Source organism: Moschus berezovskii, chromosome 9 (genome assembly GCF_049115385.1).
Source record: "Moschus berezovskii isolate FMDL1 chromosome 9, NW_MosBer_1.0, whole genome shotgun sequence".
Lineage (NCBI taxonomy): Eukaryota > Metazoa > Chordata > Mammalia > Artiodactyla > Moschidae > Moschus > Moschus berezovskii.
In genome coordinates this window covers 104,753,032-105,030,358 of record NC_142468.1, presented here as the reverse complement: position 1 = coordinate 105,030,358, position 277,327 = coordinate 104,753,032, and the positions used below count along the sequence as shown (strand labels likewise).

Sequence of the window (277,327 nt, the reverse complement as noted above, 5' to 3'; positions counted from 1 at the left end):
ATCTGAGTACTTGAGTCAATCAAGAAGTATTTTTATCTTCTTGAGATGGACTTATTTCACTTAGCATACTGTTCTCAAAGTTCACCCATGCTGTAGCATATGATAGGATTTCCTTCTTTTTTAATGCTAAATACCATTCCACTGTATGTACATGCCACATTTTCTTTATCCAATCATTCATCACTGGACATTTAGTTTGCTTCCACCCCTTGCCTATTGTAAATATTGCAGCAATGAACACAGGTGTGCAAATATCTCTTCAAGATACTGCTTTCAATTCTTTATAAATATATATATATATACACTTAGAATTCAAATGTGTGTTTTGAGTGGTAACTCTATTTTTATTCTCTGTTTTTAATTTTTGAAGAAACTCCATAATTTTTTCCTGAATGGTTGTCAGATTTTATATTCCCACTAACAATGTATGGATGTGAGAGTTGGACTTGAAGAAAGCTGATCGCTGAAGTATTGATACTTTTGAACTGTGGTGTTGGAGAAGACTTTTGAGAGCCCCTTGGACTGCAAGGAAATACAACCAGTCCATTCTAAAGGAGATCAGACCTGGGTGTTCATTGGAAGGACTGATGCTAAAGCTGAAACTCCAGTACTTTGGCCACCTCATGCGAAGAGTTGACTCATTGGAAAAGATTCTGATGCTGGGAGGGATTGGGGGCAGGAGAAGGGGACACAGAGGATGAGATGGCTGGATGGCATCACTGACTTGATGGATATGAGGTTGAGTGAACTCCAGGAGTTGGTGATGGACAGGGAGGCCTGGCGTGCTGCAATTCATGGGGTCAGAAACAGTTGGACACAACTGAGCGACTGAACTGAACTGAACTGAACTGAACAATGCAAAGGCTTTCCATTTCTCTGAATGTCCACATCCTCATCAGCACTTGTTATTTATTGGTTTTTGTCTTGATAGAAGCCATCCTAACAGTTGTGAGGTAATATCTCAGTGTGGTTTTGATTTACATTTTCCTGATGATTAATGATGAACATCTTTTTCACATGTTTACTGACTATTGTATATTTTCTTTGAATAAATGTCTATTCAAGTCCTTTGGCTATTTTTCAATGGGTTATTTGGTTTCAAATTGTTAAGTTGTACAAGATCACTTCATGGGAAATATATGGAAAAACAGTGGAAACAGTGTCAGACTTTATTTTTTGGGGCTGCAAAATCACTGCAAATGCTGATTGCAGCCATGAAATTAAAAGACACTTACTCCTTGGAAGGAAAGTTATGACCAACCTTGATAGTATATTAAAAAGCAGAGACATCACTTTGCCAACCAAGGTCCGTCTAGTCAAGGCTATGGTTTTTCCCGTGGTCATGTATGGATGTGAGAGTTGGACTGTGAAGAAAGCTGATCGCCAAAGAATTGATGCTTTTTTAAAAAAAATTTTATTTAATAAATGGTACAAAGCACTGTGCCAAAAATATTAAGTTAAAATTTCACCAAATGAAAAAATACTATAGAATACACAGTTGTAAAAAGCTACATTAAGTTATTTTACAACTGCCTAAGGCTGCAAAAAGAAAAAAAAAACCCAATGCCATACCAAAAGAATTGATGCTTTAGAACTGTGGTGCTGGAGAAGACTCTTGAGAGTCCCTTGGACTGCAAGGAGATCCAACCAGTCCATTCTAAAGGAGATCAATCCTGAGTGTTCATTGGAAGGACTGATGCTAAAGCTGAAACTGCAATACTTTGGCCACCTCATGCGACGAGTTGACTCACTGGAAGATTCTGATGCTAGGAAAGGTTGGGGGCGGGAGAAGAAGGGGACGACCGAGAATGAGATGGCTGGATGGCATCACCGACTCGATGGACATGAGTTTGAGTGAACTCCGGGAGTTGGTGTTGGACAGGGAGGCCTGCCGTGCTGTGATTCATGGGGTCACGGAGAGTCAGACACGACTTAGCAACTGAACTGAACTGAACTGACAAGGTCTTTATATATTCTATATAATAACTCTTTATATATATTATTTGCAAATATTTTCTTCCATTTTGTAGTTTGCCTTTTCACTGTCTTGTTTGGAGAAGTTTTTAACTTTGATATAACTTTGTGTGATTTTTGCTTTTGCTATGTTTTGCTGTCCTATCCAACAAAATTCAAAATTTAATGCCAAATTCAACATCTTTAAAATCTCCTATATTTTCTTCTTCAAGTTCAGTAGTTTCAGGTATTACATTTAGGTATTTAATTCATTTGGATTTAATTTTGGTATATGGTGAAAGGTTAAAAATCCAACATCATTTTTACATTTGTATATCTAGCTTTCTCACCGCACTTGTTGAATTTAGTTTATTCATATTAATGGCTATAGTCTTCTTCTTGTGGGTATTCTAAAATGTATTTCCCTTTCCCTTTGAAAAAAGTTTAGAATTATCTAATTATTTACTATTATAGTGTCTCAACTGAATATATATATACAGGTATGCTGCTGCTGCTGCTGCTGCTAGGTCACTTCAGTCGTGTCCGACTCTGTGTGACCCCATAGACGGAAGCCCACCAGGCTCCCCCGTCCCTGGGATTCTCCAAGCAAGAACACTGGAGTGGGTTGCCGTTTCCTTCTCCAATGTGTGAAAGTGAAAAGTGAAAGTGAAGTTGCTCAGTCGCGTCCGACCCATAGCAACCCCACGGACTGCAGCCTACCAGGCTCCTCCATCCATGGGATTTTCCAGGCAAGAGTACTGGAGTGGCTTGCCATTGCCTTCTCCGATATACAGGTATACATGCTCATATATATATGTTCATTGTGCACATGTGGTAATTTTTGTAGGATATTTACCTAGAACTGGAAGTATTGAATTGTAAGGTATAAACCTTCTAGCTTTACTAGAAATTACAGAATTTCTTCCTAAGTTGTAGATGTTTATACTCTACCAATGGTCCTAATTTCTCCATGACTTATCAATATCAAATTTTGCAAATTGCTGTGTTTTCTTTCCATGTAGGTGGATAAAAAAAATTATAAAATAAAATGTTAAATTTTAATTTTAAAACTCTTATTGCATTTTCTTGGCTAATAGTGAATTTGGGCAACAATTTGAGAATTTACTGGACATGCTCTTTCATCTTTTTAATTCATACTTCACCTAAATCTTTGGAGATGCTATCATTTTTATACAAAAAAAATATATAAACTGAAAATGCCTTCACTCCTATAGATGATATGAAAAGTTTGTGATGTTTATACATACACAAAATTTAATTGTTACCTTTATCAATTTATTTTCTTTATTTAAAGCTTTTGTCTCCTCTATAGTACATGTTTCATAATTAATCTCCAAAAATATTTTATTGTCTTTAAACTTTTTTATAATTTTAAACATTTATTTTTCACAGTTATTTAATCCAACAAGAAATTAAATTTTGTATTGCTATATTAAAGGAATATAATTTATTTTAAATGGATATAAGTGATCATCTAAATATGATTTATTGAATAGATTTTCCTTACTGATTTTAATGTCATCTTCGCTATATATCAAACATTCATCTATGCTTGGCTCTGTTCCTGGACTCTATCATTCTGTCCATTAGTCATTTTATTTCTCAGATACAACAAAACAAATTCTTAAATATGGTTGGTACTTAGCACAATTAATCTATACTCTCCAGGTATGCTACTTTAAGAATATCTAAGTTCTTCTTGTCACTTAACTCTTACAGACGATTTTAGGATAAGTTGTCATATTAGACAGTAACAATCTTAGGATATCAATTGAAACTGGATAGAATTTATAGATTAATTTGGAAAGAATAGATAATTTTATGATTTTGATTATTTTAATCCATACACTTAGTATATCGCTTTACCTAGTTACATTTTATTCTTTTCTTTTTAGTGATTTTGATTTGTTTGATTTGTTATCAGGTATTATATTTTCAAGCTATTAAATAGAAATATCTTTTGCTCTATATTTTAGTAGGTCATTACTCATTTAGAAAAACAGCAAATTTTCATATATTCATTGTACATTCATTAAATTTGTTGAAATTTTCTACCATTCATTTGTATTTTGTGTATAGGTTCCTCTTAAAGTCCCAAGCCTCTAGTGGACCCCATTTTGTCAGAGCTCTTCACTGTGACCATCATCTTGAGTGGTCCTGCACAGCATGGCTCATTGCTTCACTAAGTTATGCAAGTCCCTTTGCCATGACAAGGCTATGATCCATGAAGTGGTACATAGAAAACAAATAGCAAGCTTTTCCTGATCTTTTCCAGACCAAGTTATTGTTTTCTGGATTCTTTCATATTGAATGGGTTGGAACCACCAGTATAGTGTTGAAGAGAAGCATTTTTTCCTCCTAAATACATAATGCTTCTTTCTAAAATACCATCATGGATGATACTTTTTTGAAATTAAGATATATCTCTTATATTAATAGATTTGTAATATTTTAATAATAAATGAATATTTAATTCATAAAACTTCTCTGCACAGTTTGAGATAATTATCCTCACTCATTTAATCTGTTATAATAATGGACTTAATTAACATTTTCAATGCTTTTTTTATTTTTCTCTTTTTCTAAGTGAAGTATAGTTGATATAGAATATTATGTTAATTTAAGGTGTACAAAATAGTGATTTTTTACATTTATGCAGGTTAAATATTGACCACCACAATAAGTCTAGCAAACATGTCAGCATACAAAGTTGTTACAATATTTTTGGATATATTTGGATATATTTCCCAAGTTTTAATCAAATCCTCCTGCCTGTGGACCTAAACCTAATCTCTTATGTATGTTTTCCACTTGAAAATAAAATGCTCTTTTGCATCTCAATTTAAAGACTTGAATAGTAAGATAGCATCCACTTCATGATGGTGTTGAGGAAGATCATCACAATGAGGTAATCACCATTTGGACTGACAAGCTGGACCCAGTCAATTGGAGGCTTTTTATCCCCTCCTCTGTCCTTCCAATATATGTATTTCACTTGTTTGGCTCAGACGGTAAAGTATCTGCCTGCAATGCAGGACAACTTGTTTCAATCCGTGGATCGGGAAAATCACTGGAGAAGGGAATGGCTTCCCACTCTAGTATTCTTGATTGGAGAATTTCATGGACAGAGGAGCCTGGTAGGCTATAGTCCATATGATCACAAAGAGTCAGGAACAACTGAGCAACTAACACTTCAAGTTCCTAGGGAAATATAGTCCAGACCCAAAAGGTTCCCTGTAAATCAAGAAACAATCAAGGTATATGAAGCAATTCAAGCAACTTGGAATGAAATACTAACTTCCCTTTGGAAAGGCTGGCACCTGTAGCGGTTCAGCAAATGCTTGCTGAATTGAAAACAGAAATGAAGAGTCAGAGGAAAGAGGGAGTAGGAGATTTGTTGTAACGTCGCAGAGGTGCTCTGCCTTACCCATATAAGAAAAACAGCTGATAATTTTAGCAGGCTAGTCACTTATATTATACTGGCCCATATAATCTGACCTCTCAAAAAAAGGAGCTCAGAAAACAATATTTTCTCTATAATTGAACCTTTTAAGAAATGTTTCCTCTTCGATCTCTGTGGTTAGTGCTCCTTAGAACCGCTCCAGGACTAGCAACAATTTTTTGGTGACCCCTTGTAACTGGAAAAGGTTAATTTTGAATTTATGCTGTATCTGCTTCTGTAACTTTAATCCTCATCTTTCCACTTTTGTAAGCGTGAATAATGGACTGCCTTGAGGAGATAACCTGAGCTGCTTGCCTGTGAAGGACCACAAGGAAGTGAAACCAACACATTCCCCTGCCTGAGGCCTGGCATTCTGGGGGACGTTTGCAAGGATTGAAGAGTATTACTTTGTCTCCTCATCTCCCCACCCCATCTCTGATCCATAAAAGAACCAGGCAACCAGGCCCTGACAAGATGATTATTTTGAGGCTCTAGCACCATCTTCTCAGCCAGCCAGCTAGCTCCTGATAAAGTCTCTTGCTGATCCCACACCTCGTCTCTCAGTCATTGATTTACACTGTGAAGAGCAGAGCAAGCTTGGACCCTTGATGATTCAATGAACTGAGTCCCCCGGCCATTTATTATGAGCTCTCTACTTTGAATTCTCATGACATTAAGAGAAGAGAAAATTATTAGAACTTTGGCTTAAAAAGTATATGGAAAACAAAGGAATCTATGTCTAATAAAATATGACAGCAAAGTATCTTCAAGGAAAACCAGTATCTCCTAACATTTTAATGCCTATTGATAAATATCATTTAGACCAATACCAGTGAAAAAGGAATACCTATTAACAAACACATTAGTAAAAATTATTTAGAATTCCGTTGGAAGCATATCCATGTAGTATCCTTAAAAACACTAAACCTGCTTTTTACCTCATAAATACAATTACCATGCCCATTTTAGAGATACTAATATTAAATGATATGGAAATTTAACATGCTGGCAAAAGTTAATATGCTGAAGTCAGATCCAATATCCAAACACAATAATTTTCTGATTTCAACGTCCATGGATTTAATTCCTATGCTATATGTTCTCTCTTTTAGATCACTGCAGAACATATAAATAAGAGTTCACAAGTCTACTTAGTTTTATGCTTAGCTGAGTATTTTTGCCTATATTATCTCATTTATTATTTCTAATAAAATGGTGAGATGGAAACCCAATATTCTTCCATATCAGATGAAGAAATAAGATTGTGACAGATCAGTTAATAGAAGAAAAGGTAATAGAATTTGTGTGCTTTGGTATTCAGCCCTGTGATTTTTTTTCTATACATTAACTAAATTCAGACATACTGAATATCTCTAACTCTCTAATGCTATTCAGAAAATCCATGTGCACATACAGAAGACCAAACGTCACCATTCTTATCTTATTTAACACCATTATTTTGCTGTTTAGTTGCAAAATCATGCTTGACTCTTTGCAGCCCCATGGACTAGTAGCCCCTCAGGCTCCTCTGTCCGTGGGATTTCTCAGGCGAGAATTCCCGAGTGGGCTGCCGTTTCCTTCTCCAGGTCTTCCTGACGCAGGGACTGAACCCTGGTCTCCTGCACTGGCGGCAGTTTCTTCACCTCTGAGCCACCAGGGAGCTCCACTTTAATACATTGTCCCCAGTTTTTGATTTCTGTTAGTTAAACTGCTATGCTCTCATTTTATAAAAATTTAGACTAATTTCTACATAACATCTAGCCTGGAGAGAAATGAGCAAAAACCTAGTGTGTGAACTGCAGCATTCTCTTTTACATAAGAATTATACATTTACCTTAAAAAGGGAAAGGTACACATAAGCCAAGTATGATTTTGAAAAAAATAAGATAAAACAAAGTCGATAACCAAAGTCTTTATTCATAATGGAAAATTATATTTTCTCATTTATCTTTTTAGTATTAAATTTTATGCTATTTTATCATAGAGGTAAAATTCACATCACGTAATGTAAATCATTTGAAGAGTACAATCCAACGGCATTTAGTACATTCACAGTACTGTTCAATCATCATTTCTTCCCAATCACTGTCCACTAATGAGCCCCTGGCATTTATTAGTCTGCTTCCTGTCTCAATGAATTAACCTATTCTCCATATCGTATACAAAAAGAATTAAAACAATTATGTTACCTTTAGTGTCTGGCTTCTTTCATTTAGCATAATGTTTTCAAGTTTAACCATATTGAAATGTGTATTAGTGACTCGTTCCTTTTTGTGGCTGAATGGTATTCCTTTGTATGGATTACCACATTTGTTTATCCATTCATCAGCTGATGAACATTTGGATTGTTTCCAAGCTTGGTCACGGTGAATAGTTCTACTCTAAACATTTGTGTACAGTTGTTATTTCAATACCTGTTTTTATTTCTTTGGGATTAAATACTAGGAGCAAAATTGATGGGTTGTTGCCTGGATGGCATCACCGACTCGATGGACATGAGTTTGAGTGAACTCCGGGAGTTGGTGATGGACAGGGAGGCCTGGCATGCTGTGATTCATGGGGTCGCAAAGAGTCGGACATGACTGAGTGACTGAACTGAACTAAACTGAGGATAATTGTATGTTTAATATTTTAAGGAACTGCAACGTAAGAAGGATACCATTGTATTGACATTTACTTGGCATTTTTCCCATGGTTACACCAGAATCATGGGCTCAATGGAGGTACATCACAGGTAAAGTCCTGTTTTCATCACCTCCTATCAAGGGTCTATATCATCAACATGATTTATACTGCTAACGTTGCCCTTAATCATCTCACTGAAATGTTTGTCAGTTGCTTCATTGTGATGTTTCTTTCCCTACTATCCACAATGCACTTTTTGGAAAAAAAAAGTCTTTATACTTGGCCAATACTTAAGAAATAGGGAGCTAAGTTCCCCTTGGATAGGACAGCATAATTTTTCTGTTATTCTTCTACATGGGTGATTTCTCCTCTACCTCATGTACTAATTTATTCAATCATTTATATCTGTATGAAATCATGCATTTTATTTTATACTTTGGATTATAATATAATACTGCTAATTATAATATATATATATTCTATATTTATATATATAATTATTATTATAATCTAATACTGGGAGATTTTTATTTGCCTCCTAAGTCCCTTTGATATATATCCACATCAAAGTTTGTGATTTTATGTATGTTTGAGCACTTCCTTATATTCTAAGATTAAAGGATGCTCCAAGATTATTTTTCACCATTCTTCCCTATTCCTACAATAGCCATTTTTCCAAAGATCCTTGGCTCCTTTTACTGGATAGTGGCTTTAGAAGCAAATTTGCATTCATTGTTACTACAGTGTCATTCCTTTTAGGGCCTCACAAAAGATGCAGCAAATGTCTAAGTCCATATATCCCAAACTACAGCATCATAAAAAGGAATTTCACCATACTAAAATCTCCTATGCTTCAGCTATTCATCATCCCCCTGAATCCCTGAGAATCACCCATACTTTCACTGTCTCCATAGTTTTGCATTTTCTAGCATGTCATATATGGGGAATCATATAGTATGTAGACTTTTCAGATTGGCCTATTTCATGTAGCAAGATATTAAGGATTTTCTATATCTATTCATGACCTGATAGATTACATCCATTTATTGTTGTATAGTATTCCATTATAAGGATGTATCACAGTTTGTCCACTCACATATTTAAGGAAGTATTGGTTATCTCTAGTTTTTTATAATTAGGAATAAGCTGCCATAAACATTCAAATTCAGGTTTTGTATGGACAGAATTTTTAACTCAATTTTGTAAATACCTAGGAGTACTAGTACTTTATCATATGGCAATAGGATCTTTAGCTTTTTAAGGCACTACAAAGCTGTCTTCCAAATGTATGTCCTTATTTAGAATTATATTAATCAGGCTAGAGATTTCAATATATTATTATTTGGTTGGCTGCCCCATTTAACTTCTTTGCTTAAAAGCTTCATTTCCTAGAAGCTGTCGGAGTATAAAAATAATAGTCTTGTTACCTTGATTTATAGATACTGAATAGAATCTTGTCACCATCCTCCTCTACTGTTGTGTCACCTAAAAACTTGGTGAAGCTGAAACATGGGGTTCATTTCTTCCCTAGAATACATAGATGGATTTACCAGGTAGATAAGACAGTGACTATGAAGTTTGTATAAATGCTTGGAATCTGTCCAGAGTCCCCATCACTTGGGAAGAGTGAAATGTTTCTTTATCAAAAGTTCTCTAACAATGAGAAGGAAAGGAAATGAACAAAAGTCATCCTGCAGATATGCTGCATTATTGCCACCCTTTCTTTATGAGTTTATGTGGATCTGAGATGAAGTATTTTGACTCTGCCTCCTCCATATTCAAGGATATTTTAGTATAGTTGTCATATTTATGTGTTTGTGCTACCCTATGTTCAAGAATACTGGACTTGAAGTAGTTTCCTGATTTACCTTGGGTTTCCATTCTTTAAGTATAGTCAACTGTACTTTAATGCACAGATGTTCTAGGCTATATGTCAAGACAGAGGATCTTCCTATGCCTGATCATCCATCAAGTTGACCAGTGGTGGGTTGACATCACTGACACTATCCACATAGTTAATGTCAAGCCCAATAATCCCATCTTTGTACCTTATTGTCTTTTCACATCTGCTTTCCAAACCACAAGAATCTATTCCTAAAGTGTGAAGAAAACACTAAAAATGTGTTGCTACATAAATTTCTCTCTTAATTTCTCTAAGAGCAAAAGTTTACATTGACTGACAGATATTTAAGCATAAATTGATTTTAAATAAATTGGAATTTAAAGCACCGTTACCTGTACTATATATTCCACAAAACAAATAAGACTCCTCCATAACATATATGCTAACATATGCATATGTAATTGCATGGAATAACCACCAAACATGGATAACTTTTTTTCTGGTGAAAAAAGTAACAGAGGTGGGTGGAGACAGACTATCACATTTCCTTCTCAAGCTTCTAAAATGTTGGAATCTTGTCAATAATACTGAATTTATATAATAGTCCCTAAAGGAAAAATAAATGTAGGCTTCCTTTATTGCCTTTTATCTTGTAGAATATTGATAATATTTCCCTTTACTCAATGTTAGCATCTCCCCAGATGGCGCCGTGGAAGAATCTGCTTGCCAATGCAGGAAATACAGAAAAGACATTGTTCGATTCCTGGGTCAGGATGATGCTCTGGAGTAGGAAATGGCAACCCCCTCCAGTATTTTGCCTGGAAAACTTCAAGGACAGAGGAACCTGGTGGGCTACAGGCCATGAGGCCATAAAGAGTCAGACATGCCTGAACAACTGCACATACACACTGCTCAATGCTAAACCAAGATCATTGCTCAAATAATCAGAAATTTTTGATACTTTATAATGTTTCTAATCTTCACTGAAACCCAACAAAACCAGCAGTTAAGGCTGTTTCACCATGGACATAGGTGGTGAACAGCAGTGACTAGGTCATCTCCCTCTGCGGTTATCCCCTGTCCACCCACCCAAGTCATCTGGAACTAGACATGACAACTTCGTTTTGGAATAATGTTTTTCTTTTTTAAAACAGTAAGCAAAGAGATGTTTTAAAACTGTGCTTAACTTCCACCATCAGAACTTTTATCATTGTCCCCACAGGTCTCTTTCTGACCTGCACAAAAGGAACACTTTCCAGGTGAACTCTCAATTCAGAGAGACTCAGAATAAAGTGGTCCCGAAGGAACATAGCTTGAGAGTCTCCTATCCCAGAGGCCAGTTTCTACACTAAATATATGTCTCACAGTCTCCCATGAATGCTGATCACAACAGAAAGCAGATTCTGTTTTGACAAAGTAATGATTTTATTTCAGATTCTAGTCAAGAATATAAACAATGCTTTATTCTTGGGAGAAAAAGTGATCAAATATGGTGTCTCTCTGGTAAGAATATAGTCTATATGCTCTGTAAATATCTTAATTTCTCCCTTAGTTCCCTTCCTCTATCACATTTAAGAGAATGCTTCAGTATCATATTTCCATACGTACTAATTAGGATGGTTTGGAATTGCTGCATACCTTCCAATCATAGCATGGATTTCTTCTCCCAGTTACATGCTGGGACTTCTGGACTCCCTTCAGCATCAAAAGGAGTACAGCCTTCAGTTCAGTTCAATTCAGTTCAGTTGCCTTGCTGCTGCTGCTAAGTTGCTTCCGTGGGGACCTACTCTGTGCAACCCCATAGACGGCAGCCCACCAGGCTCCCCCATCCCTGGGATTCTCCAGGCAAGAACAGTGGAGTGGGTTGCCATTTCCTTCTCCAATGCGTGAAAGTGAAAAGTGAAAGTGAGGTCGCCCAGTCGTGTCCGACTCTTAGCGACCCTATGGACTGCAGCTCACCAGGCTCCTCCATCCATGGGATTTTCCAGGCAAGAGTACTGGAGTGGGGTGCCATTGCCTTCTCCGTTGCCTTTCAGCTCCCTAAATGTCCTTTTTGAGGATGTATTCAAGTCCTCACAGAGCCACAATCATTGGTGTCTACAGTTTCCCTGAATTAAGGGAAACTGTGTTCTAGACACAGATATGTAACTGTAATTAACTGAAAGTTCTGAATATTGAGAAAAGTGATTGCTATTAATTTAGTTCAGGAAGGAAAATGACCAACAAAGAGAAATCTCTTAAAGCTTGTAACAGTCAATCGTTACCATGTAAACAGAATTCTGCTCTTGAAACTGAACAGAAAGATACACAGAATGACAGCACAAATGAAGGACTGCATCAGAGAGCACTGGGATTGACTCCAGTCACGCCGTTTCTCAGCTCTGAGACCCTCACAGGCTACACTGATGGTCACACTCAGAATAAGATGTCTTTCATGGGCTTATTGTGAAGATAACTTTAAATAATGTGGGTGAAAATTTCTAGCACGGGGAGCTAGTCAGAGAGAGAGACAGGGAGATACAAAGAAACAGAGAGACGTAATTTCTGTGTGACCCTAAAAATAGCAGCTTAAAAAAAATGAGAATTGTCTCCTTTTCTATTTTTAATTATCTTAACTTTTTATTCTTTTTTGTGAGTCCTGCTTTAACTCATTTGATTTTACAACTGTACTCTTAAAATCTTTAGATTTACTTCTCCATGTAGTATTTACTTGAAAATTAAATACAGTAGCTCAGCTTGTAAAGAATCCACCTGCAATGTGGGAGACCTGGGTTCAATCCCTGGGTTGGGAAGATCCCCTGGTGAAGGGAAAGGCTACCCACTCTGGTATTCTGGCCTGGAGAATTCCATGGACTGGAATGGCCCATGGGGTCACAAAGAGTCATACATGACTGAGAAACTTTCACTTTCATTTTTCATAATCAATTTAGCAGTGATATTTTATCTTTTGTAATTCAACTAAAATAATATTAACAACATTTACGGCAATTAGGTGAGAAAGTAGGCATAACCTTTTACTTCTTTTTCTTCTAATGACTGCAATCCACTTTTCTTTCACTGAAGTGCTCAAAAGTTATTGCAGTTCACAGTAAGAAAGTATTCAACAAATTCCTGTTTACCCTATCATAAAAAATTAAAAATCCCTTCTACATATAGTGTTTTCTAATTCTGTTCTTATTTTCATCCCTAGAATGTGATAACTGTGTGGATTTAAACAACAAAAATATAATCAATAACAACTTCAATTACAGAAAACAGGGAGAGTAAACCAAGACTAAAGGAAAGCAAACCCAGAAGCAATGAGTGCCAAGAGCAGTAATGCAACTTCATACAGTTTGGGAAACACGCATCTTCTTATCTCAATTACAGGCTATATGGCTTTGAATTTCATGAACAGAATACATTTGTTCCAGATGCTTGTGATTTACTCCTTATGCCTGTAACATGTATTCTTCCACACTATCCTTGATTAGCTTATCTGCTCTTACACATAGTTAACTATGTTTCTTGGTAAAAATATTTTGTCATTTTATCAAAACTAGTATTAATATCTCTTTTTTACTGGATCCATTCATTTAAATTACTATTAATCTTCAATAATGTGTTAAATATTGTTTGAGTTTTTCAAATTTATGTATAATAAATATCTTTTATCAGACAGCTTCAAAGATATTAATAAAATGTCACTTTTTGTATTATTTTTTAGATTCCACATGAGTGATGTCCAACAGTACTGGTCTTTCTGTGGCATTTCACTTACTTTATAAGTCCATCCATGTTGCTGTAGATGGCAGAATTTAAGTCATTTAATGTAAGTCAACTATACTTCAATTAACAAATACAAATGCCATTTTTCTGAAACCACTATTTAACTCAGGTCTGCTGTATTGAATAGATCATAATTCTTGATTCAGAGTATATTCTCCTAATTTTTCCATGTCCATTTTGAGTTTGTTTGCTTGTTTACATAATAGTAAAACTATACTTATAAGACATTGCCCAGTCCAAGATCTAAACAGATGATAATAATGGACAACTGCTTATGTGTTCATCCTCACGCAGAATCTTGGCTTCCCACAATTGAGGTTACATTTTGGGACATAGTTTTATTACTTATACAAGTTCCTGAAAAATATACTATTATTTTTGTAGTGCTCTTCATCTTATAAAATTTATGCCGAGAGGATCTATTTGAGGCTTTTTATTTCTTTATTACTATCTTTTACTAACACACATTCATGTCATTTTATATAGTTGTACTTTGTTAAGATTCTATCACTATGTTTATAGGCATTGCGTACATTTTCCTTGTATACAGATACAAGAGTTTACATTGAGCATACAAATGGGAGTGAAATTGCTGCACCATAGAATATATGTATATTGATCATTAAAAGAGAAAGCCAATTGCTTTTTACAGTGATTATGTACGTACACGCTTCCATTAGTAGCGCATAAAAAACACACTTGATGCACAGACTGTTTATTTATAAAATCTATTTTTACATTTTTTCTTCAGATAAATTTAGAAGACACTGAATTGAATGGAAGAAGTAAACCAGTCTGTGGTGTCTGAATTTATTTTTCTTGGGCTGTGTGACTCATGGGACCTCCAGGCCTTCCTCCTAGTGGTATTTTCTTCACTTTACTTGATCACCATTTTAGGCAGTGTCTTCACTGTGCTCCTAGTTATTGCTGACCTTCACTTCCACTGCCCTATGTACTTCCTGTTAGCAAATCTGTCATTCTCTGACTTATGCTTTTCCTCAGTAGCCACCCCTAAACTGATCACAGACTTTCTGAAGGAAAATAAGCCCATCTCCTTCAGAGGTTGCATGTGTCAGATGTTTTTCGGACATTTTTTTGGAGGGGGTGAGATGGTGCTCCTAGTGATGATGGCCTATGACCGCTGTGTGGCCATCTGCAAGCCACTCCGTTACTCCAGCATCATGAATACAAAAATGTGCATTCGACGAGTGATGACATCATGGATCATTGGCTTTGTGCATTCAATAAGCCAACTAGCTATAATTACACAACTGCCCTTCTGTGGACCCAGAAAATTGGATAGCTTTTTCTGTGATATTCCATTGGTGATCAAGTTAGTCTGCATGGACACTTATATTCTAGAAGTGCTGACAGATGCTGACAGTGGGGTACTTGCAACCGTTTGCTTCTTTCTGTTGCTGACCTCTTACTCATATTCTCCTTACTGTCTGCCACCAATCAAAGGGTGGGGCCTCCAAGGCGCTCTCCACCTGCACTGCCCACATCACAGTGGTCGTGTTATTCTTTGGGCCTTGCATCTTCATCTACCTATGTCCACTCAGCATCACTTGGGTGGACAAGTTCCTTGCTGTATTTTATGCGATCATCACACCACTACTAAATCCAGTCATTTATACTTTAAGAAACAAAGAGATTAGAAATGCCATTAAGCGGCTATGATGACTTAGATTTCTTTTGGTATTTCATCATTTCCAATTATCAGAATGTCGACTGTGAGTGCACTAAATTGGCCACACCTACCCTGTTACTTAAGCCTGGGAAGAGTTCCCCGATTCACATATTGAAATCATGTGTATCTCTTGATGAAAACTGTGTGTCAATTCTTTAGGATTCTAGAATTGCTAAAATGAGTTCCTGTTTGGGAAATTTGGCCAGTCTTTTGAAGTATGATTTTGATTGTTCTCAAGAATGACTTGAAATTAGTAAGAATGTTAATACTTTATATCACTACTGTTACTATTATTTCAACACTGACCACCATATCAGGGAATTTTCTATTATCCTATGCATTTCTTTTAGCAGAACATTTCACATAGACCTTCTCTAAAGTTTTCTTTAATAAGCTACTGCATCATATTGCTCTCTTTTACAAAACAATAGTCACCAATTAGTTAACATTCTAATTACCTTCCATAGACATATCTATAAAAGTAATCATTAAGCATTCCTAATCATATTCAAAAAGTTGAATCATAATCATAATCTGTATAGAGCTTTGTTTCTTCAACATCATGTTTTATTTGTGAAACACTGTAATTGTCTTTAAATGATGTATATGAGATACAAAGATGGCTATATTAACAACCTTTAGAGATTTTGCTTTTTTCCCTCCAATTCATAAATAGATTAGGCAGTTCATCATATAGGTAGGTAAAAAAATTTAGTTTTGTAATAAACTATCCATTTAATTCATTTCAGTGTTCAAATAGTCTGTAAAAACAGGATTATATACAAAGTTTGCAAGTTACTCATTACTACATATAACAAAACAAAACTTTTCTTCAGAAATCTTCCTCAAAAAATCATACAAGTTTGCATCCATTTATCTGAACCCATGGATCTAGTTATATCTCAAATTTATATCTCAAATTAGTGACATGTATGCTAGTCACTCAGTCGTGTCCAACTCTGTGACTCCAGCCTGCCAGGCTCCTCTCTCCATGGAATTCTCCAGGAAAGAATACTGGAGTGGGTTGCCATTCCTTTCTTCAGGGCATCTTCCTGACCCAGGGATTAAATCCAGGTTTCTCACATTCCAGACAGATTCTTTATCATCTGAGGCTCCAGGGAAGCAAAAGATGACATGGTTCTGTGTATTTTGTAACATTCCCAATAGAAAATCTCAGGAATAAACCCTTATATAAAAGAATTGCTATTTTCATATGCGTATGTATTTTGACTTTTTGTTCTTTTAATCTCTCTTTACTCAGTTTGGATAGTATCTATTGACTTGTCTTTGAAGCCACCTAGCCTTTCTTCTGCTGTGTCCAGTCTGTTTTTAAATCAAGCCCCCTTAAATTCATAATTGCACATATTTAATTTTATTTCAAAACATCCCTTGGTTCTTTCTTAGATTGTTTCTCTGCGAAAATGTTTTTAGGTTTTCAACTTCTTAATGTCGCTTTAGATTGTATGAGTTATACTCTTTGCTAATGTCAACAATTGAGCCATCCATAGTCTACTTCTATTATTTTCCTCTTAATTATCAGTTGCATATCCCTGCTACTTATATATCATATTTTTTTCTATTTTGAATACTGTGTATAAAAGAATATTTAGCTCTGGCATGATATGTGTGTGTGTTAGTCACCCAATCATGTCTGACCCTTTGCGATCCCATGGACTGAAGCCCACCAGGTTCCTCTGTCCACAAAATTCTCCACAAAAGGATACTGGAGTGGGTTGCCATTTCCTTCTTCACAGGATCTTCTTGATCCAGGGATCGAACCCAGGCGGAATCTTTTCCATCTGAGTCCCTATTCCTCCACAAATTATCTACTCTCTCTTCTGTGAGGCATAAAAGAATAAGGTGTGATCACTTCAGTCCAATCAAGGACTAAAGCCTTTTTGAATCTGGATTGTAAATTTTATAAGACTTAGTACACCTCAGGTTTGTTCCTGTTCCTTGGATAGATCCCTTCCAAGTTTGAATGATGATTCTACTAGATCTTTTTCTCCTCAGTCTGAAAGAATTCAGGTGATTCAGTTTTGCCCTTCAGAACTTTTATGCTTAGAACTTTAGTCTTCTTCCTTCTCTTGCTATTTTCAAAAAGTATGGAAAATTACCCAAAGAGAAATCTGGCTTTACTTAAGGTACCTGACAAGAATCCATTCAAAACACAAATAAAAGCAATGAAATAATTGTGAACAGGAAAAATATAAAATGTAGAACTGATTGATAATCTTAAATGAATCTTGGATCACAGTACTCAAACATAGGGTCCTTTCATAGGTTTGCAGGAAATTTGGTTCAGTCTTCTAGTTATCAAACTATAAATTAAATTAGTTTTGTTATTTATACAGGTTATACACAATAACATATAACTGAGACCCATGTTTTGACACAAAAGAGTTATATAAGATGAGTTATTAGAGAAAAATAGTCAGCAAATGATTTGGACAGAATGGCTGTTAGCTAACGATAATACCAGCCAGGCTATGGTCAGACCAACATGTTCCAATGTTGGAGGAATATTCATTGATGGATTAAGTCATAATTTCAGAAAATTGTAAAATAACAACATATTCATAAATTTCCCTGTCCAAATCCAACTGTAGATGACTTGAGTCCGAAATTGAGACAAGCTAGGGTGAGATTAGTAGCCAGAGGCCAAGCTCATGAAATATATTATGAGACTCTCCCAAATGCTTTTCTTCTGCCATCTGTCAATCTCTCTTTATTATGCTACCTTATCCATCTCCTGTCCATTCCACTGCTATTACCCTGTTTTGTTTCTGCAGGTTGTAAATCCTCCCTCACACATTGTTTTGTCTTTCAGAAAAAATATGATTTTTTCACATCCTAGCTTTAAATCAAAGGAGAGTTAGATATTTCACAACTCCCTCAAACTTTTGACAATATTAGTTATAAGTTAATTCAATTAATTGAAATAAATTGATTAATTGAATCCAAGAAATGTGATGTATAAGGCCATACACTCGGGAGATTCGAAGTGTATAACTGACACTTTTTCAAAAATTTCTACCAAGCAATTCCTGGGATTAATCTGGCTATCAAACAACTTGCTACCTAAAGAGTTCAATGTAACCTCATAATAAATAGTCTAGGCTGAATACTAAAAAATGGTGACTTTAGAAAAAAAATCTCCAAATTTTATATATTTATTTAAGCATTTTTATTACATGAAGTTGTTTGAGGAAATTGGGCTTCCATGAGTTACTTAGGAGATCTTCCTCCAAATCAGAAGCTGACTACACAGTCACCTCATAGCCATCTTCATGTCCTTGTTTCTCAGTGTATAAATGGCAGGATTCAGGATGGGTGTAACCAAGAAGTCTAAAATGGCAAGAAACTTATCCACTGGGACCGTGGGAAAAGGCCACATGTAAACAAAGATGCATGGTCCAAAGAACAAAACCACCACAGTGATGTGTGCTGACAGAGTAGAGAGGGCCTTGCGCAAACCACCTGAAGAGCGTTTCCATACAGTGACCAGAATGAAAACATAGGAGATGATCAACAAGAAGAAATTACCCATGGATATGAACCCACTGTTGGCAGTGACCATGAATTCCATTTTGTAGGAATCTATGCAAGCAAGCTTGATAAACCAAGGAAGGTCACAGTAAAAGCTGTCGATTTCACTAGGACCACAGAAAGGCAAATGGATCACAAAGCTAACTGGACCACTGAGTGAATGAGGCCAATAGCCCAAGCACCGCACGGAAGCAAAAGACACACCCGTGGGCTCATGATGGTCAGGTAGTGCAGGGGCTTACATATGGCCACATATCGGTCTAAGGCCGTGGCAGTGAGCAGCACCATCTCAGATCCACCCAGGGTGTGAAGAACAAATATCTGGGTGACACACCCCTGGAAGGATATGGTTTTGTGCCCAAAGTTCAGGTCAGAAATCATCTTAGGAACTGTTATGGCAGAAAAACACAAATCAATAAATGAGAGGTTGGCTAAAAGGAAGTACATGGGGGAATGTAGATGAGGGTCAAAGGTCACTGTTAGCACAACAAGAAAGTTCCCTAGAACAATTATTACTTAAAACACTGTAGAGAAGGCAAGGAGGAAATGCTACACTGGTCTAGAGGTAGAAAGTCCCAGGAAAACAAATTCAGACACAGAAGTGTCATTTGCTTTACACATTGGCTTGGTCTGGCGATACCTAAAGACTAGAAACAAAACATAACCAAAACATTTAAGAAACATTTTTATTTAAAGAAACAGATTTAAACTTTTATCAAATATGGTTTTAAATCAGAAATCTTCACTAACAGCCATTAATATATTCTGAAAATATAATGCATTAATTTATTTCTTCAACTAACTCAGCTAATGAGTGTAACTGATATTCCTAATGAGTATCCACTATATTCCAAGTTCAATGTCAGGTTCTGAGGTGAAACAGTAATTCTGACTTTGAGAGTAAATGGACTAGATCTAGATGGGTAGCTACAGGTAGATACATAGATTTAATGAATTTAAATACAGATACATCTCTGACAACTGATTTCTGGGAAAAGAACAGAGGGCTGTGAGAACAATATGACACATCACCATCATACTTACTCAGGCTCTGCTAAATATGAGTTATTTTCGAAGAGCAAATACAGTAGTCCAGACTTTGGAATGCCATGTGTAAAGACCCTGAGACACGAAGGCCAGTGAGGAAGGAAGGTGAATGATTGAGCTCAGGAGGAGAGACAGGCCAGACAGGATGGAATCTTGTATCCATGATATGAACTTTGTTTTTTATCCTAAGAGTAGTAGAAAATCTGGGGGATATTCAGTTGCAGCTGATAATTTTTTGCTTTCAAACAGTTACAAAAGCTTCAATGTAAAGAATGGAAGGAGAAGGTAAACTTAGAGTGACTTCAAGAGACTATTGAATAATCATTTTCATCCGTAGACAAGTTGAATTATTCAACCAATAGTGTTGGCACAACAGATAAAGCTTGGAAACATGTAGATTATTGCCTCATCATAAACTCAAAAAGTTTCAAAAGGATATTTAAACATCAAAAAAGGGTAACAAACCAAGAGAAATAAAAATAATATTTAAGCAAACATTTAAGGTGGAAAATTCATCTAAGAATATCTCTTATTAACAAATGAGGGAGGAAAAATAGTTGGCACTATCCAAAATATTCAGTCTTGTTATACTTAGGTATAGGTGGATATACAAAATTTTGTATAAATATCTACATATAGATATCTTATATGGATATATAAACACTATAAAATAAAAAACACACTCTGAAAAATAAGTTATAAAATATCAGACAGATGACTAACATTTCTATTATGGAATCAGTTCCTCCAGAAAGATAAAGAAAGGAAATGTGATATACAAATTTTAAAATGAGAAAAACATATAAGACAACCAACTCACAATAAGTCCCAATAGTTGATTGTCATATGAAAGTAAATTCTCACTAGTAATCAAAGAAATGGAGAGAAGATTGCTCTGGGTGCTATTCTGTACTAACAAATTTCAGAGGTTCAAAAAATTGATGACATCATGGAGGAAGCTGTGAGGAGAAAGTCATACTCATACACTGATAAAAAGAATGAAAACTGATGCAGTTTCTTTAGAAGGCACATTAGAAATAGATACCTAAACTTCAAAATTTTCCTTATATATGACTAAGAATCTCAATCAAGAAAAAATAACACATACACATTACTATATATAAAATAGATAAACAGCAAGGAACTATTCTATAGCAAAGGCAACTATGTTTAATATCTTGTAACTGCTTATTTAACTTATATGCAGAGTACATCATGAGGAATGCTGGGTTGGAAGAAGCACAAGCTGGAATCAAGATTGCCGGGAGAAATATCAATAACCTCAGATATGCAGATGACACCACCCTTATGGCAGAAAGTGAAGAGGAACTAAAAAGCCTCTTGATGAAAGGGAAAGAGGAGAGTGAAAAAGTTGGCTTAGAGCTCAACATTCAGAAAAGTAAAATCATGGCATCTGGTCCCATCACTTCATGGCAAATACATGGGGAGACAGTGGAAACAGTGTCAGATTTTATTTTTGGGGGCTCCAAAATCACTGCAGATGCTGACTGCAGCCATGAAATTAAAAGACGCTTACTCCTTGGAAGGAAAGTTATGACCAATCTAGATAGCATATTAAAAAGCAGAGATATTACTTTGCCAACCAAGGTCCGTCTAGTCAAGGCTATGGTTTTTCCCGTGGTCATGTATGGATGTGAGAGTTGGACTGTGAAGAAAGCTGAACGCTGAAAAATTGATGCTTTTGAGTTGTGGTGTTAGAGAAGACTCTTGAGAGTCCCTTGGACTGCAAGGAATCCAACCAGTCCATTCTAAAGGAGATCAATCCTGGGTTTTCATTGGAAGGACTGATGCTAAAGCTGAAACTCCAATACTCTGGCCATCTCATGTGAAGAGTTGACTTACTAGAAAAGACTCTGATGCTGGGAGGGATTGGGGGCAGGAAGACAAGGGGACAACAGAGAATGAGATGGCTGGATGTCATCACCGACTCGATGGACATGAGTTTGAGTGAACTCTGGGAGTTGGTGATGGACAGGGAGGCCTGGCCTGCTGTGATTCATGAGGTTGCAAAGAGTCAGACACAACTGAGCAACTGAACTGAACTGAATAATTTTTAAAGCAAAAAAATCTGGAAAAGAGAATATATAAATATATATATAGATATGTGCTTCCCTTGTGGCTCAACTGGTAAAGAATCTTCCTGCAACGCAGGAGACCCTGGTTTGATCACTGGGTTGGGAGGATCCCCTGGAGAAGGGAAAGGCTACCCACTCCAGTATTCTGTCCTGGAGAATTCCATGGACTATATAGTCCATGGGATCGCGAAGAGTCGGACACGACGGAGTGACTTTCACTTACTTACTTATATATAGATATATACAAACATATATGAATGAATCACGTTGCTGTATACCTAAAACTAACACAACATTGTAAATTAACTATACCTCAATAAAACAAGAAAATTTGCCTAGTGTATTGAAACTAGATAAGCTAAAACAAACTACAAGGGGCACTGATGATAAAAAAAATTACAGAAAGAAAAATAATGTAATTAGCAGCAGAGAATATTCATAGTTAAATGAATATGAATTAAATATTCATAGTTCTTCCATCTGGAGAAAAGCATTATTACTCATATACAGAACAAAGTTCAATCAATGAACATATGAATAACAGACATTTTAATAAATGAGATATTTACAAGAAGGATATATAGGAAACCCACTTTCCTACAAAGTCTAGGGAAAAATAGAAAAATGTTTATCTTTAGTTCTTATCAGTAAGTTGTTCATCTCCAGGCTTATATGCATTTATTAGTTTGAGTCATAAGAAACTGTTCCATCAGTTAGTTCATATTTGGTCAAATATCAATTTTATAGAATTCAATCTAATATATAAGCTATTTATTCATACATGATCTTCTAAACAACTTTAAGCAAACCAAATCACTGATGCTTGTTCCACATCTGAATTGAATACCAGGAGTCCCCCACTTGCACTGCTAAACTTTCCTCCAGGCCCCACACCACTAACAACCATGCTGTCTCTTGTCACTCCTCCCTGGCACTCCACACCACGCCTGGGCTCTCCCGTGGGCATAATCCTCACTGCCTCAGAGAGAAAGTAGCATAAGCCGGTTGGAGCCCCTTGAAACTATTATAGCCGAGAATAGACATGCAGGCAGCCGGGCCAGTCGGGAAGGACACTGTGAGGGTAATGGATGTGAAGCGGGTCTTGTAGCCAGAAGAGAACACTGCAGGGGTGGTGCCAGAAGGCCCTGATACAGGGGCAGTGAGTGGAGGATTTTATAGCCAGTAACAGAAAAAGAATTGGCCAGAACAAGAGAGAACGAATGGAACAGTCAGCAGAGTTAACTGCGACGGGTGTGGCGTTTCAAAGGAGCTGTCATCAGGCTTCTGTCTAAGGCTTTGATCATGAAACGTGTAGATTTTAAAACATACATTGTCTGGTATACAAAGCAATGCACATTTACCTTGTTTCCAAATGTAAAAAATAAATTGTTTCAAAGACCAAAAGAAAGTTCAGTTTAAAAAAATACTGATAAATATTTGTATTAGTATTAGAAAAACTAGGTGATTATTTTTTTCCTGTTTTTCTCTTTTCTAAACATTAAAAATCCATTAATAATACACTCTTCATCTGTTATAGTTCAGTAAGAAAGGCAAAATATTGGCATTAGTCAAACAAAAGATTATATTTGATGCAGAGGTCAATATAGTAACTGGGCAAGGAGAGTAAGCTTGAAAAAGTGGCGATGTGCACAGGCACTGCAGCAGGAACAATGACAGCACGTACAAGTGACCCAGGAACATACTGACAGACGCCTAGCCTCAGTAGCAGAGTGATTAGGAGGCTCACAGTCATCTGTTCACCAACTGACAGGGAACAAAGAAAGAGAAAAAGAGACAGATGAAAATGAATTTCCAATATTATGAAGCTATAAAAATTAAATGAATAGTTCTATATATTTACAGATCTGGAAAGATTTTCAATTTAGGGGACACAAGAAAGTACATGAAAATAACACTATGCCTTCCATTTTGGAAAAAGTATTGAGGTTCTCAAAGCATTAAAATTACATCTTTTCATGTAACAATTTCACTTCTTATATATGCAAAGGAAATGGAATCAGTATCTTGAAGAGATATTGACACTCCCATGTTCATTGCAGCATTACTCACATTAACCAAATTATGGAAACAGACATAATTTCTGGTGATGAATGAACAGTTAAAGCAAATGTGATATACACACACAACACAACACACACACACATACCAAAATATAATTCATTCTAAAAAAAAAAAAATCCGGCCATTTGCAACAAGGTGATTAAAAGCGGAGAAAAGTGTAATAAGCCAGTCATAGAAAGCAAGACACTGCATTGTATCACATATGAGACATCTAAAAGAGTCCAATTCATGGAAGCAAAGAGTAAAATTGTGGTTTTCGGGGCCTAAGGGGAGGGTGAAATGGGGAGATGTTGGTCAAAAGAGGCAAAATTTCACATATCAAGGTGAATAAGTTCTGGAGACCTAATGCACAAGCAAGTTGTGTTTATACTTGAAATTTGCTGAAAGGTAAATCTGAAGTGTCTTCACACACAAAACAGTGGGAACTGTGCCAAGCTGTGGATACATTCATTAGCTTGATTGTGGTAGTTATTTGACAATTACTGGTAATCATTTGTCATATATAATATAGACATATAACAAAAATTATTTGATATACACAATGTATAATAGACCTATATCAAAACATCAAGTTGTACACCTTAAATACACAAAATATTTGTGACAATTATACCTCAATTTTTCTGAAAAAATAAAAATCTGTTATAGCCACTTGCATGAAAGTTTTTTGTTACTGCATAATAACATTGTAACCTATCTGAAAAAGCCTATGTTAATCATCATTTGTTGGGGCTTGTGCAGTCCTAGAAAAAGAGCTTTGCAACCTTGGCAATTCAGGAACTAATCTAGTTAAATTTGATGTTACATGAAAATTGAGGTCCTGTTCTTATGAGTAATAATATTATCATCACCTATGTGCAAAGTCTAAAGTATTAAAGATATCTGTGTATGTATATTCATAGCTGGCATTGATTCCTGCAAAAATTGTTACATGATGACCAGTACTATGTCTTAAATTGGTATAATGTTGATGTCAGTTTATTATATTTATTCAAGTACCTAGAAACCATCCAAATACTAAAGTGAGAACCTCTAACAGCAAAAAATTATTTTTATGAAAATACGTTTGTGCTTGGAAAAAAGTTCTAAGACTGCATATTAAATATTACCAATAGTGAATCCTAAAAAATAGGACTACATATGGCTTTTATTTCCTCTGGCCTATATTTCTGTATTATTTAAATGGTCTAAAACAACCTGATATTGGCTTTTGACTTAAAAATGAAATGTATTGATAAAACACAGAGTAAGAGGCTCAGATGAACATGCAACCCTTCAAATTCAGACTGTAGTGAAGGCAGTACCATTTTGTCAAATATTTAAAAATTAGTTTTACAAGTGAGTAAACAACTGCTTACTCATAAAAAAAATCACAATAGCTCCTTAACAAAAAATGTTCTCTATAAGAAATCAAAGACCAAGTTAAAACCTTCTATTTGTGACAGTCTACTGCTAGTTTCTTTTTTTCTTTTTAAACATGTTTCAGTGCTATTTTCTCAAATCATCCCACCCTCGCCTTCTCCCACAGAGTCCAACAGTCTGTTCTTCACATCTGTGTCTCTTTTACTGTCTCGCATATAGGGTCATCGTTACCATCTTTCTAAATATATGCGTCAATATACTGTATTGCTATTTTTCTGACTTACTTCGCTCTGTATTAATAGGCTCCAGTTTCATCCACCTCATTAGAACTGTTTCAAATGCATTCTTTTTAATAGCTGAGTCAGAAACTGCTAGTTTCTTTAAAGCATATCTATCGTTTAGCTGACTGGTGCTAATCAGGAAGAAGATGAAAGGAAAAGGAAAGAAAAGAGAGGAGACAGAAAAGACGAGGACAAGCAGAGGAGAGAGACAGGAGAGAACAGAAGCAAGCAGGATGCCGTGACAGCTGAGAGGGGAGCAGGAGTTGGAACAGCGTTCTAGGGAAGGTTCCTGAGTCTTGTTTTGCCTGCTCACGGCTACAAACCCTCAGTAACGTCTGTCTTCACAACGTCTCAACAAGGCACATAAAGGGACTGTCGACAGTTCATTGTCCCAGCCCCTTATCTCACCTCTCTGCCTCACAAACCTGAACGACAAGGACACGTGTTCTTTCATTAATATCAAGGTTACCCGTAATTTTGTTCTGTACTATAGCTTTCCTTTTTCATGCAGCTGATTACTTTTTGTTCTAGAAATTCTGTCAATTGTTACTCAACAATGTCCCCCTCTCTCCTCCAGTCTTCCTGAGATATTCCTCCATTTTGCTATCACATCTTACTACTGAGAGTCTCATATTCTTTTTTATGTTATAATTTACAATTGGCTAGTCGCTCTGTGGGTTTCCCGGGTAGCTCAGCTGGTAAAGAATCTGCCTGCAAGGCAGGGGACCTCTGCTCGATTCCTGGGCTGGGAAGTTCCCCTGGAGAAGGTATAGGCTACTCCCTCCAGTGTTCTTGCCTGGAGAATCCCCACGAACAGAGGAGCCTGGTGGGCTTCAGTCCATGGGGTCGCAAAGAGTCAGGAACAACTGAGTGACTAACCACAGTTGCTCTGTCTCCACTGCTAGGAGTATGAGCTTCTTAAGAGCAGGAACTATGTCTTAAACAGAAATCCTGACCAGATGAAGTTTTGTGGATTTAGGAGAGAAGGCAAGGGTTTGGATGGCTGTGGGTGTGCACATACATATGCCTCGAAAATTGACAATAATAGTTTCTTATTAAACACAATGATTTTTTTATATTATAAGAAAACTCATGCTAGTAGAATTTTTTAAAAAGCAATTGTCATTCTAGAAATTTCCATGAGCAACATGTCAAAGATGATTCACATCAAAATCAATTCCCAAGGTCCTTTCTAGTACTTAGTGAAATATAATCCATGTCCAAAAATTTCCCTGTAAATTAAAATACAATTTAGGTGTATGAAGAGCTGCACACAACCTGAAATGACAACTTGAATTTACCTTTGGAAAGATTGGCACTTGTGTATTCAACAAGGTTCAGCAAATGCGTATTGAATTGAAAAACAGATAAGAAAGAGCTGGAGGCCAGGTACATGGGGAGAAGTTTTGTAATGTTGTAGTAGAGTTGCTGTATTCTGCTCATATAGGGGAAAGAGCTGGTGATTTTAACAGGTTATTCACTTAAATTATACTCTCTCCACTTACCTGACCTCCCCAAAAAACAAATCCCAAGAAACAATATTTTCACTATAATAGAATCTCTTAAAAACTGGTTCCCTCTTTGATCTCTGTGGTTAGTTCTCCTTACAGTTACTCCAGCTTTAACAACAGCATTGGATGACCCTTTGATGACTCAGTGACCTGAATTCCCAGGCTGTTAATTATGAGATCTCTACCTTGAATTCCCATAGCATTAAGAGAAGAAAAAATATTAGAAGTCTGATTGAAAAAGTAAATGGGAAACAAAGGAAGCTATGGTTAATAAATGATGACAACAGCATCTTCAAGGAAACTCAGCATCTCCTAACATTTGAATATCTATTAATAAATTAAATATCACTTAGACCAATACCAGTGAAAAAGGAATGCCTATTAAGACACTCCTGGACTATTCCTAGAAACCCTATACCTGCTTTTACCTCATTTATATAATTACCAAACACATTTTAGCACTTCCCTAGTGGCTCAGAGAGTAAAGCGTCTGCCTGCAATGCAGGAAACCCGGGTTCGATTCCTGGGTCGCAAGATCCCCTGGAGAAGGAAATATTAACCCACTCCAGTCCCCTTGCCTGGAAAACCCCATGCACGGAGAAGCCTGGTAGGCTACAGTCCATGGGGTTGCAAAGAGTCGGACACGACTGAGCAACTTCACTTCACTTCCACTTCACTTCCAAACACATTTTAGCCATAATAATATCTAGGAAAATAGAAATTAAATATGTTGGCAAAGGTCAATATGCTAAAGTCAAAACTAACATTCAAATGAAATAATATTCTGAATCAGGAATTTAATCCCTATACCGATGCTGCCTCTTCTTTGGATCAATGCTATAACATATTAAAAAAAATGAGCTCATATGTCTATTAAGCTTTTTGTTTTTCTGAATATTATACCTATACTATCTCATTTATTATTTAAATGGTGAGATGGAAATACAATATTCTTCCCCATCAGATGAAGAAATAAAGTTGTAATTTACCAGTTAATAGTAGAAAAGGGACAGACTGTGTGTCTTAGCATTCAGCCCTGTGTATTCTTTATTCATGAACTAAATCTAGACATACTGAATGTATCTAACTCTATAACGCTGCTCAGAAAAGTAATGTGTACACACAGAAGACCAAATATCACAATTCTTATATCATTTAACATTATTATAAGAGCTCCATTTCAACAGATTGTTTCAAAAAATTGATTTTTGTTAAACTGCTATTATTCTCATTTTACAAAAAATTAGACTAATTTCTACATAACATCTAGCCTAGAGAGAAATAAGCAAAAACTTTATGTTGGAACAATAGCATTCTCTTTTATATAAGTACATATTTCCCTATCATGATTTTTTAAAAATGAGCTTAAAAAAATGTGGAAACTAAAATCCTAATTCATAATGGAAAATAATATTTACTCATTTATCTCTTTAGCGTTGCATTTTATATATGGAGAAGAAAATGGCAACCCACTCCAGTATTCTTGCCTGGAAAATCTCATGGACAGAGGAGCCTGACAGGCTATAGTTCTGGGGTCGCAAAGAGTCGGACATGACTGAGCAATTTCACTTCACTTCACTTTTATCTTATCAAGGTAAAATTAACATAAGGTAAAATCAATCATTTGAAAGCTACAAACTGATGGCATTTAGGCTTTCATTATATTGTGGAATCATCACTTCTACCTAGTAATGTTCACATACAAGATTTTGTTTTAATACTTGTTTTTAATTCTTTGGGATTATAAAATAGGAGCATAATTGATGAGTTTTATGGTAATTCTGTTTAACTTTGTGAGGAGCTGCAAAGTAGGAAGGGTATCACCCCACTGAAATGTATTTGGCATTTTCTCATGATTACACCAGAGTTATGGGTTCAGTGCAAGCATACCACAGGTGATCTGCCATTTTGACACCTCCCATCAAATGTCTATATCATCACCATGATTTATATCTGTTGATGCTGACCTTGGTCACCTGACTGAAATGTTTCTCAGGTTGCCTCATTGTAGATTTACTTTCCTTACTATCCACACTGCATTTTGAGGAAAGTCACTACACTCAGCCCATACTTAAGGAATGAGTAGCTACGTTCCCCTCGATTAGGGTAGTGTGCTTCATAATTTATCTCTAATTCTCCTGCATGGGTGGTTACTCTTCTACCCCATGTACTAATTTATTCAATTATTTACATCAGTATGAAATCATGGGTATTTATAATTTGGATTATAATCTGAAACTGCTCTTGGGAGTTTTATTTTCATTAGGCTCTTAAGCTTCTCTGATGTATACCTGCATCAAGTATTGTGAGTTTATTTATGTATGTTTCCATTCCCTTCCGTTCAGTCGCTCAGTCGTGTCCGACTCTTTGCAGCCCCGTGGACTGTAGCCTACCAGGCTTCTCCTTCCATGGGATTCTCCAGGCAAGAATACTGGAGTGGGTTACCATTTCCTTCTCCAGGGGATCTTCCCGACCCAGGGATCGAACCCGGGTCTCCCGCATTGGAGGCAGACGCTTTAACCTCTGAGCCACCAGGGAAGCCCTTATGTATGTTTGATCATCCCCTTATTTTCTGGGACCAAAAGATGCTCCTGGCTTATCTGGCATCTTTATTTCCTATTCCTACAATAGCCATTTCTCTGAAGATCCCTGGTTCCTTTAACTGGATAACAGTATTAGAAACAAACACGAGCTCGTTGTTGTTAGGCTGTCATTCCATTCAGGCACCCACAGAAGACACAGAAAATGTCTTAGAAAATATATTCAAAGTTACAGTATCATAAAAAATAATTTCACTGTACTAAAATCTTCTGGGTGTAACTTATTCATTCATTTCCCTTAAGCCATGAACCCCTGACAACCACCTAACCACCACCTAACCACCTAACACTGTATCCATAGTTTTGCATTTCATACAGGTGGAATCACACAGCACATAGACTTTTCAGATTGGCTCCCTTTATGTAGCAATAGACACTTAAGGATCCTGTATATCTTTTCATGACATAATAGATTATTTCTGTTTATTACCAAATAATATTCCATTGTACAAGTGTACCACACTTTACTTAACCACTAACAGATTGAAGGATGTCTTGGATGGCTCTAGTTTTTGGTAATTATGGATAAAGCTGCAACAATTGTTCAAATGCAGATTTTGTATAAACAGAATTTTTAACTCAGTTTGGTAAATGCCCAGCGGTACTATTACTTTATCATATGGCAATACTATCATTAGCTTTGTAAAGCTCTACCAAACTGTCTTCCAAATGTTTGTCTTTATTTAAAGTTGTTTTAATCAGGCTAGAGGTTTCTTTAGATTACTCTTTCATTGGTTGCCCCGTTTGGTTTCTTTAAAAGCCCCATGTCCTAGAAGTCACAGGAGTATAAGAATAACAATATTAACACCTTGATTAATTGAACAGAATGTCCACCGCCTCCACTTGTTGTGTCTCCTAACTCGGTGGAGCTGAAACACAAGATTCATTTACTCCCTAAAACATATAAATAGATACACTAGATAGAGAGGAAGTAACCGTGAAGTTTAGATAAACCCTGGGAACCTGTCCAGAGTCCCCAATCACTGAGAAATAGTGAAATGTCTGTTTAGCAAAAAAAATCTCTAACAATGAGAAGGGAAGAAAATGAATAGAAAGTCATCCTGTAGATATGCTGCATTTTAGCCACCCATTCTTGGGAGCTGATGTGGAGCTGAGATGAAGGTATTTGACTCTGAGCTCTCCCAACTCCATGCTGCTGCTGCTAAGTAGCTTCAATCGTGTCAGACTCTGTGCGACCCCATAGGTGGCAGGCCACCAGGCTCCCCTGTCCCTGGGATTCTCCAGGCAAGAATACTGGAATGGGCTGCCATTTCCTTCTCCACCCAACCCCATATTCAAGGTTATTTTAATGTAGTTATCATAATTAAATGTTTGTATTCCCCTATGTTAAAGATATTCATACAACAGAACCTAAATAAATGGCTTGAAGGGTTATCATCTCTGGTTTCCATTCCTAAACATAGTCAGCTAAAGTTTAATGTACAGATGTTTCGAAACTGTGTCAAGACAGAGGACCCTCCTTTGCCTGATCATCAACCAAGTTGACCAGTGGTGGATTGACATCACTGACACTATGTACATGGTTAATGTCAAATGTAATAATCTCACTCGTCTACGTCATTGTTTTCATGTCTGCTTTCCAAACCCTAACCATTCATTCTCAAAGTGTGAAAAGAACACTAAAAAGGTGTAGTTACATAAATTTTCTCTTAATTTCTCTAAAAACAACCATATACATTGAACGAAATATATTTAAGCATATTATTTTAGAGTAACTGGAATTTAAAATATCCGTCAATACTGTATATCTTTCAAAGAAAAAGATTCCTCCATATTATATATTTAAAAGTGCCCATGTTGGTATGTAACTGCATAGAAAACAAACTGAAACCATAACCACCAATATGTGAACAAGTTTATTCTTCTGACAAAAAGTGACAGCAATGGGCAGATAGAGACACACTATCATGTTTCCTTCTCAGACTACTAAAGTGTTGGATTCTTGTCCATAAGACTGAATCATATAATATTTTATAAATGAAAATAAGAGGTAAGCTTCCCTTATTGTTTTGTTATTTTGAATAATACTGTTAATATTGCCCTTTTGTTATGAGAGCGCTTGGTTGTGTCGAACTCTTTGCGACCCCATGGACCATAGCTTGCCAGGTTCCTCTGTCCAAAAGATTATGCCTGCAAGAATACTAGAGTTAGTTGTCATTTCCTATACTAGGGATCTTCCCCATCCACTATCATACCCATCTCTCTTGTATCTCCTGCATTGGCAGGAGATTCTTTGGGAGCCACTTGGGAAGCCCCAATATTGCCTTGTGCCCGTTTTTCAATCATGATCATTGCTCACATAATCAGAGAAACTTTTAACACTTTAAAATTTCTCTCTATTCTTCCTTAAAACCCCAGTTCACGACTGACTGCTCTACAGTGGGCATGCTTGGTGTTCAGCACTGAGGGAGCCACTGAGCACGCACTACCAATTCCCTCTCCCTCTGCTCATCAGCCCATATCCACTCACCCAAGTCATCTGGGACTAGGGACGGCAACTTAGTTCTGGGATAATGCTTTTCTTTGTTAAAAAGTTAATCAAAGAGATGTTTTAAAACTGTGCTTAACTCCACCATTAGAACTTTTATTGTTGTCGTCACCAGTTCTCACCCTAACCTTGACAAAAGGCACACTTTCCAGATGATGTTCTTAATTCAGAGAGACCAGAATCAAGTGGTCTCAAAGGAACATAGCATGAGTAGCTTGAAAAATTTCCTACTCCAGAGGCCTCTCTCTGTACTAAATATATGCCTCACACTCCCCCATGAATGCTGGTCACAGCAGAAAGTAGATTCTTTGTTTTGATGCAATATGATTCTGTTTCAGATTCTATTTAGAATATGGACAATGTTTTATTCTTGGGAAGAAATGTGGTCAAATATGGTGTCTCTCTGGTAAGGAGATACACTCTGCACCTTAAATTGCTTAACTTCACCCTTAGTTCCCTTCCTTATAATATTGAAGACAATGTTTTAATGCCATATTTCCATGCACACTAGTTAGAAAGGTTAGCAATTGTTGCATAACTTTCAAAAACATCAAAGATTTCTTCCAAGGTATTGGTGAACCTTCTGGACTCTCTACATAATCAAAATGAGTACACAATCTCACAGCTATGTAGATGCCCTCTTTGAGGTAGTATTTAGGTCCTCACAGATCCACAGTCATCAGGTCCTGCAGTTTTCTTGACTTCAGGAAAACTGTTCTAGGCACAGATCTGTAACTGTAATTAACAGAAATTTCCAAATATTGAGAAAAGTGATAGTTACTAATTTAACTCAGGAACGAACCTGATAGAGATTATGGAGAGAAATCTTTCAAAGCCTATAATAGTCAATAGTCACCCTGGAAATGGAATTATGCTCTTGGAACTGAACAGGAGACACAGAATGACCGCACAGATGAAGGACTGGCATCAGAGAGAATCAGGATTGCGCTCCAGTCAAGCTATGTCCCAGCTCTGAGACTCTAACAGGTTACACTGGGAGCCAAACTCAGAATAGTAACAAATATTTCACTTATTTTATTTTATTTGGTTATTGTGAAGATTACTTTAGACAATATGGGTGAAAATTCTAGCATATGGGAAGTATTCAGAGAGAGAGTGACAAAGAAAGAGAAAGGTTTAGCTTTCCCATGACGTGAAATTAGCGACTCAAAGAAGAAAATAAATTGTCCCATTTATTTTTATTTTTAATTGTCCTAACATTTGATTTTTTGTGTGTGAGTTCTGCTCTAACTCATTTGATTTTCAACTATGCTCTTAGAATCTTTAGACTTACTTTTCCTACTTAGGGTAGAGTTGAAAATTACATACCTATTTCATATAATTATTTTAACAGTATTATTAATACAGTTTTTATATAATTATGTTAGCAGTAATACTTTGCCCTTTGTAATTTAACTAAAATAATATTTACAACTTATTACGTTACGACTAGGTGAAAAAGTAGGCATAAGCTTTTATTCTTTGATAAATCATACACCACCTACAATCTATTCCTTTTTCACTGAAGTGCTCAAAAGTGATCACAGATCATAGTAAGAAAATATTCAATAAATTCCTGTTTACCACACTGGAAAAAATTAAAAGCCCCTCCTACATCTATTATTTTCTAATTTTCTTTTTATTTTCATCCTTGGTACCTGATAAATCAATGGATTTAAGCCAAACTTGAATAATCAATAGCTTCAGTTACAGACAACAGGAAGATTATATTCAGGTAAAACCTCAGGGCCACAGCATTGAATTAATCATAATTCTTTATTCATAGTATATTCACAAATTCCTCAATGTCTATTTTGAATTTGTTTGCTTCTTTATTTACAAACAAAACTATAGCTATAAAAACATGACTAATATAAGACCTAAATAGCTCATAATATCATACAGCTGATAATGTGTGCATACTCATCCTGATCCTTACTTCCCCACAGCTGGAGTTACTTACATCATTTATAATACTTACTTTATACATAGAAGTCCCTACAAAATACACCATTTTTTATTGCTGTTCACTTTATAAAAATTACGATAACCTCTTTTTTCTTCATTACTATGTCTCAAAAAGCTACATTTCTGTCATTTAATATAGTTGTATATTATATGTTGTTTCTGAATAATATTCCACTGTCCTATTTATAATTATAAATATCTCCATATATACAGTTGTAAGAATTTATCTCAAGCATGCAAATGAGACTGAAATTGCTGGACCACAGGATGTTTGAATGTTGAGCTTTACAAGAAAAGGACATTTTCCAAATTGACAATGTAAGTAAATGCTTCCATCAGCAATAAATAAGAAAACTGCTTGATTCAGAAAATATATTTTTATGTTTTTTCTTCAGATAAAATTAGAATAAACTGAACTAAATGGAAGAAGCAACAGCCTGTGGTTCATGGGGTCACAAAGAGTCAGACACGACTGAGCGACTGAACTGAACTGAACTGAACCAGTCCATAGTGTCCAGATTTATTTTTCTTGGGCTGTGTGATTTATGGGACCTTCAGGCCTTCCTCCTAGTGATATTTTACTCACTTTACTTAATCACCATATTAGGCAATATCTTCAATGTGCTGCTAATTATTGCTGACCTTCGTCTCTACTCCCCTGTGTACTTAATATTAGTCAATCTTTCATTCACTGACTTATGCCTTTCATCAGTAACCGCTCCTAAACTGACCTCAGACTTTCTCAAAGCAAACAAGACCATCTCCCTTAGAGCATGCATGGGTCAGATTTTTTTTTTTTTGGACATTTTTTTTGAGGGGGTGAAATGGTGCTGCTTGTGTCCAAGGCCTATGACTTTTATGTGGCCATCTGCAAGCCACTCCATTACTCTAGCATCCTGAACACACAAATGTGCATTCAGCTAGTGATGACATCATGGATCACTGGCTTTGTGCATTCAATAAGCCAACTAACTATAACTATATAACTGCCTTTCGGTGGATCCAGAGAATTGGATAGTATTTTCTGTGATATTCCATTGGTGATCAAGCCAGCTTTCTCGGACACTTATGTTTTAGAAACGTTGATTCATGCTTACAGTGGGGTACTGGCCACCATCTGCTTCATTCTACTGCTGATCTCTTACTTTTATATTCTGCTCACTGTCTGCCATCAATCCAGGGGCAGGGCATCCAAGGCTCTCTCCACTTGCACTGCCCATGTCACGATGGTCATGTTATTCTTTGGCCTTGTATCTTCATCTCTCTTTTTCCACTTAGCAACACTTGAGTGGGCAAGTTCCTTGCTGTATTTTATGCTATCATCACACCACTACTAAATCCAGTCATTTATACTTTAAGAAACAAAGAGATTAGAAATGTCATTAAGTGGCTATGATGACAGACTGTGGATTTCTGTTGGTATTTCATCATCTCAAATTATCAGAATGTCTTCTGTGAGCACCCTAAATTAGCCACACCTATCCTGTTACTGAAGACTGTGAAGAGTTCCCCAATTCACATATAGAACTCATGTATATCTCCTGAAGAAAGTTTTGTATCAGTTCTTTAGTGTTCTAGAATTGCAAAAATGAGTTCCTATTTGAGAAATGTGGCCAGTCTTTATAAACATGATTTTGATTGTTCTCAAGAATGACTTGAAATTAGTAAGAATTTTAATGTTAATTATTTTGATTCTTACTATTACTTCAACACTGACCACACTATCAGGAAATTTTCTATTATTCAATGAATTTCTTAACAGAGCATTTTACATAGGCCTTCTCTAAAGTTTTCTTTAATAAGTTAGTGCATTATATTGCTATATTTATCTTTATAAAATGATAAATTAGTCTATCAATTAGATAACATTCTATTATCTTCTATAAACATATATATATATATAAGTAATTATTAAATATTTCAAATCATATTCAGAAAGGAAATTGAATCATAATCCTAATCTGGAGAGTTTTTTCTCTTTCATCATGTTTTAGACGTTTGTGAAACAGTGTAATATCTTTAAAAGATATGGAATTTAGAAAGATGGTAACAATAACCCTGTATGAGAGACAGAAAAAGAGACACAGATGTATACAACAGTCTTTTGGACTCTGGGAGACAGCGAGGGTGGGATGATATGGGACAATGGCATTGAAACATGTAAATTATCATATGTGAAACAAATCGCCAGTCCAGGTCCGATGCATGATACAGGATGCTTAGGGCTGGTGCACTGGGATGACCCAGAGGGATGGGATGGGGAGGGAGGTGGGAGGGGGATTCAAGATGGGGAACGCATGTACACCCGGGGCAGATTCATGTCAATGTATGGCAAAACCAATACAATATGTAAAGTAATTAGCCTCCAATTAAAATTAATAAAAAAATAAATAATAAATAAATAAAATCAGATTTAAACCTGAAAAAAATACAAGTGAAGTGAAATTCACTTAGTTGTGTCCAACTCTTTATAACCCAATGGACTATACAGTCCGTGGAATTCTCCAGGTCAGAATACTGGAGTGGGTTAGCCTTTCCCTTCTCCAGGGAATCTTCCCAAACCAGGGATTGATCCCAGGTCTTCCACATTGCAGGTGGATTCTTTGCCAGCTGAGCTATCAGGGAAGCCCAGTAAATACAAAGATGTCGGTATCAACAACCTTCGGAGATTTTGCTTTTTTCCTTCCTAGTCATAAATGGGTTAGGCAGTTCATCATTCAGTTCAGTTCAGTTCAGTGGCTCAGTCCTGTCCGACTCTTTGCGACCCCATGAATCACAGCATGCCAGGCCTCCCTGTCCATCACCAACTCCTGGAGTTCACCCAAACTCATGTCCATCGAGTCAGTGATTAGGTAGGTGAAAAAATGTAGCTTTGGAATAAACTATCCACTTAATTCAGTGAAGTGTTCAAATAGCCTGTAAGAACTAGATTATGTTCAGAACTTATAAATAATTTATTACTACATTAAGGAAAACTTTTCTTCAGAAATCTTCCTTAAAATCTTATACAAGTTTACATCCATTTATATGAAATCGATGGATCTAGAAATACTACCAATTTCCTATTCCTTTCTAAAGATGACATGATCCTTTGTATTTTGCAAATTTTAATAAAGAATCTCTCTTAAATTCATAATATTGCACATTTCCTTTTCATTTCTAAAATCACTTGGTTCTTTCTGAGATATTCTGTTCCTCTGTGTAATTTTTTTCAGTTTTTCACATTCTTAATGTCTTTTAACTATATCTTTTAACTTATTTTATGCTCTCTTCTAATTTCAGAAATTGTGTCTTATGTGGTCTGCTTCTCTTAACTCATTACCCACTAATTATCAATCACATATCCCTGCTTCTTGCATATTCCACAATTAATTTTTTCTATGTTACATATTGTATATAAAAGATCATGTAGCGTTGATATAATAAATCCTTCAGAAATGATCTACTCCTTCCTCTCTGAGGCATAAAATGTTAAGGTGTGATCACTTCAGTCCGATCAAGTACTACCCTATTGATTCTGCAGTGTAATTTTTATAAGACTTGGTACATTTAAGGTTTGCTCCTGTTCCTTGGATATATCCCTTCCACATTTGGATTATGATTCTAATAGATCTTTTGCTCCTCAATCTGATAGAGTTCAGGTGGTTCAGTATTGCCTTTCAGAACTTTTGAGCTTAGAACTTTAGTCTTCTCCATTCTCCTGCTACTTTCAAAAGTAAGACAAATTCCTCAATAAGAGTTCTGGCTTTATATTGTACTTTCTAATTGAATGTACCTAAAAAGAATCCACTAAAAATATAAATCAAAACAACAAAATAATGTGAACAGGAAAAATATGAAATACAAACTGATTGCATAACCCTGAAAGAATTGTGGATCGCAAATACTCAGGACACAGGGTCCTTTCATAGCTTCACAGTGAACCTGGCTCAGTCTTCTAGCTGTCAAAGCAAGCCAAAAATTAAATAGGCTTTGTAATTTACACAGATCATACACACTAACACATATTTAAGACCCAAGTATTGAGACACGGTAGAGTTATATGAGTTACTAGAGAAAACAGTCAGCAAAAAATTTGCATAGAATAGTTGTTGGATAATAATAATACCATCCAGGCTATAGTCAGATCAACACATTTTGATATTTGAGGAATATTCATTGATGGATTAAGTCACAGTTTCAAAAATTGTGAAATACCAACATATACATAAATTTCCCTGTCCTAAGTCAACTGCAGATGACTTGAGTCCATTTGAAATGAAACAAGCAAGGGAAGCATATTTTCAAACTCATAAAACATACTGTTTATGAGGTTCTCCTTCTTGTTTTCCTTCCCAGTATCTGTCACAGCATCTGATCCATTTTCTCTTTACTCCACTTCTCACTTGCTGTTTTTTACCCAGGTCATAAATACTCAAAGACACATATTTTTGTCTTTCAGAAAGAAAAATAAATTTAATTTATGATAAATAATTATGAATTTAATTATTTAATTATTCATATCCAGCATTTAAATTGGAGAGTTAGATATTTCACAACTTTCTGAAAATTTGCATAAGTAAGTTCTACATTACTTAATTGAATTAATAAAATTCAGTTGATTAATTGAATATAGGCAGTCTGATGCATAAGGCCATACTTTCAGTAGACACTAGTCTCTAATCATTGTTTTTTCAAAAATATCCAAATACTTATTGAGGCTTTATTTTGGCTGACAAAGAAATCTTTATCTAGAGAGTTAACATGATAATTCAATGTAACAACATAATCAATGGTCTAGTCTAAATTATAAAATGGTAACTTCAGAAAAAACAGCCCCAAATTTGTATATAACCACTTGTATTTCATGAAGTTGTTTGAAATAACCTGTGCTCCCATGAGTTACTTAAGAGATCTTCCAACTCAAGAACTGACTGCACAGTCTCCTCATCGCTATCTTCATGTCCTTGTTCCTCAATGTGTAAATGGCAGGATTCAGGACGGGTGTAACCGAGAAGTCTAAAACGGCAAGAAACTTATCCACTGTCACTGTGGGAAATGGCCACATGTAAACAAAGATGCATGGTCCAAAGAACAAAACCACCACAGTGATGTGTGCTGACAGAGTAGAGAAGGCCTTGTACAAGCCACCTGAAGAGCGTTTCCATACAGTGACCAGAATGAAAACGTAGGACATAATCAGTAAGAAGAAAGTGCCCATGGATATGAACCCACTGTTGGCAGTGACCATGAATTCCATTCTGTAGGAATCGATGCAGGCAAGTCTGATAAACCAAGGAAGGTCACAGTAAAAGCTGTCGATCTCACTAGGACCACAGAAAGGCAAATGGATCACAAAAGCTAACTGGACCACTGAGTGAATGAGGCCAATAGCCCAAGCACCACACACAAGCAAAAGGCACACCCGTGGGCTCATGATGGTCAGGTAGTGCAGGGGCTGACATATGGCCACATATCGGTCTAAGGCCGTGGCAGTGAGCAGCACCATCTCAGATCCACCCAGGGTGTGAAGAACAAATATCTGGGTGACACACCCCTGGAAGGATATGGTTTTGTGCCCAGAGTACAGGTCAGAGATCCTCTTAGGCACTGTTAAGGTAGAAAGACACAAATCAATAGATGAGAGGTTGGCTAAAAGGAAGTACATGGGGGAATGTAGGTGAGGATCAAAGGTCACTGCAAACACAACAAGGAGATTCCCTAGAACAACTGTTACATACAACACTGTAGAGAAGGCGAGGAGGAAATGCTGCACTGGTCTAGAGGTAGAAAGTCCCAGGAACACAAACTCAGACACAGAAGTGTCATTTCTTTCATACATTGGCTTTTTCTGATGGTATCTAAAATCGAGAAACAAAATAACCAAAGAATTTATCAAATGTTACTATTTAAAGGAACAGATTTAAGCGTTTATCAAATTCGGTTTTATGAAGAAAAAAATTTTCACTAACAGCCATTAATATGTTATGAAAATATCATGCATTAATTTATTTCTTCAAGTAACACAACTAATGAGTGTAATTCATATCCTATGAGTATCAACTATATTCTAAGTCCAAAGTCAAGGTCTGAGGTGAAACAGAAATTCTGACTTTTGAAGTTTTACAGGTTTGATCTAGAGTAGATATAGGTAGATCAACATTAAATAACTTTAAATACAGTTACGTCTCTGACAACTAATTTGAAGGAAATATCAGACGGCTATGATAATGTGACACATCACCATCATGATTATTTAGGCTCTGCAAAATATGAGTTATCATTGAAATTAAGTAGAGTAGGACAGACTTTGGAAATGCCGTGTGCAAAGGCCCTGAGACACAAGGCCCGGGGGACAAGAATATGCATGACTAAGGTCAGGCTGGAGAAATAGGCCAAACAGGATGAAATCTTCAATCCACAATAAGAATTCTACTTCTTACCCTAAGAGCAGTAGAAAATCTGGGGGAATATTCAGTTCTAGCTGATCATATTTCTGTTTTCAGAGAGTTAAAAAAACCTCTATGTAAAGAATGGAAGGAAGGGGCCAGAATAAATGGGTAACCTCAATAGACTATTGAAGAATCATAATCATATCACACCAGTTTGGACAGTGTGAATTATTCAGTCAATGGTGTTGGCACAACAGATAAACTTGTAAATACATAGATTATGGCCTCTCATCATAAACTCAAGAAAGTTTCAAAATGATATTTAAACATCAAAAAGGGTAACAAACCAAAAGAAAGAAAAATAATATTTAAACAAACATTTAACATCTAAAAGTCATTCTAAGAATATCTCATTAACAAATGAGGGAGGAAAAATAGTTGGCACTATCCATAATATTCAGTTCTTACTATACTTAGATACAGGTATATGTACAAAGTTTGCATACACAGCTACATAGATATCTTATATGGATGTATAAGCACTATAAAATAAAAATTAAAAACACACTGAAAAACAAGTTATAAAATATCAGACAGATGACTAATATTTCTATTATGAAATTAGTTCCTCCAGATAGATAAAGATAGAAAGCATGGTATACCAAATTTACAATGAGAAAAACGTCTAAGACTACTGACACAAAAGAAGTCCTAATAGCTGACAGTCACATGAAAAGTAAAACTCTCACTAGTACTCAAAGAAATGTAAATAAGATTGCGTTGGGTGCTATTCTGTATTAACAAATTTCAAAGGTTTAAAAAACTGATGAAATCATGGATGAGGCTACGAGGAAAAAGTCACATTCATACACTGATAAAGAGAAAAGAAATTCAATTTGTTTAGAAGGTACTTTAGAATTAGATTCCTAAACTTCAAAATTTTCACTGTTTATGACTAAGTCAAGTAAAAACATATACACACTACTATTTACAAAATAAATAAATAGCAAAAACTATTCTATAGCAGAGAAAATATATTTAATATCTTGCAATAATTTCTAAAGGAAAAGAATTTGCAAAAGAATATATATGTATATATATAGAGATATATACATATATATATGAATGAATCACTTTGCTATATACCTAAAACATACAAAATGATTAATCAACTATACTTCAATAAAGGAAGAAAATTTTCTTAGTGTATTGAAACTAGATAAACTAACAGTTAAGCTACAAGAGGCATCAATGATAAAATATTATAAAAAAATTTATAAATAACATAAATGTCTGCAATGAAGCATATGCATAGTTAAATATGAATTAAATATTCATAGTTCTTTCATCTTGGAAGAGTATTATTACTCATATATAGGAATAAAATACATTGCAATGAAATATATGAATAACAGACATTTAAAAACTGAGAAGTTCACAAGAAAGATATAAAGGAAATCCATTTTTAAAACTTGTATGTCTAAGGAGAAAATAGAAAATGCATATCTTTAATTCTTATCACTAAATTGTTCCTGTCCAGGCTTATATGCATTTAGTTTGAGCCATAAGAGATTATTCTTTCAGTCAGTTCATATTTGATCAAATGCCAGTTTTATAGAGTTCAACCTAATATACATTCTATTTTTTTAGACATAATATTAAACTACTGTATCTTGGTGGCTCAGAGGTTAAAGCATCGGCCTCTAATGCGGGAGACCCGGGTTCGATCCCTGGGTCAGGAAGATCCCCTGGCGAAGGAAACGGTAACCCACTCCAGTATTCTTGCCTGGAGAATCCCATGGACGGAGAAGCCTGGTAGGCTACAGTCCACGGGGTCGCATAGAGTCGGACACGACTGAGCGACGGAACGGAACGTAACTGTATCTTGAAACAAACCAAATTACTGATGCTTGTTCCACATCTGAATTGAATACCAGGAGTCCCCCACTTGCACTGCCACCACTAAGCTTTCCTCCAGGCCCCACACCACTAACAACCATGCTGTCTCTTGTCACTCCTCCCTTGGCATTCCACACCACGCCTGGGCTCTCCTGTGGGCATAATCTTCACTGCCTAAGAGAGAAAGGAGCATAAGCCGGTTGGAGCCCCTTGAAACTGTTACAGCCGAGAACAGACATGTAGGCAGCCAGGCCAGTCAGGAAGGAAATAGTGAGGGTAATGGATGGGAAGTGGGTCTTGCAGCCAAAAGGAAACACTGCAGGGGTGGTGCCAGGAGGCCCTGATACAGGGGCAGTGAATGGAGGTTTTTATAGCCAATAACTGGGAACAAATTAGAACTGGACAGAACAAGGGAGAATGAATAGGACAATCATCAGAGTTAACTGCAGTGGGTGTGACATTTCAAAGGAGCTATAATCAAACCTGTATCTAAAGGCTTTGATCATGCAATATGTAGATTTTAAAATATACATTGTCTGGTATACAAAACAATGTATATTCACTTTGTTTCCATATGTAAAAAATATTTAAAACTGTTTCAAAGACCAATAAAAGGTCAGTTTTTTAAAAAGTAGTAATTAAAAATTTTTAGTGGTAGTAAGAAAATTAGGTGATTATTTTTTCCTGTTTTTCTCTTTAATTATCAATGAATGGATAAAGCAAATGTGATACACACACACAACACACAAACACTAGCATAACATTCAACTTAAAAAGCAAAAATTTCCTGCCATCTCCAAAAGGCACAAGAGTAACTTGTTATTAAACATGGAGAAAGTGAAATAAGCCAGTCACAGAAAGAAAAGCACTGCATGCTATCATACATGAGAAATCATTGCAATTCAGAAACTTAGTTAAATTTGACGGTACATGAAAATTCAGGATCTGTTCTCATGAGTAATCATAAGGTTATCATCATCTAGATGTGAAGGCAAAGTATTAGAGTAAGATATTTGTGTGTGTATTTCCATAGCCTGCAAAAACTGTTACATGATGATCAGTTCAGTTCAGTTGCTCAGTCGTGTCCGACTCTCCACAACCCCATGAATCACAGCACGCCAGGCCTCCCTGTCCATCACCAACTCCCGGAGTTCACTTTTAAATTGGTAAAATACTGATGGCAGTCTTTTATATGTATTTAAAAACTGGAAACAACTAAAACAACCATCCAAATACTGGATTAAATCAAGAGCCTCTAGTGGCAAAAGCAGAATTCTTTTTATGAAACTATGTTTGTACATGAAAAAAAGTTCCAAAACTACACATCAAATATTACAAACAGTGAATCCTCAAAATAGGATACATGTGGCTTTCATCTCCTAAGGCCTACATTTCTGTATTATTTAAATGGTCTAAAACAACCTGGTATTGGCTTTTGACTTAAAAATGAAATTTATTGTGAAAATACAGAATAAGAGTCCCAGATGTATAACCCAGCAAATTCAGATTGTAGTGATGGTAGTTTAATCATGAATTTAAAAACTGAAATAAAGTTTTACAAGTGTGTCAACAGCTGTTTACTCATAGAACATCACAATAGCACCTTAACAGAAAGTGTTGTCCATAAGAAATCAATGGCCGAGAAAAAAATCTTCTATTTGTGGCAGTCTACTGCTGCTGCTACTGCTGCTAAATCGCGTCAGTCGTGTCCGACTCTGTGTGACCCCATAGACGGCGGCCCACCAGGCTCCTCTGTCCCTGGGATTCTCCCGGCAAGAACACTGGAGTGGGTTGCCATTTCCTTCTCCAGTGCATGAAAGTGAAAAGTGAAAGTGAAGTCACTCAGTTGTGTCCGACTCAGCAACCCCATGGACTGCAGCCTACCAGGCTCCTCCGTCCATGGGATTTTCCAGGCAAGAGTACTGGAGTGGGGTGCCATTGCCTTCCCTGAGTCTACTGCTAGGGGCTATAAAATATATCTATCATTTAGCTGACTGATACTAGTAAGGAAAGAGATGAAAAGAAAAGAGAGGAGACAGACCACACAGGGACAGTAGTAAAAAGGAGAAAATAGAAACAAGCAAGAAGGAATAGCAATTAAACAATTAAAAAGGAAGCGGTCAGAACAGCATACCTTAGGAGTGGTTCCTGAGTCTTTTTTGCCTGCTCACCAATTAAAAACTCTCAGTAACTTCTCTCTTCACAATGTCTCAGCAAGACACATAATGCAACAGACTACAACCCATTTTCCCAGCCTCTAATCTCACAACTCCACCTTATAAATCTCTTGAACTACTAGGACAATTGTTCTTTCATTGATATGAGGGCTACTCATACTTTTGTTCTGCTCTATAGTTTTCCCTGCATTTTCCCCTTGGCCAATTACTTCTTGTTCTAAAATTTCTGTCAGTTATTACTCAGAGGGGTGATACACCCCGTCTCTCCTCCACTCTGTATGAGATATTCCTCCACCCTGCTATCACATCTTACTTGTGAGGTTCTCATGATAACTTTTTCATGACAATATAATTTACAATTGACTAGTTTTTCTGTCTCCTCTGCAAAAAGTATGAGCTTCTTGAGAGCAGGGACTATGTTTTAGTCAGAAATTCTGACCATACGAAATTGTGTGAATTTGGGAGAGAAGACAAGGGGTTGGATGGCTGTGAGCATGCATGTGCAAATAAACACCTCAAAACTGATAATAGTTTCTTGGCAAACACACTGGGTTTTTATATTATTCTCATTGAAAACTGACGCCAGTGGAATTAAAAAGCAAAATTCATTCCAGAAATTGCCATGAAAAAAATGACAGGTCAAAGATGATTCACATCAAAACCAATTCTCAAGGTCCTTCCTAGTTCTAAGTGAAATATAATCCATGTCCAAAAATTTCCCTGTGAATTAAGACACAGTGCAGGCATATGAAGAGCTTCATGCCTCGAGAAAACTCAGACTTCCCCTTGGAAAGACTGGCACTTGTATAGGTTCAACTAGTTTCAACAAATGCATGTTGAATTGAAAAATAGAAATAGAGATAAGAAAAAGTGGAAGGCAAGGTGCAGGGGGCAGGGGGGTAGAATTTTTGAAATGTTGTAGCAGAGTTGCTATACTTTGCCCATTGACGGAAAACAGCTGGTAATTTTAACAGGCTCTTCACTTAAATTATACTGTCCCCACTTACCTGACCTCACCACGCCCCCAAAAAAAGGTCCCAGAAAACAATATTTTCACTATAAATGAACCTCTTAAGAAGTGTTTCCCTCTTTGATCTCTGTGGTTAGTACTCCTTACAACTATTTCAGCTCTAACAACACTTTTGGGTGGCCCTTTGATGACTCAGTGACCTGAGTCCCCAGGCCGTTTATTATGAGATCTCTACCGTGAATTCCCATGCCATTAAGAAAAGAAAAAATATTAGAAGCTTGATTTAAAAAGTAAATGCAAATAAAAGGAAGCTATGATTCATAAACTGTGACAGCAAAATATATTCAAGGAAACTAGCATCTCCTAATATTTTAATACCTACTGATCAATATCATTTAGACCAATACTAGTGAAAAAGAAATGCTTATTAACACACTCATTAGTAAAAATTATTTCAAATTCTAATGGAAACATATTCATACAATATTCCTAGAAACCCTATCCCTGCTTTTACCTCATTGATATAATTACCAATCCCATTTTGGCCATGATAATATCTTAAAAATAGAAATAAATATGTTGGCAAAGTTCAGAATACTAAAGTCAAAATGAAAATTCAAGTGAAATAATATTTTGATTTCAAAGTCTATAAATTCATTCCCTAGCTATGCTGCCTCTTTTTTAGATCAATGCCACGATGTATTAAAAAGAAGTTCACAAGTCTATTAAGCTTTTCACTTGTCTGAGTATAATAACTATATGATCTCATTTCTTATGTCTAACAAAACAGTGAGATGGAAATCCCATATTCTTCCTCACCTGATGAGAAATAAGACTGTGACTTCTCAGTTAAGGGGAAATAATTTGTGTGCCTTGGCATTTAGCACTGTGATTTTTTTATTCATTAATTAACTCTGGACATACTGAATACCTCTAACTCTATAATTCTGCTCAGAAAAGCAATGTGTACACACAGAAGATCAAATATCACCATTCTTATAAAATTTCACATTATTATAAGAGCTACATTTCAACATATTGTACTAAAATTCTTTTTGTTAAACTGCTATTATTCCCATTTTACAAAAATTTAGACTAATTTCTACATAACATTCAGCCTAGAAAGAAATGAGCAAAAACTTAGTGTTAGAATTGTAGCATTCTCTTTTACATCAAAAATACACATTATCCAAGTACAGTTTTTAAAAAAAAATAAGCTAAAAAAAGTTAATAACTAAAACCATAATTCATAGTGGAAAATAATATTTACTAATTTATCTTTTTAGTGTTACATTTTAAGTTATCAAGATAAATTAATATAATGTAAAATCAACCATTTGAGAGCTGCAAACCAATGGCATTTAGGCATATTGTGGGATCATCACTTTGACCTAGTTCCAAACTATTTTCATTCATGTTGAAATGTGTATCTGATACACATTTGTGGCTGAATGATATTCCTTTGTATGGATTACCACATTTATCAATCCATTCATCAGCGGATGAACAGTTGGATGAACACCTTTGCCCATTGTGAATAGTTCTAGATATTCATGTACAAGTTTTTAAATCTTTGGGTTTGAAGATTAGGAGCAGAATTGGTGAGTTCTATGATAATTCTGGCCACCTCATGCACAAGTTGACTCACTGGAAAAGACTCTGATGCTGGGAAAGGTTGGGGGCGGGAGGAGAAGGGGACAACAGAGAATGAGATGGCTGGATGGCATCACCGACTCTGTGGACATGAGTTTGAGTGAACTCCGGGAATTGGTGACGGACAGGGAGGCCTGGCGTGCTGTGATTCATGGGGTCGCGGAGAGTCGGACACGACTGAGCGACTGAACTGAACTGAATGATAATTCTGTTTAACTTTGTGAGGAACTGCAAAGTAGGAAGGGTATCACCCCACTGAAATGTATTTGGCATTTTCTCATGATTACACCAGAGTTATGGGTTCAGGGGAAGCACACCACATGTGATCTGCCATTTTTGACACCTCCCATCAAGTGTCTCTACCATCACCATGGTTTATGTCTGTTGATGTTGACCCTGATCATCTGACTGAAATGTCAGGTTCCCTCACTGTAGATTTACTTTCCATACTATCCACACTGTATTTTGAGAAAAGTCACTACACTCAGCCCACACTTAAGGAATGAGTAGCTATGCTCCCATTGATTAGGGTAGCGTGCTACACAATTTATCTCCAATTCTCCTGCATGAGTGATAACTTTGCTACCCCATCCACTAATTTATTCAATCATTTATATTAGTATGAAACCATGGATATTTATTTTATAATCTGGATTATAATCAAATACTGCTATTGGGAGCATTTTCATTTGGCTCTTAAGCCTCTTTGATGTATATCCACATCAAGTTTTGTGAGTTTATGTATGTTTGAGCATTCCCTTATTCTCTGGGACTAAAAGATGCTCCCAGATGATCTTGTATCTTAATTTCCTATTCCAACAATAGCCCTATCTCCAAAGATCCCTGATTCCATTTATGGATAATGGAATTAGAAATAAACATGTGCTCATTGTTTCTAGAGTGTCATTGAATTTAGGCCCTCACAGAAGACATGGCAAATGCCTAAGAAAATATATTCGAAGTAACAGTTATCATAAAGAATTTCATTACACTAAAATCTCCTGTGCTTCACATATTCATTCATTCCCATGAATTCATGATCCCCTGACAAGCACCTAACTTTTCACTGTCTCCATAGTTTTGCATATTCCAGAATATCATAAAAGTGGAATCATACCGTTTGTACACTTTGAAGATTGGCTTCCTTCATGTAGCAACAGACACTTAAGAATCCTCTATATCTTTTCATGACTAGATAAATTATTTCTTTTTATTATGGAATAATATTCCATTGTACAAGTGTCCCACACTTTATTTAACCATTAACAGATTGAGGGACATCTTGGATGTCTCTAGTTTTTGGTAATTATGAATAAAGCTGTCACAAACATTCAATACAGGTTTTGCATGAACAAAATTTTTAACTAAGTTTGGTAAATACCTAGGAGTACTATTACTTTATCAAATGGCAATACTATTATTAGTTTGGTAAGGCTCTAGCAAACTGTTTTCCAAAAGTTTGTCCTTATTTACAGTTTCATTAATTAGGCTACAGATTTCTACACATTATTCTTTGGTTAGCTGTTCCATTTTCTGAAGGGCCCCATTTCCTCGAAGTCAGAGGGGCATAAGAATAACAATATTTTAACACCTTCATTAATTGAATAGAATGTCCACCTCCTCCACTTGTTGTGTCTCCTAACTTGGTGGAGTTGAAACACAGCATTCATTTACTACCTAAAACACATACATAGATTTACCAGATAAAGAGGAGTAATTATGAAGTTTAGATAAACCCTGGGAACCTGTCCAGAGTCCCCAGTCACTGAGAAATAGTGAAATGTCTGGTTAGCAAAAGCTGTCTAACAATGAGAAGGGGAGAAAGTGAGTAGAAAGTCATCTCGCAGATATGTTGCATTGTAGCCACCCATTTCTGAAGAGCTGATGTGGAGCTAAGAGGAAGGTATTTGACTCTGCCCTCTCCCAACCCCATATTCAAGGTTATTTAGTGTAGTTATCATAATTAAATGTTTGTATTACCCTATGTTTGAGATATTCAAACAATGGAACCTAAATAAATGGTTTAAAGGGTTATCTCTGGTTTCCATTCGTAAACATAGTCAGCTAAAGTTTAATGAACAGATGATTCTAAACTGTGTGTCAAGACAGAAGACCCTCCTATGCCTGATCATCAGCCGAGTTGACCAGTGGTGGATTGACATCACTGACACTATCTACATAGTTAATGTCAAGTGTAATAATCCCACTCTTCTACTTCATTCTTTTCATGTCTGCTTTGCAAACCCTGCCATTCATTCCCAAAGTGCGAGAAGAACACTAAAAATGTGCTGTTGCTTAAATTTTCTCTAATTTCTCTTTATTTCTCTAAAACAACCATTTACATTGAATGATATTTATTTAAGCATAATATTAGTTTAAATTAATTGAATTTAAAATATCCTTCCATACTCTATATCTCAAAGGAAAAAACTCCACCATATATGTGAATATATATATATATATATATAGAGAGAGAGAGAGAGAGATGTGCACATGTAAACTTGTAACTGCATAAAAAGGAAACTGAAACCATAACCACCAATATGTGAATAACTGTATTCTTTTGATGAAAAAAATGTAACAGCCCATGGGCAGATAGACACATGTTATCATATTTCCTTCTCAGATCACTAAAGTGTTGGACTCTTGTCCTTAAGACTAAATCACATAATATTGTATAAATGAAAATAAAAGGTAAGCTTCCCTTACAATATTTAGAAGAATATTGATAATATCGCCTTTGTGTATGTGTACACTCACTTGTGTCCGACTCTGTGTGACCCCAGGGTTTCTCTCTGGTAAGAAGATACACTCTACACTTTGTAAACTTCTTAACTTCTCCCTTGGTTCTCTTTCTCTGTCATATTTAAGACAATCTTTTAATGCCATATTTCCATGCACACTAATTAGAATGGCTTGGAATTTTTGCATAGCTTTCAGAAATATCAAGGGTTTCTTCTCCAAGGTACATTTGGAAACTTCCGGACTCCCTATATCATCAAAATGAGTAACTGCTACAGAATCTTACAGCTATAGAGGTGTCTTCTCTGAGGTAATATTCAGGTAGTCACAGATCCACAATCATCAGGGTCTATAGCTTTCTTTGAGTTAAGGAAAACTGTGTTCTGGATACAGATATGTAACTGCAATTAATAGAAATTTCCAAATATTGAGAAAAGTGATGGTTATTAATTTAACCCTGGAAGGAATCTGATAGAGATTATGGAGAGAAATCTCTCAAAGCCTATAATAATTAACAGTTACCCTGGAAATGGAATTATACTCTTGGACCTGAACAGAGAGAAAGAATGATGACACAGATGAAGGCCTGGCATCGGAAAACACTGGGCTTACACTTTAGTCATGCTACTTCTCACTCTGAAACCCCAACAGATTGCACTGAGAGCCAAACTCGGAACAGTAAGAGTATTTAACTTATTTCATTTGGTGATTGTGAAGATCCTTTTAGACACTGTGGGTGAAAATTTCTATCATGTGAGAGGTATTCAGAGAGTGACAGGGAGATACAAAGAAACAGGGAGGCTTAGTTTTCCCATGACCCTAAAATTAGCAGCACAAAGAATAAAATGAAATTCTTTTTTCAGTTCTTATTTTTAATTTTCCTAACTTTTGATTATTTTGAGAGTTCTGCTCTAACTCACTTGATTTTACAAGTATACTTTTAGAATATTTAGGGTTACTTCTTTTACTTAGAGTTAAAAATTACATACTTATTTTACATAATTATTTTAATAGTATTAATATAGTTTTATATAGTAGCAACATTTTGCCCTTTCTAATTTAACTAAAATAACATTGACAGCCTACTAAGCTAGTATTAGGTGAAAAAGCAGGCATACTTTTTTATTCTTTGACATAACATATACCACCTACAATCTATTTCTTTTTCACTTAACTGCTCAAAAGTGATCATAGTTCATAGTAAGAAAATATTCAGTGAATTCCTGTTTACCACACTGGAAAAAATTAAAGCCCCTCGTACATCTATAGCTTTCTAATTCTATTTTTATTTTCACCCTTGTACCTGATAACTCTGTGGATTTAACAAAAACAGTATCATCAATAGCTTCAGTTACAGACAACGGGGAGGGTAAACCCAGACTAAACCTTAGGTCCACAGCATTGAATTGATCATAATTCTTGATTCGTAGTATATTCAACATCTTTTTTAATGGTCATTTTGAATTTTTATGCTTGTTTATTCAATAATAAAACTATACCTATAAAAACATGACTAATATATGACCTAAATAGTTAATAATATCATACAGCTGATAATGTGTGCATATTCTTCCTGATCCTTAGCCTCCTACAGTTGGAGTTATTTATATCATTTTTAATAGTTATATATAGAAGTTCCTACAAAATACAACATTTTTATATTGCTGTTTACAAAAATTATGCTAACCTCTGTTTTCTTCATTATGGTGTCTCTAAAAGATGTGCTGTGATTCCTGGGGACACAGAGAGTCAGACAAGACTTAGAGACTGAACTGAACTGAACTGAAAAGCAATATATCTGTCATTTTATATATATATATATATATCTCCAGGCAAGAACTCTGGAGTGGGTTGCCATTTCCTTCTCCAATGTATGAAAGTGAAAAGTGAAAATGAAATCGTTCAGTCGTGTCCGACTCTTAGTGACCCCATGGACTGTAGCCCACCAGGCTCCTCCATCCATGGGATTTTCCAGGCAAGGGTACTGGAGTGGGGTGCCATTGCCTTCTCCACTTGAGTGATGCCTAAAAAAATTACAAGAGACCTAGTATATCATAAATATTTGCTATTATTTTTAAAATATCCCTATTTATGTGTTTAATTTCACATTTTTACACATACTATAAAAAATAAACTATCTTGCTTTTTATATTCAGATCCTACCTAGATAAAGAAAATGGTGTTTTCAATATAAAAGTTTAGTTCATTTAGTTAGTATTTTTGGATGATAAAAACAACTAAAGGAATCTACAGTCAAACAGGGTTTTATCTGCAATTTTATCTGGTAGAATTAACTTTGTTCTCTGAAAAGAAAGTGAGGACATTTTCAAATATCTGGACAGGCATGTACTTTTCAGTACATGCATTTAAAATTTGTACATTTAAAAATTGTACAAAATTTATAAATCTTTATGTATTTCAAACAACAGAGTAATCTTGTAATTGATTAATATTAAGAAAACACTAAGAGGCCTAAGGGCGACAGAGGATGAGATGGTTGGATGGCCTCACCAATGCAATGGACATGAACTTGGGCAAACTTTGGGAGATGGTGAGGGACAAGAAAGCCTGGCATCCATGGGGTTGTGAAGAGTCTGTCATGACTTGGTGACTGAACAGCTGAACAACAGCAACAACTTGGCTACTGAACAATAAAAGACCTAAAAATAATAGTTTCAACATTCAGTTATCTTATTAAATTCAGATCTCCTGCCTTGTGTATTAGAAGTCACCAGTCTTAACTTTGCTAGGAAGAGGAGATAAAGAAATTTAAAAGGCATAAAAGAACAGAGAAATTGAAAGGAGGATCATGTATGACACTTTTGAATCAAGATTTGGAATACTCCCATTGGTGGTTTTTAAGGAAGCATAAAAAGGAAGCTTGAGCATTCAAGTCTAAAGCTGTCCAGTTTTCCAATCAATGTTGAATCCAAAAGATATTTTTTTTACCATTTCACTGAATAAGGTGCTTGATAGAAGATTCCCAGACTGTTATTTACTAAGCATAAATAAATCACTTTCTCTGTAATAGGTCAGAAATAAATCCAAGTTCATAGATTTAAACCAGAATCATGAGATCTGTGCTTCCTGTTTCTCTTTCCGAAAAAATGAACTATGTCTGCTTATTGTTAACAACAGTTTGGAACACTCTAGGTTTGACAGCTTCACATCTCACTTCATCTTTTCTGCCACAGTGTCCTATAAGATTTATTAGCAGTGACATTATTTTTCCTGCAGCTTTTGGTGAAAATGTAGATAAGCAGTGGGATGGTCAAAAAGTGGGAAGTTTAATAGAAAAGTCTAGAGTTGTCAATTTTTATTTTTGTCATTGATGGAATAAACTGACTCAATTAAATTCTTCATAACTCCACCCTCCAAAGTCTCCAGAATTACTTGCTGGGAATAGTTAGGGTATTAGAATGGAATGTCACAAGTTTATGCCATACACACACTGTTTCTTATGCTTTGGGGATTCATAAATCATTACATGAGGACAAACTTAGGGGCCAGTTTTTTCATAGTCTTCTTTCCAATACAAGAAACCGACCGGCCACCCAACCAGTCAACTCACCAGTCCACCCACTTCAAGAACAGTAGCTTGATTAAACAGTTTCCTTCCGTATGCTCTTCACTTGGTATTCTGTCTTCTCAGGCAGTCTGAAGGACGAGAATACTACCTGGAAAGAGATTGCTTTCAGAAAGATATTCTCTAATAATCATCAAAATCATACAATAGGAAAAAATGGCACACATGATCTATGCTAACTGTTCATTTCACAAATAGGCTTCATAAAGGGTCCATGGCTTTTTATCCAATGAACAAAAATGTTCTGTGTTCACATATGGAATGTTTACACTATACTTATACAGAGGAATAATGACTAACCAGATTTATAAAGTAAAAGGCACTCTGTAGTATATCACATCAGTGATTGTAACATGAATAGTTAGTCCTTTTTTTTTCTTACATACACTGTTGGATTTCCTGGTTCAGTTTGAAGAGATATATGGGTATGGTAGAGTTGAACATAAAAGCATGTCCTCATCATTGACTCTGATGAGGAAAACTCCCTCTCTGGGCTGTTGGCTCCCAAGCATGGCATGCCCTTCGTCTTGGCTGCCTTTTGCTGCAGCAAAAACAGAAGATGAGAAGTCCAACTCATGAATTCTATAAGGAAATGGGTTCAGAAGAGGTACAAGACAATTCTAAGTGTGTTTTTTAGCTCTGCCTTCTTTTGTGTGACCGTAAAAATAGTGACACCTCAAGATATATGAATTAATGTAAAGACACTCATCCTTGCAACTAAGAGGGCTGGGAAAAAGGGAAATGAGAGAGCTGAAGATGAGGAAGGAAACTCAACCATATGTAAATTTTGTCCTTATTAATCAAGTAGTTGTACCCAGTCAGAACCTTTGCGGGGAAAAAAGTTGTTAGCAAAGTGACATCTGGAAATAACTGGCAAAACAGTTAGGAGAAGCCCTCCATTTAAGCCCTCCCTGATTTTAGCTATGTTTGGCTCTGCCACTGATCCTGTGGTCTCTGCTGTAAGGAGGGAGAGCAAGGTAATGATTGAGCAACCCAGATTGGTGAGTTCACTCCCACATGGTTTCTAAAGCCATTGGAATCCTCCTGCATGTTAGCACCAAATACTTCTTGCTCTTTTCACCATATTCTCAAAGTTACTTCGGCTTCTGCCTAACTCTCAATTCCTGCTTCAGGGAATTCTTCACAGCGTTGCTCTGCCATATATGATCTATTCACTGACTGAAGAGAAGCCTTGCAGTGTGATATGAAAAATTGTGAATTTCTCTCATGCATTGTGTCACTAATCGCAATCATCAAGATTATTCTTAAAGCTCTAACTTTATGTGATCTGGAAAGTGATCAGTGTTATAACTAATTCACTAATAAACATTCTCAGATGGAAAACTTTTATTAAGTGTCTGGGTCTGTATTTTGTGTGTATATTTTCCTAAATAAGCATCATGACTCAGTCATGTCACTTCTGGTCACGTTGGCGCAACTAATAACTGACCCTCACTAACAGAGGGGATTCAGAAAACAAATGAATATGACCAAACTACTGATAATGGCATTGTGAGTATTTGTTATTTTCTGAAACTGTCCCTAAACCAGAATAGGGGACTTTCTAGGAATTCTGACACCTCAGGCAAAAACCTCAAAAATCCTTAAGTGATACACCAGATACATTGCTCACGTTAAAAAGGAAAAAAAAATTGTAAATAAAGTTTTAACTTAGACCAAAGTTTTAAAGAAATATTTTAATTCAGTAAGTAAAAGATGAGACCAGATGGAAGTCTTTATGTAGGTATCTGGACTTCAAACTTTTCTTGAACTACAAACAATGATGAATACTGAAGAAAGGATAGCACATTGACATTTTTTGTCTTGGTTATCAGATTGTGTTAAGGTGTCAACACTTATGGTAGCAACACTGATCCAAAATAAATATTAAATGCATAAAGTTTTCAGTTATGTTACCTTTTATTCTCTCTTCCAATTTCTATCATTTGTGTCTGTAATTCCAAAAATCTGAGAAACTGAAATTCTGTGTCCAATATTAAGAATCTTTTATATTTTATTCTATAGATAAAAATACATGATTATCATACTTACTTTCATTTGTAAGTATTGTCACTAACCTGCAAGCTGCTTATTGCATAAGATCCTGTCATCGCTATATCTGAGAAAATACTGAAAGAAGAATGAGAAAGTCTGAAATTCAAAGTCAGATCATATATAGCATTCTCAAAGTTTGACCGTCTTCAGCAGCGTATTTACATTATTAATACAGTAATAGAATCTGAGGGACTTACAGATCTCTGAAAGGAAATATTCCTGAAGATTAGAGAGTAAGGTCATCTCTGTGGCTGTCATTTTTTCCTCTCCACCTCTTAGGAAGCCATGAATGTGTCAGGAGTCAGCACAGTGACTGAATTCATACTCCTGAGCTTTCCCTGCTCTAGAGGCTCGAGTCCTCCTCTCTGTGCTCTTCTCTGCGTCCTACATCCTGACACTGATGGGGAATGGGGCCATTGTCTTTGCAGTGAAGCTGGATCACAGACTCCACACTCCCATGTACACTCTGTTGGCCAACTTCTCGTTCCTGGAGATGTGTTACATCAACACCACTGTTCCCAATGTGTTAAGGAACTTCCTGTCTGAGACCAAAACCATCTCTTTCACTGCCTGCTTCCTCCAGTTCTACTTCTTCTTCTCCATGGGCACCACCAAGACCTTCTTACTGCCCCTCATGGCTTTTGATCGATACTTGGCCATCTGCCGACCTCTCCACTATCCTACCATCATGAGCAGCCGTCTCTGCATGAACTTGGCGGGCCTCTGCTGGGTAACAGCCTTCCTCTGCTATCCAGTCCATATCTATTTCATCACCCAACTCCCCTTTTGTGGCCCCAATACCATTGACCATTTTGTCTGTGACCCTGGTCCCCTTCTGGCCCTGTCCTGCATCCCTGCCCCTGGAATTGAGCTTTCCTGTTCTATATTGAGCTCTCTTATAATCTTTATCACCTTCTTTTTCATTCTTGGTTTTTATACCCTGGTTCTCATACCCTGGTTCTCAGAGCAGTGTTGTGTGTCCCTTCAGCCGCTGGCAAACGTAAAGCCTTCTCCACTTGTGGTTCCCACTTGGTAGTAGTGTCATTGTTTTATGGAACCCTCATGGTCATGTACATCAGCCCAACTTCTGGAAATCCAGCTGGGATACAGAAGATTGTAACCTTGTTCTACTCCTCCTTGACTCCACTTGTAAATCCACCGATCTATAGTCTCCGGAACAAGGACACGAAGGCTGCATTGAGAAAAATTCAGAAGTGCACAAAAATTAGTCAAAGTGAGTTAGAGACCATGAGTGGATCAAGATCAGAATGATTATTTTTACTCACTTCTATTCTCCATTTAAAAATAGGTCTTTATTCATTTGTACCTAGAGATGCAGACTCAAAATGATCTATTGCTGCCTATTCAATAATAAAATTAGTACACTAAACTAAATCAGACCTTGTTGCTAAGTCAGAGTTAGTGGATGGTAATTTGAATTAAATGTCTTGGATATGTGGATAGTAGACTCTTCTAACCTGGTCTCCAGGAAGCACTTGCACTTTTATTGGTGATGACTTACCTGGTTCCTGACCTCATGCATTTTTGACCTCTATTAAGTGCATCCATTCTTACACTTGAGTTTTCTGACCTAAAGATGTCTGTTCTCTCTGCTCTACTCCTGCAGAAGAGTAGAGCATTCACACCTTTTTACCCAGAAAAGTGCAAATTAGAAAAATCGAGCCAAAATTTTTACTTAATTGACATCCAAAAGATTAATAATGGTGAGAGTTGGACTGTGAAGAAAGCTGGTCGCCGAAGAATGGATGCTTTTGAACTGTGGTGCTGGAGAAGACTCTTGAGAGTCCCTTGGACTGCAAGGAGATCTAACCAGTCCATTCTAAAGGAGACCAATCCTGGGTGTTCATTGGAAGGACTGATGCTAAAGCTGAAACTGCAATACTTTGGCCACCTCATGCGACGAGTTGACTCATTGGAAAAGACTCTGATGCTGGGAGGGATTGGCAGCGGGAGGAGAAGGGGATGACAGAGAATGAGATGGCTGGATGGCATCACCGACTCGATGGACATGAGTCTGAGTGAACTCCGGGAGTTGGTGATGGACAGGGAGGCCTGGCTTGCTGTGATTCATGGGGTCGCGAAGAGTCGGACACGACTGAGTGACTGAACTGAACTGAAAGCACTATCTCCCAAATCTCTTTCATTACTACTTTGGGAGCATTTTTTTTTAATATATAGATTTGGAAGCCTTTTGCCACATTTCTTAAATCAGAATCTTTAAAGTGGACCCTGGAAATCCTTATTTTAATGTTACTCAAGAAATTCTGGTACACCTAAATTATCACCAGTTCACAGACTAATCTTATAGAGTCACTATTTAAAATAAATACATGACAGGGAAATAAAAATCTTATGTTGGTTGGAAAAAGTGTAAAAAGTTACGGTGCATACTACAGACGACTCAAACACTCATGCAGTAGCAGTACAAGTTTCTTTTCCTGCCTCTATTTTTAAACCCTCAATTTAAAAATAAGAAATAGAGTACATTTTCTTACCTTTTCTAACTGTGCAAGATAATTAATATACCTGGAAGTAGGCTTACATTTAAAAAAGATTAGCATATAGTGACTATATAAATTGGGTTAGTTTCACATGAAGGAAGGTGTTGAGTGCACCACCCAGAAAAGGTAAAAGCAGACAGAGAGCAAAAGACAGTGATATTTAAGATGCTGAAACAAGACAAATGAAGAGGAAATTGATGACAGGTCCAGGTAATTTGACCTGACCATTTGGTCAAAAATAATGACTTGCGTGGCTGAGAAGGCGGTGCGGCGGCCCGCGGCCGGAGAGGAGCGCAGGTATTGCCGCCGCCGCAGCTTGCGGAGCGAGCTGGAGATGTGAGACATGCGGATTTGGGATGTGAATTCACTTGAACAGCCACTTCGGGGTTATGAAAGTGATTCCTGATGAAACTGGATTGGAATAATTTTCATGATCTTTGTATATTTATATATATATTTTAAAATTTTGCCTTTGACTTAAAGTGCCATGAGAAAATTTGCATACTACAAGATGGTCCTAGCAACCTTCTGGATTTGGGTACTCTTGGATATGTTCCTGCTGCTTTACTTCAGTGAATGCAACAAATGTGATGAGAAAAAAAAGAGGGAGAACTTCCTGCTGGGGTTGTTTTAGAGCCAGTACAAAAGCCTCATGAAGATCCTGGGGAAATCAGTCGTCATTCCTAAAGAGGATCAAGAAAAGATGAAAGAGATGTTTAAAATCAGTCAGTTCAATTTAAGGGCAAGTGAGATGATTGCACTCAACAGATCTTTACCAGATGTTAGGTTGCTGCTGCTGCTGCTGTTAAGTTGCTTCAGTCGTGTTTGACTTTGTGTGACCCCCATAGACAGCAGCCCACCAGGCTCCCCCGTCCCTGGGATTCTCCAGGCAAGAACACTGGAGTGGGTTGCCATTTCCTTCTCCAATGCATGAAAGTGAAAAGTGAAAGTGAAAGTGAAGTCGCTCAGTCGTGTCCGACTCTTCCTGACCCCATGGACTGCAGCCCACCAGGCTCCCCTGTCCATGGGATTTTCCAGGCAAGAGTACTGGAGTGGGGTGCCATTGCCCTCTCCAGATGTTAGGTTAGAAGGATGTAAAACAATGGTGTATCCAGATAGCCTTCCTACAACCAGTGTGGTGATTGTTTTCCGCAAATGAGGCTTAGAGAACACTTCTGCAAACTGTTCATAGGATCATTAATCACTTACCAAGACACATGCTAGAAGATATTGTTCTAGTAGATGATGCCAGTGAAAGAGACTTTTTGAAAAGACCTCCAGAGAGTTATGTGAAAAAAAAAATTAAAAGTACCTGTTCACGTCATTCAAATGGAGCAATGTTCTGGATTGATCAGAGCTAGGTTAAGAGGCGCTGCTGTGTCTTAAGGCAAAGTGATCACCTTTTTAGATGTGCACTGCAGGGTGGCTGGAGCCTCTCTTAGCCAGGATCAAACATGACAGGAAGACAGTGTTCTGTCCTATCATAGATGTGATCAGTGATGGTGCTTTTGAGTACATGGCAGGTTCTGACATGACCTATGGTGGATTCAACTGGAAGCTCCACTTTCGCTGGTATCCCGTCCCCCAAAGAGAAATGGACAGAGGGAAAGGTGATCAGACTTCCTGTGAGAACATGTACAATGGCAGGAGGCCTTTTCTCTATAGACAGAGGTTAGTTTCAGGAAATTGGAACATATGGTGCTGGAATGGATATTTGGGGAGGAGAAAACCTAGAAATTTCCTTTAGGATTTGGCAGTGTGGAAGAACTTTGGCGACTGTTACTTGCTCACATGTTGGACATGTGTTTCGGAAAGCTACACCCTACATGTTTCCAGGAGCCAGAGTATCAATAAAAATAACAGATGACTTGCAGACGTGTGGATGGATGCATTCAAGAATTTCTTCTATATAATTTCCCCAGGTGTTACAAAGGTAGATTATGGACCTATATCATCAAGACTTGGTCTAAGGTACAAACTCGAATGCAGACCATTCTCTTTGTACCTAGAGAATATTTATCCTGATTCTCAGATTTCCCATCACTATTTCTCTTTGGGAGAGATACAGAATGTGGAAACAAATCAGAGCCTAGATAACATGGCTGAAGAGATTGAAAAAGCTGGGACTTAACTGTCATGGTCTGGGAGGTAATCAGCTTTTCTCTTACACTGCCAACAAAGAAATTAGAACAGATGACCTTTGCTTGGATGTCTCCAAACTTAATGACCCAGTCACAATGCTCAAATGCCACCATCTAAAAGGCAACCAGCTTTGGGAGTATGACCCAGTGAAACTGACCCTGTGGCATGTGAATAGTAACCAGTGCTTGGCCACAAACGGGGACAGCCATGTGCCCAGCATCAGAGACTGCAATGGAAGCCGGTTCCAGCAGTGGCGTCTTCGGAATGTCACCCTTCCAGAAATATTCTGAGACCAAATGTGCAAAAAAAAGGAAAACATAAGGATTGACTGGGATACCTCAGCATACATTTCTGCCACATTCTTAAGTAGCAAAAAAAGGAGAAGTGCTTTCTTTCTGCAGGATGTAAGGTTTCAGTTCAGTTTAGTCGCTCAGTCGTGTCCGACTCTTTGTGACCCCATGAATCACAGCACCCAGGCCTCCCTGTCCATCACCAACTCCGGGAGTTCACTCAAACTCATGTCCACAGAGTCGGTGATGCCATCCAGCCATCTCATTCTCTGTTGTCCCCGTCTCCTCCCGCCCCCAATCCTTCCCAGCATCAGAGTCTTTTCCAGTGAGTCAACTCTTCGCATGAGCTGGCCACAGTATTGGAGTTTCAGCTTTAGCATCAGTCCTTCCAATGAACACCCAGGACTGATCTCCTTTAGAATGGACTGGTTGGACCTCCTTGCAGTCCACGGGACTCTCAAGAGTCTTCTCCAGCACCACAGTTCAAAAGCATCCATTCTTCAACGATCAGCTTTCTTCCACAGGAGGCCAATTAGAAAGCAAAAAATGCTTTCTCTGTTTGGATGGATGAGTAGTGGAGTGAGCAGCTACATATATAATCAAAAAGAAAAATGAGCCTCCTTAGGAAGGGCTAAGAATGACATTTTAGGTGAAAAATGGATCCTCACATGGGATGGTGAGGAAAAAAGAGAACATTTACTCTGCAGCCTATGTGGTGACTTACCACAGCTGGGTTAAGTTCACAACTGATTGACTGATTGACTAAATCCAATAATACTTAACTCAGTAGTCCTGTTGTGTCACCATCAGTTCAGTTCAGTTGCTCAGTCGTGTCCAACTTTTTGCGACCCCATGGACTGCAGCACGTCAGGCCTCCCTGTCCATCATCAACTTCCAGAGTTTACTCTAACTCATGCCCATTGAGTCGGTGATGCCATCCAACCACTGCATCCTCTATCATCCCTTTCTCCTCCCGCCTTCAATCTTTCCCAGCATCAGGGTCTTTGCAAATGAGTCATTTCTTTGCATCAGGTGGCCAAATATTTGAGTTTCAGCTTCAACATCAGTCTTTCCAATGAACACTCAGGACTGATTTCCTTTAGGATGGACTGCTTTCATCCTAAGGGATGCAGTCCCTTGCAGTCCGAGGGACTCTCAAGAGTCTTCTCCAACACCACAGAAGCATCAATTCTTCGGCGTTCAGCTTTCTTTATAGTCCAACTCTCACATCCATACATGACTACTGGAAAAACAATAGTTTTGACTAGACAGACCTTTGTGGGCAAAGTAATGTCTCTGCTTTTTAATATGCATTCTAGGTTGGTCATAACGGTCCTTCTTTAAGGAAAATAAACAATGTAACCTTGATTTGTGTTCAAACAGCATGACATACTGTGTGTTCTTGGGCAAGTTAACACCTATTTTTCAGAGTTCCTGTGAAAATGCTGTTGAGTATATTTAATATATGCTAAGTACAGTTCCTAGAATATAATTGGACCTAAAAAAATTCATAGCTGTTGTTGTTAATAACAGTACTATCAACAAACATGATTACATAGTATAAACTTTTTAGCATAATTATTTAAAAGCCTTAGTGATTAAAAAGTTACTCAGCTCCAACATATCACACAGTAAAGCTATGGGCAACTCTCTTTGGTTGCTCAGATTGATTTTAGTGACGTCCATACAGTTTGGTATGATATAAAGGAAGAAGATATTGAAACATTGTGATTCAAGAAACAGAAAATAAATAAAGGGAGTGTTACATTACTTGTGATGTGCATGAGAGTAAGTGGGAATGTTATCTTTAGTTGGGGGCACTGTAGAAAATGAGTTACTGTGTGCTAAGTCGCTTCAGTCATGTCCAAGTCTTTGCAACCCCATGAAATGTCACCTGCCAGGCTTCTCTGTCCATGGGGTTCTCCAGGCAAGAATCCTGGAGTGGGTTGCCATGTCCTCCTCTACGGGATCTTCCTGACCCAAGAATTTAACCCAAATCTCTTATGTCTCCTGCATTTGCAGGCAGGTTCTCTACCACTGCGCCACCTGGGAAGCCCATGAGTTCCTTAGTACAACTCTCAATAGTCTTCTCAGACCAAATTAAAGTTTACTAAATTTCTGAATAATGAAACATTCTTTTATGAATCACTAAGCAAAAAAGTTTCAGGGGAAAAAAACTTTCAGGGATTGTTAAACCGAGGGAGATGAATAGCTGGACACTAGAGTCAACATTTCATATAACAAGCTTATGCTACTAGTGACTGAAACTTCATATCCAGAAACATAAAGCCACAAAAGTTTGCAAAAGTATATTAATATTCAAATGTAATTCCACTGTAGCTAGGATCAATTTGTAGGTGACTTAGAAAAAATACAATGATGCCGAGACAGGAAGAAAAGTTACTTACCCTTCATGATAAGACTAATTATGGACAAAGCTGGGAATAAATACTGAGTCTGTATCTTCTCACTGATGTTTTTTCCTTTACATAGAATCAAAATCCAGGGGCCTGATCCTGAGCATCCTACAATATACAAAGTTAAATGCTGAAACTCCCTTTCCTCCCTTCCTGAATTACTCAAAAGAAACAGCTATAGCAACAGGGCACTTCTGCTGGACAATGTGATAGCCAGTGAAAAGAATTACAGCCTTATAATCAGTCATGGAGATGTGGGCCTTATTTGACATACTGATATTTTCATCAAGAGCTACATAAGAGACCTGAGTTGACCCAAGGCAGCCAGATCTTTCACTTGCCTCACCCAGAAGAGACGATTCAACAGAGCTTTATATTTTGGTTACTTTTGCTGTAGAGTAATTGAAAGAAATGGGGTACAAACCTCCTGAGGAGATTTCAATAACGGAGGGTGCAGGCGAATGAAGGGAGGGGGTGATGCTGAGACGCCCCAGCGTGCAATTACAGTTTCATCTCAGAGATTCCTGTGACGTCTCCAGAGTCCTCTTGGGCTGGTTTGTGACTCCCTCAAGACTCTGTGAAACATCCTTTTCTTATCCGAGGTTTTCATATAGTTTAGGTTAATTTGGCTCCCAGAGTGAAGACAGGGATAACGTCTTTAAGGCAATGCTGTTGTCTGTGCAGATTTACAGAGAATTTCCTTTTGTTTTCAGGAAACATTTGTTTCTCTATGAAATATAAAGAATATTCACAATGTAGATTGTTTATATTCTATGAGAGTGTATTTTCTTCACATACTTTACAATTATAAATTTGTTTCCAGTCCTCAATTACCGACAGACTATTACTTTCCCATTTGTTCTGTCTGTTCTTTGTTCCTTTATTTCTCCCTTTTTGTTTTCCTTTCGATTATTTAAGTACTTTTATTATTTTATTCTCCTACTTTTTTATGATTTTAAACTATTTTTACTGTGGTAACATGTATATATAACATAAAAATTATCGTCTTAACCACTTTAAGTGTATAGTTCTGGACATTAATTACATTCATATCGTTATGCATCCATCACCAGCATTTATCCCCACAACTTTCTCATTGTCCCAAACTGAAATTCCAATACGCATTATATAATAACTTCCCATTCCACTTTCTCCTAGCCCCTGGCAACTATTAGAATTTTTATCTTTGAATTTTATTACTCTAGGAAACATATAAGTGGACTCACACAAAATTTGTCCTCTGTGATTGGCTTATTTCACCTATCATATTGTTTTCAAGGTTTATTCATGTTTTAGAACATGTTAGAATTTCCTTCCGAAGGTTGCATTATTTGTGTATATAAAATTTTATTTATCTATTCATATCTGAAGAATACGTTGGTTGCTTTCACCATTTCACTATTGTGAATATTGCTGCTGTGACTATGAGCGCAAAATATCTGCTCGATTCCTTGCATTCAGTTCTTTTGTATATATACCCAGAGTGGAATTGCTGAATCATCGGTAATCCATGGTTTTTAGGAACTGCTGTACTATTTTCCACAGAGGCTTAACCAATTTATATCCCCACCAGCAATGTACAAGTACTCCAATTTCTCCAGATTCTTGACAGTTTTTGCTGTTTGCTTTTATAATAACCCAGAGATCAAATTGCCAACATCCATTGGATAAAAAGCAAGAGAATTCCAGAAAAACATCTACTTCTGCTTCACTGATTATGTTAAAGCCTTTGTGTGGATCACAACAAACTGTGGAAAATTCTTAAAGAGATGGGAATACCAGACCGCCTTACCTGCCTTCTGTGAAACCTGTATGCAGGTCAAGAAGCAACAGTTAGAACCAGCCATGGAACAATGGACTGGTTCCAAATTGGGAAAGGAGTACATCAAAGCTGTATATTGTCACCTTGCTTATTTAACTTATATGCAGTACATTATGGAAAATGCCAGGCTGGATGAAGTACAAGCTGGAATGAAGATAGCAAGGAGAACCATCAATAACCTCGGATATGCAGATGACACCACTCTTCTGGAAGAAAGCGAAGAACTCAAAAGTCTCTTGAAGAAAGTGAAAGAGGAGACTGAAAAAGTTGGATTAAAACTCAACATTCAAAAAATGAAGATCGTGGCATCTGGTCCCATCACTTCATGGCAAACAGATGGGGAAACAATGGAAACAATGAGAGACTTTATTTTCTTGAGCTCTGAAATCATTGTGGATGGTGACTGCAGCCATGAAATTAAGACACTTGCTCCTGGGAAGAAAAGCAATAGCAAACCCAGACAGCATATTAAAAACCAGAGACAGTACTGTGCCGACAAAGGTCCGTATAGTCAAGGCTATGATTTTTCCAGTAGTTATGTATGGATGTGAGAGTTGGACCATAAAGAAGGCTGAACACCAATGAACTGATGCTTTCAAACTGTGGTGTTGAAGAAGACTCTTGAGAGTCCCTTGGACTGCAAGGAGATCCATCCAGTCAATCCTAAAGGAGATCAATCCTGAATATTCATTGGAAGGACTGATGCTGAAGCTGAAGCTACAATACTTTGGCTACCTGATGTGAAATGTGGACTCATTGGAAAAGATCCTGATGCTGGGAAGACTGAAGGCAGGAGGAGAAGGGGATGACAGAGGATGAGATGGTTGGATGGCATCGCTGACTCTGGACATCAGTTTGAACAAACTCTGCAAGATGAACGACAGAGAGCCCTGGCGTGCTGCAGCACACGGGGTCACAAAGAGTGGACATGACCGATCGACTGAACAACAACAAAGAATACTCCTCTGTAGAGTGAAGACGGCCATCATGTCCTAACACATAATGGTGTCACGCCTGGATCTTACTTCAGACATGTAAGCTACCCCAGCCATGAATCATTGATGTCTCTGTTGCTAAAAAACTATTCCTCTAGAAAGATATCCTATGTTTAAAGACAACTGTACATATGTCTCCTCCCTCTTGAATCTCCCTCCCTCAGCTCACTTTTTTTTTTTACTCAACGATGTATCTTGAAGTAATTATGTAACATTACTTATAGAGCTACTTCATATTTTATGAAATTGAAGATACAGTATTCCACTGTATGACTAAACTATAGCTTATTTAATTAGCTTTCCATTAATGGGAACTGACATTTTTCTCAACATTTTGCTATCACAACAATGATACAATAAACATTTTTAAACTTTCATAATTTCCTATATGTGTGAAAAAAGCCATAAGCTAAGCACCTTAGAAGCTGCATTGCTGGGTTCCAGGGCATAGGCCTTCTAAATTTTGACTGTCTTAAATACAGTGTAAAACTTATACTCCCACCTATGTGAGAGAACCCATTTCACATTCTCAACCATATAGTGTGTTATCAAACTTCTTGATCTTTGTCACTCCCCAGGTTAAACATGAGATACTGTCTCATGATATTCTCTCTTTATCTTTTTATGAATGAATTAGTGATATTTCTATATGTTTAAGAATCTTCTCTATATGTTATTTGTTTGTATCTTTTTGCTTATTTTCCTATTACGATGTTCTGTTCTCTTACTGTTTATAGAGCTTTACATATATTAAGGAAAAAATATATAAGTGGCAAATCATTGAGATTATTGAAGGGGAAATAATTGTGAAGTTCTAAATTTGAAGGATTGGGGGCGGGAGAAGGGGACGACAGAGAATGAGATGGCTGGATGGCATCACCGACTCGATGGACATGAGTTTGAGTGAACTCCGGGAGTTGGTGATGGACAGGGAGGCCTGGCGTGCTGTGATTCATGGGGATGCAAAGAGTCGGACACGACTGAGTGACCGAACTGAACTGAACTGAAAGTTAAAAATATAGGATTGTTTACTGAAAAGAAAAGGCAGATGAAAAAGGTGGTGGATAGGACATTTTTATTTTTTTACCATTAAAATATTATCCTTAGAAAATCACTCCTGATACCCAGTTCTCATTTCCTTCATCTGCAGAATCAGGCAGCTGAATTGATAAATATATACAACAATAGGATAACTTTTCTTTCAGGATCTAGGAGGTACTTCAAGGTGAGCTAGTCCAAGTTACTAACAAAAATCCTGAGTAAACAATTTTACTGATCTATAATTACTTTTCAGTATAGGGAACTGGAATGCAAAAGTAGGATAAAGAAATACCTGGAGTAACAGGCAAATTTGGCCTTGGAGTACAGAATGAAGCAAGACAAAGTTTAATAAAGTCTTGCCAGGACAACACACTGGTCATAGCAAACACCCTTTCCAACAACACAAGAGAAGACTCTACACATGGACATCACCAGATGGTCAATACCAAAATCAGGCTGATTATATTCTTTGCACCCAAAGATGGAGAAGCTCTATACAGTCAGCAAAAACAAGACTGGGAGCTGACTGTGGCTCAGATCATGAACTCCTTAATGCCAAATTCAGACTGAAATTGAAGAATGTAGGGAAAACCACTAGACCATTCTGGTATGATCTAAATCAAATCCCTTATGATTATACAGTGGAAGTGACAAATAGATTCAAGGGATTAGATCTTATAGACAGAGCACCTGATGAGCTATTGGACGGAGGTTCGTGACATTGTACAGGAAACAGTGATCAAGACCATCCCTAAGAAAAAGAAATGCACAAAGGCAAAATGGTTGTCTGAGGAGGCCTTACAAATAGCCGTGAAAAGAAGAGAAGCAAAAGGAAGAGGAGAGGAGGAAAGATACACCCATCTGAACGCAGAGCTCCAAAGAATAGCAAGGAGAGATAAGAAAACCTTCCTCAGTGATCAGTGCAAAGAAATAGAGGAAAACAACAGAATGGGAAAGACTAGAGATCTCTTCAGCAAAATTAGAGATACAAGCGAACATTTCATGCAAAGATGGGCACAATAAAGGACAGAAACAGTATGGACCTAACAGAAGCAGAAGATATTAAGAAGAGGTGGTAAGAATACACAGAAGAACTATACAAAAAAGTTCTTCATGACCCAGATAACCACGATGGTGTGATCACTCACCTAGAGCCAGACATCCTGGAATGCGAAGTCAAGTGGGCCTCAGGAAACATCACTACGAACAAAGCTGGTGGAGGTGATAGAATTCCAGTGGAGCTATTTCAACTCCTAAAAGATGATGCTGTGAAAGTGCTGCACTCAATACGCCAGCAAATTTGGAAAACTCAGCAGTGGCCACAGGACTGGAAAAGGTCAGTCTTCATTCCAATCCCAAAGAAAGGCAATGCCAAAAAATGCTCAAACTACCACACAACTGCACTCATGTCACTTGCTAGCAGAGTAATGCTCAAAATTCTCCAAGCCAGGCTTCAACAGTACGTGAACCGTGAACTTCCAGATGTTCAAGCTAGATTTAGAAAAGGCAGAGGAACCAGAGATCAAATTGCCAACATCCGCTGGATCATGGAAAAAGCAAGAGTGTTCCAGAAAAACATCTACTTCTGCTTTATTGACTATGCCAAAGTCTTTGACTATGTGGATCACAACAAACTGTGGAAAATTCTTCAAGAGATGGGAATATCAGACCACCTTATCTGCCTCCTGAGAAATCTGTATTCACGTCAGGAAGCAACAGTTAGAACTGGACATGGAACAACAGACTGGTTCCAAATAGGAAAAGGAGTATGTCAAGGCTGTATATTGTCACCCTTGTATACTGTTTATTTAACTTATATGCAGGGTATATCATGAGAAATGCTGGGTTGGAGGAAGCACAAGCTGGAATCAAGTTTGCCGGGAGAAATATCAATAACCTCAGATATGCAGATACCACCCTATGGCAAAAAGCAAAGAACTAAAGAGCCTCTTGCTGAAAGTGAAAGAGGAGAGTCAAAAATTGGCTTAAAACTCAACATTCAAAAAATGACGATCATGGCATGTGGTCCCATCACTTCATGGCAAACATATGGGGAAACAGTGCAAACAGTGACAGACTTTATTTTTTTGGGCTCCAAAATCACTGCAGATGGTGACTGCAGCCTTGCAACTAAAAGACGCTTACTCCTTGGAAGGAAAGTTATGACCAACCTAGATAGCATATTAAAAAGCAGAGACATTACTTTGCCAGCAAAGGTCTGTCTAGTCAAAACTATGGTTTTTCCAGTAGTCATGTATGGATGTGAGAGTTGGACTGTGAAGAAAGCTGATCGCCGAAGAATTGATGCTTTTTAACTGTGGTGTTGCAGAAGACTCTTGAGAGTCCCTTGGACTGCAAGGAGATCCAATCAGTCCATCCTAAAGGAAATAAGCCCTGAATAGTCATTGGAAGGACTGATGCTAAAGCTGAAACTCCAATCGTTTGGCTACTAGATGCAAAGAACTGACTCATTTCAAAAGACCCTGATTCCGGGAAAGATGAAGGCAAGAGGAGAAGGAGACGAGAGAGAATGAGATGGTTGGATGGCATCACCGACTCAATGGACATGAGTTTGAGTAAACTCCAAGAGTTGGTGATGGACAGGGAGGACTGGCGTGCTGCGGTCCATGGCATCGCAAAGTGTCAGACACGACTGAGCGACTGAACTGAACTGAACAATTCCTGATTACCTCTCCCTTAAAAGAATTAGGCCTAAATTTGTCTCTGGGTTACTGGTTTTCCTTATTTTATTGAAATCAACCCCTTCTCCCTGCCCACCTTGTTTGCCGGGTAGAATACTCAGGAATGTGGAGGTGCTTGCAGTGAAAAGAAAATCAGGCCTTTGCATGTTTATACCAGTCCCTGTATTCACTTGTCTCTGATTTGTGGGTTTTTGCATGATTATGCTACAAGATCATCTCCTGAAAGTGAGGGGAGAAGTGAGAAAGTATGGAACTTAGATGTAATAGAAAATAACTTTCGGTTATAGTCATGACTAATCAGCTTGGATTAAACTTACCCTTCGACTAAAAGTAACTCCCAAATCTGGAGAAATCACATAAATCAAGCCTTTGAAGGCACTAGAGAGCAGTCAACACAGACATGACTTCAGGGGCTACAATTCCAGGGAAGGGAAGAATAAGCAGAGGAGCTCCACAGTTACCTTGAGTGTTTCTCCCCTAGGATGACAGTCACTGGGTTGGGGAGTCTGGGGACATGGAGGGATCTGAGAAAGAACAGCAGGGAGGAAGAATAAAGTCTCACCAGAAAGCAGTCGTTTCACTGAACTAAGGATAAAAGGGATTTGGTGTCTGTGGCCGCCAGAGAAACTGGTGTTTGAGAAAAATACTGGAGACAGGAGGACCACAGAGAAGTGAGGGTCAAAACGTGACGTAGTTTCCTTTCCAGGCATTTTTCCATTTCTCAGTCACTCATGTGCAAGATGAGATTTCAAGAAGTCTAGCAGAAAGAAGAAACTGGGAGTTTAAAGAGCTGAGCAGAGGTCTTAGGAGTCGTGGGTTTCAGAATATAGAGAAAGTCAGGGCTCTCTGAGGTGGAGGCGTCCTGGAAACAGTTCAGGTGCGTAACTGACATCTCAGAATGGTCATGTTCCTGACTAAGGATCACATCCCAGAAATAAGAGCAAAGCTGTTTTAGACTATTTTTATTACACCTTAAAATAAATACTCCTTAAATGAGATCAAAGTGATCAGCTTTACTCTATCTTCTGGTAAAAGAAAACTTTCTTTACTACATTATTTAAAAAATTTTAAAATATAATGTTCAGCATTTGGTAAAAAATGAAGTATATAAGAAACAGGACAAAAAAAAAAAGAAACAGGACAAATGAGCAAGAACCAGGAGAACAAATAAGCAACAGATACATGTTCACTGGTGACTGAAATTTTAGTCAATCTTAGGATGAACAATTATCTGAAAAACACAAAACACATTTTTTTTTAAATCTGAAAATGAGGTAAACACAATTTAGGTCTCTAATTGCTCAAGAACTCTTTGATTAATATTTTTAGAGTCTAAGAAATTTCTGCAGGGCTTTTTTCATATCTTTGTTTCTAAGACTATATATTACAGGGTTAAGAAGTGGGGTCACAACAGAATAAAACAGAGTCACAATCTTCTGCATTCCAGCTTCATGCTCAGAGGTTGGACTCCCATACATTACGAGGACTGAGCCATAAAACAGTGAAACCACAGCCAGATGAGACCCACAGGTGGAGAAAGCCTTTTTTCGCCCAGCTGCTGAAGGTACTTTCAATACAGCTCTCAGGACCAGAGCATAAGACCCCATGATGAAGAGAAAAGGAATGATTAGGGGCAAAGGACTTAAGGTGGAGAAGACAAGCTCTATCACAGGAGCTTTTTTGCAGGTGAGTGCTAGAAGAGGACCTGGGTCACACAGGAAGTGGTCAATGATCCCAGATCCACAGAAGGACATTTGGGAGATGATGATGATGGGAATCAAGAACCAGAGGAAACCAAATACCCAGCAGCTGATTATGAGATTGGCACAGAGACGTCCAGTCATGACAGTGGGGTAGTGTAGAGGCCAGCAGATGGCAAGGTATTGATCAAATGCCATAATAGCCAAGAAAAAACATTCTGTAGAACCCAAGGAGAAGAAAAAGTAGAACTGGAGAAAGCACCCAGAGAAGATGAGCTTGTTGTCAGAGAGGAAGTTGGCCAACATGTTGGGGACAGTGGAGGTGACATACCAGATCTCCAGGAAGAAGAAGTTGGCCAGCAGGATGTACATGGGGGTGTGGAGTCTCTGATCCCAGCACACAGCACAGATGATCGAACCGTTGCCCATGAGGGTCAGGAGGTAGACAGCAGAGAAGAGCACAAAGAGGAGAATCTGCCCCTCCTTGGGGCAAGGGAAGCCCAGGAGGATGAAGCCGGTGATGGTGCTGGAGGTGTTGGGGGTGTTGGATATTTTCATGAGTCTGCGAGCTGTGAAAGAACCAGCAAATACCAAATGAGTTTGTATAGAGATATGAGGACCCAGATTTATATTTAAATCATCTTGGAAGAGTAAATAGAGATTTATATATTAATAGCTATTTTTTTTCCTTGTAAACTGGGTTAATTATTCTCAGTCACATTTTCATCATGGATTTAAGAAAATATTTGATCAGAATTGGTAAACTCTTGAAGGAAAGTGTGGTAGAGGTATTTGAACATTAGACTTTGTTCTTAATGGAGAATCTGACTGTCTATCTACCTACCTACAAACCATCCTACTGCCTATCTAGTTTCTCAGAAAAATAGGGACAGAAAATAATAATTCTGCTGCATATAAAGGTCCTTTATGGTTTCAAAAAAATGATTTAAGTCCAGTACTAATTCAGAGGAAGGTAGCTTTTTAATGATCGACTAAAAACAATTGCTACTTATAATACTTAGGTATTTTTAACCAGGGTTGTTCTGCTGGGGTTCCTGAAATTTCATTTAGGGGTAAGCATCTGTTTAATTTAATAAATGACCTTTCAGATTGAATATTTAAGAATTGTTTTTATTTATTTATTTGTGATAAAACATTTCAGTGTAGTATTTCTTCCCTTTCCTTTACCCTCACATCTAATTCATCAGCAATTTCTGTTAGTCTCTCTCTAAAATAAGTCTCATGTCCATTCACTTCTCTCTAATTCAAGCCATCATCTTCTTTTCTTCTCTGGACCACTGTGATACTGTCCTAACTGGGTTTCTTGTTTCTCATCCCTGTCTCTCTACAATTTGTGATCCATACCATGGCCAGCTGCTGCTGCTGCTGCTAAGTTGCGTCAGTCGTGTCTGACTCTGTGTGACCCCATAGACGGCAGCCCACCAGGCTCCCCCATCCCTGGGATTCTCCAGGCAAGAACACTGGAGTGGGTTGCCATTTCCTTCTCCAATGCATGAAAGTGAAAAGTGAAAGTGAAGTTGCTCAGTCGTGTCCGACTCTTAGTGACCCCGTGGACTGCAGCCTACCAGGCTCCTCCGTCCATGGGATTTTCCAGGCAAGAGTACTGGAGTGGGGTGCCATTGCCTTCTCCGACCATGGCCAGAGTGACTCTTTAAAAAAAAGAAAATCAGATCACACAAATTTCAAATAGCTTCCCAATGCACTTAGGATCAAACAAATTTTCAAACTAGGGTCTTTGAACTGACTCTTTTTCATATCTCCAAACTCTCCTCATGATTCTGTTAGTCAAATATACTTTTTCTGTGTCTCTCATGCACACGCATACACACAGAAACACACACTCTGTGTGTAAGGGAGATATACACACCCTCTACTAACATACACACTGCAAATATAAAACAGGGTTCAACAAACAGTGGGGTAGCAGGATGTATTCCACACCCTGTGCTCTACTGACCCTACTGCAAGCTGCCTGCATTTGGACTATAATACCTGTGCTAGGCTGCATAACAGTAGAGGGGACTCACTTTGAAATACTCTGCACCAGGGGTCAACAAATATCTTCTTAGCTATTTTAGTCTTGTAGCCACATAGTCTTTATGATAACTGTTCATTTCTGCTGTTGTATGAAAGTAGCCATAGACACAAAACCTAAATGAATGCACATGGCTGTATTCTCATAAAACTTTATTTATGTCCACAGAAATTTGAATTCCATGTAACTCTGATATATTACAAAACATTAGTCTTCTATGGATTTTTTAATTTAAATTAAAAAGTAAAAATTTTAGCTCACTGGCTATACAAAAGCAGGCCGTGTTTGACCTATTGCCATAATTTGCTGAGCTCTGGTCAATACATTTATAGAGACAGGAAAGCAAAGACATTCATTTTACTGTAGAACAATGGAAACTCTTTGGTCCATCGTGTGACCTTATTAGAAATGGAGGAGACCTCTAGAGGGCAGCTGGAATCAGCCTGTTCTGCGCTCACAGATTTTTTTGGGACCAGTTTAATTACAAAACTTCAGTTTCCAAAGTCATCAGGATTGCCTTTCTCTTTTTGTTGCTTCACACACACACACACACACACACACACACACACACATGCACTGCTTCTTTCCACCTCACAATACTTCAGTAATATAACATTAGCCTTCTTTCAGTTTCTAGAAGCAGTTAAATACTGTCCTGACTAAGTGTCTTTGTTCTTGTTGGCCTTCATGGTCACTCTTAATTCTGACTGCTCAGCACACTATGAGGAAGAGGGTATGTACTTTGTAAACATTTTTTTAAAGAAATGACTGTCTACATTGTGAACAATGTAGAGAATATAGACAGATAATATAGAAACATTTACCAATTACTTCATTTGAGCTTCAAATAACTTGTGAGATGAAATCTTAGGAAATGAATTAGACAGGAAAAGGCTCTAGGATCTATAAAATGATCTAGGTAATGAGAGTGCTGGCCCAGTCTTGAGATGAATCCATTCAAAGAAGTAATGGAAGCAAATGCTCTGTGTGGAAGAATATGTCTCACCACAAGTGGCTTACTCTCTGTTTCTGGAGATAATTATGGTCCCCCAGTTGTGGATGTCAACGTAGGAGAGAAGGAAGATGGGATGGAAATTCTAGGTTCAGTCTCATAGCAAAGTAGCTGGTTGGCTCTAGTGGAGTCTTCTATTGTCTATAAGCTATGTTTTCTTAATTTTTAAAATTTTCATTCTCTATTTTTAATTGAAGTATAGTTGATTTACAGTATTGTGCTAATTTCTGCTGTACAGCAAAGTCAATCAGTTATACACATACATACGTTCTCTTTAATCTTCTTTTCCATTATGGTTTATCGAGGAGATTGGATATAGTTCCCTATACTACACAATAGGACTTTACTGTTTTTCTGTTGCTTGAAAAATTTGTTCCGTATTGTTGACCCATTCTAAATGTAATAGTTTGTATCTACTAACCCCAAACATCCTGTCCATCCCTCTCTCTCCCTCTTCCCCCTTGGCAACTACAACTCTGTTCTTTTAGCTTTCTTTTCTTTATATGAGAAAGGAATAGTACCATATGATTTTTAATTACTTTTCATTATAGCATGCTTACTCCTATTCCAAGTATACTGCAAGTACACATGATATCAAGACTGTGAGATCTATGAGATCTAGAAGTGATATTGTAGTTAACATCTGTCTCTTGCATGAGAAAATCAGCTGGATAGATTTTCACTTCTACAAGAAGGGAAAAGATCCAGGTCAGTTCCTGCTCAGGGCAGTTTAACTTTGAGAGTCTGACAATATGCCCTAGAAAATAAGAACGAAGTGAAAAATGATACTGTGTGTGCCATCATCATTTCATGCTCAACTTAACTAAATTGACTATGGATTAAAAAAAAAAAGGTATTTCTAACAAGATTGTATTGTTTGTTGCTGCTGCTGCTGCTGCTAAGTCACTTCAGTCATGTCCGACTCTGCGTGACCCCATAGATGGCAGCCCAGCAGGCTCCCCCGTCCCTGGGATTCTCCAGGCAAGAACACTGGAGTGGGTTGCCATTTCCTTCTCCAATGTGTGAAAGTGAAAAGTGAAAGTGAAGTCGCTCAGTCCTGTCCGACCCTTAGTGACCCCACGGACTGCAGCCTACCAGGCTCCTCCATCCATGGGATTTTCTAGGCAAGAGTACTGGAGTGGCTTGCCATTGCCTTCTCCAGTATTGTTACTTACCCTTAATTAATTTCCTCCTCTGTACAGAGTAGCTGTGGTTTCACCTGGCACAAAGGGGATGTTGGAGCTGTCCAGAGAGGTGGGAAGTGTCCCCTGAATTAGTTGCAGAAAGTCCTGTGGCAGAAAGAGTGGGAATATGCAAATAGTGGTGTCAAAGCTGTGTGATGTGTACAGGATGTTTGGACTGAGTAATTAACAAAGCCAAACAAGGTAAACTACACACTCACCTGCATTATATCTTGGAAAGGTTGGGTTAAACTCAATCTTGAATAGTCAGGTCATCAGCTATACTATATAAAGTGAAGGAAAGACATTTCTCTGATATTTTACTTTTTCCTCGGGGCTAGTTTAAGTAGGCACAATGGGGTGGAAGCATTATTGGCCTGCTCTCACAATAATACCTCCATCTACTTCATTTAGTTTGGTCAGGAGATAGCACACCTGTCCCATGCAATGCAGGAGACCTGAGTTTAATTCCTGGATCAGGAAGATACCCTGGAGAAGGGAATGTCAGCCCACTCCAGTATTCTTGTCTGGAGAATCTCATGGACAGAGGTGCCTGGCAGGCTACAGTCCATAAGGATGCAGAGTTAGACACAACTGAGTGTGCACGTGCACACACACACACACAAGATATAACATGAAAGATCTGAATGAACTTTTTGGCCAATCGAATATCATATGTAGCTAAAGCAGAGTAAAGGAACTCTATTTAGAGGGTAGTTTTACTAACTTTTTAATATTTACTTTCTCCTCTAAACAAATGGACAGAGGGCAATCCAGACCTGAAGTTTCTCTGCATGTGTGGTCTTTCTGGAGAGGAAGGTTGGTCTTCTCTACAGAAACCACCAAGGAGTGAAGGAGTTTCACAGAAAGTGAAACATCCTTCTGTGTTTGCTGAAGGATGGAGAGATTCTAAGCAGAGGCTCCGGGGAGTGAGGATCCATGAGGATCAATTTACCACTTCCAGAAGAACGTCTGTGTTAGGAGAAATGTTCTTTACTAGTTATTCCCTTCCTCTGGGACCTGCCTTCTCTGGAGACTCTGATCCTTCTATTTTACCTTTGACTCCCAGTAGGGTTGAAAATATTACTTTTTAAAGCGCCCGAATTCTCAGGGATGGCAAGAGATTTCATCAATGTATAAGACAACTCAGATTGCCTATCAGGTATTAAAAGAAAGTCTATAAAAATAACACAATGGGGTGGCTATGATGTAAGAAACTGTTCCTGGGCCTCTAGTGAATGCTATCAATTATGAGTTTTGGAAACAGAGCCGCCTTTGATTTTCTAGAAAGAAGAGCTAGATGGGCTGAAGGTATGATATGACCTCAGCCATAGAGGGCTGTGCAGCTAGTTGCCCCAAGAATCCGTCCCCTTCCAGGGCCTCTCTGGTTGTTTTATAAATCTTTCCTTTCTCATTTGTGCTTGAGCCCTGTGAGTGTCAAGCAGATGTTTTGAGGGTCCACTTGTCAGGTCTGAGAGAGGCCAGAGCATAACATTCCTTAGCTCTACTCAGGGGTCACATCAGGGAGTTGGATCTAAGCTTCCTCATCTTGATGGAGGTACAGATGTCTTAGCACAATCCACTTCTTGTCCCTTTCTCTCCAATTCGTGAAGGATTTTCATGTCAAAGACTGACCAGGTCATTTCACTTCCTTGTTTGAACAGCTTTGTTGTTTCCCTCTGTCCACAACATGAGATTCAAAATTGCCAAATAAAAGCTTTTGCACTGGAGCCTTAACCTATTGCTATTGTTACCACTGTTGTTGTTAAATTTTTTTATTTTTACCTTTTCTCCACTATTTCCTGTAGAAGTCCTTGTGTCAACAGTCACATCAAATTGCTTAGACATACAGTGGAAGACCGTATATTTTTCTTGGGTGAATAATCTTACCCTCTGAAAAGCAGGCAAGAACCGTCTGCGTTGATGACTACTAGTGTGAGAGTTAAGCCCTGTGAAGTGAGGGTCCCAGGAGATTATTTATTCATGAAGAAGTAGAGAGCTAACTTACTAAAAGTTCTCTTTGCCTTATTTTTTTAAACCTTTCCTGTCATTTCCCCCCCTCAGCTCAGACAGTTTCTCACAAAATCATTTTTACAATTTTTATTTTATATTGAAACATACTTGGTTAATGATGTGTTTGTTCATGTATACAGCAAAGTGATTCAGTTATATATGTATCTGTTCTTTTAAAAATTCTTTTCCCATATAGGTTATTATAGAATATTGAGAGTTTCCTGTGCTATACAGTAGGTCCTTGTTAGTTATCTATTTTAAATATAGCAGTGTGTACATGTGAATCCCAAACTCCCAGTCTATCCCTGCCTCCCACCCTTCTGCCCTGATAATCTTAAATTCATTCTCTAGGTCTGTGAATCTGTTTCTGTTTTGTAAATAAGTTCATTTGCATCATTTAAAAATTTTTCACATATAAGCAATATCATGTGATATTTGTCTTTCTCTGTAAGGCTTACTTCACTTACTACGATAATATTCAGATTTACCCATGTTGCTTCAGATGGCATCACTGCTGCTGCTGCTAAGTCACGGTCATGTCCGATTCTGTGTGACCCCAGAAATGGCAGCCCACCAGGGTCCCCCGTCCCTGGGATTCTCCAGGCAAGAACACTGGAGTGGGTTGCCATTTCCTTCTCCAATGTGTGAAAGTGAAAAGTGAAAGTGAAGTCACTCAGTCGTGTCCGACCCTTAGCGACCCCACGGACTGCAGCCTACCAGGCTCCTCCATCCATGGGATTTTCTAGGCAAGAGTACTGGAGTGGCTTGCCATTGCCTTCTCCGCAGATGGCATTGGTCCTTTTTAATGGCTGATTAATATTCCATTGTATATGCATATCATGTCTACTTTATCCATTAATCTGTCAATAGACATTTAGGTTGCTTCCATGTCTTGGCTATTGTAAGCAGCACTGTAATGAACATTGGTGTACATGTATCTTTTTGAGCCATATTTTTCTCTGGATATATGCCCAGGAGTAGAATTACTGGATAATATGGTAGCTCCATTTTTAGTTTTTAAGGAAACTCCATATTGTTCTCCATAATGGCTGTATCACTTTACATTCCACCAACAGTGTAGGAGGGTTCCCTTTTCTCTGCACCCCCTTCAGCATATGTTGTTTTTGGATTTTTGGTGGTGATGGCCTACTGACTGATATGAGGTAACATCTCATTATAGTTTTGATTTAAATTTCTCTAATAACTAGCAATGTTGAACATATTTTCATGTGCTTCTTGGCCTTTTGTGTGTCTTTTTTGTAGAGATATCTATCCATTTATGTTCTCTGCCCATTTTTTTATTGTTTTTCTTTTCCATGATATTGAGCTGCATGAGCTGCTTTTAAATTTTGATGACTAATCCTTTGTTGTTGGCATCAGTTGCAAATATTTTCTCCTATTCTGTGAGTTTTTGTTTTTGTTTTAGTTTATGGTTTCTGTTGCTGTGCAAACGCTTTTGAGTTTGATTGGGTCCCATTAGTTTATTTTTGTTTTCATTCTCATTACTCGGGGAGATGGTATGAAAATGATATTCTGCATTTTATGTCAGAGTGTTCTGCCTATGTTTTCCTGTAAGAGTTTTATAGCATTTGGTCTTACATTTAGATCTCTAATCCATTTGAATTTATTTTTCTGTATGTTGTTAAAGAATGTTCTAATTTCATTTTTTTTTACATGTAGCTGTCCAGTTTCCCCAGCACCATTTATTGACGAGAATGTCTTTCCTCCACTATATAGTCATTTGTCCTTTGTCATAAATTAATGACCATAGGTGTGCAGATTTATTTCTGGGCTTTCTATCCTGTCCCATTGATCTATATTTCTATTTTTGTACCAGTACCATACTGTCTTGGTTACTGTAGCTTTGTACTCCAGTCTGAAGTCAAGAAGTCTGATTCCTCCAGCTGTTATTCTTTCTCAAGATTGCTTTGGCTACTCATAGACTTTTGTTGTTTCCATATAAATTTCAAGAATTTTCTCCCTGTATTAAATGTGAAAAAACAGAATGGTTGTATCAGTACAACATGGTTATTTACCCTTGTGATTACATGCCTGACTGGGAGCTGTGACGTGCTGCTGATGCCTGGCATCAAGACAGAGTATCTTACCGTGTATCACTAGCCTGGGAAAAGATCATAATTAAAAATTCAAAATATGGTTTCTACTAAATGAATATTGCATTCATGCAGTTGTAAAGTTGAAAAATCAAGGTCAAACTATCATTAAGTCATGGGCAGTCAATACTTAATCTTGCAGCATTTGACAATAAAGCATAAAATTGGGGGAAAAAACAAAAAAGAAAGAAAGACCTCCATGTTACTATTCAAACATTGCCATTTAAAGTATTTTTATACTTTTTTGTATTGTTTTATGAAGACTGGATTTAACTTTTCTGCACATGTGTTGTATTTACAATATTATACTATACTAATTCACTAAGTTCTTATCAGTCATTTCCCATAAACACGTCCTAATTGTGGCTCAGCAGGAAAGAATCAGCCTGCCAATGCAGGAAAATTCCCTGTAGAAGGAAATGGCAACCCACTCCAGTATTCTTACCTGGGAAATCCCATGGACAAGGAGCCTGGAGGGCTACAGTCCATGGGGTTGCAAAGAGTTGGACACAACTTAGCGACTAAACAACTATACTTATTCACTAAGTTCTTATCAGCCTTTTCCCGTTAGTTCAGTTCAGTTGTTCAGTCATGTCCAACTCTTTGTGACCGCATGAACCACAGCATGCCAGGCCTCCCTGTCCATCACCAACTCCCAGAGTCCACCCAAACCCACGTCCATAGAGTCGATGAATCCATCCAACCATCTCATCCTCTGTCTTCCCCTTCTCCTCTTGCCCTCAATCTTTCCCAGCAACAGGGACTTTTCCAATGAGTCAGCACTTTGCATCAGGTGACCAAAGTATTGGAGTTTCAGCTTCAACATCACTCCTTTCAATGAACACCCAGGACTGATCTCCTTTAGGATGGACTGGTTGGATCTCCTTGCAGTCCAAGGGACTCTCAAGAGTCTCTCCAACACCACAGTTCAAAAGCATCAATTCTTTGGCGATCAGCTTTCTTCACAGTCCAACTCTCACATCCATACATGACCACGGGAAAAACCATAGCCTTGACTAGATGGACCTTTGTTGGCAAAGTAATGTCTCTGATTTTTAATATGCTGTCTAGATTGGTCATAACTTTCCTTCCAAGGAGCAAGTGTCTTTTAATTTCATGGCTGCAGTCACCATCTGCAGTGATTTTGGAGCCCAAAAAAATAAACTCAGCCACTGTTTCCACTGTTTCCCCATCTATCTGCCATGAAGTGATGGGACCGGATGCCATGATCTTAGTTTTCGGAATATTGAGCTTCAAGCCAACTTTTTCACTCTCCTCTTTCACTTTCATCGAGAGGCTCTTCAGTTCTTCTTCACTTTCTGCCATGAGGGTGGTGTCATCTGCATATCTGAGGTTATTGATATTTCTCCCGACAATCAATTCCAGCATGTGCTTCTTCCAGCCCAGTGTTCCTCATGATGTACTCTGCATATAAGTTAAATAAGCAGGGTGACAATATGCAGCCTTGACGTAGTCCTTTTCCTATTTGGAACCAGTCTGTTGTTCCATGTCCAGTTCTAACTGTTGCTTCCTGACCTGCATACAGGTTTCTCAAGAGGCAGGTCAGGTGGTCTGGGATTCCCATCTCTTTCAGAATGTTCCACAGTTTATTGTTATCCACACAGTCAAAGGCTTTAGCAGTCAATAAAGCAGAAATAGATGTTTTTCTGGACCTCTCTTGCTTTTTCAATGATCCAGTGGATGTTGGCAATTTGATCTCTGGTGCCTCTGCCTTTTCTAAAACCTGCTTAAACATCTGGAAGTTCACAGTTCATGTATTGCTGAAGCCTGGCTTGGAGAATTTTAAGCATTACCTTACTGGTGTGTGAGATGAGTGTAATTGTGCGGTAGTTTGAGCATTCTTTGGCACTGCCTTTCTTTGGGATTGGAATGAAAACTGACCTTTTCCAGTCCTGTGGCCACTGCTGAGTTTTCCAAATTTGCTGGCATATTGAGTGCAGCACTTTCACAGCATCATCTTTCAGGATTTGTAATACCTCACCTGGAATTCCATCACCTCCACTAGTGATGCTTCCTAAGGACCACTTGACTTCACATTCCAGGATGTCTGGCTCTAGGTGAGTGATCACACCATCGTGATTATCTGGGTCATGAAGATCTTTTTTCTACAGTTCTTCTGTGTATTATGGCCACCTCTTCTTAATATCTTCTGCTTCTGTTAGTTCCCTACCATTTCTGTCCTTTATTGAGCCCATCTTTGCATGAAATGTTCCCTTGGTATCTCTAATTTTCTTGAAGAGATCTCTAGTCTTTCCCATTCTGTTGTTTTCCTCTATTTCTTTGCATTGATCTCTGAGGAAGGCTTTCTTATCTCTCCTTGCTATTCTTTGGAACTCTGTATTTAAATGGGTATATCTTTCCTTTTCTCCTTTGCTTTTCACTTCCCATAAACTCTTTTTCCCTTTTCCCATCAACTTTTCCTAATAGCTGGATATTATTCAGCTTTAGAGGCTTTTTCCTTTTTCCCTTTTCCCATAAACTCTTCCTAATAGCTGGATATTATTCAGCTTTAGAGGCACAAGGGGAATTCCCTCCCCCCTTTCACTCAATAGCATATATATGTATATATATATAAAACTCTGTTACAACAAATTAATAATGATGAAGAATGTGACTTTTGGATTAGAGAGACTTGTCTGAATCCCTGCTTTCTGAGTTGTTATTAGACTGCATTGCTGGCAAATTGTTATCTGTTCTCTCTAGGCCTTAGTCTTCTATTCTGTGAAACATGTGAAATAGTAATGGCTCATATAATGTCATAATGAAGACTAAAAAAGATAGTGTATATAAAATGCTTAACTTGGAAGCTTACATATGATAACCTAACATCAGGAGACACCATAGCATAACAGTTTACAGTATGGTTTCTGGAGTCATAGTTCTTTAATTCAACCTGGTTCCAACACTCTTAACTGTTTGGGCAACTTACTCAATCAAGGCTTCCGTTCCATTCTGTCGCTCAGCCGTGTCTGACTGTTTGCGACCCCGTGGACTGTAGCCTACCAGGCTTCTCCGTCCATGGGATTCTCCAGGCAAGAATACTGGAGTGGGTTACTGTTTCCTTCTCCAGGGGATCTTCCTGACCCAGGGATCGAACCCGGGTCTCCCACATTGGAGGCAGACGCTTTAACCTCTGAACCACCAGGAAAGCCCCAGTCAAGGCTTAGTTACCTCATTTATGAAAAGATACTGACGGTGTACTTGAGGCTGTACAACTCTTGAATGGCTAAAGTGGAAGTTCATATCAGGCACATTGCAAGTTAGCTGGATTTAGTAGAAATGCAGACAATAATTTACTTGATTATCACGATACCTCTATAAAGACTCTAATCTTCAATTTCCTCAGTGAAAACCCTCTCAGTAAGAATATGAAACTTGTTCTCAGTCATGTCTTTTATGGAATGAGTATTAACCAAAACTAACTCATGAATAGTTCTTCCTATAGAAACGTGCTGTGGAAGACTGGTTTTATTAATTATATATCGAGCGACTTCACTTTCACTTTTCACTTTCACACGTTGGAGAAGGAAATGGCAACCCACTCCAGTGTTCTTGCCTGGAGAATCCCAGGGACGGGGGAGCCTGGTGGGCTTCCGTCTATGGGGTCACACAGAATCGGACACGACTGAAGTGACTTAGCAGCAGCAGCAGCAGCAGCAGCAGCAGTCTACTATTGCCTGGAAAATCCCATGGATGGAGCAGCCTGGTGGGCTGCAGTCCGTGGGGTCGCTGGGGGTCGGACACGACTGAGCGACTTCACTTTCACTTTTCACTTTCCACTTTCACACATTGGAGAAGGAAATGGCAACCCACTCCAGTGTTCTTGCCTGGAGAATCCCAGGGACGGGGGAGCCTGGTGGGCTTCTGTCTATGGGGTCACACAGAGTCGGACACGACTGAAGTGACTTAGCAGCAGCAGCAGTCTACTATAGAAAATGAACATATGTGGTATATTTAATGCTGTTGTTTAGTCACGAAGTCTTGTCTGACTACTTTGTGAGCCCATGGACTGTAGCTCACCAGACTCTTCTCTCCTTGGGATTTCCCAGGTAAGAATATTGGAGTGGGTTGCCGTTTCCTTCCCTAGGGGATCTTTCTGACCCAGGTATCAAACTTGGAGATAATTGCATATTATAAGGCTAAATGTCGGAGAAGGCAATGGCAAGCCACTCCAGTACTCTTGCCTGGAGAGTCCCAGGGACTGGGGAGCCTGGTGGGCGGCCGTCTATGGGGTCGCACAGAGTCGGACACGACTGAAGCGACTTAGCAGCAGCAGCAGCAGCAAGGCTAAATGTAAAAGCACTTTGTACAGAAACCTATATAATAATGATTTGATATTTGAAAGATAACGAAAAAATCCTTATATATATATAATTAAATATTTTTATATAATTAGGATCTTGGAGAATAGTATGAAGCATACATACTAGGTTGTTATTACTGTTGATCTAGTAGAGACGGGATGTGTGAAAATTAGATTGTGGGTGGAGTGATGGTAGTAGGGAGTGGTACGGAAAAAAATAAAGGAGTCTGTCATAAAAACAGCATGTACAATATCCGACTTGTATAAAATCAACTTATATGAGCGTATGTATGTGTATAAAATAATACATGAAAGATTGTTCACTTAAACATTAATGGTGTTTACCTGAGGGTGATGGGTTTAGATAACTTTTAATTTTAAATACTTTTATACTTTTTCTCTTGTTTGATAATTGTAATAATAAACATTTATTATATATTGAGAAAATATCCAGCTACTTTTTTTCTGGTTCTGGCTATGAGAGTCAAGTCATTTTCTTTTTTTCCCCTTCCCATCCCATTTTTAAAAGTTGATGTACTGTTGACTTATAATATTAGTTTCAGGTGTACAACATCATGCTTGAGTATTTTGAATATACTCCATATAAAGTTGTTATAAAATATTGGCTATACTCCTTGTGTTGTACTTGTATTCTTGTAGATTATTTATTTTATACATAGTAGTTGGTACCTATTAATACCTTCCCCCTTCCCTATCCTCACTGGTAACCACTAGTTTGTTCTCCAAATGCATGAATGTGTTTCTGCTTTTTTTACATTTATTCAAAATATTCATTTGTTTTAGTTTTTGGATTCCAGATATATATGATAATACTCAGTATTTGTCTTTCTCTGAGTTATTACTCATAATATCCTCCAGGTCCATCTTTATTGTTATAAATGACAAAATTTCATTCTATTTTTAGCTGAATAGTATTCCATTGTATACAAACACACACACACCTTATCTTCTTTATTCATTCATCTGTACATCATAAACACTTAGGCTACCATATCATGACTCATGTAAATATTGCTGCTAAGAACATTGGGGTGAATTTATCTTTTTGAATTAGTGTTTTCATTTTCTTCAGATAAACACCCAGGAGTAGAATTGCAAGATCATATGGTAGTTCTACTTTTAGCTTTTGAGACCCCCTCCATACTGTTTTCTATAGTGATTGCACCAGTTTATATTTCTACCAACAGTGTACAAGTGTTCCCATGTCCTGGCCAACACTGATTATTTATTATCTTTTTGATGATAGCCATTCTGACCAGTGTGAGGTGATATCTCACTGTGGTTTTGATTTGCATTTCTCTGAGGATTATGTAAGCTGAACTTCTTTTCATGTCCTACTGGCCAACTCTATGACTTAATTAGAAAAATATTTATTCATGTCTTGCCCATTTTTAACCAAGTTTTCTACTTTTTATTGCTCAGAGGATTTATTTCTTTATTTGGATATTAACCCCTTATCTGTTACATGGTTTGAAGTATTTTCTTCCATTCACTAGGGTGTTTTCTCATTTTGTTAATTGTTTTTTTTTTGTTTTGCAGAAGATATGAATTTTATGTTGTCCCATTTGTTGATCTTTTCTTTGTTGCTTGTGCTTTTGGTACAAGTATTATTATCACCATTGTCTTGTATTAACCTATAATGGAGTGCAATCTGTGTTGCTGTTGTTCAGTCGCTCAGTCATGTCTGACTCCTGGAGACCCCATGGACTGCAGCACACCAGGCTGCCCTGTCCTTCACCATCTCTCGGAGCTTGCTCAAACTCATGGCCATTGTGTCAGTGACACCATCCAACCATCTCGTCCTCTGTCATCCCTTTCTCCTCTTGCCTTCAATCTTTCCAAGAATCAGGGTCTTTTCTAATAAGTCAGCTCTTTGCATCAGGTGGCTAAAGTATTGGAGTTTCAGCCTCAGCATCAGTCCTTGCAATGAATAGTCAGGATCGATTTCCTTTAGGACTGATTGGTTTGATCTCCTTGCTGTCCAAGGGACTCTCAAGAGTCTTCTCCAACAGCACAGTTCAAAAACATCAATTCTTTGGTGCTCAGCCTTTTTAATAGTCCAACTCTCACATTCATACATGACTGCTGGAAAAACCATAGCTTTGACTATCTGGACTTTTGTTGGTAAAGTAATATCTCTGCTTTGTAATATGCTGCCTAGGTTTGTCAGAGCTTTGCTTCCAAAGAACAAAGCATCTTTTGATTTCATGGCTGCAGTCACCATCTGTATTGATTTTGGCGCCCCCCAAAATAAACTCTTTCCCTATTTCCATTGTTTCTCCATCTATTTGCCATGAAGTGATGGGACCAGATGCCATTGTCTTAGTTTTCTGAATGTTGACTTTTAAGCCATCTTTTTCACTCTCTTCTTTTACTTTCATCAAGAGGCTCCTCAGCTCCTCTTCGCTTTCTGCCATAAGGGTGGTGTCATCTGCATATCTGAGGTTATTAATATTTCTCCTGGCAATCTTGATTCCAGCTTTTGCTCCATCCAGCACAGCATTTCACATGATATACTCTGCTAAGCAGGGTGACAATATACATCTTGCTGTACTCCTTTCCCAATTTGGAACAAGTCTGTTCCATATCCAGTTCTAACTGTTGCTTCTGGACCTACATACGGGTTTTGCAGGAGGCAGGTCAGGTGGTCTGGTATTCCCATCTGTTTAAGAATTTTCCAGAGTTTGTTGTGATCCACACAGTCAAAGGCTTTGGATAGTCAATGAAGCAGAAGTAGGTGTTCTTCTGGAATTCGCTTGCTTTTTCTGTGATCTAATGTATGTTGTCAATTTGATCTCTAGTTTCTCTGCCTTTTCTAAGCCCAGCTTGAACATCTGAAAGTTCTCGATTCATGGACTGTTGAAGCCTGACTTGGAGAATTTTGAGCATTACTCTGCTAGCATGTGAAATGAGTGCAGTTGTGCAGTAGTTTGAATGAGTGAAATGTGCAGTAGTTTTAGAGTGTAATCTATAAAAATACTGAATTACTATGCTGTACACCTGAAACTGATATAAGATTGCAAATCAACTATATACCAATGAAAAAGTGGCCTAAATCTGTTCTCTGTGGTTCTGCTTTTTCATGTCTTACTATAAGTAAACTCCCCTTCCCTACCCCACCCCCTACAGGAATCTGGAGCTTCTTGCATTGAAAAAAAGCAGATCTACTTCCTAGATTTGCACTTATACCAGTCTCTGTACTCACTGTTCTTTGCTTTGTGGGTTTTTGCATATTTATGGTATAAGATCATCTTCTGAAAGTGAGAATAGTAGTGAGAATGTCTGGAATTTAGATATAAAGGACAAGAATCTCTGACTATGGTCATGACTAAACAGCTTGCATTAAACTAACCATTCTACAAAAAATAACTATAAAACCTTGACAAAATACATAAAAGGAATATTCTAAGGCACTAGAAAGCAGTTAACACAGAAAAGACTTCAGGGGATAAAATTCCAAGAAGGGAGGAACATGGAAATGAGTTTCACATTCACACTGGGGCTTTTCCCCTGAGGAATAGCAATCAGTAGGGCAGGAATATGTAGATAGGAAGGCATTTGGGAAAGATTGGGGTGAAGGAAGAATACTGTCTCAGCAAAAAGCAGTAGATTCTCCTCAGACTGAACTGAGGAGATAAAGGTTTTGTGCTTATGGCCAGTAAGGCACTTGGAGTTTGAGAAACAAATTCTAGAAAAGGAGGACCACAGAGAAGGAGGATCAAAGGGTAATATAATCTCCTTTCAAGGCATTTTTGATGTCTCAGCCAGCCATTCACATACAAGATAAGATTTCAAAAAAATCTAGCAGAAAGCAGAAATTGAGAGTCTAAAGTGCTGAGCAGATGTTTTAGGAGTCATGATTTTCAGAGTACAAAAATAGGAATTCAGGGATCCTAAGGTGGAGGTATCCTAAAAACAGTCCAGGTTTGCAGCTGAGATCTCAGAAAGGTCATATTCCCGAGTAAGAGTCACATCCCAGAAATAAGAGCAAAAGTGGTTAAGGTTGTTTTTACAACATGAATCCTTAAATGGGATCAAACTGATCTGTTTTTACTCTATCTGCTACTTGAGGGAAATTTAACCTTTGTTGCATTACTATATCCATTGTCTTTATGATGTTAAAAATATAATGTACAGCATTCAATTAAAAATATGAAAGTATATGAAGAAAGAGGACAAACAGTCAAGAACCAAGAGAAGAAAAAATCAACAGATAACGTGCTCACAAGATACTGAAATAGTTTCTGAATAATGTTGTTTTTAACCTGAAAATAAATAGAATATTTAGAAATGTTTGCAAATTAGTAAATAAAATTTGGGCTCTACTTGCTAAAGAGTCTTTTTGGTTAATAGTTTTTATAGTCTCAGAAATTTCTTCAGGGCCTTTTTCATATCTTTGTTGCTAAGACTATATATTATTGGATTAAGAAGTGGGGTGACAACAGAATAAAACAGAGTCACAGTCATCTGCATTCTAGCACCATGATCAGATGCTGGGCTCCCATACATAACAACTACTGAACCACAGAACAGTGAAACCACAGTCAGATGAGACCGCAGGTTGAGAAAGCCTTTCTTTGTCCAGCTGCTGAAGGAAATTTCAATATAGCTTTTATGACCAAAGCATAGTACCCCATAATGAAGAGAAAGAGAATGATGAGGGGAATAGGACTTAGAGTGGAGAAGACAAGGTCCATCACAGGAGCTTTTATGCAGGTGAGTGCTAGAAGAGGACCTGGGTCACACAGGAAATGGTCAATGATCCTGGATCCACAGAAGGACATTTGGGAGATGATGATGATGGGAATCAAAAACCAGAGAAAACCAAGTACCCAGCAGCTGATCACAAAATTGGTGCAGAGACGTCCAGTCATGAGGGTGGGGTAGTGTAGAGGTCGGCAGATGGCAAGGTATCCATCAAATGCCATAATAGCCAAGAAAAAGCTTTCTGTAGAACCCAAGGAGAAGAAAAAGTAGAACTGGAGAAGGCAACCAGAGAAGGAGATGAGCTTGTTGTCAGAGAGGAAGTTGGCCAACACGTTGGGGACAGTGGAGGTGACATACCAGATCTCCAGGAAGGAGAAGATGGCGAGCTGGATGTACATGGGGGTGTGGAGTCTCTGATCCCAGCACACAGCACAGATGATCAAACCGTTGCCCATGAGGGTCAGGAGGTAGACAGCAGAGAAGAGCACAAAGAGAAGAATCTTCCCCTCCCTGGGGCAAGGGAAGCCCAGGAGGATGAAGCCAGTGATGGTGCTGGAGGTGTTGGGAGTGCTGGATATTTTCATGAGTCTGCGAGCTGTGAAAGAACCAGCAAATACCAAATGAGTTTGCATAGAGACATGAGGACTCAGATTTATACTTAAATCTTCCTGGGAAAGATATAAGGACTTGCATGCCTGAATGCTAAGTCACTTTAGTCATGTCCAACTCTTTGCGACCCGAGGGACAGTAGCCCACCAGGCGCCTCTGTCCATGGGATTCTCTAGGCAAGAATACTAGGACGGGTTTCCATGCCCTCCTCCAGGGGATATTCCTGACCCAGGAATCGAACTCACATCTTTTATGTCTCCTGCACTGACAGGCAGGTTCCTTAACACTAGTGCCACTTGGGAAGGCCATAAGGACTTATATATCAATGATTTTTTCTTGAGAGATGAAATATTGACCTGGGTTTCCTCTTTATTCTCATTCATATTTTCATCCTGGATCCAGAAAAGTTCTGGATCCAGAATAGATAAGCCCTTCTAGGAAAGGGTTGTAGCAGTTTTTGAAGATTATATAGACTTAATAGAGAATATACATATATTATCTTTAGGGCTTCCCAGGTGGCGCTAGTGGTAAAGAACCCATCTGCCAATGCCAGAGACATAAGAGGCAAAGTGTTCGATCCTAGGGTCAGGAAGATCCCCTGGTGGAGGGCATGGCAATCCACTCCAGTTATTCTTGCCTGGAGAATCCCCAGGGATAGAGGAGCCTGATGAGCTACAGTCCAAAGGGTCACAAAGAGTCAGACACGACTGAAGTGACTTAGCATTTTTGCATACAAATATTATATTTAATAGAGTCTATCTATCTACCAACCAACCTACTGGTCTATTGTCACAAAAATGGAATGGATTTCTTCCACTTTTCAAAGAGGTGACATCATTGCAGTTGTGTCAGAAGTTGAATCAAACTATGTTGCACATTTATACATTATCTTACAGGTTTCTGATTGATTTCAAGATCAATGTGCAAGATTATTTAACAAAAGTATTCTCATTTAGAACAACAGAAAAAGACATGTTGCAAGTATGCAATCTTTTAAAGCTACTCTGCCTTGAGATGCTCCAAGTAGTTACTGGAGGATAAGCAAAATTTTAGTTCTGAATCCTTACAAATCCACTGCTACTAGAATATTTAGAATTCCATGCTATCAGTAATATTCATAACCTATATCGTTGGGATAGAAATATATCAATAACTGTAGCTTGGAAAATTTCATATCTCTGTTCCAGGTAAGTACAGACCTATGTTGCCATGTAACATAAATTAATGGAACTTTTGGAATTACTTCCTTTATGTGACTTTTGAAGCAGCCTTTATTTCAAACTAAATGATTTAACTTATTAATTTCATATTGTTTTACACTAATTATCTGTAATCATCAGATTGCAATCATCAGATCAACTACAGGAAATCAACCTTGATTTCTATTGCGTTAGAAAGGCAATCCTAGTCATTCACGGTGGACCAGCGTGTAAGAATTATTAACAGAGCATGTGAAAAAGGTCTGTACTTACCTGGAACAGAGAGATGAAATTTTCCAAGCTATAGTTATTGATATATTTCTATCCCAATGATATGAGCTATGAATATTACAGATAACATGGAATTCTAAATATTCTAATAGCGGTGGATTTGTAAGGATTCAGAACTAAAATTTTGCTTATCCTCCAGTAACTACTTGGAGCATCTCAAGGCAGAGTAGCTTTTAAAGTTTGCATATCTGCAACATGTCTTTTTCTGTTGTTCTAAATGAGAATACTTTTGTTAAATAATCTTGCACATTGATCTTGAAATCAATCAGAACCTTATGAGATAACGTATACATGTGCAATATAAAGAAAAGCTATGTTCCCTACCCCTTGTTCTATTGTAAATCCATATTTTGGTTTTGAAGTTTGACACAGGGACTCAGGAAGTCTAATAATTTCCTACCAGAAATATTCAATTTCTGAGAAACCTCCAGGATCAGAAGCAAAAGGTGGTGGCAGCAAGGTGTCATCCCTTCTCATGTAAAGGTATGGTTGCTTACATTAGTGTTGGAGGAGGAAGAGAACTGTGTTGGTTGGAGGCAGGGCAACAAGGCTGTGGGAGAGATTATAATACAATACATATTCTTTAAAAACCCTTTCTGGGTCATTTTAAACAGGATTCCCTGATTCATATCGCATGAGGGATGCTTGGGGCCAATAGAATTCTTGCAGATATGCCAGGTTGTCTTTTAGAGTATATAACTGGACTGGAATAGGATTTAAAGGACTCTATTTGGTGAAGGGAAGAGTGTGTAGGTTCTGGTACTTATACCATGCAATTCCATTTACTGTCTTTCCTCTTCTGCTTTTAAAGTCAGTTTCCTAGGGGCCCAGTAAATTTCTGAGACCACACATTCATTTTTTTATAAAGGAGAGTTGAAGGAAGATGGCAGAAGAGTATAACATCTGAGTGACTTTTAAGTCACTCTGTACCGGTTTCACTCATGATCAATGACAGTAATCATTTACCCTATTTTTGCTTCTCACCCTGGCTTTTGTAGTGTAGTTACAAAGTTGTATCAGTCGCATGAGCCCATTGATTAGTAAAGAATAAAATTAGCGATGCAAAGGATTAATTCTGCTATGTGAAAAGGTCCTTAATGAGTTCTAAGTATTTTAGAATCTAAAGATAAATCTAAGATTTGCCAGCCAGGATTAGCCCTAACTTTGCCAGAATCCTTTGCTCTACGTTAACACTGCAGGCTGATGCTCATTATGAAATGTCCTAACAAAGTCTGTGTCTGTGCAAAAAAAAGCGTAAGTCTATAATTCTTGTACTGATTCAGAGGAAAGTATTATGATCAATGAAAAACAATTATTAAGTATTTTTGACCAGGTTTGCTTTGCTGGTGTTCCTGAAATTTCATTTTAGGAGTAAGCATCCGCTCAACAATCACATAATTTGACCTATTCAATTGAATGTTGCATAACCTTTTTGGTGAAATTTGTGTCAGTGTAGTTTTTCTCCATTATTTAACCCTCACATTGAGTCCACCAGAAATTGTTGTTACTTTTTCCCATGTCTTAACACTCTCGTGTTTAAGCTCTCATCTTTTCTTCCCTGGATCACTGTGACGCTGTCCTCACTGGCTTCCTGTTTCCACCCTTGCCTCTAGATAATGTGTTATCCCTGTCACGGCCAGAGCACTCTTTAAAAAAGAAAATCAAGTCAGTCCCTTTTCTTGTGCACATACTTCAGTTAGCTTCCCAATGCACTGAAAATAAAATCTTCACACCACACTATTAGATGACCCCTTGTAACATCTTCCCTGGTGGCTCAGAGGTTAAAGCATCTGCCTCCAATGCGGGAGACCCGGGTTCGATCCCTGGGTCGGGAAGTTCCCCTGGGGAAGGAAACGGTAACCCACTCCAGTATTCTTGCCTGGAGAATCCCATGGACGGAGAAGCCTGGTAGGCTACAGTCCATGGGGTCGCAAAGAGTCGGACACGACTGAGCGACGGAACGGAACGGAACCGAACATCTCCAACCTCATCTCATGGCTGTATTAATCAATCATATACATTCTATATCTCTCAAACACATACATACACACACACATTAGAAACACGTATTCTGTTTTGCAAAGGACTCTGAAGTTTGAATTTAATATAACTCTGATGTGTTATATTAACACAGTTTCTGAGTAACAGAAAGTTAGTCTTCTATTCATTTTTTAATTTAAATTCAAAATGTAAGAATTCTTAGCTCACTGTCTATACAAGAATGGGCAGCAGGCCAGATCTGGACCATTGGCCATAATTTGCTGACTCCTGTTCCATGCATTTTTAAGGATAGGAAAGCAATGATAATCACTTTACTGTGAAACAATAGAATTCTTGGTCCAGCAAGAATCTTATTAGATAGGAAGGGAGGAGACCACTAGAGGCAGCTAGAATCAGCCTAGTCTTCTCAGGTAGCACCTTTGGGCCAGCTTCAGCTTATTAGAAAGATGAGCTTCTAAAGCCATTTGCCTTCTTTCAGTTTCTAGAAATAGCCAAGTACTTTTCTGACCCAGGGTCTTTGTTCTTATTGTCCTCCATGGTCATTCTTAATTCCTAGTTCTCAGCATAGTATGAGGAAGATAGTATATATTTATAATTTTTTTGGAAAGAAATGATTGTCCTCACTGTTACCAACATAGAGAATATAGATAGATAATATAGAGATATCTACCAATTACTTTCTTTGAGCTTCATAGAGCCTGTGAGATGAAGTTTTAGGAAATAAATTATATAAGAAAGCGCTCCAAATGATCTGAGACTAGGAGAGTATTGGCCCAGACATGAGAGGAACCCATTTAAAGGAAGTAACGGGAGCTAAGTTTCTGTGTGGAACAATGTGTCCCATCCCAGGTGGCTTACTCTGTATTGCTAGAGATAATAATGGACCCCGGCTGTAGATGTTAAAATAGGAGATAGGGAGGGTAGGATGGAAATTCCAGGTTTAGCATCGTGACAGAGTTGCTTAGTGGCTTTAGTGGAGTCTTCTACTGTCTATAAACTTTGGTTTCTTTATGTGAAAAGGGAGTAAGGTTATATAATTTTTAATAACCTTTCATTATAACATGCTTACTCCTATTCCAAGTATACTACACGCACACATGATATGAAGGTTTTATAGATCTAGAGGTGATATTTTATTTACATGTATCTCTCAGATGAGAAAATCCGTTAGTCTGTCACGTTTACATGAGGCAAAAATATCCAGGTGATTCCCTTTAGGGCAATTCTCCTACTTTGAGAGTCTGACAAAGCTGCTCTAGAAAATAAGAAAAGTGTGAAAAATGATTCTCTGTGTGTCATCACCATTTCATGCTCAACCTAACTATAAATTGTCAGTGGGTGAAAGATATTTTGAATAAAACATATCATTTGTTACTCACCTTTTATTACTTCACTCCTTTGTACAGAAGAGCTGTGGTGTTCACTTGACACAAGGGGAAGCTGGAGCTGTTCAGAGAGGCAGGACAGTTCCCCTGAATTAGCTGCAGAAAGTTCTGTGGCAGAGGGAGTAGAAATATGCATACGGAGGTGTCAAAGTTGTGTTATGTATGCAGGATGTTTGGACTGAGTTTATTAACAAAGCCAAGCAAGATAAACTACTCCCTCACCTCCATGCTGTCTTGGAAAGGTTGGGTTAAACCCAATCTAGATTAGTCAGATTTTCAGATGTAATATATAAGATGAAGGAAAGATATTTCTCTGAAATTTTGCTTTCCCCCCAGGGCTAGTCCACAGAGGTACAATGGGGTAGAAGCATCATGCCCTGCTCTCACAATAGCACATCCATCTGCTTCATTTGGTTTGGTCAGGAGATGTCACAGCTGTCTCATTTCTGCAATGCTTTTGAAAACAAGAAAAGCTCTCATTTCTGAGAAGTGGCAGGCAGTTAAAGCATAACAGAAGAGCAAAGGATTTGGAGTAAGTAGTTAAGGGTATGATATACAACATATAAACTATTTCTAGTTCTTCCAACTGTAAAATGGGTACAGTAGTACTTTCAGCAAAGTACTTTCACCAAAGTACTGAGGATTCTGAATGATAAAACATGTTGAACCTTGTCTAGGGCCTGACACACTGTAATGCATAGGAATTTTTAGCTGTATAATATACAGCTGAAGCAAAGTAAAATGAAGCTTTACTTAGAGGATAGTAGTTTTCTCACTCTTTTATACTTATTTCTCCTCTAAGCATTATATCATCTCCTTTCTTGAACAAGAGGACTATCCAGACCTGAAGTTTCTCTGAGTGTTCTGGTCTTCCTGGAGAGGAGAGTTGGTCTTCTCTACAGAAACCATCAAGGGGTGATGGAGTAGAAACTGGGTGAATATCTTCCTGTGCTTGCTGAAGGATGCAAAAATTATAAGCAGAGACTCCAGAGAGTGAGAATCCATGAGGATCTATTTACCACTTCCAGAAGGATCTCTGTGTTAGGAGACTGTTCTTACTAGTTATTCCCTTCCTCTGGGACCTGTCATCTCAGGAGACTGTGGTCCTTCTACCTTTGTCTCCCAATAGAGTAGAAAACATTACTTTTTCCAGCCCCAAACTTCTCAGTGATGGCATGAGATTTCATCAATCTTTTGCCAATATGAGCCAACTCAGAGTGCTGTTCAAGGGAAAGTCTATTAAAAAAACAGTGTGATGGCTGTTATATAGAAGATGTTCCTGGGCCTCTAGTTCAGTGCAGTTCAGTTGCTCAGTCGTGTCCAACTCTCCCCGACCCCATGAATCACAGCACGCCAGGCCTCTCTGTCCATCACCAACTCCCGGAGTTCACTCAAACTCATGTCCACAGAGTCAGTGATGCCATCCAGCCATCTCATTCTCGGTCGTCCCCTTCTCCTCCCGCCCCCAACCTTTGCCAGCATCAGAGTATTTTCCAGTGAATCAACTCGTCGCATGAGGTGGCCAAAGTATTGCAGTTTCAGCTTTAGCATCAGTCCTTCCAGTGAACACCCAGGATTGATCTCCCTTAGAATGGACTGGTTGGATCTCATTGCAGTACAAGGGACTCTCAAGAGTCTTCTCCAACACCATAGATCAAACGCATCAATTCTTTGGCGATCAGCTTTCTTCACAGTCCAACTCTCACATCCATACATGACCACGGGAAAAACAATAGCCTTGACTAGATGGACCTTTGTTGGCAAAGTAACGTCTCTGCTTCTTAATATACTATCAAGGTTGGTCATAACTTTCCTTCCAAGGAGCAAGCGTCTTTTAATTTCATGGCTGCAATCAGCATCAGCAGTGATTTTGGAGCCCAAAAAAATAAAGTCTGACACTGTTTCCACTGGTTTTCCATCTATTTCCCATGAAGCGATGGGACCAGATGCCATGATCTTTGTTTTCTGAATGTTGAGCTTCAAGCCAACCTTTTCACTCTCCTCTTTCACTTTCATCAAGAGGCTTTTGAGTTCTTCTTCATTTTCTGCCGTAAGGGTAGTGTCATCTGCATATCTGAGGTTATTGATATTTCTCCCAGCAATCTTGATTCCAGCTTGTGCTTCTTCCAGCCCAGCGTTCTTCATGATGTACTCTGCATACAAGTTAAATAAGCAAGGTGACAATATACAGCCTTGACATACTCCTTTTCCTATTTGGAACCAGTCTGTTTTATCACATGTACAGTTCTGACTGTTGCTTCCTGACCTGCATACAGGTTTCTCAAGAGGCAGGTCAGGTGGTCTGGTATTCCCATCTCTTGAAGAATGTTTCACAGTTTATTGTGATCCACACAGTCAAAGGCTTTGGCATAGTCAATAAAGCAGAAATAGATGTTTTTCTGGAATTCTCCTGCTTTCTCCATGATCCAGCAGATGTTGGCAATTTGATCTCTGGTGCCTCTGCCTTTTCTAAAATCTGCTTGAACATCTGGGAGTTCACAGTTCACATATTGCTGAAGCCTGGCTTGGAGAATTTTGAGCATGGCTTTACTAGCGTGTGAGATGAGTGCAATTGTGCGGTAGTTTGAGCATTCTTTGGCATTGCCTTTCTTTGGGATTGGAATGAAGACTGACCTTTTCCAGTCCTGTGGCCACTGCTGACTTTTCCAAATTTGCTGGCATATCGAATGCAGCACTTTCAAGCATCATATTTCAAGATTTGAAATAGCTCAACTGGAATTCCATCACCTCCACTAGCTTTGTTCGTAGTGATGCTTTCTAAGGCCCACTTGACTTCACATTCTAAGATGTCTGGCTCTAGGTCAGTGATCACATTATCGTGACTATCTTGGTCGTGAAAATCTTTTTTGTACAGTTGTTCTGTGTATTCTTGCCACCTCTTCTTAATATCTTCTGCTTCTGTTAGGTCCATACCATTTCTGTCCTTTATCGAGCCCATCTTTGCATGAAATGTTCCCTTGGAATCTCTAATTTTCTTGAAGAGATCTCTTGTTTATCCTATTCTGTTGTTTTCCTCTATTTCCTTGCACTGATCACTGAGGAAGGCCTTCTTATCTCTCCTTGCTGTTCTTTGCAACTCTGCATTCAGATGCTTATATCTTTCCTTTTCTCCTTTGCTTTTCGCGTCTCTTCTTTTCACAGCTATTTGTAAGGCCTCCTCAGACAGCCATTTTGCCTTTTTGCATTTCTTTTCCATGGGGATGGTCTTGGTCCCTGTCTCCTGTACAATGTCACGAACCTCCGTCCAGAGTTCATCAGGCACTCTATCAATCAGATCTAGTCCCTTAAATCTATTTCTCACTTCCACTGTATAATCCTAAGAGATTTGATTGAGGTCATATCTGAATGGTCTAGTGGTTTTCCCTACTTTCTTCAATTTAAGTCTGAATTTGGCAATAAGGAGTTCATGATCTGAGCCACAGCCAGCTCCTCGTCTTGTTTTTCCTAACTGTAGAGCTTCTCCATCTTTGGCTGCAAAGAATATAATCCATCTGATTTCGGTGTTGACCATCCGGTGATGTCCACGTGTAGAGTCTTCTCTTGTGTTGTTGGAAGAGGGTGTTTGCTATGACCAGTGCGTTCTCTTGGCAAAACTCTATTAGCCTTTGCCCTGCTTCATTCCGTGCTCCAAGGCCAAATTTACCTGTACTCCAGGTGTTTCTTGACTTCCTACTTTTGCATTCCAGTCCCCTATAATTAAAAGGACATCTTTTTTGGGTGTTGGTTCTAAAAGGTCTTGTAGGTCTTCATAGAACCATTCAACTTCGGCTTCTTCAGCATTACTGGTTGGGGCATAGGCCTGGATTACTGTAATATTGAATGGTTTGCCTTGGAAACGAACAGAAATCATTCTGTCGTTTTTAAGATTGCATCCAAGTACTGCATTTCGGACTCTTTTGTTGACCATGATGGCTACTCCATTTCTTCTAAGGGATTCCTGCCCACAGTAGTAGATATAATGGTCATCTGAGTTAAATTCACCCATTCCAGTCCATTTTAATTCACTGATTCCTAGAATGTCTATGTTCACTCTTGTCATCTCCTGTTTGACCACTTCCAATTTGCCTTGATTCATGGACCTAACATTCCAGGTTCCTATGCAATATTGCTCTTTACAGCACCAGACCTTGCTTCTATCACCTGTCACATCCACATCTGGGTATTGGTTTTGCTTTTACTCCATCCCTTTATTCCTTCTAGAGTTATTTCTCCACTGATCTCCAGTAGCATACTGGGCACCTACCGACCTGGGGAATTCCTCATTCAGTATCCTATCATTTTGCCCTTTGACACTGTTCATGGGGTTCTCAAGGCAAGCATACTGAAGTGGCTTGCCATTCCCTTCTCCAGTGGACCCCATTCCGCTGTGGTCCATGTTATCAGATCCACTACTTTCCTGTGATTATGATTTCCATGTGTCTGCCCTCTGATGCCCCCTCGCAATACCTACCGTCTTATTTGGGTTTCTGCTACCTTGGGCGTGGGATATCTCTTCACAGCTGCTCCAAGAAAGCGCAGCCACTGCACCTTACCTTTGATGAGGGGTAGCTCCTCAAGGCCGCCCCTCCTGACCTTAAACATGGAGAAGCTCCTCTCGGCCCTCCTGAGCCCGCGCAGCCACCGCCTATTGAACCTGGGGCAGCTCCTCTCGGCCGCTGGCCCTGGCCTCAGGCGTGGGGTAGCTCCTCACGGCCGCCCTTCTTTGCGTGGTCGGTTGTGCCGGGGCCAGCGTCTCTCGCGTCTGCGCCGCCGAGCCCGGCCGGCGTCTCTCGCGTCTGAGGCACCGGGGCGGGGCCGGCGTCTCTCGCGTCTGCGCCGCCGGGGCGGGGCCGGCGTCTCTCGCGTCTGTGCCGCGGGGGCGGGGCCGGCGTCTCTCGCGTATGCGCTGGCGGGGCGGGGCCGGCGTCTCTCGCGTCTGAGGCACCGGGGCGGGGCCGGCGTCTCTCGCGTCAGCGCCGCGGGGGCGGGGCCGGCGTCTCTCGCGTCTGAGGCGCCGGGGCGGGGCCGGCGTCTCTCGCGTCTGCGCTGCGGGGGCGGGGGCGGGGCCGGCGTCTCTCGCGTCTGCGCCGCAAAGAGGTTCGGCCGTTAGGAGCTACCCCACGCCTGAGGTGGGTTTTGGGAACAAAGCCTTCTCTGATTCCCCTGAAGGAAGAGATGGGTTGGAGGTATGCTGTGACTTCAGTCATAGAGGGCTGTGCAGTTACTCCAAGAATCAATCCCCTTCCAGGACCTCCCTGTTTGTATTATAGATCTCCCCTTTCTCATTTGTGGTTGAGGCCTGTGAGTCTCAAACTGGTCTCAAGCAGGTGTCTTGATGGTTAACTTAGGTCCAAGAGAAGCCAGAGCAGAACATTCCTTAGCTCTACTCAGGGTTGCATCAGGGAGTTGGATCTAAGATTTTCTGGTCTTGACAGAGGTACAGGTATTTTAGCACAACCCATTTCTTGTCCCTCTGTCCCATTTGTGAAGGAGTTTCATGTCAATGACTTATCAGGTCATTTAACTTCCTTGTTTGAACTGCTTTGATGTTTCCTTCTGTTTACAACATGAGATTTGAAATTGGCAAACAAGGACCGTTGCAATTCAGCTGTAACTATTGTTACCCTTGTTGTTAAAGTTAAAATATATATATATTTATAACTTTTTTATTATATTGAAGTATAACTGATTAAAAATGTTGTGATGGTTTCAGATGAGCAGCAAAGAAATCAAGCTATGCATCTACCCATATCCATTCTTCCCCAAAGTCCCTTCCCATCCAGGCTGCCACATGATATTGAGCAGAGTTTCCTGTGCTAAAGAGTAGGTCCATATTTTATATTTTTAATCATTTCCCCACTATTTCTTACAGAAGTCCTTGTGTCACAGTTGGATTGAATTGCTTAGACACACAGTGGAATATTGTATATTTCGGTGGGGTGAATAATTTTACCCTCTGAAATGCAGACAAAAACACTGTGAATTGATGACTACCAGTGGGAGAGTTCAGCCCTGTGGAGTGAGGATCCCAGGAGATTAACTTAATCATGCAGAAGGGAGATAACTTATGAAATGTTCTCTTTGCTTTCTTTCTTTCCTTTTCTTTTTTTGTAGCCTCTCCTGTCATTGTTTCCCCCAGCTCAAAATATTTTCTCATAGAATTCTTGAAGGTGGTATTAGTGCATTGTAACAGAGCTCATCGGTTGCCAGTCCATATTCCCTTTGTATTTTCTCCTCCTTTCCACTTCAGTGCAATTGCAAGCTTCTACATTTGTTTTCCTGAGAGTTTTTTCATAACTGGGAAACCTGCTTTGGCTGCCCATTTTTCTTTCTTCCAGGCTGGAAGTTAATAACCTCCACACTTCCTGAAACCCTCAACTATGGACAGATTGGAATTGTTGTTTCAGTATCCCAGCTCCTTTAGCAAAATATTTGGATAAGTCTGGAATGTCTAATTGCCTACCTTGGGATCCTCCAGAGGGATTAGCTACATTTGCTCCCAATGGGAGTTGCTTTGACTATTTACCCTTTGTTGGAAGACTTCTCTTCCTTATTTGACTTTTCTCTATCAGTCTTCCCTTCATTACCTAAATGAACTCTGCATTTGAACCTTTGTCTCAGGATTTATTTTTGGGGAGACTAATAAAGACATAGGGGCTGGTATATTTGGTCTAGCCACCATTTGTGACACTTTTAGATAATCAAGTTTGTATCCAGTTTCAAACAAATTAAAATTTTTTCCCATTAAGCTTTTTAACAGCTTAAAAATTGATATTGTCAGGTGGGTGCTATTTGTTATAATGGTTCCTTTAAGAGTACTATCATCAAACAGATTAATCGTTATAAAAAAAATGTTTAACTCAGTCACAGAAAGGAATGATGAACTGAAATACGCTACAACTTGGGCGACTTTGAGAACTTTATGCTTAGTAAAGGAAGGCAGTCACAGAAAGTCACATGTTGTATGATTTCTGCATATGGGCCGTCCAGAGTAGGCAAAGCCATAGAGACAGGGAGCAGATTAGTGGCTGCCAGGTAATGTAGGGGGGTGAGAATGGGAAGTGACTTACTGTAACGGATATAAGGTGTTATCCTGGGGTTATGAACTAGCTTTGAAATTACAGAAGAGTGGTGACTGCACCATACTGTGAATGCACTAAATGCCACTAAATTGTATACTTTAAGATGGCTGATTATAAGTTAAATGAATGTTGCCTCAATTAAAAAAATTAGATCCTAAAATTAATCTAAAAAAAAAAGAGTACTATCATCAAAACACCACCTATCTGCAGTCAGGCCTTTTTACTGTGGAAGATGGAGCATGCACGTAGATTTTCCAGGTAAAGGAATAATGGATTCATGTGACAGGTCACTGATTTTTTTCTCTTAATTGGTTATTAGCAATAAGCTTTCTTATAAGAGAAGTTTCAGAAGATAGTATTCCACTGAAGACACAGCTTGATTAACACACCCCTGTGAGCATAATGCTGTTGCCTCTTCTCTTAGAGAGCCCAAAAGATTGCTGTATGACTCAGTGGCGGATGTCTGAAGTATAGAACCATTTTCTTGTAGAGCATGTGCAGTAGAGATTACTTCATTCTGTAGCCAAGCCACATGGTTTCTGAAGAGCTTTCAAGTCATGTTGTTATAGACTATTTTCCTAGAATGTCTGTACCACTGGTTAATTCAATACTATAAACAATTACCGAATGATACCACTATTTTTTTCATACTCCTGTCTGGTGTCAGGTTACCCATCATCATTTTCTGGTTTTAAATCCCATTATGGTTGGTTGGAGGAGCCTGGCGGGGTATACTCCATGGGGTTGCAAAGAGTTGGACACTGCTGAGCACACACACACACGGTTGCTTTGAGTAAATCTTTTCCTCGTTTTGTTCATTCTTTTTTCCCCTTTCCTCTTCCCTTTCCCTTTCTCTGTTTCCCTCCTTCCCCCTCTTGTTCTCTTCCTCCCTCCCTGTCCCTCTTTCTCTTCTTCCTCACTGCCTCACTTTCTCCCCTCTTTTTGTGCCTTCTTCCATGCTCTGTGGGCTTCCCTTGTGGCTCAACTGGTAAGGAATCTGCCTGCAATGTGGGAGACCTGGGTTCAATCCCTGGGTTGGGAAGATCCCCTGGAGAAGGGAAAGGCTACCCACTCTAGTATTCTGGCCTGGAAAATTTCATGAACTGTATGGTCCATGATGTGGCAAAGAGTTGGACACGACTGAGAGACTTTCACTTCCACTTCCCATGCTGTGTGCTTAGTTGCTCAGTATCCTAATCTTTGCGACCCCATGGACTGTAGCCCATCAGGCTCCTCTGTCCATGGGGATTCTCCAAGCCAGAATACTGGAGAGGGTTGCCATGCTCTCCCCCAGGGGATCTTCCCAATCCAAGGATCGAATCCAGGTCTCCCTCATTGCAGGCAGATTCTTTACTGTGTGAGCCACCAGGGAAGCCCAAGAATACTGAAGTGGGTAGCTTATACCTTCTGCAGGGGATCTTCCCGATCCAGGAATGGAACCAGGGTCTTCTGCATTGCAGGTGGATTATTTACCAGCTGAGCTACCAGGGAAGCCTTCCTTCTTCCAAACATACATACATAATATATATTTATACATCTTTTCTTTATGCATACATCTGTTGATGGACATTTAAGTTGTTTTCATATCTTAGCTATTGAGAATAGAGCTACAATGAACACGGTAGTGCAGATGTCTCTTCAAGGTATTGATTTCAATTTCTTTGGATAAGTAGTCAGAAGAGGGATTCTTGGATCATATGGTACTTGTAGTTTTAATTATTTGAGGAAGCTTTGGATTGCCTGTTGATAGTCCTATCTTTTGTTTATCACTTTATCTCCATCCAATGATTAAGAAGAAGTTAATTTATAAATAAACTTAATAAGTAAATAAGTTTAATGAGTAAATGAGCTTAATAAGTAAAACACTCTCTTTTTAGATTTGTTGAATTTTGAGTTAAAGACTGCCCATAAACCCCTCTGGTGTAACTTCTCCTTCATTCCCTCCCTAAGCAAAAATATAGAATAATATTTATAAAAATAAATGCTGATTGTTTAGGATTTAACAGTAATTAGAACAGCTTGTGGATTTGAGAAATGTTAGGTTTAATTTTACCTTTTACATAGAGGGGGCTGAGGCTCAGAGGATTTTAATCACTTTCTGACAATGCACAGCCAGTAAAAGACAAAACTGGAATTCAAATCTAGATTATGGGTGTTTGGGTCCATTGCTCTTTGAGCCTGTGTCAATGAGTTGTTGGGGCAATGACTGCATTCTTGTGTGTTGCCTGCACAGTTCACAACATATTTATCAAAATAAACACATCATGATATTGGTATATTCTGTAGTGAAATCAGTCTCAAACCCTGTAATCTCTAACCTACTCAACAATAATCTGGATCTTACAGATCTTTATCGAATGAGAATTAATCAGAGCTCATGAATTGTCTTTGGATAGCCTTGTAGCTAACGCCACTTTTTTCTGTTGTATGGGAAAATAACCTCTTTTGACAATCCAAACTGACTTATTTTTATTCTTTATAAATCTCTAGTTATTAGTACAAGGAAAAATATTCAGTATGTGTAATAAAATAAAATTTTAGTAAAGATACTATAAGCACAAAATGAAATGGTAGAGAAAAATATTTGCAATGCATTTGACAGGTAAAGTGTTAATATCTAAAATAAGTAAAATATTTTTTTGAGCAAAATATGAAAAATTAAAAATGGATAAAGATGTTAACAAGCAAAAAGTAGAGAAAATCCACTGGCCAATGTCATAAGGAAAAAAATGCTCAACTATCACTAGTAAAAGAAGTGGACTGTCTGTTTTAACCCACCAAACTGGCAAAATTTAAGGTAATTTTATTAGCTCCTAAGGGTGAATGGGTACTTATAGTGGAAACGTCATTGTGCATAGCCTTGAGTGAAAGCAATCTAACAATATCTAAATATTAAGTGTACTGATCTTTGATCCAAAAATATCAATACATTCTTAGAAATCTATCTTATAAAAATAAAGGTATAAGTAGTTTAGAATAAGGGCTTCCCTGGTGGCTCAGATGGTAAAGAACCTGCACGCAATGTGGCAGACCTGGGTTGGATCCCTGGATTGGGAAGATACCCTGGAGGAGGGCATGGCAACCCACTCCAGTATTCTTGCCAGGAGAATCCCCATGGACAGAGGAGCCTGGCAAGCTACAGTCCATGGGGGTCACAAAGAGTCATGTGATTGTGTGTATAAGCATACAATTGCATGTGCATTAAGATTAATATGGAAGGATACACATTAGGTTATTCATATTGATTATTTAGTTGTGAGGTAATTGTGGACAGAAGTAGGGAAAGAATAAAGGTAACAAGAGAGGAAAAGATCATGTACATGTACACCCATGTACACCCATGGCTGATCCATGTCAATATATGGCAAAAACCTCTACAATATTGTAATTAGCCTCCAATAAAAATAAATAAATTAATTTTTAAAAATTAAGAAAAAATGAAGATGGCGTTCTGAGAGACAGCTTGTCTGTTGTGATCATATATGTAAAATTATATGTGTGTACGTTTACAATCATATGTATGTAAATCATATGCATTAATGTAAATTTTATACTCTGTCTATATTATACATATGCACATAAATACATCTAAAGAGATGAATAACTAAAATGTAATGATATGGAACCCTGGACAGTGGAATTGAGGTGACTGAAATATATTTATACTTTACTATTTAAAAAATGTTTAAAATGCCATAAGTGCTGGAGAGGATGTGGAGAAAAGGGAATGCTCTTGCACTGTTGGTGGGAATTTAAACTGATACCACCACTGTGGAAGACAGTATGGAGATTCCTCTAAAAACTAGAAATAAAACCACCGTATGACCCAGCAACCCTACTCCTAGGCATATACCCTAAGGAAACCAAAATTGAAAAGACACATGTATCCCATATGTAGTAAACAGTGCTGCTCATTGCAGCACTATTTATGATAGCTAGAACATGGAAACAACCTAGATGTCCACTGACAGTTGAATGGATGAAGTTGTGGTACATATATACAATGGAATATTACTCAGCCATAAAAAGGAACTCAAATGTGTCAGTTCTGATGAGGTGGATGAACTTAGAACCTATGATGCAGACTGAAGTGAGCCATAAAGAGAACTGAACACATATATACAGAATCTAAAAAATGGTACTGAAGAATTTGTTTACAGGGCAGCAGTAGAGAAACAGACATAGAGAATAGGCTTATGAACATGGGGAGAGGGGAGGAGAGGGTGAGATGCATGGAAAGAGTAACATGGAAACTTACATTACCGTAAGTAAAATAAATAGCCAATGGGAATTTGCTGAATGACTCAGGAAACTCAAACAGGGGCTCTGTGTCAACCTAGAGGGGTGAGATGGGGCAGGAGATGAGAGGGAGTTTCAAAGGGGAGAGGATATATGTATACCTATGACTGATTCATGTTAAGGTTTGACAGAAAACAAGAAAATTCTGTAAAGAAATTATCCTTCAGTTAAAAAATACATTAAAAATGTTTAAAATAAACAAGTATTATGTAAATAAGAAAGAGAATTAGGATATTTATTATCAAACAATTACTATGTTACAAATGCATTTGAGATAAAATGTTGAATGTAAGCTGCTGTGCAAAGAGCTGAAGCAATTTTCAGCTTCCTTGCTTCCTACCCTCAGGGAAACCATATAATATACCATTATTATATCATATTTTATATGATAAAATAATTATTTTGTCATGTAATGCAGTCACATTTCTTTTGCTTGTAGTAGCAGTAAACTGTAAACCATGAGACAGGTTTTCTTTAAGAGATTCAGAGACCCTTTCTATGAATGTCTATCAGGGACACACCTGAGCTTTACCTTTACCCTGTAGTCCATGAGCTATAGTTATCTGTGTGAAATACTTCATTCTCCTGCTATCTCACCACTTACCTTTCCATTGTTTGCATATACTGTTCCCCAGTTGACTCCTGTAACAACTAATCTCTCTTTTGGTCATAGCACGTCTCACAGTTTTAATTTTTTCTCATCCTACACTGTCAACTCCTTGAGGGACTGAAATGTGACTTACTGACTTATCTGATTTATTTCCTAGATATATACTTGATGTATTACAAGTATTCACTAAATGCTTTTAATGAATTAGCGAACAATAAGGAATGCAAATGTAATAGCCCTGAAACTAGACCAATTAACACTTTACATGCATGCTAAGTCGTTTCAGTTGTGTCCGACTCTTTGCGACCCTGTGAACTGTACCCACCAGGGACAGGCTCCTTTGTCCATGGGATTCTCCAGGCAAGAATACTGGAGTGAGTTGCCATGCCCTCCTCCAGAGGATCTTCCACACCCAGGGATTGAACCCAGGTCTCCCAGGTCTCCTACATTGGCAGGCGGGCTCTTTACCATTAGAGCCACCTGGTGGGACTAGGTGAACACTAACAAACACTTTAACAAACTTTACTTCCTCCCGCACATCTTCAGCTGTTGTTCAGTTGCTCAGTTGTGTCTGACTCTGCGACCCCACGGACTGCAGCATGCCCAGATTTCCTGTCCATCAGCATCTCCGGGAGCTTGCTCAGCCTCGTGTCCATTGAGTCAGTGATGCCACCCAACCATCTCATCCTCTGTCATCCCCTTCTCCTCCCGCCTTCCATCTTTCCCAGCATCAGGGTCTTTTTAAATGAGTTAGTTCTTCGCATCAGGTGGTCAAAGTATTGGAGCTTCAGCTGCAGCATCAGTCCTTCCAGTGAATATTCAGGAGTGATTTCCTTTTGAATTGAATGGTTGGATCTCCTTGCAGTCCAAGGGACTCTCAAGAGTCTTCTCCAACACCACAGTTCAAAAGAATCAATTCTTTTTGGCTCAGCCTTCCTTATGGTCCAACTCTCACTTCCATACATGACAACTAGGAAAACCATAGCCTTGACTAGATGGACCTTTGTTGGTGAAGTAATGTCTCTGCTTTCTAATATGCTGTTTAGGTTTGTCATAGCTTTTCTTACAAGGAGCAAGTGTCTTTTAATTTCATGACTGCACCATCTGCAGTGATTTTGGAGTCCCCCAAAATAGTCTGTCACAATTTCCATTGTTTCCCCATCTATTTCCCATGAAGTGATGGGACCAGATGCCATGATCTTCTTTTTTTGAATGTTGAGGTTTTTTTTTTCTTTTTCTTTTTTTTCAAAAACAATTTTAGAAATCTTTACTTAAAAACAACCTTATCTTAACATGGAGTAACTTTGGTTTTACGAGAAGCAAGCAAAGTACAGAAGCAAAAATGCATTACAGGAGCATTAAGTTCTAATGTGACCTACATTAGGTCACAGCGTCTAATCTGAAATCACACCCATAATATAATTTTTCAGGATATCTGGGAAATAGTTATTTCCCAGGATGTCTGAACCATAGCTACTCTATTTTGACTTTTAATTGTAAAAAAAAAAAAAATTTTAATAGCCAAAGCAGATTTCACCATTAATGATGTCAGTGTTTTTCTAGGTATAAGAAGATGCAAGAATTGGAACTCATAAAACCTTTTTCTGAAAAGATCTAACTATCTGAAGGCCTGTTCTGCTGAATGTTGAGTTTTAAGTAATCTTTTTCACTGCTGTCTTTCACTTTGATCAAGAGGTTCTTTAGTTCTTCTTAGCTTTCTGCCATAAGGGTGGTGTCATCTTCATATCTGAGGTTATTGATATTTCTCCCTGCAATCTTGATTTCAGCTTGTGCTTCATCCAGCCTGGCATTTTGCATGATGTACTCTGCACATAAGTTATATAAGCAGGGTGACAATATACAGCCTTGATGTACTCCTTTCCCAATTTTGAAATTGGAAAACATCTTCAAAGAACAAAATAATTTCCCATATTTTCTCTCCAGAACCAAGAAGTCTGAATGAAGTGATGTTTGTAGGTTTTTGGATCCCGGCTCCTTTGTTTGCATTGGAAACAGCCTGTGCCTTGCCATAGATTCCCCAAGAAACCCAGGAATTGTGGGCGACTGTTTCTTAGGCTCCAGTTCTCAGAAAACTTACCAGTAGAGCTATCGTTATTATCTATAAAATTTTGTTTCAAAGATACCAAAGAGTGAAAATAAGTCTTTCTTCCTTCTTCAAGACATCCTCTTGCAAAATGCAACCATGGTTAGGTTTCTTATTTATCCTATGAAAGATATTCCTTTTTTTAAACCACAAGGACAAATTTATAATCTCATCAATAAATGATAACTTACATACTATCCATCATTTATTCACTTAATAACAAATATAAGTTGGAGGTAGTTCCGTATCTGTATATCTAAAATTCTCCCATTTAAGAAATGCTACATCATATTCCATTGCATGAATGTCATACATATTGAAATATGTCTCAATAAATAGGCATTTGAGTGGGTTCTAAAAATGCATTTTTCACATATGTATGATTATATGTGTAGATTGTGTATCTAAGAGTGAGTACAATTGCTGGGATAATGGATATGTGAATTTTAAATTTTCTGAAATTGTTTGCAATGGCCTAAGTAGAAGTTGCACCAGTTTAGACTTTTATCAGTAATGCATGCTTTCCCCTTTTACATGAAAGAATATTTGATGGTTGTACACCAGAATGCCAAACTCTTCAATATTTTCTTATAGTTTATTATGTATTTCTCTCTTTATGAGTACAATGAGAAGTATAAAGATTTTTCTAAACATTTTAAAGTTATTACCAGAGCAAATCACTCAAATTTTCCATTCTTCACCTTCTTGATCTGCAGAATGAGGGAGTTGGATAAAGTCTCTGAGTCCTTTCTCCTAAAATTTTGGGAAAAGTACGAATAGCCATGATGAATAGGTTCAACAATAAGATGAACAATTCTCAAAGTGTTCAGTTCAGTTCAGTTCAGTCACTCAGTCATGTCCTACTCTTTGCAACCCCATGGACTGCAGCATGCCAGGCCTCCCTGTCTATCACCAACTCCTGGAGTTTACTCAACTTACGTACATTGAGTTGGTACTCACTATTTACTTAAGATTTTTTAACCTGGAAAAGTATAAAGATAGCCCAGTTGCCCAAAGATTTCCCCTTTTGTTTTTTGACCAAGTTTCTTATTTTTGTATTTCCAGAAATTTCTGCAGGGCATATTTTGTATCTTTGTTCCTCAGACTATAGATCACAGGATTAATGAGTGGGGTTCCCACTGAATAAAACAGAGTCACAAGCTTCTGTATTCCAGCATCATGCTCAGATGTTGGGCTCAGATACATGACCATCACTAAGCCATGGAAGAGTGAGACCACAGCCAGATGAGACCCACAGGTAGAGAAAGCTTCCCTTGTCCAGCTGCTGAAGGGACTTTAATACAGCCCTCAAGACCAGAGCATAGGACCCCATGATGCAGAGAAAGGAATAAATAAGAGGAGAGAACTTATGACTGCCCCAAAAATTCCATTACTGAGGTTCTAGCACAGGTGAGTGCTAGAAGAGGACCTGGGTCACACAGGAAGTGGTCAATGATCCTGGACCCACAGAAGGACATTTGGGAGATGATGATGATGGGGACGGGGAACCAGAGGAAACCAAGTGCCCAGCAGCTGATCACAGGATTGGTGCAGAGACGTCCAGTCATGAGAGTGGAGTAATGTAGAGGCCAGCAGACGGCAAGGTATCGATCAAATGCCATAATAGCCAAGAAAAAACATTCTGTAGAACCCAAGGAGAAGAAAAAGTAGAACTGGAGAAAGCACCCAGAGAAGGAAATGAGCTTGTTGTCAGAGAAGAAGTTGGCCAACATGTTGGGGACAGTGGAGGTGACATACCAGATCTCCAGGAAGGAGAAGTTGGCCAGCAGGATGTCCATGGGGGTGTGGAGTCTCTGATCGCAGCACACAGCACAGATGATCGAACCGTTGCCCATGAGGGTCAGGAGGTAGACAGCAGAGCAGAGCACAAAGAGGAGAATCTTCCCCTCCCTGGGGCAAGGGAAGCCCAGGAGGATGAAGCCAGTGATGGTGCTGGAGGTGTTGGGGGTGTTGGAGATTTTCATGAGTCTGCGAGCTGTGAAAGGTCATAATTACTGAATATCCCTGGAATAGCAGAGAAGCTTCATTTTCTTTGTCCCAACATGAAGCTGAGATTTATTTACTTGTTGTTAATTCATTATAATTGAGTGTTTACGTTTAAATATTGGGGATACAGCAATGAACACAAGAGATTAAAACTCATACCTCATGTAGCTTATCCCAGTAGGAGAATGCAATGTGTAATTCTTTTGAATTAAATACATTGAGTTATTGTTCTTCTTGGCAAACTGCTTCTTAAGGGTAGGCTGAAGTTATTGCTATGTCAAACAGTAGTGTCATGGTGATGACTGGGGGTGTACATGATCTTGCATTTAGAAGGGTTTCTATAATTTCCTTATAATGAAAATTGCATTTCCTATGTACTCCTTGAGTTGTCACCTAATGTAGCTGCTTGTAGGCAGGTACCTTGTTGGATCATGTGATTTTGAAGCAGGAAAATATGTGTGACTTTTGATGCCATTTAAAAGTTGACATTTGGCTATCTTCCAACCTAACTTGTTGATTCATTCTCTCTAGTATCATTAGCTAACAATTTCATAAGTAAATCAGTCAACTTTGATGGGGAAAATTTCCTGAAAAAATAGCTCCAAGAAAGAGGCCATCTAAATAGATTTATTGAATAATAAAATTAATATATCAATAATATGAACATGTTGAAATAGTTCTGTCTATTCTCTGTGATAAAAATGCAGTGCTTTGCACAGCACTTTGGAACCCATTCTTCTCGGTCAAAATCAGTATTACTTGGTTCTCAGGTCAAGGGGTACTCACTCATGTGTTCAATAAGAACTCCCATGATTCTGTCCATTTCTATCTTAATGTGCATTACCTCAGTGCCTTGCTGGCTTCAGCTAGAGTGAGATTGGGAGGGGAGAAGATGACTGCATTATGTGTTCAGCTTCTCTATGCTTTTGCTCAGCTTGTAAATTTATCTGTCAGCTCATGCAGCTCAATTTCAAAAAACATACAACCCAATCAAAACATGGGAGAAGACTTAACCAGAAATTTCTCCAAAGAGGACATGCATATGGCCAACCAACACTTGAAAAATGCTCAACATTGCTCACTATTACAGAAATGCAAATCAAAACTACAATGAGGTATCCCCTTACACCAGTCAGAATGATCATCATCAAAAAATCTACAAACAGTAAATTCTGGAGAAGGTGTGGAGAAAAGGAAACCCCCTTACACTGTTGGTGGGAATGTAAATTGATATAGTCACTATCGTGAACAGTATGGAAGTTCCTTAAAAAACCAAAATTAGAGCTACCGTATGACCCAGCAATCCCTCTCTTGGGCATATATCAGGAGAAAAACATAATTCAAAAAGATACATTGCACCTCAATATTCATTGCTGCACTATTTACAATAGCCAGGACATGGAAGCAACCTAAATGTCCATTGATGGGTGAATGGATAAAGAAGATGTGGTACAATGGAAAATTACTCAGCCATAAAAAGTAGCAAAATTGTACCATTTGCAGATACATGGATGGATCTAGAGACTGTTGCACATAGTGAAGTAAATCATAAAGATAAAAACAAATATTATATCAATTTTATGTGAAATCTAGGAAAATGATACCAATGAACTTATTTACAAAGCAGAAATAGAGATACAGACATAGAAAACAAATGTATGGATACCGAGAAGGGGAAGGAGGAGTTGGGATGAACTGAGAGATTACACTTCTATGGATAAACTAGGTAACTAATGAGAACCTACTGTATAGCATAGGGGACTCTACTCAGTGCTCTGTGGTGACCTAAATGGGAAGGAAATCCAAAAAAAGGGATATATGTATGTCTATAGCTGATTCACTTCGCTGAAGTGAATGCTGAATTAAAACTTTCATTATGTTTTAATAGCACATCTCTCTTTCTACTATCCTTTGTACACAGTTCAGCTGTAGTTATGTTTATTTCTAAAATATGCCTTGAGCCCTGATGCATCTGCTTCTCTCTTTCCCCAGCACCCTAATAGTTTAAGTTACCCATATTGTTTCTCTAAATTACTGCAAAGGTCTCCCAAATGATTTCTCTGATTCCTGCCTTTGCTTCTATACAATCAGTTCTCTACACAGCAGACAGACTGACCTTTTAAGAGTGTAAATAAGATCATGCAATTTCCTTATGCAAAAACATCCCACAACTCAACCTGGAATAAAATCCAAGTTCCCTTTTATGATACATGGGCCCCTGAATGATCTGGCTTCCACTTATTTTACCATTTTCTTCCCTTTTCCCTTTTCTGATCTGTCTTTTCCTATTCCCCCTTCTTCATTTACACAGGCCTTCTTTGTATCCTGGAATATACAACTTCTTTACTGACTGGGTTCTTTGCTTTAAATGTTCTATTCACCTGGAAATGTATCTGGAGCCCATTTTTCACTTTCCAGCCTAATTATTCTGTTCTTCTGAACACCTTGTGTAAGTATCTCTGTCATTCTTTTGTTTGTAAATTCCTATCAAAGTCTGAAATTCTTCTGTTTCTTATGTGTGTATCTTTGCCAGCCAAATGAGGGCAAGAACCTTGTCTGTTGGGTTCATTGTTTTATTAAAATTGTGGCACAAAATAGTTTTAATTGTTTTATTAATTGCTTTTTTTCAAAATTATGTTTCTGATTATAAAGTTTGGTTATTACTGAAATTTTGGAAAATGTATGCATTATAATGAAGAGAATAAAAGCTTCCTTAATATCTATACATAAAACATATTTTGGAAGAAATATATTCCAAGCCTGAAAACTATAGAGTTTTGTTTTCTACAGTGGAGTGGAGTCCTGGTATCCTCACTAACTTCTCTCAGCAGCCAGCCTGGATGATTCCCCTGTGAGCACAGTCCTTTCCTTGCTGGCCTGGACAGGCTACTCCATACAGAAGCACAGCTTCCAGAACTGGACCACCTGAGTCTGAATCCTACCTCCACCACATTATAGCCGTGGATGCTAGACCAAGTATTAACCTCTCCATGGTTTGGTGTCCTTTTCTATAAGGTGAAGTGAATACAACTACAGAGGGCATTTTGAAGATTACAGAAAGAATAGTTTTAAAATGCCTAGCAATATACATAGGGTATATATATATACATATACATATATATCCTATTGTTTAAACTTTTTCAAAAGCCCCAAAGCAAAGTGTATTTATCCACTACTGATGAGTGGCAGGCAATTATGTTATGCTAGAAATTGTACTGAATTTGGATACAAGAGCCCAGGATTTGAATTCCAACACCTAAACATTGCATTGTCGTGGCAAATTCTATAAGCCAGTTATTTTTTGATCTTAGTTTCCTCAGATGTCAGATGGAGATGATAACACCTTCCCCAGAGGGTTGTTATGAAAACTATTGAATGGAATAATAAATTGACAAGGTGGAAGCAGCTTCTCAATATCTGACATGTGGTAAATATTAGATGTTTTGGGTAAAATTGTGGTGGAGTTACAGGAGACATTTTTCTCCAGAGATGTAGATTCTCCATCTATATTTTAATATTTTTCTCTTCTAAAAACTGAATTACCTTCTTTCCTGAAGTAAGAAAGGGATTCTCAACTGAAGCTTCTCAGTTTTTTACAGACTTTTCTGAGTAGAAGCAGTTGTCTTTGTAGTAACCAGCTGGGAGAGAAGGTGTGAAGAGTAGGTTGGATGGGGATCAGTGAATGTATGTGCTTTAGGATCCATGGATGATAAGCACAGCTTGTCTTGTCCTCCTTGAGGAATCATTTGCTGCCTCTAGAAGGATTGTGCCAGGAGACAGGTCTATTCTAGTTCTTCCCGTGTTCACTTCCTATCTCCTCTGGAGACAGTGGTGCCTTCATTATTGCTTTTATTTTCCCCAGTGATGGAGGAAGTAATATCTTTTCCTTAGTTTTAGTCTCTTAGAGATGGCCAGAGATTCAATCGACAGGTTCATCAGTCACTCACCAAATCTGTTCAGAATACTTCTCATATGATCAGGGGAGATTCTGTCAAACAAAACCCAAGCCAAGGTGTTCGTCTTGCTGGAGTTTGTTCTTTGGTCTTCTGATAAGTTGTTGTCAACTGTGGGTGCTGGGAACAGGTGCTTGTCTTGCTATCAGACAGAGGAGACTGGTTTTAGGGAGTAACGAAGCTGTGCAATCCCTCTTTCCCCCAGACTATCATGGCCTTTTTCTGTAGAAAAAATAGAAATCCTGTGTTGAATCTGATAAGCATTTATCATTTAGAAAGAGTTACTTACAGTTTCAAATAAGAAAATTTAATTTTGAATAAAAATTTTTTTCCCAAGAATTGAGTTTTCTTTTAAAAGTCTGTTTTAAATCTTCGAGGTTTTCACCAATTTACTAACACAAAAAGGCTCATTTTATTTTAAAAAATGATCAGTATCTAAACTTGATTGGATCATGGGCCAGAAAAATAAAATCTCTCTTCACCTTTTGCTATAAAAGATATGAGCAGTATAATTTGGGAAATTACAGAATAAGGTCTTTATATTGCATAATGGTATTAAAGCAGCATAGATTTCTTAACTTTGATAATTATGCGAGGTTATGTGAGAAAATATTTTTAATTCTAGAAAATACACACTAAATCATTTAGGTAAGTTGTCTTCAGCTTACACTTAATAGGTATATATATAGAGACAGTCAGACATATGGACAGAGAGAGGGTAATAGATGTAAAAGGACACAGAGAGACTGTAAGAAATAGTGGTAAAATTTTAATGATTTGAAGTCCGGATGAAGGGCATATAGACATTTTGTACTTTACTATTATTGCAACTTTTCTGCAAAGCTGAAGTTTTGTTTGATAATAAAAAACAATACCAATAATCAGCTCACTTTTATTTATCAAATATGCCTTTTTTCCCCCCTGGTTCTCAAGGTCTTATTTGGAAGCAGTTAGTCTTTTTAAACATCTGCAAACAAAATACAATTTTTCTTATGATTTAGCTGAACTGAACTGAACTTTAAAGAAGATAACAAAAAGAAGAAAAATTGCAAAAATATAGAGAAAGGTTTTAGGGAGTTATTTCAGCTGTAGTAACATATTAGCAAGTAAAGGTTATTTTGCTTTTTGCTGCATATCTTTTGTGGCTTACGCCTGACTGAATATATGACTCCCAGAAATCCATCACTGAATATTTACTATGTATGTGCCACTCCTCTGGATTGTGAATGAATATGAAAATTGGAAAAACAGAGAAATGCAAAGAACATTAAAACTTGTCCTCATTTATCATGGGAATTTAACATGAATATTTCAGAAGAAAAAATACGAAAAAGTGCCACAGATATTTTATACAATTATTAATGATAAGAACTTGGAGCGCTAAAGAACATTGACCTTGGGATAGGAAATGAACTATATCTTAGATATAAAGGCCCATTAGTATCCAAAACATATTTTGTATGACTCTATCACTGAAGTAAAATGCAAAAGCTTCTTCAGTTTATACTTTGTGATATTTCTTTAGAATTATTTTCCATATCTTCTCAAATATGTTTATATATATACTTAAGTATGCATCTATCCATATTTATAAATAAACAGGGTTGTAAATTGTGATTTGTATTAAATTTTGCAGACCTATTTACTCTATTCTAGAAATTCATTTGTACTTTTGAGAAATATCAATTTAAATAGTAGTGAAATGTAAACTGTGGCCAACTCTGTAGGGACATATTAATTCAGAACTAGAAAGTATGCAATATGATTGATAACAGTCTTCAGTTTGAAATGTTGCTAGCATGATTTCACCTTCCTTTATACATTATCAGTTGATATATCAAAGTTGAGAAACTTCCCCTCTTCTGCATGGTACCAGTGAAACTGACTGATGAGAAGCTGGATGGGCTAACGGACCTCTTCCCTTCTGTCCAATACTAAGGGCTCACTTTTCTATCTTCAACTCCGGCTCCCATTCCCTCAGGGTACCTTGTGGCTGTCTCTTAATTTAATTCAGAGAAAATTAAGAAAATACAGAAAATTAAGAAAATTTTGAAGTTACAAATATTAGTTTTGTTAGAAAAAATAAGGGACAAATGGTTAGTGAGGTTGTATATAGATGAGCATCCTTAAGATATGCTAGTTTTTTTATTTCCAATATTCTGGGAAGTGGGTCTTGGAGGATCCTGCTGTGATTTATGTCGGAGAGTGTTTTGCCTACATTCTCCTCTAGGAGTTTTATAGTTTCTGGTCTTACATTTAGCTCTCTAATCCATTTTGAATTTATTTTTGTGTATGGTGTTAGGAAGTGTTCTAGTTTCATTCTTTTACAGGTGGCTTACCAGTTTTCCCAGCACCACTTGTTAAAGAGACTGTCTTTTCTCCATTTTATATTCTTGCCTCCTTTGTCAAAGATGAGGTGTCCATAGGTGCGTGGATTTATCTCTGGGCTTTCTATTTTGTTCCATTGATCTATATTTCTGTCTTTATGCCAGTACCATGCTGTCTTGATGATTGTGGCTTTGTAGTAGAGCCTGAAGTCTAGCAGGTTAATTCCCCCAGTTCCATTTTTCTTCCTCAAGATTGCTTTGGCTATTCGAGGTTTTTTGTATTTCCATATAAATTGTGAGATTATTTGTTCTAGTTCTGTGAAAAATATCGTTGGTAGCTTGATAGGGATTGCATTGAATGTATAAATTACTTTGGGTAGTATACTCATTTTTACAATATTTATTCTTCCAATCCATGAACACGGTATATTTCTCCATCTATTAGTGTCCTCTTTGATTGCTTTCAGTAGTGTTTTATAGTTTTCTATGTACAAGTCTTTTGTTTCCTTAGGTAGATATATTCCTAAGTATTTAATTCTTTTCGTTGCAACAGTGAATGGAACAGTTTCCTTAATTTCTCTTTCTATTTTCTCATTATTAGTGTATAGGAATGCAAGGGATTTCTGTGTGTTGATTTTATATCCTGCAACGTTACTGTAATCATTGATTAGCTCTAGTAGTTTTCTGGTAGAGTCTCTAGGGTTTTCTGTGTAGAGGATCATGTCATCAGCGAACAGTGAAAGTAGTTCTTTTAAACTGGGAAACTGAGCTAGATTTATCATTATCATTATTTACAAAATAACTTACTGGAGATTCAAAGTATTCTTTATATACTATTACATATCTTCCTTGACCTGAAATAGGTTTACATCCTAATAAAACCTTTAAAATTGCAAATATGATAAGTAAATAAATGCTCTAAAATTTTTCGATTTTTTAATTGGAGGAAAATTGGTTTACAATGTTGTGTTGGTTTCTGCAGTACAACAACACGAATCAACCATAATTATACATATATCTCCTCCCTCTTGAGCCTTAAAAATGCATTTATTACACCTAACTTGCCAAATATCACAGTTTAGCCTAGTTTACCTTAAATGTTCTCAGAACATGTATTAGCTTACTTTTGGGCTAAAGTCATCTGACATAAAGCTTATTTCATCATAAAATTGCTGAATTTTCATAATATTATTGTTGATTTATTGAGTACTGTATAGAAAATGATAAACACAATGGCTGCATGGGTACTGAATGGTATAAATGTATAGGTTGTTTACCCTCATGATCATGTGACTGACTGGAAGCTGTGGCTCAGAGCTGAACCTAGCATTGTGAGAGAGTATCATACTACTTATCAACAGGCCAGAAAAATATAAAAATTCAAAGTATGGTTTTTACCAAATGTGTATTATTTTCTCACAACTGTAAAGCTGAAAACTGGTTAAATAGTAAGTTGGGGACTATCTGTACTTGGTATTGAAACATTTGAAAATAAAGCATACAATTGGGGAAAAAAAAACCCAAAATAGAAAAAGAAAAAAAAAAAAAGACCTCCCAAACCTCCATATTACTGCTCAAACGTTGCCATTTCAAATATTTTGAAATGCTTCCCTTTGTATTTTTTTCTAAAGACTAGATTTTAATTTTTCTGCACGTGTGTCATATTGTATTTACAATAGTATGCTATACTTATTCATTAAGTTTTTATCAACCATTTACCCAAACAATAATAGTTGAATATTATTTCAGCTTTAGAGGCACATGGAGAATTTTTCCTGCTTTTAAACAATATATGTAAGTCTGCTATGACAAATAAATGGTGATGATGAATATGAGTTTGGACTCAGAGAAACCTGATTGAATCCCTGCTTTTCTAGTTACTATTAAACTGTATTACTGGTAAATTGTTACCTATTCTCTCCAGGCCTTAGTTTTCTACTCTGTAAAACATGTAAAATGGTAATGGCTCATATCATGTAATGAGGATTAAAAGAGAGATTGTTTACAAAATGCTTAGCTTGGGAGCTCACATGTGATAACCTAACATTAAGAGATGCCATAGCATAACACTTTATAGTATGGTTTTTGGAGTCATAGCTGGTTCCAACACTCATTAACTGTTCGGGCAACTTGCTTATTCAATCTAGGCTTTAGTTCCCTCATCTATAAAATGAAGATATGAATGGTATGCTTGAGGCTGTACATTACTTGCATGGCTAAAGTGGAAGTTCATTTTAGGCACATTGAGAGTTAGCTAGTGTAGCTATCGTGACTTTTAAAATTACTTCACAACTTTTAAGTCCAACATATAGGACAATTTGCTTTTGAAAGCCAAGACCATTTCCTATTCCGGTTGCATCACTTGGTTCTACTTTTTACCCCCAGAACAACTGCACAGTTCTACTTTGTCATGGAAAATGATCAGCCCTTGGCCATCTGCCGCTCACTGAAATACTTCATTGTCATGAAAGATCTGAGGTAGGTTGATGTGTCTTTTTTGGCTCATTGATTTACTTAAGCACTCAAGTGTTATTTTCTTTCTAAGTGACATGGTCTTGTAGGTTGAGTTCCCTGGAAACAAATACTAATAATAAATATCAGTAATATTTGTACTGTGATGGCATCTGAAGATTGAGTTTTATATTTTAATACCTCTATCCCAATGATGTGCTTCTTTATTTCTATTTGTCTTTTTTTGGGCTTTTTTTGGATTTATTTATTTTTAATTAAAGGATAATTGCTTTATAGTATTGCTTTGGTTTCTACCAAACATCAGCATGAATCAGCCATTTTTCTATCTATATCTGTTTGATGAATTGTGAATTATATTCCATCTTGAAATTGTATTTATTTCGATTAAGGATGCTCATTAATATATTAATAGGTTTGGCCAATTATAAGTCATGATGGGTGGTAAATGCTACACGGACATCTATTTGAGGAATACTTCTATTCTGTATATTGTAGTATACTAGTAAATAGATAGTAGTCTGGGAATGGTTATATGCATTTTTTGGAACTTGCCATGATTTCTTACCCCTTCATACTCATGGGTTTTTATCCGTGCCTTCCTTTATCTGCTCCCATAGCAACTTAAAATTCCCTTGTTTATAGAACATCTTGCTTCATTAACTACTTGTTCATGATCCCCAGAAGAGAAGGAAATGTGTCTTATTTGCTTCTGTATATGGCTTGTCCCTTCCAGTTCAGTGCCTAACATATTGAATGTGTTTGTTTTAGTGAATAAGTGACTATGGAGGAAGATGATACAACAGTTATTTTTAAAAAGCTGCTTTCACTTTTTCATAGTTTATTACTCTCATAGGTCCTCAGAAGAGGAAGACATTTCTTACTTTGTTCTGGCTGAACAAAAGAATTTTAGTGAGATGACATGAAGAGGTTGTCAGTTTCTTTTTTTTTTTTTAATTTTCCTCTGAGGAACAGTCTTCTTTTTAGTTTCTCAAAGAATCACAGAATTATGAAAAAATGTTACTTTGGTTCCAATTTCATAGTAAAATAGTTTCAAATTTTATTTTTAGATGATAATAATAAATATTGTTTAAATGAAATACATGCATATGGAAAAATTTAAAATATACAAAGGCTTGTATGTACAGAGAAAATGTTTCCTTCTCTCCCTGTCCCTAGATACCCAGTTCTGTTTCTCAAAAACATCACTGTTCTTAGTTTCTTCTTTCAGAGATACACAATGTGTTTATGAACATAAATATGTAGATATTTATGTAATCTTTCTTCATATGAAAGATGGCCCAAGACAGATCTCTTTCATCTCACTTTTTCTTTAACTTTGAGGGTACTTTTATATCAACATGTACAGATCTTCATTTTTAACAGTTTTATAGTATATTCCACCCTACGTATATACAATAATTTATCTAATTAGTCCTTAATTAATGGGATTTGGATTGTTCCAATCTTTTCCTATTAGAAACAGTAGTCAATATTCTTGTACACATGTCATTTTTCTTATTTGTGAGTATACTCCTCAGATAAATACCTAAGAGTGGAATTGCTGAGTCAGAGGGTATGCCCTTTAAATTCTGATAGTTATTTTCTCGGTGTGTATGCCCAGGAGTGCGATTGCTGGGTTGTATGGCAGTTCTATTTCTAGTTTTTTTGTGGGAGAGGGCGAGGGTGGAATGATTTGGGAGAATGGCATTGAAACGTGTATATTATTGTATGTGAAATGAATCGCCAGTCCAGGTTCGATGCATGATACAGGATGCTTGGGGCTGGTGTACTGGGATGAACCAGAGGGATGGGATGGGGAGGGAGGTGGAAGGGGGGTTCAAGATGGGGAACGTATGTACACCCGGGGCAGATTCATGTCAATGTATGACAAAACCAATACAATATTGTAAAGTAATTAGCCTTCAATTAAAATAAATAAATTAAAAAAAATAAATTCTGATAGTTTTTTGGCAAAATGTCCTCCATAGATATTGTACCAATTTATGCTCTACCAGTAAGGGAAGAGATTGCTGTTTTTCTCAACATTATTTTTGATCTTTGTCAATTTGTGGGGAAAAGAGATATATTTATTATAGCTTTCTTTGTACTTCTCTAATTCTGAACAAAATAGAATGTCTTTTTAGATATTTAAAAGCCTTTCCTTTGTTATTTACTTTTTTTCATTTATTTATGACTTTATTTTGCTGATGCTATTTTTCATATTGACCTGAAGATATATACAATATTAAAATTGATGTTATCATGATAGATGTTTTAGAAGACAGAAATAAAAGCACTACCAGAAAAGTAAAGAGTTTGCTGGTGTTGGAAGAGTAATAGGAGACAAGTTTTGCCCCAGGATTGTACAATTTGTAAGAGCAAATACAAAAAAAAAAAAAAAAAAAAAGAGGCGTAAGTATCCATTCTGAAGATAAAGGAAGAAACTTTCCCCTCTTCCTGTTTTCAGAACACTTACTTTAGAAAACTTGTACTTGTTTCTCTGTCATTGAAATGAATGTAAAATTTAAAAGTTTTAAATTTTGACAGGTTTTTCAGCACCCTTGCCAGATTTATGACCTAGGAATGTCTTTGTCAAGGACCTGGGAAGACTCTCTGAAATGTAATAATCAAGATAGAAAGGCCCCAATCTTCCATTTCCTGTGGGAAGATAGGCGCATAACATTGGTGGCCTAATTTTGAAGTTGAGAAAACTACCTCTTGTTATATAGAAATCTCTTTTCTTCTTTGTGTGAAGCCAATTAGCAAACACAGATGGCCAGTCCAATTACCAGGTGAATCTAGGATGAATTGACTTGTGTGATGAAATGGTCCAGTCTTTTTGAGGATTAGTTTTTATCTTGAGAACCTGTATGTAATGGGTTGTATTTGCCTGACTATAAAAGGATAAAATTTCTTTCAGTCTTTGCCATTTCTCAGTGGGTTGCCTGAGATGCCCATAGTCTCCAGCTTTAATGCTTATTCAATAATCAGTGAGTTCAGTTCAGTCGCACAGTCATGCCTGACTCTTTGTGACCCCAGGGACTGAAGCATGCCAGGCTTCCCTGTTCATCACCAACTCCCTGAACTTGCTGCAACTCATGCCCATCGAGTCAGTGATGCCATTCAACCATCTCATCCTCTGTCATCCCCTTCTCCTCCTGCCTTCAATCTTTCTCAGCATCAGGGTCTTTTTCAATGGGTCAGTTCTTCACATCAGGTGGCCAAAGTACTGGAGCTTCAGTCCGGCCAATGAATATTCAGGACTGATTTCCTTTAGGATTGACTGGTTTGATCTCTTTGCAGTCCAAGGGACTCTCAAGAGTATTCTCCAACACCACAGTTCAAAAGCATCAATTCTTCTACTCTCAGCTTTCTTTAAGGTCCCACTCTCACACCCATAGATAATAAATAATAAAACTGCTTTATTCTCTTCCACCACTGTGGAGAGGTTTTCTAGATTGTCAGGAAATTTATATTTAATTATATTTCCCAGCAAACTAAACTCAGTTTTTCAATCTATGGCTCTATCATTTGCAAAACTGGGGATATGCAGTACATCTTTGAGATGGCTTATTGTCCTAAAGTCAGTTAGTCTTCTTTTTAACCAAGAAATTAAAAACAGCTTCTGTCCCCCCAAATATTTTAAATCAAGACCCTTACTTTTATGTTCCTAATAATTTCTTCATAGCATGTTTCATATCTTTGTTTCTCAGACTATATATTACAGGATTAATGAGTGGAGTAACTACAGAATAAAACAAAGTCACTATCTTCTGCATTCCAGCATCATGTTCAGATGTTGGGCTCACATACATGACCATCACTGATCCATAAAAAAGAGAAACCACAGTCAGATGGGACCCACAGGTGGAGAAAGCTTTTCTTCGTCCAGCTGCTGAAGGGACCTTCAGCACAGTTTGTAGGACAGAGCATAGGACACCATGATGAAGAGAAAGGGGATAAATAAGAGGAGAGAACTTAAGGTAGAGCTAGTTAACTCTATTACAGGGACTCTAGTGCAGGTGAGGGCCAACAAGGGACCTGGGTCACACAGGAAGTGGTCAAAGATCCTGGACCCACAGAAGGACATTTGGGAGATGATGATGATGGGGACTGGGAACCAGAGGAAACCAAGTGCCCAGCAGCTGATCACAAGATTGGTGCAGAGACGTCCAGTCATGAGAGTGGAGTAATGTAGAGGGCAGCAGATGGCAAGGTATCGATCAAATGCCATAATAGCCAAGAAAAAACATTCTGTAGAACCCAAGGAGAAGAAAAAGTAGAACTGGAGAAAGCACCCAGAGAAGGAGATGAGCTTGTTGTCAGAGAGGAAGTTGGCCAACACGTTGGGGACAGTGGAGGTGACATACCAGATCTCCAGGAAGGAGAAGTTGGCCAGCAGGATATACATGGGGGTGTGGAGTCTCTGATCCCAGCACACAGCACAGATGATCGAACCGTTGCCCATGAGAGTCAGGAGGTAGACAGCAGAGCAGAGCACAAAGAGGAGAATCTGCCCCTCCCTGGGGCAAGGGAAGCCCAGGAGGATGAAGCCAGTGATGGTGCTGGAGGTGTTGGGGGTGTTGTAGATTTTCATGAGTCTGGGAGCTGTGAAAACAAAATCACATTATTGAATAATTGTAAAGACAGGTGAGAACCCAGATATGAATTGAAGCCACTCTGGGGAATGAAATAGACATTTATGTATCAATAGTTACTGTTTTAGCCTAATCCTGAATTACTGTCCTAGTTTAACAGTTGGATTATAAAAACACAATTTAATGAATATCAGTATATATAGAGATATTTACTTATTGTGAAATATATGGAAACATGTTCAACATTTAAATCTTTATATATAAAATTCTGCAGTAACTATCACTGATGTTGAGAAATAGAGGATCACCTGTACCGTAGAATCTCCTCTTATGCTCCATTCCAATAAGAGGATGACTATCCTCTGCCTCTTAGCCCCTTCAATTGTTAACACTCTCCTTTCCTAATGGTAATCACCTCCCTATTTTTCTTTATTTTAATAGCTAAGTATGCATTCTGAAACATTTTTTTTTAGTTTTGCTTGTTTTTTATTTTACATAATTGAAATCACAGTATATGTAGTATTTGGACGGCTTCTTTTGTTCAACAGTAAGGTTTTTTACATTCATGTTATTACAATCATCTATAGTGGTCCATTTACACTCCGCTGTACTCTATGAATAAACCACCACTTATTAAACCATCGTACTATAGATGACTATTTTGGCTATTTCTAGTTTGGGCTGTTAGGAGTAATGGTACTATGAATACAGTTCTCTTTTCCTGGTTCACACATGCATGCATTTCTGTAGGCTGGATCATAAGGGCATGTGTATCTTTACCTTCAGTAGATAAGTTCAACAGTGTTCCATCATTATTGCACTATTTATCACTGCAACTGATAGCATGTGAAAGCCCCAGTTGTCAACATTCTTTTCTGATGGTGAGGTCTCTATTGACCAGAGCCTAGGGAGTGAGCTATATGCTGCATTTTAGTGACCTCTCTCTTTTAGTTTTGTCATATAAGACTGCGTAGTCGTCTTCCTGGCAGTATTGCTTTTTTCAGAGTAGGAGCTTATATCAGAAATCTTTTAATTTCAAGGGAAAGTATTCCGGAAATTATAAAGAAAACTGTCTTCAAATTTGGTTTAGGAGACCATTTTAATGCATGTAATTTACAGCAATCTTTATCTTATATGAGTTTTGAGTCTTGTGCTCAGCCTTATGATTTAAAGAAATAACCTTCTAAAAGGTTATTTTTATGTGTGTTAATCACTTTATCATCTCAAATATTTTCAGCACTTTAAATAGTGTAGTTAATGTTGAAGAACTTTTTTCGGGTATAGTCTATTTCATTGTTACATCTCTTCTTTTACCCCTCACATCCAATTCATTAGCAGGATTCTTCTGTTTCTAAAGTATGGCTTGTATCATGCACTCCTTTGTCTTAACTGCTGTCTCTCAAGTTCAAATTACCATCCTTTCTTCCTTAGACTTCTGCAGCAGCATTCTAACACAGCTTGCTTCTACTTTTGCCCTTCTATCCTCCATTTTCTAAGCAGCAACCAAGTACTCCTTGAAAAATGGAAAAACTGATCATGTTACACTTTTAAGTAAAACTTATCCCTCTCAGCAATTCTGTGCCAAGAAGTCTTACAGAGCTGTTACAGAAAACAGGAAGGTGTTCTAGAAAACAGGAATTACCATCACCATTTTATGCTCAATCTAACATATTTAATTAGCTTGTATCACTATTCACTTTTCATTACTGAGCTCCGCTGTACAGAAGACCGATGATGTTACCTGCCTCAAGTCTGAGCTGAAACTGTCAAAAAAATTCCCCAAACCAATCAACCAAACAAACAGCAAAAGACCAATAAACTCACCCTGCATCAATTACAGAGGGTACTGTGAAAATGGGTGGAGTGATGTCTGTGTATTTGTACCCTGGCCATTTGGACTGAGTTAATTAACAACAATCGCCTTGTTTTCTTCGTTTACTTGTTAAATTAGTCAACCCTGGAAAAACTGAGATAAAGTATGTCTGAATGAACCAGGCCATGCCGTACACATTACAAGGAAGACATTCACCAATATTTTAATTTTCCCTCAAAACTCAGGACAGTAGAAGCCTTGGTACCCATTTGTTGGCTCTCTCTCTAGAACCCACCCTGAGATGTTTCATGTGTGTGTGCTCAGTTGCTCTGTCATGCCCAACTCTTTGCGACCCCATGGACCTCACCCTGCCAGGCTCCTCTGTCCATGGAAATTTCCAGGCAAGAATATTGGAGTGGGTTGCCATTTCCTTCTCCAGGAGATCTTCCCAACCATGATAACTCAATTCACTTCCTTAGTTTGTACAGTTTCAGTGAGGGGCTGTAACATTGGATAATCTGTTTCTGGAAGACACTTAAAAATAAGGATAATTTTCCAGAGTAGGATGACAGGTAGGGAGCTGTATACGATAGAAAAATTATTGAATTTAGAATTATTTAAATTATTATTTATTATTTAGAATTATTTGTTTATTTGTCATAAGAAATTAATACTCAGCTATTATAAGCACACAGTTATGCCTTCTTTAAAGGACTGTTACAAAGATAACTGAATGAGATGAATTCCTGTGGAAGTACTTTGACTATTGCCTGACCAGTAAGAGTTTAAGTGATATTGGTTGTATGCGTATGACCGTAATAATTCAAAGAGAGCTGTGGGTAAAAGCCAGTAGATTATGATTTTTTGCTCTCCTAAACACTGCATAATCTTGTTACCTGGATCAGCAAAGGGAATTCTAACCTGGAGCTTCTCAAAAGTTTATTTTTTATTCTCTTAGAAGAGATAGTCTTCTTAACAATAACCAGAGAGGAGGAAAGAGCTGGAAATGGTTGTGGTAAAAATTCTTGAATATGTTTGCTGAGGGATGGAGGGGTTATAAGCAGAGACTGCCAGGAAGCAAGTCCTGTTTTTCCTGATCCTTGAGGATCCATTTATTGATGCTAAAGGAAAACAATGTCAAGAGACATCGCTATGCTTGTTATTCACTTCCCTTGGGATGTTCCTTAATTTTAGTGTTTTTATTTTCTATGCGGTTGAAATGATGTCTTTTTCCTTCTTTAAAATTCTTACAGATAGAAGGAAATGTTAACAAATCAACTGGTTGCTTGATTAATTAATCAACCAGTATATCTAACTCTAACTCCCCTAAGTGTGCATACCATGTGGCCAATGAAGACTTTAAAAAACTTGAAGGCAATAAATGCAGCCCCAGATGTCCACAAATGATTTGACTAGACCTCAAAGTTATTACAAGCTGTTCTGACACTCTCAGCTAGGTCATGCTATTCTGTTATTGGACATATACATGAAACAAAACAAAGCTACTTTATAATTTTGTCTAAGGATAAAAAAAAGGTCACTGTGCCAGTCATAAAATACCAAATATCCTCCTCTCTTGGCTAAAATGAGTGTCTACTACTTAAAAAGCCAATTACAGCTTTAATCTCCTTCTTCTCTGCCCTCTATATAGATAAAATCTTATCTAGATACCTAGTCTTAGAATGGCCCTTGCATAGACAACATACAATCTGGAGCAGACCATCACTTCCTTAGATCCGCCCTCAAATCAGTCAACCAAAGCACCAGTCATATAATCGATTATTTTTTAATTGAAGTGTAATTGATTTACAATACTGCTATTAGTTTTAGATGTATAGCAAAGTGATTCAGTTATGTATACATGTATATATATGTACATATATATAAGATTTTTCCATTTTTTCAGATTTTTTTCCATTATAAGTTATCATAAGATATTGAATATTGCTCTTTATGTTGTACAGTAACCCCTTTGGTAACCATAAGTTTGTTTTCTATGTCTGTGAAGCTATTTATATTTTAGAGGTAAGTTCAATTGTATAATCTTTTAGATTCCATATATAAATGATAAATGGTATTTGTCTTTCTCTTTCTTACTTAGTATGATGACGTCTAGATCCATCTATGTTGCTGCGAATGGTATTATTTCATTGTTTTTATGTCTGAATAGCAGAGTCGGACACGACTGGGTGACTGAACTGAACTGAACTGAATATTCCGTTGTATACATGTATCACATCTTTATCCAGTCATCTGTCAATGGACATTTAAGTTGTTTCCATTGTCTTGGCTGTTGTAAATAGTGCTTCTATGACTATTGGGCTGCATGTATCTTTTCAAGTTAGGATTTTCTCCAGATATATGCCCAGGAGTGGGATCACTGGATCATATGGTAACTCTATGTTTAGTTTTTTTAAGGAATTTCCATACTGTTCTCCAGAGTGACTGCACCAATTTAGATTCTCACCAACAGTGTAGGAGGCTTCCTTTCTTCCTCAACTTCTCCAGCATTTATTGTTTGTAAACTTTTTGATGGTGGCCACTCTGACCAGTGTGAGGTTAAGGTCAGACTTTTGGATTAAGGCAGATAGATTATCAGAAAGCAGATATTTGGACCTCAGTTCTTAGATCTGGAAAGAATTGCTTCCTCTGAGCTATATTTCTATATAATGCCTTTGAATCTTATTAATAAATGCTATAAGAAGCAGCTGTGTTTAACTATATGTATATACGTCAGATATTTTGGGGAACCACTGTTCAGTGTATCTCATTCTCCCTCATATGAATCATCTTGAAAGAAATTATAGAACTAGGAGTCAGTAATTTAGTTTTCCTTGTAAACAGATTTGTTTCTTCTTACAATTAGTGAAAATCATATGACAGATAATGTTTCTCCATTCTCTACTTCATTTTTTGAATCAAAGAAACATAGAGAATCATAACAACACTTGAAAAAACTTCAACACTGAAGATCCTTTCTGATGATTTCCCACTTTATTTAAAGGGAGCTCATAACACTTTTACAGGCTTGACTTAATGTCAGCATTTATCCTATTATCCGCAAATCATCATCCTGTTTTTCCTTTTTAAATTAATATTTTCCTTATTCTTTCTTTTAGTGCACTTTAATACTTCAAATTCTTAAAGAAAAAAGTGGAATGTAGCATAATAAAGGAACATATAAATAGACATGTAAGTAAATAGGTCGTTTCAATATAAGAAGAGCTTATGAAGACACGGATTTTTCTAAGGAGAGCTTTTTTAGCCTTCCTCTTAGTATATTGTATTGAGCAGCCTTCCCCAGGAGTTCATATAAAAGCTTTTTATTGTGGGCTAGAAGTTTCTAAATGATTTGATGCTGCCCACTACTCCAGCCTCTTATGTCATTTTCCTTCCAGGTAGCAAAATCAACTTTTCTTATTCTTTGAAAATCACAAGCTTCTACCTGTACTTACATGGGTGTTTATTGTCCTAGATCTTTGCATGATATATTATCTGAGTTTGAAATACCGCTTCCTAACAAAGACATTCTCTAACCATTTAGATCTAAACTGTGCCCTATCCTACCCCAACAATTTCTGTATTCATACTCCCATTTATTCCTATTTTTGGTGTTTCAAGGATAGCATCTTTTTTTGGTTGGAGCATAGTTGATTTACAATGTTGTGTTACTTTCTGCTGTACATCACCGTGAATCAGTTATGCATATACATATATCCACTCTTTATTAGACTCTTTTTCCATAAAGTCATTAATTAGTACTGAGTAGAGTTCCCTGTGCTGTACAGTGAGTACTTATTAGGTATCTATTTTATATACTGTAGTGTGTATATGTCAATCCCAATCTCTCAATTTATCCCTTCCCTCTTTCCTCTCTGGTAATCCTAGGATTGTAATTCTATTTCTGTTTTGTAAATAAGTTCATTTGTACCATTAAAAAAAATTCCACATACAAGTGATATCCTATGATATTTGTCTTTCTTTGTCTGACTTACTTCACTCAGTATGACTTCACTCGAGGACATCTATGTTGCTGCAAATGGCATGATTTCTTTTTTTTTTTATGGTTGAGTAACATTCTATTGTGTATGTGTACCACATCTTCTTTATGCATTCACCCATCAATGTACATTTAGGTGGCTCCATGTCCTGGCTATTGTAAAAGTTCTGTAGTGAACATTGGGGTTCATGTATCTTTTCAAATTATGGTTTTCTCTGGATATATGCCCAGGAGTGGGGTTGGTGGATCATATGATAGCTCTGTTGCTGCTGCTGCTGCTGCTAAGTCGCTTCAGTCGTGTCCGACTCTGTGCGACCCCATAGACAGCAGCCCACCAGGCTCCCCCGTCCCTGGGATTCTCCAGGCAAGAACACTGCTCTATTTTATTATAAAACTTGTAGAGGAACATATAGGCAGAATGTTCTCTGACATAAATCACTTTGATCTACCTACTAGAGTAGTGAAGATAAAAATAAACATATGGGACCTAATTAAACTTAAAAGCTCCTGTACAACAAAGCAAACCATAAACAAAACAAAAAGACAACCCACAGAAAGGGAGAAAATGTTTGCAAATGAAGTGGCTGGCAAGGGATTATCTCCAAAATATACAAGCAAATCATGTAGCTCAGTAACAACTACAACAAAAAATCCAACAAATAACCCAATCAAAAAATGGACAGGAGATGTAAATAGATATTTTTCCAAAGAAGACATACAAATGGCCAAAAAGCACATGGAAAGATGCTCAACATCACGAATTATTAGAGAAATTCAAATCAAAACTACAATGAGGCATCATCTCAACAGATCATAATCCTCATCAAAAAAGTCTATAAACAATAAATGCTGGAGAGGGTTTGGAGAAAAAGGAACCCTTCTACACTGTTGGTGGGAATGTAAACTGGTACAGCTACTCTGGAGAACAATATGGAGGTTAATTAAAAAACTAAAAGTAGAGTTCTCATTTATTCCTTTTGTTTTATTGAGATATATAATTGAAATAAAACATTAATTTCAGGAGTCTAATTGTAGTTAGTATCAATTACCACATATAGTTACAAATTTTTCAAACTACTGGAATTAGTAGTTATAAGCAATGAGATCTATGTGTTCAGCTTCTTATTATCTATCCCCTTCACTATAATGTAAGCTTCACAAAGGCAGGGACTTGATCTTCTGCATTCAGATAGAGATAAATGTTTACTGAATGCCTGAATGAAATGCATCAACCCCAGAGGACAACTTGACTAATTTATTTATGACCAAATAGTTGAGCCAAATCACATACACCTGTCTCATATCTCAGACTCACTGGCTTTTACTCTCTGTCTGCTTTTACCTATTTTGAGCTGCGTGCTCAACCCAAACTTCCTCCTCTTAAAACTAACCCCAGAGTATTGATATATTGTCACTACATGCTAATCTTTTAAAATGTGAGCCTATTTCTAGATATCTTAATTATTTTTCACAGGTAGGAAAAGGTAAGAAGACTGTAATATATTTCTTATTCTATAAATGGAGAATTTGGGAATAGAGGCAGGCGAAGCTTCCACTGCTGATGTCATGAGTGTTTGAATCACCTGTACTACTCACCATAACTTGTTTCACTTTCCCAACCAATTATTGTAAGATTTTTATTTCTCACTATATGTCATGTATTTTTTTTTAAATAGTGGCTCTGTAAGGTCAGTGTGTGAACTGGTGCTGATCTAGGTACACCAGAATCACATTAATATGGGAATTTCTGGGGTTAATTTTATATTCTGAATTAGGGGATTTGGAGAAAAACCTGGGAATCTATTCTTTTAAAGAGGTCTCTAAATAACTATAACATATAACTTAAGATCATTATTAATTTTTTGGATATTAATTACATAAGAATTTTGGCTCATTTGTGATAGAGACCAAATGTAAGAATATGCACACAATAGAGGAGAGTGATCTCAGATAAAGGGAAAGTAGTTACTGGCAGTCAGGAGAGGAGAAGAGTTTAAAGTTCACATTCAGGTCATTTAATTCAAGTTACTGTCTATCAAGTCCTGTTTTGAAGGTAAGGTCTGGTTTAATTGGTTGTACTATTGTCCATATTGTCTAGACAGAAGTAGATGAATTTGGGTCTGTATTTCTAGGTGCCAGTAAGTAGAGATCTACTTTTTAAGTTGGAATAGATTTTTTTGATGGTCATCATCAAAAATCTCTGCAGATAATAAATGTTGGAGAGGGTGTGGAGAAAAGGAAACCCTTGTACACTGTTGGTGGGAATGTAAACTGGCTCAGCCACTATGGAGAACAGAATGAAGGAAAAAATAAATATTATGATCTTGGTCCACTCATGAGCTCTTGTTTGCTTTGGCCAGTTTTTGTAAACATCTGAATTTTTCTCAAGGCAGTCTTCATGTCCTTGTTCCCGCTGTAGATCAGCAGGTTTACAAGTGGAGTCACTGATGAGTACAGCAAGGTTACAATCTTCTGTATCCCAGCTGGATTTCCAGGGGTTGGGCTGATGTACATCATCATGATGGTTCCATAGAACAGAGATACCACAGCCAGGTGGGAACCACAAGTGGAGAAGGCCTTACGTCTGCCAGCAGCTGAAGGGACGTGCAACACTGCTCTGAGAACCAGGGTGTAAGACACAAGAATGAAAAAGAAGGTGATAAAGATTATAAGAGAGCTCAATATAGAACAGGAAAGCTCAATTCCAGGGGCAGGGATGCAGGACAGGGCCAGAAGGGGACCAGGGTCACAGACAAAATGGTCAATGGTATTGGGGCCACAAAAGGGGAGTTGGGTGATGAAATAGATAGGGACTGGATAGCAGAGGAAGGCTGTTACCCAGCAGAGGCCCACCAAGTTCATGCAGAGATGGCTGCTCATGATGGTAGGATAGTGGAGAAGTCGGCAGATGGCCAAGTATCGATCAAAGCCATGAGGGGCGGTAAGAAGGTCTCAGTAATGCCCATGGAGAAGAAGAAGTAGAACTGGAGGAAGCAGGCAGCGAAAGAGATGGTTTTGGTCTCAGACAGGAAGTTCCTTAACATATTGGGAACAGTGGTGTTGATGTAACACATCTCCAGGAACGAGAAGTTGGCCAACAGAGTGTACATGGGAGTGTGGAGTCTGTGATCCAGCTTCACTGCAAAGACAATGGCCCCATTCCCCATCAGTGTCAGGATGTAGGACGCAGAGAAGAGCACAGAGAGGAGGACTCGAGCCTCTAGAGCAGGGAAAGCTCAGGAGTATGAATTCAGTCACTGTGCTGACTCCTGACACATTCATGGCTTCCTAAGAGGTGGAGAGGAAAAAATGACAGCCACAGAGATGACCTTACTCTCTAATCTTCAGGAATATATCCTTTCAGAGATCTGTAAGTCCCTCAGATTCTATTACTGTATTAATAATGTAAATACGCTGCTGAAGACGGTCAAACTTCAGAATGCTAGATATGAAAAAGCTTTGAATTTTGGACTTTCTCATTCCTCTTTCAGTATTTTCTTAGACCCAGCAAAACTCCAAAAAAGCAGTTTGGAGAAGATTAATGACAGTACTTGCAAATATAAATAGGTATTTTATATTTGTATCTATAGAATAAGATATGTAGACCCTTAATATTAGACATAGAATTTCAATTCTGTGTTTATTTGGAATTAGAGTCATAATACTAGGTAGGCATCACAAGAGGAGGAGAAATGTAACAAACAATGCAATGACATTCTGTGCATTTCACTTTTATTCTGGATCAATGTTAGAATTATAAATGTCAGCCTCCTAAGGTGTTCTGAAAACCCAGACAAGAAATGTCATGTGCCATTGTTTCTTCAGTGTTCAGAATGGTTTTTTAACTCACAAAAATATGGAAAGTCTAGACATCTACATAATAGTCCTTTTACTTGCTGTTTTAATACTTCTGTAAAATCTTGGTTTAGGTTGAAATCAGAAAAACTATAGAAGATCTGATATATCACAGACTTTTGAGATTTTTGCACGAGATGTCATGATTCTTAGAAAACTTGCTATTCTTCTAGTTTATGTTTAGATGCAGAGGATCATAAATATCAGATACCCATAAACAGAGACCTCTAGGAACCAAGGACAGTGATGGGAGTCTTAAGTGCCCTCTGGACATGGATTCCTCTGATAGAAATCAGAGGAATTCTACTCTCTCCTCTTGTCCCCATCCAATTACAGATGTGGAAGGTTAGAGTTGTTTTGGTAAATTGATTAATCATCTTTGTTAAAGCTTCTTTCTCTGACTCTGAGTGAGACTTAGTCTTGAACACTGTGTGACTTCTATGGTGAGAGAAGCAAAAACAAAGCCACTGAAATCACCTGAGATTCTGTTGCCAGTCATTTGGTCTTAATTTATTAATTTATTTTGTGGATCACTTCTGTTATTGAGAGACAGTTATCATTTGTATGAAAATGACCCAAGTGACGTGATTGAGTGAGGATACTTATTCAGGAAAATATAAGTGCAGAATACAAACCTAGAAACTTTCAATAACAGTATTCTAGCTGAGAATATTTATTCACGTATTCATGATAAAATGTAATACTTTCCAGATCACATAATGTTATAACTTTAAGGATGATCTTGATGATTGCAATTAGTGACATAACAGATAAGAGGAAAAGTTTTTCGTATCACACTTCACTGTAAGTTTCCTCTTTAGTCTGTAAATAGATCATATATGGCAGAGCAAAGCTGTGAATAATTCCTCTGTAGGAGAAACTGAGAGTTACCCAGAAGCCAAAGTAACCATGAGGAAAGAGAAAACAGCAAGAAATATTTGGTCCTGATGTGGGTGGGGATTCCATTGACTTTGTAAACCATATGGGAGTGAACTCAGCAATTTGGACTGTTCAGTCATCACCTTGCTCTTCCTCCTTGAAGAGGCAGTGGACCATCATTTTCTCTGTGGCAGAGCCAAACACAGCTAAAAATAGGGAAGGCTTAAGTTTTTGTTTTTTTCCTGCCCTCTTCCTCATAGCTGCTTTGTCAGTTATTTCCAGATGTCACTTTGCTAACATCTTTGTTCCCCCAAAGACCTGGTTTTGACTGGGTACAACTAACTCCTGGTTAATAAGAACAGAATTTATACACACTGAAGCTCTTACCTTGTTCTTATCTCCCTCATTTCTCTGATTCCCAGACTTCTTATCTGCAGGGATGAATCTGCTTAAATTAATTTATAAACCTGAGATTCTATTACTTTCATGACACACAAAAGAAGGCAGAGCTAAAATGAACATCTAAGAGTTGTCTTATATTACCTCTTCTGAACCTGTCTTCTTGTAGAACTCAAGGGTCTGACTTATCTTCTGTTTCTGCTGCAGCAAAAGGCATGTAAGATGGAGGGCATGGCTTGTTTGGCAGCCAGCGGCCCAGAGAGCTCGTTAACCTTGCTAGACACTGATACTGGTTTGGAAAGAACCTGGCATATTTGCTGAAAAACAGAGACTTATCTGAAGCCTATGTTTTATTTCTCCTAAGGGATATAGTCTCCTATGAATTCTAAAACTGAGTATTTATGAGGGAAGATTATTAATCATACCCCAAATGTTCCCTTCCATTGGGAGTCCTTCTTTGGCCCTTTGGGACCCTGTTTCTCCAATAGTGGATGATCATCTCATGTTATTTTTAGAGCAGATGTTTATTTTGTCCTTTGGTCTGGTTACCTTTGGGATGGTGCAAACACTCAGCATCATCAGTTTAGCTAAAGTATGATGTTTTTGTTTATCTTTTATTCCTTTACATTCAATTTTATTCATTTTTTGAGTCTGTCTGCAAGTTTTGAACTCTCTTATGTGTTAATATCAGAGTTGCCTTATGATAGTTCTTTCTTTTTCCTATGGATTCACTCTGGCTAGAAAATATTATTTCATTTCGTTCTTTGGTAAAAGGCTCTCTCTTCTGGGTTGAGCTCTGTGCTTTTAGCCTGATAGTAATAAGTAAAATATCATTTCATGGTGAACAGGGCCCAGGAAACTGTGGTACAAGTGGTGAAATGCCAAACTTTTAGAAGATTCATCTCCTTCTAGTCCTTTAAACTATGTCTCTAAAAGTTGACATGACTGTTGAAATTGCCTTGCTTCTTTTCAAGATGACCTAAACTTCTGAACCCCTTTGTTTTTATTACTTGGATGTGTGTGCATATGCATATAGGTATGTATGAATTTAGATCAGACATTTACTTTTTATTTTTAATATTGGTTTGGAACAGTCTCTAATGAGATGGACTCTTGCTAACAAATTACTAATAACTACATATCATTTGAGTGAACTCTGGGAGTTGGTGATGGACAGGGAGGCCTGGCGTGCTGTGATTCATGGGGTCGCAAAGAGTCAGACACGACTGAGCGACTGAACTGACTGACTCACTGACTGACATATCATTTACTGACAAAAAGAGGTTTTTCTGGGGAGGGGGATATTAATTTACCTTGCTCATTTTCTCAGCATCATTTCTGTAAGGTAGAAGTGTTTTTGTCTTTTAAATGGTAACATCACTTCTTCCATCATGAAAATTGATATCTGAGGATGCCTGGTCATCAAGTTTTTTAGAATGGTTTATTTATTAAAATGTTTGCAATCAGAGAAGAAAAATAAAAGGAATCTAGATTGGAAAAGAAAAATCTCTCACTGTTTGCAGATGACATGATCCTCTACATAGAAAACCCTAAAGACTCCACCAGAAAATTACTACAGCTAATCAACGAGTATGGTAAAGTTGCGGGATATAAAATCAACACACAGAAATCCCTTGCATTCCTATACATTAACAATGAGAAAACAGAAAGAGAAATTAAGGAAACAATTCCATTCATCATTGCAATGAAAAGAATAAAATACTTAGGAATGAATCTACTTAAAGAAACAAAAGACCTATATATAGAAAACTCTAAAACACTGATGTAAGAAATCAAAGATGACACAAATAGATAGAGAAATATACCATGTTCATGGATTGGAAGAATCAATATAGTGAAAATGAGTATAATACCTAAAGCAATCTGTAAATTCAATGCAGTCCCTATCAAACTACCAACAATATTTTTCACAGAACTAGAACAAATTATTTCACAATTTGTATGAAAATACAAAAAACCTAGAATAGCCAAAGCAATCTTTAGAAACAAGTATGGAATTGGAGGAATCAACCTGCCTGACTTCAGACTATAGTACAAAGGTATAGTCATCAAGACACTATGGTACTGGCACAAAGACAGAAGTATAGATCAATGGAACAAAAATAAAATCCATGCATCTATGGACACCTTATCTTTTAGAAAGGAGGCAAGAATATCCAATGGAGAAAAGACAATCTCTTATTTTTATTGGAGGCTAATTATTTTATAATATTATATTGGTTGGTTTTGCCATACATTGACATGAATCTGCCCCGGGTGTACGTGAGCTCCCCCTCCCGAACCCCTCTCCCACCTCCCTCCTCCCCTTATCCTCCCTCTGGGTCATCCCCGCGCATCCTGTAACATGCATCGACCCTGAACTGGCGATTTGTTTCACATATGATAATATACATGTTTCAATGCCATTCTCCCAAACCATCCCACCCTCACCCTCTCCCACAGAGTCCCAAAGACTAGAAAAGACAATCTCTTTAAAAAGTGGTGCTGGGAAAACTGGTCAACCACTTGTAAAAGAATGAAACTAGAATACTTTCTAAAACCATGCACAAAAATAAACTCAAAATGGATTAAAGATCTAAACGTAGGTCATAAACTATAAAACTCCTAGAGGAAAACATAGGCAAAACACTCTCCAACATAAATCACAGCAGGATCCTCTATGACCCACCTCCCAGAGTAATGGAAATAAAAGCAAAAATAAGCAAATGAGACCTAATTAAACTTAAAAGCTTTTGCACAACGAAGGAAACTTTAATCAAGGTGAAAAGACAGCCTTCAGAATGGGAGAAAATAATAGCAAATGAAGCAACTGACAAAGAATTGACCTCAAAAATATACAAGCAACTCCCACAGCTCAATTCCCGAAAAATAAATGATCCAGTCAAAAAATGGGCTAAAGAACTAAACAGACATTTCTCCAAAGAAGACATCAGTTCAGTTCAGTTCAGTCACTCAGTCATGTCCGACTCTTTGCGGCCCATGAATCACAGCACGCCAGGCCTCCCTGTCCATCACCAACTCCCGGAGTTCACTCAAACTCATGTCCATCGAGTCGATGATGCCATCCATCCATCTCATTCTCTGTTGTCCCCTTCTCCTCCCGCCCCCAATCTCTCCCAGCATCAGAGTCTTTTCCAGTGAGTCAACTCCACTGGTCGCATGAGGTGGCCAAAGTATTGGAGTTTCAGCTTTAGCGTCAGTCCTTCCAATGAACACCCAGGATTGATCTCCTTTAGAATGGACTGGTTGGATCTCCTTGCAGTCCAAGGGACTCTCAAGAGTCTTCTCCAGCACCACGGTTCAAAAGCATCAGTTCTTCGACGACCAGCTTTCTTCACAGTCCAACTTTCACATCCATACATTACCACGGGAAAAACCATAGCATTGACTAGACGGACCTTTGTTGGCAAAGGAATGTCTCCGCTTTTTAATATGCTATCTAGGTTGGTCATAACTTTCCTTCCAAAGAGTAAGCGTCTTTTAATTTCATGGCTGCAGTCAGCATCTGCAGTGATTTTGGAGCCCCCCAAAATAAAGTCTGACACTGCTTCCACTGTTTCCCCGTCTATATCCCATGAAGTGATGGGACCAGATGCCATGATCGTTGTTTTCTGAATGTTGAGCTTCAAGCCAATCTTTTCACTCTCCTCTTTCACTTTCATCAAGAGGCTTTTGAGTTCCTCTTCACTTTCTGCCATAAGGGTGGTGTCATCTGCATATCTGTGGTTATTGATATTTCTCCCAGCAATCTTGATTCCAGCTTGTGCTTCTTCATACAGATGGCTAAAAAACACATGAAAAGATGCTCAACATGACTCATAATCAGAGAAATGCATATCAAAACCACAATGAGGTACCATCTCATGCTGGTCAGAATGGCTGCTATCAAAAAGTCTACAAACAAATGGTGGAGAGGGTGAGGAGAAAAAGGAACCCTCTTACACTGTTGGTGAGAATGCAAACTCTTATAGCCACTATGGAGCACAGTGTGGAGATTCCTTAAAAAACTGGAAATAGAACTCCCATACAACCCAGAAATCCCACTGCTGGGCATACACACCGAGGAAACCAGAATTGAAAGAGTCTCGTGTACCCCAATGTTCATCACAGCACTGTGTGCAATAGCTAGGACATGGAAGCAACCTAGATGTCCATCTGCAGACAAATGGATAAGAAAGCTGTGGTACATATACATAATGGAATATTATTCAGCTATTAAAAAGAATGCATTTGAATCATTTCTAATGAGGTGGATGAAACTGGAACTTATTTTACAGAGTGAAGTAAGTCAGAAAGGAAAACACCAGTAGAGTATATTAGCGCATATATATGGAATTTAGAAAGATGGTAATGATAACCCTATATGCGAGACAGCAAAAGAGACACAGTTGTAAAGAACAGACTGTTGGACTCTGTGGGAGAAGGGTTTGATGATTTGAGAGAATAGCATTGAAACATGTATATTATCATATGTGAAATAGATCTCTAGTCCAGGTTTGATGCGTGGGACAGGGTGCTCAGGGCTGGTGCACTGGGATGACCCAGAGGGATGGGATAGAGAGGGAGGAGGGAGGGGGTTTCAGGATATGGAACACATGTACACCCATGGCTGAATCTTGTGAATGTATGGCAAAAAGCACCATAATATTGTAAAGTAATTAGCCTCCAATTAAAATAAATAAATAAATTTTGAAAATGTTTGGTGTTTGAGGGCACAAAGAATTTTTTGACATTAATATCTGACAAAATTATGATTAGGAACAAAGGATTTCTTTAACTATCATAAGATGAAATGTGATGTTTCTGATATTTGAACTGAAATCACAGAATTTAATCGGAGTGAGTTGAGGAACACTTGAGCTTTAATATATCTATATCTCTAAATATATAGTAAAGTTCTCCCTCCTGTACAATCATGATCTGACCACTAAGCAAACCAAGCAGACTTCAGTAACTACACGTAACAGGTGATAGAGATTTCACAGAATTAGTAAAAAAAAAAAAAAAGTCAAATAAATAGCAGAAACATAAGCAACAAAAACCATAACCACAACAAAACTTGGAGAAGTGGGGGGAATTTGATGTTCAGAGTTTTCACTTTATATTATTTAAAACATCCCATTTTAAATAAGAGAGACACATGCAAGACATACAAAGAAATCATACGGCCCATATACAGGAAAAAACATCAGTCCAAATGTGGGTCTTACTAGGTAAATAATTTAAATGATCTTTTATAAACAAGCTCAAAGAATTAAAGAAACTTGTCTAAAGAATTAAATAAAATTATGAGAATTATGTTTCACCAGATAGAAAACATCAAGAAAGATACGTGAATTATAAAATATATCAGATGGAAACTGTTGAAAAGTACAGTAACTGAAATAAAAATTCAATACAGGGGTTCAACCCTGTATTTGAATTGGTAGAAGCAAGATTCTGCAAACTTGAAAATAGGTTAATTAAGATGATCCAATCTGAAGTGAAAGGGAAAGGGAAGTAGCTCAGTCGTGTTTGACTCTTTGCGACCCTGTGGATTGTAGCCTACCAGGCTCCTCCCTCCATGGAATTCTCTGGGCAAGAATACTGGAGTGGGTTGTCAATTCCTTCCTCAAATCTGAAGAATAGAAGCCAAAGAAATGAAGAAAACTGATCAATTTAAGAAAGCTGTAGGACACCATCAAGCATACCAACATATAATGGGAATTCAAGAAGTAGAAAAGAGATAAAAAGATGGTGAAAGAATCTTTGAAGAAGTAATAGGTGAATACATGAGAGAGTCAATTTTTAGGTAGGTTGATAAAGAGTCCAGGGCCCTCAAGGAGGAAGGGGTCTAGGGCCCTGGAGGAGGAGAATGGAGTCTGGGGCTTTCAAGGAGGAGAAAAGTGAAAACTTTTTTTTCTACATTCTTTCTTTTAGCCACATAAAATGCTTTTTCTTTAAGCCCTGAGCTAATGGCTCAAGGGTATTTTTTTCTCTAGTTCAGTTCAGTCGCTCAGTCGTGTCTGACTCTTTGCAACCCCATGAATCATAGCACCCCAGGCCTCCCTGGCCATCACCAACTCCCAGAATTCACTCAAACTCATGTCCATCGAGTCGGTGATGCCATCCAGCTATCTCATTCTCTCTCTTCCCCTTCTCTTCCTGCCCCCAGTCGCTCCCAGCATCAGGGTCTTTCCCAATGAGTCAACTCTTCACATGAGGTGGCCAAAGTATTGGAGTTTCAGCTTTAGCATCAGTCCTTCCAACGAACACCCAGGACTGATCTCCTTTAGAATGGACTGGTTGGATCTCCTTGCAGTCCTAGGGACTCCCAAGAGTCTTCTCCAATACCACAGTTCAAAAGCATCAATTCTTAGGCGCTCAGCTTTCTTCACAGTCCAACTCTCACATCCATACATGACCACTGGAAAAACCATAGCCTTGACTAGACAGACCTTGGTTGGCAAAGTAATGTCTCTGCTTTTTAATATGCTATCTGCTGCTGCTGCTGCTAAGTCACTTCAGTCTTGTCCGACTCTGTGTGACCCCATAGACGGAAGCCCACCAGGCTCCCCCTTCCCTGGGATTCTCCAGGCAAGAACACTGGAGTGGGTTGCCATTTCCTTCTCCAGTGTGTGAAAGTGAAAAGTGAAAGTGAAGTCGCTCAGTCGTGTCCGACCCTTAGCGACCCCACGGACTGCAGCCTACCAGGCTCCTCCATGCTATCTAGGTTGGTCATAACTTTCCTTCCAAAGAGTAAGCGTCGTTTAATTTCATGGCTGCAATCAGCATCCGCAGTGATTTTGGAGCCCCCCAAAATAGTCTGACACTGTTTCCACTGTTTCCCCATCTATCTCCCATGAAGTGATGGGACCAGATGCCATGATCTCAGTTTTCTGAATGTTGAGCTTTAAGCCAACTTTTTCACTCTCATCAAGAGTCTTTTTAGTTCCTCTTCACTTTCTGCCCTAAGTTTTTCTCTAAATTCTGTACTAATGATTATATAACAACAATGTATCTCACTTGAGGACATGTTTCTCCTTCTTAGCAGGAACCATCTAACTAATCCTGTTATCTTATGTGGGAGTGTGTCTGGTAAGACCTTTCTACTGTTAGTTCCTTTTTTTTTTTTTTTTTGCTTTTTTTCTACTGTTCGTTCTAATCTGGTTAATTTAAGATGTATGTTGTGGGAGTGGATCAGGTAAAGGTAAATATGACCTTGATAAGACTAGCTAGTTGGGGCTCTCTCCATCCCCCTACTGATGTCTACGTCAGAAGTTTTCTGTGTCCTTTCTTACTGTAATAAAATTTCTGCCACTCAAAAGCTTTGAGTAATCAAGCCTGGTCCCTGATCCTGAAGCTAAATCTTTTTCTTCAGAGATCACGGAACTGTCCACTGTAAGCTATCATACACACCAATATGATGACATTAATCAACACATCCAAGAAGCTTAAGAAATAACAATTTCTTTCATATCTGTTAGCATTTTATTTTTATATTTAACTTCTATGTGTGCCTGCTCAAGTACTTTTAAAAGTCAAATTCCATCTATATTCATCAAAAATATTGGCCTGTAATTTTCTTTTTTTTTTGTAGTGTTTCTATATGGCTTTGGTGTCAGGGTAATGGTGGCCTCATAGAATGAATTTTGGAATGTTAGCTCCTCTTTGATTTTTTTTTTTTGGAGGGATAGATATTAGTTCTTTTTAAATATTTTGTAGAATTCCCCAGTGAATCCCTCTGGTCTTTCATTGTTGCTTGCTGGGAGTTTTTGGGTTTTTTTTAACAAATTCAATTTAACTTGTGATCAGTCTGTTCAAATTGTCTGTTTCTTCTTCACTCAGTCTTGTCAGGCTGTATGTTTCTAGAAATTTGTCCATTTCTCCTAGGTTGTCTATAATCATTAGCATATAACTGTTCACAGCATTATCTTTTGATTTTTTTGTTTCTCTGTGGCATTTGTTGTCATATCTCCTCCTTCATTTCTTATTTTATTTAGGGCCTCTCTTTTTTCTTCTTGGTGAGCCTGGATAAAGTTTTATAAATTTTGCTTATATTTTTCAAAAAACCCAATTCTGTATTTCATTGATATTTTCTATTTTACTATTTTATTTATTTCCTCTCTGATCTTTATTATTCCCTTCATTCTGCTGACTTTGGGCTTTATATTCTTCTTTTTCTAATTCTTTTAGGTGGTAGCTTAGATTGTTTACTTGATATTTTTCTTGTTTCTTTAGGAAAGCCTATATTGCTATAAACTTCCCTCTTAGAACTGCTTTTGATATAGCCCATTAATTTTGGAAAGTCGTGTTTCCATTTTGACTTGTCCTGAGGTATTTTCTGACTTCCTCTTTGATTTCATCATTATCCCATTCAATTTTTAGTAGCGTTTTGCTTAGGCTACATGTGTTTGTTCTTTTCCCATTTTTCTCCTTGTCGTCAATTTCTAGTTTCATATTGCTGTGGTCAGAAGAAAAACTTGATAAAATTCCTATCTTGTATTTGTTGAAGATTATTTTGTAACCTAGTATGTCATCTGTACTAAAGAATATTCCATGTGCATTTGAAAAGAATGTGCATTTTGCTGTTTTGGGATGTATTGTGCTACAGACATTAATTAAGTCCAACTGGCCTATTGTGTCATTTAAGACCCCTTATTGATTTTCTATCTGGAATATCTGTCTATTGATGTCAGTGGGGTGTTACTATTATTGTACTATTGTCAATTTCTGCTTTTATGTCTGTTAGTATTTGATTTGTATATTTAGACTTATTGTATTGGGTATGTATATGTTAGCAAGTGTACTATCCTCTTCTTGTATTGATCCCTTTATCATTATACTTTTCTTTTTAACATTTTTTTTAAACTTAACTTTTAAAAGTTGATGTGTAGGTGATTTACCATGTTGTGCCAATCTCCGCTGTACAGCAGAGTGACTCAGTTATACACAAACAGGATTTTTAAATATTCTTTTCCATTATGGTTTACCCATTATGGTTTCTATTGAAGCTAGTTCTCTGTGTTATACAGTAAGACCTTATTTTTATCCATTCTCTATATAACAGCTTATATTTGTTAATTCCAAGTCCTTCCCTCCCTCACCTCTTTCCTCCTTGACAAATATAAGACTATTCTCTATGTCTGTGAGTCCTTTCTGTTTTGTCAAGTTCATTTTTGCCGTATTTTAGATTCCACATATAAGGGATATCATATAGTATTTGTCTTTCTCTTTCTGAATTCTTCACTTAGTATGATCATTTCTAGCTCTATCCATGTTGCTGCAAGTGGTATCTTCTTTGTCTTTTGTTGTAGCCTTCCTTTTAAAGTTTTTGTCTAATACAAGTATTGTTACTCTTGCCTTCTCTTCTTTTCTATTTGCATGAAATATTTTTCTTATTCCTTCCCTTTCACTCTGTGTGTGTCTTTGGCCCTGAATGGAGTCTCTTATAAGCAGCATATTGAAGGGTCTTGTTTTGTTACATCAGCCACTCAATGTCTTTCATCAGAGTATCAAACCAAATGCAACAATGTGTAAAAAGGTTCATGCACCATGGTCAAGTTGGGTTTATTCACAAAGGGTTACAGAGATGGTTCAACATATGCAAATCAGTCAGTGTGACAAAACACATTAACAAAAGGAAAGATAAAAATCACATGATCTTCTCAAAAGACACATAAAAACATTGACAAAATTCAGCATCTATTCATGATAAAACTCTGATAAAAGTGGCTATATATCTCAACATAATAAAGGTCATTTATGAAAAACCCACAGCTAACATAATATCCAGTGGTGAAAAGCTGAGCCTTCCTGCTAAATTCAGGAAAAGAAAAGAATGCCCACTTTCATCACTTCTGTTTAATAGTTTTGGAAGTCCTAGCTACAGTAAAAAGATAAGAAATAGAAAGAAAACAATATTGTAAAGTAATTAGCCTCCAATTAAAAATAATAAATTAATTTAAAAAAAAGAAAAGAAATAAAACATCTAAATTGGAAAGGAAGATATAAAAATGTAACTATTTGCAGATGACATGATATTCCATCAGTTCAGTTCAGTTGCTCAGTCGTGTCCGACTCTTTGCGACCCCATGAATCACAGCATGCCAGGCCTCCCTGTCCATTACCAACTCCCGGAGTTCACTCAAGCTCATGTCCATCGAGTCGGTGATGCCATCCAGCCATGTTATTCTCTGTCGTCCCCGTTTCCTCCCACCCCCAATCCTTCCTAGCATCAGATTCTTTTCCAGTGAGTCAACTCGTCGCATGAGGTGGCCAAAGTATTGGAGCTTCAGCTTCAGCATCAGTCATTCCAGTGAACACCCAGGATTGATCTCCTTTAGAATGGACTGATTGGATCTCCTTGCAGTCCAAGGGACTCTCAAGAGTCTTCTCCAGCACCACAGTTCAAAAGCATCAATTCTTCGGCGATCAGCTTTCTTCACAGTCCAACTCTCACATCCATACATGACCACGGGAAAAACCATAGCCTTGACTAGACGGACCTTGGTTGGCAAAGTAATGTCTCTGCTTTTTAATATGCTATCTACGTTGGTCATAACTCTCCCTCCAGGAATAAGCGTCTTTTAATTTCCTGGCTGCAATCAGCATCTGCAGTGATTTTGGAGCCCCCCAAAATAAAGTCTGACACTGTTTCCACTGTTTCCCCATCTATTTCCCATGAAGTGATATTCCATAAATAACCCTAAAGGCTCTACCCAGAAACTTACAGCTGATAAATGATTTCTGTAAGGTTGCAGGATATAATACACAGAAATATATTGAATTTATATACACTAAAAATGAACTATCAGGATGAGAAAGTACAAAACAATCCCTTTTAAAATTGCATCAACACTCCCCCGAAACACTAGGAATATATTTAATCAAGGAGATAAAAGGCCTATACTCTGAAAACTATAGAACATTAGTGAAGGAAACTGAAGATAATACAAATAAATGGAAAAATATCCCATGCTCTTGGATGGGAAGAATTGATACGGTTAAAATGGTCATACCACCCAAAGCAATCTACAGATTTAATGCAACTTCTATCAAAATACCCATGACATTATTCATAGAAGTAAAACAAATAATTATAAAATTCATATGGTGCTTCAAAAGACCCTGAATCGCCAAAGCAATCTTGAGAGAAAAGAACAAACCTGGAAGTATAACCCTCCCAGACTTCAGTCTATACTACAAAGCTACAGTAATCAAAATGGCATATTATTGGCAGCAGAAAATAGACACATAGATTAACAGAACAGACTAGAAAGCCCAAAAATGAACTTGCACACCAACTGTCAATTAACCTATGACAAAGGAAGCAAGAGTATACAATGGATTGGCTGTTTAACAAGTGGTGCTGGGAAACCTGGAAAGCCACCTATAAAAGAGGGAGATTAGAACATTCTCTCATACAATATGCAAAAATAAACTAAAAATGGTTTAAAATCTAAAAGTAAGAATGGAAACCATAAAACTCAAGGAAGAAAACGTAGGCAGAATGGTGATGTAAATTGTAGCAGTATTTTCCTGGCTCAATCTCTTAAGGCAGAAGAAATAAAAGCAAAAATAAACAAATGGGGGAAAAACAAATGGTACTCTGCGGACAGGAAAGCAATATTGCTAACCTGCATCACTCCAAAGGCTAGTACAATGCCAGAATACTTTTTCATATTTTTTTTTCCTATGCATTTATTTTGTTGTTGGTTTAGTCATTAAGTCATGTCTGACTCTTTGACACCATGGACTGTAGTCTGCCAGACTCCTCTGTCCATGGGATTCTCTAGGCAAGAATACTGGAGTGGGTTCCCGTCTCCTTCTCCAGGGGATCCTCCCAACCCAGGAATCAAACCCAAGTCTCCTGCATTGCAGGCAGATTCTTTACTGACTGAGCTATGAGGGAAGCCCCTTTTCTATGAATAATCTCTTCATAAAAGCATGTACAAATCATTCAAAAGAGATTGACCTATCCTGGTTATAACTTTTTTTTTTTTTTTTTTTGGCAAAGCAATGATTGTTATATTTGGGTTATAACATGTCTTATTAAAGGTATAACCCTCCCAGACTTCAGTATGTACTACAAAGCTACAGTGGTCAAAACAGCATATTATTGGCACAAGAATAGATACATAGATTAATTGGAACAGAATAGAAAGCCCAGAAATAAACCCACACACCTTGGTCAATTAACTATGACAAAGGAGGCAAGACTATACAGTGGATAAAAAAACTGGTTGTTCAACAAGTGGTGCGAGTAAAACTGGACAGCCACCTGTAAAAGAGTGATTCAGTTTGACAGATTTGCACTAAAGTGGCTTTTGACAAGAAAAGGGGTGTGTATATGTGTGGTCTCACTCTGTGTTATCACGGAATTTTGTTGTTGTTATTTAGACACTAAGTCATGTCCAACTCTTGTGACTCTATGGACTGTAGCCATGCTCCTCTGTCCATAGGATTTTCCAGACAAAAATGGAGTGGGTTGCCATTTCCTTCTCCAGGGGATCTTCTGAATCCAGAGACTGAACCTATGTCTCCTGCATTGGCAGGTGAATTCTTTACCCCTGAGCCGCCTGGGAAGCCCATTAAAGAGTCTAGAAATTCCTAAATTTGAGGGTTCTTAACCCTTTCTGTATATTACAGTATCCTGTGGGACTTTTCAAAATACCCGTGCCTTGCTCCTAATACCCCTATTTCAGAGTCAATTAGTTGAGAACCACTGCTCGGTTGGAGGTAGATGTCAATAGAAAGTGTTACATGTGGTTGTGATTATTGTGAGCCTTTTCAGAGATCAATGATTTTTCCAACTTTAATTTACATAGTCCCAGTTTTAGGAACCTCCTACAACTTTCTTCAGAGCATCTTTCATTTCTTTATTCCGGAGGCTATAGATCATGGGGTTGAAAAAGGGGGTCAAAACTGAGTAGAACAAAGTTGTGAACTTCTGCATGCCCTCTGCTTGTCCTGACCCTGGACTCACATATGTCATCATGACAGAACTATAGAACAGAAACACAACAGCCAGGTGTGAAGAGCAGGTGGAGAAGGCCTTCTTCCGGCCAGCCACTGAAGGCACCTGCATTACAACCCTCAGCACCAGGGTGTAGGATCCAGTAGTGTAGAAAAAGGTGGCAAAGATAAGGAGGGAGCTCATGGTACCACATATGAGAACAGTCCCTGGGACTGGGACACATGCTGAAGCCAGGGCCAACAGAGGACCCAGGTCACACAGAAAGTCATCAATCACATTTGGGCCACAAAATGGTAGCCGAGTAACAAGTATCACTGGGATCAGAAACCAGAGGAAACCGTACACCCAGCAAAAGATGACCAGGCTGCTACAGAACTTAGTAGTCATGACGGTGGGGTAGTGCAGAGGGCGGCAAATTGCCAGGAAACGGTCATAGGCCATGATGGAGAGAAATAAGCATTCTGTTGTGCCCAGTGAGAAGAAGAAGTACAACTGGAGGAGACACCGAGCAAAGGAGATGGTTTTGGTTTGGGAGAAGAAGTTGGCCAGCATATTGGGCACATCAGAGTTGACATAGCAGATCTCCAGGAAGGAGAAGTTGGCCAGCAGGAAGTACATTGGGGTGTGGAGCCGGTGGTCCCAGCGCACTGCGCACACGATTGCCACATTTCCAAGGAGGGTCATGATGTAAGTTATAAAGAATATGGAAAAGAGGAAGATCTCTATTTCCCAGCGGCAAGGGAAGCCCAAGAGGATGAACTCACTCACAACGTGGGAAATATTTCTGACCTTTGACATCATCATTTCTGTCCATTCTGTGAGGATTGGAGCAGAAATTACATTTACAAAGAGAATTATGTCTCCTGGTTCCTCCCCAGGAGATGAGCATATTTTCCTGAGCATAAGGGAGGGGACTAGATCAATAGTTCCTATTTTTGATTGGGCAGTCCAACAATACAGTTGTTGAGTGTACTCCTCTATATATGACTATTCGCTTTTAAACTATCAACAAAGCACTGTCAATAAATATAGTAAATATTGGTAAAGATTTTGAAAAAAAAGTTTTTTTAGAATTAAAATAAAAGTAGAATTTCAGATATTTCCTTTCTGCATCTCTCATTGGGTTGCCTGGTGCACTGAACTTTGGAGAACATTGGTCTAGACAGTACAGATGGGTATCTGCATGCATGCTAAGTCGCCTCAGTCGTGTCGGACTCCTTGCGACCCCATGGACTGCAGCCCACGAGGCTCCCCCGTCCATGGGATTCTCCAGGCAAGAACACTGGAGTGGGTCGCCATTTTCTTCCCCATAAGGGTGTCTGGCTAATGCTAAATTAATATACAAATTTTGACATGGGCAATTTAATTGTAAAAAACTAGAATTGACAGATTTACTGAACAAAAGAGTGTTATCAACTAAGTGCCTTAAAGGAGAGAACGTGAGGCTACCCCTCATACTGTGTTGCTGACACAGAGCGCAATGGTATTATAATCTCTTTTGCTCTAGGAACTCATGCAGGCTTAAATTCTTTGGCTTTTTTGGGCAGTAACTTTATACTTTTGACTTCTATTGAATTTTTATTATACGAAAGTCCTTAAAGTTTTATTCACAGAACTTAAAACAAGAGTGGCCCCATTTAGTGGTTGTGTTATTGAGTTTTTGAAGTGAGGGAGGTTAATTACTGAATTTCACAAAGTGTTTCATTGAATGAGATCTTAAGACTTTCAAATATTAACTTCCATTTGTATTTTTATTCCCTGTGAATCTGATAAAATTTCTCATGATTTTCACCTGTGTGTTTGGTTAGAATATGTAGAACATTAAAAATTGCTTTTTTAGAGAACTTAAAACTTTTTCTAGGTTAACACATATTATTCTAAACAATTGGGAATAGATGGCTAAGCTCAAAACAGATAAACAGCACAAAAATGGTGAAAATGACTTTGTATCTGAAAAACTTTCTGGCATAATAAACAAATCTGGCATTAATAAACAAAGGGCTTATTTAAAATTTTAAAAGTAGCTTTTAAAACTGATGCCCTTGTTCAGTTTCAGTTTTTAAAACATTTTCTTCCTTTCTTTAGCATTCTTCAGAGACACCAATAGTGATTTTGAAATCACATCTGTAAATTCTTTCTGTACCCAGGGATATAATTTGCTTAGGTCTGAAAATATAAGTTTATTTAAAATTATTAAGTGCTATTTTACTTTATTTTCTTGTCAATTCTCTTTTATACATTTTTCTTCTTTCTTTTGAAAGGAGATCAATCCTTAGAGCTGTCCATATTCTAATTTAGATTGATTGTCCTTAATGTTTTCTCTCCAGAGGGCAGCAGATGGCCTAGTCTTTTTCTTTCATCTCATAAACTTGCAAACAAGGAGACCACAGCGCTATAGGCTGGTATGGAAAGACGTTCTTGTTTAGTGAGCTTCAGTGAAAAGCTCACTAAATTTCTCATAGAAAAACATCCCTTGCTTTTAATCACTTTATTTCACTTGTTTCTCTGTCTCTGTCTCTCTCTTCATTTCTTTTTTTCTTAGAATTACTTCTAAGATGACAAGATGACCTGAGATTTTTGTTGCTGGAAAATTTAAGAACTGTCTACAATACAGTCTTATATAGTTTCAGTATGTGGATAATAAAGGAAAATATTTCTTAACATATTTTTATTAAAACATTTTAGAATAATAGCATTAACTTTTTGATTGCTATCCATCATGAACCTTAGTTCATTTTCTATCAACTGCCACTTTGTTAGCATAAACTGAGTGTGCCAGCTACAGTCTTTTCAGGCTTAGCTCCTAAATTTAGCTTTATAAGCTAATCACTAAACTAAAGAATTTAAAAATTCAATACAAGTTTGCTTAGTGTCTACTGCATTCTTGTATACTAAGCAAGGGGTGTTTTGGAACATATATTTATATTCATTCATGGTGCAATACTGTTTTCAGTAAAATTAAGAGGCACTTTAAGTTAATATAAGTTTCAGTGTAAATTGTGGTAGTTAAATCTATAACTCCACATTTCCAGATAAAGGTCACTAATTTAAATATGAAATACATAATTTTGATTTTTCAGATTAACAAAAATGAATAATCATGATACCAGAGTTGATAAAGGTGCAATGAAATGACACTTAGAAAAACTGTTGGAGAGTATATTAACTTGTACATGTTTTTTCTGGCTGGCAATTTAGAAATACTCAGAGCTTTTAAAGCATTTATACCCATTAAATAAGAATTAGAGGTGTAGAAAAAATTCATACAGTGCATAAGAATTTTTAGGAATCATGTTAAAATACAGATTCTGACTCAGAAGGAGTGGACGGGGTTTGGGATTCTAAATTTCTAATAAGTAATAAGGTAATGTTAATTCTTTGAGTAGTAAAAATTTATAAAGTCCTCCATACTTTATAGAGTTCTTTGTGTAGCAAGAGTTTATGTAGTTCTTTATATATACTTCTTTAGAAAAAGTAAATAATACTGAGTAAAATTAAAAAATTTCTGGAAAAAATGAAATTAATAGTGGTAAGTTTTTCAAGATCAGATGATAGGTTGCATACTTTTCTTAGTTATACATGTCTGTGTTTCTTAAAATTTCTATAAATAACATACATTACTTTTATAAACTTAAAAGACAAACATTAAAAATTATTATTCTTGAAGGCACTTTTCTGAATCTTCCACTTACCCTAACCAATTTTTGTGACCTTTGCTATTTCTGGAATGTTACAAGTTGCTAGGAAGCCCATTATTTATGTCATATGTGACTTATACCATGCAGGATATAATTTCTCACTTTCTTGCTGCTGCTGCTGCTGCTAGTCACTTCAGTCGTGTCCGACTCTGTGTGACCCCATAGACGGAAGCCCACCAGGCTCCCCCGTCCCTGGGATTCTCCAGGCAAGAACACTGGAGTGGGTTGCCATTTCCTTCTCCAATGTGTGAAAGTGGAAAGTGAAAGTGAAGTCGCTCAGTCATGTCCGACCCTTAGCGACCCCACGGACTGCAGCCTACCAGGCTCCTCCATCCATGGGATTTTCTAGGCAACAGTACTGGAGTGGCTTGCCATTGCCTTCTCCGCTACTTGGGTTTAAAGTCAATGAAGTAAGTCTCTGTGCCAAGGTTGAGGAGAAAGGGAAGATTGCCAGCGGGGCATCCTAAAGGCTGTATTTTACTTTAAGTGGCCAATGCCATTTCATAAACCTAGGACACGGATTAGAAGTTAAGTTTAAAAAAATCAAATGCAACATCATGAGAAATGATAGCCATTAGCTTCTGGAGAGAATTCGTGTTATTAGTCTTTTCCCATTTGAAGGAAGCATACCTTATCCTCAATCAGGTAATACTTTTCTTCCTTGAGAAAGAAAGAAAAAAAAAAAACAGGAAAATGATACCATTTTCCATTTTGGGTTTTAATTTTCTTCAAAATTTTAAGGAGAATATTGTAGTTTAGAATAAAAGTCAAAAAAATCATGATGATATTAGACAGGATTAAATAAAGGCAATATACTTATTTTTCTTTTCTTTCACCTTTACAGTTGATAAAATTGAATGTAATGGTTTCTTTTTCAACCAGACAGGTAGAAAGATACTTTCTCCAACTCACATTTCCACTGTCAAAATATAACACATATTTTTCTCTGTCCCATGTTCATGAATATGCCCTTTGTTGAAGGAATTGATTCAGGCACTTACTAGAATAGGAAACAGTGTCTGCAGATAAGCCTTTCCTCTGCTCTTCATTTCCCTTGGATCTCAGAGTTCTCTCCCTTGTGCTTTCACTTCCAGAGCATTTGGGGAAATATTTTTCTGTTTTTTGGAAGTTGAAAAAGATGTGTTTCCCCTGCTCCCCATCCAGCAGTAGTAAGAATGAAAGCTTGAATTTTCCACTTGTCCCCAGTGAAACTGTTGCTGGGCCAAAGCCAGTTTCCCTAAAGGGGCTCTTTGCTGAGATTCCCTCAGCTGGGATGGTCATTACCCCAGGGACTCATCTTTTGTTAAGGTTGTTTCAAACATCTGATACTCCTTTTCTCATAATGGACCAATGATTCCACTCTATCAGTTGATGCTATGCATTTGCCATATAATTTTGAGCTTCTTTGATTAAAGGGACAGTTATTTTTTTATTTTTTAATTCATTACATGGGTTCAAAAGCCTATCCATGCCTGTAGCTACCCTTGTACTTTGGCATACAAATATAGCAGTTAATATTTACTGAAGACTTGTTACATGTCAGGCAGTAAGATGAGTAAATTTATGAGTAATTTCATTTAATCCCTTCCCAATCTGATAGGTTAGATGTACTATTATTTTTACTTATAGGGAAGCTATTGAAGCTTATGTTAATTAAATAATTTGTAACATTTAATAAATGGGGATGACAATATCTGAATTCAGTTCTCTCTGAGAGTGAAGCCTGAGTTCTTAAATAGTAAACTATTTACCTTCCATCTTTACCTGTCAAAGATGGGAAACAATTGCTATTGATATCTTATGCTAGATACTGTGACAAATTCTTATATTTAACTCATTTTATTTAATCCTTACAACACCCTGTGTGCTGGGTATCACTGTTGCAATTTTTTAAAATTCTGATTATCAAGGTAACTTGTGTTTAAACAAAAATTTGGAAGAGTCAGAAAAATTCAGGGAGCTAAAAAATTACTCACAATTTTTTCAAGCACAGATAATTCAAGTTAAAACTTGGCTTATTCCCTCTGGTCTTTTTTGTTGTAAAAATTTATACATATGAGGTCATACAGCACTTAGTATTCTGCTTACATTTATAGCCTGCATTTTTCCATGTAACTAAAACTCTCTTAAATACTATTAAAGCTGCATAACACTGAGTGTTGTTTTAATATCATTTCCCTAGGGTTTTTAGGCTATTTAAAATGTTCTGGTCTTAAAATAATGCAATAAAAATCACTGGGCTTAAATTTTTGTTTAATATTAGAACATGTCCCTAGAGTAGACTACTTAAAGGAAAATTACAATGTCAAATATATATATATATAATTCTCAGAAGTAGACTTGTTAGATTAGATATATTCTCAGAAGTAGACTTGCTAGATTAGATGGTAGTTCTATTTTTAACTTTTTGAGTAACCTTCATACTGTTTTCCATAATGGCATACCAATTTACACTCTTACCAAGAGTAGACAAAGGTCCCTTTTTCTACATCCTTGATAAGCAATTGTTATCTCTTGTCTTTTTTGATGCTAGCCATTCTAACAGGTGTGAGGTGATATCTCATTGTGGTTTTGATTTATATTTCTCTATGATTAGTGATTTTGAGTAACTTTTCATGTACCTGTTGGCCATTCATAAATCTTTGGGAAAATGCCTATTCAGCTTCTTTGTCCAGTTTTTAATTGGATTGTTTGTTTTTTCCTCTTGAGTTCATGAGTTCTTTATACATTTTGGATATTAACCCCTTATGGAGACCCCAGTTCAATTTCTGGGTCAGCAAGATCTGCTGGAGAAGGGATAGGCTATCCACTCCAGTATTCTTGGGCTTCCGTGTGGCTCAGCTGGTAAAGAATCCATCCGCATTGCAGAAGACCTGGGTTGGGAAGATCCCCTGGAGAAGGGAAATGCTACCCAATCCAGTATTCTGGCCTGGAGAATTCCATGGACTGTATAGTCCATCGGGTCGCAAAGAATTGGACACGACTGAGCAACTTTCACTCACTATCAGATACATGGTTTGCAAATATTTTTTCCCATTCCATAGGTTGTCTTTTCATTTTGTTGATTGCTACTTTTGTTGTGCAGAAACTTTTAAGTCTGATATCATACCTCATGTTTGTCTTTGATTTTGTTGCTTATACTTTAGGTGTCATAGCTGAAAAGTCATTGCCAAGATCCATGTCAAGAAGCTTTTGTTTTCTTCTAGGGTTTTTATGGCTTCAGGACTTATGTTTAAATATTCAATCCATTTTTAGTTAATCTTTGTGATAAGTGTAGGATAGGGGTCTAGTTTCATTCTTTTATATGTGACTATCCAATTTTCTCAAATTTTTGTTGAAGAGATTGCCTTTTTTCCACTGAGCATTCTTGACTCCCTTGTCAAATATTAAATGGCAACCCACTCCAGTATTCTTACCTGGAGAATCCCATGGATGGAGGAGCCTGGTGGGCTACAGTCCATGGGGTTGCAAAGAGTTGGACACAACTGAGTGACTTCACTCACTCACTCACTCACTCACTCACTCATGGATTTATTTCTGGATTCTCCATGCTGTTCTGTTGGTCAATGTGTTTGTTTTTAATGCCAATATTATACTCTTTTGATTACTATAGCTTTGCAATATAGTTTCAAATCAGGAAGTTTGATGCCTCCAGCAGTGTTCTTCCTTCTTAAGATTGCTTTGGTGCCTTTTGTGGTTCCATACAAGTTTTAGAATTGATTTTTCTATTTCTGTGAAAAGTACCATTGGAATTTTGAGAGATTTCATTGAGTCTGCAAATTGGCCTCCCAAGTGGCTCAGTGGTAAAGAACCTACCTGCCAAAGCAGAAGAAACAGAAGATGCAGGTTTGATCTCTGTGTCAGGAAGATCCCCTGGAGAAGGCAATGGCAACCCATTCCAGTATTCTTGTCTGGATGATCCCATGGACAGAGGAGCCTATGGTCTATGGGGCTGCAAAGAGTCAGACATGACTGAGCACACATGCCTTGGTTGAATAGATTGCTTTGGTGAGTATGAACATTTCAACAATATTACTTCTGATCCATGAACATGGACCCATGGAATATTTTTCCATTTACTTGTGCCTTCTTCAATTTCCTTCATCATTATCTTATATTGATACATCAGTCTTTATTAAGAAGCCAAAAATAATTGAACAGCTGTGGTACCATGATATTCTTTTACCCTAAAAATCAACAATCAGATGCCAGTCACCAAAAGATCAGAAAAAGGAAGAAAGAAGAAGGGGTGCTGGTTATGGAATATGTGACCCCTTTCCATTGTTCATGTATTTATAATTTATCTGTTGTGATAACAGTTAAAAAACAAGTTACTTTCAAGTTTGTGATGCTCACAGGGAAATTGATCTGACCAAACTGTATCCATTCTCATCTAGAGCAGTTGTTCTCAGAAGAACTTTACTATGGATAAAGTGAAGCTTTTTTAGGATCAGAATATTCCTCAACAAGTCTGAGATGTCACAGGAATATACTTCCAGTAAGTCAGAGATTGTGCATCCAAATTGCTTTCTTTTCAAGACTCATTAAAAAAAATTTTTGTGTATCCTAGAGGGCAATCAGGACATCTCCCAGTGTTTCTTTTGTGTGGGTCCTCAGGAAAAAGAAAACACATTAAGGGGAGGGGAGAAAAAAGAGATGGATTTTCCTTAAATAATAATCCTGTCAAAGCCAGAAGTGATTGAATGCTAGGAATGTATGCCTTCTTCTGCAGACAGGACCCTTGAATTCTAGTGGAGGTTGGACATACCTCATCAGAGTGAGTGTGAATGAATCCCTCCTTTTATTCTGTCTTCCACACAACAGATTGATATTATTTATGTATTAAATGAATGAATAGATGTCTTGAGGTGGTCAGTTAATTGAGAATTTCAGTGCGTGGTATTTTATCAGTGCAAGGTGGCCAGATGGGGCAAGGCCCTAGGGTTTTTTTCTTTGATAAAATTACCGTGAAAATGAGCATTTCTCTTTGAAATAATCCTAACATACAGGGAAATCCACTATGGAAAAATTTTTCAAATGTCTCAGACTTCAGGTTTTATTGTCTTAAAAATTCCTAAACCAGTTTTAGTCATTTGCATTGTGAATAACTCCTTGAAAGATCTCATTATTTAATATCTCCTCTGATTGTATAATTATTCTCCTAGTAGTAGAATTTCCACATGATTACTTTCTATGCCATAGATCCCCTCCAAATTCTTTCCATCATTCCAAGTGCTTCCCACCCTTTCCAAATCACCTTGCTGTTTTTACTTGTAATCATATCCAGGCCACAATCACCTCAGTGATCAGTATTGTATTATTGTAGCACCATGTCCTGTCTATTGTCACCTTTATTAAAAGTGCTCATTCAAGTGAATGCTGAAAAAGATGAAAAGGTTCGGGTTGGAGGAGAGGAGGGTGGTCCATGTTACTAGCTCTTACTCATTCTAGATTGGGAAAGGGAGGGAAGACAAGAGGGAATGAAGGAAGAATCCTATAGCAGGCAGAGGAGGGAACAGAATTCCTGAATACTCTGTCTTTCTTTAACTATCAAATATTTTAAAAACCTGGATAATTTGAAGCTGTTCTCTGGGTGAAAAAAGCTTTATCAATCCAGACTAAAGGGATGCAACTCCAGTTCTACTCTCCTAGCTTTAACATATACAAGGCAGTAAAGGATAAAGTTATGCCTGGACTTCTAAACTTTAACTAAAATGGAAATTTTCCTCATAGTGGTTTTTTTCAAGCAACCCATAAATGTCTGTTTAACAAATCTGTAGCTGAACCGCTTTGTGGAAGGTACTAAAAGAAGAATAATGACCAATAGGTTGCGGATCAGAGAAACAGAAGCATTGTATAGATAATTATCAAAAGGGGTTTAATTCAAAAGGTAAGGAATTATTAAAGTGATTATTTCAGTGAGCAAATTTCATGCGCTATTTGGGAATTCGAGTATATTTTTGAGAGATTCATTCTGAGTTATATATGATGGGATTTTAAGACATTTTTTCCATTATAAGTTAACACCATAGAAGTGCATTGAACTCATATAATTTGTTAGATTGAATACTCAGAGATAAGAATGTGTATGGAAGCTATATTTTAGGTTCAAACAGATACTTTTAAAGGAAGAATCAGATCAATGGGCTCATGTTTTGCTTATGATAACTAGGGCAATAAGTGGAGCTCACACTAAACATTTATTTACTCTAGGCTAGGTGCTTTAAGAATATGTTACATTTAATGTTTCATTAATTTCCATGGTAGATATTGTTATTCTGATTTTTAAAAATTTATTTATTTTTACTTGGAGGATAAATTTTCAATATTGTGCTAGTTTCTCCCATATATCAACATGAATCAGCCATAGGGGACATATGTCCCCTCCCTCCTGAAATTTCCTCCCACCTACCACCCCATCCCACCCCCTCTAGGTTGTCACAGAGCACCAGGTTTGAGCTCCCTGTGTCATACAACAAATTCCCACTGGCTATCTATTATACATATGGTAATGTGCATGTTTCAGTGCTACTCTCTCAATTTGTCCTACCGTCTCCTTCACCCGTTGTGTTCATAAGTCTGTTCTCTATGTCTGTGTCTCCATTGCTGCCCTGAAAATAGGTTCATCAGTACCATCTTTCTAATTCCATATACATCCATCAATATATGATATTTGCTTTATGATTTACTTCACTCTGTATAATAGGCTCTAGGTTCACCCACTTCATTAGAATTGACTCAAATGCAATTTATGGCTAAGTAATACTTTGGCCACCTCATGCGAAGAGTTGACTTACTGGAAAAGACTCTGATGCTGGGAGGGATTGGGGGCAGGAGGAGAGGGGACAACAGAGAATGAGATGGCTGGATGGCATCACCGACTCGATGGACATGAGTTTGAGTGAACTCCGGGAGTTGGTGATGGACAGGGAGGCCTGGTGTGCTGTGATTAAGAGTCGGACACAACTGAGTGACTGAACCAAACTGAACTGAACTGAATAGTCCATTGTCTGCACGCTCAGAGCCAGCATCGCGTCATTGTAAGGGACTGGAATGCAAAAGTAGGAAGTCAAGAAACACCTGGAGTAACAGGCTAATTTGGCCTTGGAGCGTGGAATGAAGCAGGGCAAAGGCTAATAGAGTTTTGCCAAGAGAACGCACTGGTCATAGCAAACACCCTCTTTCAACAACACAAGAGAAGACTCTACACATGGACATCACCAGATGGTCAACACCGAAATCAGATTGATTATATTCTCTGCACCCAAAGATGGAGAAGCTCTATACAGTTAGTAAAAGCAAGACCAGGAGCTGACTATGGCTCAGATCATGAACTCCTTATTGCCAAATTCAGACTTAAATTGAAGAAAATAGGGAAAACCACTAGACCATTCAGATACGACCTCAATCAAATCCCTTATGATTATACAGTGGAAGTGAGAAATAGATTTAAGGGACTAGATCTGATAGATAGAGTGCCTGGTGAACTATGGACGGAGGTTCGTGACATTGTACAGGAGACAGGGACCAAGACCATCCCCATGGAAAAGAAATGCAAAAAGGCAAAATGGCTGTCTGAGGAGGTCTTACAAATAGCTGTGAAAAGAAGAGAAGCGAAAAGCAAAGGAGAAAAGGAAAGATAGGCATCTGAATGCAGAGTTCCAAAGAATAGCAAGGAGAGATAAGAAAGCCTTCCTCAGTGATCAATGCAAAGAATTAGAGGAAAACAACAGAATAGGAAAGACAAGAGATCTCTTCAAGAAAATTAGAGATACCAAGGGAACATTTCATGCCAAGATGGGTTCGATAAAGGACAGAAATGGTATGGACCTAACAGAAGCAGAAGATATTAAGAAGAGGTGGCAAGAATACACAGAAGAACTGTACAAAAAAGATATTCACGACCATAATCACGATGGTGTGATCACTGACCTAGAGCCAGACATCTTGGAATGTGAAGTCAAGTGGGCCTTAGAGAGCATCACTATGAACAAAGCTAGTGGAGGTGATGGAATTCCAGTTGAGCTATTTCAACACCTGAAAGATGATGCTGTGAAAGTGCTGCACTCAATATGCCAGCAAATTTGGAAAACTCAGCAGTGGCCACAGGACTGGAAAAGGTCAGTCTTCATTCCAATCCCAAAGAAAGGCAATGCCAAAGAGTGCTCAAACTACCGCACAGTTTCACTCATCTCACATGCTAGTAAAGTCATGCTCAAAATTCTCCAAGCCAGGCTTCAGCAATACGTGAACCGTGAACGTCACGTTCACGTGATGTTCAAGCTGGTTTTAGAAAAGGCAGAGGCAGCAGAGATCAAATTGCCAACATCCGCTGGATCATGGAAAAAGCAAGAGAGTTCCAGAAAAACATCTATTTCTGCTTCATTGATTATGCCAAAGCCTTTGACTGTGTGGATCACAACAAACTGTGGAAAATTCTGAAAGAGATAGGAGTACCCGACCACCTGACCTGCCTCTTGAGAAACCTGTATGCAGGTCAGGAAGCAACGGTTAGAATTGACCATGGAACAACAGACTGGTTCCACATAGGAAAAGGAGTACGTCAAGGATGTATATTGTCACCTTGCTTATTTAACTTATTTGCAGAGTACATCATGAGGAACGCTGGGCTGGAAGAAGCACAAGCTGGAATCAAGTTTTCTGGGAGGAATATTAATAACCTCAGATAGGCAGATGACACCACCCTTATGGCAGAAAGTGAAGAGGAACTCAAAAGCCTCTTGATGAAAGTGAAAGAGGAGAGTGAAAAAGTTGGCTTAAAGCTCAACATTCAGAAAACTTAGATCATGGCATCTGGTCCCATCACTTCATGGGAAATAGATGGCAAAACAGTGGAAACAGTGTCAGACTTTATTTTTTTGGGCTCCAAAATCACTGCAGATGCTGACTGCAGCCATGAAATTAAAAGACGCTTATTCCTGGAAGGAGAGTTATGACCAACCTAGATAGCATATTAAAAAGCAGAGACATTACTTTGCCAACCAATGTCCATCTAGTCAAGGCCTTGGTTTTTCTGGTGGTCATGTATGGATGTGAGAGTTGGACTGTGAAGAAAGCTGATTGCCGAAGAATTGATGCTTTTGGACTGTGGTGTTGGAGAAGACTCTTGGGAGTCCCTTGGACTGCAAGGAGATCCAATCAGTCCATTCTAAAGGAGATCAGTCCTGGGTGTTCATTGGAATGACTGATGCTGAAGCTGAAGCTCCAATACTTTGACCACCTCATGGGAAGAGCTGACTCACTGGAAAAGACTCTGATGCTGGGAGGGATTGGGGGCAGGAGGAGAAGGGGACGACAGAGAGGAGATGGCTGGATGGCATCACCAACTTGATGGACGTGAGTTTAAGTGAACTCCGGGAGTTGGTGATGGACAGGGAGGCCTGGCATGCTATAATTCATGGGGTCACAAAGAGTCGGAAACAACTGAGTGACTGAACTGAATAGTCCATTGTATATGTAGGATTAACCTCCAAAATATACAAAGCAGCTCATGCAGTTCAATACCAGAAAAACAAACAACCCAATCAAAAAGTGAGCAGAAGACCTAAACAGACATTTCTCCAAAGAAGATATACAGATGGCTAATACACATATGAAAAGATGTTCAACATCACTTATTAATAGAGAAATGCACATGAAAACTACAATGAGGTATCACCTAACCGCAGTCAGATTGACCATCATCAAAAAATCTACAAACATTAAATCCTGGAGAGAGTGTGAAGAAAAGGGAACTCTCTTGCATTGTTAATGGGAATGTAATTTGATACATGGAGAATAGTATGGAGATTCTTTAAATAACTAGGAATAAAAATAACTACCGTAAGACCCAAGAGTCCCACCACTGAGCATATACTCTGAGGAAACCGCAACTGAAAAAGACATATGTACCCCAGTGTTCATCGCAACACTATTTACAATAATACATGGAAGCAACCTAGATATTACTCTGATTTTGCAGATGCAGATATTGAAGCAGAGAGAGAGAGAGAGTCACTTGTCCCAGGTTATAAATACTGTTTTTGAAAGATCCAGGACTTCATTATAGCCCTCTTGAATTCTGATTCTTTATTCTTTTTTTAAAATTAAACTGTGATACAACTTACATTGCCTTCTTAAACAGTCACTTTGACTTTGCACTTCGGAAGCATTAAAATGTTGAGCCCTTCCTTTATTTATTATTATTATTTTTAAACTAAACCCTATATATTTAAAATGAAAATTGAGGGAAAATAGTATAAATTAATAAGGAAAGAAAAATAAGTGGATTGAAAATCTATTCTAACTAAAAGCTAAAGTATATGATATGATTTTTAAAAATAGTAGACTAGCAAATTTTGCAAATGGAACTGAAAGTGCATAGCAAATGTGAATGAAGGGCACTCCACAGAGGATAATTGGAATTAAATTAAAACAATTTAAATATTTTAAAGCACATGCTATATTCCTTAATTTAGACTGGGAATTGTTGAATTAACCTCCGGTTATTTATGAGCTCTCTTTCATTTTATATCCCTGTGCTTCCCTGGTGGCTCAGTCGGTAAAGAAACAGTGCAATGCAGGAGACCTGGGTTCAATCCCTGGGTTGGGAAGATCCCCTGGAGGAGGGCATGGCAATCCCCTCCAGTGTTCTTGCCTGGAGAATCCCTAAGGACAGAGGAGCCTGTTAGGCTGCAGTCCATGGGGTTGCAAAGAGTTGGACATAACTGACCGATTAAGCACAGCACAGCCTCTAACTTAGTAGTGTAACCTCCATATTTTGCTTTCTTTGTTGTCAATTCATAGCTTCTGAAAAACCTCTAGGTTCAAACTTCTCTGGCTATTATACCCATATAAGTGAAAGTGAAAGTTGCTCAGTCGTGTCCGACTCTTTGTGACCCCATGGACTGTAGTCCATGGAACTCTCCAGGCCAGAATACTGGAGTGGATAGCCTAAACCTTCTCCAGAGGATCTTCCTGATCCAGGAATTGAACCGGGGTCTCCTGCATTACAGGCAGATTTGTTAACAACTGAGCTATCATGGAAGTCCGTACTTATATAACATAACAGTAATTTTTAAAGCAAGGTGTATTTTTCACATAATCAATTGGGAATGTAAGTTTTTTAAAAATGGAAGCATAAATAAATTAGTGTATTTATTTGATTTACCAAGAGTCTATAGTATTTTAGTTAAATAGGGAGGAGAGCTTATGGACCTTGTAGTGATTATCAAAACGATAGATAATCCACGTCCAGCTTAATGGTAGCAGTGACATTTAATGACTACATTTCTGAAGCTTATTAGTGCTACTTGAGTTAAACAAAGGTGGCCAGTTAAGGTGTTTAATGATTCATTTCTATCTCTATTTTTCTTACAGGCTAAAATTGGAAGAAAATGTTCTAGAAGAACTATTTAAAGTGAAGTAATATTTAAGTAATATTATCAATGGTGCTATTCTGTTTTATATCAATGTTATTTTGAGAAAAATTATTCATATTGACTAAATACTGATATTCCAGTTTATTCTCTACTTATAATGCCACTTACTTCCAATGAGAAATTGAGGCATGAAAAACTGAATAAAACAGACCCTTAACATGCACTTCTGTTTATGTCTGTGCACATTACAGGTTAGAGGAAAATGCATGTTTTGCATAACAAGAGTGTCACTGCTCCCTTTCATGAATTCATCCTGCTGGGTTTCTTGTGTAGCCAAGAAATAGAGATTCTCCTTTTTGTTTTATTCTCCATCATCTACCTCTTGACCTTGTTGGGCAGCAGTGCTATTATCTGTGCTGTGTGGTGGGACCAGCAACGCCACACTCCCATGTATATTTTATTGGCCAACTTCTCATTCCTGGAGATCTGCTACATCCATTCCAATGTGCCCAGCATGTTGTTCAACTTCCTATCCAAGACCAAGACCATCTCCTATCATGGCTGTATCCTACAGTTCCACATCTTCCTCTCTCTTTGTGCCACAGAACTCTTCTTCCTGGCCCTTATGGCATTTGACAGATATGTTGCCATCTGCCGTCCATTGCACTACCCAACCATAATGACCAGGAAAGTCTGTGGAACCCTTGTGTCTGCTTCCTGGGTGGGTGGATTCTTATGGTTAGTTACACCTGCTGCTCTTATCTCCCAAGTTCCGTTCTGTGGTTCAAATGTCATTGATCACTCCCTCTGTGATCTTGGGGCGATGCTGGCCATATCATGTGTCCCTGTCCCCAGGACAGCTCTGACTTGCAGCACTTTCAGTGCTGGGATCACATTCGTCACTTGGTTCCGCACTCTTGTGTCCTGCACTCTGGGACTTCGAGCTGTGGCTCAGGTCCCCAAAGGCTCACATGGGAGAAGAGCTTCTCCACATGCACCTCCCACCTGACAGCTCTGTTCCTTCTCACGGCTCAGTCTCAATGCTGTGTGTAAGCCCAGGGGAGCCGGTCAGCCGGGGCTGCAGAAGTTCCTGACCATGTTGTGCTCAAGTGCAACTCCACTTTTAAATCCTCTGATCTGCAGCGTCAGGAATGAGGAGATGAAGGTTGCTCTGAAGAAAATTATGGGTAAACTTTAGAAATAACTCCTGAATGGGACACTTTGGTGAGCTAAACAGTCCTAACTTTTTAGGACTGTTGTAAAGAGTCAAGGAAAACTATACTTAAAAGTAATAAATGTTACTAGATCTAAAATAAATATTTCCAGAGGAGAATTTCTTAAAATTCAAAGTCTTTTCTATTATTTACTGATTGAGTGACTAGTTATTTATCTGTTTTCCTAATTTTAACTGGAGAAGACGAAGTTAAATCATATCCCCATTAAAGAGTGTTTGAGATTGAGTGAGTTAATATATGAAAACATTTGTAACAGTGCTTGGCACTCAATAAATATTTTATTATAATGTTGGTAATATATTATTATCAATAAAAATTGTACCAAAATTTATCCTTATTTATTGTTGCCAAGTATGAGTTTCAGCAGTTTCTTTTTTCCCAAACTTAAAAAATTATTATTTTTATTATTAAAGTATAGTTGATATGCAGTTTTATATTATTTTAGCTACACAAAGCAGTAATTCAATATTTTTATAGATAATGCTCAATTTAAAGTTATTGTAAAATAGCAACTATAGTTGCCTACGTTCTGCAATATGTCTTTGAAGCTTATTTAATACATAATTGTTGGTATCTCTTAATCTCCTGTTGTGCCTGTCTGCCCTTCCTTCTCTCTCTACTGGTAACCACTAGTTTGTTCTCTGTATCTGTGAGTCTGTTTCTGTTTTGTTATATTCATTTGCTTGTTTTTAGATTCCACATATAGGTGATAACATACAGTATTTGTCTCTCTCTGTCTGACTTATTAGACTGAGCATAATACCCTCCAGTCCATCAATGTTGTAGCAAATGGCAGGATTTCATTATTTTTTATGGTTAAGTAATATTCCATTAAGGAATCCCAGGTGGCTCAGTGCTAAAGGATCTTCCTGGCAATGCAGGAGAAGTAGGGGATGCAGGCTGAGTGCCTGGGTTGGGAAAATCCCTTGGAGGAGGAAATGGCAACCCACTCCAATATTCTTGACTGGAGAATCCTACAGACAGAGGAACTTGGTGGGCTACAGTCCATAGGGTTGCAAAGAGTCAGACATGATTGATTGAACACGCAGCATGCACACATTTTAGGTATATGTATATTCGGTGTTCTTGCATGGAGAATCCCAGGGACGGGGAAGCCTGGTGGGTTGCTGTCTGTGGGGTTGCACAGAGTCGGACACGACTGAAGCGACTTAGCAGCAGCAGTAGCATACATAGAATATTCATCTTCTTTATCCATTCATCTGTTGATAGACACTAAGGTTGCTTCCACATTTTGGCTACTGAAAAAATGCTGCTATGAACATTGGGTTGCGTATATCTTTTTTAATTAACATTTTCTTTTTCATCAAATATATACCAAGGAATGGAATTGTTGAAAGAGGAGAGTGAAAAAGTTGGCTTAAAGCTCAACATTCAGAAAACTGAGATCATGGCATCTGGTCCCATCACTTCATGGGAAATAGATGGCAAAACAGTGTCAGACTTTATTTTTTTGGGCTCCAAAATCACTACGGATGCTGATTGCAGCCATGAAATTAAAAGACGCTTACTCCTTGGAAGGAAAGTTATGACCAACCTAGACAGCATATTAAAAAGCAGAGACATTACTTTGCCAACCAAGGTCCGTCTAGTCAAGGCTATGGTTTTTCCAGTGGTCATGTATGGATGTGAGAGTTGGACTGTGAAGAAAGCTGATTGCCAAAGAATTGATGCTTTTGGACTGTGGTGTTGGAGAAGACTCTTGGGAGTCCCTTGGACTGCAAGGAGATCCAACCAGTCCATTCTCAAGGAGATCAGTCCTGGGTGTTCGTTGGAATGACTGATGCTAAAGCTGAAACTCCAATACTTTGGCCACCTCATGGGAAGAGTTGACTCACTGGAAAAGACTGTGATGCTGGGAGGGATTGGGGGCAGGATGAGAAGGGGACGACAGAGAATGAGATGGCTGGATGGCATCACCAATTCAATGGACCTGAGTTTGAGTGAACTCCGGGAGTTGGTGATGGACAGGGAGGCCTGGCGTGCTGCCATTCATGGGGCCGCAGAGTCGGACAGGACTGAGCGACTGAACTGATGGTAGTTCTACTTTTTGTCAAAGTGTTTTCCAAATTGGTTGCACCAATTTACAGTCCCACCACCAGCATACAAACGTTCTTTTTGTCTATATGTTTGCCAACATTTTTGTTTCTAGACTTTTTGATGGTGGCCATGTTGTTAAGTATGAAAAGATGTCTCATTTGTTTTTTTGATTTGCCTTTCTCTGATGATTAGTGGTGCTGAGTACCTTTTCATCTACCTGTTGGCCACCTAGATATCATCTTGGAAAAATGACTATTCACGTCTTCTGTCCATTTTTAATCAGGTTGATGTTTTTTGAAATTGAGTTGTATGAGCTGTTTATATATTTTGGATTTTAATTGCTTTGTTGGTCATATCATTTGCAAATATTTTCTACCATACAGTAGGTTGTGTTTATCTTTTGTCAATGGTTTCCTTTGCTATACAAAAGTTTTATGTTTTATTAGGTCCTATTTATTTATTTTTGCTTTTGTTTCCTTTGCTGTAAGTCACAGATCCCAAAAAGATGCTTTTATGATTTATGGTAAGAGTGTTCTGCCTGTGTTTTCTTCTATGAATTTTATGGTTCTTATCTTTTAAATTATAATTCTTTTATTTTATATAAAGAAAAAGTGCCTATTTAAAACAAGTTTTGAACTTCAAAAGAAGTCTGCGTAAGTGCAAATCAAGAGGAGAATTTTTTGGCATACTCCCCTACATTTCCTTGTCTTATGAAAATAATAATAATTATCTGTTGGACAAAATTGATGAGGACTGTCTTCTGGTTCTGCCTCAGCAAGAAGCTTTCACTCCAAATTTTTAAAAGAATATTTTTGGGGGGTTTTATGTGGATCAATGGCTACCCAGGTGGCACTAGTGGTAAAGAACCTGCCTGCCAGTGCAGGATATGTGAGAGACAAAGGTTCAGTCCCTGGGTTGGGAAGATCCCCTAGAGAAGAAAATGGCAACTCACTACAGTATACTTGCTGGAGAATCCCATGGAGAGAGGAGCCTAGCAGGCTACAGTCCATAGAGTTGCACAGTCTTGGACATGACTGAAGCGATTAAGAGCCCATATGGACCAAATGAAAGATCATTTAAAAATATCTGTAAATTGTTTGATCATACCAAAGTATGATCAAAAGATGAAAGCAACTCAAATGCTCATCAATGGATGAATGAATGAAAAAAATGTGATATACATACAGTGTGATATTTATTCAACCTAATAAAGAGTGGAAATTCTGAAACATGCAGAAACATGGATAGACCAATCACAAAACGACAAATGCTGTATGACTCCATTTATAGAAGTTTCCTGGAGTAGTCAAACTGATAGAGACAGAAACTAGAATAGTGGTCACCACCAGCTTGGGGTAAGGAAATGGGGAATTGTTGTTTAATGAATCTAGAGTTTCAGTTTTGGAAGAAAAAAGTTATAGATTGAATGGTGGTAATTGTTGCTCAACAATGTGAATGTATTTAATGCCACAGAACTGTACACTAAAAAAATTAATTGTAATGTGTCACATTATGTGTATCTTACCATAGTTAAAAATAACTTAAAAATGCAAGGCATACTACCAGTGTCAATTTTTCTGTATTTTATTATTATTGATTCACACTTCCACTGTATGCTTTTTCTGGCAGTCTCTGCAGCTGCAACCTTGTCTTTATTTTCTTCCATGATGTTGCTGTTACAACTTTTTCTCAGTAGAAAAAGCTACTAAGGGTAGGATGCATGCAAACATGCTAAGTTTCTTCAGGCATGTCCAACTGTTTGCAACCCTATGAACTGTATAGCCTACCCATCTCCTCTGTCCATGGGATTCTCCAGGCGAAAATACTGGAGTGGGTTACCATGCCCTCCTCCACGGGATCTTCCTGATCCAGGGATTGAACCCATTTCTTTTATGTCTCCTGCATTGGCAGGAGGGTTCTTTACCACTAGTTTCACCTGGGAAGCCCAAAGGGTAGGATATTTCCCTTGAAATCATGACTACATCTCCACTCCCCAACTCTAATTGTGCTTTGTCCTTCAAGGTGCCCTTTTGTCATCAAAGAGTAAACCAAAAGGGCACCTTGGAGGACAGAGCAAGGAAGTCTCTCCCCTTCTTCCAAATGTAGATTTCCGCCTCAGGAATTTCTTTCACCCTTTGTGCACATAATTGTTAGACACTGTACTAACTGACCAGGAATAACTTTAAAGAAAGGAATAATTTTGCATCTGAGATAGGTATGTAAGGGCAAGTCCACCTGAGATGTGCAAACTCTTGACACCTGAAAGAATTTTCTCTGAGGCTGCCCAGTGTTACCCACTCTTCAGGTATCCCAGGCAGAGCCTGTGTTGAATCTCAGAAATACTTCCTACCTGAGCCAACTGGATTCAGCCTCCTCCACTGTGAGCCACAGTTTTGATGTGTATGAGTTCAAGGAGGAAGAGAGCGCCTCCTCTGTTTCTATTCTCAGGACACGTAAGGCTAAAGCAGAGCTGTCCAATAGAAATAGGTGGGCCACACACGCAAACAACATGCATAAGGTACATTTTTCTAGTTACCACATTAAAAAGAAAGAGTAAATTTCATTTTAATAATCTATCAGCCTAAAACATCATTTCAACATGTAGTCAATATAAAATTATTAACCAGATATCTTGCATTCATTTTTTTTCATCCTGCAAACTGGGGTGAATTTTATATACATTAACAGCATGTTTCAGCTTGGATTCACATTTCGGGTGCTCAGTAGCCACATATAGCTAGTGGTTACCATATTAGACAGTGTAGCTCTTGGCTTCCTGCATCCTCCTTTGTAATGAAAGTGGGTGGAAGTGTGGTAAGTTAAGATTAGGAGGTTAGGAGCTTTCATAAGTAACTTTAGATAAATGACTTATTGTGTTTTCTTTACTCTCCCTTCCTCTTTGTCCTCTTCCTCTGAAGGGAGGCTGAAATTCAAAACATAACTTTTAGAGAAGAGAGAGGAATAAAAACCTTGAAGTGGCAAAAGAGACAAGGAGGGCTGCCAGTAAAGTCAGGTCAGGGCCACTTTGAGAAAAATAGCACAGTGGAATTGTATTGATGTTTCCCACAGTGATGGTTGTAGAAAGGGGTTGGTAGGGAGGGAGAAGAGGCTAACTTATTAGGAGATGGCAGAGTTTACGGCCTCCTCTTTAGTCTTGCTGATGGTGGTATATAGACCAGAGGATATGCCTTTTTATACAAAGAACTAAGAGGTCTAAATGTTCTAAGTAGTACATTTGACATTGAGATGCATAGGTATTCTGGAGGAACTCTTGACTTGTGGGGCCACAGATGTGTTAACAATTCAATTTAAAAAAAAAATTGTTGAGAGAGAGGAATGCATAAGGTGCCAGAGCACAGAGCAGTGTTGGACTAAGAGTACAGGTTTGGGGGTGCAGGTGGGAAGTGCCAGAAAAGTGCTCACAGAGAAGCTGATGTTTCAGCTGAGTTTTGAATGATGAGTTGGAAGTTTTCTAGATAGAAGTCAGGGAATGATGGTGGTTGGTAATGTTACAAACAGTAAAAGAAGCATATAGAACATTCCTAATATATAACTGAATTACACAGTGAGTGTGGGGCTCCTGAAAGGAGATGAACTTAAACATGCAGGAAGTTAGATATGCTAAAGATGTTGAACTTGATCCCATAGGTGGGAAGGAAATATATAGGGATAGAAAGCAAAAGAGATGACAAGATTTGCATTTTAGAAAATCTGGCATCTTTAAGTTTAGGTATTATTCTGTTTAATGCCAAAAAACAGCTTCTTCTCTCACCAAGTATGTCATAAGCTATCAGGTTAACTTTAAGGAGAAGATGAATTCAAATTAATTTCATTATCTCAATCTTCTGAGAATTTCACAATTCCCCTTAAAAATACTGCTGATGTCTCAGAGTGTTACAGAGTCAAGTTAGTAACAGATCCAATGAGTTCTGAAGGATCATATACCCCCAATGCGTGCACATTGAAATAGCATGAGAATTGCCTTGGTTCTATAATGGCTTGTGAATAGTTAATACAGTTCCCCAGGTCTTTATTTGGGGGGATCACTAGCTCTGTGTTCTTGAGGATCTAGAATGTTTGAATGGTAGCCATTGGGTCACCTTAGAGGAAAAGATAGACTTAAGGGTATGTTCATGTTCTCTCAGTTGACGTCGACATAGATCATGACACTGGAGGCATGAAATAGTGTTGCTACACTTATTTATAAAGTCTGGTTTGAAGAAACAGGCTAGCAGCACAGTACACAGCTTTGGTGCTAAGAACAGAGGGAAAGGTAACGTTAATGAAGAAAGTCCTGGAACTTTTTGGAGGGCAATGTGACCAAAATTTAAAATATATTCACTGTATGACTCACAATTTTTGTTTTTCTGGATTTGTTTTTCATATACAGTTTCCTTAATTTCTCCCTGTTATGGTAAATTAGAAAGTTGGATGGAATTATTCTGTACATATATACACTATGATACAGTTGTCGGCTTAAAAAATATAGCCACAACCTGAAAGGAGACAGTTATTTTATTTGGTGGGAATGTTTAGGACTCAGAGCTCAGGAGACAGGCAGGAGGGGAACAAAGGGAGCAGGCAGTTTGAAAGCATTCTATGTATGGGAAGAGGCAAGCCTCTGGGCTCACTGAATTCATTCCTTTCATATGCACCTCAGCTATCCCAGGCCAATCCTGCTTCCTGGTTCAACTTGCTTCTTGCATTTCCCCTGCCCCCCAGCACCCCTACCCGCACCTCAGCAATCATTGTAAGGGTGGCAGCATTTTCTGGATTACAATTTTAGGAGTCCTTATTCACAGGGAGGCCTGGCGTGCTGCAGTCCACGGAGTCACAAAGAGTCAGACACAACTGAGCGACTGAACTGATTCACATTTTGAGGTCAGATTCACATTTTGAAGAAATAGGCTGTGACATTTCTTGTTTATTAACATGGCAGGAGATATTTTCATTTCACATAGTCAACCATGGATTGATTTCTTTATATATTTATCAAAATATAAATATTTGATTCAGTCAGTTACATTTTGGTTCTCCAAACAAAGTTCTTTTGTAGTGGGTCGCTTGAAAGATGTTTATTTACTACTCATTTAAATCCCAAACAGGTATTCCTACTCCACAGGAGACTGTTCTTCATGTGATGATTCTGGAACTTAGGTTTTTCCATCTTGGGCTTTGCCATCTTCAAAACTCAGTTTCTTGGGTCAACATGCTCAATCACATCAGAGATCGTCAAGGATTTTGTATGGGTAAGGCCTGAAGTATTGCACATCAGCTTTAAATACATCATAACAAGTATGCACACCTATGCTGCAAGGAAGGCTTTGAAAAAAACTGTTGAGTTGAAGAAGAGAAAATGGATTTGTTGCAGTTATGGACAGGACTGAGCGACTGAACTGAACTGAACTGATACAATTAATGTCTCAACTTCTTGGTTGACCAATACCTATCTTGTTTGACCTATATGTGGAAATAAGGAGTTTTGTAAGGAATAGAGACAGCTCTGTGGGATAGGCTTGTGTGTGTGTGTGTGTGATTTCCTCAGTTCTGTCTCATCACAGCAAAAATTTGAAGTGATGGACCAACATTACAGCCCTCGGATAGACCGTGTCACAGCTCTTGGACAGATCAGTGTTACAGCTCAGTTTTATTTAGAAAATAAAGGAAAATACATCCTCGAGCTGTGATGGAATGCCGACCCAAAAGACTGAAGAGAAAGAGAGAGACCCCCAGTCCTTTGGCTCCTCTTTTTATATGTTTTTCTCCTCCCCCTGGGTCTGCCCTATGTAGATTGAGCTAGCCAGGAGTGCTGTTTGTTTTCCCTGAGGTCCTCACTCTGGTCCTTGGACCTTCCTTTGTTTGGGGGCCTTTCCCTTCTTTGTCTTTTAGCCACCACCCTTCTGGACTCCTTTTTCCTGTTTTAATACTTAACAGGCTCATTTTGGATTTAGTGGATGAGATCTTTAAATTGCATTTGGACCACAAGAATGGGAAACTCTAGGTCTAACAAAGGTTGAAGGTAATGGTACATATCATGTCAAAAACCTTTGTTAGCTAAGAAGTAATTTATAAAGTTAGGAGACACAGCTCTTGAGGGGGCAATAATGTGTGAGCCTAGAACACTTGGGTGTGTGTGTTTGCACGTACGTGTGTTTGCACGTGAGTCTACATATAAGCGTGTGCACACGCATGGGGTTTTTATCTCCAGTTTGATCATCACTGAAGATGAAACGTTCTTGAGTCTGTATGATGCTTATTAATTGCTTCCATTGCTCCTGGGGTTGAGATCTCCAGAGACAGGCTTCAGAGTCTGGAAGGAATAAATAATGAGAAGCAGAGAGATTTGTGGTATATTCTACTCTCTGAGTAAAACCTGAAAGGAATCTTTGTGAAGAAAGGTACCTGAAGATGTTTTACAAAGGAGTTGACACCTTGGACTCCTGGGAAGCATGAGGATAAATGTATATGGGCATATGGAACAGTCACTTATTTCCTATGTCTTGATGTCCATTTTATTTTGTATATTAACATGAGAAAGCATAAATTTTCATGATTGCTTTCATTTACAAATACTGTTCCTATTACAAAAATCTTAATAGACGTGGAATTAACAATTTTTTTGTCAAATTGTCATTTTGTGTTTTACAAGTTGTCTTCAAAAGAACTGTATTTTTAGCAGACAGGAAAATGGAAACTTTTTTCTTGAAGACTTGGGCAATAATGTAGATGAGTCTCTTGTCTTCTGTTCTCTTTCACACGGATGACAACATAGCAAATCAACACCCATTTTGTGTGGCTTGTGAGAGAAGAAAACTTTGTAAGTAGAAGCTAATTTACTTAATGAAATATGGAGATTCAAAAGAGTCAAAAGAAAATGGGACTGGGGAATCAAGTAGGATTCTTTACAGTCTAAGCCACCAGGAAAGCCCTCTGAGACATACCCAAAGACAAAAACAGGAGTGTCTGTTCAGTGTGTTGGTCTATGGGAACTGAAGGGCTCTGAGCATGTGTCTATTGTGCTGAGGGTGGCTGTTTGCTCCGAGGCATCCCAGGTGAAGGACAATCAGAAGACAGCTAAAGAATATTACTGTGGAAAATGAAAAGTAAGATCTCTCTTTTCTGTCTTCCTCCTGTGCTCCTTGAGCAATATTTAATTACCTCTGCTTATTTTAAAGACCAGGAGATTAGGTTTCTACCACTGCCCATCTCTTGAAACCAACCCTGGTATCTTTTTGCACATTTATTACCCATGGTCAGGTTCTTCACCCGTTCTCCTTGAGTTATCAAAACAGCTTTCTAATAATTTCTTGTTGATTTCATCAGCCTGTAATTGTCTGGTGAATTGTCTTGTGAATGCAGCTTCCATAAACTCTTGATCACTTTACTGTTCTACTAGAGCAGCTCCAGATTTCCACTGACTAGCAAATTAAGCCCAAACGAGTCAGACTGGCAGTGAGTCCTCTGCTTTGAGGCCCTATCTTTGTACCTAATATCTGACTATATCTTTACAGATATTCTAACTTCCACTCTTGGATTGTTCTGTGAACATAATTTCTTGTATTCAAATCTTTTCATATTATATGCTATTGATATTCTGCCTCCATCACTGATCATGGAAATGTGTGTTTTTCCAAGGTCCATCACCCTCTCAAAAGACTTTCTTTCTTTCTTTCTTTTCAACTGAATATAATCGTCATGTCTCACATGATTCAGAAACCAGTACTCGAGAAAATAAGCACCACACTCGGGGAGTTGGAGAACTCACATTTATTATGCCGGTGGGCCCAGAGAAGTTAACACTCCAGGCTCTGAGCCCCAAACAAAGGGGTTGCAGAATTTTTATACACGGACAGGCCTGATTAAGTTGATTTGCAGGCTTGTGGGGGCTGGGCGATTGCAAAAAACAGTACAGGGGTGAATGAGATAAGAGCCAGTTTCTAGTATTGTGAGTCCCCACTTTCTGAGACCTAAGTGATCCAGACTTTGCAAGGAGCAAGCTGAGTTACAGAGGCAGAAGAAGCAGGAGGTTATGTAAAATTTTAACTTTTCTTCTTCATTCCCTCTCTTGATGCTTCTATCACTCATTGCAGAAAGCATCATCTCATGTTTTGGTAGGACATTCAGAGCTCCCAGTCATTTAGGGGGCTATATTGAGCTCTTAGTATTTGTAACTTTATGAGGGGTTATGAACTGGGTAATATCACTGAGAATACAAGGGCCAAACCAGAGTGCCACAAACAGCATGAAAAGAGGACCTGTTAAAGGGAGAAGCCACGATGCCCAGCTCCAAATATTGTTCCAATTACCCCAGGAATTAGCTCGTTTCTCTCTCCTGTTTGTGATTTGTTCCCTTAGCTGTTGGGCGATGTCCCTATTTCTGATTGGTTTTCATAAAAGCAGCATTCTTCATTCAAAAAGAGGAATAGTCCTCCCTTTTCAACTGTCAGTAGGTCTAGCCCTCTCCTATCCTGTAAAACCACCTCAGCCAAGGAGTCTAGTTGGTCCTGTAATGAAGAGCACAGCAATAATACCAATTAGGGATAGAGGCTAGGGTTGACAATGAAAATCCATTGATATTTTGCTAGCTGGATCCTCAAGCTTCTTTCCTGCATTGACCCGCCAGCTGCTGGAGTGTGGCTGGAGCAAGGCTGAAGAATGCTCAAGCTCCTGCCGTGCATTGACTCGTCAGATTCCGGAGTGACCAGAGCAGGGCTCAGTGTCCTTCGTGGGTGAGGGCCGTTGTCTTTGGAACCGGACCTTGAGGCGGTTTTTGGGGTGCTGAATGCTTTCCAGGTGTCCTCATCACAGGAAGTAGTTGCCTTCTTGACTCTGGTGTGGTGGATCCAAGGGATGACACCTATAACTTTAACAGCAGTAGTGGTTGCCAGGAGAACCGTGTGAGGGCCTTTTCAAACTGGCTGAATTGTTTTTTTTTTTTTTTTTTGTCCTAATCTTTAACCCATACCTCATATCCTGGCTGATAGAATGAACCCAATTGCCCAAAGGAATGGGTGTCCTTTCTAAGGTTTCTCCGGCAATATGGAGAAGACTTTTCCAGGGCCTGGAGGTATCAGGACACCTCAGTTCAGCTAGTTGCTGATGGTCTTCCTTGAGTTGTTTATTACTGGGGGTGGTCTCCCATATAAGATCTCAAAAGGAGAATAGCATGAGGACCTAGGGGTGCATTTACGGAGCGAGATGAGAGTGCACAGAATGATAAGGCAGCTTGTTCTAGCCTTGTCTTGGTGTTGGCCGGGGGATATTCTTGTTGCACTACTACTTGGAAAAACAAACTTAACAAGAAAGTTAAAGATATATGACCCAAAGATTAATAGATGTAGGAAAGCTGCTGAGGGGCTAGCCAGGAGAACCAGGTCCAGACACTGATTCATGAAATTAGTGTTTCTCTAGGTATGAGAAGATGCAAGAATTTGTACTCATAAAAATCTTTACCTGAAAACACCTGATAATCTGAAAGCTTGTTTTTTTATTTTACCCCCAGAGCACAGAATGCCTTATTTTTGCATCTCCACCCTGAACTGTCAAGGTGGTGCTGAAGGTCAGCATCTTGTAATGGTCATGATTTAATCTTTGTGGAGGCAACTGGCAAGGGCCAACTTTCAGTCAGCAGGACCCCTTCATAGCCACATATTTGACCAGGTTTTGGGGGCATTTCATGGTCATTGTGTCCTGCAGTGCTGGGAAGGCTCATTCCCAGGTCGAGCAAAGATTCCATTGACAGCCCACTCAGTGTGTTGTCACTAGACCAGGCCTTGTAAGTGGCAAAAGCCTGTGGACCATACCTGTCTTACTAGCCTTTTGGTCCAGGAAAATATTTCCTCTTGTTTCTTCTCATATCTAGAGCTACATTGTTACAATATTGATCTCATATGGAACTGCATATCAGCATTTTATCACAGGCTCAGTCACACATTTGGTAACAAGAAATAATCTTCTGAAGCAAGCTACATAGACAATAATATAGCTACCAGTTATTAGTAAAGTCACAAGCAAGAATTTAAGTCAAGAACTTTCATTGTGTATAGCCTCATATACCCCAGGTCATCTGACTCAGTTAAATGATTATATCCGAATGTTAATCTCCTGGTTGTACATCATGAAGCATCTGACCTTTATCTAAAGATTGGTTACCGAGATAAGCTTTAGAAACAACCTTAGAGTCCTTAATTAAGCTTTTAAGCAATATAACATAACAAGGAACTATCTCAGAAGTGTCTTAGTCAGCACAGACCTTAATTAACAAAACTGAAACGTAATTTTTTCTTTTTTTTGGAGAACTCATTGTGAGGGCATTAACACTGTAGTCAGGAAAGGCTTTAACCCATCAGATAAAAATAAGGTCTGTCAGGGAGCTGGGAAAAGCCACATGGCTGCGTAGGATTCCCATAGCCCTGGTTGTTTGACTTTTAGCTGTTGTTTAACCATTTTTAATTTCCTGATTTAGGAGCAGACTATTGCCATGTTTTAAGGACATCAAGATAGCAAAATCTAACAGTGAGGGTTTTTTTTTTTTTTTTTTCTGTAGAAGCAGAATGAGCTTTGTCTACAAGTAGCATAATCTTAAATATGTTTATTTACTTTACCAAAGTAAGAAAAAGATTTTGAAAACAAATGTAAATCACTTAAAAGCAAAGAAATTCATAACCTGTAAAGGAGCATTCTAAGAAAACTTTGTTCTCTAAACAGAGAGAAGACCAAATTCCAGTCTGGTACCAGCTTATTGTTAATAACAAAATTTATTTATCTGCTTAATCTTAGAAAGTCTTTCCCATAAATTTTGAAGAACAAGCAGTATTCTTCTAAAAGCATGAGAGTAAAACCATAGAAGGAATGTTTAAAATCTGACTCTATTGCAATTGACAAAGAAACCTGGTTGTAACACTTTAATATGATAACTAGAATTATAATTGACCATATTTATCAGGGCATATCAAATCTAGGTGAATTTCACATAATTTTAGGATATCTTATTAGCAACATCAACCATACAGTATAACCTAAAAAGCTTTATCACCCCTTCAGCAGTACTTCTCATGCAATCGGACATGTCCAGTGAACCCAGGTTGCTTAATAGCTCTCTGGGATGTCTCAGGGGCCCTCTGAAGCACCCCAAAGTTAGCTGGAAGTCAAGTTATTTAGGAAGCTTTGCCAATAAATGTCAAAAGGGTTTATAACACTCAGTCAGGTATGGTCATATAAGTCACTGTGAAATAATAGTTATTTACTTATCCAAAAGTAACAAAAGATTTCAAAGGTAAATATAGAACAGATCAATTAAGAGATAAAGAAACTTGAATCTACTATTAAATCAGTTTAACATCTGAAGAAAGTTTGTCCCCTTAACAGAGAGAAAGGCCGAATTCAAATTTTGTACCACCTTACTTTAAACTCATTTAGGTAAACTTAATGAAATTTATTTTAAAGTTAGTCCTAACCACGCACAAAACTTTTTTTCAGGGTCCACTTTCCACAAACTTTTTAATCACTTTCTGTAACAGCCACCTGTTAAGTCAGACCTACTTTCTCTTCCCTTTATAAAATATAATTTTATTTTTTATGCTGTCTTTATTAAAAACATATATCCTACTTTCCTTATTATATTAGCAAACAAATGTTAATACTAGATATTTAATATTGAATACTTCCCAGTTCATGTGAATCTGAAATTTATTTAGGTTAATTTTTCTTATATTTAGAATTGTTTGATTTGTAAGTGCTTACTTTTCTTTAGGCCAATTAAATCAGAACTCACTTACAACTTCAACAATACTCTCAGAAAAAAAACTGAGATATACATAAATTCAGACAGACAGAGATCTTATTGTTTTCTGTTTGAGATTTAAAATATTTCTTTGACCGCTTTTTTTTCTTTGCTTGAAGTTCTAATTTGTCCAAGGCTGAAGTCTCAGGCAAAGTTGGCTGTGTATTTCAAGGACATGGAAAGTGTTAACTTCAGGCTTTTTCCTAGGCAGGCCTTTTAACAAGCTAGTTGTTTTTAATTGCATATGCAAAAAGAATTGGTTTTGCATTTTCCAAAAAGAAAAATTTCTCTCACTCTGTTCAATCAGCAATCACGCACTCACAATCATTGAGCGGTTGTCACAATGCCTCCCTTCTCCTGAGTCCCCAGGTTTCCTTAACTGTTGCTCCCTTCCTGGGAGCTCCAACGAGGTGATCAGTATCCTCTTTTACCCGTTGGGGTAGGACCAAGGAGGTGATCAGTCTCCTCTTTTACCCATTGGGGTAGGATCCCAGTTCATGGGGACATTACCGGGGCCTTACTTGATCCTGTGGCCATTCCTGGTGAGCTGGTCCGTCCCTCCAATGAGTCCAGTCAGGGCTTGGCCGTCCGGAGAGTCGGAACACCGGTCCGAAAGAGAACCTGGAATACTGTCAGGTGGCATGCCTCCTTGTTAGTCTCGGGGTTCCTTTGCTCCAGCCCAGTGGAACCACCAGTCCTGTGGCTCAAGGGGCCCTTGTGGTTGGAATCTTGCTGAGGCCTCCAGAAATGGTGCAGAAACCAGTACTCGAGAAACCAAGCACCATATTCGGAGAGTTGGAGAACTCAGGTTTATTATGGCGGTGGGCCCAGAGGAGTTAACACGCCAAGCTCTGAGCTCCAAAAATGGGGTTTCAGAGCTTTTATACATGAACAGGCATGATTAAGAGGGTTTGTGGGTTTGAGGGGGCTGGGCGATTGCAAAAAGCAGGACCAGGGTGAGTGAGATAAGCTCCAGTTCCTAGTATTGTGAGTCTCCACTTTCTGAGACCTACATGATCCAGAGTTTGCAAGGAGGAAGCTGAGTTACAGATGCAGAAGGAATAGGAGGTTATGTAAAATTTCAACTTTTCCTCTTCAACAGAACCACGAAAATTTTCTTATGTCCCATTACACTGTTAACTATGTCAGCAGCAGCACTACAACATAGGTGGAGGGCTGCTAACATCCAGTCCATATTCCATATTAGCTCCCCATGAAGTTGCCACAAATAAACACACAGTCTAAGCAAAAACAGTTTCCTTGCAAATGAGATTCCAAGGTAAATACCCTTGTCATTGTAGTGCTTGCATGCTCAGTTGTGTGCGACTCTTTGTGACCTCATGGATTATAGCCTGCCAGGCTCCTCTGACCATAGGATTTTTCAGGCAAGAATACTGGAATAGGTTGCCATTTCCTCCTTCAGGGGATCTTCCCGACCCAGGGATTGGATGCGCGTCTCCTGCGTCTTCTGCGTTGACAGGAGGATTCTTTACCCACTGAGCCACCTGGAAATTCCCTTAGATCTCTTCTAATCAGATTCAAACTCCCTCTGTATAGAAATTCTAGAGCCCCTAATGTATTGTTTGAAGTTGTTTTGAGCAAAAGATGTCTGACATAGCTTCCGAAGAGTAGGGACTCTGCTTTTTTGTTCATTCTTTCCCTATTTCCTAAAACAGTGTCTGGCAATAGTATGTGCAAAATAAATATTTGTTGAATAAACAAGGAAGGAAGGAGAAAAAGAGGAAAGAAAAACTCACTTTTCCAGAGGGAAAATAGCAATATAAAAAACCCCATATGTTTATGGAAAAGAAACATTTCTCTTCACCAAAAATTGGAAAAAATATAGATATTTCTGTGATTCTCATCGTCTCTTGTCACTTCCACAGGTCCGACGAATGAGGACCTTGGAGACTAATACCTCTGGGTCTGTGAGTGAGTTCATTCTCCTGGGCTTCCCCTGCCTCAGAGACATCCAGATCCTCCTCTTTGTGCTCTTCCCCATCATCTATTTTCTGATCCTCCTGGGGAACGCAGCCATCATCTGTGCTGTGTGGTCAAGCCGGAAGCTCCATACACCCATGTACATCCTCCTGGCTAACTTCTCCTTCCTGGAGATCTGCCATATCAGTTCTGATGTGCCCAAAATGTTGGCCAACATCATCTCCCAGACCAAGAGCATCTCCTACGCTGGCTGCCTGCTCCAGTTCTACTTCTTCTTCTCCACTCCATGTGTGCGGCCGAGTGTTTATTTCTGTCAGTGATGTCTTTTGATCGATTTCTTGCCATCTGTAGACCTTTGCATTATCCTATCACTATGACCCACCGCTTGTGTGTGTTTTTAGTGGTCTTCTTCTGGGCAGGTGGCTTTCTCTGGTTATTGACCCCTTTGATTCTAATATCTCAAATGCCCTTCTGTGGTCCAAACACTGTTGACCATTTTCTCTGTGATCTGGCACCTTTGCTGGCACTGTCCTGTGCTCCAGTATCTGGAATTAGGCTGATTTGTGGTATCATGAGCTCTCTAATCATCCTGCTCACCTTCCAGTACATTCTTGGCACTTACTTTTGTGTCCTTAGTGTGGTGCTACAGATGTCCTCAGGCTCAGGAAGGCAGAAGGCTTTCTCTACTTGTGCCTCCCACCTTGCTGTGGTATCCCTCTTCTATGGCTCAGTCATGGTGATGTATGTTAGCCCAGGTTCTGGCGAATATCCAGGGATACAGAAATTTGTGACCTTGTTCTATGCTTTGGCAACCCCTTTCTTTAATCCCCTGATCTACAGCTTCTGGAACAAAGATATGGAAGAAGCACTAAAAAATCTTTTGAGTGTTTTACTGAAGGAAATCTTTAAAGGCTCCAAAAGTTGAATTTAACATAATGCATAATTCATGTTTAGGAGGATGCAAGATCATGAGATGAATGAGATTATGTTTTTTTCCTTTCATTTTATTTCCATACATTGGGAAGATGGCTTTGAAAAGTCCATTAGACCCATGATTTAACTCCTAGGAAGTTATTATTCATGGTCCAGATATGTTTGTACCTTAGATTTAGTTGTTTTGAACAGTTTAATAAGATTTTCACATAGTTCTCTTTTGGTATACATTACATTTTGCTGACTTATCTCAACATCCTCAAATTCTGCCTTCATCAAAGCCAGTTCGATTTTTTAGGGCATAGCAAATGCTAAAGTATTGCAATCATATGAATATTTAGCTAGTAACCCTTCAGATAACCAGATTACCAGATTTTTAAACAAAATGCTCAATATCAGAGAAAATTTAGCAGAATTTCTTTTGTGTATCCCATTATTTTAAGTATTGTTTTGGGCACCAACAAGGGTCCTTAGTAAGATTATGTTGTCTTGATCGACTCTCCACATTTTGCCAATACTGTCACTTTAGGAGGCAGGTCCTTGTCTTCCATATGCAGATACGTGAAGATCAGTTCATATTCAGTGTAAGCCAGAGGTGTAGACTTTGTCAGATCACTACAAACCAGCGCACAGTGCACTTATTATTTTTTTTAATTTATTTTAATTGGAGGTTAATTCCAATATTGTGGTGGTTTTTGCCATACATTCATGAGAATCAGACATGGGTGTACATGTGTTCCCCATCCTGAACCCCCTCCCACCTCCCTCCCCATCCCATCCCTCAGGGCCATTCCAGTGTACCAGCCCTGAGCACCCTGTCCCATGCATCGAACCTGGACTAGAGATCTATTTCACATATGATAATACCCATGTTTCATGCTATTCTCTCAAATCCTCCCACCATCGCCTTCTCCCACAGAGTCTAAAAGTCTTCTTTACATCTCTTTTGCTGTCTTGCATATAGGGTTATCATAACCATCTTTCTAAATTCCATAAATATGTGGTGATAGACTTTATTGGTGTGTTTTTTTTCTGACTTACATCACTCTGTATAATAGGCTCCAGTTTCATTCACTTCATTAGAACTGATTCAAATGCATTCTTTTTAATAGCTGAGTAATATTCCATTATGTATATATACCACAGCTTTCTTATCCATTTGTCTGCTGATGGACGTCTAGGTTGGATATTGTAAACAGTTCTGTGATGAACATTGGGGTACACGAGTCTTTTTCAATTCTGGGTTCCTCAGTGTGTATGCCCAGCAGTGGGATTGCTGGGTTGTATGGGAGTTCTATTTCCAGTTTTTTAAGGAATCTCCACACTGTGCTCCATAGTGGCTGTACGAGTTTGCATTCCCACCAACGGTGTAAGAGGGTTCCGTTTTCTCTGCACCCTCTCCACCATTTATTGTTTGTAGACTTTTTGATAGCAGCCATTCTGACCGGCATGAGATGGTACCTCATGGTGGTTTTGATTTGCATTTCTCTGATAATGAGTGATGGTGAGCATCTTTTCATGTATTTGTTAGCCATCTGTATGTCTTCTTTGGAGAAATGTCTGTTTCGTTCTTTGGCCCACTTTTTGATTGGGTCGCTTATTTTTCTGGAATTGAGCTGTGGGAGTTGCTTGTATGTTTTTGAGATTAATTCTTTGTCCGTTGCTTCGTTTGCTATTATTTTCTCCCATTCTGAAGGCTGTCTTTTCACCTTGCTTATAGCTTCTTTCATTGTGCAAAAGCTTTTAAGTCTAATTAGGTCCTATTTGTTTATTTTTGCTTTTATTTCCATTACTCTGGGAGGTGGATCATTGAGGATCCTGCTATGATTTACGTAGAGAGTGTTTTGCCTATGTTTTCCTCTAGAGTTTTATGGTTTCTGGTCTTACATTTGGATCTTTAAATCCATTTTGAGTTTATTTTTGTGTATGGTGTTAGAAAGTGTTCTAGTTTCATCCTTATATAAGTGGTTGACCAGTTTTCCCAGCAGCACTTGGTAAAGAGATTGTCTTTTCTCCTTTGGATATTCTTGCCTCCTTTGTCAAAGAAAAGGTGTCCGTAGGTGTGTGGATTTATCTCCGGGCTTTCTATTTTGTTCCATTGATCTATATTTCTGTCTTTGCTGTGCACTTATTTTCATGTAGTTCTCTACAAACTTCTCTGAGTCCCTCAGAGGTATTTTCTACTAATTTCTTGTTTTCTAAAATAGGAACTTAATTTACAATATTGCACTTCATGAGGAAACCTTAGGCTAAAATTTTGTTATGGAATAGCTTCAGCACTAACTTTGATTTCAAACTTAATCAAACATCAGAAAACTCCTGCTGGATATTTTTGCATGAAGATGCATTTCAAGTTAGATGTCTAATCCTAACGTTTTAATCTTTTAGATTAGCTCTAGTCATACTTACTTGTCACCGACTCGATGGACATGAGTTTGAGTGAACTCCGGGAGTTGGTGATGGACAGGGAGGCCTGGCGTGCTGTGATTCATGGGGTCGCAGAGAGTCGGACACGACTGAGCGACTGAACCGAACTGAACTGAACTGAATACTATTTGTCAATGGCTCCACTGAGCTATGCTGCTGCTAAGTCACTTCAGTCGTGTCCGACTCTGTGCGACCCCATAGACGGCAGCCCACCAGGCTCCCCCATTCCTGGGATTCTCCAGGCAAGAACACTGGAGTGGGTTGCCATTTCCTTCACCAATGCATGAAAGTGAAAAGTGAAAGTGAAGTCGCTTAGTCGTGTCCGACTCGTAGCGACCCCATGGACTGCAGCCCACCAGGCTGCTCCATCCATGGGGTTTTCCAGGCAAGAGTACTGGAGTGGGCTGCCATTGCCACTGAGCTATAGCTTGAACTGAAAGTCTTAACATTTACTTTTTTGAAATTGAAGTATAATTTTGTTACAATATTGTGTTAGTTTCTGCTGTATAGGGAAGTGCATCAGCTATATGTATACATATGTCCCCTTCTTGGATCTCACAAAATGAAATAGTGTGGTGTTTACCAAGAATAAGTGTAGACCAGTAGAATATAATATATGACTTAAATATGTCTGATTATTAAAGAGATTTTAATATAAAATATAAATGTTTTTCATTTTGGTGAGAAAGTTCTGAAAAAAATGTTAACAATCAACAAGGAATCTAGTTCTAATTTTCTGTGAGTGTTGTTTTTCAAAAGGCACCTCTAATTTAACCATCTTAACCCAGGGAATATATAAATACAGTCAGTCCTCTGTATTTGTAGTTTCTGAATCTGTGGATTCAAGGAACTAAGGATCAAAAATACTAAAAAAAAAAAAAAATGCCAGAAATTTCCAAAAAGAAAAACTTGAATTTGTTGTGCACAAGCAACTCTTTTCATGACATATACATTGTGTTTATAACTACTTACATAACGTTTACATTGTATTAGGTATTATAAATAACCTAGAGATGCATTGGAAAAGGAAATGGCAACCCACTCCAGTGTTCTTGCCTGGAGAATCTCAGGGACAGGGGAGCCTGGTGGGCTTCCGACTACGGGGTCACACAGAGTCGGACACGACTGAAGTGACTTAGCAGCAGCGCAGAGATGGGTTAAAGTACACAGGATGTGCTTAGGTTACATGCAAATACGATGCCATTTTATGTAAGGAAATTGAGCATTCTCAGGTTTTAATATCTGTTTAGGTTCCTGATATTCTTTCTCTTTCGTGATTTTCTCGCAAATACAAATAAGAGTAAAGACATCACCTTGGGAGAGGATGAGTGAGTGGAGTACTTTGAGAATGCAGGAAAATATATCCTTGTAACATAAATAATCTTTCCTGTTATTAAGAAGAAGGTAGAATTGACAAGCTTGACAACTTATCTCAAAAAAAGAGCGAACAATTTCTGGCCACTGCCCTATTTAATAAGTAGAAATCTTGCTCATGATTTTTACATTATACGTCTCATATTTAAACTGTTCTCTTACACGAAAGTTGGGCTTTTCTGCTGGCTCAGCAGTAAAGAATCTGCCTGCAACGCAGAAGACACAAGAAACGCGGGTTCAGTCCCTGATTTGGGAAGATTCCCTGCAGTAGGACATGACAACCAACTTCAGTATTCATGCTGAGAGAAGCCCATGTACAGAGAAGCCTGGCAGGTTACGGTCCATGGGGCCATAAAGACTCGGACACAACTGAAGTGACTGAGCACGGCACATACACAAAAGTTAGATTTAATTAGCAGTATCCGAATTTTCAGTGAAGGTGATGCTTCCATGGGAAAACCTGGAATTAAAATGTAAAGATTTATGTACGTATTTATATATACCAGAGGAATCTGCTTTGTTGTGTCATGACAGAATAAGACCAACCTATATAAGAATTACGTACATTAAACAGAATTTCTCATACTGTCAAGACCATGACTAGTTTCACTAAATAAAATATAGAAATAGACACTTAAAAATGGATGAATAAATATCCAAGTGGAGATTTATAAGTAGACAATTTTATATGCAAGTCCAGAAGTATGAGTTGAAGTTGCAAGTGGAGGTAAAAACCTAAGAAGTATCAACATAATGAAATGGCAACATAATCAACATGAATGGCATTTTAAGCTGTTAGATTCTTTGAGATCTGTCTGAACCAGTGCTGAGACACAAGGTGAACCACAAACAACACATATGTAGTTTTTAATATTTATTAGCCACATAAACAATGATTGAAAGAAATAGGTGAAATTAATTTTGATAATATATTTTAACTCAGTTTATCCCAAAGAGTATCATTTAAATTTATAATCAATTTAAACATTGTTAATGAAACATTTACATTCTTTTATTATACTAAGTCTTCAAAATTGGTGTGTGATTTTACAATTATTACATTCTGCATTAGGATTAGTTACATTTCAAGTGGTCAATAGCCACATGTGGGTTATGGCTGTTGTACTTGACAGTGTATGTATACATAGAGAAAACTGAGGTCTAATTAAGGAGCCCAAAAGTTGTTGAGGTTAAACAAGTAAGTGAATTGTCATTTTTCAGAATACAGTTTCTTTGCTTAGAAGGAATAATTGTCCTCTTATTTCACTGGTTTTCCTATTTTAAATCCCAATTTTGGTGGCAAAACCCCCCACTGAGTCCACTGTATTCTGGAAGGAGTTCTCTCACACATCCGTGTACCACCTCCTTGGAGAAAGTCTTTCCTGAAGAACTGTGTCTTCAGCTTCATTGCCCTAATTTGTTCCAAACTGACAGAAGACCCTGCAAGAGCTGCATGGAAGTCCTCCCTCAGACATCGCTTTTTAGGTGAAAATCGCTTTTTAGGTGAAAATCGCTTTTAGGTGAAAGTCAGTAATTTGTGGACAATACTCAGGTACAATCCAATTTACTGTTCTTGCTGTTCAGTCTCTCAGTCATGTCCGACTCTTTGCGACCCCATAGACTACAGCATGCCAGTCTTCCCTGTCCACCACCAACTCCCAGAGCTTGCTCAGTCATGTCCATTGAGTCAGTGATGCCATCCAACCATCTCATCCTTTGTCACCCCCTTTTCCTGCCTTCAATCTTTCCCAGCATCGGGGACTTTCCCAATAAGTTGGCTCTTCGCATCAGGTGGCCAAAGTATTGGAGTTTAAGCTTCAGCTTCAGTCCTTCCAATGAATATTCCAATTTATATACTCTTTCAAAACCAATATTTTATGTGTAAATGCACCGAAAATATCTGGATATATACCCACCAAACTAAACACATCCTGTGGAGAGAAGTAGGTGTGTAGAGGTGTGGAACTGTGAGGATTTTCATTATTTTGTTCTGTTTTTCTTTTTATGATGAAAAATGTTGACTATAAAATATATCATTTGTATAAGTTTTATTTTGTGTATGTAAGTTTTTGAAATGTAGAGAAAATGAAATATAATTCATTCCAATGTAGCTAAATAAGCCCTGGTTATTGAAAAATTTATGTATCTAACATTTAGGGCAAAACCAAATATATTTAATTTCATATTGAATATCTTTTTCAGACATCATGAAAACCTAGATGTAAGGGAAGATCTTAACTATTTAGTTGATTGTGGCCCACTAACCTTCAGGCTAAAACTTTTTGACTCAAAGTGAAAGAGTAAATGAAGAATCTGCTTTATCCCTTCCTTGCCAGTTTTAAGAAAGGCTTGGGGGCAGCCTTAAATCTCACTGCAGTTAATAGAGACTTTCTCAGATGATGGACAGTTTCCTCCCCTTTAGTTGAACTTCCGTCTCTCAGAACTCCAGAGTGTAGTAATAACTTATAAACTTCATATTAAGTTCTAACAGCACTCATTGTGAGATAGACAAGCCCTCAACTACTCACAGTGAAGTTTCTTTCCTCTTACTCATCCTGCTGTGACTTCCATGCTGTTACATCGGTGGATTATTTAGCTAAATCCTAAGTTACGGAACTTCTAAAGAGAACATAACCCAGGCATATCATAGGGGAGTTGAAATGAATGTGTAGTTATAGTTGGTATTTTTCTTTTGCTTTTGTTGCCTAGTATCTCAGTAGAGACTTGGAGCTCTTTGTATCTTTGTATAACTGGAGTTTTTATTTCTAGGTATTAACTCTCCCAGCCTCTGAGGCAGCTATAGAAGAGAGATGTACTCTTGGTTGCACCAAGCAGGTACAACTACATCAGATTTTGGGTCAAAATAGTGACGCAGGAAGGAGAAATGGGATGGTAGGGGATAACAATATTGAAATATTGGGGAAAAAAATAGCACTGAAGCAGTTAGCACACTTATTGCAGGAAAGACAAATTCCTAGTGCAGAATTGGCAGGATTTTAGTGCACTCCAGGAGGATTCTTTAGCATCTGAGGCAGATTCAGTATAGGCAACACTGTGCCATCTGGCGGCTCATGGCAGTAGGCATGGCTGTAGGGATAGCGATTTCTCCTCAGACCAGTTCCACAGGATGGTTTGCACATTCATCTTTGATTCTGCGCTTCATCTGTGAGTCTTTCACTTTCACTGATTCTGTGACATTCCTTATATCCCATCAATAAATCTTCCCCATTGTCATGCTTAATCAGCCAAAGTCAGCTTCTGTTGTAAGCAAGTAAGAAACCTGTTATAATTACATCATAGTAGATTTGCCGTAGAAAGGTGCAGTCTCAGTAATCTGCAGAGAGCAAAAAGAAACTAAACCCTTCTGGATTGGTTGGTGCCTGGAATTCTCCTCTGATTTTACGGTGATCCAGCAGCCTCACTACTTAGCATATTCTATTACAGAAAATATTCCCCAAAGTCAGAATAACTTGGAAGAGGGCTTTAAAGCCCTCTTTACTTGTTGTGTGCAAGTAAGAACCCTGTTTTCTACATAAAAACAGAAAACAAATTGAGGTCTGGTTTGGATTGCACATTGTCAGTCAAATCATAAGCTTTTTCTTCACTATATAGAAGAAAATTTACAAACCAACGCCTCCCCCAGAAAAAGAAGTTTTGTGCTACAGTTTAAAATATGATACATATTGTTGAACACATGAAACTTACATAATGTTATAAACCAATGTTGCCTCAATCAATTTTTAATTAAAAAAATAAGATATGAACAATTCAGAGTACAAGCGGATGATCAGGTCAAGCCGAAAAATTTATATCAAGTGCTGACTGCCTGGAAGTAGCTTATATTTAATTGGCAGAGTCTGTTTTCTGGTTTCTCATGCTTCTTTTCTGTTAACAGTAAATGTTCCTCTACTTAAAGCTTGGAAGGTGCAGAAACGCAGTTTTGAGTAAGAATACTTAATGATTTGGCACATGTAAATGTGTGCTTGCCTTTGTACTCTCTTCAAAGTTGGACCAAGAATATTCCTTAAGAAGAAACCGTATAAATTCCTATTTTAATTTGCTACATACTGTGTGTAGCTCATCAGTTTTAGGTAGTAAGGAAAACACAAGTGGAAAACACTACTGTTTCAGTGACAGATATTGAGTCCTTGATCTTATAAATTGATTGGCTTTTTTTGTGAGCATAGTAAGTTGGTGCTATTTCTCAATTATAGACAACCTTATAATTGGAAAAGCAAAATAGTTGATAAATTTAAAGTGCATAAAACAGTATTAGGATAAAATCCAAGACACAAGTTGGAAGTATGAGTCTTAGTTTTATATATACCAACTTGATTATATTAGTTTTAGGACTACAAAAAAAATCTTTAAAACATCAATTTATATTAATACATTGGTGAATAAAAACTCCATGAAACTTTGCTGCAATAGACCTTTGGAACTGTGGGTATTTTATTTTGAGATAGGATGAGAGTTTTTTGGTGTGTGTAATGAATCATACTTTCATGAGATTAAGAAGTCAAATACTCAGACATGCCCAGAAAAGAATTTTTTTAAATGAGAGAAATTCTGAAATCTTGAGAGAATAATAATGTAAAAATGTATATCGTTTCTCTGTATTTTTAGAAAATTCTGAGGCACAGAGGACTTTCCTCAATGCATCTTTCATATCTTTGTTCCGGAGGCTGTAGATCAGAGGATTAAAGAGTGGGGTTGCCATGCAGTAAAACAGGGTCACAAATTTCTGTGTCCCAGGATGGCTCCTGGAGCCTGGACTCACGTACATCACCATAACTGAGCCACAGAACAAGGAAACCACCAAGAAATGGGAGGCACGTGTAGAAATAGCTTTGTTCCTGCCTGAGCCAGCTGGGACCCGAAGTACAGCTCGCAAAACTAAGGTATAGGACCCAAGAATGTAGAGGAAACTGATGAAAATGATAAGCGAGCTTACAGTGGCACAAGTTAGAGTAGTTTTTGGAACGGGGGCATAGGACAGTGCCAGCAATGGTCCCAGGTCACAGAAAAAATGGTCAATGACATTAAGGCCACAGAAAGGCACCCGGGACATAAGAACTGCAGGCATCAGTATTGATAAAAAGCCACCTGCCCAGCAGAAAACCACTAATCGGGCACAGAGTTGATAGGTCATGATGGTGGGGTAATGCAGAGGTCGACAGATGGCAAGGAACCGATCAAAGGACATCGCAGATAGAAAGTAGCCCTCAGCTGCACACATGGAGAAGAAGAAGTAGGACTGGAGCAGGCAGCCAGCATAGGAGATGCTCTTGGTCTGGGAGATGATGTTGGCCAACATTTTGGGCACATCAGAACTGACATAGCAGATCTCCAGGAAGGAGAAGTTAGCCAGGAGGATGTACATGGGTGTATGGAGCTTCCGGCTTGACCACACAGCACAGATGATGGCTGCGTTCCCAAGGAGGGTCAGGAGGTAGATGAGGGAGAATATGACAGAGAGGAGGATCTGGATCTCCCTGCGGCAGGGGAAGCCCAGGAGAATGAACTCACTCACAGACCCAGAGATATCACTGGCTTCTGAGAGGTGCATTCTTCTGATCTATGAAGGGAATCATCATTAGATTAGCCATTTCTTTCTCTTGAAAAGTCATTTTTTAATTTTCTGACTTCTGTTTATTCCTTTAATGCACTTTTGTGAAAGGGCTCCATATGGTTCTGATTTTAACTCATTTCCCAATGATCTAGCTTAGTCCAATGAGAGCAGATTTCTGAGAACCCCAGCCAATATGTTACTATATGCTCCCACAGCGCCCACTGTAACAGTCTCCATTTTTTTCAGAGTACAAATTTCACTGACATCATATAACATGGAGTCCAGATTGTTTTCTATGTTTGCATTTACCTTAATTCTTCCTTGATGTAAAGTTCCATAAGATACACCCTCATACATCCATGTAATTTCTTTTCTCCTCATTGCAAAGAAAATTTTATTTAGAATTTTGGAAAATTCTAAGAAAAATCAAAGTTCAAATTAATATGGTAACACATGATAACTAGAGTTATTGTGGTGATCATTTTGTAGTGTATGAAAATACTGAATCATGATCCTGTACACCTAAAACTAATATAATATTGCAAGTCTATTTTATTTCAATTAAAAAAAAATGGCCTGGCAATATTCATAGCAGAAAAGTGGAATTCAAGGCTTGTCTTCAATAAGACAAAGAGAATCATTTTATATGAATAAGAGGTAAAAGATGAATGAAAAAATATTAAAGCTTGTCATGTTGTAAAAAAATAATAAATTACTATGAAGTTGAATTAGGTCAGTACAAAAAGAGTACCTTACTATGTTGTCAGTTAACATTTTCTCAGGCTATCTGTCCTGGATGGCTCTGTTAACGGAAGCAGGGTGCTGAAGACATTGCCACAAATTCCATTTTAGACAGTACCTATTAGTTTCTTAGAGCTGGTATTTAACTTCTACTTGCTGAGCCAACAGCTAAACTGATACAGAGAAAAAAGGACCTTCGTTGGCTTCTCTTCTTTAATTAGGAGATCCTGGCTCTCAAATAGAAAAACAGCAAGAGGCAGATGGAGAAAACTTGTCTCTTTGCTTAGATGGCTGCAAAAGTATATTGTGCATGTACTACAGCTTTTCCTCCTTGACCCAAATTCTGATTTATGATAAAGAAGAGTTTTAGCAAGGCTACTAACAAAAGCTGGAAATCACCATCTTTGACCTGCCCTGCGTCCTAATTTTTGGCACTTTTATGAAAGTGAAAGTCACTCAGTCGTGTCCAACTCTTTGTGACGCCATGGACTGTACATCCATGGAATTCTCCAGGCCAGAATACTGGAACGGGTAGCCTTTCCCTTTTCCAGGGGATCTTCCCAACCCAGGGATTGAACCCAGGTTTCTGGCATTGCAGTCGGATTCTTTACCAGCTGAGCCAAAAGGAAAGCGCAAGAATACTGGAGTGGGTAGCCTATCCCTTCCCCAATGGATCTTACAGACCCAGGAATCGAACTGGGGTCTCCTGCATTGCAGGCGGATTCTTTACCAACTGAGCTATCAGGGAAGCCCTCTGACTTGAACCAATTTCTGAACATTTTTTAAAAATTTGACGTCTAAGGTAGTGAGCAAAGAGCACCCGCTGTTATGTATGAAGCATTTATTGTGACCATCACTTAACATTCATTATCTCAATAAATTCTCCTCCCTCTGCTTTCCAGTTCTAGAGCCTTAAGAAAAAACACCTTCACATTTCTAAATGTAGCGCTGAATTTTACTGTCACTCTGAGCACGTTGATTCTAAAATCCAACTTTTTCCCCTACACAGATGTCAGCTATGTATGTATTAGCTGTGTTTCCTTATTGTGTTTTATTCAATTTGTTCATCTGCCACTTGCCTATATCAAATTTCCACTTGTGCATGTGGAGGACTAGCCTCAGGAAAGCTGTGTTAGTGATTGAGGCTATATACTATAGGAAAAGATTATTTACATATTTCTCACTGTCTCTCTCTATAGGATACATCAGATACATCACTAAGATGGTGAGGCGGGTATCTTCCAAACTAGCAGCTTCCATCAAATGCCAAAGGGAGATCAAGTATAAAAAGAGTTTTGTGTTCATTCAGAAAGACCAACAGATGGATGAGTTGAAATGAACTATAAGCTATACATCCCAGGTGATGGGCTCATTGGAGAAAACTTTGACTGGAAATTCAGTGATTGGAAGGGATGATATGATGCTTTAAATCAGAAGTAGACAACCTAAATTTTCAATATTGGATATTTAGCTAAAATATGTGTAGTAAGAGCCATCACACTTTTTACTGTGACCATAATTTTACTTATACAGTTGAACTGGCTATGGTGGGTAAATATAGAGTTGAACTGACTGTGGTGGGTAAGATTGTGTGTAAACAGGGCAAAGAAACTTGATAAAGAAAGAAAAATAGTGGAATGAAGGTGGGTTGCAGGGGTGTTATATTTTAATGGGAAATCCCCCTTCACTCACGGTCAGAATCAGTGTAAACCCACCTCAAAATTAAGGTAAGGATAAGAGTATTTGAGGAGGAGTCTTTGGTGTTTTAACATAGGCTCTTGAATGAGCAGACGTTAATCAGAATTCAAAGTAAGAAAAAGGAAAATGTCATCAGAAAGAAAGAGAAAGAAACAACAAATTTTCTTTCAGATTTTTATCTGTAATACAACTTGGTACTCTCATGAATGTCTTCCTTCCTTTCCTGATTAAAAACTCCTCTGTTCCTGCCTCACTGTTCTAAGTTCAATTCACCCAGGGCCCTTCTCTCCCTGCCTTGGGTCACTGTGGACTCTACCTGAGACTATATGTTGATTTTTCCTTTCACTGCAAATACAGGAATTCTTCAGTCTTAATTACACTTAATGAAAATAAATATCGATTCCTTACAAAAGTTTTATCTCCTTTGAAGTGATATGAAGCTCATTAGCTTCTATCATTTCTTTACCTGAAAAATAATGCCAAACAGAGAAGTGTCAGCTCAAAATTTCCTGATGGGATTTTTGAACAATTGTATGCTGGACAGATGTGATTCTACCAGGAATAATAAAGATTTTGTAAAAAGTTATATATCAGTTGATATATTACCTTGTTTATCATATGAAATATATTTATAAATAAAAATCCAAAGGACCGTTCACAGCCCTCTTTCTGTAGCAATAATACACACAGTGGACATTGCAGCAGGCAGTTGAGGGGCTACCACTGTGCCCTCTTAAAGATCCTAGATGAAGAATTTGGGGGTCCTGGTGACACTCTGCCACACTTTGAGCCTCACAAAGGATTCTCTTTAACTGCAAAAAAAGAATAAAATGCCAAGAAACTCTCCGTTTTACTATGTATACCTTTCTGGCCACATACTGTCCCTAGAGGCCATCCCTCAGGAGCAGCAGGGACAATCAGAGGGCATCATTCAATCCCCAAGTGTGTTTTACTTTCAGTGTTGTGCTCAAAGCTGAAAAGGCCTTCCTGAATCCATCGGTGAGACTGTCACCTAGTAATGGCCCCTCTAATTTGCTGCTCACCTGACACCCACAGACAGGCTCTGGATTTAAAACCAGCTCCATATTGGATATCACCAGTTGCTTTAAGGCTCCCAGAGCTCCCCTGTTCGCATATGTGTTTCTGCAAATGACATTGAAAGTTCACTTTAACAAATTCCCAGATCCTGAGTATCTTCCTGTGGGAGCATGCTCGGTTGCCCAGTTGTCTGACTCTTTATGATCCTGTGCACTGTAGCCCACCAGTCTCCTCTGTCTGTGGGATTTTCCCAGCAAGAATACTGGAGTGGGTTGCTATATCCTCTTCCAGGGAATCTTTCTGACCCAGGGATCGAACTTGTATCTTGCATCTCCTGCATTGGCAGGCAGATTCTTTACCACTGAGCCACTGAGGAAGCCCAAGTCTCTTCCCTATGACCCACTAAAAAGGTAACCTCCCTGCCTATCTTTATCAGTCTGTACAGCAGTGTTAAAAGTTGGTCTGCATTCCCTGAGTAGACTTTTGGTGGCAGGAACTGATTCCCAGTGAAATTGTACAGTGGCTTTCAATCCTCATGAGAATAAGAAAACCTAGGGTCTCACTTGTTCAGAGCCTCCTATCATACCCTCAACCACAAGGATTTTATGTCTTCTTATGTTTTCCAATTATCTTCTCCTGTCTCAATGGATATAAACACTCTACCCGGTTTTTATTGTGTTTAGGTGATAGTACCTGCTATTTGCTGATTACTATGCCAGCAGATTTCATATGTGTTATCTATTATATATGTGTGCATGCTCAGTTATAAGTCATGTCCGACTCTTTGTGACCCCCATGGACTGTACCTGGCTGGGTTCCTCTATCCATGGAATTCCCCAGGCAAGAATACTGGAGTGGGTTGTCCTTTCCTCCTCCAGGTTATCTTCCCAACCCAGGGATTGAACCTGGGTCTCCTGCATTGCAGGCAGATTCTTTACCACTGAGCCATGTGGGAAGTCCTATCAAATACTTGTAAATCTCATTAAACTCTTTTGAATACTGTCTTATCCTTTTAAAATGATTGAACAGAAGCCCACAGAGGGTAAGAGTTTATATTTGGCTCTAACTCAACTTGGTTTATCTTTTCTACATATAGGGTGACTGGAGTGAAAAGTTATATCTAATCTTCCCATGGCTTCTACCTGTTATTCTTTCCTGGTCATTGTTATGTCTTTCTATCCCTCTGGGAAAATTCTATTAATCTTGTTATTTTGGCTTCTTGGCTTCCTTAAGTAGTTTTACTTCAAACACTATATTTGAGAAGGCTGTTCAGAATCTGGTTTATGGCTTAACATCTTATTTTATCTTGATACAACAAATTTGTCTGAAAAATGATTGCTATTGTGAACAAAGATTTGTTTAAAATAGTTATTGCCCATAAGCAGCTTTCAAGGTAATGAGCTACTTTGGCAAAAGTTCCAGCAAAAATCCCATTCAAGGACAGAACTTTAATTCTTTTTTATTCTTTGCTGTGTAAGCAGACACAGAGTAGTCTTGACAATGAGGTGCATTTGAATTCTCGGTAATACTGTTCCTGCCTGAAAACTCCCATGGACAGAGGAGCCTAGCAGGCTATAATCCATAGGGTCGCAAAGAGTTGAACACAACTGAGTATGAGCTTGCAGTGCCTCCCAGCAAGGTAGGGGTCAGACCAGATTCAGATGTTACTTCTGTTCGACTCTCTATTTCTTGTGCTAGACTCCATCTTTCTTCTCCAAGCTTTAGTTATTTTAGCACAGAGATACCAGGTGTCCAAAACCAGGCAGAAAGTCTCTAATCCAAGCTGACAAAGGCAGCAATATTGGAAGTAGCCCACTCACTCTGTTTGATGTTCACTAGTTCCAGCAGAAAGCAACCTGGGGGAAAGATAATTCTGAGTTAATAGTGACCAGGTCCTTTTACTGTAGCCCTGCTTCCTGTTGCTTCTTCTAGTAATGACTTAGAAGGATTTTCCATTGGAAGCACCAGTGATGTATCTGCAAGTCATAGAATCACTTATACTCTCACATTGTGTTTGGAGACTCATCTTTAAACTCCTCCCTCAGTGACTTGCTTATAAAAACTTCTTTTCATTCTTTGTTGCTTTGATGATGACTGTCTAACCTTTTCAAACATTTTGTTACTGATAATGTATATTGTCAGTATTTCATTAGCATGTAACCTTCCAAATCAGTTCTTTCCCTTTTTAACTCCAGAAACACCTCAGAAACCAATCCTCTCAGATAGGTCAATTGCCTCAAGAAAGAAAGCCATCCTGGTTCCGGGCAAATTGGACCTTCCCAGGCACTCTTTTTGTTCCAGGCAGGATATTGTGGAAGGTAGGCAGCTAAGCCCCAAGGACTGTGTTGAACCAGGTTCAGCTTTGGGCAATATGGCCCAGGATACCAGGTCCCTCTCTTGGCACAGCCTTCCCCAGGCCATACATTAGGACTCTTACTGTTGCTGTGTTCCTTGTGAATTTGGGCAGAAGAGAGAAGTGGCCGAATACATATACTTGTCACTTTATACTTGACTTTAGATCGATGATATCCAAACTGTTGGAGATGATATAGGTAGTGCTTAATTTCACCATTCTGCTTCATTTGTTCTCGCCAAACATGTCCTGTACATTAAATAATGAATTTTCAAATGAAAGCGAATTTAACTAATTCTGAGAATTTTCTGGTCTTTTGAGAGTCTCCCATGCAACTTTGATATGACTGCTAATCTCAGACAAGAGGTGGAATCCCTGACTCAGAAGAAGTTGGGCAGAAATAGAATTTTAATAGGCTTGAAAGCAGGCACCTGGCACTGGCTCGGAGAGACTCCAATTATGTAAAAAATGCGTTACACCCATATCTTTCCTCACTCCCTCCACTGTTCCACCCACTTCATATTGTCTTTAGAGCACTGTTTTGTGATTTTCTTTTTCTCCTCTTGGTTTCTTCCCAAATGCTGATTGATTTAATCAGTTGATGGACATGAGTTTAGGTAAACTCCGGGAGTTGGTGATGGACAGGGAGGCCTGGCGTGCTGTGATGTATGGGATCGCAAAGAGTCGGACACCACTGAGTGACTGAACTGAACTGAGGAACATAATCATTTTATGGTTACAGCGTAATATAAGTAGTTCTCTCTTGTTGGACATTTAGATTGCTTTGCAAGTTTTTTCTATTACAAACTATTCTGTGATGATGTTCTCTTACAGTGAATTAGTATAAGTGTATTAGCTGATCAAAATGTATATATAATTTTAAGACTTTTCTTTGCCATATTGCTAGATTGCTTTCTAAAAGTGTTGCCCTAACTTAGTCTAACCAGCAGATAGTGAGAATGCTCATTTTCCTCACATGTGAAACACACACACACATACAGCTTATTATAATTCTGTCTAAAAATTACCATTATGAATATTTTAAAGTAATGTGTCATTATTTTAATGTGTATTTATTTAATTAGTAATTTGGTTGAGTCTAAGAAGTGTTTTTTATCATTTTGCCTTTTTTTCCTTTTCATTTATATATATAACATTTTTCTAATCATGTGTTCATTTTTCTTGATTTAAAATAATTTCTTATAACATATTTATATTTTCCATTTTTGATGTTTTACCTATTCAATACATGTGCATAGCAATTTTTTGAACCAAAGCTATTTTTTATGTAGTCACATATGCACTCTTTCTCTTAATGGTTTATACTTTGGTTTTATGCTTAGGAATATATTCACATCTTGAGATTACATATTGATAACATATATGATGTAGAATTGAAAGATGTCTGATTTTGTGAACAGAAAATGTGTGCAATTATCAACAGGGAAACACAACCAGTCTCCAGTACTTGTAGCAATTTCAGAAAGGATAAATTTCAGAAGGATAAACCCCTTCTCCATAAAGGAAGGGGTTAGTGTAATCAACTTGCCATCAAGTGGCTGGCTCTAGTGACTTCTGAGACACTCTGAGGCAGAAATTTGAAAGATATGTGGTGGTTTTGAAGTGGGACATTGTTCAGTTCAATTCAGTTCAGTTCAGTCGCTCAGTCGTGTCCGACTCTTTGCGACCCCATGAATCACAGCACACCAGGCCTCTCTGTCCATCACCAACTCCCGGAGTTCACTCAAACTCATGTCCACAGAGTCGGTGATGCCATCCAGCCATCTCATTCTCTGTCGTCCCCTTCTCCTTCCTCCCGCCCCCAACCTTTCCCAGCATCAGGGTCTTTTCCGGTGAGTCAACTCATCGCATGAGGTGGCCAAAGTATTGCAGTTTCAACTTTAGCATCAGTCCTTCCAATGAACACCCAGGATTGATCTCCTTTAGAATGGACTGGTTGGATCTCCTTGCAGTCCAAGGGACTCTCAAGAGTCTTCTCCAACACCACAGTTCAAAAACATCAATTCTTCGGCGATCAGCTTTCTTCACAGTCCAATTCTCACATCCATACATGACCATGGGAAAAACCATAGCCTTGACTAGACGGACCTTTGTTGGCAAAGGAATGTCTCTGCTTTGTAATATGCTATCTAGGTTGGTCATAACTTTCCTTCCAAGGAGTAAGCGTCTTTTAATTTCATGGCTGCAGTCAGCATCTACAGTGATTTTGGAGCCCCCAAAAATAAAGTCTGACACTGTTTCCACCGTTTTCCCATCTATTTCCCATGAAGTGATGGGACCAGATGCCACGATCTTTATTTTCTGAATGTTGAGCTTCAAGCCAACCTTTTCACTCTCCTCTTTCACTTTCATCAAGAGGCTTTTGAGTTCCTCTTCACTTTCTGCCATAAGGGTAGTGTCATGTGCATATCTGAGGTTATTGATATTTCTCCCAGTATGAGTTAAAATTCATGTAGAACTATTCAGTACAACTGTAGCTGAAAAAGAAGCTTACCAAAAGTATCTGCTACAATAAACATCTGGCTCCATTACCATTTACTAGTGTGATATTTGGGAAATTCCTGAACCTCACTAAAACTGTTAATTTTCTAATTTTTTAACATAGTGTTGGTAATAACTTGCTCCAGAAGGTTGTTAAATGTATAAAATAAATGCATATTATATGTATATAATAAATGAAGTGACTGTTCTCAAATTACTCAGTGTGATAACAGTTCCATCAGGTGATTTGGGAGAAAATAAAGTTATTTTGTCAAAATTGGATAAAATTCCATTTCAGTACATGATTTTTGGAGATTTATAATACTTACAATGTTTTGAAGACTTCATGAATTTGCTTACTTTGGTGTAACCCTTTACTTGCTTTATTTAAGAATGGCACTTAAAAAAGCTGAGCAGACAGTTTTTCTCCTTTCCTATTAACTTCACATGGATTATTCCTAGAAAAGCATGTTGGTAAATTTGGAGATAGTTTACATAAGTGGTTTAGCTCAGGATCAGCACTGATAAATTCTTAGAAATAGTAGGACATGTAATTGAAATAAAGGAAGTAGCCTGCAAGGCTGACCTCTGTATGAGAGGAGGTAAGAATTTACTTTATGATTTGGAATGAATGTCCAAATGGTGAGAATGGTCCAGATGGTGAGATTGAGGGAAGTATCTGAGGGAAGTGGTAAAACAAGAGATTGTTTATTGAGTAGATAGACTTTGCTTGTATCCTTGTAAATAATCTCCTAAAATAAACTAGACAAATTTGAAGTTTAGATTTCACTATATCCTTAATTCATAAAGTCCTGAATTAAGCAAAAGTTACTAAAAAACTTGAATTTTATTTCGTTTTAATTAATTAATTAATTTCATTCCATTTTAAGTGTCAGCAGCCTGAATTACGAGGTGTTTCTGATACGTAAAGTGTGAGATGCAAAAAGCCTAATTAATTATTATCGCAAAATCGGTTACAAATGCAGAAACCACACACCTTTGGAAGCAACAGTACATTTTATTCACTACACATTCTCATCTCTTTTCCCTATCTGCTTTAAGAAAGCTAGATGACTGTAGGGTGAGCAAACCATAAGCACCCAGAAGGAAATAATAGTTAAAATAATCAGGGAAACAGCATCTTATGTTAAAGATATTTTGGATGATGTTCTTAATTAAGCATTTTTACTTAGGTAGATAATTTGTCCAGGCAATTGTTCACCCATTCAGTCCACTTTGTGAAATAGGACAGAAAAATCTTGCTATAGAACCCCCAGAAATTCTGACCGTCCTTGTCCAGACAACCTCAGATTCTTGGTTCTTTCTTAAAGGAAGTCCAATTACAGTTGTACTTCACTTTGTGGAATAGATGATTTTCTGAAGGCTATAAATGTGGCTCCCTAAATTACACTTTATTTCTCTGTTATATTCTTAGAATCATCTTTAAAAAATACGTGCTAGTGGTGAAAATAAAATGCATAAACAAACCAACATTTGTAACTATATATTTTAAAAAGATCTTTAGACACATTTTAGATAATACTTAATATGTCACATGGCAAAAATACCGAAATAAAATATGGTCCTACAGCATGTCAATTGACACTGGATTTGCAGCAAAGAGAGAAGTCCTGACTAATGCCCTTTACATTTAGCATATATCTTAACTTTATTGAATAAACACGAGCCACTAAGTTCCTAATTCTTATTTTGAGTACTTTCTGACTTACTACTTAATATGCACCTAAGGCTGTTTGTTTCTTTACGATCCTTAGAGTAGAAACAGGAATTATTCTTTGGAAGAGAGTAAAAAGATCACACCTGTACGGCTGTACTTTTTTCATACGGTAATCCTTACATTCTGTGGCTACCAGTGGAGAAGATGTTGCAGTATAAATACCAAAACAAGTTTATGAATCCTCTTGAATCCTTATATGTTGCTTCAATTCTGAAACACAAAGCAGATTTATACTTCCTTTTAGAAGCTTGGTTATGATGACAAGTTCAATTTTCTTAAGACAATTTTATTTCTTAAAAATGACTAATCCGCTTTGCAGGCATGGTGCGCTGCAGTTGCATGCTGTTCAGAAAGTATGGAAACTTCATTGATAACCTGAGACTCTTCACCAAGGGAGGAAGTGGTGGAATGGGCTACCCTCGTTTAGGTGGAGAAGGTGGAAAAGGTGGTGACGTCTGGATTGTAGCCCATAACAAAATGACTTTAAAACAACTTAAGGATAAATATCCTCAGAAACGGTTTGTGGCTGGAGAAGGAGCAAACAGTCGAGTTAGTGCACTGAAAGGCTCCAAAGGGAAAGACTGTGAAATTCCTGTCCCTGTGGGTGTTTCAGTAACTGATGACAGTGGTAACGTTATAGATTCCCAAATGCTGGAAAATCCTCTTTGCTAAGTAAGATTTCTTATGCAAAACCTACAATTGCAGATTATGCATTTACAACAATAAAGCCTGAACTCGGAAAAATTATATATAGTGATCTCAAACAGATATCAGTAGCTGATCTTCCTGGTTTAATAGAAGGAGCACATATGAACAAAGGAATGGGCCACAAATTCCTCAAGCATATAGAAAGAACTAAACAACTGCTTTTTGTTGTTGATATTTCTGGATTTCAGCTTTCTTCCCAAACTCATTACAGAACTGCTTTTGAAACCATAATACTGCTTTCAAAAGAGTTAGAGTTGTACAAAGAGGAACTTCAGACAAAATCTGCACTCTTAGCAGTAAATAAAATGGACTTGCCAGATGCACAGGATAAGTTCCATGTACTGATGAACCAACTCCAGAATCCTAAAGAATTTTTGCATTTATTTGAAAAACACATGATTCCAGAGAGGACTGTGGAATTCCAACACATCATCCCCATCTCTGCAGTTACTGGAGAAGGAATCGATGAACTAAAGAACTGTGTAAGGAAATCTCTGGATGAACACGCCAACCAGGAAAATGATGCATATCATAAGAAGCAGTTGCTTAATCTACATATTTCCAATACAATATCTTATAGTGAGCCACCATCAAAGAATGCTGTTTCTAGTCCTAGAATGGATGTAACTTAAATATATGAAAAGTGATACTGAAATTGTGTTCATTTGAAAGCTCTTTGACATTTTTTAGAATGTTGGTTGTTACTAACCTGCTGTATATACCATCATTCAAGAACCATATTTTTAAAGATGTTTTGTAGTTAAGTTTATCAACAGATAAAAAAATAACCAAGGGTTAAAAATGACAGTTTATAATGTTATGGCCATCCACGTGTAATAACATCCTATAGTATTCTATCTGTATGTCTCTGCTGCTGCTGCTGAATCACTTCAGTCGTATCCGACTCTGTGTGACCCCATAGACGGAAGCCCACCCGGCCCTGGGATTCTCCAGGCAAGAACACTGGAGTGGGTTGCCATTTCCTTCTCCAATGTGTGAAAGTGAAAGTGAAGTCGCTCAGTCGTGTCCGACCCTTAGCGACCCCATGGACTGCAGCCTACCAGGCTCCTCTATCCATGGGATTTTCTAGGCAAGAGTACTGGAGTGGCTCTAGTGAGATAATTTTTAAGATTATAAAACAGGGTTCCTTATGAGCAACTAGGTTTTATTTGTTTGTTTTTGAGTTTGTCATTACCTGGTTCTCCTAAATTTGTAATAGTTCTTTTTTTTTTTTTTTTGAACAACCTCAAACTCCTGATTTTGAACATATTCACTGATAATAAAGATCACTGATAATCAGCAAAAAAAAAAAAAAAGACTAATCCATCATGTAGTGGGTGACTTTTATGATAATAGTAGGCTTTATTGTAATAGTTCCTTAACCAAAATTATTATTAAATTTTCTAGAAAACCATCCTGTTCGTGTCTTATTCAGATAGCTTGTGTTGCAACTTAGTTCACTATGACTTCTGATTTATGTTTTAAGAACAGATATTTCAGCCCAAAAGACTTTCCTTAGAGCAGCCTTCATCTCACTGTTCCTGAGGCTATAAATTAGAGGATTGCAGAGGGGTGTTATTACAGAATAAAATAAGGTCACAATTTTTTGCACTTTCACTGGGTGTCCTGATCCAGGACTAACATATATCACCATAACAGAGCCAAAAAACAGAATTACCACAGCCAGATGAGAAGCACCAGTGGAGAAAGCCTTGCGTTTGCTGGCTTCTGAGGGCATCCTTACCACAGCCAGAATCACCAGCACATAGAAGCAAAGGAGGAAGAGAAAGGTGCCAGTCATGAAAGCAGCATTGAAAGTAGAGTACATGAGTTGTGTGGTGCTGTCTTCAGAACAGGACAGCATCATCAATGGGACAGGATCACACATAAAGTGGTCGATGATATTTGGGTTGCAAAAGGGCAACTGTGAAATGAGAACAACAGGGGTTAGGAAGAGAATGAACCCACAGGATCACCCAAAGATGATGATGGCAGTGTAGAGCTCTTTAGTCATGATGCGTGGGTAATGCAGAGGATGGCAGATGGCAAGATACCTGTCAAAGGCCATGATGCAAAGGTAGAAGCCCTCGTCACACCCAAAAGAGAACAAGTAGGACTGTGCAAAACAGCTCACGAAGGAGATGGACTTGCTTGAGGATAGAAAGTTGGCCAACATATTAGGGACGGTTGTGGTGACATAACATATTTCCAGGAAAGAGAAATTCCCCAAGAAGATGTACATGGGCGTGTGAAGGCGCTGATCCCACCGCACATCTGTGTTCCACATCAGGGTCGGGATATAGGCTACTGAAAAGAGCCCGAAGTAGAGGAGCTGCATTTCTGGGCTTGAGGGAAAGCCCAGCCCAGGAGGATTAAGTGGATAACAAAGTGGGTGGTTTCTCTGCTGGACATATTCATTGGTCTGGAAGACATGGGATGACAGAAGTTACTTAACTTTAACACAGTATACTGATTCTTCCTGAAAAATCCTAGTTTCGTTACCAGTTTGGGTAGATTAAGTAATAAACAATGAGTTTTATTTTAAAGCACCCAAATGGTGATCATCATAACCTATTGCCCAAGAGTATGATTTCATTTGATGATGTTGTTTAATCACGTAGTCATGTCTGACTTTTTTGCTAGCTCATGGACTGTAGCCCACCAGGCTCCTCTGTCCATGGGATTTCCCAGACAAGAATACCGGAATGGGTTGTCATTTCCTTTTCCAGGGGTTCTTCCTGCATTGGCAGGTGGATTCTTTACCATTGAGCCACCAGGGAAGCCCTTCATTTTGATAGGATGCAAATAATCATATAAATAAGAACATGGTTTGGCACAATCATTAAACTAGATTGGGATATTGGATAACACTTAAGTGTAAAATTTGTAATTCAGAGTAAGTCACGTCACTTTCTGTGTGTTTTACCATAAAAAAGAATAGTACACACAAACCAGCATATGTGGAATTTCTAAAATATTATGTAAAACTAATTTTTTGTAATTAGTGATATTGATAATAATAGCAAATGAAATTTCAGAAGGTTCTATCTCACTGAGATAACAAAGAAAGAATACAGGGAATATTTCTTTTTGTGCTTGTTTATGATATTGTTAAGTAATGATGAAAAGGGCCTCTCTGGTACCAGCACAGGTGGTATATTATATGACTGTACTAAACACGTTTGGCGTATAAGAAATGTGTTTTCTCTGTCCGGCCTGTTGGATTCAGCTCCACAGCACGAGAAGAGCCCTAACCTTTGGCACCTGAATACTGAAAATTTTGATATACTCTCTAGTGAACTTGAGAACTAGATATGCCACTTGGGGCAACGGACCTTAAGGAGAGCAACGACTCAGAGTGACTGATGGACCTTAAGGAGAGCAACTACTCGGAGTGACTGCCCTGTTGAATGTGACTAGACTTGGCCCATTTTGCTGCAAAATAGTTGTGACATAGAGAAAAGATTTTGATTTGTGTGCGTGGCATTTCCATTATTTTCATAGCTGCTTTCTATGTTTGGTCTCGTTTTCTCTTTTTTATGCATAACCTCTGAAACATTTTTATACTCATTCTAGGCATCTTCTATTGAGACAATCTTGAGACATGGAATATCTTTCTTAACCATTCTTGCTCCCCTCTTCCCCTAGTTTGTAATTATCGAATCAAAGCTTCATGTCTTGCTTTCTTAGAAGCCTACTGTTGGCTATCATATTTGGAACCTAAAGTGAAAGCACAGCTATTTATGTATTCTCATTGCTCATGGGGCTTTATAGATTTTATCAGGTCTGAATGCAAGCTGGTAGCCAATCTGTTTGTTTCTCATAGCAATCACATTATATCAGGGGGCACACAAGTGCTTCTGTGTGTGTGTGTGTATTTTGTCATCAAAGACAGTCTTCTTTGATCTATTGCAATTGTGAAGCAAGATTTGTAAAAGAAGATTATTTAAGATTTTTATCATGAATAATTGTATGATTTTTCTCAATTGAAGCTTTTGTACAGTAGCTGAGAGAGAATAAATGTCATCTTGTCTAGAAACTCAAGCTATGGAGCTAGTGAATCTTGGCTTGTCACTATAAATGAGAGGGCCTTTCACTTAAGAACATATAAATTGTACTTACACACATACAGTGAATAAAAATACGCAGGAAAAAGAGAAAAATCATAACATTAAGAGGCAATTCATATGAATAAGCTTCAAAATTACCCTTAGATGTCCACAAATTATTCTGCTGCTTTTATTGAAGAAAAAGCTCAGCTAACACACATCATAGTGGTAGCTTCATAACTCATTTGACTGAATTTTTAAAACTCATTTAATTTTTGTCTTTTATATTGCAATGTGTGTCTTGATACCTTGAAACCCTGTTTGATGATATTGAAATTCCTCATTTTTACTAACAAGGACTTCCCCGATGGCTCAGCAGTAAGGAATCTGTCTGCAATGCAGGAGACACAAGAGATGTGTGTTCAATCCCTAGGTTGAGAAGATCTCTAGCAGGAGGAAATGCCAACCCACTCCAGTATTCTCACCTGGAAAATCCCAAGGACAGAGGAGCCTGGTGGGCTACAGTCTATTGTATTGCAAAGACTCAGAGATGACTGAGTGACTGAGCCTGCAGTGCAATGGCACCCTAACAGTGGCAAGTCAAATCAATGTCAATACTCACCCTGTTTGGGTCTCCTGTTACAGTATTTCTTGGGAATACTAACTGTATAAAGTCACAATCCAAAGGATATCCTACAAATGCAAGAAACAGGAAGCATACAGATGCTGAATGGTGTTTTATCACTTAAGGAAGATACACAAAATTAGTGAGCTTGAGGGCAATATGTGGGTTGGAGAGCTGTGATATCAGAGTGGAATCAGAGATTTGTCATATTATTTCTACTGAACAAAAAACAAAATTCATTATAATATTGGTAATAAATCCACTTCCAGTAATTTACCGTTATACATTTTAAAAATAAAATCCCCAAGTCTCTCTGTAAACAATACCCATTAGTATTTTAAAGGAATCAGAAAATTAGGTGTATTTCCCAAAGCTCAGGAAAATAATAGAAAGTTGATATTTTAAAATTCTCTGTCTGAATTTTATTGTAGTCAGATATTTACATTTAGAACAAGAAGTAAACACTTGTCAGCAAATCCATGTATGCAAAAATCTCAGCATTTGAAATAGGGCATGCAAAACTTTAACTCACTCCTTGGATGTGTGCCAAGAAGAAAAGTCAGAGAGGGGAAATAAAATATTCCCATAGCATGTGAGGGACTTCTGATGAGATGGCCGATCCAGTTTGTAACCTGTCATGAGAAGCAAAGAGTGAATTTTAAAAGAGTTTTTCCTCCCCAGCCTCAAGGGTCATATTTAGATGAAAGCCCAGATGAAGGTGTTGTCTAAATTCATTTCCTTGCATCATGGCCTTTTGAGATTTGGGAGCCATGCCCTGATATTTTGAAAGTATTTGTTCAGCAGATAAGATGGGTTTTGAATTGTCTTTATTTACAATGAAATCCAAGTCCTGCTGTTCCTTGAGGAATAGCGCACTTGCGGAGTAAGTTCTTATCTTCTCTTGAGCTTCCACTAATCAGGTTTTGCAAAAGTTTCCTGGGGAATAATTAAATAATAGCAGTGTTTGCTGTAATAGTTACAATAAAAAGATGTACCATTTGACTCTCTTTCTCTTTTGAAGAAAGAGAAAAACAAATTTTCCTCACTAATATTCTCAAATTTTTTGTTTAGAGACATTTCAGCTGTTATTTTATAATAGTCATTGCAAAGTTGCATTTTCAGGGCTAAGACTGGTATAGGGTTATTCAAGTAAGCAATTGTTTATTAAGTGCTGAACAGGCAGTAAGGATACAGCCTGTTTTTAAAAACAGAAAAAAAATTTCCTGCCTACCTACAACAATTCAATTGAGGTTGGGGAGCAACAGAAACTAAACAAAATCAGTAAGTGAATAACTGAAATATTAACTTTTTCTTTTCATTCAAGAAAAATGAAACATGGAAGTGGGACGGATTATAAATGGAGTAGTGCTGAGGCAAGCACAACAGGTAGGGATTAAAAGTGGTCCACGCGCAGTTTGGGAAAAAGAAACTAGAGACAGAATTAAAGTTTTAAAGATGGGACTGGGGGGCACTTTGGGGCCTCATCACTTTTATTTAGTGTCTTGGCAAGCAGAAAGTATCTGTTGTGTTACAACGATGTCATTCTCCTGTATCCCCAGTCACGTTTCCCGTTTATTGATTACTTTAAGCTATCTTTGTTATTTTCTTGTACAAGGGTTATCACCTAGCTGGAGGTCATAGACCCGCATATACCTTAGGAAAACATCTTAGTGTGTGCACAAGCAGTGTTCTGAACTTGCGCTGACCCAGCGTTCCAAGTTCCACACTATGTTTTTCCTTAGCTTAGCGGGGTATGACGACCCCAACTAATCAACCCAATGTACTTTTATTTGGGTTATGCTGTATTGCTATATTTAGCTTTTATTCTTTTCCCATGGTGAGTTTCTCATGGCTTAGCCAGAGCAACAGGTGGGTTGACTATTAACCCCTGCGGGGTAGGACTTGTAATTTTAAATATGGTTTAAAAGAAAGCCTATCAGAGAACTTAACATTTGAGCAGAAGCTTGAAAAAAATGTGGGAAAAATCCAAGAGGAGATTGAGAGAGTTTTCAGACAGAAGAAACAGCTAATGCCAGGAAGAAGAAAAGGAGTACATTTAGCATGTCAGAGGAAGAGCAGTGAGGGCAGTGTGCTGGAGTAGCATAAACTGGAGAGATGACCACTTTCTAGCACCCAGTTCTATTGTCTCTATTTCATCTTTATGCACTTCTGTACTTCACTGTACTCTTTAAGGGCTTCCCAGGTGGTGATAATGGTAAAGAACCCACCTGCCAATGAAGGAGACATAAGAGACGTGGGTTCGATCCCACGAATGTGGGTTCCCTCCAGGGAAGACCCCCCTGGATGAGGGCATGGCAACCCACTCCTGTTTTCTTGCCTAGAGAATCCCATGGATAGAGGAACCTGGCATGCTACAGTCCATAGGGTTGCAAAGAGTTGGACACTACCAAAACAACTTAGCATGCACGTACTCTTTAAATTCTTTTTCAGATTTATTGAGATATAATTGACATATTACAATGTATGAGTTTAAGGTGTCAGTCAGTTCAGTCACTCAGCCGTGTCCAACTCCTTGCGACCCCATGAACTGCAGCACACCAGGCCTCCCTGTCCATCACCAACTCCCGAAGTCCACCCAAACCCATGTCCATCGAGTCAGTGATGCCATCCAACCATCTCATCCTCTGTTGTCGCTTCTCCTCCTGCCCTTAATCTTTCCCAGCATCAGGGTCTTTTCAAATGAGTCAGCCCTTCGCATGAGGTGGCCAAAGTATTGGAGTTTCAGCTTTAGCATCAGTCCTTCCAATGAATACCCAGGGCTAATCTCCTTTAGGATGGACTGGTTGGATGTCCTTGCAGTCCAAGGGACTCTGAAGAGTCTTCTCCAACACCACAGTTCAAAAGCATCAATTTTTCGGTGCTCAGATTTCTTTATAGTCCAACTCTCACATCCATACGTGACCACTGGAAAAACCATAGCCTTAACTAGATGGACCTTTGTTGGCAAAGTAATGTCTCTGCTTTTTAATATACAGTGTATTAATTTGATACACTTATAAACTGCAAAATGATTACCTCCATAACATTAGCTAACACCTCCATCCACTCACATAATTACTGTTTTTCTTTGGTGGCCAGAACATTGAAGATCTTCTCTATCAGCAAATTTAAGTATATAATTCAAATTGTTGACAATAATCACTATGATGTACATTAGATTCTTGAGTTTAACTTTTTAAGATTTTAAATGGAAGTGATATAATGCAGTATTTGTCTTTGACTTACTTCACAAAGCACAATACCCTCAAGGTCCATCTGTGATGCTACAAATGGCTAGACTTCTTTCTTTCTCATGGCTGAATGATATTCTACCATATATATATATATATCATATCTTCTTTATCCCTTGGTATGTAGATGGACAATTAGATGTTTCCATTCTTGGCTATTGTCAAAATTGCTGCAATGAACGTGGAGGTTCAGATATCTCTTGGAGATAATGATTTCATTTTCTTTGAATATATACTCAGAAGTGGGGCTGCTGGATCATATGATAGCTGTATTTTTAATTTTTTGAGGAACCTCCACACTGTTTTCCATAGTGGCTGTACCACTTTGCATTCCACTAATAGTGCACAGGGATTCTTTTTTCTCCACATCCTTCCAAACACTTGTTATCTTTTGTCTTTTTGATGATAGCTGTTCTAATAGGTGTGAGATGATATTTCTTGGTTTTGGTTTGTGTTTTCCCTGATTATTAGTGATGTCGAGCACCTTTTTATGTATCAGTTGACCATTTTTATACCTTTCTTGGAAATACATCTATAAATATCTATTTAAAATTTGTTACTTTTTTTCTTGAGTCACATGAGTTCCTTTTATATTTTAGATATTATCAGGTATATGGTTGGCAAATATTTTCTTCTATCACATAGGCTGCCTTTTCATTTTGTTAATTTTTCATCACAGTACAGAAGCTTTTATTTTAGATGTAGTCCCACTTGTTTATTTTTGCTTTTGCTGCTTTGTACAGCACTGGCAGACCAATGCCAAGGAACTTATTTCCCATGTCATCTTCTATGTTTTACAGTTTCAGGAATATCAGGTCATATGTGTATATATATATGTGACCAGCCTAGACAGCATATTAAAAAGCAGAGACACTACTTTGTCAACAAAGGTCCATCTAGTTAAGGCTTTGATTTTTCCAGTAGTCATGTATGGATGTGAGAGTTGGACCATAAAGAAAGCTGAGCTCCGAAAAATTGATGCTTTTGAACTATGGTATTGGAGGAGACTCTTGAGAGTCCCTTGGACTGCAAGGAGATCCAACCAGTCCATCCTAAAGGAAATCAGTCCTGAATGTTCATTGGAAGGACTGATGTTGAAGCTGAAACTTCAATACTTTGGCCACCTAATGCGAAGAGCTGACTCATTTGAAAAGACCCTGGTGCTGGGAAAGATTGAAGGCAGGAGGAGAAGGAGATGACAGAGGATGGGATGGTTGGATGGCATCATCAGGAGTTGGTGATGGACAGGGAGGCCTGGCGTGCTGCAGTCCATGGGGTCTCAAAGAATTGGACATGACTGTGCAACTGAACTGATCTGAATTGATATATATAAATCCATTTCAAGTTGATTTTTATACATGGAATAATAAAAGAATCCAGTTCAGTTTTTTGCATGTGGGTATTCAGTTTTTCAACCCCATTCATCGAAGAATACTCTTGCCTGGAAAATCCCATGGATGGAGGAGCCTGGGAGGCTGCAGTCCATGGGGTCGCAAAGAGTCGAACACGACTGTGCGACTTAACTTTCCTTTTCCTTTCATTGAAGAGACTATCTTTTTCCCGTTATATATTCCTGGTGCCCTTGTCCTAGATTAGATGACATTATATGCATACATCCCACCAGGCTCCTGGGGAGGCAGAACTGCTCCCACACTGTGCCAGGGCGGAGGAGGAGCCAAATGAAAGGTTACTTTAGGATCATATCCAGGACAGTGGTTGAATTAATCTTCTGTGCCAGATGTTGTATTTTTGTCTTTTTTTTTCTTTTATGAAAAATTTTTATTGGAGTATAGTTGCTTTGCAATGTTGTGTTAGTTTCTACTGTACAACAAAGTGAATCAACTCTACATGTACAAATATCCCCTCTTAACAGGTTTTCCTTCCTGTTTAGGTCACCAGAAAGCACCGAGTAGAGTTCCTTGAGCTGTATAGAAGTTCTCGTTTGTGTGTGCATGCTCAGTTACTTAATCATGTCCAATTCTTTGTGACCCCATGGACTGTAGCCCACCAGGCTCTTCTGTCTATGGAATTTTCCAGGCAAGAATACAGGAGCGGGTTGCCATTTCCTACTTCAAAGGATCTTCCTGACCTAGGGATTGAACACACATCTCCTGCGTCTCCTGTGTTGGCAGGTAGATTCTTTACCACTGAGCCACCTGAGAAGCCTAGGTTTTCTATTATATACATAGGATCAGTAATGTATCATGTAGTTATGTACAGATGTGAGAGATGGACCGTAAAGAAGGCCGAGTGCCAAATATCTGAAGCTTTTGAATTGTGGTACTGGAGAAGACTTGAGAGTCCCTTGGACTGCAGGGAGATCAAACCAGTCAATCCTAAAGGAAATCAACCCTAAATATTCATTGGAAGGACTGATACTGAAGCTGAAGCCCTGATGTTTTGACCACCTGATACCAAGAGCCAGCTCATTTGGAAAAGACCCTGATGCTAGGAAAGATTGAAGGCAGAAGGAGAAGGGGGCAGCAGAGGATGAGAGATGGTTAGAGAGCATCACCAATTCAATGGACATGAATTTGAGCAAGCTCTGGGAGAGAGTGGAGGACAGAGGACTCTGGTTTGCTACAGTCCATGGGGTCACAAAAAGTCAGACCTGAGTTAGTGACTGAACAATGACAGTAACCAAAACAGATCGGGATGCTGAACCCTGGACGAGGGGCCTCTGAGTGGACTTGGATGACACTGAAAACCTTCCATTTCTGGCATCCGGTCTCCTTCCTATGGAATGAAACATGATCCCATGTCTGAGGATATTATTTTTCCTTCAAATCCTATTAAAGAACAGACTCCTTTTTATTTGAGAACCAGTTTGCTCACTTGTTTTTAAGTTTATCATTTTGAAGTTTTTGTTGTTCAGTCACTCAGTTGTGTTTGACTGTTTGCGACCATGGACTGTATCATGCCAGGCTTTCCTGTCCTTCACTATCTCCTGGAATTTTCTCAAACTCATATTCATTGAGTTGATGATGCCCTCCAACTATCTCATCCTCTGTCGTCCCCTTCTCCTCACGCCCTCAATACTGAAGTCATTCTGTTTCTGCCTTGTTGTGCATTTGATCTGGTAATGCAATTTCAGTTTTCCTCTTTAGGTACAGGGAATTTAAAATCTTAATTTGTTGTTGTTGTTCAGTTGCTAATCCTCTGATTCAATCAAAACTCACTAAATTTTGTCATGTTATCTGAAAAATAATAGGAAACAAAGAGGAGCTAAAATGGCTCTGGCATGACTTTCAAGAAAATATTTCCAGTATTCTCTTGGAAGGCCAAGCAAACTGTATGTGAATTTGTAAAAGAATGTCGTGTTATTGTTTATACTTCTTTTTCTATAAGTGGATATATGTCTATGTATCACAGATCCACTTTACAAAAGCTAACACAATATTGCATATCAACTATACTCCAGTAAAAACTAATTAAAAAAGAAACATTTATAATGGGATTAAAAGTGAATAAAATTATTTTTAATTAAAAACAACAAAATTATTTTTAATTAAAAATGTTTATAGATAAAATAATAACATTCATGGTCTCTTGTTAGCAACATTTACAACAAAGCGAACAGTGAATCAGGATAGTCAAAGGGCTCTCACATATACTTAAACTTTCTAAATAGTCATAGGTATCCAAGATTTTGGATTCCTAGTGCAGCATTGATACAGGTTGGTCTTCACAGAAGATCCTCTTTAGCTGTTATACAAAAATGGATAGAGGGTTTCCCTGGTGGCTCAGTGGTAAGGAATCCACCTGCCAGTGACATGGGTTTGATCCCTGATTCAGGAAGATCTCATCTGCTTTGGAGCAACTCAGTCCATGTGCCACAACTATTCAGCCTGTGCTCTTGAAGGTGGGAGCCACAACAAGAGAGGCCACTACAGTGAGAAGCCCGCACTAGAGCGTAGTCCCTGCTTGCGGCAACTAGACAAAAGTCTGTGCAGCAATGAAGACCCAGCACAGCCAAAGCTAAATAAATAAATATAATTTTTAAAAAATGGAGTAGAGTCCAGAAACTCTCTCTTCCTTTTATTTTGCATTGCTTTCTGGCCCAATATTGTCCCTGGAGGTTGCCTCTCAGGAGCAGCAGGGACAAGCACGGTAAATAATTCAATCCCCAAATGTGTTTCACTTTCTGTGTTGAGCTCAAAGCTGAAAAAGCCTTCCTGAATCCATTGGTGAGACTGTCACCTAGTAATGGCCCTTCTAGTTTGCTGCTCACCTGACATCTCCGGACTCTATACATGGACATTACCAGCTGGTCAATACTGAAATCAGATTGATTATATTCTTTGCAGCCAAAGATGGAAAAGTTCTATACCGTCAGCACAAACAAGACCGGGAGCCGACTGTCGCTCAGACCGTGGACTCCTTATTGCCACAATCAGACTCAAATTGAAGAAAATAGGGGAAAGCACCAGACCATTCAGGGATGACCTAAATCAAATCCCTTATGATTATACAGTAGAAGTGACAAACAGAGTCAAGGGATTAGATCTGATAGAGTGCCTGAAGAACTATGGACAGAGGTTTGCAGCATTGTACAGGAGACAGGGATCAAGACCACCCCCAGTGATGCTGGGAAAGACTAAGGGCAAAAGGAGAAGGAGGCAGAGAGTGAGATGGTTAGACAGCATCACTGGCTCAACGGACATGAATTTGAGCAAATTTCAGGAGACAGCGGAGGACACAGTAGCCTGTCGTGCTACAGTCCATGGGTTTACAAAGAGTTGGACATGACTTAGTGACTGAACAACAACGGCAGCAACAAGCAGGGTGTAACACTCCCAATGTTTACACTGCCTCCCCAGTACTCAGTGTGCTTGACTCTAATTTTAGCCATACCAGGTGTGCACGCCACTGCACGTATACCAGGTGTGCAGTGCTATGTCCTGTGGCTTTTTCTTTTAGCTAATAACTGATTACATTGAGCAACTTCATGTACTTGTTTGACACCCATACATCTTCTTGGCAAGATCTCTTTTTAAATATTTTTGCTCATTTTGTTTTAAATTTTCTAGTCACTGAGTTTTGAGTTCTATTTGTGTTACAGATACAAGTTTTTTCAAATTTATAATTTGAAAATGTTTTCTTCCAATCTGCAGCTTTTCTTTGATTAATAATGTCTTTCAAAGATGAAACTTAATTTATCACTTTTTTTTTTTTTATGGATCTTGTTTTTGGTGTCATCTCTAGGAAACTTTGCTTAACCAAGGTCAAACAGATTTTGTCCAAGTTTAACAGATTTATGTTTTGATCTATTTTTAGTTAATTCTTTATATGGTGTGAGGTAGGGATCAAAACTCATAGTCTTGCATATGGATATCTATGGATATTACCCAGGTACTATGTTTTCAGCACCATTTGTCAAGAAGATTATCCTTTCTCTTCTAAACTGGCTTTGTAAGTTAACTGTCCTATATGTGTGGATATGTTTCTGGGATTGCTTGATTGACCCATGATATCTGCCTTTTGGTTATAATATATCCTTTTGCTGATATCGTTTCGCTTGCTCATTTAAATAGTCCCCCAGTAATAGAGCCCACCATTTTATTGGACATACCTAAGTATACCTGAAATGCACTTGGAAGTCGATGAAATTTGCACTCAAACTTGAGTGCAAAATTTCCAAAGGTATTTTTGAAATATTGAGATGAAAAACTATGTATTCTGTAGCCTTCCTAATTCAATCCAATGTATTCGAATCCATCCCTAGAAGCTATTTTTGCACATGTATGGGGCTGTAGAGTCTGGGGAGTATGTGAGTGGTATATGCAGGCTATCCTAAAAGATCATTATAGGAGGCAAAGGGAACATTAGAGAAAATAGGTGGGGGAAATCTTATGCCAACTGTTAAAATATTTCAAGATTTTTAATATTTACATTAAGATAAATAAGCAAATTATTATAAAACACAAAAATTCGGAGAACATTTCAACATGCTTATTTTGCCAGATACAATGAGATACTAGGAATAAACAGAAGAAATTTCTAGAACCATCCTGTCTTTTGTTTTTCATCACCATAGGGTGACTGGTTGTATTTTATTCAGTGTATTGTACATGTGGGTGTGAATAAGATGGAACTTGTCTCAAACAGAAATGAGCAAAGAATATACGTTGTCAACTTGTCTAAAACATGTTTCATGTTCTGACTCATTTTTCTTTGTATTGGCATTTCAAGATATTTTGGTTTTTGTTTTTATAATTTGACGATTATAAAAATCTTGGTAACTGAAGTCAAACCTCATGAGAATAATATAAACAACTGTAATGGAGAGTGAAAAGATGATACTAGCAATCAGCACTGCAGTATTTCTTGTCAGAGTTCTGTATCACTTAGAATAGTCACAAATACCCCATTAACTTGACTTTTTGACCTTTAGTCTTTACTTTGGTGGAAGAATTTCTTTTGAGAAGCAATTTCTCTCTCTTTGCCTATTATTTCTTTGCAATTAATTAATAACCATACTTCGATATGATTATCTTAGAGTGGTATCAGTTCAGTTCAGTGGCTCAGTCGTGTCCGACTCTCCGAGAGGAGGATAATTATGCAACTATTTATTAATCTATGGGTTCAGTGAAGTTTAAAGACTTGATGTTCGAATCTTATGGAATGGAACCCCCTTTTCCAGAGGGAAATGAACATATCCATGCACTTATGTCATTTAAAATAAATCAACACAGGTTCGTAGAGGCACCTCCTATTCTAGGCATGGTCAGGTACAGGGAAGAGGAGCAAGAGAGATCCCCAACTCAGCCTGAATACACTGAGAATGAAGGTGAGAGGCTAAGGGGCTTCTCTGGTGGCTCGGTGGGAAAGACTCTGCCTGCCAGTGCAGGGGACCTGGGTTTGATTCCTGTCTGGGAAGATCCCACACGCCACGAAGCAGCTAAGCCCCTGAGCCACAACAACTGAGCCCACACAGCACAACGACTGAAGCCCACACGCCCTCGAGCTCGTGCTCCACAACAAGCCCACGCACTGCGGACAGAGTAACTTCTGTGCCACAACGAGAGAAAAGCGTGCCCAGCAATGAAGACGCAGAACAGCCAAAATATAAATATGATTATACAAATTAAAAAATTAATGGGAAAATAATTTTTTAAAAGATGAAAACCTAAGATGGAAGTGAAAATGTCAGCTAGAATTAAGGATACACTTCGGCTGAAAGTGAACATACTGAAAAAACATGCAGAAAATGCTAAAGATTTCACGAAAATATCTAGTAAAACTAATAAACTTAGCAGTTCATTTGCAGAATACAAAACCAGAATACACATATTACTTGTACTTCTGTACACTAACAATTAACAATCTAAAAAAGAAATCAGGAGAACAATTTCATTTACAAGAGTATCAAAAATAATAAAATATGGAAAAACTTAACTAAAGACATGAAAGACTTGCACACTGAAAACTACAAAATGTTATTGAAAGAAATTAAGGAAGACATAAATGGAACGATATCCCATGTTTACGAATTGGAAGACTTAATATGTTAACATGTCCGTATTACACAAAGCTATCTACATTTTAATGCAATACCTATCAAAATCCCCTATTCTTTCAGAAATAGAAGAAATTAGTCTAAAATGTATATGTAACCACACAGAACCTTCAATAACCAAAGCAATCTTGAGAAAGAAAAACAAAGTTGAAGACCTCACTTTTTTTCTTAAATCAAGTTTCCTTGTTATGCTAGGTAAAAAATCTGAAGTCCTTAAATGTCCAGAAATAATCCTCCCAAATGTATGTTTTAATTCATTCTCAGTGGTAGGGCTTTCAGTGTCTCAGTGGCCTGAGGGAGCCTTCCATATCTACAGCTTGGATTTCTGTCACTGACATTGGCCTGGTCTCTCAGGATCTTGGCTGTTCTATCAGTTTATTATGCCCACAATTTAAAAAATCTCAAAAGCAAGCCAGTCCCCACTCCGAGAATAATGAAACTGGGCACATTTTCATTCCCAGAATCCAGTACAGAAATTATCAAAGAACATAGCAGAAACTCAATGGCATTGGAAAGAAAGATAAAGTCTCTTTGATTTTAGCCTCACTAGGATGTCCATCAGTCTGTGCCATTTATCTGAAATTCCTGACCTGCAAACTTAGACCCAGGAGGACTTTTCTGGCCTAAGGTTGATTGGTCGCTATGAATTTGCCGTGTGCAGTGCACAGCCCTGAGCACCTATCACGCATAGACTCTTGAGCTATCCTTCCTCTCTGATGGTCTTGTTCCCCCTGCAGTACTGACCTGATTATGGGTTCTATCCAGTAACATTTTACCTCCAGTTATGATGTGTAGATTCTATGGTCCTATGGCACGATAGCCATTTTCACTGCCTCTGGCTATGGAACTGCATAGACCAAAGAAGCCTGCCTTTTAGAGAACAGTTCTTTTTCCACGGTAACTGACAAATTCCATGTCAGCTTGGATCCACATGTAAAGGGATTAACTTGAGCCTATGGTAACCATACGTGTCAATGCTGACAAGTTCTGTAACATATACTTTCCTTACAACTACGTCTTTGTCTCAGTCAAGCCTGCTTGGGAAAAAACTACCTGAAGAGTAAGCCAAGGTGAGCAGCTTCCTGAGTATTTCCTGCCCTGTAAACTTCTGCCCACCCCAAAGTTAAGAGCCGGGTAAAGTTCTCTGTATACTACAGACCCTCCAGGCGCCCTATTCATTCTGCTCCAGGCATTCGCTCAGCCACCTGCAATTCCCTAGGGCCCCTTTTCTTTATGCCAGACCTTTACTTAAGTGGCTTGACAGAAACAGCCACTCTCTCTTGCAATAAACTGCAGCCAACTGCAGAGTCTTATTGTTGGTGTAGTGGGTTGATGATGACCCCTGAAAGGATATATTCATGTTCTAATTCTACTGTTACCTCACTTGGAAAAAAGGTCTTTGCAAGTTTCATTAAGGATCTTGAGATGGGATTCCCATCCTGTATTAATCAGGTGGGTTCTTAATATGATGACAATTGTTCTTATTAAACAAGAAGGGCAGAGGGCAGTTTGGACCAGATGAAAGAAAAATACAGACATACACCGGGAGTGAAAACAGAGACTGAGTGATGGGGCCTCAAGCCAAGGAAGCTGCTAACCACGGAAGCTCAGAGAGACAAGGAGTGCACCTCGTCTCAAGAGACCAGGAGACGCCGTTAGGGAGTGCAGCCCTACTGACACCTTGAAATCAGACTTTTGACCTCTAGAACTGTGGGATGGTACATTTTTATCATGTTAAGCCTCCAAGTTTATGCTGATTTGTTACAGCAGGTACCGGAAATTAACACAGCACACATTAAACCTTTTCTCGACTTCTGCAGTTAACTGCATAAGCCGAAGTATTTTCAAATAGCCAAAGGTCCCAACATCCCACCACACATTAAAGACCAAGGCACAAGACTACCTTGCATGGAAGCACCGAAACATTCCCATGTGGACATTTTCCTCTCCAAAAAGTCTGCTCCTTTCTTTTTATTTCTCAGTGTTTCCAGGTAACACACCAAATGATGCATTTGTGCAAGTACAACAGATACAACACCTTAATGACATCTAGGTGGAGATCAATCCTGGGTGTTCATTGGAAGGACTGATGCTAAAGCTGAAACTCCAGTACTTTGGCCACCTCATGCGACGAGTTGACTCACTGGAAAAGAGTCTGAGGCTAGGAAGGATTGGGGGTGGGAGGAGACGGGGACGACAGAGAATGAGATGGCTGGATGGCATCACCGACTCGATGGACATGAGTTTGAGTGAACTCTGGGAGTTGGTGATGGACAGGGAGGCCTGGCGTGCTGTGATTCATGGGGTCGCAAAGAGTCGGACACAACTGAGTGACTGAACTGAACTGAATGGAGTTAATTAAGAAACAAGATAAAAGAGCGAAGATGGAGGTCCAAATATTCCTGGTACTGATCTAACCCTGGCTTCGACTCCAGTTTGAATGAAATGATCCCATAACTGAACCCCAGAAATTACTAGTCCATAACTGAACTAGTAATACACAGGATGACAGAAACAGAAGATACCAACTCTCACTCTCAAGGGAGAGAACAGAGTTAGTTAAGACAAACATGCCCGCTTAATTCTTTTCAAGCTTCCTATATAAGTCACTTGATCACCCTGGGGTGGAGTAAGTAAAGAAGCAGGGCTGAAATTACCCTAAGATCTCTCTTGACAGGATTGAAACATCAAGATGGGAAAAAGACCATTCCCTCACTCCCCACCACCACCACCCCCAGCATTAAAAAATAATAACCTACACTTACAATGTAAAACAAATCAGAAACTTCTTTAGTTCTGATTCACTCTTAGTATTACTAATACCTAATCAGGAGTCTTGTGCAAAAACATCTTGATTAGTTGCTAATAAAACTCTTTAGAGGCAGAGTCTCCATATGCCTCAAAGGAAAGATGTAGACCTCTTATGTGTCAAGATTTTCTCACCAAAAATCACACAATGTCTTTACTATTCCAGCCAAGTGTAGCCTAGCCCTACCCTCATTCCTGCTTTACTTGGATAAGCAAAAAATACATAGATGGAAATAAAGAAGAGATATCAGGTACAAATACATAAAATAGTGGGTAAAACATTATAAGTGGAGTCAAGTACCACCACCATTCACTACAGTAGAAGTGAACATTCAGCACCAACAGTAATGTCTTTTCCTGTAATGTCTGGAAAGTCATAATAAATCATATGTACCTACCTTTTCAAATTTGTTCAAATCTCATTTTTATATTAACTACTGCATGCCAAGTAACATGCTAAGGCTGCATCAACAGATGAAGAAAAGGTAGCCCTGGTCCCAAGGAATGTTGCCCAGAAGAAGCCCGAGATATGTAAAAAATCCAACTTTGTGTAAAAAAGTGCAACAATCAGGTATGCAAAAGTGTAATGGAAGCAAAAAGGAAAGTGATCACAACACTAAAGAGAAGACAGCACAAAAGAGATAATGTGTAAACTGAGTTTTGACTCAGAAATGAAGCAGGTTTTCCAGGTGCCCAATAGGGAGGAGAGAATTCTTCGAGAAGGGAAAAGCATAATTCAAGAGAGTGAATTGTTCATATACTCCTAGAAGAGAAGCAGGGAGCAGCAGAAGAAATACTTGGATATAGGCATCATGAATATTTGTATGTTTCATTTTGGCAAAACCATTCTAATGGAAATTTTGAAGATCAACTCTAGAGGAGATAAACAGAACTAGTAATTACTGCAGGAAATACTAGAACCAATTTCTACTATAATCTACCAAAAAGAAACAAAACTGTTTCAATGACAACACAGTATCACAGAAAGGGCTTGGGGTGTGTGTGTGTGTGTGTGTCTGTGTGTCTGTGTGTGTGTGTACAGTTTAGTTCAGTTCAGTCACTCAGTCGTGTGTGTGTGTGTGTATTCAGTTCAGTTCAGTCACTCAGTCGTGTGTGTGTGTGTGTATTCAGTTTAGTTCAGTTCAGTCACTCAGTCGTGTCCGACTCTTTGTGACCCCATGAACCGTAACACATCAGGCCTCCCTGTCCATCATCAACTCCCGGAGTTTACCCAAACTCATATCCATTGAGTTGGTGATGCCATCTAACCATCTCATCCTCTGTCATCCCCTTCTCCTCCTGCCTTCAATCTTCCCCAACATCAGGGGCTTTTCAAATGAGTCAGCTCTTTGCATCAAGTGGCCAAAATATTGGAGTTTCAGCTTCAACATCAGTCCTTCCAATGAGCACCAAGACTGATTGCCTTTAGGAGGGACTGGTTGGAGTTTAGTGTATTAGGTGTCACTTAAAATTTTGACTCCACAATGTACTTGCTTTAGGATCTTGAACGAGACTCATAACTTCAGCGAGTCTCAGTATAGTGAGAGTATGTGATCACCTACATCTGTACCTGCACTGCAATCTTAATGTAAACTCAAGTTCCAGTCCAAGCCTAGGTTCTCTGTGACTCCTCCTCTGGTTAATTCAAAAGCTATCTCTCTCTTCTTCATTTGGCTTCTTTATGGAAATATCATAAGAATGTCTATGACTTCTTGGTGTCTTTTGCTGTCGTCTGTTTTTTAAATTGAAGTCTAGTTGATTTACAATGCCATGTTTGTTTCAGGTATACAGTTCAGTGATTAAATATACATCCTTTATCAGATTCTTTTCCATTAATAAGTTATTATAAAATATTGAGCATAGCTCCCTGTGCTATACAATAGATCCTTACAGGTTATCTGTTCTATGCCTTCTTTGAAATATTGTAGCACTTGTTGTCTGTATCATTTACATGTTTCAATTACGTTATGACTGAAAACAAAAAATTTATATTTGCCCATGCCCTGGCCCATACTTTAAAAATGTGTTCATTGATTTCCTATTCATTGGCTACATTTTAGACACTGTGTTAGCTGGTGGTTCCAGAAGTTAGTAAAATATAGATGTTCCTGATCAGAAGGTCAGGTCTTTGTGGGAAAACAAACAAAAATAAACAATCCGTGTCTCAAACAGCTGTTTACTTCCCAAAGAGAACACGCCTAGTTGGTACAGTAAATACATGGATCACAAATAAATGTATCAATAGTTATTTGGTGTTAATAACTTCAGATAACTGCTTTTCTCTTTTGAAGAAATGATGACACTGTTTCACCAGGAGCTCAATACCCCTCTGAGACTGAGGGCTTCACTTCCACTTCCATCCTGACTCACCACAGTGCTTTCTTATATGAAAATATACAAGTCCATCCATACTCCCTATTAAAAGGATTATCTAGCATGACTTTCTGACAGCATGAAGAAAAACTCAAGAGGTTCAGAATTTTAGTTCTGAGATGCATCCAGAAGTTCAGATGCTCTAATTCAACTTGCTTGACTGGAAAATGGATCTGTAAATCTCACAAGATCAGATGATCTTTTAAGAATTTCAAAACTTCCTGCTGCTGCTGCTGCTGCTGCTGCTGCTGCTTCACTTCAGTCGTGTCCGACTCTGTGTGACCCCATAGACGGAAGCCCACCAGGGTCCCCCGTCCCTGGGGTTCTCCAGGCAAGAACACTGGAGTGGGTTGCCGCTACTAATTAGAAATTCTAGAAGAATAGCTTCTTTTAAAATACACTGATAATATGCTTTACAGCTTAATATCCAGCAGCCTATGTTTCCGTTAAGTGAGCTTCGGGAAAGAAGAAAACTTGTGGTTTAGTTGCATTTACTTTGGAGCCTCTGGTCAAAACATCTACTTCTGTGCTCAGCCATCTTTTCATTTTTAAAATAGGGGCAACTCTAAAAACATGGTTACAGAGATGGTGCACAGCTTCACGTGTCATTGTCTTCATTTGTTTAGAATACCAATAAAATCGAAGCTATCACTGCAAAGAGTGGGATGTTATTTGGTGTCACCTAGTGCAACTCTGTGGAAATAAAGAAAAGGAAAGGGGTCTAGAATAACTACAATTTTCCTGAGAACACAATTGTTTTATGGTAAATCTGGGACAAGATTCCTGATCTCTTTGACCCACTCCATGCTTCTTTCACTGGGATCTGAACAACCCAGAGGAATAAATGTGCTGTGTTCTATGTAACTGGTGCAGGACTTGGCAAGATTGGAATTGTAACACTATGTATGAAGAGTTATCTGGAAATTCTTAAAAATAAGTGAGATCCAGCCCAGGTATATAGAACACTATGTTTTATGAAAATTCTGTGGAATGAACAGAACTGGTAACTGAAGTGTGTGTGCTGTGCTGCAGTTTCAAGTAGGTAGGGTGAATTCTTGTTTTCTGGCACCTTGAAGATTTCACTCCATTATACACATGAAAATGAAATTAACATTTGAACTGTGCTAGTGCTAAGTCGGTTCAGTCCTGTCTGACTTGGTGACCCTATGGACTGTAGCCTGCCAGGTTCCTCTGTCCATGGGATTTTCCTGGCAAGAATATCGGAATGGGTTGCCACTTCCTTCTCCAGGGGATCTTCCCAACCCAGGGATTGAAACCAGGTCTCCTGCATAGAAAGCAGATTCTTTACCATCTGAGCTACCAGAGAAGCCCTAGTAGCTCAGATTTGAACTTGGTCATATTTAATTCTGCATGGTCTTTTAAGTCAGAAAAATATTCCATGTATCAGTTAAGTTGCGATTTATTTTTATCTTGATTTTTTTTTTTTTGAGTAAGATTTGTTTTATTTTCTCTTATAAAGATTAAAAATATAAGGGTGTGTAATGGTGTGATTCATGGGGTAGCAAAGAGTCGGACACGACTGAGCGACTGAACTGAACTGAATGGTGTTTTAGTCACTGTCATTCTCCCTCTGACCTGACCCTCTCCCCATAAACAAAAATATCCCCCATCCTTAGAAGAAGCCTGTTCTCAATTACTTGTAGATTCAGAGATGATGGTTCCTTTTGCTTTTTACAAATGTGATTGGGACCATACCATCCATGCTGGGGTCTTGAGTTCTTCCACCCAAGAAAGATCTTGATCTTGATCTTTAATTTCTAAAAGTCTTTCCAAACAGAAAACAGAGGTTAGAAATGGTATGTGGGAGGCTTTCCAAGAAGAAATAAGCTCATTTCATTCAGCACAAAAATGAACATCCAAACTCTTCACTGCTGAAAGTGTCCAAAGCTGCTAGCTTCATCTTGTAGTTAAGGCATCTGAAAGAATCATGCTCAAGGACTCCTAATCACCCAGATATCCCATATCCGACTCAGTAGGTATAATTATCCATTATGGGTATTTTTCTGAGTGACAGAGAACAATATCCTGGCTGAACATCCCTCTGCCATGACAAAGAGATGATGGTCTCAAGCTATCTTGAAGGTGTTAGAGCCCTCTTTATCCATTACTAATATTAACAGAGGACAAAACTTAATACTCTCTTTGCTCTGTATTTGTTAAATCACTTCTTGCCTTCATTAAAATGGATGGCCCATAATTGAGTCGGTAGTATGTGTATCACTGGAAGCTGAACACATGTTTGTTGGTTTTATTAATGTCATAGATTTCTAGGGAGGGTCTACTCAAAAACTAAGTCTAGTTTCACAGACACAAATAAATTATGATATAAATTTGAACAAATTCAGCCTCATCATAAAGGAAAGATACTGATACTTACTATAAACCTGCCCTTGAGGGGCTCTTGTAAAGCACTAAATAAAGTAATACAGGCATGCACACATGCATAGATTTTCAGTGATATCTGTGCACACTTAAAAAGAACTCTACACAATATATTATAAAAATCTTGATGCTGTGTGTCCCTAGTTGCCAGCTCTCTACACCCGGGGCAGATTCATGTCAATGTATGGCAAAACCAACCAATATAATATTGTCAAATAAAAAAAAAAAAACTATCTAAATTAACAAGACCTATCTATTAGGATAGCTATCAGAGTATTCCAAATTCTACTTCTTGTAGTACCCTGTCCCAACCATTTTCCTTCCTCTTTTCATTAGCCCTCAATCCAGAAGCCCTGGAGATTTGTTCATTAATTTATGTACCTATTTAGTGATGTGGCCAATTTCTTAATCCCTTATCAAATTTCAGGCACCATTCTTCAGTATGTTTTGTAGGGTGATGACACAGCAGTGATCAACACAGATGAATATACCCTCTCTCCAATTGAGGGGGCAGACAAAAATAAACAAGCAAATATAAAAAAATATAAGTATAAATATGTAAATAAAAATTACATAGATGCATAGAATAACTAGTATATCAGGTAAGTGCTAGGGAAAAAATAGAAAGCATGGTAGGGAGATGGAGATGGCTGATAGAAGGCACCTGCCACTTGAAATGAAGTAATAAATGAAGGCTTTATGGGGAAGATAAAATGTATCAAGGAATTTAAGGTGGTTGTGGAAGGGAGCAAGGTGCATATCTGGGGAATGAATATTCCCAGCAGAAGGAACAGTCAGATGGCAAGAGGAGGAGGCAAGAATGTGCCTAGAGTATTCAAGGACAGAAAGGGTGTCAGCGCGTGGGAAATAGAGTGAGCAAAGCAGAGAGGAGAAGGAACAAGTCAGGAAGAAACAGAGGCCCAGATTTCTAGGCCTGTGGAGGCACTCTGAGGACTTTGCTTTTTAAGTCACTGAAGAGATCTGAGCAATACGACCCAATTTACGTCTTAACAGGATCTCTCTGAATGCCCTGTTGATTAGAAACTGCAAGAGAGTAAGGACAAGCTCCAGAAGACCAAGAGTTGACTCAAAGACATGATTTACTCAAAAACGCACCTCTTATTCAGTGACAATGTAGAGCAGGGACTGGCAAATAATTGCTCACAAATCACTGTGAGCTCAGCCTGTTCTTTTATGACTGCTGAGCTAATACTGAACCTCACATTTTGAAAGGCTGCTGAAGAAAGAGGAGGAGGAGAAGCTACAGAAACTGTATGCGGCCCACCGAGTCTAAGATACATATGTAAAACTCCAGAAAATGTTTTCCAACACCTGATGGAAATCATCGGGCTGGTAGTAGGTCCACAACAAAACTGGGAGGAGGAATCCATGAGTGAATTAGCTGCTGAAAATATTGTAAAGTGACAGGTGTCAAGAGACATTCACGGTTTCACCCTTAACCTTCAGAAATGGTGCTATTTTCATTGAGCTGTTGAAAAATATAATCTAACTTTCAAAACAACAAATCAGAAGGCATCTTCTCACATAAGCAAGGTCATAAATCACTGTCAAGTAAAACTGAAGTAGCAACAAATCAATAACCAAAAACATTTGTATGGACTTTTAAACTTTAGAAAGCATTTGCATCTTCATTATCTAATGTAATTCTCAAATAATCCATGAAATAGTTATTATTACTTTCCCATTAGAAATTTGGAGAAGGCAATGGCAACCCAATGGCAACCCACTCCAGTACTCTTGCCTGGGAAATCCCATGGACAGAGGAGCCTGGTAGGCTACCGTCCATGGGGTCACGAGGAGTCGGACGCGACTGAGCGACTTCACTTTCACTTTTCACTTTCATGCACTGGAGAAGGAAATGGCAACCCACTCCAGTATTCTTGCCTGGAGAATCCTAGGGACGGAGGAGCCTGGTGGGCTGCCAACTATGGGGTCGCACAGAGTCAGTACACAACTGACGCAACTTAGCAGCAGCAGCAGCATTAGAAATTACCACATACTAAGTCCTTAGTGATTGCCCAAGAAAAGCTGAAATCTTGAGTGTTACACCTATTAATGCCAAGGTTTCCCCCCCACCTCCCCCCCCCCCCCCGCATGGAAATGCTGGATGCTAGAACTGACAGGGATTTTCAGCTCAAGATGCAGACTAGAACACATATTTACTTTCTCTTCTTTCTGAAACCATATTTAAATAACAGTGTAAAAATACCAAAATTAACAAGCCAATAAAAGCCAAGAGGTTGTGGAAGTCATCAACTACAGAAAGCTTTCAACATATTTCTAGAAGGCAAAAAATGAAACAGAGTGATGAGTAAAATAATTAAGGAAAGATTGTCCTAAGAAGGGTCAGCACAAAGCCAGTCAGCTTTTGGTGAATTCTGGTTTTAGTAAAGGGCAAGGAGACAAGAGGAACTGAAAAACAAGGAAATTAAAGTTATTTTAGGGAAAAAAGTTACTCGAATGAGCTCCAGAGACCACTCAGCCTGATGTCATATTAATTCATGGATTACAATGGATTGTTGGTAAGCAAGACAAGGAAACAGGGAAGAAACAAAAATCAAGAGGTTGTTCCTTACTGAACTCTTCTCAAACGAGATCAAGGAATTATGGTTAAATGCCACGGCTGTAAATCATTTCTGCTCCTAGAGAGGTCACATAGGGCTTATGACATTTCTCGCTTTTTTCAGACATAATTTAGGTCTGAGAAAAACCTTTTGTGTCCTCCAATCTCAAGTCTTATTGGGGATGGAAGTCCAAATTTACTCTGACATACTAGAAAAAGAATCTCAAGAGCAGAGGGCAAAACTAATTTATAATATATGAATTATGTCCAGTGTTATTTTAAATATATTTTAAATGAAAATATATAAATCAAGTTTCACTGATCAATACAATTCTGGGTTCTGAAACCTCTACATGTCACATGCCTAATGTGTAACCACATGTCAGCCCAGGAGAAAGAAAACACTCCAATGAAGTAAGCCAAAGAAACAAGATTTAAACTCAATAAAGCCATGTTAGACTAGGATTTTTCAGTTCTTTCCCATTCTTTTGAAGCTTCTACCTTGTGAATAATAACATGTTTCCCTTGTTCTAGACACACAAGAGTGCGTCTTCTCTCCTGGGCATAAGAATCTCTAGAATTATATATAGTAGTAAAGAGTGGACCAAGCTGACATGCTCACAGTGACCAAATTGTACTATTCTAAACTGACACAGTGCTCCGCTATGAAGCTGCAATAAATTATGTGTTTGCTTTCTAGACGTGAATGAGTTGCCTCACTGAACATACTCCAGGAAGGCCATCCATAGAAATTGGCTTCTAATCCATACAGAATAATTCACTGGTAAATTTCTTTCAGGAAAGCCCACGCTTTATCTAGACTATAATCTTTACACATCTGGATTCTTCAAACTAGACCAAAGGGAAAACCTCCGCTGGTGCTCTGCTGACAACTGGTGGTCCCTCACCTGCATCTTCTGAGATCAGAACCCAGTGCGGTAGGTGATCAACTCATGAACTGAGCAAAAGAAAACCTCTACAGGGTAGGATATAGGCTCATTATCGGTATGACACTTGGGGCTGATTGTCATCAGGAGTACAAGAAAAGAACAGTCATACATGAAGCATGGATGACCAGGAGGCACCACAGCCCAGAGAAGGCTTGGTTCAAATCCTGGCTAAGCCATCACTCTCTGCACACCCTGAAGACCAGTCTAAAGTCGAACTGTTGTACCAAATTTCTAAAAAGACGTGAAGAGCCTTACCTGCCAGGAAGGGAGGTTGTGGGGGGCAGCATCCGGCCAGGTGAGGGCTCTGCATTCCCTGCCGGCTGGTGATGATGGCAGAGGAGCAGCAGTGGAGAAGGTGCTCCTGGTTCCAGGTCTCGCAGAGAAGCTGGGGAGGTCCCCATAGGTGCTGGACCACCCCCCGACAGGATGGGTGGCTCTTGCACTCAGCTTTGCACAGGCCTCTGAGACACAGGCAGGGAAGGGCTGACCGATACAAATGCAGGCACCAAGGGGGCTGCATGAGGAGGTGCTAGACAGGATGAGCTCTGGAGGAGGAGGCCCCCACAGTCCTTACCAGTCTTTGCATGGTGGCCCCTCTGGTGCCAAACACCTGCCGCCCACAGTGGGAAGTCTCAGCTGCTAGAGAGCCTGGGAGGGGTCATGCGCTGGGGCCCTGCCCTTTGCCCTGTAATTTGCCACACCCACGCGCGCGCAGCACAGTTTCTCTGTGACACGTATACCATGGACTCATCACAAAGGCCAGGCTGAGGACTCCCCCCTCCAGTGCATGCTTGACCACGAGTGGAGTCAGAAGCTAGGGAGGCACTCTCCCAGTTTCACACTCTATTCTCTGGCGTTTTGGTGTGCAATCAATACTGTATGGGCAACTACGCTCCTGAGTTCACTACCTGAGCTACCTGCTCAGGTGGTCAAGCCTGGGAAGCTGGTAGCAACCAGTCACCTCCCACTTCCTTGCGCAAAGGAGAGAGAGGTGATGGGCCAAGAAGAGCCCAGGGAAGGCATGACAAAGGAGGAAGGCCACGCAGAGGCCGAAGGACAGGACGATGGTCTGTACCACAGTGGGGATGTGACAGCGACACCCAGGCCCCAAGAGACCAGCGGGGTCCTCACATCCCTGCAGTGCAGTCCTGAGCCTCCAAACCTCCTTCCGGTGCACCCAGAAGGCAGCTTCCGTGAGAAAGCCCAGGGGTCTCGGCTGAATTCCTCCGGAAGCCCCGCCATCTGCTCAGCCGGCACTGGTGGAGACGGCCAGCCTCCCTTGCAACCTGGGCCCCTGGCCACGGTGCTCTCTGCCCCAGGTCCGTGCTGCAACCTGCTGCCCGAGAGGCCAGTAGAGGTGCTGGGAGAAGACCACCGACCCAGCTCCCCAGAGTCACTGATTTCCGGGAAGGTGCTGCAGCATAAACAACCTTCAGACACCCCACGGAGAAGCTCTTCGCCCCTGGGATCTGCCAGCAGTAGGCACCCCGTCAAGCGGAAGACACCCGTGCCGCTTTTTCTGCCACTGCCGCCACTGCTGCCACCAGTGCCACCACCGCTGCCTCTGCCGTGGGGTCGCAGCAACCTTCCCCCTCCTCCGAAGCTTCCAGGCATGACTCTCGCCAAAACCTGGGGCACCCTGAAACAAAGCATGCAGCGTCAGCGGAACAAAATCCTGAAAGATGCAAGGAAGGCCATGCGACGCCACAGTGTCCCTCCGCCTGCCCCAGGGACGACAGGCTCCCTGATTCCGGTCAGTCACACTTTGGCGGTCCCTCCTGCTACCAGCAATTTGGCCGACCGGAACTCCAGATTCCTCAGTCTGGCTGGCCGTCCACCTTGCCTGACAACTTGTCTGGATCAGGGGGCAAGACACACAGCCCCCGTGTACTCTCTCGCTGCTACTGCTGCACGTGCTCGTCTTCCTCCAGTTTGCAATCCCATTGTGGGAATGAACCTTAAGAAGGATGAAGGCACTCGGTGTTCAGTCAGAGCAGCACCCCCTTTTACTTCTGACCTCTCCAAACCACTGAGCACCCCAACCCTCTCCTTACCACCACCCTCCTACAGAACTGAATCCCCAACACCCATGTGTGTAGATCCTCCCCCTCCCTTATCCTTACTCACCCCTCTTCCAAACCCTCCCATCGCCCCCGCTGTTCTGACTGTGCAGCCCATCCCTGCTACTGCCGTGCCTTTTCCCACCACAGTCCCGGCATCTGGAAGTGTGACCTCCCCGTCTTCTTCAGATCCGGGCATCACAGCCATGGACACTACACCCCCTTCTAAAGCTATGATTTTTCGGTCTCCCCCAGGGATTGGGGTGCAGCAGACACACACTGCACCAGGCACGACACTCTCATTTGTGCCCATGGTCTCCAGCTGCGCTGGGGCTCCGGCTGCCGTCTTCCCCGGGCCCTCATCTGGGGCTCCGGCTGCCGTCTTCCCCGGGCCCCCACCTGGGGCTCCGGCTGCCGTCTTCCCCGGGCCATCATCTGGGGCTCCGGCTGCCGTTTTCCCCGGGCCCCCACCTGGGGCACCGGCTGCCGTCTTCCCCGGGCCCTCATCTGGGGCTCCGGCTGTCGTCTTCCCTGGGCCATCATCTGGGGCTCCGGCTGCCGTCTTCCCCGGGCCCCCATCTGGGGCTCCGGCTGCCGTGTTCCCCGGGCCATCATCTGGGGCTCCGGCTGCTGTCTTCCCCGGGCCCCCACCTGCGGCACCGGCTGCCGTCTTCCCCGGGCCCTCATCTGGGGCTCCGGCTGCTGTCTTCCCCGGGCCCTCATCAGGGACTCCGGCTGCCTTCTCTGTTCTAACTGTGCAGCCCATCCCTGCTACTGCCGTCCCTTTTCCCACCACAGTCCCGGCATCTGGAAGTGTGACCTCCCCGTCTTCTTCAGATCCAGACATCACAGCCATGGACACTACACCCCCTTCTAAAGCTATGATTTTTCGGTCTCCCCCAGGGATTGGGGTGCAGCAGACACACACTGCACCAGGCACGACACTCTCATTTGTGCCCATGGTCTCCAGCCGCGCTGGGGCTCCGGCTGCCGTCTTCCCCGGGCCCTCGTCTGGGGCTCCGGCTGCCGTCTTCCCCGGGCCCTCGTCTGGGGCTCCGGCTGCCGTCTTCCCCGTGCCATCGTCTGGGGCTCTGGCTGCCGTCTTCCCCGGGCCCTCGTCTGGGGCTCCGGCTGCCGTCTTCCCCGGGCCATCGTCTGGGGCTCCGGCTGCCGTCTTCCCCGGGCCCCCGTCTGGGGCTCCGGCTGCCGTGTTCCCCGGGCCATCATCTGGGGCTCCGGCTGCCGTCTTCCCCGGGCCCCCATCTGGGGCTCCGGCTGCCGTGTTCCCCGGGCCATCATCTGGGGCTCCGGCTGCCGTGTTCCCCGGGCCCTCATCTGGGGCTCCGGCTGCCGTCTTCCCCGGGCCCCCACCTGGGGCACCGGCTGCCGTCTTCCCCGGGCCCCCACCTGCGGCTCCGGCTGCCGTCTTCCCCGGGCCCTCATCTGGGGCTCCAGCTGCCGTCTTCCCCGGGCCCCCATCTGGGGCTCCGGCTGCCGTCTTCCCCGGGCCCTCATCAGGGACTCCGGCTGCCTTCTCTGTTCTAACTGTGCAGCCCATCCCTGCTACTGCCATCCCTTTTCCCACCACAGTCCCGGCATCTGGAAGTGTGACCTCCCCGTCTTCTTCAGATCCGGGCATCACAGCCATGGACACTACACCCCCTTCTAAAGCTATGATTTTTTGGTCTCCCCCAGGGATTGGGGTGCAGCAGACACACACTGCACCAGGCACGACACTCTCATTTGTGCCCATGGTCTCCAGCCGCGCTGGGGCTCCGGCTGCCGTCTTCTCCGGGCCCTCATCTGGGGCTCCGGCTGTCGTCTTCCCCGGGCCCTTATCTGGGGCTCCGGCTGCCGTCTTCCCCGGGCCCCCACCTGGGGCTCCGGCTGCCGTCTTCCCCGGGCCCTCGTCTGGGGCTCCGGCTGCCGTCTTCCCCGGGCCCTCGTCTGGGGCTCCGGCTGCCGTCTTCCCCGGGCCCTCGTCTGGGGCTCCGGCTGCCGTCTTTCCCGGGCCCCCACCTGCGGCCTTGGGTCCTGGTTTCCCCAGGCCCACTATCTAGAACTCCAGCCTATGTCTTCCCCATCCCTCCCTCTTGGGTCCGGCCGCTGTCTCCCCTGTCCCACCCCCCCATCTATGGCTTTGTGTCCTGTCTTCCCTCACCCCCCCATCTATGGCTTTGTGTCCTGTCTTCCCTCACCCCCCCCCATCTATGGCTTTGTGTCCTGTCTTCCCTCACATCCCCCCCCCATCTAGGACTTTGGCTGTTTCCCTCAGTTCTCAAATTATGACTTTGGGTCCTGCCTCCCCCAGCCCCCCAACTATAGCTTCAGCCCCTGTTTCCCCCAACCCCCCATCCATGGCTTCAGCTCCTGTTTTCCCCAACCCCACATCTGTGGCTTCAGTTCCTTTTTCCCCAGCCCCACATCTATGGCTTCAGCTCCTGTTTTCCCCAACCCCACATCTATGGCTTCAGCTCCTGTCTTCCCTCACATCCCCCCCCCCCATCTAGGACTTTGGCTGTTTCCCTCAGTTCTCAAATTATGACTTTGGGTCCTGCCTCCCCCAGCCCCCCAACTATAGCTTCAGCCCCTGTTTCCCCCAACCCCCCATCCATGGCTTCAGCTCCTGTTTTCCCCAACCCCACATCTGTGGCTTCAGTTCCTTTTTCCCCAGCCCCACATCTATGGCTTCAGCTCCTGTTTTCCCCAACCCCACATCTATGGCTTCAGCTCCTGTTTTCCCCAGCCCCCACCTATGGCTTTGGCAGTTATCTATGCTCCAGCAGATGGCATCGCGACAGATGCCAAACCAGTCTTTGACACAGATGCTATAGAAACCACACCTGCTCCTCAGACTGTTATTTTCCAGTCTACCTCTGACTCCAAGGAGAACCACTACCCATATCACGTGGCTGTTCTTGGTTGTGAGAACACAGCACCCAGTGGCAGCAATGCCTGGACCCAAGCCTCGACTTATTTACCTGTGGAGCTGGTCATCAGAGGTACCCACATTTCAAGTGAAGCTTGAAACCCAGAAACTTGGACTCAGAACTCACCCTTTAGCCCACATCTGGGGCCAACAATAGGAAGAAGCCTAACAAGTCTATTCCACTGGGAAACCCATTAGCCCTAGCACAATATAAAAAGCTAACCTCTTCTGCAGTCCAGCCACCCAGAAGAAGCATAATGGATTCAGGTTTGCCAGATCCCCTGTCTGAGACCACCACCATCAACATGCAGCCGGCCTTTGTCTACAACTCAGATATTTTCCCCAGGTATGTATCTGCTACTACTGGTTTTGGAGAGGATACCACAGTGCCCGGTACTGGACACTGGTACTTGTCCCTTCACACAAATTTCTCCTCTATGGTGATGGGATTTGTAACTGTAGCTTTTCTACACTCAGGTGGCTCCTGAGTGCAGCGATGGGAAGTGGTAACACCCCGACCTCTAACCTCTAACCATAAGGATGGCAGTGTCCCCTGCCATCACTCTACCACCTGGATTCGGCTCAGGTAGACCCCAGGCATTTGGATTCAAGTTAGAACCAGATATGTGCCCCGATGCTGGGAGGGCGGCTTGCCCTTCCTACTGCAGCAGCCATGCTGCACTGAGATGCCCCCAGGTGATCTGGCCCACAGTAGGAACACTAATGGTGCTGGGTGCCCCACACAGTTCTGTCCAAAAGTTAGGTGGGCCAGATGCTTCTGAATAAGTGAGGCCTAGGGCATTCACACCAACCCCAAAACTCCCACCAGCCATAGAGGCTGCAGGTCCCATCAACAGTGGGCCTGATGTGGTACTGCAGACAGCAAGCTACCGTCTCCAGTCCTCTGCCAGAGCTGCCCCCGTCTAGGGCCCCAGAAGTTTTTTACTCACGAATGGTCCCCTCCTCCCAGAGTGCAGGGGACAGTCCCTGGAGGAGGGTCTGAGTGAGGAGGGGCAGACAGTAGCATCCAGCGGGGAGAGAAATGACAGGAAGGGGTCCTCCCTCAGGTCACAAGCCAGCGAGGACTAAAACTGACCTGGGTTTCCTTGAGACCTCCCTCTCCCTGCCTCCTCACCCCCAGCCCTGGCAGGTAGCTTAGGTCCCTGGGAAGAAGGGGGTCAGTTCCATCTTACCTGTGGTTTGGGGATAAGGCAGTCAAAGGAACTTGTTTTCATTTCTAAATTATTCCCATGAAGGTGGCCTGGTCCTTTCCTATTGTCCTTCAAAAGTTCTCTCACAGGAGTAATGTGTTCTCTCTTTCCTTATGTGGCTCAACCCTCTCCTCTGAGGAGGTGGTGAGGGACAGCGCTAGCCTGCGAGGAGGAGGAAACGTGGGCCTCAAGGCCCCAGGTGCAAACACTCGAAGAATCAGGGCCAGGCAGACCAAGGAACAGTGAAAGCCTCCAGCGAGGGGCAGCCCTCCTGCTGCTCTCGTGTCCTGAGTTTCATTTGCCACTATGGGCTTCCCTGGGGGCTCACAGAGTAAAGAATCTGCCTGCAATGCGGGAGACCTGGGTTCGATCCAGGTTTCAACCCCTGGGTCAGGAAGATCCCGTGGAGAAGGGAATGACAACCCACTCCAGTATTCTTGCCTGCAGAATCCCATGGACAAAGGAGCCTGGGGGGCTACAGTCCATGGGGTCACAAGAATCGGACACGACTGAGCGACTAACACTTTCATTTTCATGGCTCACGAACCCCTGCTTCTGAAGGACTTGTTACAAATGTTTCCCAGACACCATCCCAGTGGGTGAGGGTGGAGCCCAGGAACATGCAGGTTTAACAAGTTCCAGGTGATTTCCATACAGGTGATCTGTTCACCATGCCTGGAGAACTTTGATGAGCACTTGCTACGGGCGTACTAAGTCACTTCAGTTGTGTCCGGTTCTTTGCGACCCTATAGCCCACCAAGCTCCTCTGTCCGTGGGATTCTCCAGGCAATACTGGAGTGGGTTTCCATGCCCTCCTCAAGGGGATCTTCCCCACCCGGGGATTGAACACATGTTTCTTTCAACTCCTGCATTGGCAGGCGGGATCTTTACCATTAGCGCCACCTGAGAAGCCGGAGCCCTCCCTACTCACCCCCATAAACATCCACACATTTCCCCAAACAGCTGCACGTTCTTAAGGAGAAGTTCGTCCTGCTCACTGCGAAGATCCAGACTATGGAGGAAAGGGCCTTGCTGAACAAGCGCCGGGACAGTGCGCCCATCCTGCGACAGAGGGTCACTGGTCATGGGAGGCCCATGTACGAGGGTCAGGCCTGGGTGTTGGCAGCTGCTGCTTGCACAGGTACAGAGCAGACTTGCCTGCCACACCCAGGCAAGTCACCTTGGCTACCGCACAGAGTGTCTGCCTTGCTTCTTGCATTGCCCGGTCCCCCCTGCCCCGTGACATCTCCAAAAGCAGCCACTGCCTCCACTCCGCAGCATCCCCCACCTCCACCACACCTGTGCCTGCTTCCCATGCGCCATCTGGCCAAGACGGCTTTTCCCCAGCCACTCCTCCCAACCAACTTCTGCTCCTTTTCCCAGATTCAGCAAAGCTGGGCCCATCTGGCGAGCTCTGCTCCCAAACTCCCCAAAGCTCCTGCCTGCCTCTGCCCCGGAAAAGCCAGTCCCAGCGCTCTGTTGAAGCCCCCCGCTGTCCACTCCACCTGCTGTGTATCTTGTCTGTTTCTCATTACTTGGCCTGCACGTAGCCTAGGTCGGGCGGGTGTCAGCTCCCGTGCCCCTTCTTTCCACAATGTCACCTGGCATTTAGGACCATGAAAGTGCCCGGTGTCCAGAGGAGACACTGAGAACGCTAGCCATAGACCCCATCCCCCGCGTCCCAGGCCTCTCTGGTGCCCTGACCCTCTGCCCGCTTGCCCGCAGTGCTGCGAGGCCTGGGAATCCCTGCCCGTGTCGTGACCGCCTTCACCTCCGCCCAGGGCACCGGCGGGGGCCTGCTGGTAGACGAGTACTACAACGAGGAGGGGCGGAGGAATGGAGAAGGCAACAGAGGCAGAGCCTGGTGAGAAGCCCAAAGGGGATGCCTGACGTCCCAGACCTGAAAGGGCTCCAAACCCGCAGGCTCTCATCCACGGGAACTCCCCGCCCCAAGCAGCCCTGCTTTGAATAGGCCTTCCGGATTCTGGAAGGCAGGATTCCGAAGGTCAGGGTGAATGTGAGATGCACGCCCCTTCCTGGGAGTGTTGGAACCACTCGTCCGCAGTGTCCTCCCAGCCACTCAGTATCAGCTCTGTCATCTCCAGGGCTGCTTCCGGACTTCCCCCCCCCCCCCCAACTTGTATTGTTCCCTTTGCTTCAGGATCTTCCAGACTTCCACGGAGTGCTGGATGGCCCGGCCTGCTCTGCCTGAGGGTTATGACGGATGGCAGATTCTATACCCAAGTGCTCTTAAAGGAGGTGAAGGTAAAGCCTGGGGTGGGCCTAGGACCCCTGGGTTACACAGCGCTGCAAGAGTACAGGGAGTCCCTTGGAGAGGAAGCAGGGGCAGCAGGTGTTCCATAGTGGGTCTGCAGCCCCTAAAACAGAAGGGGTGGCAGGACTGATGGTGAGCAGTGGGATGCCGGCCCAAGGCCCCCCAGGAACAGAACAGTCACAGAGCCAGGCACGCAGGAAGTGCTCAACAAAGGCAGCCTGCTCCTGTCATGTCTGCGCTCAAGCTGGCTTAGGAGCTCCCATGTCCTCTGTAACTCTGAGGTCTCGTCCAGCTTCTGAGAGGGCGCCTGCCATAGACCATGACCAAAAAGCTTTGTCACTACAAGTGAGCCTCACCTCCTCTGTGCCCTCAGAAACCCTGCCTAGTGCCCACCTCTGACCTTGATTCCAGCAGAGGGGCAACAGGGCGTTAGGATGGGGACAGAGGTTTGGCTGCTCTGACCGAAGCCAAGGTCTGGCTGTGGTTCCTCTCACTCACTGACGTTTCTCTCCCTCAGTCCTGGAGGCCTGTGATCTGGTCCCAGTCAGAGCGGTCAAGGAGGGGATAGTGCAGCTGAGCCTGCAGCAGCAGACATTTTTGCCTCCATAAATGCCTCATGTGTGGTCTGGAGGTGCCGTGAGGACGGGACCCTGGAGTTGACTGACTGCAACCCTAAGGATTTTGGCAATAATAGCACCGAGAATGTGGACGGTGACCGCCGTGAGGACATCACACAGAACTACAAGTATCCTGAAGGTACCAGGCAGTGGGGGTCCTCTCAGGTGGCTCAGAGGTAAAGAATCTGCCCACCAATGCAGGAGATGCCAGTTCGATCCCTGGGTCGGGAAGATCCCCTGGAGTAGGAAATGGCAACCCACTCGTTTTCTTGCCCAGAAAAATCCCTTGGACAGACTGAACGGATGCAGTCTGTGGGATTGCAAAGGGTTGGAGACGACTGAAGCAATTTAGTATGCACGCACCAGGTGGAAGAGGGCCCCAAACAGCAACAGAGGGAAAGGAATGGGCCAGACACATGCAGGTCAGGGAGACGTGCTGTCCACTCCCCATCACATAAAACAGGACTGCTCAACCTTGTTTGACTTTACTCACATTTTGGACCAGATATCTTTGCTCTCTGGGAGGCTGTGCGACCTGGGACATTCAGAAGCCTTCCTGGTCTCTCTCCTCTAGATGCCAGCCCCTCCTCAACCAGCACCACCAGTTGTGACAACCAGAAATGTCTCCTGACATTTCCAAATGTCCCCTGGGGGCAAAATTGTCCCCAGCTGAGAACTACTGCTATAGAACAGAATACTTAATACCAAGCCCAGGTGACTTCCCTGGTGGTCCAGTGGTTAAGATTCTGCACTTCTACTGCAGGGGGTTAATCCCTGGTTGGGAAGCTAAGATCCCATATGTCACATGTGGCATGGCCAAAGACAAAAGAAAAACCAAGCCCAGCTGCCAGGAAATATTCTCTGTCTCCTGCTGTATTCCAACACTCCCCACCCTCCCTGTGGATTCCCCTCCATATTAGTTATTAGAGTGCCCCGCGGCCCTGTCCTCCCATTTGTCCAAACAAGAAGGCCTGCACTGTTCTTGAGCCGCCCAATGGCACCCTCACCCCCATCTCCTCATCTCCTTCCCCGTTGCCTGCAGGTCACTCAGGGCCTCATCATCTCTTTTCTAGAGGATTATAGTAGCCTCCTAACTGGACCCCTGCCTCCAGTTTCCCCATCATTATTCCATCTCTAACTTACAGTTTCCAGAGTGAGCTTCCCAGGACACAGATATGTTTATGTGACAGAATATTCCTGCTCCAGAATATTCCATGGCCTCCATTTCCCTTGGAATAAGTCCAAACTCCCTCACTTAGGAAAATACAAGTTCCTGCAACTTGGGCAAAAACTAGCTTTCCCACCGTTCAAGGGGCAAATTCACAGTACTTGAAGAACTTGACCCCTGAGTGACTTGGAAGAGACACACTGTATCTGTGGTGAGTTTGTCTAACACAAACCTTTCTTTTAACTACACGTGGCGCAAGAGGTTTGCAAGGCTCTTGTGGCCTTGGGCAATTTGAGCAGTAGTGGGTCAATGAACCTTAATCCTGAGCTTTTATTAGAAGAGTCTATACCTGCTGGGTAAGAGGCCTGCTTTGTTTATTCCATTCTTCAGGATCTTCTCAAGAAAAAGTGGTGCTGGAGGAAGTCCAGAAATACGTAATGAAACACAAGAAAGATGGTGCCATCTATCCTCCTTGTTGTGAGACTGATGATCCTCTACATCTCTTTTTGAAAGCACCGAGTTCCCTAGCCCTGGGAAAGAATGTAGAGTTCTCTGTGAACTTGTTAAAGCCCAGGGACCAGGAGAAGGAAGTGCAGCTGGCAGTTGGGCTGCAGGCAGTGTCCTACAATGGCGTCCTTGCTGCCAAGCTCTGGAGGAAGAAGTCTGTCCTTACACTCAGTGCCAACTCAGGTAACGCTCTGGGGCCCCTTCCCAACACTCTACACACCCAGCTCCCACCTGTATGGCAGCAGCCATCCAGCAACCCCTGCAGATTTGAAGACATGGTTTCTAGTTCCTGATGGGCTCGCTCGCTCTCTGTCTCATTCACTACATATTTACTGAGCTTCACACAGGAAAAACAAAACCCACAATTCTGATTGTAGTCGTTTGAGTCAACAGACTGTGGAGCAGGGTAAGAAGTGTTTGACGAAGTAAGCACAGTACAATGGTGGATTAGCATCTCTCCCAGGCAGGAGCAGGCTGCCCCCAGGTAAATCAGGCTGCCCTGGGTCTTGAAGGATGAGTAAGGCAGTGTCAGACAGAGAAGTGAGTCATGGGCTTTCCAGGCAGAAGGGACATATGCCCAGGTTCTTCCTCCTCCTTGAGAATCTTATGTAATTGATCTGGAGCCGGATCCAGGCACTGGACTTTTTCAGAGCTCCCTGTGTTATTCTAGGGTTGAAATTCCCTGGACTAGAGCAGCTAGTTCTGCTCTAGTTCTCATGGAAAAGTTCTCCAACTTTGCTGCATGTAAGAACCAACTGGGGGAAGTTTGATGCTCACCCTGCACCCCAGACCAATTAAGTCAGAAACTCCACAATTTGACCCAAACATCAAAAATATTGTTAAGTCCCTGGGTGACTCCAATGTGCAGGCAAGAGAATCAGTGGAATAGAGCTTGTTTACATGATTGCAGCTCCCTCCTGACTGGTCCCCCTGCCTCCAGTCTTTCCACCGTGTTCCCTTTCCAAGAGTGGGAGGAGTGGAGTGGGGGAGTTGCGTGAGAGCCAGACTGGGCCAGATCTTGAAGTGGCTTATAGATGCTGCTCAAGAGTTGGGTTTTATTCTCTGGGCAATGCGGAGCTGGTAAAAGGTTTTAACCAGAGGAGTCAATGGGATTAGAAATTCATTTTTGAAAAAGAACTTTTGGTAGAATGGAATGGAAGGGGTCATATTAGAGTCATGTATCTCAGCCTTGTCTGTATGTTGAATCACCTGGAGAATTTTAAATATACTGATTCTTAGGTTTCTCGGTCGGAGTCTGTTTTAATTGACTTGGGGTGTGGCTTGGCATTGGGAATTTTTAAAGCTTCCCATATGATTCTAATGTGTATCTCATGTGTATCCAACAACCACAGATTAAAGTTGGAAGGTTTTGAAAAAATCGAAGGACAAAGTAAACTAGCAAAACTTTTCAAATGAAGTCATATTATAGAAGTGGGCTAGATTGAACTTGTGTATGCGGCTAGAAGGTGCTTCCAGTTTGGATGAGCCTCTAAAGTAGGGCCAATGGGAAAGAACAGGTTTGGGGAGAAAGATGACGCGTTCTGTTTGTTGCATGTTGGGTTTGAAATCCCAGAAGACATCTGAGCTGTGATGGACAGTAGGCAGCTGGAAACCTAAACCTGGTATTTTGGATAAAGTCCTGGATGGGGGCAGGGGCGAGTGGGGAAGGGCTGAGAAAATGAGAGGGTGAGGAGGAAACCCAGGCAGCACCAGCGTGCAGGCAGCAGACAGGGAGACCTAGAGGGAGAGACTAAGTCAGAGAGGAGGAGGGGGAGCCCAGCACGGCCAGCGGAGGGGCTGGGAGAGGTCAGGGCGGGGAAGCCTCTACTGACAGGGAGGTCGGTGGAGAAGCAGTAGGATCCTGGGGCTTAAACTGACCGAGAGCTGAGGAGGTGAGACAAGGTACGCAGTCCTTCCTGGAAGAATGGATGGAAAAAGAAGAGAGGCTGGGTGGCAGACGGGGACACTCGGGAAAGGGAAGGTGTTCTTTGTTTTAAGATGACAGAGAGCAGAACCTGCTTATATGCTGAAGAAGAATTAATAGAGAGAAAAAGACAAAGCCTCAGGAGAGATGGGTTATAATCGATGGTGCAACCTCTGAGGAAATGAGACACAACTAGAATAATTACAGCTCACATTTACTGAGCACTTATTTTCGGCAAACATGATGTTAAGTGTTCTGTATGCATTATCTCATTTATCCTCATAATGACCTTATGAGGCAGGAACCATTATCATCCCGCTTTACAGATGAGGAGACCAAGACACAGAAAGTTAACTAAACTGCCCACAGTTACACAGCTAAGCAGCGGTGGCGTTGGGATGGAGCACTGATCTAAAAAGCAGAGGACAGGATCTGCGCACAGAGGGGGCCTCGCCCTGGAGGCAGTGGCGAGGAGGGAAGCTGGCTTCATTTTCTCTGCAAACGGGAAAGAACAGAAGCAGAGAAGGGGAGGGGACCAAGCAAGCGTATATCCAGCCGTGACTGGGTGGCAGGTCTGAGGCCAGCACTTAACAACTGCCTCATGAACCAGAAGCCATCCCGCCAGGTAGGTGTCACTACTAGACAAGGGGACTGAGGCTCCACTTGTCGTCCACAGGGCCCTTTCCAGAGCCCTGTGGAGGCGGTCTGCCAAGTGTTGTGCCCATGGTGCTGATGCTGGTCTTGGATGGGTTGCTCGTTGTTTTATTTTGGCTGCCCCTGGTCTTAGTTGCGGCATGCGGGCTCTTGGTGGTGGAATGTGGGAATTGTTGTTTCCTGACTGGGGGTTGAACCTGGACCCCCTGCCTTGGGACCACGGAGTCCTAACCACTGGACCGCCAGCCAAGTCCTTTTGGGTGGGTTCTTGAGCGAGTTCCTTCTGAAATTGCTGTGAGGAACGAGGCATCTTTCTGGCGTCAGTGAGGCCCTGATTCCTGGGAGTCATGTGTGAAACCACTGCTTGTCTCCGGGGCACTCCTGGTCCCTGACTCCCCCTGTTACGTGTTTCAGCTAAGAAAATCTCTACCTCCCTGTTCAACTCCAATTTTGAACAAAGCCTGCCAGAGAATAGCTTCCTCAGACTCACTGCCATGGCAACGCACTCCAGCCTTACCTGCTTCGCCCAGCAAGACATCGCCATTTGCAGACCACACCTTGCCATCGAGGTTGGCACCGGTCCTTCCCCAAGTCGCTGTGTTTGCTGCTATTCAGAAAGAACAGAGCCCCTCAAGCTTCAGAGCAGGTGACCGTGCTGAAGAAACTATCAGGAAATGCTGGGTTGAGAGCTCCTTCTCTTGAAAGAGATGATTTCTTATAGATGATACTAAGATTTAAATCTTTCCACTTTAAGTAAAGGTTTCTAAAATCGGAGTCTTCTCAGTGGCTGCCTCCAAACTTACAAAGATAATAGCCTACGGTCATTTAGCACTTTATACAAAACCAGTGTATTTTCACGTTTTACTTCTTTGAATACAACAGCCCTGGGAGGTGAACTCTTCCCGTTATTCAGATGAGGAAAGAATCATGCCTACAAATCTTAAAAATGGCCTGTCTTAGAGGCTTAGGGCTCTTAGTCCAGTCCTCTTTCCACATGTGTACTTGGACCAAAATGAATGTGACTTGGTCTCTGCCCTGGAGGGGGTTACAGTTGGGCAAGGGTGCCACCACATGTGGTCTATGTACCAGCTTTCAGAGGAGCAAAGTCACTCTGGCACAAGTGAAGTAAAGAGGCCTATTTCCGGCTGGGGGTTTGGGAACACCTCATGGAGGAGGTGGCATTTGTGTCAGGCTTTGAACAATAGGTGAGCTTTCAGTGCAGAGGAGGGAGAAGGCCATTGCAGATGGAAGACTGAGTAAAGAGGCCCAAAGGAAGGGAGCCTGGGGGCTGTGCTGGGGCTGGGAAACTGTCCACAGAGGCTAGGGTGGAGTCAGGGGTAGGACAGATGAGCCCGGGATAGATTGGGGTTAGATTGTGACGGGCTCTGAAGGCCAATCAAAGCTGAATTCTGAAGACAATACGAAACCATCCAAGGTTTCCAAGTGAAGGAAAGGCACCATCAGTGTTGTCAGTGATGGATCAAGGCTGAGAGGACATTCAGAAGACCACGTAGAGGGGAGGGAAGTCAGCAGTCGAGTTTAGGTGAGGATGGTAGAGATAGGAGAATAACCAAGAAAGGGTTCAGGACGGTAGCCAGGAGGGGAAGGCGTGACTACAGCTCTGTGCTCTTGGGATCCCCCATAGATGCCAGAGACAGCAGAGCAACATCAGCCCCTGATGGCCTTGGTCAGCATCCATAAGCCCCTCGATGTTCCCTTGGAAGACTGTGTGATCTCCATCTTCGGAAGGGGGCTCATTCACAGAGAGAAGAGCTACAGGTAAGAGACCACACGCTTCTCATCCCACAGAAGTGTCTCACCCTGTCAGAAAGGCAAGAACCTGGGCTTCCCTGGTGGCTCAAATAGTAAAGAATGGCAGGAACCCAAGACTGATGACACTCTGTTTGCTATGTCCATGAGGACAGAGCAAATACCTGCCAGAGTTGAACTAAAAGATCAGGGCCTCTCTCACCCTGGGGCCACCAATGTTTACTGGGTACAGGAGAGAGGGGGGCTTTGTGCCCCTTGGGCACCTGATGCTGGCTGAGGCCCTGGTCATGCAGAGAGGGCCTGAGGATTACTGATGAGCGCAGGTGAGGGGGTTAGGGAACATCACAGGCAGGAGTCGCACTCTACCAGTGACAACACAGCACAGGATTTCATTTCCACATCCCTTTACTCCTATTCCCTACTCCCATTCTCTCAGATCCTTGTCTTAGTATGTGTACAATGTGTACTGTTGCTTCTCGAGCCTGTATTTTTAAACTATATAAATGTCAGGTCTAATTCATTTCACTCAGAACAGTTTTTCACTCACCCACAGGTCGTCCATTGCTTCTGTTACAAATTCCTCCGTCACGTATACCCCTGCTTCCCACCACACCACTCCACAGTGCCTCCAACTCTCAGACACCGCAAGTACACACATTCCCTTATCACCTGCTTGAAAATGTGTGTGTCGGGGGGTAAATACACAGGAACGGAGTTGCTGAGACATGGGATAAGACCTGGTTTGACCACATGCTACCAGATTGGTTTGTAGAATAGCTGCAGTTCCCTCCAGCAGTACTTGACAGCTTCTATATTCTTACCATTCCTCCATTCTTGGCAATACGCAGTTTTCTCTTTTAATCCAGTCTAACAGGAATAAAATAACATCTCATCATTGTTTTAATTTGCAACTCTTCATGTTTATTAGCCTTTTCCATTTCCTCCTCTGTATAGTTCCTTAACTTTGCCCACTTTTTTTGCCGTTCCTTTTTTCCTTGTTGATCTGTGGGTATATATATACACACATATATTCATACACACAAACCCTGTATAATCTAGGTTATTAGCACCGTTTTGGCTTTAGATGTTGCAAGTATCTCTGTTAATCATTGCTCCTTCTCTCGTCAGGTCCACAGCATCCTCCACTAAACACACACATACAGTTTAGAGTTCACGATGCCTATTCCTACAACCCCGAGGTCCCTGACAGGTTGTGTGGTTGTTGAGCCACCACCTCAGCCTCAAGAAACTCAGTCACTCTTGGCCATAAGTTGACGGAAGGACTGCCAGCATTTAACCAGACTTCTGTGGTCTCCCAGATAGATTGTTAAGATAAAGCTTCTCAAAAGAAATCTGCACTATGTGCTCAGTCACCATATGAAGGTCCACAGGTAGACAAGAAAGCTGCTGATAGGCCTCCAAACAGCAGCTGCCGGCATCCTGACGTCTCAGTATGCCCACTACACCCGCTGCAGTTAGCAACGAGGATTCTAAAACCATAGTTTTCACAAGCCTACTATTACCAAGAATGGGACCAGACTGAAGTCACAGGTGATGAAACAACAGATGCAACCTGGAAGCCCTTGGAATAGGATGTTTCTCTTCTCAACCATACAGCTGCTCACCATGGAGGCTCCTGCCTTCCACCCTCTTCCAACCTCCTCTGTTTTAACAGCTGGGTACTTACATGTTTATTTCTTCAGGGTCTGTAAGCAGGTAAGCATCAGATTCACTGGGACCAGCAAAGGAATGGCCCTGAGACAGAACTAGGACGTTTCTTTTCTTCTATTTCAGAGTGAATTCGGTGCAGCCCAGAAACACTTTGCGCACCCAACTCGAGTTCATGCCAATGAAGGTGGGGCACCAGAGGCTCACTGTGGAAATGGACTGCAACATGTTCCAGAACCTAACCAACTTCAGAACTGTCACGGTGGTAGCCCCTGAGCCTCCAGCTTAAACTTCCAGCTCCCGCATCACGTTCCCCAACCACCTCCTCAATCTACAATCTAAAACCAAGCATGCTGGGAAGAGAAACTTTGCTTATCAGACAAATGATTCTCTGCTCAGGTTAAGCAGGAGAGGACCAAGAACAAAACCAGATTCCCCACCTCAAAAAAACTTATAGTCTCAGAAATCAACAGAAAAAACACTCATTTCTGTCACCCCAGCTCAAGGCATCTATGAAGACTAGTTGTCTTAAAATAGAAACTATTGGGCTCGAGGAATTTTTTTAAAAAGCCTTTATAAAGGTATTCAGATAATTAAGATTTTTTTTGAGTTCAGGGTTTTTCATAACCATTTACTATTCATCAATACATACATTAATTTATAGGTAAGGAAAATAACCTAATATTTAAAGCACTCTTGTATTTCTGATGAAATGGGACAATATTAAATAAAAATATGATTTTTAGACAATCCTGATTATACTAGTCAATGCCATCCCTGACCATTATCCTTAAAGATCCAAAGATGACTAAAGAAAGTTATAAAATACACAGCATAAGACCTGCGTGGAGAATGATCGTCAATATTTAGCTATGGATAAGTCCTTATTAGAGTTGAATATTATAAAAGCGTAAATATTCCACAATTAAGTGTCATGTTAAAAACATGAATTTGGTCCAGTAGAGAAATATGCAGTTATTAAGTATAAAGGAAATAGGACCTATAAAAAAAACTGGACTCCTTTTGTACAAAGTTAACATTTGTTTCATTGTTTCCATGTTGTTGCTTTGATACTCTTCGGTTTTAGTTCCTTTTCTTTGGAATACTTGTGAACAAGTACAGAATGGCACTTTATTAAAGTAAAGTAAAACTCCTGACTCAAAGAATTTCAGCCTCAAGTACACAGTATTCTCTCAAAAGAACGGATGCTGGTCTTGCAGGCTACTATGCTAAGTGAAATAAGTCAGACAGAGAAAGATAAACACTGTATGATATCATTTACATGTGGAATCTAAAAAATATAACAAATTAGTGAACATAACAAAAAAGAACGGGTGGTGGGAATAAAAAACAGGACAGCGACTGTTGCTGAGTGCACCTAGAGAGACCATGGGGATGTCAGATGGGCTGATGTGATGAAGAACATCTACACAAGACAAAGGACGCCCAGAAGAAGTGCGGAGACCTGTAGGACAGGCATGAGGCCTAGTCAGGTACAGCACTGTATACCCTGCTTTCTAAGATGTACTTTCCAGGTTTACCTTGCTTTCCAATATGTGATCTTCCAGACTGATGCAAAAATATAATTAACCGGTGATGGTTTTGCAAAAGGATTAACTGAAGAGGCCCTTAATACTACATAAACCCTATAATCTTATACATTCAAAATTTTTTGATTTATAAAAATTTTGTACTTACATTTGGGGACAGGCAATACAAAACAGAGAACAATATAAATATGTATAAGGAAAATAAGTCTGTTCAATACAGTGAACACACCTAACAACTGAGCTTGTTGACCTAAAATATGAAACAGCCAGTTATTTTACCAGCAAAACGGGTTTATTTGGGAACAACAAACAACTGCAATTAGGGTCAAGCCAGCGACAGTAAAAACCACAGCCAAGTTCCACAAAGGAAGGAAGCAAAGGGAGGAAGTTGGGAGCAGTTGTTTGGAACAAAATTTCATGGAGGAAAGCGAGAGTTCAGGGTGATGAGGGGTTCTCATTAGCTTCGTAGCTAGGGTCAATTTCCTGGAGGAGATAAAATGTACACCAGTCCTGTCTATAACTGACAATCCTTCCTGTTATAGACCTAGAGTAATACTGTGTGAGAGCTCCTCCTTCTGGCCTCTCGACTCCATTTTAAATAAGCTTTCACTTTATTGATTTTCCAGCTTCCCAGGTGGCACTAGCAGTAAAGAAACTGCCTGCCAATGCAGGAGACAGGAGACTCGGGTTTGATCTCTGGGTTGGGAAGATCCCCTGGAAAAGGAAATGGCAAATCACTCCAGTATTCTTGCCTAGAAAATCGCTAAGACAGAGGAGCCTGGCAGGCTACAGTCTACAGGGTCACAAAGAGTCAGACATGACTGAGCGACTAACACACTTAATAATTTTCACAAGCTCAACACCAACAGAACTCTCTCTTGTGTGCTCAGCTGTGAGGCTCTTCTGTCCATGGAATTTTTCAGGCAGGAATACTGGAGTGGGCTGCCATTTCCTTCTCCAGTAGATCTTCCCAACCCAGGGAGTGCACCTTGTCTCCTGTGTCTCCTGCATTGCAGGCAGCTTCTTTACTGCTGAGCCACTGGGGAAGCCCTTCAATAACAATACAGTAATGGAACAAACTGGAAGAACATTCAAAAGAACATGCTGGTAAGAATAATATTCAGCAACATGCTAAAATATACCTTTGACAATGACACATTTTATTGAACAGGGAATACTGCAGCTTCCCCAGGGATCTCTGAGAGGCAACTCAATCACAAAAACTCATGTAATTGTCTTTTGTATCTAGCACAGAAAAATATACTCATATGGTTTATAAATAATTGCCAGTTTGGCCTAATCACCAAACTTTGGTAATTGTGTCTCTTAGTAAGTACAGATACTCCCTTCTAATCCAGAAAGCATCCTAGCTCTATTCTCAAAGCAGACATCAGAGCTTGGCTGTAACAGTAAGAAAGAGAAGAGAGTTCAAATGAACCATGATTAAAATTCATGATTCAACTTCATTCTGAGTGAGTTCTTTGATTCTGTTCATGCAATGGTCAACAGCATTAATGAGTAAAGGAATCCAATTATCTTCTGGCTGTGGGGTCACATGACTTGCTCTGCAAATGCAATGGGGAAAAGAGAAGTTAAATTTATTACACTGTCAAGGGAAAGACCTATCCTCAAAAGGGGACACAGGGAAAACTACAGTAAAAGAGGGCAAGGGTCTCAGCTGCTCCATAAGCAAAGCTGAGAGAAAATACCACATTCACTCTCGACGCTTCGAGATGGGGGTTTGGGAGTTGAGAATGGCTGTTCAGGCTTATTCTCAAAAAGCTATTTCAGGATAAGTCTTCATACTCACTTTGTTATTTCCAGTGCCTTCTTTAAAACGGATACAAGTTTTGCAGACTAGAAAAAAAAAGAAACAAGAGAAGTTACTCACTCTGAGCCCTATCACAAAAAGGAAAGGATAGGGGACTTCCCTGGAGGTCCAGTGGCTGGGTCTCTGAGCTCCCAGTGCAGGGGGCCTGGGTTCAACCACTGGTCAGGGAAGTAGACCCCCCAGGCCACAACTAAAAGATCCTGCATGCCACAACAAAGACCAAAGATACTTCGGGGAATAGCTAAAACTCAGCACAGCCAAACAAATAAAACAGATACTTAGGGGAAAAAAAAGGAAAGGAGGAAAAAGGGGAGGGGGGGGAGTAAAGCTAAAAATATTTTACTTGAATATTAAAATATTTAATACTTTAGCTCTCTTCCCCTTTTTTTTTCACATTCACTTTTTAAAAACGGACTGAAGAAATAAACATCTTTAGCATTTCGCCATGCCAATTACCCTAGAAACAATTTTAGGAATGCACATTGGTAGCATTCATACATCCTCACGTTATTTTGTCACTGGTATTCTTAAAATTCTGTAAGTTAAAAAAAACAAAAACAGTTGTTTCTGCTATACATATCCTGAACTATCAGCAGAGGTGGGACAAGAAGTCAATTTTTTAAAAGTGAAAGTGAGAAAAAAGGAAGGAGAGTTAAAATATTACAATATTTTAATACTCAAGTAATAAGAAGGCATTAAAAAAAAAAAACCTTGGAGGAAACAGTCAAAAATAAAAATGTTGATTAGGTGGCCAGATCATGGACTCTTTTCTATTTAGCAAAATCTTATTAATACTGCTGCCATAGTATCTTTATAAGCTTTTTTATATTTAAAATTTTTTTAAAGAAAACAAAAAAGGAAAAATATAACCTAAATTTGTCCTAACTGCTGATAGTTCAGGATATATACAGCAGAAACAACTGGGTTTTTTTAAAAAACTTAAAATTTTAAGAATACCAATAACAAGGTAACATGAGGATGTATGTATCCTACCAACATACCATGCATTCCTTAAAACTGCTTTTAGGCAACTGACATGGCGTATTACTAAGGATGTTTATTTCTTCAGAAGTCAATTTTTAAAAAGTGAATGTGGAAAAAAAAGTTAATGTCCAAAAGGATCCTAATTCTACTCCAAGGTGTTTCCACATTGTGAAGATACATTTGATGACTCTATTAATAATTTCTACAAATTTACCAAATATTATTAGAACTGATACATCTGATGGTAAAATATAAGCTATCCACAATTTATTTTTCTTTCCTATGAGACATAATAACTTAAAGTTTATAAAAAATAAGAGAACAGAACTCTAGCACAGGACCTAGGAGTTCAAAGAAAGCAATAAAATCAGATTTTTATAAAGAGCTTAACCCTTCATGACCACTCACGGTTAAATCACATAATATGTCGATATTAGAATAGAGAATAGATATAGAATTAGATATTAAACATATTCTAATATTTTAAATTAGAGTATTCTCTATTAGACTATTCACCTATTTTGGCCAATACTGGAAATAAGAAACTTGTAACTTCACGGTGAAAGAATCCTAAAGCACTGTACTAATTTCTCTCAAGGCATGGTTATCTAAGGTCTTTGGGTGCGTGCATACTAAGTCACTTCAGCTGTGTCTGACTCTTTGTGAACCTATAGACTGTGGCCCACCAGGCTTCTCCATCCATGGGATTCTCCAGGCAAGAATCCTGGAGTGGGTTGCCATGCCCTCTTCCAAAAGATCCTGCTGACCTAGGGATCAAACCATGTCTCTTACGTCTCCCACATTGGCAGGTGCGTTCTTTACCACTAGCACCACCTAGGAAGCCCCTCTAAGGTCTTTGGGTTTTTCTAAACGATTACCCAAGTGGTTATGGAAGAGAGAGTACTATCAGAGTTCACTGCTATCAGAATTCAAATTCAACAACTATTTATCAGGCACAAACACATTGTGACATTACTATTGTACTTGCATCCAAGTGTAACAAACAAACATATTCCCCACAGTTTAAGAAAATACCAGTGATTCCTGAAATTCTACCAATTAGGTCTGCAGCTATTCCCTCAAAGCTAGTACTTAACATTGTTTCGCACAGTCAAAGGGCACACAGGTGGGTAAATGCTCAGAGCCAAATCATCCACACTAAAGGGAGAAAGAAAAAATAACCATTAACCAAGAAGGAACAAAGCTCAACTAGGTGGTCTCCAGGATACAACTAAGAATGCAACGAGTGAGGAAATAATTCCCAGAAATGCGTCAGTTCCTTATTCTGGGCAACCAATAAATAACCAATTCAACTGGTATTTATGGAACACATACATACCCTGTTTTACTAAGAAGTTGAGGGTGGGGGGAACTCCCTTGGCCAGTAGGATGGGATATTATTAATTCAGTTAAAAATTTTGGGATCTGAAACCATAAGTTTAATAACCGATATAGGCAGGGTTCATCCCTGAATGCCATTAAAGGAGGCACCACTTTAATCAAGCAATCAAGTTAGTGCTGTAGCACCAAAAAGAGGACAAACTAATACCATGTGCCTTTCCGATGTGATGCAGTGAAAAGCATGAAACACTCAACCAAGTGATATTCTTGCCAAAAATGTTTAACCCGAATATAATTATGAGAAAACAACCACACGAATCCAGATTGCTGGATATTTTACAATGCAACTGACTTGGATTCTTTAAAAATGTCAAGAAAATTTACAAAATTTTTAAATGTCAATGACAAAAAAAGCTAAAAAAGGACAGGGACTGCTTTAGTTGCAAGATGCCAGAGAGAAGACAACCAAATGCAGTATGACCCCTTGACAGAACCCTGAATTAAACAAACAAACAAAAATGCTATAGAAGACGTTTTAGAGACAATTTGGGAAATGTGAATATTAGATAATAAATATTATTATATTCAGTATAACCTTTATCATCAGGGAATGGCAAACCACTCCAGCATTCTTGCCTGGAGAATTCCATGGACAGAGGCGCCTGGCAGGCTACAGTCCACGGGGTTGCAAAGAGCAGAACACGACTAAGCGACTAACACACACAAACACATATTCAATGTAAATTTCTGAAATGTAATACTAAAACTGTTTGTTCTTAGGAAATACATGCTGAAATATTTGGGGAAAACGTCACTTATGTCTGCAACTTACTCACGAATGCTTCAGGGATAAAAACAGCACATCGATTTCGGTTTTTAAAAAGGTACATCTAATTACACAGAAATAAACCAATACAGGAAAAAAAGTGAACAACAGGTGAACCTAGACAGAAGTACAGGTGCTCACTACAATACTTTTTAACCCTTCTGTGAAGAAAGCTGATTGCCGAAGAATTGATGCTTTTGAACTGTGGTCTTGGAGAAGACTCTTGACAGTCCCTTGGACTGCAAGGAGATCCAACCAGTCCATTCTAAAGGAGATCAATCCTGGGTGTTCATTGGAAGGACTGATGCTAAAGCTGAAACTGCAATACTCTGGCCACCTCATGCAACAAGTTGACTCACTGGAAAAGACTCTGATGCTGGGAAAGGTTGGGGGCGGGAGGAGAAGGGGACGACCGAGAATGAGATGGCTGGATGGCATCACCGACTCTGTGGACATGAGTCTGAGTGAACTCCGGGAGTTGGTGATGGACAGGGAGGCCTGGCGTGCTGTGATTCACGGGGTCGCGGAGAGTCGGACACGAGTAAGCGATTGAACTGAACTGAACTGAACAGGTTTGAAAACTTTCAAAACAAAAAGATGGGGAAAAACCTTCAGGTGACGGCACAAGTTGAGATCAGAATGCTGCTGCTGGGAGGTTTTGAGTGGAGGTCACACCTACCTAGGGCTGATCTCATCAGAAATGTCCACAATGTCATCCAGCTGGGCCACCTGACCCTTCTTCCCGTTCTCCGCCACTGAGAGCCGGGTTTTCTTCAGGCAGGCTTTGGATGCTCTCACCAGTGCAAGGCATGGGATTATGAGCTCCTGGTCTTCCTCTGACCAATATGAGTCCCGACTGTTTGGACATCCCAATATATCCTCCTCATCAACACGGCTGTCAGAGCTGTCCTCCTCAATGTCATTCAAGAGGCCACAGGAAGGGTCACATTCTTCCACAGCCTAAGATACAATATGATATATGTGAGTGCCAGAAAAAAAACACAAGTATTAATACTTTCAGCATCATGTCTGGGTTGTTCCCAAACTTCAGCCAGCTATTTCCCTAAACGGCTACAGAGCTGAATCACCTCACACATGCTGTTCTAACTCTCCTAGTGCAGCAATGGAGCAGAGAGGAATGGTACAAATCGCACCCCCACGTGGGGTGGGGGAGACGGGAGATGGAGGATGGGAGTGAGGGGGGACCCATGTGGTCCATGCTTGACACATCTTCTCTCTCTATAACCAGTTCTCATCTACTAGACACAGAGTGGCCTTCCAATGACCATCAAAGACAGAGGTCCTCTCACCTGCTCCACCTCCTCATGTGCATCCTTCACAAGATCCACTCTCTGTCAGCACTGAAAGGGCTGCAGCTTTGTTATCTATGAGTGAAGAATCAGAAGCACCAGTTAGTGGAGAATCCCAACAATTCTCTTGAGTCTGCAAAAAGCAACAGTGTGCTCATCTGAAGGGAGTGCCAAGGACAGTAAACAAGGGCAGCAGTTGAATGTACAATTCTTCTCATATACATCCTCTGGGTGCCCAGACAGGGGGGTAAAAAGCTTTCTGTCATTCACCATAGGAAGAACTACAACAGTCACATGCTGGTTCTCAGCGTCGTGCCCTGGCATGACCACTGCCCTCGGCCTAGCAGGCTCTACCCCGTAACTGCTTCAGTGTCCCCAGAATACTGCCCCTGAGGCAGGACCAGAAGAGGAAACCACATCTGTTCAACAAGAGACAGAGCCACAGCCAGAGGTGTTTGAGTCTAAAAGTTATGTGAACTAAAAAGACTGGCAACAAGAATTAGCACCTATCATTTCATGTCGGCGATAAACTAGACCTGTTTCACTAAGTTCTTTACGGAAGTAAAGATACACACATACTATAAAACCGGCAGTTAGATGTAAGGTCTGTCAGCTTTGGCCAGCAGAACCCATGTCTACTTTCCACTCTCACCCACCTTTTGGGATCTGAGGGACACGTTGGCACGCATCCCAGACACTGTTATAGGAAATCAGGTTCTCAGGGCTGCTGAAAGCCATCAATAAGGTTATATCAATAACTGGGTTCCTGTTTCCTACCAAGGTCCTTCCTGCTGGTCATTAATCTCAGTTATCAGTAACTTTGCTGTTAAAACGACTTTCCCCTCCTCCCAGAACCAAAGAACCCCATTACCCAATAACTCCAGCTATGGCATCACTACTCTAAGCTGGATTGATGTAAAGTGCTTCCACAAGCTGAGCCGTGTCATCCACGATGTCCAGAGTGGCGCTCCGCACCAGCTTTCGCAGGGTGATACCTGTAGCCAGACCCAAAGACTAAGCAGCCTATTCCTCTTTCCAGAAGTCTGGAAAGTCTTCCCGAGAATCTAAGCCCTACAGAATTTGAGGTGATGTGCACCCACGTGCTTTAACTGCAGTGCCAACACAAAACCCAGGCCTCATGTATATCCCCATGTCATTTGCTTGCTCCTCCCACCACTCCTTAGTGGTATTCTCCAAAAGAGATCTGGAACAAAACTGTTCCATGACAGCACGTATTCACTCATTAAAGAGTAGTTTCTTTCCTGGGGGTCCAGTGGCTAAGACTCTACGCTGCCAATGCAGGCAATCTCTGGTCAGGTAACTAGATCTGACACGCCACAGCTGAGGAGTTCACACGCTGCGACTGAAGACCCTGCGAGCCACGGCGAAGGCTGAAGAGCGCCCCTGCCACAACCAAGACCCGGCCCAGCCAGAACAGAAAAATCACAAAGTTTTAAAGAAACAGTGACTTCTTGACGTTTGTGGATCAAACACTTCAAGTTTAAACCACATGAGTTAACCCTGAAGATCCATGAGACATGTCTTCATCTATAATTGTAACCTGATAATAATCAAGACACGAATATGCAAGCAGAGCTGGAGGCTACTTAACCTATAAGGGAGCTCAGAAACAGCATGTGATGAGGAGGAGGAGCCTGGGGATGGCCCTGATAACCAAGCAGTATCTGTGGTGATTATAATGAGTTAGAGACAGAGAAGCCAGTGAGAATTAAAGACGTAAGGCAGGGGACATGAGAACACAGGATCTGAACTTTAGCACAAAGGCTTACTTACAGAGGTCACTTATATAACTACCTTTGACTGCATTTAATGGGAGAAAGTTACATTCAGTTCAGTTCAGTTCAGTTCAGTCGCTCAGTCGTGTCCGACTCTCCGCGACCCCATGAATCACAGCACGCCAGGCCTCCCTGTCCATCACCAACTCCCGGAGTACACTCAAACTCATGTCCACAGAGTCGGTGATGCCATCCAGCCATCTCATTCTCCGTCGTCCCCTTCTCCTCCCGCCCCCAACCTTTCCCAGCATCAGAGTCTTTTCCAGTGAGTCAACTCGTCGCATGAGGTGGCCAAAGTATTGCAGTTTCAGCTTTAGCATCAGTCCCTCCAATGAACATCCAGGATTGATCTCCTTTAGAATGGACTGGTTGGATCTCCTTGCAGTATAAGGGACTCTCAAGAGTCTTCTCCAACACCACAGTTCAAAAGCATCGATTCTTCGGCGATCAGCCTTCTTCACAGTCCAACTCTCACAACCATACATGACCACGGGAAAAACCATTGCCTTGACTAGACGGACCTTGGTTGGCAAAGTAATGTCTCTGCTTTTTAATATACTATCAAGGTTGGTCATAACTTTCCTTCCAAGGAGCAAGCGTCTTTTAATTTCATGGCTGCAATCAGCATCTGCAGTGATTTTGGAGCCCAAAAAAACAAAGTCTGACACTGTTTCCACTGTTTTTCCATCTATTTCCCATGAAGTGATGGGACCAGATGCCATGATCTTTGTTTTCTGAATGTTGAGCTTCAAACCAACCTTTTCACTCTCCTCTTTCACTTTCCTCAAGAGGCTTTTGAGTTCCTCTTCACTTTCTGCCATAAGGGTAGTGTCATCTGCATATCTGAGGTTATTGATATTTCTCCCAGCAATCTTGACTCCAGCTTGTGCTTCTTCCAGCCCAGCGTTCCTCATGATGTACTCTGCATATAAGTTAAATAAGCAAGGTGACAATATACAACCTTGACGTTACATTACATACTCAAATTGAGGAAAAGGTAAAATTCTCAGGACATAAGCTGTCACATTAGCAAAGATCTACCCCATAAACTGAATACTTATGTGTATGGAGTGGCTTACCCTGATCCTTGGGAAACAAATAGTACACTGCAATAATTGCCTTGATGGCAGCATGCACTTGTTCACAGAACCCCTGGGTTTCCTATGAGAAGATAAGCCAATTTCACAAAGAAAAAAGAAATGGATTAGATCAATGTGGTCAATCCATCTACAGGGGAAAACAGCAGACATCTGTACAGCATCATCAAACATTTTCTGAAGTCCTTTTATGCATCAGGCCCTGTGCCGTTCTCATCACATACCAGGGAGGAGTTAGCTGGATACCAGATACTGAGCAGAAACTCAGTAAGACATGAAGAAACTAGGAAAAACATCCCTGATAATCTATATCCCAAGATATCTGTGATTGGCTTTGAGGTATTCACCGTATCTTAGACCAGGAGTTGGCAAACTAGGGCCCAAGGGCCCAATCCAGCTCACTGCCAGTTTTTGCAAATAAAATGTTTCTGGGACACAGCCACAATCATGCGTTTACATGTTGTCTATAATCGTATTCGCACTACAGAGGCAGAGTGGAGTAGCTGGACTGCAAAGCCTGGCATGTTTACTATTTGGCCCGTTACAGAAAAGTTGTCAGCTCCATCTTAGACCATTAACCAGCTGTCTGTCTCTCTGCCTCTTGTGTCTGTCTCTGTCTGTCTGTCTCTAACAGAATCTCAGTATACCTAAAGGAAATTAGAATGGACTTTACAATGCTCAGTGCTGACTATTTTCCTTTGAGGCAGTCACTGGCTTTCCCTTATCTTCCTTGTCCTCACTGCTCTGCTAAATTCCAAGCCAGGGCTACGCAAAATGTGATCTACGAGATTGGAGCCAGTCCATGAATGATCTGTTACCAGTCTGAGATGGATAGGTACAAAGATCGAGAATACTTAGAAACTTTTATGCCAATTTGACATTGTTTCAACATCCAAACATATAATTTTGTAAAAACACCACTTTGTATGGACTGCAATTTAAAAAACAAAAACAAAAACACCCATTCTTTGGCAGAATTAATGTGCTGAGATCCTAAGAAAGCAATCGTGATTCAAATATATATAATTCATATAAAGCCATATTCTAATTTTTCATCTACGAATGAAAAAACCACTGTCCTGAGCATGTACAGAGTAATCAAACTGACAAAATTTAAACACAAAGATAAAATATGAAAAACAACAAGGGAAAAGTGACAAATAACATACAAGAGAACGCCCATAAGGCTACCAGCTGATTTCTCAACAGAAACTCTTAATCACATGTGTAAAAAGAAGAAACCATATGCATTTAAGTGTGAATATGCATAGCATATATATGGAATAATACCAAAGGAACCAGAGACAGGAGATATAAACTGTTTAGCACATTTAACTTTGATATCTTCTGAACCTTATACTGTCTACATTATTAAAATTAAGTATAAAAATAATTCAGTACAAACGAGTATTATGTAGTATAATAGAAAAGGTAGAGCTCAAACATCAGACAGAACCTCATTTAAGTCCTAGCTCCACTACTTATCTACTTTAAACTGAGCCTCTGAGCCTGCCTGTTCATCTGTCAGAAAGGGATCATGTATGTGAAAACACTTAGCAAACAGAAAGTACTTTTGAAAATGTCAGCAAGGCAATAGCCAGGATGAACCGCAGAATGAATCAATATTCAGAAGAGCCATCTACCCCATGACAACTACTGCATTTGACAAGCTGATCTTCAGAACAATCCTGTGGTTTGAGAAACTTCATCTTACTCGACAGATTGAGGAAATTAAATCCCCAGATTTGAGTGAAAAAGGTGGAAAGAAAATGAGAGGCTTCCTAAGGAATACTGAAGCAGCACAAGAATTCTAGAAAAGTGAAGCCCACCTGTGGAGATGGCAGTGGAAGTCGAGAGAAGGCTATGGTCAGAGTCGTGGCTTCCCTTGACACTGTCACAGCTGCCTCATCTGGGGGGGGTGACACAGCAGGTGGCAAGAGCCACTATGTTAGTGCCAAAAGGACAAGGCTGCAACGGCTGCAAGGCCTGTGAAGATGATGCGTTCCCTCTCCACCCATGCCCGCTGAGACGTCTCAAACACAACTCCAAAAATCAGTGTTTTCTATTTCAACCTCGGAGGTACCAAGGATGGGTAAGCAGGAGTATCCCCGCAGAGAGGCTGGGGCGGGGGGAGCAGGAAGGAAAGGAGGCGGGAAGAGATGAGAGACAGCAGGCTCCAACCGGAGAGGCACTCGCTGAGTCTTCTCCAAAAGGCCTCCCGATCTGACTCCTTGGTGGTTTCCTGCGCTTCGCCGACTAGTGGGTGCGCGGTGTGGGCCGGGCGGCGACAAACGACAGAGCACAGGTAGGTGGAACGACCTCCCGGCCCCACCTCCTCCGCCCGGGCCGCCGCCGCGGCCGCCAAGGCCTGGCCCCTTCCCACCCAAGCCCGGCGCTGCGGGCGCCCGTCCGCGCTCCGGCAGCTCACCCCGCGCTCCAGGAAGCGGGGCCGCAGCTCCCCGGCCAGGCGCCGGAGCTGCTCCAGAGGCGGATCCACGTGGGGTCTGGGGCTGCAGCTCCAGCTGCGCTCTCCATCCCAGCACCGCGGTAGGAGGCAGCGGACCGAGCCCCACCGCGGCCTCCGGAGCCGCCCCGCGGCCGCAGCTCCTCCTCCAGGCCGCGGTTTCGCTTCCCAACAACCTGCCCCGCCTCGGAGCCCCCCACGCCCCTTCCGATCTCAGAAGCCCCGCTCACTCCCGCTCCAGGACACAGGCAAGACCCAGACCGAGCTGTTTCTTATTCATCCTTCATTTACTGGTATTTGATTAGTTGAAAACACCCCCGACTGAGGAAGCAGAGAGCCCATAATTCTGTTGAAAAAAGGACTAGGAACTAATCAAGGGTAGTCAGGGTCAGGTCCAAGTGTGCACGTTCCCTGTCAGACTTTATTTTTTTGGGCTCCAAAATCACTGCAGATGCTGATTGCAGCCATGCAATTAAAAGACGCTTGCTCCTTGGAAGGAAAGTTATGACCAGCCTAGATAGCATATTGAAAAGCAGAGACATTACTTTGCCAACAAAGGTCCGTCAAGAGGCTTTTGAGTTCCTCTTCGCTTTCTGCTAGAAGAGTGGTGTCATCTGCATATCTGAGGTTATTGATATTTCTCCCGGCAATCTTGATTTTCAGCTTATGCTTCATCCAGCCCAATATTTCATATTATGCACTCTGCATATAAATTAAATAAGCAGGGTGACAATATGCAGCCTTGACATACTCCTTTCCCAGTTTTGACCAGTCCTTTGTTCCATGTTCGGTTCTAACTGTTGCTTCTTGACCTGCATACAGGTTTCTCAGGAGGCAGGTAAGGTGGTCTGGTATTCCCATCTCTTGAAGAATTTTCCAAAGTTTGCTGTGATCCACACAGTGAAAGGCTTTGGTATAGTCAATGAAGCAGATGTAGACATTGTTCTGGAATTCTCTTGCTTTTTCTATGATCCAATGGATGTTGTCAATTTAGACATAAAGAATAAGCCTTCTTTACCATTGTTGGCTTGAGACTTTTGAATTAACTTTAAAAAGATTTTGGTAAGAAAAATGAACAGCAAGCTTATCATAATAAATTTGTAAAACACTTCAGGAAGCAGAACAAAATCTCCTATCAGTTCAGTTCATTTCAGTTCAGTTCAGTCGCTCAGTCGTGTCCGACTCTTTGCGACCCCATGAATCACAGCACGCCAGGCCTCCCTGTCCATCACCAACTCCCGGAGTTTACTCAAACTCATGTCCATCGAGTCGGTGATGCCATCCAGCCATCTCATTCTCTGTCGTCCCCTTCTCCTCCCGCCCCCAATCCTTCCTAGCAGCAGACTCTTTTCCAGTGAGTCAACTCATCGCATGAGGTGGCCAAAGTATTGGAGCTTCAGCTTTAGCATCAGTCCTTCCAATGAACACCCAGGATTGATCTCCTTTAGAATGGATTGGTTGGATCTCCTTGCAGTCCAAGGGACTCTCAAGAGTCTTCTCCAGCACCACAGTTCAAAAGCATCAATTCTTCGGCGATCAGCTTTCTTCACAGTCCAACTCTCACATCCATACATGACCACGGGAAAAACCATTGCCTTGACTAGACGGACCTTGGTTGGCAAAGTAATGTCTCTGCTTTTTAATATGCTATCTAGATTGATCATAACGTTCCTTCCAAGGAGTAAGCGTCTTTTAATTTCATGGCTGCAATCAGCATCCGCAGTGATTTTGGAGCCCCCAAAAATAAAGTCTGACACTGTTTCTACTGTTTCCCCATCTATTTCCCATGAAGTGATAGAACCAGATGCCATGATCTTTGTTTTCTGAATGTTGAGCTTCAAGTCAACCTTTTCACTCTCCTCTTTCACATTCATCAAGAGGCTTTTTAGTTCTTCTTCACTTTCTGCCATGAAGGTGGTGTCTTATGCATATCTGAGGTTATTGATATTTCTCCTGGCAATCTTGATTCCAGCCTGGGCTTCTTCCAGCCCAGGGTTCCTCATAATGTACTCTGCATATAAGTTAAATAAGCAGGGTGACAATATACAACCTTGACGCACTCCTTTTCCTATTTGGAACCAGTCTGTTGTTCCATGTACAGTTCTAACTGTTGCTTCCTGACCTGCATACAGATTTCTCAAGAAGCAGATCAGGTGGTCTGGTATTCCCATCTCTTTCAGAATGTTCCCACAGTTTATTGTGATCCACACAGTCAAAGGCTTTGGCATAGTCAATGAAGCAGATTTAGATGTTTTTCTGGAACTCTCTTGCTTTCTCCATGATCCAGAGGATGTTGGCAATTTGATCTCTGGTTCCTCTGCCTTTTCTAAAACCTGCTTGAACATCTGGAAGTTCACGGTTCACATATTGCTGAAGCCTGACTTGGAGAATTTTGAGCATGACTTTACTAGTGTGTGAGATGAGTGCAATCTCCTATAATTTTGATAAAGAATGCAACTATAGAATTTTCTATAAAATTCCTTCTTTTAATTTCTTAATTACAAAATATGTTTGGAAACAATTATGTAAGTCCACTCTATTTTGGAATAAAAATTTAAATTTAGCTTTATATTGTTAACATAACATATCTATATGATATCCTATAATTTAACTGTATTATAATTCACTTGTTCTCCAATTACTGAACATTTGGATATGTAAGATTTTGATGTTATTATCATTATTTTATTTTCATTAAACTAATAAAATTATGTGGAATGAAACAACAGATTTACAACATTTACTTGTTACATCCAGAAAAATGGTAGATATCTCTACCTATTCATTTTTTCCCTGTTTAGAGCCAAGTATTTGCAGTTTTCTTTTTATACACGTTACTGATTTTTGATGTATTTATTTAGAGTTGTACTGCATTTTTTTGATATTATGAAAGACATTTTCTATTATTGTATTTTCCTCTTGATTATTATCTTTTGTATATTTACTTTGCAGGAGGCCACCATTTTAAAGAATTTTTTCTGATTTTAATCATTTTTGAAATTATTTTTATGAAAATTCACATCAAATATTTTTTAGTGTTTGATAAAGAAAAAATAGGCAGAAAAATAAGTTTTGGGATGAGAGTAAATTTCTGAGTTTTAATTCAAGAGCTAATTGATGAGTATGATGTGCTATGTTTTAATCCCTATCTTCTTCCTCTTTCTTTTGGGAGAATTGGAGGGTTAAACACTTGCCTTCCCTTTTTCCAGTACTTTTAATGAGAGAAGGTGGGGAAGGCTTCATGTGGCTTACTTCTTCTCTCCACTACTAAGGGGTACTATAAGGCTCTGCAGGTTGTTCCTGGCATAAGGGAGCCTGTCTGAGAACGGGAGTGGGGGCTGTCACTCAGCCTGTGCCCAGGGAGTAGAAGTGTGCACCCTGATGTGTGTGGGAGAACCCCTGAGGAAGGGGTGCCTAAAACACCTCTGGTCAAGACTTGTAGCTAAGGGGCTGCTGCTTTGTGATTTTATAATTTATGCAAAGGGCTTCAGAGACTAACCTGAGGCCCTGCACCCAAACTTTAAATTAAGTCATATTATCACCTCACTTAGATCCTGATTTTACCTCCCTTGCATAGCTAAAATGAAGATATATTAGTGAATCTGGTCTTTTTGTGCTTCTATGGAACTGGCTACAATTTTACTAGTAGATAAGATTGTGTCACTAAGAATGAAATTTATTTACGAAGATGCAATGTGACAATTCCAGGCCATTTTGAAAATTAACTGCAGAGAGGGACTGATGCTAAAGCTGAAACTGCAATACTTTGGCCACCTCATGCGACGAGTTGACTCACTGGAAAAGACTCTGATGCTGGGAAAGGTTGGGGGCGGGAGGAGAAGGGGACGACGGAGAATGAGATGGCTGGATGCCATCACCGACTCTGTGGACATGAGTTTGAGTGAACTCCGGGAGTTGGTGATGGACAGGGAGGCCTGGCGTGCTGTGATTCATGGGGTCGCAGAGAGTCGGACACGACTGAGCGACTGAACTGAACTGAACTGAAGCCACTCCAGTACTCTTGCCTGGAAAATCCCATGGATGGAGGAGCCTGGTAGGCTGCAGTCCATGGGGTCGCTAAGGGTCGGACACGACTGAGCGACTTCACTTTCACTTTTCACTTTTACACATTGGAGAAGGAAATGGCAGCCCACTCCAGTGTTCTTGCCTGGAGAATCCCAGGGATGGGGGAGCCTGGTGGGCTTCCGTCTATGGGGTCACACAGAGTCGGACACGACTGAAGTGACTTAGCAGCAGCAGCAGCAGCAGCAGCAATGTACCTCATTTCAGACATTGGCTAAACTATCTTATTTCTGTCCTCAGACTTTCACACACTGTCCTTGCTGCATGATTGATCTTCATTCTTATATACACAGGGGAAAGCACTTTAAAAAATCTTAAAGTACTTAAAATATGAATTATTTTGGCCTTATTAATTTTTTCCAGGGAATCTTGTTTCCAGGTCTCACTTGTATTCTGTTTAAGTACATTTATTATTTTGTATTGAGTGCTCCCAGGTTGTACTAAAATAAAGATGTAATATATCAAGTTATATGATTTTAAAACAATCCCAAAACTAAGGAGTTGGAGAAAGCTATTTTCACCAGATGGTGTTCAATAATTGACTTTGCTAAGAAAAAGTCTTTTGACAAGTTTATCTGGGGAAGAAGCTCAAACTCCAAAGAGCATACATATAGACAAAATTGTTCTGAATATGAAAGGAAAGGTGTTCTGGTCACTCTTGTGGGTGACGGGGAGAGGATGAGGAAGGAAGAGACAGAGATAGCAGCAGTATACCATGGGAACTTGACTGTGAGTTAGCGCGAAGATCCTTCCTCTTACTTCCTAACTCCATCCTGTAGTCAGGTTTATTAACCCCAAAAAAGCTTAAATGAGTTTGATTTTGGATAAAATGTTGATGGGGATGAGTCTCACACTCAGATTGATGTGATCAAAACAAGATAGCAGGCAGACTAGGAGTGAGAGGAGAGAAGCACACATGAACCTCTTGCGTAGTGTGTATCTAGGAAAATAGTGGTTGTATGGTGCGTGTGCGTAGGGAAACAGTGATGGGGACTCTAGACATCTAATCACTATACAGTTAGGGGTCAGAGACAAATCTACTTAAATTTGCAAAAGATAGAAACTGAGCAGTTGACATCTGGGTTCAGTTCAGTTCAGTTCAGTTCAGTCAGTCAGTCATGTCTGACTCTTGGCAACTCCATGGACTGCAGCATGCCAGGCTTCCCTGCTCATCACCAACTCCCAGAGTTTACTCAAACTCATGTCCATTGAATTAGTAATGCCATCCAGTCATACCATCCTCTGTCATTCCCTTCTTCTCCTGCCTTCAATCTTTCCCAGCATCGGGGTCTTTTCCAATGAGTCAGTTCTTCGCATCAGATGGCCAAAGGATTGGAGTTTCAGCTTCAGAATCAGTCCTTCCAATGAATATTCAGGACTGATGTCCTTTAGGATTGACTGGTTTGATCTCCTTGTAGTCCAGGGACTCTCAAGAGTCTTCTCCAACACCACAATTCAAAACCATCAGTTTTTGGTCCTCAGCTTTCTTTATGGTCCAACACTCACATCCATATATGACCACTGGAAAAACCATAGCTTTCTAGATGGAACTTTGTTGGCAAAGTAATGCCCCTGCTTTTTAATGTGCTGTCTAGGTTTGTCATAGCTTTTCTTCCAAGGAGCAATAGTCTTTTGATTTCCTGGTTGCAGTCACCATCCACAGTGATTTTGGAGCCCAAGAAAATAAAGTCTGTCACTGTTTCCATTGTCTCCCCATCTATTTGCCATGAAGTGATAGGACCGGATGCCATGATCCTAGTTTTATGAAAGTTGGGTTTTAAGCCAGCTTTTTCACTCTCGTCTTTCATCAAGAGGCTCTTTAGTTCTTCACTTTCTGCTTAAGGGTGGTGTCATCTGCATATCTGAGGTTATTGGTATTTCTCCTGGCAATCTTGATTTCGGCTTGTGATTCATCCAGCCTGGCATTTTGCATGATGTACTCTGCATATAAGTTTAATAAACAGGGTGTCAATATATGCCTTGACATACTCCTTTTCCAATTTGGAACCATTCTGTTGTTCCATGTCTGGTTCCAATTGTTGTTTAAACTTAAATTTGCAAATTCAGAAGTTGACTTAGAAACTGAGCAGTTGACATCTGGGTTATATATGCTTTTTTTCCTGGAAAAATACAAGAGAATGGCATTTTCCAGTTTCCATACGGTACACACGGGACCACTAATACAATACAGCCTAATACAAATGATTTATTTAAATTCTGGTGCCATCTTATTTGTTATTTGCTTCACTGAAATGCAACCTAAAATATTCTGGGGAATATAGGAAACACTTTTCTCTCAAATTTATTAAAACCATTCACCTCTGATATGTTTATATTCCTATATGTCCTACATATATATAGATTCTAGTTCTTGAGAGGCTTTATTTGACCAAATATCACATTCCTAAACAGTTTTCTCAGGGCCTCCTTTATTTCCTTATTCTGGAGGCTGTAGATCAGGGGATTGAAAAGTGGAGTCATCACAGAATAAAATAAGGTCACAATTTTCTGAATCCCTGCTGGATTGCTTGCCATTGTGCTCACATACATCACCATGATGGAGCCATAGAACAGCCAGATGGGAACCACAAGTAGAGAAAGCCTTCTGCCGGCCTTCTGCTGAGGGGACTCTAAGCACAGCTCTGATCACCAGGGTGTAGGAGCTGATAATGAACAGGAAAGTGGAAAAAATTAGGACTGAGTTAAAGGTGGCACAGATAATCTCAGTGCCAGGAGTTGGCATGCAAGACAACTTCATAAGGGGTCCTGGGTCACATAGGAAGTGATCGATAGTATTGGGGCCACAAAAAGAAAGCTGGGAGATGAGATAAACTGGGAGGAGAAAACAGGAAAAGCCACAGACCCAGCAGCAGGCGCCCATTCTGATGCAGCGTTGCACTGTCATGACAGTGGGGTAGTGAAGCGGCCTGCAGATGGCAAGATACCTGTCAAAGGCCATGGCAAACAATATGAAGGTCTCAGTGGTGCCCATGGAGAAGAAGAAGTAGAATTGGAGGAAGCAGCCAGAGAAGGAGATGGTCTTGGTCTCAGAGAGAAAGTTGGCTAGCATATTGGGGACAGTAGAAGTGACATACCACATCTCCAGGATGGAAAAATTGGCCAGGAGGATGTACATGGGGGTGTGGAGATGGTGGTCCCACCACACTGCACAGATAATGCACAAATTTCCAGTTAGTGTCAATGCATAGATCACCGAGAAGAGTGAGAAGAGGAAGATCTGAACCTCCCAGGTACAAGGGAATCCAAGGAGAATGAATTCACTCACAGGGTCAGAGTGATTATTTCCTTCTGGGTTTTTAAATTTTTTTTTTCTCCAGAAAACTGTAACAACAAGACATTACGATGATACAAATTATTTTACATAAGTTTTCTCATTAAAATGTTATCTGAACTTCTTTACAATTCAATAAGCAGCATCATTTTAGATTGCTTAAAGATTTCCAGCATTTTTGCCCCAGTGTGATACTGGGAAGAAACAGGGAATTTGGAGGTCGTTTGCTTATTACAGGGCTTCCCTTGTGGCTCAATTGGTAAAGAATCTGCTTGCAATGCAGAAGACCTGGGTTCGATCCCTGGGTTGGGAAGATCCCCTGGAGAAGGGAAAGGCTACCCACTCCAGTATTCTGGCCTGGAGAATTCCATGGACTGTCTCGTCCTTGGGGTCACAAAGAGTCGGACACGATTGAGTGACTTTCACTTCACTTCACTTGCTTATTACAGGTTTATCTTCATGATTACCATGCCCATCATGGTCCATTGAACATCTGCCTCTGTGTAATGTCCTCAGCACTACATAAACCAAAATAGATAGTCCTTGCCATTCAGAGGCTTTCAACCTGGTTCAGAGACAACCATCTGGGCCAAACCTATATAAGGACACATGGCGTTTTCATTGTTGTTCAGTTGCTAAGTCGTGCACAACTCTTTGTGACCCCGTGTACTGCAGCATACCAGGCTTCCCTGTCCTTCACTATCTCTAAGTTTGCTCAAACTCATATCCATTGAGTCAGGTGGTTCTAGTGGTAAAAAAACCCGGCTGCCAATGCAGGAGGTGTAATATGTCAAGAAGATCCCCTGGAAGAGGGCATGGCAACCCACTCCAGTATTCTCGCCTAGAGAATTCGCATGGAAAGAAAAGCCTGGCGGGTTATAGTCTATAGGGTCACAAAGAGTCGGACGTGACTGAAGTGACTTAGCATGCACAAACATGGAGTTTTAAATAATAATAATAGTTCATGATGTGTGTAAATGGAAGAAAACATTATAAGAATTCATAGTTGTAAATTAAGAGTTTATTACTGTAAATTTACTAATAATATGTATACTTTAGATCGAGTTTCTGTACTATTGGAAATTTTGGATATAGAAGTAAGGAAAATGCTTACAGCAAGCCCAACTGTGGTATCTGCATTCTCTCTGATTTTTAAAAATCTCCATGAAAAAAATTCCAAAATTTGCATTGTTAATTTCTCTCAGGGTTTAGTGACATATGCACAATTCTCAAAATAATCTTTACTTTTAACTTGGTCCTCTTTGTAATAAAAAAAAAATTCAGAAGAAGAGTAAGCTTCATGTATTTTCAGCCAAAATAAACATTAAAAAATGAACTCGGTATGCATGAAGGAGGGTCACACTGCAAACTAATATAATTCTCTTTTAACTGAAATTTAAGGTCAGGAAGCAACAGTTAGAACTGGACATGGAACAACAGACTGGTTCCAAATAGGAAAAGGAGTATGATAAGGTTGTATATTGTCACCCTGCTTATTTAACTTATATGCAGAGTACATCATGAGGAACGCGGGGCTGGAAGAAGCACAAGCTGGAATCAAGATTGCCGGGAGAAATATCAATAACCTCAGATATGCAGATGACACCACCTTTATGGCAGAAAGTGAAGGGGAACTAAAAAGCCTCTTGATGAAAGTGAAAGAGGAGAGTGAAAAAGGTGCCTTAAAACTCAACATTCAGAAAACTAAGATCATGGCATCTGGTCCCATCACTTCATGGGACATAGATGGGGAAACAGTGTCAGACTTTATTTTGGGGGGCTCCAAAATCACTGCGGATGGTGATTGCAGCCATGAAATTAAAAGACGCTTACTCCTTGGAAAGAAAGTTATGACCAACCTAGATAGCATATTAAAAAGCAGAGACATTACTTTGCCAGCCAAGGTCTGTCTAGTAAAGGCTATGGTTTTTCCCGTGGTCATGTATGGATGTGAGAGTTGAACTGTGAAGAAAGCTGATCGCCAAAGAATTGATGCTTTTGAACTGTGGTGTTGGAGAAGACTCTTGAGAGTCCCTTGGACTGCAAGGAGATCCAACCAGTCCATTCGAAAGGAGATCAGTCCTGGGTGTTCATTGGAAGGACTGATGCTAAAGCTGAAACTCCAATACTTTGGCCACCTCATGCGAAGAGTTGACTCACTGGAAAAGACCCTGATGCTGGGAGGGATTGGGGGCAGGAGGAGAAGGGGATGACAGAGAATGAGATGGCTGGATGGCATCACCGACTCGATGGACATGAGTTTGAGTGAACTCCGGGAGTTGGTGATGGACAGGGAGGCCTGGTGTGCTGTGATTCATGGGGTCGCAAAGAGTCGGACACGACTAAGTGACTGAACTGAACTGAATCTTAAGTAGAGGAAACAAGCTTCAGTGGCCAGTTGAAATTTATCATATGCTGGGAAAGTACCCTATGATGGTACTCTCAATATATATTTTGCCATATAGAACAGAAATAACTACAGTGGTATATGTCATTAAAGCACTTTTGAGTTTTGAATTACATTAATTGGAGAATTGTTCATGGACTATTCATTCTCATTATTCTCTATTTCTTTTATTCGAGACTTCTATGTTAGAGTTCCTTCTGGTTGCCTTGACCTATAAACGTTTTTTTAGGACCTAGTTCTTAATATTTTTCCTTTTGTAATTATGCTCTCTCTGTAAGCGATGTGACAGATAGCCCTTTGACATAAAAACTACTCATGTAAAATGAAGCCACATTTTCTCTACCTAACTGTGAAGTCTCTTCTGCAACCTGGATTTATCTACCCAATTTCTTACTCCATTTGCTATTGAAGGTAACCAAATCAAGAAGCTTATGACAAAACTTGATTTTTCTCACCACAAACTGGCTGATCCTTAGCTCTTTGCCATATCACCTCCATTTATTCAGTTGCTCAGGTCACAGACTTTGGCCACATCCTTACCACCTTTCTCAATATTCCACATCCAAACCATCAACAAGTCCTCTAGGCCTCCTGTTCAAAATATAGTTTTGAAAAAATCTGATCATGTCAACTAGTTGCTCTCGATCTTTCAAACATACTTACAAGAAAGTCTAAAGCTCTTTCCACAATCTGTAAGGCCAACGAGACCTAACTCCAGACCCTCATTTCTTAGCACCTTTCCCTCCACTGACCCCACTCCAGACACACTGATACTTGCCCATGCCACGTGTGGCCAGTATCAAGGTCTGGAATGTCCTTTATTCCTCTTTGCAATATTCATATGCTTTAACTTGTTCTTTTGTTCAGGTATCTGGAAAAATCAGAGACAGAGAGGCCTTTCTTAAATTTACATGTGTGAAGGCTCAATCACATCTGACTCTTTGTGACACCATGGATTGTAGCCCACCAGGCTCCTCTGTCTGTGGAATCTTCCAGGCAAGAATACTGGAGTGGATTGCCATGTCCTACTTCAGGGGATATTCCTGACCCAGGGATCAAACAGTGTCTCTTGCATCTCCTGCCTTGGCAGATTCTTTACCACCCAGAAAACCTTCCTTGATTTAGCCCATCTTTACTATTCTGTTTCCCAGTTCTGCTTTGGTTTTCTACAAAACACATATCACTATCTGGCATTGTATTTTAATACTTAGCATGTATTTTCTATCTTAATCGCTTGAATGTAAGAGGACATCATTTTGCTCACTGATGTATTCCCAGAATCTAGGATAGTGTTCAAGACATATTTTTTGTTGTTTAGTCTCTCAGTCGTGTCTGGCTGTTTGCAACCCCATAGACTCTAGCCCACAAGGCAAGGCATATTAGGGATGCTCATTCAACATTTGTCGTTTCAGTCAATGTCTTGCCCTAATAGTAACTAAACAGGAAAACTATTCCTTTAGACAGGGAAAATGTTTAAAAAAGTGTAAAGACTGGTTTCTCCAGTTTGTTAAAAACACAAAAGCAAAGCAACACCTTTTGTATGGGGAAAAACCTCAATCTTCATAAGCAGGAGATCCATGAGAGGAGCCCACTCAGGACAATCCTATCAAAGCTACCTCACTCCATCAATCACACTGTCTTCATGTTCCTTTTATCCGCTCTGCTTTGTGCTCTGGATGTTTTCTTCTTGTTGCGAAGTGAGAATCGTGCTCTAAGGGTGTGTGTGCACGCGCGCACACAGTTTTCTTTATCTATTCTCTCAATCTGTTTCTGTATCTAATTGTCCATATTTTAAATGAATGATTTTTAAAATTCTTTTTTCTTATTTTTAAATAGGTAAGTGAACTGTTTTTGATTTCTCCTGCCTAAAATCAAAAGAGCAGCCTAAAGAAAATGTGGCTGTTCAAGTTACTTTAATAGAAAACTGCTCTTACTCCTTGATTTTTCTTCTGTATCATACTCAGGGTCAGGAAATCTGGTATATCTGACTTGAATATGTAATAAGATATAAAATAAAGTTGTCATTCACAGTTTATTCTTGGCCCATGTGGTTTTGTGATATAGATAACATATTCATTTAAGAGAGATATTATTTTGTTTAAATATGTTTACCTATATTTTATAGATGAAACTCATAAAATCTAGCATTTAATCAGACCAGTTCTAATACCAGAGGCAATGTTACATAATTGAGAATCTAACCAGTTTCCATAATGAGGAAGCTATTCTACTTTACATTTCCATATGGAGAAACTACAACATAGGGTTAGAGGAAAGTGAAAAAGGCATCACAAAGAAATGTGAACTGTCTATTACCTGCAGATCGCGTGTGAGAATTACAGACTCTGGCGGAGAGCAGAGCTCAGGTTTCGGTTTCTCTCTCCCGGAATATGCCGTCCGTCTCAGTCTCCTTGTTCTCTCATTTCAGCGGAAGAAAATGTGCAGCCAAGCCAGACAGCGGGGCCGGCATCCGAACATCTGATGGCTGCTAAAAGGGGGTGAGTACTGGAGGTAACATCATCAAACATCGCAATTATCTGAAGCCCATACAGTGACCATATTGCTTAAGCAACTTGAAAAGGTGGTTCTATGCAGTTGTAAAGGGCACTGTGGTCTTTTCTGGTTTGGGAAGAACCAATTCCATTCCTGCCTCTAAAGAAGAATATGTTAGCAAACACATTCTGAATTATGGCTGATATGTTCCAGGCAGCCCACCTTGGAGGGAAGGTGATCCAGGGCACTCTGTGTATGTAGTCAGCTCTTAACCATGAGCTCCTGTTCCCCACACAGTTTTTAATAATATGCCAAGATTGTCTCTGACCATCCTGGATTACTGAACTCCTGTGGCCTCACCTGGGGATAACAATGAGAAAGTTTTGGCCAGACCTCAGAAAGTATTTCAAGTGAGGTCTAATTTGGTCCAACCTCCAGAGGAAAAGGGAAGGATGATGAAGCCTGGGTCTACAGTGAAAACTAATTTGGCCTTAAGCCTTGGATGAGAATATTAAATATAACCAGAAGCCTCTGTATGCATTATTACAGTAATGCAGCTTTGTTTTCCCACGTTAGAGATGATACTGGGTTTAGGAAAGAAAATCTAAGAGCAAAGACTCCTATGAAGCCAAAAGATATGCAGACAGGTTAGTTGTTGCAAAGAATTAAAAACAAAACCTTCAAAGCCTTTATCTATTTGTTCCTTTCTTTCCACAATTCTGTGTATGTACCAGCCCCACATTTACTACGGTAATGTTGAGATTTCTGGATCTGTGACAACTGATCCATTCATTCTTGACTGTAAACTGTAGCTCCATTTGTTTTGTGAATTTGTCCTCTCAATCTCACTTCAGCCAGAGAAACATAAACATTTAAATCAAAGTAAAAACTCCAATGTCTGAAATTATGGCAAAATAATTTATAAAAATCTTTTCTTTCTCAACAAAGACTGACTTTACAACTGTTCTTTGAATGTTGAAATTCAAATGAACTAGGGAACTTGGGAGTGTGTCATGACATTGTGATGCAAATGTGCAAAGTCACTAATTTATTTTCTTAAATATTATATTTTCCTAGTCATATAAGTCGATAGTAAAGAGGTTTTCAAGGAAAAAAGAATTAATAATGTAATGTGATATGAAATGCAAAATACAAGTAATATAAACTTGGAGAAGAACTGGAAAATATCTCTGTTAATCAAGTAAGAGGTTGTAACTAACCTTTGAGACTTCAGAGTCAGAATAGCACCAGTGAAAACTAGTGTATGAACTGTCCAAATGAATAAGTGCATGATGACAGAGGGAGGCAACTGGTGTTTCACAATTTTTTTTTTTAAAGAAAAATGTGACAAATAATTTGCAAGATTATTAGGGTTAAGGAATGTCTCCAAGTTTGGATGTGATCTAAACAACTTTCCTCTCTGACATTAAATAGCATATGGAAAAGAAAATATTGAAATTTCAAAAGGAAGTGCTTGGTCAAAAGAACACATGGCATCAGGGTACAGAAAGAGAGGTTGGCAGATGGGCAGGATCATTCAGATTTTAAAGATTTTTTTTTTTTTTTTGGTGTGTACCATTTTTAAAGTTTAACTGAATTTGTTACAATATTGCTTTTGCTGTTGTTAATATTTTTTGGCTGCAAGGAATGTGGGATCTTAGCTCCAAGATCAGGGATTGAGCCCACAACCCCTGCGTTGGAAGGCAAAGTCTCAACCACTGGACCACCAGGGAAGTCCCAGGGCAGGATCATTTAGGAAAAGAGAAAGTCCACAGCCTTTGACAGAAAATAAGGAAAGCTCAACATTCAGAAAACTAAGATCATGGCATCTGGTTACATCACTTCATGGAAAATAGACGGGGAAACAGTGGAAACAGTGGCAGACTTTGTTTTTTTGGGCTCCAAAATCACTGCGAATGCTGATTGCAGCCATGAAATTAAAAGACGCTTACTCCTTGGAAGGAAAGTTATGACCAACCTAGACAGCATATTAAAAAGCAGAGACATTACTTTGCCAACCAAGGTCCATCTAGTCAAGGCTATGGTTTTTCCAGTGGTCATGTATGGATGTGAGAGTTGGACTGTGAAGAAAGCTGATCGCCGAAGAATTGATGCTTTTGAACTGTGGTGTTGGAGAAGACTCTTGAGAGTCCCTTGGACTGTAAGGAGATCCAACCAGTCCATTCGAAAGGAGATCAGTCCTGGGTGTTCATTGGAAGGACTGATGCTGAAGCTGAAGCTCCAATATTTTGGCCACCTCATGCGACGAGTTGACTCACTGGAAAAGACTCTGATGCTGGGAGGGATTGGGGGCAGGAGGAGAAGGGGACGACCGAGAATGAGATGGCTGGATGGCATCATCGACTCTGTGGACATGAGTTTGAGTGAACTCCGGGAGTTGGTGATGGACAGGGAGGCCTGGTGTGCTGTGATTCATAGGGTCGCAAAGAGTCGGACACGACTGAGCGACTGAACTGAACTGAACTGAACTGAAGGAAAGCAAAAAAAGTAAAGAAAGATTTTTCAGTTTGTTAATTTCTTTATTTTCATCTAGTTTTCACTACTAAATGATCAATTAAATAAATATTAAAGATGTATTATTTTGAAAAATACTTCAAAAGAACTATGATTAGCACAGGACTTTTAAAGCTGCAGTCCATGTTATAGCTATTTCTAACCCTCAGTCTTTAAAAACTAATACAAGCACAACTTAAAAAATAAATCAGCATTATGATTGCCATAATTACTAATGTGACAAGATATTTAAATGAAGGTAAAGGTTTAATCCTGTTCGATTCTATCTGTAGATATCAGAGATAGAACCCTTCATAAGTCCTGGATCTCACAGTTTAAGAAAAACAGGCAAAGATCAGTGAATTTGGAAAGGGGCTTACAAGTATCTAAAAGAAATAACACTGGAAGTATTTAGAATTTTAAACTGGAGTAAAACAAACAAAAGAACCTCAGAACAAAAGAAGGATGATTGTTTAACAGAACAATTGCATTTGTCTCATTTAATCCCCCCAATACAGAATTTAAAATAATGGTTTTTAATAGAAGTTACAGGGAGATACAGGCTTACCTGGTAGCTCAGCTAGTAAAGAATCCACCTGCAATGCAGGAGACCCTGGTTTGATTCCTAGGTTGGGAAGATCCCCTGGAGAAAGGATAGGCTACCCACTCCAGTATTCACAGACTTCCCTGGTGGCTCAGCTGGTAAAGAATCCACCTGCAATATGGAAGACCTGGGTTAGATCCCTGGGTTGGGAAGATCCCCTGGAGGAGGGCATGGCAACCCACTCCAGTATTCTTTCCTGAAGAATCCCATGGACAGAGGAGCCTGGTGGGCTACAGGCCTTGGGGTCAGAAAGAGTCGGACATGACTGAGCGACCAAGCACAGCACATAGAGAGACACATTGTAATTAAATGTGGCGAATAACTTTGAAAAGGATTCCTAGCCAGTGATGAATAAGCCGTTTCAGAAGATTGCTTTCTATCATGGATTTCACCAGATAAAGGCTGAGAAAGTGGTTAGAGCAGGTTTAAGCATCAGAAGCGGAGAAGGCAATGGCAACTCACTCCAGTACTCTTGCCTGGAAAGTCCCATGGACGGAGGAGCCTCGTGGGCTGCAGACCATGGGGTCGTTAAGAGTCGGAAACGACTGAGACTTCACTTTCACTTTTCACTTTCATGCATTGGAGAAGGAAATGGCAACCCACTCCAGTGCTCTTGCCTGGAGAATCCCAGGGACGGCGGAGCCTGGTGGGCTGCTGTCTATGGGGTTGCACAGAGTCAGACATGACTGAAGTGACTTAGCAGCAAGCATCAGAAGCAAATTTCTCTTACTACTGAAATTTGGTTGTATGCATTCAAGATGTATCAGAAAAAGAAAAAAGAAATCATGTGAAATGTTAAGATTAATGAGAACTTGGGCTTTTCACATTAACATTGATGAAAATGAATGGTATATTCTAATGGTCACTAGTTGACAGCAGACAACAGGGGCAAAAAGGGAATTCTGGACTGCAGCTTGGCCAGCAAAGTCCTGGAGTTATATACTGGGACTACAAATAGTCTAATCCTATTAATTGAAAAAACTGGCATTTTTTTTTTTTTTACAATGCCAATTTTTCACACACACACTGAAAAAATGTGCATGGAACTCTTTCACTCTTTGAGCCTAAAATTGAGTGGCTCCTTGGTTTGGATAAAGTTAGTTCTGCAAGGTGGGTGTAGGGTGCTCAAGGGACTTCAGGGCTGGACAAGGAAAAAGATATGGCCTCAAGGTGCAGTAGTACACATAATTTTGTCTGATGACACTGCTTTTACAGATTCAGTTCAGTTCAGTTCAGTCGCTCAGTCGTGTCCGACTCTTTGCAATGCCAGGCCTCCCTCTCCATCACCAACTCCCGGAGTTCACTCAAACTCATGTCCATCGAGTCGGTGATGCCATCCAGCCATCTCATTCTCTGTCGTCCCCTTCTCCTCCTGCCCCCAATCCCTCCCAGCATCAGAGTCTTTTCCAGTGAGTCAAGTCTTCCCAGGAGGTGGCCAAAGTATTGGAGTTTCAGCTTTAGCATCAGTCCTTCCAATGAACACCTAGGACTGATCTCCTTTAGAATGGACTGGTTGAATGTCCTTGCAGTCCAAGGGACTCTCAAGATTAGCTTGCAGGAAATCCCTCAGAGCAGGAGACCTTCCAGAGGCTTATAGACTTGGGGGCCACTAACAAGGGAAGGAGAGCTAAGGAACTTCTAGGAGAAAGAAGGAGAACAGAGAGAAGGCTTACTTGTCTAAATGATGTCAGCCTGGTGAGGGTGAGGACTCTGTGCCAAAGATTTCTGAAAGGCAGTAATTTGGAACATTTACCTGTGGCCAGCAGGTGTTGGGCACAGTTTTCTGGAATGTGCCAAGTAGGCAGGCTCTAAATGGCTGAAAACCTGCATATCTGGACCACGAATGAAACTGCTGGATGAGTAACAATTTTGTCCTGTGTGAGTCTTCAAGCTAGTAAAATACAGTTTGCTGTGAAGAAGTAAATAACCTATGGGCCAATATGTGGAAGCCATCTTTGGTTCCTTTATATGACAAATGGTCTTTGAAATAGGTTGTTTGTAATGGCTTTTCACGGTTTCCTCCATTTACCTAGATTTCAGCATTCATGCTTTCTCTAAAACTCCCATTGTGTCACCATAAAGTAGAGATTACTTAATTTAGTCTGTATTAAGTGGTTTCACTTTTGAAAGAGATTTTATTTATTTTTATTATTAGGAAGTTCAGTTCAGTCGCTTAGTCATGTCCAGCTGTTTGCGACCCCATGAATCATAGCACGCCAAGCCTCCCTGTCCATCACCAACTCCCGGAGTTCACTCAAACTCATGTCCATCGAGTCGGTGATGCCATCCAGCCATCTCATTCTCTGTCATCCCCTTCTCCTCCTGCCCCCAATCCCTCCCAGCATCAGAGTCTTTTCTAGTGAGTCAACTCGTCGCATGAGGTGGCCAAAGTATTGGAGTTTCAGCGTTAGCATCAGTCCTTCCAATAAACACCCAGGACTGATCTCCTTTAGAATGGACTGGTTGGATCTCCTTGCAGTCCCAGGGACTCTCAAGAGTCTTCTCCAGCACCACAGTTCAAAAGCATCATTTCTTCGGCGATCAACTTTCTTCACAGTTCAACTCTCACATCCATACATGACCACTGGAAAAACCATAGCCTTGACTACACGGACCTTTGTTGGCAAAGTAATGTCTCTGCTTTTTAATATGCTATCTAGGTTGGTCGTAACTTTCCTTCCAAGGAGTGTCTTTTAATTTCATTAATACCTACTTATTTTAAGAAAAAATGAATAAAACAGAAATATATAAGAAGTTTAAATTATTCACAATTCCATTTCTGGGGCCATTTCAAATTTACATTTCTAATCTTCTCTCTTCTGGAGGTGGTTTACTCACTAAATTGTGTCTGACTCTTGTGACCCCATGGCCTGTAGCCCAGCAGGCTCTTCTGTCCATGGGATTTTCCACCCAAGAATACTGGAGTGGGTTGCTATTTCCTTCTCCAGGGGATCTTTCTGACTCAGGGATTGAACCTGGGTCTCCAGCATTGCAGGGGGATTCTTTACCAACTGAGCTACCTGGGAAGTCCAATCTTCTCTCTTCTACACATTTCCTATGTTAGGTACATATACAATTTTTTCAAAATTGGATTATAGTACATGCAATTGGTAAATTTTTTAAGCATTTTTAAATTAGAGTAGAATGTTGGTTTCAGGTGTACAGCAACATGAATCAATTATATATACATATATGTCCACTATTTTTTAGATTCTTCTCTCATATAGGTTAATGCAGAATATTGAGTAGAGTTCCCTGTGCTATATGCTGAGCTGTGCTCAGCTGTTTCAGTCGTGTCCAATTCTGAGGCCCCATAGACTGTAACCCACCAGGCTCCTTTGTCCATGGGATTTTCCAGGCAAGGAGACTGGAGTGGGTTGCCATGCCCTCCTCCAGGGGATCTTCCTGACCCAGGGATCAAACCCGCATCTCCTGTGTTTCTAGCATTTCAGGCAGATTCTTTACTGCTGAACCATCAGAGAAGCCCCCCTGTGCTACATAGTAGATCTTTATTAGTTATCTTTGCATAGAGTAGTGCATATATGTTAATATTATGTTACAAGTCTTTCCCCATAAAAGTACATATCCTTCAAGCATGATTTTTAATGGGTTCATGATATTCCATTTTAATCAATGTACTTAAACTATCTTCCTCTTTGGGAACACTTATAACATCTTGCAATTTTCTGGTAATCTTTTAAATTTTTCTTTCTTTAAAAAATTTTGGGGAATTGATCCTATATTTGCATATTTTTAAGATATTATCCATATTTGCCTATTTTAACTTTTTTAGGAGGTCAAGTTGTCCTAGGTTAGAGATCACTGGAAGGCAGTAGAGTGGAGCTAAGCAGCAGCCTCTAAGAGAGGCCCAAGCCTCTGAAGTGGGAGACAGAGTATTTCTGAGGTTCAGGTTGCTCAGTGCCAAAACCTGTAACTTTAGAGGCAGCTCCTCAAGTAGCATCTCCAGCTTCACTGAACTTGGGGCATAGCACATCCAGGTCTCCCAGCTCCAACACTTGCAGCCTGGGCATTGCAAATAGACGTAGACCTTCTGTACCCTCATGATCAGACCAGCAGTGCAAGTGCTCCAGGAGGGGAAGCTGTGGGAGGAATCCCTAGACGAATGGCTAGAGAAGATGAAGGGGCTGCAGCCTCTCAGAGTGAGGTGACGCAGGGTGGACGGTGTCATCTGGATGCAGCGATGTGAGATTCTCCAGGAACAGGAAGGGGTCTCTGTAAACTCACTGCAAACTTCTGTCCAGTCCTCCAAGCTGAACAGTGCTATGATGCCAAGGAAAATAGGTCTCCAACATCTCAGGAGAATCCAGCTGCAGATGGCTCAGCTTCTGGGAACCCTGGAGCTGCCTAAGATCCACTCAGGAGGTTCAGTGAGGTGAGGGCAGGAAGGGAGAAGAGTCAGCCTCAGTTTAGTTCCACCTCAGGTTTAGGGTCTCTTCAGCCATCTCAGTCCCTCCAGGTTCTTGTTGGGT

General features: G+C 39.6%; 7 protein-coding genes and 12 pseudogenes across 14 annotated transcripts; 8 read left to right on the top strand and 11 right to left on the bottom strand.

The window, feature by feature from the left end:
• The first annotated feature begins 14,428 nt into the window (after window positions 1-14,428).
• LOC129562852 (olfactory receptor 4K3-like) lies at window positions 14,429-15,332 on the top strand (annotated as a pseudogene).
• Window positions 15,333-18,574: 3,242 nt separating this feature from the next.
• On the bottom strand, window positions 18,575-19,512 carry LOC148776908 (olfactory receptor 4F6-like; annotated as a pseudogene).
• Window positions 19,513-39,232: 19,720 nt separating this feature from the next.
• On the bottom strand, window positions 39,233-40,168 carry LOC148776907 (olfactory receptor 4F6-like). The gene has a single exon (XM_088840414.1). The coding sequence runs from the start codon at window positions 40,166-40,168 to the stop codon at window positions 39,233-39,235; it is 936 nt and encodes a 311-aa protein (XP_088696540.1).
• Window positions 40,169-55,787: 15,619 nt separating this feature from the next.
• On the top strand, window positions 55,788-57,072 carry LOC148776906 (olfactory receptor 11H6-like; annotated as a pseudogene).
• Window positions 57,073-58,675: 1,603 nt separating this feature from the next.
• LOC129563391 (polypeptide N-acetylgalactosaminyltransferase 1-like) lies at window positions 58,676-60,942 on the top strand (annotated as a pseudogene).
• Window positions 60,943-71,056: 10,114 nt separating this feature from the next.
• Window positions 71,057-178,510, bottom strand: LOC129562869 (olfactory receptor 11G2-like). Of its 7 annotated transcripts, XM_088840126.1 has the most exons (4): window positions 89,217-89,344; window positions 79,534-79,674; window positions 75,675-75,788; window positions 71,057-72,000 (listed from the first exon to the last, which is right to left on the bottom strand). In XM_088840126.1, exon 4 carries the CDS (start codon window positions 71,987-71,989, stop codon window positions 71,057-71,059), a length of 933 nt encoding a protein of 310 aa, XP_088696252.1. In that variant the 5' UTR covers window positions 71,990-72,000; window positions 75,675-75,788; window positions 79,534-79,674; window positions 89,217-89,344. The 7 variants fall into 7 exon arrangements, with proteins under 7 accessions (XP_088696252.1, XP_088696250.1, XP_088696253.1 ...); XM_088840124.1 differs by lacking the exons at window positions 79,534-79,674; window positions 89,217-89,344 and adding an exon at window positions 94,339-94,436; XM_088840127.1 differs by lacking the exon at window positions 79,534-79,674 and having other exon boundaries at window positions 89,217-89,346.
• Window positions 88,509-94,447, bottom strand: LOC148776905 (olfactory receptor 11G2-like; annotated as a pseudogene).
• LOC148776901 (olfactory receptor 11G2-like) lies at window positions 122,840-178,536 on the bottom strand (annotated as a pseudogene). The gene is made up of 2 exons (XR_016038334.1): window positions 178,397-178,536; window positions 122,840-123,806 (listed from the first exon to the last, which is right to left on the bottom strand). The product of XR_016038334.1 is annotated as an olfactory receptor 11G2-like (transcript).
• Window positions 131,875-132,891, bottom strand: LOC148776904 (olfactory receptor 11H6-like; annotated as a pseudogene).
• Window positions 147,580-148,525, bottom strand: LOC148776903 (olfactory receptor 11H6-like). The gene has a single exon (XM_088840413.1). It carries the CDS (start codon window positions 148,523-148,525, stop codon window positions 147,581-147,583), a length of 945 nt encoding a protein of 314 aa, XP_088696539.1. The 3' UTR covers window position 147,580.
• Window positions 163,063-163,998, top strand: LOC148776902 (olfactory receptor 11G2-like; annotated as a pseudogene).
• A 1,147-nt stretch (window positions 178,537-179,683) lies between the features above and the next one.
• LOC148776900 (olfactory receptor 11G2-like) lies at window positions 179,684-180,742 on the top strand (annotated as a pseudogene).
• An 8,327-nt stretch (window positions 180,743-189,069) lies between these two features.
• Window positions 189,070-190,479, bottom strand: LOC148776899 (olfactory receptor 11H6-like). The gene is made up of 2 exons (XM_088840249.1): window positions 190,432-190,479; window positions 189,070-190,128 (listed from the first exon to the last, which is right to left on the bottom strand). The coding sequence occupies exons 1-2, from the start codon at window positions 190,477-190,479 to the stop codon at window positions 189,070-189,072; spliced, it is 1,107 nt and encodes a 368-aa protein (XP_088696375.1).
• Window positions 190,480-200,513: 10,034 nt separating this feature from the next.
• LOC148776898 (GTP-binding protein 10 pseudogene) lies at window positions 200,514-201,624 on the top strand (annotated as a pseudogene).
• Window positions 201,625-202,374: 750 nt separating this feature from the next.
• LOC148776897 (olfactory receptor 11G2-like) lies at window positions 202,375-203,333 on the bottom strand (annotated as a pseudogene).
• Window positions 203,334-227,519: 24,186 nt separating this feature from the next.
• Window positions 227,520-231,582, top strand: LOC148776896 (uncharacterized). The gene is made up of 4 exons (XM_088840248.1): window positions 227,520-227,757; window positions 228,221-230,251; window positions 230,504-231,043; window positions 231,296-231,582. The coding sequence occupies exons 1-4, from the start codon at window positions 227,520-227,522 to the stop codon at window positions 231,580-231,582; spliced, it is 3,096 nt and encodes a 1,031-aa protein (XP_088696374.1).
• Window positions 231,583-233,701: 2,119 nt separating this feature from the next.
• On the top strand, window positions 233,702-244,995 carry LOC129563342 (protein 4.2). Its single transcript, XM_055437184.2, is given in 10 exon segments — window positions 233,702-233,842; window positions 234,626-234,803; window positions 235,388-235,526; window positions 235,824-235,927; window positions 236,455-236,511; window positions 236,514-236,693; window positions 238,113-238,412; window positions 241,222-241,376; window positions 242,453-242,586; window positions 244,372-244,995. Coding segments are annotated over 10 exon segments (1,551 nt in total). The 3' UTR covers window positions 244,535-244,995.
• A 565-nt stretch (window positions 244,996-245,560) lies between these two features.
• On the bottom strand, window positions 245,561-257,786 carry LOC148776895 (cyclin-D1-binding protein 1-like). Its single transcript, XM_088840247.1, has 6 exons — window positions 257,736-257,786; window positions 257,409-257,648; window positions 251,457-251,737; window positions 249,708-249,768; window positions 247,606-247,652; window positions 245,561-247,360 (listed from the first exon to the last, which is right to left on the bottom strand). Exons 1-6 carry the CDS (start codon window positions 257,784-257,786, stop codon window positions 247,246-247,248), a joined length of 795 nt encoding a protein of 264 aa, XP_088696373.1. The 3' UTR covers window positions 245,561-247,245.
• A 6,239-nt stretch (window positions 257,787-264,025) lies between these two features.
• LOC148776894 (olfactory receptor 11H6-like) lies at window positions 264,026-264,663 on the bottom strand (annotated as a pseudogene).
• Window positions 264,664-277,327: the final 12,664 nt, after the last annotated feature.

Excerpts from the sequence above, each read along its gene's own strand:
- LOC148776903 (XM_088840413.1), bottom strand. The coding sequence starts at position 148,525 with ATGATGATGTCAAAGGTCAGAAATATTTCCCACGTTGTGAGTGAGTTC.
- LOC148776899 (XM_088840249.1), bottom strand. The coding sequence starts at position 190,479 with ATGTATGAGGGTGTATCTTATGGAACTTTACATCAAGGAAGAATTAAG. Across the intron at positions 190,129-190,431 it reads TACATCAAGGAAGAATTAAG|ATCAGAAGAATGCACCTCTC; the intron begins GTAAATGCAAAC and ends TTCCCTTCATAG.
- LOC148776907 (XM_088840414.1), bottom strand. The coding sequence starts at position 40,168 with ATGTATGAAAGAAATGACACTTCTGTGTCTGAGTTTGTGTTCCTGGGA.
- LOC129562869 (XM_088840125.1), bottom strand. The coding sequence starts at position 71,989 with ATGAAAATATCCAACACCCCCAACACCTCCAGCACCATCACCGGCTTC.
- LOC148776895 (XM_088840247.1), bottom strand. The coding sequence starts at position 257,786 with ATGGGCTCTCTGCTTCCTCAGTCGGGGGTGTTTTCAACTAATCAAATA. Across the intron at positions 257,649-257,735 it reads TTTCAACTAATCAAATACCA|GGGCGTGGGGGGCTCCGAGG; the intron begins GTAAATGAAGGA and ends TGAGATCGGAAG. Across the intron at positions 247,361-247,605 it reads AAGGCACTGGAAATAACAAA|AGCAAGTCATGTGACCCCAC; the intron begins GTGAGTATGAAG and ends TTGCATTTGCAG.
- LOC148776896 (XM_088840248.1), top strand. The coding sequence starts at position 227,520 with ATGACACTTGGGGCTGATTGTCATCAGGAGTACAAGAAAAGAACAGTC. Across the intron at positions 227,758-228,220 it reads GGGGGGCAGCATCCGGCCAG|GCCAGGCTGAGGACTCCCCC; the intron begins GTGAGGGCTCTG and ends CTCATCACAAAG. Across the intron at positions 231,044-231,295 it reads CCCCGGGCCCTCATCAGGGA|CTCCGGCTGCCGTCTTCTCC; the intron begins CTCCGGCTGCCT and ends GCCGCGCTGGGG.